The 211,594-nt window shown below is 43.5% G+C and overlaps 2 protein-coding genes and 2 pseudogenes across 6 annotated transcripts; 3 read left to right on the forward strand and 1 right to left on the reverse strand.

Annotated features, from left to right (window-relative positions):
* Positions 1–1,470: 1,470 nt before the first annotated feature.
* Positions 1,471–41,463, forward strand: LOC149453984 (melanoregulin-like). Its single transcript, XM_089687974.1, has 5 exons — positions 1,471–1,607; positions 10,206–10,365; positions 22,665–22,755; positions 32,609–32,772; positions 39,443–41,463. The coding sequence occupies exons 1-5, from the start codon at positions 1,510–1,512 to the stop codon at positions 39,659–39,661; spliced, it is 732 nt and encodes a 243-aa protein (XP_089544100.1). The 5' UTR covers positions 1,471–1,509; the 3' UTR covers positions 39,662–41,463.
* LOC149453985 (U2 spliceosomal RNA) lies at positions 37,296–37,466 on the forward strand (annotated as a pseudogene).
* Positions 41,464–61,037: 19,574 nt separating the features above from the next.
* On the forward strand, positions 61,038–199,585 carry IFI35 (interferon induced protein 35). 5 transcript variants are annotated; one of them, XM_089687975.1, is made up of 14 exons: positions 61,038–61,156; positions 80,801–80,872; positions 83,028–83,090; positions 88,841–88,903; positions 94,715–94,777; positions 98,950–99,021; positions 103,539–103,610; positions 155,792–155,950; positions 162,888–162,995; positions 170,882–171,020; positions 173,379–173,485; positions 183,484–183,670; positions 188,055–188,161; positions 196,636–199,585. In XM_089687975.1, the coding sequence occupies exons 2-14, from the start codon at positions 80,828–80,830 to the stop codon at positions 196,840–196,842; spliced, it is 1,392 nt and encodes a 463-aa protein (XP_089544101.1). In that variant the 5' UTR covers positions 61,038–61,156; positions 80,801–80,827; the 3' UTR covers positions 196,843–199,585. The 5 variants fall into 5 exon arrangements, with proteins under 5 accessions (XP_089544101.1, XP_089544105.1, XP_089544102.1 ...); XM_089687979.1 differs by lacking the exon at positions 155,792–155,950; XM_089687976.1 differs by lacking the exon at positions 94,715–94,777.
* LOC149453987 (catenin alpha-1 pseudogene) lies at positions 125,567–136,388 on the reverse strand (annotated as a pseudogene).
* Positions 199,586–211,594: the final 12,009 nt, after the last annotated feature.

Consider the following 211,594-nt stretch of genomic DNA (forward strand, 5'->3'; position numbering starts at 1 on the left):
CTAATCGATGTCTGGTAGAAATCTAATACAACTCATGATCCAAATACCACCATCCCTACAGTAAAGCATGGAGGTGGCGGGGTCTCTGCAGCAGGGACTGGAGAACTTGTCAGGTTAGAAGAAAAATGGAGGGGCAAAATACAGTTAAATTCCTGAGGAAAATCTGCAACAAAGTTGTCAATGGGAAGAAGGTTCACCTTCCAACATGACAATGACCCAAAGCACACAATGGTTGAAGGAGAAAAAGGTCAATGTCCTTGCATGGCCTAGTCAGAGCCCAGACTTAACCCCATTGGAAATCTGTGGAATGTCTTGACTGCAGTCCACAAAACGGTCACTATCAAATTTAACTGAACTTGAGCCATTCTGCAAAGAGTGGGCAAATATTGCAAAGTCCAAATGTGCCAAGTTAGCCACTTGCCCTCCAGAGGATTTACCCTCCTTCCAGGCCAATTTCAGACACGTCGAAACCTCCAGCTCGCTTGGAACCCTTGAAACCCCAGCACAACCAGACAGCTCTTGGAATGCCCTGCCTTCTGCGGTCCGGAGAGCCTCAGTAGGAGACGCCATTACTTGTGACGTGCGAGCCTTTTACTTAGTTCTTGTGTTGCTATATGTTTTATAATAAATCCGATCACATGAATTACTGCACTCAGAAAGCGCTAAAATGTTCTTTTCCACTCATATACCCATTACAGACGAGCTTCATCTCTGACAGCTGGCTGCTATATTCCTGAGTGATGGTCCTGTGGATTCAGTCTACATGAACTTTCTAAAATATTAAGGACTATGGACAATATCCTTATTATCCCCATTTTTTAGTCCCTATTGTGGACATTGTTTATTCTAGTAGCATACCCCTGCCACTCTCACTTTCCTAGTGCCACTACTTATATCTAGAATTAAAGCAAACGGTGGTTCGACAAAATACTGACACAAAAGGGTGTTCCTTTTTCCAACTCTGATTTAAAAAACATTTCTGACATGTTGGTGTTATATCTTTCACTTGGATGTTATAAGTTGCATTGAGTAAATACAGTTGGATAAAACAAAAACTTTGTCTTTATTTCAGGCTTCAAAGCAACAAAATGTGATTATTTTTAAAAGGGGGGGGGGAATTATTTTCTATAGCCATTGTGCATACTAGCAAATGTGAGCAGGCTTTCTAATGTTTACGTTACACATACAGCTGGAATCTGACCAATAGCTATGTGTAATAATTCCAGTTTGTTTTCCAGTGGTTGGGTTGTACATCATGTATAGGGCATTGCAAAATAAACCGCAATCACTTCCCTAAGCTGTTTATAATGCACAACTTTCTGTATTTCTTTCCCACCTTCCCACTTCGTATGATGATAAGATGAGTTTTTCAGCCACCCCTCTTGTCATGCTTCTTAGCTGCAGGCTCCGTGTTGCTCAGTCATACATGTGACTCCCTTGTTCTTTCATCCCAATTACACTGAATTAATTGTTTGCCACCCACGATAAGACCCCCAACCCAACACTCCCATGCCTCGCAGTACCATGGCAGAGCAGAGAAGTTTCTATCGCCTCTTCTGTTGCTGCTGTTACAATGAGGAGTTACCAGAGAAGAGTCCTTTAATCAGGTAAGAAATCAGGATTCTAGAAGGGGAATGTGCTGCTGAATGGTGAATTCACAGCATATCAAAGAATCCTCTGTGTAGTTTGTCCATTCAGGGGGGCTTTTGATGCTTTTAAAACTACTGACCAAGTCAAGGTATATGTTGATTATTAAAGGAAACCTTATGGGAATACAGGGGCTGTCATTATTGACCTTCTTCCAAGAATACTAGTTGCCTGGCTGTCTCCAGTCAGTGCCGCACAACAAGAATAAATATCCGTAATAGTGAAGTCGGAACTCCTGGTCTCAATATTTGTTTCAGGGCTCAAAAAGTATTGAAGGCACTGGAACAGAAAGGCAACTAGCATTTTTCAAAAGTTGAGGTCTGCAGTGACAGCCTTCATATCTTTCCATTTTTCCTTTAAGTAAGTTGTATTGCATAATGGTGGGGAAAGGGCTTAGTTAGTGTTGCCTTTATCAGCTAGTTTCTTCCTTGTGGTTTTGCAAGACCACTTTTTGAATTTCTACTGGGAGACTTCTACCTTTGTGTACATGGTGCTTGGGATTCACTTTGTCAGACATACAGTACTTTAGTATTTTTGATCTTTTTCACTGAAATTTGCTCACTTGATTTATCATCATAAGAACTGTTTGCCTTTTCTTAGGAAAGACATGGGGGCTGACTAATCATTCTGCATATACTATCTCTGTAATGCTGGCCCCGTTGCTTCAATATTTTGGGTCACTGACCTGAAACAAGTATACAGGTCTAGTCTTCTGACTTAAGTGTCACTAAATTAGAGGGTCCATATAATAACCAGACAAGTAGTATTTGTGGATTTTCAGCTTCCACCTAACTAGCCTTAAATTTGTCACTTCCTCCTTCCTAACACCTATACTATTCAACCTGTCTAAGGAAGATGTACAGTATATAGTTACCTATTTTCAGGCTGTTCCAGTGTGGTCACATGATCTGCCATGTGTTTGCACCAACAACAGAAGGGGCATTGAAGCCAATAAGTAATGGCACCACTCTAGGCTTTACTAGCCATTGTCAGAGAGCTCTCTCCTCTCCCCTGCAACCACTGCTGGCTGACACGGAGCTTGATCATGTGACCACACCAAATCAGCCTGAAAATAGGTAAGTATATACTTCTTCCTTACACAGGTTAGTAAGCATAAGAGGTGGGGGAGGGAACAGTTTTAAGGCTAGCTAGATGCAAGCTGGAAATCCACTTTAAGGAGGTTAGCAGTGGCACTCTCCAGATTTCTTTTTGGAAAGGAGTGACTCTGGGCTTCTGATCATCTTCAATCAAGTTCTTAAGCACTTATTGGCCGCACTGTGGTCGAATGTCTTCTACAGTACGGTTGTCCAGTTCTGGGAGGCGTCATATGAAGTCCTCCCAGAATGTTCCCCCAGCAGCATGCACCCAGCAGCATGATCACCATGTAAATACACTTGCCGGTTATCAGCAGTACTTTCCTCACGCTGTCACAGCGTAAGGAAAGTACTGCCGATAACCGACAATTGTCAAATTAGACAATATGTCAATATGACCATTTGTTTGCAGCTCACGGCGCCCATTGACATTCATTGAAACTCCACTCTAGCCACCTCAAATTTGGCCCTGATTATATCAGTGCAGCCCCAAAAGTGCCCAGCAGTACTGCCAATCTGTGCCCCTAGTCAGTGCCCTTCAGTGCTACCTATTTGTGCCCAACATTACAGCCTCACCAGTGCCTCCTCATCAATGCCCACCAGTGCCACCTATCAGTGCAGCCTCATCAACGCACATCAGTGAAGGAGAAAGTTTACTCCTAATAATTTACTCCCTAATATACCGAAACGTGCGGATTGTTCCCGATTTGTGTGCTATTACTTTGTGGAACGTTTCGCAGAATGGTTCATGAAATATCACCATTTTTGTGGTGAACTTTTCCCATAGGAATGAATGGCAGAATGTTCAAAACTAGAGTGTGAGCTGACAAAAGCTAGAGTGTGAGATGAAAAATCAGGACATGATTTCTAAACTGCCATCACTCCCTCATTTTAAAGCCCACCTACACAAATCTTATATCAAAACGTTCAGCTATCCCTGTTGCCACTAAAAATGTCCACGGCTAAGCCATAGTCCTGATAGTTTTCACAATATCACCTTTTGTTTGCAACTCACACCGCCCATTGACTTTTATTGAAACTTCACTTGCAGCCACCTGAAATTTGAAGGGACATTTCTAAACTGCGACTGTGCCTTCATTTATAATATTTCAGAGACATACTATGCATCAAAATGTAGGTCTGGGTCTTGTGATTCTCACAATATAAAGCTCTTCGCTGTAGGATTTATACTTTTAAAACTACAACCGTTTGAAGATGGCAACCGCCAGTGAAGTGAACAAGTTGGAGCAGTTTGTTTATAAAAGTTCCTTTCAGCTTGCACTAGAGTGAGTTGCCATAGCAACCCAGGTGTGTGAGCAGGCAGCAGAGTGACCAAAGCTACTCCGCCCACTCCAGTTGTAGACTACTGCTGCAGGCAAGAACACTTCACACAATTTTCCCAGAAATTGTAGATTTTCTAGTTAATGTCTGCAATAACAGCACCCAGCATTGGTGTAAGTGACTGTAATAACAACTTCCAGCATTGGTGTTAGTGTGTACAATAACAGCTCTTAGCATTGGTGTCAGTATCTGCAATAACAACCCTCAGCATTGGTGTCGGTGACTGCAATAACAACCCCCAGCATTGGTGTCGGTGACTGCAATAATAGTCCCCAGCATTGGTGTCGGTGTCTGCAATAACAGCCCCCCGCATTGGTGTCGGTGTCAGCAATAACAACTTCCAGCATTGGTGTCGGTGACTGCAATAACAACCCCCAGCATTGGTGTCTGTGTCTACAATAACAGCCCCCAGCATTGGTGTCAGTATCTGCAATAACAGCCTCCAGCATTGGTGTCGGTATCTGCAATAACAAACTCCAGCATTGGTGTCAGTATCTGCAATAACAACTTCCAGCATTGGTGTCAGTGACTGCAATAACAACCTCCAGCATTGGTGTCAGTGTCTGCAATAACAACCCTCAGCATTGGTGTCAGTATCTGCAATAACAACTTCTAGCATTGGTGTCAGTGACTGCAATAACAACCTTCAGCATTGGTGTCAGTGTCTGCAATAACAAACCCCCAGCATTGGTGTCGGTGACTGCAAGAACAATCCCCCAGCATTGGTGTCGGTGACTGCAATAACAACCTCCAGCATTGGTGTCGGTGTCTGCAATAACAGCCCCCAGCATTGGTGTTGGTATCTGCAATAACAACTTCCAGCATTGGTGTCAGTGACTGCAATAACAACCTCCAGCATTGGTGTCAGTATCTGCAATAACAAACCCCCAGCATTGGTGTCAGTGACTGCAATAACAACCTCCAGCATTGGTGTCGGTGTCTGCAATAATAGCCCCCAGCATTGGTGTCAGAGTCTGCAATAACAGCCCCCAGCATTGGTGTCGGTGTCTGCAATAACAGCCCCCAGCATTGGTGTCGGTGGCTGCAATAACAGCCTCCCGCATTGGTGACGGTGTCAGCAATAACAGCCTCCCGCATTGGTGACGGTGTCAGCAATAACAGCCTCCCGCATTGGTGACGGTGTCAGCAATAAAAACTTCCAGCATTGGTGTCGGTATCTGCAATAACAACTCTCAGCATTGGTGTCGGTGACTGCAATAACAAACCCCAGCATTGTTGTCGGTGACTGCAATAACAACCCCCAGCATTGGTGCCAGTGTCTGCAATAACAACCCCCAGCATTGGTGTCAGTGTCTGCAATAACAACCCCCAGCATTGGTGTCAGTGTCTGCAATAACAGCCCCCAGCATTGGTGTCAATGTGTGCAATAACAGCCCCCATCATTGGTGTGGCTGTCTGCAATAACAACCCCCAGCATTGGTGTCAGTGTCTAAAATAACAGCCCTCAGCATTGGTGTCGGTGTCTGCAATAACAAACCCCAGGATTGTTGTCCGTGTCTGCAATAACAACTTGGAGCATTAGTGTCAGTGCCTGAAATAATACATTCTTGGAAGTATGGCTCATCAATGGAGGGTGCTGTATCTGGGACTGGAAACATCATGAGCAAATGTATATATTCACCAGCACACCATGAATCTCCAATATGGTCCAAAAAGGTTTTTATCCCAAAAAGATTACATCACAAAAGAAAGTGCAACGTTTCGGAGCCACGCAGGACCCCTTCGTCAGCCATGTGAGTGTCTTAAATAACCCAACAAACAGGTGTCAATGACTAGAATAACAACCCCCATCATTAAATTAGAGCCACTGTCCCCTCTCTCAGATTTTGCAGTTTACCAAATCCTCTAATCCTCCCCTGCTGTTCCATACACAGTGCTGACTGTGCCAGAATAGTTTATACAGTGTAACTTGCCTTTGGGAACCCATACAAACTATTCTGACACAGCGCCGCCAAGGCCGTGTGATTAGTCAAAAAATACTCAAAACCAGCTGATAACACAGCCCAGCCAATGTGGAATATGGATCCTGAGTTTTCTAGCAGTCACCCTTGTACTTGTGGGGTGGGACAAGCCCATTCTTGTATAATCAATGCTTGGAGTTTGTCAGGATTTGTGGGGGGGGGGGGGTTTGTTCACCCCCTCTTGAGGATTGACCACAAGTTCTCAATGGGATTAGGGTTTGGGGAGTTTCCAGGCCATGGACGCAAAATTTCGATGTTTTGTTCCTCAAACCACTTAGTTATCACAAGGTGCTCCATCATGCTGGAAAAGGTATAGCTGATCACCAAACTGTTCTTGGATGGTTGGGAGACGTTGCTCTCGGAGGATGTTTTTGTTCCATACTTTATTCATGGCTGTGTTCTTAGGCAAAATTGTGAGTGAGCCCACTCCCTTGGCTGAGAAGCATCCAAACACATAAATGGTCTCAGGATGCTATACCACTGGAATGAGACAGGACTGATGGTAGCGCTCACCTTTTCTTCTCTGGGCAAGGTTGTTTTCTGGATGCCCCAAACAATCGGAAAGAGGATTCATCAGAGAAAATGACTTACCACAGTATTTTTTGCAGAATATCAGTCTGTCCCTGGAGAGAAGTGGCTTCTTTGCTGTCCTTCTTGACACCAGGCTGTCCTCCAAAAGTCTAGAAGGTTTTGGAGGTGGGTGACGGGTTTGGTTTTCTGAACATATTGCACACATATCTACAGTATATGCACTATAGGCAATGAAGTCAACCAGGGACAACAGGCAATGGAGCTTGACAGTGATTAACAAAGAGATGGAGGTGTATGGATAGAGATAACACATTACATAGATGTGGTTGCCTTGACATGTTTTTGGTGAAGATATACTAGCTATTCTGCCACAATCGGTGACAGGGCTACGTGATGGGTCAGCTGCTAGTAAACATTCACTACTTGTAGCAGATGTTCCTCTAAGAGTGTTCAGGCAACAGGGACAGTGAGACAGGAATTCACTAAAACAAAGAAGACTTTTTCTGGCAGTAAAGTCCCTTTAATACAGCCTGTGCCTAATTCATGAAAGCTTTGCGACACGTGCCAGATTGAGATACTTATTATTAACGTTCCTGGTTCCTCAAACCACTTAGTTATCACAAGGTGCTCCATCATGCTGGAAAAGTTATAGTTCATCACCAAACTGTTCTTGGATGGTTGGGAGAAGTTGCTCTCGGAGGATGTTTTTATTCCATACTTTATTCAAGGTTGTGTTCTTAGGCAAAATTGTGAGTGAGCCCACTCCCTTGGCTGAGAAGCAACCCCACACATGAATGGTCTCAGAAAACTTTACTGTAGGCATGACACAGGACTGATGGTAGCGCTCACCTTTTCTTCTCTGGGCAAGGTTTTTTTCTGGATGCCCCAAACAATCGGAAAGAGAATTCATCAGAGAAAATTACTTTCACCAGTATTTTTTGCAGAATATCAGTCTGTCCCTGGAGAGAAGTGGCTTCTTTGCTGTCCTTCTTGACACCAGGCCATCCTCCAAACGTCTAGAAGGTTTTGGAGGTGGGTGACGGGTTTGGTTTTCTGAACATATTGCACACATATCTACAGTATATGCACTATAGGCAATGAAGTCAATCAGGGACAACAGGCAATGGAGCTTGACTGTGATCAACAAAGAGATGGAGGTGTATGGGTAGAGATAACACATTGTAGAGATGTGGTTGCCTTGACATGTTTTTGGTGAAGATATACTAGCTATTCTGCCACAATCGGTGACAGGGCTATGTGATCATCCAGCTGCTAGTAAACATTTACTACCTGTAGCAGATATTTCCCTAAGAGTGTTCAGGCAACAGGAACAGTGACACAGGAATTCAATAAAACAAAGAAGACTTTTTCTGGTGGTAAAGTCCCTTTAGTACAGCCTGTGCCTAATTCATGAAAGCTTTGCGACATGTGCCAGATCCAGGTACTTATTATTACCGTCACTTTTAGAATCTGTCGCTATGGCTGCAACAGGTTCCAAAATAATTACTGCCAGTTCACACATAAGGAAACTGGAGGTAATTAAAGTGTTACTAAACCCAGGACCCTGCATTCACTATATCTGGTCTCCCACAGTACACACAACATGGAAATGCAATTATTTTAGTATATACGTATAAACTGCTTAATAACTTTTCCCATCAGCAGTTAGAGCAGTCATGTGACTTCAGTGTCCAGCTGAGTAATGGTTAAAGCTTGTAGGAGGAGTTTTCATTCTCCCATATGAGGCTGCATAACCCCTGACCCTCTGTCTGGACAGCGCTGATTGGCCCTGTGCTGATCACATGCACACTCCCAAGAAAAAAAAAACTCTCTAGCAATACACACCAGACTGAGCATGTGCAGCTTACCCCCCAAGCCTCTGTTCTATCAGCAGATTGATTGAGGACAGTAGCAGAAGGGGAGGATCAGAGAAGACAGGATCAAACAGCCTTTTTACACAATGCTCAGGGTTAACCCCTTAGGTTCCAGAGTGAGTATAACAAGCATGCTTTACTGCATATACAGACTAATTTTACTGTTGTGGGTTTAGTAACACTTTAAGTCAAACTTTGATCTGGAGTACATGGCTGCTAGAATGCGAGTGACTGCTGGCTTCCTAGCAACCGATACTTATCCCTGGTCCGGTACATCTGCCGGTCGGGAGATTCCTCAGCCAACTGCTAAATGTAAATTAAGTGGCAGGGATACTGGTAATGTCATTAGGAAGGTTTTCACCTAACTGAACAAATACTACAGGAATGTCCTTGCTACAATGTGTATATACTATGTATATGAAAAAAGACTGAAAATTTTGAAAACAAAAACCATATTCTGTTAAAAAACATATCCAATAAAAATCGAATTTCTTCATAAATTTAGGCCAAAATATAGGAAAGTTATAGCAACCACAAACTATGGGATAGATATGTAAAAACTGATCAATCCTGATGTACTGATATCTCATTTCTTGAGGACCTTAGAATGCAAGAAAAGTACAAATATCCCCCACATTACCCATTTTTTGGAAAGTAGACAGTCTGAGGTATTTAGTAAGAGGCATCACAAGTTTTTGAAAGTTGTAATTTTTTGTCACAATTTTTGGAAAATGAAGAAATTAAATAAAATGTGTTTTTTTTTCCCCACAATTTTTTTGTAACACACGGTCACCAGCACAGTACAGCATCACAATTTCACTGGTGTGGCGGTGATCTGGGAATAGGATAAAAATGAATGAACCACTCCAGATGAGTGTGTAAACCATACGCCCCTCTAAACATCAGCAGGTGCTGGTCTGATCCATGACCACGCCTGCATAGGAAAGCAGTGAGGGTTGACCACACTCCATAGATACATCAGATAAAACTTCTATTTATTACACCTTCATATAAAAGCAGCAAATATCACAACTCCAATATAAGGACAAGGAAAAGTTAACGCATTTCACATAAAAACACGTGCTTAGTAATAACTAGGAACACTGATTGATGACAACATATTCAAAAAAATTATATATTTTTATTCAATATTTTAAATATTGTTTTATATTTTTGAACATTATTTTTCTATCTTTTTTTACAATGTTTTAAAAAAATACTTTCATCAGAGTAGTTTAATGTTACCATAGTAACATTTTACTACTCTTGGGGGGGTGAGCAGGGATTTTTTTTTTGTTTTACACTTTGCTGGTACAGTGAAGATCATTGTACCAGCAATGCTTTGAACTGTCATGAATGGGTTATGTTCACTACAGTTCAGAATACTAGTGATCTGTGATTACCTACAGCTAATCACATGATACAGGGTACTGTGATTGGCCCAGGTACCATGTGATAGCTGTGGGCCAATAACACCTCACTAGTACCAAAAGCAAATTTGTTATGAATGAAATTAATTCATAACTGCTTTTCTGACATTGTGATCATGTAATAGCATCGCATGATCACTGGGTCCCGAGTACTGGGATCTGTATTCCGCTGTGTAATCTACAGCGATCGCGTAGTGGTGGGGGGTCTGCGCTGCGCCCCTAAAAAAAGCCCAACTTCAATATGCTTCTTTCTAAAGTAAAATGTATCTTTTTTGTTACCTTTGTTTTTTCCTATGAACACACTAGTGACACCCTCTTGTACTTTGATCGGGAAGTGAAGAAGAGAAGAGCAGAAGAGGCAAATCTATGGAATGAGCCACAAGACGTGTCACACACTGAGAGGGATGATGACAGAGAACTGTACAACTTGCTGCAGAAGAGATCTCGAACACGACGAGGATCAGAGGTCAGTTAATGATTAATTGATATTTGATGACATTTATTAGACATTTTTAGGTTCCATGCACACTGGCTTATGTCCACTTTGTTATAATACCACTAACAGCTGACCGTGGAATATTTAGTTCCAAGGAAATTTCACGGTTGGACTTATTACACAGGTGGCAACCTATCACGGTACCACGCTGGAATTCACCGAGCTCCTGAGAGCGACCCATTCTTTCGCAAATGTTTGTAGAAACAGTCTGCATGCCTAGGTGCTTGATTTTATACACCTGTAGCTATGGAGGTGACTGAAACACCTGAATCCAATGATTTGGAGGACTGGCCCAATACTTTTGGCAATATAGTGTATGAGAGTGAAAATCCAACTCTCTGCCCCTCTACTCAATTTCTGCTCATCATCCTGAAGCCCCCCTGAATGTATGTATATATATATATATATATATATATATATATTTCCAGATGTATTCTGGCCAGTCAGACATACCGGGTCCCCTTCTTCTTTTCTTTGGCACTAAGCAATTCTCAGTGATGCATAGCAGCAATTACAGCATCGCTCTCTGCATCCCTACACTGTGAATGAAGTGCACCCTGATGATATCCCCTGTACTCACAGAATGTCCTCAGTCTTCTAGGTACAGTGAAGAAAATAAGTATTTGATCCCCTGCTGATTTTGAATGTTGCCCACTCACAAAGAAATGATCAGTCTAAAAATCGAATGGTAGGTGTATTGTAACACAGAGAGACAGAATAGCAACATAAAATTCAAAAGAAATGCATGTCTAACAAATGATGCACTGATTTGCATGTTCATGAGGGAAATAAGTATTTGATCCCCTATCATTCAGCAGGATTTCTGGCTATCGGGTGTCTTTCATACAGGTAACAAGCTGAGATTAGAAGCAGTCTCTTAAAGGGAGTGCTGCTAATCTCATTTTGTTACATGTATAAAAGACACCTGTCCACAGGAGCAATCAAACATCAGATTCCAAACTCTCCACCATGGCAAAGACCAAAGAGCTGCCAAGGATGCCAGGGACATCACCAATAGATGCCACCAGACTTCCAGGTTGTACGATGCACAGCATCAGCATGCACAGTATCATTCTACAGTACCTATGGTACTCTGAAATAAATAATAATTAACCCGACATTACCTTTTCCCTTTTTATGTCCAAATCCATCATATCCCTTCTTAAAGCTGAAATCTGGGATGAGTTAGAGTGTAGAAAAACATATAGATTTCAAACACTAAAGAAGGGTTTATCTAAATTAAAAAAGTGCTGGATGGTTACAGGTCTTCGAACATCAACAAAATAACGTTTAGTTTAAAACCACTTCCAGTCCAATTTTGACTTTCCTCTCCTACATGTAAAAAATCTTTTTTGGGGGGGCTAGAAAACTACTTAGAAACCCCAAACATTATAAATATATTTTTAAGTAGAGGGCTTAGAGAATAAAATGGTGGGTTTTGCATATTTTTATGTAACACGCTATTTGCACAGCGGTTTTTCAAAGACAAATGTTTTTAGAAAAAATACACTTTACTGAATTTGAATGTACACAAAAACAATATAATATCCAATTGTTTTGTAAAATATAAAATATGATGTTACACCAAATAAATAAATTCCAAACATGTCACATTTTAAAATTGCGTACACCCGTGGAACTGCGCCAAACTTCGGTACCTAAACATTTCCATAGGCGATGCTTTAAAACCCTTTACAGGTTACCAGTTTGGGATTACAGAGGATGTCTGAAGTAATAATTATTGTCTGACATCCGCAGTAATACCTCACATGTATGGTGCGATCACCGTTTGCATGCAGGAGCAACACGTGTGTTCTCATTTGCAAGCACATGGGAGTGCTTTTACATTTTTTAAAATTTTATTTTAATATTTAATTCTTTTTTTCTTTATACTGTAACTTAAATTTTTTTTTCACTTTTATTGTGACAGCATGGGCTGAGACAGGTCCTTTTTTTGGAGAGATCTTGGATCTATTAGACCCCAGATGTCTTCTCTAGCCTCCAAAGTATTGGATCAAACCGAGATCAGTTTGAAGAAAAACTGAAGAAAAACCTGTTTGTTTGTTTGTTTGTTGTTTGTGTCCATGTGTAGAGTGAATCTGTATGGGAGTGGTTTTATAATTAGCAATCAGCTGCTGCACCTGCAGGGCTCTAATGAGGGAAATTGCAGGGTCTGCATCCCTTCAGGACCAGTTCACACTAAATGCGTATCAGTTGCTTTTTTTCTGCATCCAAAACACACAGAAAGTAGGTTATATGGTTGTCAGTGTCATAGTTTACATCGGTGCTTGCAGTTCCAGTGCGTTCCAGTTGCAGAAAAAAAAAGTAGAAAAGGCTGCATTTTTTCTGCACAGAACTGTACTGGAATGCGGTAAAATGCATAAAAAAATGCACCAAAACACACCAAACATGCACTGAAACACACACATACCTGTTTATATTGAAGAAAAGGAGAGGGGGAAAAAATTAACCTGAAAGAATCAAAAATGGTTTGCGTCAAAAATGCGCATGCAGAAACACATCTGGAACGCAGCTGGACTGCATTTTTATAGTGTGAACCTAGGTTCACACCTAAGCATTTTCCGCAGCATTTTGCAGAAACACACTACAGTCCATTTAACATGATTTCCTATGGGACACCTTCACATCTCCACGTTTTCACCCATTGCATTTTCTAGAAAGGGTCAGGGACTTCTTTGAATGCAAAAAGTTGCGGTTTTGGTTCTATAGACTTCAATGGAAACGCTGCAGAAAAGCATGTGGTGCATTTTGTGCTGCGTTTTTATGTATTTTTGCTGCATTTTTTAAAATCTACCTAGCAACAAGAGAAAAAAAATAAAATAAAAAAAATGCAAAACACACTGCAGAAACAGATCAAACGCAAACTGCATAGGTGTGAACCTACCATTCAAAAAAGGGGGGTTTGTGAAAAGAGATTCACAGAAAAGCGGCTACATTATGAACAGACCGTGACACTCAGAAAATTTTCCAAAAATTATGCTTTATTACACAGATATAAATATGACATATGGGCATTCGCCCTGGTTTACCATCACCTCAGTATGAGACAATAACACACAGACCTAAAACCATATAAAATGACATCAAGACCGGTCTAAATGTATGTGCAACAGAAAAAGTGACTGCAAGAGTCTAATATCTCTGTAGTACAAACACATAGGTAAACACTTCCCTAAAGAGGTGTATCCAAAAATTATACCATAGGTATACCATAATATTGAATAATGAATTTACACCAATATCATAATGGTGAATCCCGAACAGGGAATCCAAAAATTATACTATGGATATACGTATATCACATGTATGAAATGCAGTAAGCACAATAAGCGTGAAGAGGGGAACAGTAAGCCTCAGGCCTGTTTGGAAAAAGACATAAATGTCAAATATATGATGCAATACATTCCTGTGCCGGCACACGTGGTTGGGGCCCGTTCATCTGTAATGTGAACAGCTGTGTCATAAAGCTCTTGAATGGAAATAAGCCCCATTTATTCCCAGGATGGGAGAAAAGGTGCAGATTGCAGCACTCTGCTTGAAATGGTGTCTTCACCACTGTATGTGGACTACACACCACCCTTTGTAGGAAAAGCAAGACATATCCCAAGGAATCTTCTGCCTGTTGAACTATATGCGGTATGTCCTGTATCCTACACAAAGCACCATAATGTCCCCATCCTGTAGTGAAACAAATAATGTGGGAAGTCACTGACAGAGCTTGCACTCAATAAGATATGTAGGTCATATTGATCACAGAGGACCGTATATCTAATGTCCTGTAACAATCCACTCACCACCTGTGCCGTGGATAAAGGGAATGAAAGAGATGTCCTTCATGGATATTGCCAAACACGGCCACAGAGGCCCAGGAACCACCGCTGACATCCGCCGATATACCGCGGGTTCCAGCCCCCTCTCAGCGCCTGTGCTGCTCACGCTTGCCTCATGGCATGTGAAGATGGCTTCCTCCTTATGGGTCAGCGTGCGTTCCACCTAGTGCGCATGACCGGAAGTGACGTATCTGACGTATGACGTCAACGCGTTTCGCCGATGGGCGTATCTCACTCAGCTTCGTCAGGACCAATGGGACAACTGCATTTCAATATCCTATTTATAGTGGGTAAAGAACCACCCATTTATGCAAAAGAGGTGACCTGCAGTTGTTCCTAATGGAAGAAAACAAGGGGGGGGGCTAAATACTTAGCACAGCTACTGGTCTTAATTAAAATTAAAAAGGCAGGCGGCTGGAGTCCACAGAGAGGGGAGAGGCTTAATATTTTTACCAAAACATATATTAATCAAAGGTCATAAATTACATATACCAGTCTGTTGGGGCTTTTGTCACACTTTAACCAGGAGATGGCGATATAAATCAGAGAATCATCAATTCCATCCACTGAATCGGGTTTTTGGGGAGACAATATCAATTATCAAAAGATACCAACAAATACCACAAGATGGCAATATAATCTGAAAATTCACATGAGGGTCATTATAACAAAAATACCCCAGTTTTTTACATCCATCCTATGGTATGGTTATTGTTCAGAGACGAAAGGTATTAAGGGACATATAACCATACAGTGAGTCCTTTTGCATTATTTAGAGCTATATAAAAAAAACTCATATCGTAATGTCATCCATATTTACGTTAATATTCCCAATATATACAGGTTTATCGCAATTCCAGCCATTAAGAGAACCTGAGAAATGCCATCAACTAACCGCCACATGGCAGTAAATCAGAGAATCAACAGTTCCATCTACTGAATCGGGTTTTTTTGGGGGAGACAATATCAATTATCAGAAAATACCAACAAATACCACAAGATGGCAATATAATCTGAAAATTCACATGAGGGTCATAATAACAGAAATACCCCAGTTTTTTAACATCCATCCTATGGTATGGTCATTGTTCAGAGACAGAAGGTATTAAGGGACATTTAACCAGATAGTAAGTCCTTTTGCATTGTTTAGAGCTATATAAAAAACTCATATCGTAAGATCATCCATATTTTCATTAATATTCCCAACACCGGTACATAGTCCCATAAACCTATTTTTCCAAAAACACTTGGAGATCACATTCCACATTTAACCCCTTAGGGTACAGTGTATCAAGTTTATATATCCAATGTTTCTCCTTTTTAAGCAGTTCTCTATCAAAATCACCTCTCCTCTGTGGGAAGTGCAGTGCATAGAAACCTTTTACTTTAGTGCCGTCCAGTTTACCTCCATGATATTTAGCGTAATGTTGGGCAAGGTTACTATCAGGATCATTTGATCTAATATCTCTAAAGTGTTCACCAATTCTTACTTTAAGTTGTCTTTTAGTCTTACCTACATACATCTTTTTGTGAACCTAGCCTTAGACATGATTTCCCTTTATGAGTATCTCACCAAAAATGACATTTTGTTAGAGGATGCCTGAAATCTGACTTGTATCTTAGTGCAGACTTCTGGGAAAATCAGTGAGCCAATCAGACAAGCAGGAAATTACATTTCTGGGAGGCGTTCTGTATGCTATCTTTGTACAGAACACCTCCAGGAAAGCCATATTGCATTGCATTCTACAGAGAATTAAAGTGCTGCAGATTGAAAAGGAAAAGTTTTAATAACATTCAGTGAAAATATGACTTGTATTGCAATTGTATACACTATATTATTTTTGTTTTATTTGCTTTTTTTTCCCCATGGAAGTGGAGTTACCCTTTAAGCCTAAGGCTGCTTTCACACGGATCTGTTTTTCTTCTGCTTTTGCGTTATAAAAAGTGCAAGAAAAACGTGTGATCGTGTAATGCACGGGGCTCCATACAGCCAATCTGACAGGACCCCCCACCAATAAAAAAAAACACAGTTTACTAGGCTTCAGTTATGAATGAACACAGTGAGTGATTGGTACCGATCACTCGTTGTGTTCATTCAGGAAAGGAAGGGGCTAGTAAATGTGACATATTTACAGGACCCTTCTCCCACTCTCCATCCTGAAGGATCCTATTATGTACTTGCAGCTGCTGGTAGGAAGCAGAGGAGGGAGGCAGTGGCACTGCGGGGTGGTGGTACACAGGGGGGGCCTGGACAGCAGGGGGAAATGTATGGTGAACAGGGATGGTCATGGATTCAGCGGGGGGGGCAATTACTGGAACCGATCCCCGGTATGGCTCTCTACAGCAGCTGAAAGCTAGGGAGAGAAGAAGAAGCCAACTTTCAGCTGCTGCAGAGAGAGCCATACAGGGGATCGGTTCCAGTAATTGCCCCCCACAATGAGCTGATCACCCTCCCTGTCCACATCCAATTCACCCAGCTGCCTGGGCCCCCTTGCTGGCCTGGGCCCCGTACAGAAGGACTGGTGGTACCCCCTTATCCATGGCCCTGCCTATGGAACTCTTCACATTGATCTGTTGGGGGTCCACTGCATTATTTAAAGTTCTTCTTGCTGCATTTATGGTGCAGGTTTGGTGCAGTAAAAAAAAAAACCCACAAAAAACCCACCTTCCCATTGAAATAAATGGAAAACATGGCAAAAAAGCATTTTTGGTGCGGTTTCTGAGTCACATGTCCTTAAAAAAAAAAAAAAAAACACGGTTTTACTACGGATCAGTGTGAAAGTAGCCTCAGACCATAATAAAAGTAGCATGAATTCTCCCCCACCCAATCCTGATGATGTTGCCCCTGGTCCTGCACTGGTTCTGGCAGATGTGATGACACTGGTGAGAGGGATAGCAACAGGACCAGCCAGAAGAGCCATGTGGAGTGGCTTTGGCAAACCAAGTGACACATCCTGAACTATAATGGAAGTAAAATAATGGGACATTGGAGATAACAAGCAGTAGATTCTTTACCAGCAGGAGGGGAAGGGAGGCAATTTTCATTATTTTTGAAGTAGCCAAAGTTAGGCTTTAACACTTAAAGCGGAGCTCCACCCAAAAGGGGAAACTCCACTTGTTTGCACCCTCCCCCGCCTCCACTGCCACGTTTGGCACTTTTTGAGGGGGAGCGGGTACGTGGTTTTGACAGGTACCCGCTCCCAATTCCGGCTCAGTTCGCCTCAACAAACTGAGCCAGAAGTTCATCCCCGCTCATTCCTCCCATAGTCTTCACAGGTCTCTATGGAACCAACCACAAGACGCAATAGGAAACCAGCTGTGAAGCCACAAGGCTTCACTTCTGATTTCCCTTACTTGCAATGCTGGCTCTGGGAACCCAGAGGCTAGTGAAGAACTAGCCCGGGCGACAACGGCACTGGACCCCTGGACAGGTAAGTGTCCTTATAGTATTTGTAACTTCTGACTTTTAATTTTTTGGGGGGAGCCCAGAACTCCTCTTTAAGCTCTTGCGTCCAAAGTCCACTTATGCTGCTGGGTCTCCTTAACATATCACTTACTATTTGTATGGGTAAAATGTACCTGTAAAAAAAAAAAAAAAAACAAGTTAGGGTGTGCATCACTCCTTTCGTATGCCCACAGCACCTAGGCAGGGAAATCATTGCACTTCCTTCACAAGATCCTGGAGAATACAGTGCAGCCACGATCTCAAAAGAAGACACTCTTGCAGTGGATTGGAGTGTCTTCACACAAGATTCCCTGAATGTTCAAAGATCGAAGATAAAGTCACGCCCAGCAATGCAACAGACAGGTATAAGGTAAATATAATCTAAAGCAGGCCATAAATGGATCAAATTCTGAACAATTTCAAAAACATTGTTCGTTCTGTAATCCAACGATTTTGAAAATCGGTCATTTTTCACAAATTTTCCTGCATGGCTGATAAACAAAATGGGGAGGAACCACGAAAATCGGCCGGTGCCATTGCCCCACTAAAAGAGTGAAAATCGGCCGATTATTCTTAGGTCAGATTTTCGCGGCAATGATGGGCAAATCGGCCGATCTTTTTACCGATAAAAAAATCTGCGCATGAGCAGTGACCTGCAAGAGGAAGACAAAAAGAAGAAGAAAAAAGAAGAAGAGGATGAAGAAGAAGAAGAGGGTGAAGAAGAAGAAGAGGATGAAGAAGAGGATGAAGAAGAAGAAGAGGAAGAGGAAGAGGAAGAAGAGGATGAAGAAGCTGAAGAAGAGAATGAAGAAGATGAGGAAAAAGAGGAAGAGGAAGAAGAAGAGGGTGAAGAAGAAGAAGAAGAAGAAGAAGAGGATGAAGAGGAAGAAGAAGAAGAGGATGAAGAGGAAGAAGAAGAAGAGGATGAAGAGGAAGAAGAAGAAGAGGATGAAGAGGAAGAAGAAGAAGAGGATGAAGAGGATGAAGAAGAAGAAGAGGATGAAGAAGAAGAAGAGGATGAAGAAGAAGAGGATGAAGAGGAAGAAGAAGAAGAAAAAGAGGATGAAGAAGAGGAAGATGAAGAAGAGGAAGAAGATGAAGAAGAGGAAGAAGATGAAGAAGAGGATGAAGAAGAAGAAGAGGATGAAGAAGAAGAGGAATTCCAGTCCGACAAAAAATGTCCCTGCAGAGAGCTCCACTATTTCTTTGACAGTTCCTTGACATTTATAGCGGTTGCAACAATGTATCTATTTGTTTTCGAATAAAAACATCTGTATCCTAAATGGATACAAATACATTGTTGCAACCGCTATAAATGTCAAGGAACTGTCAAAGAAATAGCGGAGCTCTCTGCAGGGACACTTTTTGCCGACTGTAGACGGGATGAAAATCGGACGATTTTTTTTATCGTTGCTGGTAACGTCGGCCGCTTGAACGACCGATTTTTCGTTTTTTTAAAAGAAAAATCGGCCGATTTTCGACCCATCTATGGCCTGCATAAGTATATACCTTGAAAACAAATAAGTATATACTATAATCTGTGCAAAAAAAATAAAAAAAATTTTTTAAATAGATGCAACTGTGAGTAACACGTGAATCGTGCAAAATCACTCTGTGTACACTATAAATAAACTAATACATAGTGACAATTTTTTTAATTTTTTTATTGTTTATAGCCTACCATAAAGTATTATATATCGTTTTCGGGCTTTAATTTGGAAGCAGATATGAAAATATGTAGTTTTATTTTGCGTTTTTTAAAAGAAATTGAGAAAAAGTTGAAAAACAATTTTTTTTTCCCCAATACAGCATTTATGTAATTTGCGCACCCCTTAGATATTACTTACTCTAAAATATAATCAGGAAAGTCAGCTGTTCTTATTGATGCCTTAGACCTTGTAACAAGGTACCTTATGAGTAAAGTAAGGACTTGAGGTGTGAATTACTTCAATAGTCCATGTGGGTTGATCTCTGAATCTAATAAACACCAACTTACTGAAAGTTTTACTTGAACATTCCTAATGTTTGCGTTTGCTGATAATAGGACCTGACAAGGACTGAGGCACCATTAAACTTGGCCACATATTGAGCAGGATTAATGGCCAGTTCTGCGTTGCAGCAGCAAAGACTGTTTTGCATGTCCACACAGAAATATATGTTGATCTGGCCTAGACATGCAGTGTTTTTGTCACTTTGTGTATGCCGGACAGATAGCAGATCTGTCTTATGTAAACTACTAAACTCCCTATTCCCCATGGCAGGGCAACCCTGCATGGCAACCATGGCTGTCTCTATAGATAGTGAAGAAGGGAGATCAAATAAATTATACGCTATATTGCCAAAAGTATTGTGATATCCCTCCAAATCATTGGATTCAGGTGTTCCAATCACCTCCATGGTCACAGGTGTATAAAATCAAGCACATAGGCATGCAGACGGCTTCTACAAACATTTGTGAAAGAATGGGTCGCTCTCAGGAGCTCAGTGAATGCAAGCGTGGTATCGTGATAGGTTGTCACCTGTGCAATAAGTCCATCCGTGAAATTTCTTTGTTACCAAATATTCTACGGCCAACTGTTAGTGGTATTATAACAATGTGGAAGCAACTGGGAACAACAGCAACTCAGCCACAAAGTGGTAGGTCACGTAAAATGACAGAGTGGGGTCAGTGCACAGAAGTCGCCAGCTGTCTGCAGAGTCAATAACTAAAGACCTCCAGACTTCATGTGGCCTTCAGATTAGCACAACAACCATGCGTAGAGAGCTTCATAAAATGGGTTTCCATGGCCGAGCAGCTGCATCCAAGCCTTAAATCATCAAGTGCAATGCACAGCATCAGATGCAGTGGCGTAAAGCATGCCGCCACTGGACTCTAGAGCAGTGAAGACGTGTTCTCTGGAGTGACAAATCACACTGCTCTGTCTGGCAATCTGATGGACGTGTCTGAGTTGGCAGTTGCCAGGAGTACTTGCCTGACTGTATTGTGCCAAGTGTAAAGTTCGGTGGAGGGGGGATTATGCTGTGGGGTTGTTTGTCAGGTGTTGGGCTTGGCCCTTAGTTCCAGTGAAGGGAACTCTTAAGGCGTCAGCATGCCAAGACATTTTGGACAATTTCATGCTCCCAACTTTGTGGGAACAGTTTGGGGATGGCTCATTCCTGTTCCAACATGACTGCTCACCAGTGCACAAAGCAAGGTCCATAAAGACATGGATGAGCGAGTTTGGGGTGGAGGAACTTGACTGACCTGCACAGAGTCCTAAACCTCAACCTGATAGAACACCTTTGGGATGAATTAGAGTAGAGACTGTGAGCCAGGCCTTCTCGTCCGACATCAGTGCCTGACCTCACAAATGTGCTTCTGGAAGAATGGTCAAACCTTCCCATAGACACTCCTAAACCTTGTGGACAGCCTTCCCAGAAGAGTTGAAGCTGTTATAGCTGTAAAGGGTGGACCAACTCAATATTGAACCCTACAGACTAAGGGCTCGTTCACACTTGGCTGTTTTACCAACGCTTGCCCAACGCCCCTATAGCGTTTGGTAAGTGTTGGTCCGGCGTTTGCGGAGCGTTTTTTAACGCTCGGCAAACGCTCCGCAAACGCCGCATGCGTGGTTTAGCGGCGGTTGCTAGGCGTTTGCCGAGCGTTAATAACGCCCCACAAATGCCTATAATGCAGTTTGAGTGGTGTTACCGCTCCGCAAACGCCCCGCAACCGTGTCGCAACCGCACCGCAAACGCCGGCTGGGCGTTTGCGGAGCGGCACCATAGACGAGAATAGGAGGCTTCAAAGCCTCCTGACTCGACCAGAGGCGTCCGTTTTGCCAACGCAAACGCTCCCGTTAGAACAGCACCATGTGCTGTAATGTGCAGAATTGGCAGAGGCGTTTGGGAAGTGGTAAAAACGCTTCCCAAACGCCTCTCTGTCGCCTGCACACAACGCTAGTGTGAACGTAGCCTAAGACCGGGATGCCATTGAAGTTCATGTGTCTGTAAAGGCAGGCCGACCAATACTTTTGGCAATATAGTGTATGTAAGATCACTTGGAAAAATATATTCGTGTTTCATGCCCTACCTACCTACGCCTGCATTAGGTGTCCCACGTGGACCAAATAATGTTAGGTTTAGTCATAAAGGCTTATTCATTTTTTTTTAAATGTAGAATATTTTATTGTATATTTTTTCTATTTATGTATTTAGATGAGGAGAAAAATTTCTTAAGTTTTGTTTCTAATCACTTCAATTTGAGATATTACATAAAACATTATTTCACACTGCACACTGGGCTTAAAAAAACACCAGTTCTCTTTGGCAGAAAAAAATAATGATATAGAGCGCTTTAATGCACATTTAGGTGAGTTTAGGAGTGTTTAGCATTTTTTCTGCCAGAAAGCTCCAATCAAAAATGCAAACCAAAAGGGTTTATTTTTCTACCTCTAAACACTGAGCTGAGTTGAAAATTTTATAGCTGCAAAGGGTGGGCCAACTCAATATTGAACCCTACGGACTAAGACTGGGATGCCATTAAAGTTCATGTGTGTGTAAAGGCAGGCGTCCCAATACTTTTGACAATATAGTGTATGTTGATCTGGCCTAGATTTGCAGTGTCCTTACAGTTACTTTGTGTATGTCAGACAGATAGCAAATCTGACTTATGTAAACTATTAAGCTCCCTATTCCCCATGGCATTGCATACATGATTTTGAAATCAAGCCTGCATGGCAACCATGGCTGTCTCCATAAATAGTGAAGAAGAGAGATTAAATAAATGATATGTTGTGGACCTTGAGGAGGACTTGATCATGGCAATTACCTATGCATTTTCAAATCTATGCTCAGACACTAGGGAACGGTTGTTATTTACAACATTTTTCTTTCATTTTCTTTTACATGGGATCCAACAATATGATGCTAGGATGCAGATATATGGAGTAAGGTATTTAAAAGCTTCTGATGATTCAGTTTTGTTTCTATAGGGTTACCGGAGACTGAGTTTTGATATCAGCGCTCATAGACAAGTCCGCAAAGGCGTGAAGGATCGCTGGAGGGTTCTTTTGGAAAACTTAGGTAAGCAAACTACAGTAATGCTTCCAAAAGTATGTTTTCTTCTGTTCTGAAATTGTATGTAAAGATGAAGTGTACCTGTCACCTACACATAGTGGACATTATCTGCTAAAGTGGACATAAGCGGCTTCACTGCCCAGGAGCTAGAAAGCACTAGAAGTCAGTCCTCTCCCTCCCCAGTCACTGCACCCATAGCACTAATAGGTATACGTATAGCCGAGGAGATGTGTACTAGGGCTAAGCAGAGCCTGATAGGGAACTGAGACACTAGCTCTTCATCAGGTCCACCTGGCTGTTGATGGCAGCACTGCAGTGGCCGTATCTATAGCCACTATTCAGACCAATAGCAGTTTTCAAATCTCCCCATTTCTGTGCGTCCATGCAGAGATACAGTATGTAAAACCTTTATCCCAAAAGGAAAGAGAAAAAAGGTTTGCTCTAACTGATTATAAAGTGTTAGCTGGAGTTTGGCTTCCATTTGTTAGTGTATTTAAATCTGCTAGTCCATCTAACACTCCGCACCCCCCAGACTAACACTCCCCAGGCTGACAATGCTGCCGTCTGCTGTACCCCTTCATTCAGAGCAGGGGCACTCTAGTACAAGAGGTGTGTTACTGACCAGATCACCAGATAAAAACAGAAAAAAAACCCTAAAAATAAAGAAAACTAATGCAAAGTCACATCTATGATTGAAGCCATTTGCCAAACATGCCCATTGAAGGCAACAGGACCTTACCACATCCATGAGCCAAATGCTTAACTCATGGTAAGTCAAAGTAAAATGCCTATTTGGCTGAAAAAATAAGAAACATAAATGGCATTCAGGAAGCGACAGTATTGAACTGCCTGAACGCCTACCAACTGCCTCTGAAAAGCAGTCCACCATGGATCGCTTTTCGGAGCAGGGCTATTGGTTGCCTCTAATGAAAAGTTAGCTAGAGGAGATGTACTAAAACTGGAGCACTCAGAATCTGGTGCAGCTGTGCATGGGAGCCAATCAGCTTCTGCTTTCAGTTTTTTCTATTGTTCAGCTTGTTCTGTCGCAAGGAACATGCAGTCCACATTAATAATTATGCTGCCAAAAATAGTGTGTGCTGTAAATTGCCTCCAGCAATTTTCCTGTTTCTTCCTGCTGGAGACTGCCATTTTGCTGAAGCCCAGATCCCCTGAGCAGCATTAAATCTTTAGGCTGTCAGCAGATCGGCCCCTACATTTTTGCCGGGTGAAACAGTATATTACTTAATTTTATACAGCCTAGGCACTTATTGTTAATGTTTTACGGCTATACCTGCAAAAGGTTCCAGCCTAAAGTGATCTAGCAGGACTTCATTTTCTAACTAAAGTTCCACTTTAAAGTATTACTAAACCCACAACAATAAAATCAGTCTGTATATGCAGTAAAGCATGGTTGTTATACTCACTGTGGAACCTAAGGGGTTAATCCTTGGCATTATGTCAAAATTCAGTTTGATCCTGACTTCTCTGATCCTCTCCTTCTTCCAGTGTCCCCCTCTTATCTCCTGATAAGACAGAGCGTGTGGAGACACTCTGCACATGCTCAGTTTGGTGTGTATTGTTAGAGGGTTTTTTTTTTTTGAGTGCATGTGATCAGCACAGAGCCAATCAGCACTGTCCAGACAGAGGTCAGGGGTTCTGCATCCTCCTGGAGCAGAAAGAAAACTCCTCCAACAAGCTTTAACCAGCGCACAGCTGGACACCGATAGAAGTCACAAGACTGCTCTAACTGCTGATGAGAAAAGGTATTTAGCCATTTATATTTACTACAATAATTGCATTTCCATGTTCTGTGTACTGAGGGAGACAAGATATAGTGAATGCAGGGTCCGGGGAGACCGGATATAGTGAATGCAGGATCCAGGGAGATCGGATATAGTGAATGCAGGGTCCGGGGAGACCAGATATAGTGAATGCAGGGTGTGGGGAGACCAGATATAGTGAATGCAGGGTCCGGGGAGACCAGATATAGTGAATGCAGGGTCCGGGGAGACCAGATATAGTGAATGCAGGGTCCAGGGAGACCAGATATAGTGAATGCAGGGTCCGGGGAGACCGGATATAGTGAATGCAGGGTTCGGGGAGACCGGATATAGTGAATGCAGGGTCCTGGGAGACCAGATATAGTGAATGAGGGGTCTGGGGAAACTGGATATAGTTAATGCAGGATCCTGGGAGACCAGATATAGTGAATGCAGGGTCCGGGGAGATCAGATATACTGAATGCAGGGTCTGGGGAGATCAGATATAGTGACTGCAGGGTCGGGGAGATCAGATATAGTGACTGCAGGGTCAGGGAAGACCAGATATAGTGAATGCAGGGTCCGTGGAGAGCAGATATAGTGAATGCAGGGTCCGGGGAGACCAGATATAGTGAATGCAGGGTCCTGGGAGACCAAATATAGTGAATGCAGGGTCCGGGGAGACCAAATATAGTGAATGCGGGGTCCGGGGAGACCAGATATAGTGAATGCAGGGTCCTGGGAGACCAAATATAGTGAATGCAGGGTCCGGGGAGACCAGATATAGTGAATTAATTTTACTATCTGCTGAGTAACTGCTAAAACAAAGGCTGGTTCTTTATCTAAGTAAGAACCCAACGGTCATTACCATCATGGGATGATTTCCTTGCACAGAATCTTGACAACCATTTTGGCATCCTCCTTGTTTGTTTCAAATGCTTCCAGCCACTTGCTGAATTTATCCACAATTGCCAACAAATACTTTTTGTTACTCTGACTTTAGACATACAGCTGTGTTCAAAATAATAGCAGTGTGTTGAAAAAAGTGAATAAAGCTCAAAATCCTAATAGCTTTCATTTCCATACACACAAATGCATTGGGAACACTACACATTATATTCCAAATCAAAACATGAAGAAAAATATATCAAATTTGTGTTGTTCCTCTAAAAAAATTGAAGAAAAGTGAATATTGGACTGTTCAAAAAAATAGCAGTGTTTGTATTCTTCTTTACAAACTCAAACATTCACTATATAAACTGAAAAATGTTTGAAGATTTTGCTTTCCTTTGAATCACTTAATGAATATTTGGTTGTATAAGCACTGTTTCTGAGAACTGCTGTACATCTGTGTTGCATGGAGTCAACCAACTTCTGGCACCTGTGAACAGATATTCCAGCCCAGGATGATTGGACTACATTCCACAGTTCTTCTCTATTTCTTGGTTTTACCTCAGAAACTGCATTTTTGATGTCACCCCACAAGTTTTCTATGGGATTAAGATCCGGGGATTGGGCTGGCCACTCCGTAACGTCAATCTTGTTGGTCTGGAACCAAAATGTTGCACGTTTACTGGTGTGTTTGGGGTCGTTGTCTTGTTGGAACATCCATTTCAAGGGCATTTCCCCTTCAGCATAAGGCAGCATGGCCTCTTCAAGTATTCTGATGTATTCAAACTGATCCATGATCCCTGGTATGTGATAAATAGGCCCAACACCGTAGTATGAGAAACATCCCCATATCATGATGCTTGCACCACCATGCTTCACTGTCTTCACAGTGTACTGTGGCTTCAATTCAGTGTTTGGGGGTCGTCTGACAAACTGTCTCCGGCCACTAGACCCAAAAAGAACAATCTTACTTTCATCAGTCCACAAAATGTTGCGCCATTTCTCTTTAGGCCAGTCAATGTGCTCTTTGGCAAATTGTAACCTCTTCAGCACATGTCTATTTTTCAACAGTGGGACTTTGCGGGGGCTTCTTGCAGATAGCTTGGCTTCACATAGGCGTCTTCTAATTGTAACAGTACTCACAGGTAACTTTACACCTTTTTTGATCTTCCTGGAGCTGATTGTTGGCTGAGTCCTTGCCATTTTGACTATTCTTCTATCCATTTGAATGGTAGTTTTTCGCTTTCTTCCATGTCTTCCAGGTTTTGGTTGCCATGTTAAAGCATTTGCGATCATTTTAGCTGAGCAGCCTATCATTTTCTGCACTTCTTTATATGTTTTCCCCTCTCCAATCAACTTTTTAATCAAGGTACGCTGTTCTTCTGAACAATGTCTGGAACGACCCATTTTCCTCAGAATTTCAGAGAGAAATGCACTGTAACCAGCATGTACAACATTTGCTGCCTTCCTTCCTTAAATAAGGGCAATAATTGCCACTTGTTTTTCAAAGAATGAATGACCTCACTAATAGAACTCCACACTGCTATTATTTTGAACATGCCCCTTTCAATTAGTGTTTCAATTACACAGAATCAGCAGCATGCATGTCATGACTGTTGGGTCTGTTGGATTTCTATTACTCTACTACACCTGCTAGTAAATTATTTGAAATGTAGAAATATAATTTCTACCAAAAACAGTGATTGATCAGGTTAGTGATGTCTGACTGCTATTATTTTGAACACAACTGTATGTGTGAAGTCAGTCTGAAGTTCCTTAACCACTTGCCTACCAGGCACTTTTACCCCCTACGTGCCCAGGCCAATCTTCAGCTTTCAGCGCTGTCGTACTTTGAATGACAATTGCACGGTCATGCAATTGTACCCATATGAAATGTTTATAATTTTTTTCACACAAATAGAGCTTTCTTTCTGTGGTATTCAACCACCACCGGATGTTTTATTTTTTGCACTATAAACAAATAAAGAGCAAAAAAATTTGAAAAAAAGGGTTTTCTTTGTTTCTGTTATAAAATTTTGCAAACAGGTAATTTTTCTCCTTCACTGATGTGTGTTGATGAGGCTGCACTGATAGGCAGCACTGATGGGCACTGATAAAGTGGCACGGATAGGAAGCACTGATGGGCACTGATGAGGTTAAAAGGAGAGAGAGGGGCGCCAGACTAAGTGCACTATTAAATAATCATTTATTGCACTCAATGGTATGTAACTCACAAGAGGTAAGTAGTTAGCCGGCATGGATACATAGGGATGTCATCCAGATGGGGTTCCAGAGGCAGAGAAGAGAGAGTGGATGGACATCTGGGGGCCACGGCTCATTCGGTAAACCTACTACCCCTCCTTTTGTCATAAGACTATTTTGGTCTAGTGACAACCCTGACTCCTTCCAAAATTCCACATCCTCCTGTGAAGCTGTCATTTGTAAATCTGTCAAGAGGGTGTCCTCAGGGAGGAACAGTGGTACCATGAGGGTCATTGAATCAAGCGGGGCAGTTTCAGCCTGGGGCAATTGGGCGGCTGCTTTAGCCACCTGATCTGCCAGTGAATTGCCTCTTGCAACCTGATCATCAAAATTCATATGACCTTTGCATTTAATTACTGCTACTTGAGCAGGCAAATGGATGGCTTCTAGTAAATCAGTAATCAAATCTCCATGGAATATTTTCTGCTGTCACAAGCCCTCTTCTTTTACATATTTTCCCAACATCATGAACTACACCAATGGCATACAGTGTAAATATCAACTGTATGTCCTTTAAAAAGCTGGCAAACCTTGGTAAGAGCAATCAATTTGGCAGCTTGAGCTGATTTGTAAGGAACAGATGAGGCTTGCAGTATAATGTCTGGCAGCTCTACCTCTGCATACCCTGTTTTAAACTTACGGACAGTAGGTCTGGTGCATGAACCATCTACAAAAAATGTCTTTAAAATTCTCTTGTGGTTCAAACATGTCAGCTATGGGTGTGGTGTCCTCATGTATTACCTGAATGCAGTCATGTTCCTCAGGGGGTGTATCCTGCTGTCCCTTAAAACCTAACATACCATTCAGAATCGCGATTGGTCTTGATGTGGGGGAAGAGTATTCCAGAGAAAAATTGGAGGTAGATATGAGAATTACCTCATACCCTAAAGACCTTTGTGCCATCATGTGCTGTGTTGTGAGGTTCTTTAATACATGTAATACATGATGTGTGGTGTGCAAAACTATGTCATGACCTAGAGTTACTATTATTGCTGCCTCTATGGCCATTGCACATACGGCCAGTGCCATTAAGCAGGCTGGCATGCCCTGTACCGGGGATGGGAAGTACTCTGGAAAAAAAGGCAGTTGGTCTCATGTTTTCCCCATGCTCCTTGGCCATGGCTACCGCTATACTTTTACAACTGTCCCTAGCATACACATGAAAACATTTTGTATAATCAGGTGATCCCAGACTGGGAGCCAAAACTACATTTCTAAAGGTCTTGTATCAGTAAAAGTGAGCATGTATCAGTGCTGGGTTCCATTGTATAAGGTTGGGTGCCTCAACCTTTGTACATTGCAATATTGTCATAGTAGGAGAAGTCAGGTATCCATTGCCTGCAGTAATTGACCATTCCAAGAATGGACAGCATATCCTTCTTAGTGTAGGGACGGGGCAACGCCAGAATAGCTTGGATATGCTGATCACTTAGAGTGCATGTGCCTTGTTTCAGAATGAAACAAGGTTACTGTACAGCTTCCTGACAAAACTGCATTTTATTTCTTGAGACCTTGTGACCCTCTGTCCCTAAATAGGTTAACAAAGACACAGTGTCCTGCCTACAGGCACCCGCACTTGGGTTGCACAATATCAGGTCATCAACATTTTTTGCACCAAGTATATTGATTCCCTTCGAGCTGGAAGGCCAGTAGCAGTTGTGTCTCCTCATCAACCGGTGCTGAAAAAAAGTACATCAAAACAACCTGAATCTTTACCAGTCTCTAAATCCTTTGATTCATTCTCTGGCCATTTACCTACCAATTGTTTAAACAAAAAAGTGTGATTTCTGGTCTGAATGCTTGGACCAGAGTCTGAACATAGTCTTCATATCTCCTGTAGCTATAGACTTCTTATCTCCACGTTTTTTTAAATTCTGATAGTATCTTCTCCCACATTGCATTCACCTGTTCTCCCGTCCTCATAGGGTATAGTGCCACATTTGCAGGAGCGGGGCCAGCATGAGCCTGTGCCAGCATAAGGGAAGGTACGTGGGCGCTATGAAAGACTGACTCTTCATCATAGCCCATCAAGCCATCTAGCAACATTCTATAGTCCTCTATGGTACATTGCATTCCTTTTGTAGACCTTTTCAAAAATTTTACCATGGCTGTGGGGTTTTTTCTTGGATTTGGAGCATTTTTAACAATATTGTCAGTTGCTACAGTGACATTGAAAGGGCAGATGACAAGCTCATCCCGGACTGTCCTGAAAGGTAATTCATGTACCGCGGCACGTGCCTCCTTATGTTTTTTTTAGTGGCGTAATGACTACCACCTTCTGTCACCCTATTTATCATCCTCCTCTCTTTTTCTCAGTGATATGTAGAGGAGGACAGCTGGGCACTGAGCCCGCACAGTGATATGTAGAGGACAGCTGGGCACTGAGGCCGCACAGTGATATGTAGAAGAGGACAGCTGGGCACTGAGCCCGCACAGTGATATGTAGAGGATAGCTGGGCACTGAGCCCGCACAGTGATATATAGAGGAGGACGGCTGGGCACTGAGCCCGCACAGTGATATGTAGAGGAGGACGGCTGGGCACTGAGCCCGCACAGTGATATGTAGAGGAGGACGGCTGGGCACTGAGCCCGCACAGTGATATGTAGAGGACAGCTGGGCACTGAGCCCGCACAGTGATATGTAGAGGAGGACAGCTGGGCACTGAGCCTGCACAGTGATATGTAGAGGATAGCTGGGCACTGAGCCCGCATAGTGATATATAGAGGAGGACAGCTGGGCACTGAGCCCGCACAGTGATATATAGAGGAGGACGGCTGGGCACTGAGCCCGCACAGTGATACGTAGAGGAGGACAGCTGGGCACTGAGCCCGCACAGTGATATATAGAGGAGGACGGCTGGGCACTGAGCCCGCACAGTGATATGTAGAGGAGGACGGCTGGGCACTGAGCCCGCACATTGATATATAGAGGAGGACGGCTGGGCACTGAGCCCGCGCAGTGATATATAGAGGAGGATGGCTGTGGGCACTGAGCCCGCACAGTGATATGTAGATAAAGACGCCTGGGCACTGAGCCCGCACAGTGATACGTAGAGGAGGACAGCTGGGCACTGAGCCCGCACAGTGATATGTAGAGGACAGCTGGGCACTGAGGCCGCACAGTGATATGTAGAGGAGGACAGCTGGGCACTGAGCCCGCACAGTGATATGTAGAGGAGGACGGCTGGGCACTGAGCCCGCACAGTGATATGTAGAGGAGGACGGCTGGGCACTGAGCCCGCACAGTGATATGTAGAGGAGGACGGCTGGGCACTGAGCCCGCACAGTGATATGTAGAGGACAGCTGGGCACTGAGCCCGCACAGTGATATGTAGAGGACGGCTGGGCACTGAGCCCGCACAGTGATATGTAGAGGACGGCTGGGCACTGAGCCCGCACAGTGATATGTAGAGGACGGCTGGGCACTGAGCCTGCACAGTGATATGTAGAGGAGGACAGCTGGGCACTGAGCCCGCACAGTGATATGTAGAGGAGGACAGCTGGGCACTGAGCCCGCACAGTGATATGTAGAGGAGGACAGCTGGGCACTGAGCCCGCACAGTGATATGTAGAGGAGGACAGCTGGGCACTGAGCCCGCACAGTGATATGTAGAGGAGGACAGCTTGGCACTGAGCCCGCACAATGCTAGGTGGAGGAGGACAGCTGGGCACTAAGCCCACACAATGCTAGGTGGAGGAGGACAGCTGGGCACACCTCATACCACCACCCCCCTCCCCTTGGCCTACAGCAATTGTTGGCTCTCCAGTTACTTAACACCCAAGCTTACTATCACTTCCTTGGCTGCTGCCTGGGCAATAATAGAGCACAGGAGAGAAGAAGTGCGCTGTGCATAGCCGTCCTTGCAGCCACCCAGTACACACTTATTATAAATGCTGCTCTTCCAGTAAACTACATCTACATAGAACGGCACACTACAGTCCAGCCTACCTTCATCCCTTGGCACTCACTGCTAATGGTTATCTATACAGCATCTAGCCACGTGTGGGTACCCCGCACAACTAGGCAAGACCCTCGCTGCGTGACATCAGATTGTTGGGGCTGCTATCCTCCATTCTGCCACCAATTACAGCTGTCAGCTTCCACAGCCCGCTTGTGTTGTTTGGTGAGGTGAAGGATTGGGAAAAGTGGATCCCAAATGGTCAGCCCGTTAAAGCCATGGAAGGCGGCACAAGGGGGAAGGATGTCCCCTTCTTTTGCTTGTAAAAGCAGTCCAGTGGCTAGTTAGCCGCTCGAATTGCTTTTACAAGAGAGCCGAATGCAGGCTCTAAACCCTGCTGCTTTCCTGCAGCTGGGCTAAATATAAAAAAACTTCTTGCCCGGTGCCTGAAACTGCATATCCCGAGCGTTGGGCGATAGGATTTGAACATCCCTGAGTTGAATGACATATTCAGTGAAGGTAGGAAATCAGCAACATGTAAAGAGGTTTTGCCTGGAGTTCTGCTTAAGCCTGGGTTCATACTTGTGCGATGCGCTATATCGCATGTGATTCGCACAGGAACCGCACCGCATTCTGTGTAAATCACATGCAAATTCTGTGCGGTGCAAATTGAGCCATACATTTTGTATGGCTCAAATCGCACCGCATCTGCACCAAAAAGGTGCAGGACCCTTTTTTTGGTCCGCACTAGAATCGGATTGCATCGTTATTCACACTCATGCGATTCAATTCTGCACATCACACCGCGTTTTGTGGACCAATTTCGGGGTGTTGTCAACTTAACATACACACCCGCAGTGGTTCACATGAACGGGGTGCGATTGTGATTGCGGAATTTGCACTGTAACCACTGCAAATTCCACACTGCATCAGTGTGAACCCAAGCTTAAGGAACATTGTACAAGAAAATTGTATACTGTATGGCCAGCCTTACACTGTCCTATCTTCCCCCTGTTCTCATCTTAACATTTCTTTTCTCATTCCCAGGTTTCCGCAATGAAGCTGACTCCTTGCTCACCGTCACTTCAAATACATCCTATAACAGCCTGCGTGATCCCACAGAGGCTCGCCGCCTGCTCAATCTGCTAGCTCAAGAGACCAGTATATTTGAACAGCACACTATCCCTCCTGAGAGGTACCTCTTCGTCTTGGTATGTACCACTAACACCTCCACACCTCTATACTTACAGAGCTTCCTAAACCAGCCATCGCAGTGAGAGCAGCCCTGCATGTACCCATTGTTCATACGCCTAAGAAAGCCACAAAATTCTTATTCATTTCAAATTGCCAGCACCTGGTGACACTATTGTAGTATGATTTATCAGGTCTCTATGATCTAGTCACATGATCTGCTGAATCATGGATTCACCCACAAAATCATGGCTTTCCTGTAGTATGATTGAGATTTATAACAGAGCCAGTAAGCAAAACTATGTACACGTGAGTTAGTGTACAATACAGTATATAAAGTAGTAATATAAATTACAGATTTGCTTGTATAAATAAGCAATAAATGTAGTCAACCCAAAACTGAGCTTTTCATTTTTTGAAACATGTTAGAGCAGTGGTGGTCAACTTACTTGATATAGGGGACCCTACTTGTAGCCCCTAATATCAGAAAATGGCTCATATTGTTGAGTGTATGTAATGCTATATAGTGGTCAGAGTCAGTAGACATACTGAGGTAGATTCTATATGGGATAAATTACATAGGCCTTGGATCAAACTGCCTTCAACACATAAGTTGTGGTTTACAAAAATAAAATGCACTGTATTACCAAAAGTATTGTGCCAGCACAGATACTGGAGCGTGAACACATTGTTCCCAGAGATTCTGCCCTTATCTCATTCAGGATCAGGTAGAACTGAACTGGACATTCGTCCCTCAGCCAGAAAAAATAAGATACACTATATTGCCAAAGGTATTGGGCCAGTCCTCCAAATCATTGGATTCAGGTGCTCCAATCACCTCCATGGCCAAAGGTGTATAAAATCAAGTACCTAGACATGCAGACTGCTTCTACAAACATTTGTGAAAAAATGGGTCGCTCTCAGGAGCTTTATGAATTCAAGCGTGGTACCGTGATAGGTTGTCACCTGTGCAATAAGTCCATCCATGAAATTGCTTGCTACTAAACATTCCACGGTCAACTGTTAGTGGTATTATAACAAAGTGGAAGCAACTGGGAACAGCAGCAACTCTGCCACGAAGTGGTAGGCCACGGAAAATGACAGAGTGGGCTCAGCATGAAGCACAGTGCACAGAAGTCACCAACTGTCTGCGGAGTCAATAGCTAAAGACCTCCAAACCTTTTGTGTGGCCTTCAGATTAGCACAACAACAGTGCATAGAGAGCTTCATGAAATGGATTTCCATGGCCGAGCAGCTGCATCCAAGCCTTATATCACCAAGTGCAATGCAGAGCGTTGGATGCAGTGGTGTAAAGCACGCCACCACTGGACTCTAGAGCAGTAGAGATGTGTTCTCTGAAGTGACGAATCACGCTTCTCTGTCTGGCAATCTGATGGACGTGTCTGGGTTTGGCAGTTGCTAGGAGAACGGTACTTGCCTGACTGCATTGTGTAAAGTTTAGTGGAGGGGGGATTATGGGTTGGAGTTGTTTTTCAGGGGTTGGGCTTGGCCCCTTAGTTCTAGCAAAGGGAACTCTTAAGGCATCAGCATACCAAGACATTTTGGACAATTTCATGCTTCCAACTTTGTGGGAACAGTTTGGGGATGGCCCCTTCCTGTTCCAACATGACTGCGCACCAGTGTACAAAGCAAGGTTCATAAAGACATGGATGAGCGAGACTGGCCTACACAGAGTCCTAGCCCCAACCTGATAGAACAGCTCTGGGATGAATTAGAGCGGAGACTGCGAGCCAGGCCTTTTTGTCCAACATCAGTGCCTGACCTCACAAATGTGCTTCTGGAAGAATGGTCAAACATTCCCATAGACACACTCCTAAACCTTGTGGACTGCCTTCCCAGAAGAGTTGAAGCTGTTATAGCTGCAAAGGGTGGGCCAACTCAATACTGAACCCTACGGACTAAGACTAAGATGCCTTTAAAGTCCATGTGTGTGTAAAGGCAGGCGTCCTGATACTTTTGCCAATATAGTATACATAAGAGCGCATTGAAAGCTGTTTGGACTCTTGTACGTCAAATTGGTGCAAGGCTACTGTTTGGAGGGGGTCCCAATTCAGCATCAACATATGATTGAACATACAGTATATTAATCATCACACAGTAAAGTACCAGCTGAAGATGATTGCTAGCAAGCTGATATTGCACTTACAGATGGAAACATCATGAAGTTAGATCAGGTGAACAACCTAAAAATAGCTCTTGAACATGAAGAAAACATACACTCACTGGCCACTTTATTAGGTACACCTTGCTAGTGCCAAGAAAATCTCCCCCACACCACCACCAGCCTGAACCATTGATACAAGACAGGATAGATCCATGCTTTCATGTTGTTTACACCAAATTCTGACCCTACCAGCTGAATGTCAAAGCAATAAGTCTGCCCATTCTCCTCTGACATCAACAAGGCATTTTCGTCCATACAACTGCCACTCACTGGATGTTTTCTCTTTTTCGGACCATTCTCCGTAAACCCTCGAGATGATTGTGCGTGAAAATCCCAGTAGATCAGCAGTTTTTGATATACACAGATTAGCCCGTCTGGCACCAACAACCATGCCATGTTAAAAGTCACTTAAATCCACTTTCTTCCTCATTCTGATGTTCAGTTTGAACTTCAGCAAGTCTTCACCACGTCTAGATACCTAAATGCATTGAGTTTCTGCCATGTGATTGGCTGATTAGCAGTTTGTGTTACCAAGCAATTGAACAGGTGTACCTAATAAAGTGGCTGGTGAGTGTATGTGCAAAATCAGAATGTCTCCAGTTCTATTAGCAAGCATAAGTTTCCATAGACAGAGCTGGCATGCACTGCTATGGTATATTATAGGGCTCTCACGTAGAGCAATCCAGCATTCGCTATCCAATGTAATGCTGTTACTTAACTTGCACTGACAGTCAGATTTTGCATGAAGCAGCAAAGCAAATAACATGCTTAGTCTGTATAGCAAGCAACATTAATAATGGATTCGCGTTTGGCCTTATGAACAGGCATAATTATGCAAAAGATCAACTAGCATGCGCAGGGGCGGACTGACCATTTGGAAACTCGGGTACTGCCTGAGGGCCCAGGGTCAGTAGGGGGCCCCATGAGATGCCCCTGGTACCTTTTTCATAGGCTTTTTTGAGTTTGGGCAAGGACACAGGGGCCCCATGATCCCCTATTGCCTGGGGCCCCATGAGTTGTCAGTCCGCCCCTGAGCATGCACTACCATTTACTGAGCGTGGCAACATTGAGCATCAAAAGCTTGATGGAAAACAGATGAATAAAGTAATGATCAGAGCATGAAGCATCAAAGGAAGTCCAGAAACCTCTATGGAAAAAGCTCATCAAGAAAGTGAATATAGTTTCTGTGTCCGTGCATCCACTGCATGTGCATGATTAAAAAATTAGTTTCACTTCTGATTCCCTTGTTAAGTCAATAATTTCATTTCGTCATGTTCATTATGTTAGAATGATTTGTTTTCGGATTTGTTTTGTACTGTATATTCATTGTTCTTAAGCAGTTTGTATTTTAGAAGTTATTTCAGAAAATTCAGATTCATTGGTTACTTTTTTATGTTATTTCTGTGACTTGCTTGTGATTTTCGATGCGACTTGCTTGGCACTTTGATGCTATGCAGAGCAAAACAAACCCGCATACTGGTGCTGACAGGGGAGAGATCTGTATTGTTTACATACAGACCTCTCCCATTCAGTGTTCCTCGGTGATCGCCGGGTGCCAGCAGGGAATCTCTGTCCAGGACGTGGTGATCGACATCTGTAGCCGCCAATGGCAGCACGGGTAGGGGGCGCGTTTATATACGTGATTTTGCGCAGCCCTGCTGCCCTGTAGCAGTAGTTCTGCTATAGGGCGGTTGGTAGGTGGTTAATAATGAAATAAACTCTTCTAAAAAATGCATCACTTGACCAAGGTATTAATCGTATCTCTGTACTGTTTTACTTACGGATAAATCAATAAAAAATTATTGCTTAAAAAATGCAGCATACAAAAAATTTTGAAAATGAAAAAATTTTAATTGACTAATAAAAATAAGATAAAACTTAAAATAAAATAGGCTGAAAAATATTACCTAAAGGGAAGAAGAAGACCAGACCGATCCTACAAGGGGGCCTCACCATGCACAATTTTTATAAGTATTTCATTGCCATTTAACTTGTTGGCTTGAGTGGTTTGAGTAATCCCTCTGTCATGTTGGAGGCTGCCATTTTGAATTCCCTTGAGCCCATAAACACCTACTATTTCGGAGCCCCTTATCCACTGACCCCCCTTGTGCTAACTATCATCAAAGGTAGGTCGGTGGGCCGCAAGTGGGAGTCACAGGATCCTCTTACTCTTTCCCTTTTCGCCCCACTATAGAATAATCTTGCTCTAACCCACTTTTCGTGCTCACAAATCCCCATAATAAGACAAAATTTGTCCCAGAGCAATTCCCTTTACAAAATGCCTTTAATAAACTAACTCCTTGGTTTTCATGTCCTTCCCTTTTGTTATATTCTATGATATTTTTGCTGTTTGTTCATATTTCTTCTCAGCCTTTGGCTAAGATCAAGTGTAGCATTTGTTCTTATCAGTGTCCAGTAGGGTGCTCCACCATTATTCTTGCCTTCTGGCTACAATGGCTGGCTGTATAGTATCCCTGCTGGTATGAAGGGGGATCCTGAGGGATCTTCCTATGGAAATAGAAACCTGTTTCTGGGCAGGGGAGGCTGGGAGTAATTCTCTGATGAAACATTCTGGGGGGTCCAACGCCTCCTGATTTGAGCAATGCTTCCTGGTCAGGAAAAGCAGAGAGCACCCCTTGGAAGTGGCATCCCGGGGGTGCCCAGAGTAACACTATGGGTTTGGGACCCCACTGTGTGAAAAGCCATAAAAAAGAAACAAATGCAACCTGCCCATCTAAGCATTTTTGGGCTGCAATACAATTATTATTATTTGTTTTGGGAGGGATTAAATACGTACAGTAACTCACTACAGCCAATCAGAGTTTACATTCCAGAAGTCAGACCACTTTTAGAGCTTGTCTAGATTGCCAAATGCAGTATCTGTTCAGGTGCATTCAGCCTGCATTTGGAGGCAGTTTGAGATTCTTTTGGGATCCTTTTAAATTTTTTTTTACAGATGCCTCTGATCTTCTTCTGACTTGCTTTTGAACTCTGTTCAAGCTGCATCTAATTTCTTAAAACTTCTTTTTCATTCTCGTTGACTGGAATAAGAGGAAAATCAACTCTTTGTAAATTAAAGTTCATGTACACTGGCCCTAAAATGGGTTCCGATTGGTTACTGTGGGTTACTGGACTCCCTGCCTACCAGTTTTTTTTTTTTTCCTACATGTTCACTGAGCTGTGCATGCACAACCAATTGTACAGTATCAGTACACTTTTGTGCCCGGGCGAAGTAACTCCTGTGCATGTGCCCAGGTTACGTCAACCCAGCCATTCAAGAAAACTCTTCCATAAATTGATGGAAAAACCTTCTTTCTTCCATGTACAGCCATGCAATATGAACATTTTGGGATCCAAAAAATAATGTATGTGCCCAGCCTTCCCTACACCATTCTATTTTCCTCTTTTTGCTTTCTACTAATTTGAATTTACATGATTAGGAGCAGAGTATGCAGCAATAAATATAGAACTGTAAATCAGTTGCTCTTCATGTGGATTTACATTCATAGAGAGCACAGAAGTTCCATTCATGGTCCCTGCCCCAGTCCCCAAGCTACAGTTCTCTAAAATGTGTAATTCCCTGCAGATAATGACAGAACAGGCACTGTTTATAGGTGATAACTGGCAAAGCTGGAGTATTAATATTATTATTATACAGGATTTATATAGTGCCAATAGTTTGCTCAGCGCTTTACAATATAACGGGAGACAATACAGCAACAATACAGTTCAATACAAGAGGGTTAGGAGGGCCTGATCCTTGGAGCTTACAATCTAAGGAGTATTTCATTAAACATAACTGTCCATCAGGACTTTTTTCTCAAAGAATAGTTCCAGGTACTCCCCCTTCCAAGTCACCCCTTGTCTCCGCCCACTACCTACCTCTGAGCACTGTCCCTTGTTTCACCCCCAACTGACCTCACAGTACTGCCCTTTTAGAGAATACAGAACCACATACAGTATAATTTTTTGGTGCTAATTAATTTGTATGGAATGCAATAACAAGAAAATCAGTAAAATAGATCACCTGCAACCAGTAACAATAGATCCCCCCAGTAAAATTACCCCCCCCCCCAAAAAAAAACAAAAACGATCCAGCCAACACCAATGGATCCCTGCCAGAAACAATAGATCTCCCAGTAGTCAGCATCTGTAGAATCCTTCCTCAACAGTAGATTCACTACCCCATAGCAACAATAGATCCCCCACCAGCAAAAATAGACCTTGATCAACAATATATCCCCCCAGTGACAAAAAATCCCCTAGCAGCCAGCATCAATAGACCCTCCAGCACACCCCAGTACCCCAACCTTTACATACACACAGTGCTGGAGATGCTGGGACTGTGTTCCCACTGAAAAAAAGCCCTGCTGTCCATAACATCAGTAGAGCGTAAAAAGCCTTTCTGATCTGTTGATGTAGGAGATAAAAAAAAAAAACCTGCAATAAATTTGATAATATTATGTGATTTTGTGTTTAAAATATTTGGACTGTGTGTGTTTCAGGACCGCCTCATCGTTCTCGATATGGGAACAGAATTTGTGTCCATTGCCAGACGGTTTTATCCACCAGAGCCCTTAACAAGCAATGAGAAGGAAATTGCGGAGCCAGGTACGGCAGTCTTAGTGAGTCCTGGCTGGCAGGAGACCGAAGATGGTGGGAATAAAGATGAAGAATGTGCTGAAGTGGATGAAGATAGCTTCCTAGTCAACCTGCTTGAGTGACGGGAAAGAGAACCTATGCATATTGAATAAACCTGTCAGAATAATGCTTTTTAAATAAGTAGCATATTCCATTTTGCATGCCACATGTTCTGGTTTATCAGCATAGTTTTTTGTATCAGTGGCCCAAAACAAAGATGTTCCCCCACTTGGCCTGGTTACAGGCAACAGGAAACTCTTATATTCTCTACTGTTCTTAAAGAGACCTTGTTAGCAACTTTCAAAAATTGCAGATAAAAGCACAGAAAAATCTTTGCATGCTTACTTGAAGTGGTTTTCCTTTCTTTAAATTATTCTCTTGCAATGTGTCTTTGAATTTCCTAGAAAATTTGACTATTCAATTCCCTAGCACAGCCCCCTCCTCCTTACATGTCACTGCCTTCTCTTTTTTTTCTAGGAGTGGCTGATAAAGTTGGCTATACACCAGTATTATTTTGTTCTAATAATTAGTGGGGTCAAATCAATGTTCATTTTCAATCAGTGGCAGGAAAATTTGGAGTAGGATTGAAATTTTTTCTTAAATGAACAAATTTCTAACAGTGTATGTGGTTTTTGTTCAGGAAATTAATTTTAGTCTAAAATAGAATGTTAAAAGCAAACCACATTGTAAAGGACTTTCAAATGACATTTGTATAGCCCAGGGGTAATGAATTAACATTCAAGGAGGTCCGGTTGCTAACATTTTTCTTCCAGCCAAGGTCCGAATCTTTTCAAGTAAAAGAAAGAACCACCTTACATAAGGTGTCCCCATAAGAGTGCCTGCATACATCAGGTATCACCATACATGAGGTTCCCCCATCAGTGTGCCCTCATATCATGTGTCCCCATCAGGGTCCCCCCATACATCACATAACCCCATCAGTGTTTCACTAAAGATTAGTAGAACTGGGGGGGGCGCGGAAGCTGGGAGGAGTGTGCTGTAGGGGGAGGGGCACACACATGAAATGATTGGTTTCTATGACGCCGGCAATCCTAACAACTAATGACTGCAGTTTAGTAAGGATCCAGCAGAGCAGAATGGTGGGCTGTTGCTCCAGACTGGACTTTCAGTAGGTCCAGATCCGGACCATGGTCTGCCATTTAGTGAAGGCTGGAATAGTCATTGAATGTACAAAGAATTGTCATTCAAATGTTTGTCTGAACATCTACTAGTGCATAGCCAGCTTAACTATCCATTCTGGCCATGGTCCTCTGTCCTTTTACTCACCTCCTCAAAGAGCAAAGGGGAGTACTATTGAGTGCCACTTGTGTGATCTGCCATTTAGTGAAGGCTGATATAGTCATTGAATGTACAAAGAATTGTCGTTCAAATGTTTGTCTGAACATCTACTAGTGCATAGCCAGCTTAACTATCCATTCTGGCCATGGTCCTCTGTCCTTTTACTCACCTCCTCAAAGAGCAAAGGGGAGTACTATTGAGTGCCACTTGTGTGATCTGCCATTTAGTGAAGGCTGATATAGTCATTGAATGTACAAAGAATTGTCGTTCAAATGTTTGTCTGAACATCTACTAGTGCATAGCCAGCTTAACTATCCATTCTGGCCATGGTCCTCTGTCCTTTTACTCACCTCCTCAAAGAGCAAAGGGGAGTACTATTGAGTGCCACTTGTGTGACAGCTCTGAGTCTCCTAGGGCTGCTGATGTCACATCAAAGATGGTGGCTCTCAACAACAGCCTTTTTGATGTCAACACACTTGAAACATTCACAGGTATACAACATGCGTAGCATATGTTAAATGTGGGGTGAATTTTTACCCACTTTGTTCCACCCTTTTCTCCAATAAATATTATACTTCTGCTTTTATCCCTGTCAACATTCTTGCAAACCTGTAAAATCGCCTTCCTGTACTGGGTTGGCCATATCAACACAGTGAAAATTACCCTCCTACTCAAAATCCTATAACTTGCATGGATCCCACCCAGGGGCGGACTGACCATTTGGAAACTCGGGCACTGCCCGAGGGTGGGGGTCAGTAGGGGGCCCCATGAGATGCCCCTGGTACCTTTTTCATAGGCTTTTTTGAGTTTGGGCAAGGACACAGGGGCCCCATGATCCCCTATTGCCCGGGGGCCCCATAAGTTGTCAGTCCGCCCCTGATCCCACCCCATTACACATGCTTGCTTCATCGACAAATGTTTCCTGTTATTTAGGCACAGAAATCACCCGGAATTTTCCACTCCACATTATATACAGTTGCAAGAAAAAGTATGTGAACCCCTTGGGATTACGTGGAGTTTTGCATAAATTGGGCATAAAATGTGCTCTGAACGTCATCTAAGTCACAACAATAGGAGAACACAGTCTGCTGAACATAATACTACACAAATATTAGATGTTGCCATGGTTTAATTGCACATAACAAATAAACATTCACAGTGCAGGGAGGAAAAAGTATGTGAACCTTTGGACTTAATAACTGGTTGACCCTCCTTTGGCAGCAATAACCTCAACCAAACATTTCCTGTAGTTGCAGATCAGACCTGCACAACGATCTGGAGTAATTTTGGACCACTCCTCTTCACAAAACTGTTTCAGTGTAGCAATATTCTTGGGATGTCTGGTGTGAATCGCTCTCTTAAGGTCATGCCACAGCATTTCAATCGGGTTGAGGTCAGGACTCTGACTGGGCCACTCCAGAAGGCGTATTCTGTGCTGTTGCAGCCATTGTTTTGTTGAATTACTTGTATGCTTTGGGTCATTGTCCTGTTGCATCACCCATCCTCTGCGGAGCTTCAGTTGGCGGACAGATGGTCGTACGTTTTCCTGCAAAATGTCTTGATAAACTCTGGAATTCATTTTCCCATCAATGACAACAATCCGTCCAGGCCCTGAGGCAGCAAAGCAGCCCCAAACCATGATGCTCCCTCCGCCATGTTTTATAGTGGGGATGAGGTTTTGATGTTGGTGTGCTGTGCCTTTTTTTCTCCACACATAGTGTTGTGTGTTCTTCTCAAACAACTCAATCTTGGTTTCATCTGTCCACAGTATATTTTGCCAGTAGTGCTGTGGAACATCCAGGTGCTCTTTTGCAAACTTCAAGCATGCTGCAATATTCTTTTTGGACAGCAATGGCTTCCTCCGTGGTGTCCTCCCATGTACTCCATTCTTGTTTAATGTTTTCCTTATTGTAGATGTGTCAACAAAAATGTTAGCATGTGCCAGAGATTTCTGTAGGTCTTTAGCTGACACTCTGGGATTCTACTTTACCTCATGCAGCATTCTGCTCTGTGCTCTTGCAGTCATTTTTACAGGACGACCACGCCTAGGGAGAGTAGCAACAGTGCTAAACTTTCTCCATTTGTAGACAGTCTGTCTTACCGTGGACACATGAACATCAAGGCTCAAGGAGATACTTTTGTAACCCTTTCCAGCTTCATGCAAGTCAACAATTCTTGATTGTAGGTCTTCTGAGAGCTCTTTTCTGCGAGGCATGGTTCACATCAGACAGTGCTTCTTGAAACCAGTAAACCCAAAACAGGTGTGTGTTTTTTAAGGGCAGGACAGCTGTCAGCAACACATCCAATATCATCACACTGATTGGAGTCAAGGTTGGCTCACTCCTGGCTCCAATTAGCTCTGGGAGAAGTCATTAAGCTAGGGCTTCACATACTTTTTCCTCCCTGCACTGTGAATGTTTACATGTTATGTGCAATTAAACCATGGCAACATCTAATCTTTGTGTAGTATTATGTTCAGCAGCCTGTGTTCTTCTATTGTTGTGACTTAGATGACGTTCAGAGCACATTTTATGCCCAATTCATGCAAAACTCCACGTAATCCCAAGGGGTTCACATACTTTTTCTTGCAACTGTACATATAAATTGCAAGGAGCCCTAAGTGTCCCTAATGAAATATTGTGGAGTGCCTTAGATTTCCTAGCTTTCATTACTGCACACCATTAAGAGCACTCCTCTTTAGGTCTTTTTGGAACTCCTGGATTGTGATGAATTTCCAATCAAAGTTTAACACAGTCCCACAATCTGTGTGGCCACCCTTTCCTGGCCCCTTGATGCCCCATAGCGTGAAATAATGGGATTCCGCCTGATACTGACTCAGTGCCCTACCTTTTACCCTTACTGATGATAACAAATACCCCCTTTTCCCCTCTGGAATAGAAGGCTCTAGGTCCTTTGATTGGTAGACTTGTCATTGCTTAAACCATGTTCATCATTTTCTAACCTTGCATCACTTTCCAGCCAGACTTGTGGAAGCATCATACAGCCCCCCAGTTAGAATACTTTAGATATCTCCATATTAGACATTGGGTCATTTTCTTACTAGAACTCAGATTTTCTCTACATTAAATTGGTCTTTGAACATGCATACCTTTATACGCCAGGGTCGCATAGACTTATTTCTACCTTGTACACAGCTATGAGTTCCCGCTTTCCCCATCTTCCCCTCTCATTTGTTGGGAAATGGGAGCAAGATGTTATGCACTCAATACCCCCTGAGGACTGGAGCAAAGCCTGTTCCAGGATAGCCAAATGTTCCTTTAACACATCTATATTGGAATGAGCCTAGGTCCTTTTAACCTTTTTGGTGGTACTGGACGCCTATGCAGATTGCATCAGCCCCATCTTAGGGTTCATATCAAGTGGTCCTATTCAAAGTTAGTGTCATTTTGATCCAGAATGTTTTACCTTATTCAAATCCTGTTTCAGATTATTATCCCAAAAGATTCTGGAATAGCCCTTTTACACCATTCAATTCCAGGTCTCACAAATCCCCTACAAATACGTTTCTGTTTATGGTGGCCAAACAAGCTGTTGCCAAAGCCTGGAAGAAATCTAGAGTTGATCTGCTAGAATTTAAAACACATTAATATTCTGATTGTTAATGAGGACTCCTAGCATTCTCCATGACTCGCAACCAAATCCTGGAAACCCTGGCTTGGATATACCTTCCCTTCCTTAAATTCTTCTTACCTCAGTTACCCATGATACTTGGCTTCCTGTTGACCATTGTGTTCAGTTCCTCCACTTGGGCAACCTTCTAATTTTTCAAACTGTATCTTGATAACCGATTGTTTGCCTTTACCACTTGATGCTGTCTATTACTTAGATACACCTAGAATTGTTTAACTGTTTTGCACAGCCCTTTTATGGGTGATACTGTTGTTACTCTTCTATTTGCAAAATCAATAAAAACAAATTGAAACAGAAAATACACTGAATGCACATATAATCTGATGGAAGCTCTCTGTCGACTGTTTATTGCTTTCTTAACCCTCATTTGGGTGATTTCTCATCACTCTTCTTTCTTTGCTGAGGGAAATTCTTTCAGTTTCCTGTTTACTAGACAGGTGTCAGAATTACAAGAAAACAAGACAATGGGAACACAGGCAGGAAGAAAACCGGAAAGTTATCCATTATACGCAATTTTTAATTCCTGACAAGCTCCATGGCGGCACCCCTCCCACCCCCCTGCACTAATCAGTACCTTAGCTCATAAATGTGAGCTCCCACCCCAGCCCAGTGTTACATGGCCAGCCACCTTCATGGAGCCTGTCAGGAAGGAAAATTTTGGTAAGTTTGATGGAAAAATTTCTGGTTTCCCTGACAGCTGCATGTCAGCACACAGCTAGGAAATAACTAGCTGACCAGGACAGGATAATGCAAAACAAATGAGCCTAATCAGCTTAATTTCCCCCAGACTTGATGGTTTTTAAGGCTGCTGGTTCCACGTGGTAGCGGGACACAAAGTAGGACCTAGTACAGGGGTGGGCAAACTTTTTGACTTGAGGGCCGCAATGGGTTCATATATTGGACCCGGGGGCCGGACCAAGAGTAGATGAATGATGTGTATGTGTCATCCATAGTAAGTATAGTAATATTCCCCCATAGTAAGCATAGTAATTAATCCCCCATATAGTAATTCATCCCCCATAGTAATTCATCCCCCATAGTAATTCATCCCCCATATAGTAATTCATCCCCCATATAGTAATTCATCCCCCATATAGTAATTCATCCCCCATATAGTAATTCATCCCCCATAGTAATTCATTCACTTACCTTTGCTCCGCGCGTTCCTCTCGCCGTGTTCCCGCGCAGTTCCGGTCTTCAGGGCGGACTGTGAGAGGAGCCTAGCTCCCCTCAGGTTCGTCACGCTGCCCCGCCTACACACATCCTGACAGCATCACGCTCCACGGGCCGGATTAAAAGGTCCGCCAGGCCGTAGTTTGCCCATTGCTGACCTAGTAGCTGCTTTGCCAATAACTTCTGGAGAGACACGAGAGGCTGCTACCCAAGATATTGAAACACTTTTTGTAGAGTGTGTTTTTATCCCTTCTGGAATCGCCAACCCTTTTGATTTGTAGATTAAATTAATGACTCGTGGGTTCCAGACCTTGGAATTCTGACATTGCTTCAATATAAGATGTTGGCGTTCTACCAATGTCCAGAGGACTAATTTGTCTATCATCTGAGAAAAAAGTAGGAGGAACTATTTCCTGGCACATATGGAACTTCAAGGATACCTTAGGCATGAACCCCATCATTGGAACAAGAACCACTCTGTCGGTGAATGTGGTAAAGGGATCTTACACATCAAGGCCACTATTTCTGAAACTCTGGGGCTGAGGTCACCACCACCAGAAAGGTCTTACAGTGGAACCTCATTCTCATAATCAATATTGACTATTTGTAGTCCTTTTGCTGCTAGAATTAGTAAATAGAAAAGTATATTATATTTACTTGTTTTAAAGGAGAAGTGTAGCCAAAGCTATTTTGTGTTGCACTCCTGTGATCCATTTTCAGCTGACGTCACTCAGCTGGTCCAAGCTCTTAACATATCCTGACCATATGGTTGGGATCCACCCAGAAGCCTGAACTGGCACTTGGCTCAGCCTCTCAGTGATCCACTAAAAGCCTGAGCCAGCCCCTCCTGCCCATCCACAGCCCAGAGCTCCAGTGAGCTCTGGAGGGGCAGAGCAGAGAATGACAGTCTCGGGGTGAAGGTGAGAACTGAGCAATCATCAGTGTTTGATCACTGCAGAGCTGGTGGGGGACAGATGCAGCATCAGATCAATGCTGCATCCACCTAAGTGAGTATGAATGTTTTTTTAACCACTTGTCTACTGGGCACTCCCCCCCCCCCTTCCTGCCCAGGCCAATTTTCAGCTTTCAGCGCTGTTGCACTTTGAATGACAACTGTGCAATCATGCAACACTGTACCCAGGGGTGGTGAGGTCGGGGGGGGGGGGGGGGCGGGTTTCGAAGTCAGCTGAGATTGTTTTTTTGGTAGGTGGTGAGGTTGGGGGGACGGGTTTCAAAGTCGGCTGAGAGTTTATTTTTTGGGGTGGGGGCTGGGGTGGTGAGGTCGGGAGGGCGGGTTTCCAGGTCAGTTGAGATAGATTTTTTGTGGGCGGGTGGGTGGGTGGGGCTGGGATGGTGAGGTGGGGGGGTGGGTTTAGAGGTCGGCTGAGATCTTTTTTTTGGGTGGGGGTGGTGAGGTCAGGTGGGCGGGTTTCGAGGTCAGCTGAGATAATTTTTGGGGGGGCTGGGGTGGTGAGGTTGGTTGGGCAGGTTTCGAGATCGACTGAGATATTTTTTTTGGGGGGTGGTGAGTTTGGGGGGTCTAATTTCGAGGTCGGCTAAGATTTTTTTTTTGGGGGGGTGGGGGGGCGGTGCGGGGGTGGTGAGGTCGGGGGGGGTGGGTTTCGAGGTCGGCTGAGATAGATTTATTTTTTGGGGTGAGGGGTGGGGTGGGTTCAGTGAGGTCGGGGCAGAGGTTTTCAAGGTTGGCTGAGATAGTTTTTTTGTGGGGTAAGACGGGTTTCTAGGTCGGTTGAGATATTTTTTTGGGGGGAAGTGGTGAGGTCGGGGGGGGGGCGGTTTTCGAGGTCGGCTGACATTTTTTTTTTTTGGGGTGGTGGAGTGGGGTGGGGGTGGTGAGGTCGGGGGGCGGTTTCCAAGGTCGGACAAGATTTTTTTTGGAAGTTGGGGGGTGGGGCGGGGGTGGTGAGGTCGATGGGGCAGATTTCGAGGTCGGCTGAGATATTTTTTTGGGGGGTGGGGCGGTGGTTGTGAGGTTGGGGGGTGGTTTTCGAGGTTGGCTGAGATATTTTTTTTGGGGTGGTGAGGTCGGGGAGCCATTTTCGAGGTCGGCTAAGATATTTTTTTTTGGAAGTTGGGAGGTGGGGCAGGGGTGGTGAGGTCGGGGGGGCTGGTTTCCAGGTCAGTTGAGATTTGTTTTGGGGGGGTGGGGCGAGGGTGGTGAGATAGGGAGTGCGGGTTTCGAGGTTGGCCAAGATAGTTTCTTTTTTTTGGAGTGGTGGGGTGGGGCTGAGGTGGTGAGGTTGGGGGGCGGTTTTCGAGGTCGGCTAAGATATTTTTTTGGGGGGAATGAGGGGATGGGGCGGGGGTGGTGAGGTCGGGGGTCGGATTTCGAGGTTGGCTGAGATATTTTTTTGGGGGGGTGGGGGCGGGGTTTTTGAGATCAGGGGGCGGGTTTCGAGGTCGGCTGAGATATTTTTTTTTCTGGCTTGGGGGTGGGGCGGGAGTGGTGAAATCGGGGGGTGGGGCGGGTTTCAAGGTTGGCTAAGATACGTTTTTTTTGTGGGGGGGGTGGGACGGCGGTGGTGAGGTCGAGGGGGTGGGTTTTGAGGTCGGCTGAAATCATTCTTTTTGGGGTGGTGAGGGCGGGGGGGCAGTTTTTAAGGTCGGCTGAGATAGTTTTTTTTGGGAGGTAGGGGGGTAGGGCCGGGGTTGTGAGGTCGGGAGGGCAGTTTTCGAGGTCGGCTGAGTTTTTTTTTTGGAGGTGTGGCGGGGGTGGTGAGGTTGGGGAACGGTTTTGAAGTCAGCTGAGATATTTTTTTGGGGGAGGTGGGGGGTGAAGTCGGGGGGGCGGGTTTAGAGGTCAGCTGAGATATTTTTTTTTTGGGGTGGGTGGTAGGGTGGGGGTAGAGAGTTCGGGGGGCGTGTTTCGAGGTCGGCTGTGATAGTTTGTTTTTTTTGGGGTGGGAGGGTGGGGCGGGGGTGGTGAGGTCAAGGGTGCGATTTTCGAGCTTGGCTGAGATAGTTTTTTTTTTGGGGGGTATGGGGCAGGGGTGGTGTGGTTAGGGGGGCAGGTTTCGAGGTTGGCTGAGATCGTTTGTTATTTTGGAGTGGGGTGGTGGGGCGGTGGTGTTGAGGGCGGTTTTCGAGGTCGTCTGAGATATTTTTTTTGGGGGTGGGGGGTTGGGCGGGAGTGGTGAGGTCGGGGGGGGGTGGTTTTCCATGTCAGCTGATATAGTTTTTTTGGGGGGTGGGGCGGGGGTGGTGAGGTCGGGGGGCGGGTTTTGAGGTCGGCTGAGATATTTTTTTGGGGGGGTGGTGAGGTCAGGGGGCGGGGTTCGAGTTCGGCTGAGATGTTTTTTTTGGGGGGGGGGTTGGGCGGGGGTGATGAGGTCGGAGTGGGCGGTTTTCAAGGTCGGCTGAGATATTTTTTTGGGGGGGGGGTGGTGAGGTCGGAGGGGGCGTTTTTCAAGGTCGGCTGAGATATTTTTTTTGGGGGGAGGGGGGTTGGCCGGAGGGGGTGAGGTCGGGGGGGGGCAGTTTTTAAGGTTATCTGAGATAGTTTTTGGGTAAGTTGGTTGATGGGGCAGGGGTGGTGAGATTGAGGGTCGGTTTTCGAGGTCGGCTGAGATAGTTTTTTTTGGGGTGGGGGTGGGGGCGGGGTGGGGCAGGGAGGTGGGTTTCTAGGTCAGTTGAGATATTGTTTTTTTGGGGGTGGGGCGGGTGTGGTGAGGTTGGGGGTTCGGGTTTTGATGTTGGCTGAGATAGTTTTTTTGGGGGGGTGGGGGGTGGTGAGGTTGTGGGGCGGGTTTCGAGGTCGGCTGAGATAGTTTTTTTGGGGGGGTGGGGCAGGTTTCGAGGTTTTTAGGGGGAGGGGGGGGTCGGCGGGGTGGTGAGGTCAGAGGTGGCGGTTTTCAAGGTCGGCTGAGATTTTTTTTTGGGTGGAGAGGGGGGGTTGGCCGGGGGTGGTGAGGTTGGGAGGGCGGTTTTTGAGGTTGGCTGAGATATTTTTTGGGGTGGGGCAGGGGGGCGGGTTTCTAGGTTGGTTGAGATATTGTTTTTTTTTTGGGGTGGGGGGTGGGGCGGGTGTGGTGAGATCGGGGGTTCGGGTTTCGAGGTCGGCTGAGATAGTTTTTTTTGGGGGGGGTGGGGCGAGGGTGGTGAGGTCGGGGGGCAGGTTTCGAGGTCGGCTGAGATTTTTTTTTTGGGGTGTGGTTGGGGGGTGGGGCGGTGGTGGTGAGGTTGGGGGGCAGGTTTCGAGGTCAGCTGAGATTTTTTTTATTTTGGTGAGTGTGGTGAGGTCGGGGGGGAGGGTTTTGAGTTCGTCTGAGATGGGGTGGGGGTGGGGAGTTCAGGGGGGCAGGTTTCAAGGTCGGCTGAGATAATTTTTTTGGGGGGTTGGGTGATGGATTGGGGGTGGTGCGGTCAGGGAGGCGGTTTTCGAGGCCGGCTGAAATATTTTTTTTGGGGGGGTGGGGTGAGGGCGGTGAGGTCGGGGAGGCGGTTTTCAAGGTCAGCTGAGATTTTTTTTTGGGGGGGAGGGGGGTGGGGGTGTGTGTTGAGTTCAGGGGGAGGGTTTCGAGGTTGGCTAAGATAGTTTTTTTTTTTGGGGTGGGGGGTGAGGTAGGGGTGGTGAGGTTGGGGGCGGTTTTCAAGGTCGGCTGAGATAGTTTTTGTTGGGGGGTGGGGGTGTGGGGCGGGGGTGGTGAGGTCGGGGGGGGGCAGGTTTCGAGGTTGGCTGAGATTGTTTGTTTTTTTTTAGGTGGGGTGGTGGTGCGGGGGTGGTGAGATAGTTTTTTTGGGGGGCAGTAGGGGGGTGGGGCAGGGGTGGTGAGGTTGGGGGGCAGTTTTCGAGGCCGGCTGAGATATTTTTTTTTTGGGGGTGAGGTGGGGGTAGTGAGGTCAGGAGGTGGTTTTCGAGGTCTGCTAAGATAGTTTTTTTTTGTGGGGTGAAATTTTGGTTTGTGATACACAGATGCAGTGTAGTTTCACTTTAAATGTGAGATCCAAAGGAGAGACTTGATGACTGAATCTGGCTAAAGCTTGAAGTTCCGTGACCATCGGAAGTTCCCACTACAGTCTTGAAGAATGCAATACCTGCCCACTGAATTCCTGTAAACGCTTTAAAAAAAGTGAACTTCTGGTTCAGATCTTTTCTGGCAGAACATTCTTCAAATAGTTTTTCTTAAGAGGTTGTATAGGACTAAACACTATATATCCATGCCAAGCTGAATAAAAATATACTCCCAACAGTATTAAGTCTTTCATTGGCTGTTGTGCTAGTTGTTAAGTTGTGAAGATGAACACTTTTGTTAAAGCAAATACTTTTTTATTGGGTTATCATATATATATATATATATATATATATATATATATATACTAAAGGTGAGTTCTGAATATCGCACACCAAGAAGGAAGATTAGTTTCCCAACTAGTGAAAAATAAATGGTTCCATCTAGTGCCATCTTATTAGCATCATGAGCCCCTGGGAAAAGTAGTGCAGTGGGGCCCCTACCAGCCTGCATCACGTTCCCCTATTACAGTGCCCATATACATCAGCTTCCCCCATCACAGTGCCCATATACTGTATATCAGGTGTCCTCTATCACAGTGTCCGCGTACATCAGATGACCCCAAACATTGAATGTCCCCCATCACAGTGTCCCCATACATCAGGTGTCCCCCATATATCTGATGTTCCCCATCACCGTGTACATATACACCAGGTGTCCCCCTTTACAGTATTCGTATATATCAGGTGTCCCCCATCACAGTGTACCCATACATCAGGTGTCCCCATACATCAGATGTTCCCCATTACAGTGTCCCTATACAGTATATTACGTGTTCCGCATCACAGTGTAACCATTCATCAGGTGTCTCCATACGTTAGATGTCCCCCATCACAGTGTCCCCATACATCAGGTGTCCCCAATACATCTGATGTTCCCCATCACAGTGTCCCTATACACCAGGTGTCCCCCATCACAGTGTCCCTATAAATCAGGTGTTCACCATGACAGTGTCCCCATACACCAGGTGTCCCCCCTCACAGTGTGCATAAAAGTGGCCACCCGCCCAAGTCTATAACTGGCTTATGAAGCAAGGACACATAAACAGGCATCACATAGTGAAAAAAAGGGGGAGAGAACAATGTTCTTGGACAACTTGCCAGCCAGCTTGCTAACAACCGAATTAACCTGTCTAACAGTATGCGTTTATAACAGGGGTTTAGTTAGCACACATTTGCAAATACATACGTAAGCCACAGAGCCACGACACGGCACCCTGATCATCTGTGGTCCTAACTCTAAAATTTGTGAGTCCCCATAGTAGAGGCACATGCATTTAATGGATAGATCAAGGGCAGGTGGACCTGAGGGAGCCACCCCTCTTAAAGGCAAAGGAGTGCACTGGACCCCAGCATGTAGCACAATGGCAACCAGGGCCCTAGTGCACCCACGTACCAAAAAACTCAAACATGCATAAAAGTGGTCACCCGCCCAAGTCTATAACTGGCTTATGAAGCAAGGACACAGTCCCCCATCACAGTGTCCCTATATATCAAGTGTCCCCCATCACAGTGTACCCATACATCAGGGGTCCACATACGTTAGATGTCCCCCATCACAGTGTCCCCATACATCAGGTGTCCGCCATACATCTGATGTTCCCCATCACAGTGTCCCTATACACCAGGTGTCCCCCATCACAGTGTCCCTATATATCAGGTGTCCCCCATCACAGTGTCCCGATACATCAGATATCTCCCATCACAGTGTCCCGATACATCAGATATCTCCCATCACAGTGTCCCCATACATCAGGTGCCCCATCACAGTGTTCCCATGCATCAGGTGTCCCTATCACAGTGTCCCCATACATCAGAGCTGTGCCCCCCTCCCTTCCCTCTTGTACTCACAGCCACCTGCAAATAAGTCAGCTCCCCCTCCTTTCACTCTGCTGAGTCTGAGATGAGTCTAAGTGCAGTTCTCTTCTGCCCCCTGCAGGAGGGAGGAGAAAGCTGAATCTTCTCTCCTGGTCACCCTTGTTAAAGAGTGTCACCAGCTGCCAAATTGACAAGTGAAGCCCCAGCACAGCGGTGTCCCCTGTGTCCTGGCCCGGATCATGGCCCCCCATGGACCTTGGGTCCCTGGGCAGTGCCCAGGTGTGCCCATCCATTAAGATGGCCCTGATTCCATCCAGTTCTAAAGGGATTTTACACCTTAAGTGGGAGTCTCAAAACTATCAGCCATCAATTAGATTTCATGGTTTTGAAATAAGATTCAAGTTAATGTATAGCCAACACTGAACTCTGGTATAAACAAACATTGTCTACGTACATGAGGCAGGAGTTATCCTCATTTATTCTTGGTATGCAGTGTGTATTTCCTCCCGAAACCATACCTTTCCTGTAACAAAGACCAGTCATGTCTTCTCTCTCTCCTTGTAAAGGTTGATTGGTCTTGCATTCACTCCCCTTCTTTTTGCAAAGGTATGTGGTGCACGCTCAGTGAATTTATATCATTTGTGGCCAGGGGCGGACTGACAACTCATGGGGCCCCCGGGCAATAGGCAATCATGGGGCCCCTGTGTCCTTGCCCAAACTCAAAAAAGCCTATGATAAAGGTACCAAGGGCATCTCATGGGGCTCCCTACTGACCCCGCCTCGGGCAGTGCCCGAGTTTCCAAATGGTCAGTCCACAACAAAAGTTTTTGTGCCTAAAGTTCAGGTTTAAACCCATACCAGGTTATTTTGTACTGTCTGTATCCCCCAGGGGTGATGCTCCATCTTCTCCTGTCCTAGAGATGCAACAGGAAATAAAAGGAAATTGCCTCGGAGCAAAAAATTTCCCATCTTGGACAGTTATCATTGGAACATTTCCCCTTCGTTGGGTAATTAATCTGCACCTCCTGCTGTGGTGAGAACTCTAAAACTTTAGGTTTTCCCTCACTTTCTATCTCATTACTGATGGTCAGTTAGACAAAAAGGGGTGACGCATTCTAGCAGGAACACAGAAAATATTAAAAACTTGATAGAGAGTCTAAAAAAAAATAGCTTGCTATTGCTTTGCCATGTTTAATAAGCTCAGCAGAGTGTCATTACATTGAACAGGTAAGTGGTGAAAAGTCCAGACTGCAACCCCAGTTTAAAGAGAGTAACCAGGGGTCCCCTAAGAATTGCTACATGAAAGGTTCTTAGCTAGGTCTCCACTTTTAATTTAAAGTACACCTTTTATCCATAGCAACAAAGCAATGTAAATTTAACCCCTTATTTGGTATTAATTCCCTTATATCCAGGTAAAGATTATTTTTACATGACCCCTGGCTAGCATTGGGAGGAAACTATTTAACCTAAAGTCTCTAAAGAAGAGACATGGCCACACAATAAATGTTGGATGAAAATCTTCAACTGCATAAAGAGTTTTTTACTGTTAGAGCGGTGAGGATGTGGAACTCCCTCCACAATTGATGGTGTCAGTGGGGACTGTAGATATAGTATATTAAAAAAAAAATTTGAAAAAAAAAACCCACCTAGTTCAACAGATTTGTTGAACTAGAAGGACGGGTTCAACCTTGCCAACTATACAGCATGCAAGCATGGATAGTTTTAAGGACAATTGTTTGTAGATGCAAATGTGCATATTATTATTATATTATTATTATACAGTATTTATATAGCGCCAACAGTTTGCTCAGCGCTGTACATTATAGCATATTCACATATAATGCATACTTGCGGAAACCAGGCAGTTACTAACAATAGGGGACTATACAGGGGCGGACTGAAAACTCATGGGGCCCCCGGGCAATAGGGGATCATGGGGCCCCTGTGTCCTTGCCCATACTCAAACCACACCCAAAAAAGCATATGAAAGGTACCAGGGGGATCTCATGGGGCCCCCTTCTGACCTCGGGCAGTGCCTGAGTTCCCAAATGGTCAGTCCGCCCCTGTTACACACTAATGCTGCACCTGCTAACACTACCTATATAGCTATGGGGGGGGGGCTCTCTGCCAAAAATGCTGCAACCCCACATCACCCTTTTCCCATGCTTCTCTAGGTCAGTGGTTCTCAACCATGACCAGGGGCGGACTGACAACTCATGGGGCCCCTGGGCAATAGGGGATCATGGGGTCCCTGGGCAATAGGGGATCATGGGGCCCCTGTGTCCTCGCCCACACTCAAACCACACCCACAAAAGCCTATGAAAGGTACCCGGGGCATCTCATGGGGCCCCCTACTGACCCTGGGCCCTCGGGCAGTGCCTGAGTACCCCAATGGTCAGTCCACCCCTGGGACTATATCAGATGCTTCCAGGGACACGTCTACATTGACAGAATCAATACATTTCTACAATCAATACATTTCATACTTATTACTCTGCTATAGACTTTTTCATTTGTTGCCTGAACCAATGCTATGTCTCTCCTATGCCTGATAGTGATTACGTTTTGATGTGTTCCAGGCAGCAGTTGAGCGACTTGCTCTTGCACTAATGATAGTAGAATTTCATTGAATGTGTATTAGCAATGCTTGCTGTTGGAGGATGGAGACATCTCTAAAATGTTTCCACATTACATCCCATTAATGACTATTTAGCTGCTGCTGATTCATCAACAAAAGGAATGCTAGGAGACAATCCATATCTTTTATATAGCTTCACTGCCAGATCAGCAAAATGTAATACTGCAGCCATGGCTTTGTGGTTTACTGTAGCCCTGTTGTGAAGATTCTTGGACATTTCTGTCTTCAGACCACTAAAACACATTGAGGGGGATTTATCGACACTGGAGCAGCCAGAATCTGGAGAAGCTGCACATGGCATCTATCTATCTATCTATCTATCTATCTATCTATCTATCTATCTATCTATCTATCTATCTATCTATCTATCCATCTATCCATCTCTTTAAAACCCAATTCACACCAATGTGGTACAGGAAACACTTCAAATCCTGTGCGCTTCCCACACTGCATTGCAATTGCAGCACGTTCATGCGATCTGGCGCGGGTGTCAATGAAAAATTAATGACACCCCAAAACAGATTGCAAACCGCAATGCGATTGCCAGAAATTGTATTCCTTTTGAAAATGTGTACTGTTTCCCACACTGGAGGCAGCCTATAAGGTATTGTTTCGTTGGTACTGGGTTCCGGCTCAGTTGGCCCGGGCTAACCCTGCCTGTAGTGATCAGTGTTTTCGGGGTTGTGGCCATCGTGGTGATGTATTGCATATCTGGTGGTCATGCCCGAGACTGTTTCGTTTTTGGTCTCGTGTGTTTGGCCTCCTTTTCACCTTGTTCCATCTCTCCATACGCCAGGATGCTCAGTATGCTTTGCTTCATTGCCCCATTCCGGGCCTCTTGGCTCATCAGCAGAAGTTGGCTTCCTATCTGTTTTTATTGGCCACTAGAACAATTGCTCAGGCCTGGAGGAGTCCGTTTGTTCCTCTTCAGGGGGTGCGGGACCGAATGACCACTATGATGCTCAACGAACAGATGTCGAGTATCCTCAACGACTCCCAACGTAAATTTTTGAAAATATGGGAGCCGTAGTTGCAATATGCCTTTCCCTCACTCCCCCCGGCTAGTCTGGGGATGTAATGGCGTTCGGTATTGGCGCTCTTGGACCCCTGCTCTTTGCCCCCCCCCCTTTTTTTTTTCTTCTCCTCTTTCTTCCTTTTTCTCTCTCTCTCTGTTTTTGGCGTGACTGGACAGCTGTATTTAGTTGTTATAGTCAGTTACATTAATGTTTTGTAACTTATGTGCCATTGATAGCCCCTGCGTGGGCGTACCTTTTGCCCTGTTGGCGTTAGAGCACTGTTTTTCCTTTTTTTTAATTTTGCATTTTGTTTATCTGTGAAATTGATAGCCCCTGCGTGGGCGTGTTTTATTGCCTCTGTTTTATACTGTTTAAAAAATTAATAAAAACCATTGAAATAGAAAATGTGTACTGTTTCAAAAATTGGGCTTCGGCCCTTAATAAAAATGTACAATATAAAAAAAAAAGGGTCCTGCATCTTTTTTGGTGCGGATGCAATGTGATTTGAGCCATACAAAGTTTATGGCTCAAATCGCACCGCACAGACATTTGCATGTAATTGCAGAGGAATGCGTTGTGATTCCTGTGTGAATTACATTAGTGTCCCACACTGCATAGTATGAACACAGGCTAAAGGTTTAACTGAACAAACTATAGATAGAAGTTGTTCGGTGACCTTACACAACTGTTCTAGGTTTAATAGATTCCCCCAAATAAAAAATATATATGGAAAACGAGCGCTAGATCTATGTGGATGGAGCAGCTAGCATGAAAGGAAATAACCTCAAAACCCTGGTGGTCGGGTGTGCTGGAGGGTCTATTGATGCTGTCTTCTGGTGGGATCTATTGTAGTTGTAGGGGATCTATTTTTGCGTGGGGGTCTATTGTTGCTGCAGAGGTCTATTGTTGCTGGTGGGGAATCCTTAGTTGCTGTGGTGGAGGAATCTTACGTTGCTGGGGATCAATTGTCACTGGGAGGGATCTACTATTGAGGGAGAGTTCTATTGATGCTGGCTTCTGGGAGATCTGTTGTAGCTGCTGGGGGCATGTTGTTGCTGATGTGGTATTTTATTGAAGAGGGTCCATTGTTACTGGGGGAGTCTATTGTTCCTGGAGGTATCTATTGTTGCTGGTGGGAAATCTATTATTTCTAGGGGAGAAGGGTCTTATGTTACTGGGGGGGGAAATTGTTGCTGGGAGGGATCTACTGTTGATGGAGAGGTCTGTTAATACTGGATGCTGGGAGATTTTTTTGCTGCTGGGTGTCTACTGTTGCTGAGGTGGATCTATTGTTATGGGGTGGTATTTAATTGCTGGGGGTTCATTGTTGTGGAGAGGGTCTAGTGTTGAGGATCTATTGTTGCTGGCTGCAGAGGATCTATTTTACTTCTTTTCTTGTTATCATTACAATAAAAAAAATTCTTGGCACCACAAAATGATACTTGGTTCTGTATTCTCAAAAAGGGGCGGTACTGTTAGGTGGGTAGGGGTTGGAACTAAGGGACAGTGCTCAGAGGTGGGCAGGTGGCGGAGACAAGGGGTGACTCAAAAAAGGGGAGAAAAAAAGTCCTGGTTATAACCCTCCCTTACCCCCGGTCCACATATATGCAGCCGTGCGGGCCACGTTTTGAGTGGACACGAGAGTCCATTTATTTGAATGGACTCCCGTCCCCCGTGACATGCAGGGAAGAAGTCCCTGCACTTCTTCTGAAAACGCAGCCCGCACGGCACCTCGGTTCCCAGTACAGTTGCGTTTTCCAGTGTGGGTGGTGTGCCATTAGAACTAATGGCACCCGCCTGCGGGTCCACATTCCTCTGTGCGGATCTGCAGCGGCACCACTCGCACATATGTGAACCAAGCCTTAATCTATCCAAAATTTAAAAAAAAAAACGTTTTGCCTATAGTTCTACTTTAAGGCCTTGTTCACACTACATGCGTTTCAGTTGCGTTTTTTTCTGCATCCAAAACACAGAAAGTAGGTCCTATGGTTGTCAATGTCATAGTTCACACAATACTTGCAGTTCCAGGGCGTTCCAGTTGCAGAAAATAAAGTAGAACAGGCTGCAATTTTCCTGCACAGAACTGAACTGGAATGCGGTAAAACGCATCAAACACACACCAGAATTCACCAAAACACACCAAAAATGCACTGGAACACACACATACCTATTTAAAGAAATAGAGAGAGGAAAAATTAACCCAAAAGCATCAAAAACACACTGCAACATGTCAAAAATGCGCATGCAGCAACACATCTGGACTGCTTTTCTATAGTGTGAACCTAGGTTCACACCTAAGCATTTTCCACAGCGTTTTGCAGAAAAGCACTATAGTCCATTTAACATGATTTCCTATGGGACACCTTCACATCTCCACGTTTTCACCCGTTGCGTTTTCTAGAAAGAGTCAGGGACTTCTTTGAATGCAAAAAGTTGCGGTTTTGGTTCTATAGACTTCAATGGAAATGCTACAGAAAAGCATGTAGTGCGTTTTTTGCTGCATTTTTGCTTTTTTTATGCGTTTTTTTAAATCTACTTAGCAACAAGAGAATATAAATAAAATTTAAAAAAGACAAAACGCATCAGCAACGTGGCAAAAACGCATATGCAAAAAAATGCAAAACGCAGTGCAAAACACTGCAGAAATGGATCAAATGCAAACTGCATAGGTGTGAACCTAGCCTTAGGCATGATTTCCCTTTATGAGTATCTCACCAAAAATTTCATTTTATTGCAGAGCATGCCTGAAATCTGTCTTGTATCTTAGTGCAGATGTCTGGGAAAATCAGTGAGCCAATCACACAAGCAAGAAATGACATCCCTGCACCTACAGGGCTCTAATGAGGGAAATTGCAGGGTCTGCATCCCTTCAGGGCCAGTTCACACTACATGCGTATCAGTGTACTTTTTTTTCTGTATCTAAAACGCACAGAAAGTAGGTTATATGGTTGTCAATGTCATAGATCACATCAGTGCTTGCAGTTCCAGTTGCAGAAAAAAAAGTAGAATAGGCTGCATTATTTCTGCACAGAACTGTACTGGAACGCGGTAAAATGCATCAAAAACGCAACAGAACGCACTGAAACTCATCAAAATGCACTGGAACGCACATGTCCCTATTTAAATTGAAGAAAGAGAGAAAGGAAAAAATGAACTGGAATGCATAAAAAAACGCACTGGAACGCGTCAAAAATGCATCAAAAACATGTCAAAATCGCACATGCAAAAACTCATCTGGAATGCATCTGGATTGCATTTCTATATTGTGAACTGGCCCTTAGTGCAATGGTTTCTAAGAGGGACACAGAGCCGAAGCCATGCCAACTCTGCAGCCCCTGTCAACTGCGGTTTAGGAGGAAGAGGAGAGGCATGGCTTTGTCTCTGTGTCCCTCTCATACTGGTTCAGTGCTGGGGATGGCTACATGCAAGGTTGTAGTTCTAAATGGGAACACTCTCATAGTGGAGACTTCTGTAGGTCCTGGTAGTCACAGGGGCACTCACCTGGAGCCAGTCAACGCAGCCATGGGATACTATAAGGAGAAGCTCAGAGAAGAGAAATTATTAAAAAAAACAAAAAAAAACAGTTTTAGTATCACTTTAAGACCCTCTTCATTAAAGTGTTACTAGACCCCCAACAGTAAAATCAGTCTGTATATGCAGTAAGTCATGCTTGTTATACTCACTGTGGAACCTAAGAGGTTAATCCTCTGCATTGTGTATATAGGCTGTTTGATCCTGTCTTCTCTGATCTTCCCCTTTTCTACTGTCCCCAATCCATCTGCTAATAATAGAGTTTTTGGAGTCACTCTGCACATGCTCAGTTGAGTGTGTATTGCTAGAGAATTTTTCTTTTTCTTTGGGAGGGTGCATGTGATCAGCACAGGGCTGTCAAGACAGAGAGTGTGGGGTCATGCAGCCTCATAGGACAACCAAAGGAGAATGAAAATTCCTCCTACAAGCTTTAACCGGTGCTCAGCTGGTCACAAGACTGCTCTAACTGCTGATAAGAAATTGTATTTAGCAGTTTATATTTACTACAATAATTGCATTTCCATGTTGTGTGTACTGTGGGAGACCAGATAGAGTGAATGCAGGGTCTGGAAGTGGGAGCAGGTATCTGTCAATTTCAGGTACGCGCTCCCCAAAGGTACCAATCGTTAACGGGGAGCGGGGGACCAATCCTTAAAGTGAACTTTAAAATTTTGGGTGGAGCTGCACTTTAAGATGACCACAATAACTAGGGTTACCACCTGCCCTCTGTTTCTCCTGCCTGGACAGTAAAAATGATACGATTTCCCAGCGACTCTGAATAGAAGGGCAGTTCATTTTCCAAACGGGGGCAATAAAAGTGACACTTATGGCCATAAATCATGGATATACTTGAGTCTAGGTTCACACCTAAGCGTTTTCTGTTGCGTTTTGCAGAAATGCACAGCAGTCCATTTAACGTGATTTCCCATGTCCCAGGTTCACATCTCTGCGTTTTCACCTGGTGCATTTTTTGGAAAGGGTCAGGGACTTTTTTTAAACGCAAAATGTTGCGTTTTTGGTTCTATAGACTTCGATGGAGACGCTGCAGAGAAGCATGTAGTGTGTTTTTGATGCGTTTTGAAGAGTATTGCATTTTGTATTTTAATCTGCCCAGTAACAAGTTGGGAAAAAAAACAAACCGCAAAACGCACTTCAGAAACAGATCAAACGCAAACTGCATAGGCGTGAACCTAGCCTTACATATATTGTGAAAACAAGTATCGGGGTTTCAAGTTTTGGAATGCTTTATTCTTCAGAACTTGTTCCACGGCAGCTGGAAAAACTGCATTTTCTGAGAAGTCAAACAAAACAAGCAGACGCATGTGATTGGCGTTAACAGCCGCGTACTTCCTGAAAAAGAAATGAAAGTGAAAGCAGCAAACTGCTGAGTGCAAACGGGGGACATCTGCTTGTCTGGAAAGAGGTAAGAAATAGTTGTTTATTTGACGTTTAATCAATTATTTCCACGTAAAACTTTTATAGGAACACTGGTCTGTATACTTCAGTTACTGGTATACAATCCGCAGTGCTGGTTTTAGACAGGACAGGTCCCATTTGGGTCGGATCACAGCTCTCGGCTCTGTCCTTGAGTTCTGATATTTGAAGCTACTTCTACCACTTTCTATTCTTAGACTTCACTGGGGGAGGGGGAGATTTACTTTACTTTTACATTATACAATTTTCTTGAGATTTTTGGTTTAGATTTACCAAAAACCATATAATAGGAGGTCAAAACTAACAACACTGTCAATTGTATCCAATTAGGCAGGCTCTTGCACTACATAGTTGAAGGTAAATCTAAAGGAAATTGGGCAGAAAATTGTATAGTGTATGGCCAGCCTAAAACTGGGGCACTCAGCAGCAGCTGTGCATGAGAGCTAATCAGCTTCTAACTTCAACTTGTTCATTTATGCTTTGGCAATAAAACCTGGAATCTGATTGGTTGCACCAGATTTTGCACCCTCCAGTTTTAGTAAATAACCCCCAATGTGTCTTCTATTCACAGCTTACCACAGTTAACCTCCTTAGCGGTATTCCCGAGTGTAGCTCGGGGTAAAATTTCTATACCAAGAGCGGTAACCCCGAGCTACACTCGGGCTCACCATGCGGCGTTGCTCTGGGGGTCCCTGCAGCACTTACCTTGTCCTTCACTCCCGCGATGTGTCCCCTGCAGCGTCCCCGGCCATCTCCTCCGGCCGATGCCAGCATCCGCCTTCCGTGTTCCGGTCCCTGTGACGTCGGGACGTACGGGCGCCGGAACCGGCGGGAAATTTTAAATTTTTAAAAAATTTCATTTTTGCTGTCATTGCTGTTTCAATGCATTTCACATATATTTTGACCCTACTGCTTTGTCCTGTGCCCTGCCTGCATTTTGAATGTTCTTTCTGCCTGGAAACTTAGAAAAGTCCATGGCGTCCAAAAAGCGTCCCTTTACGTCAAAAGCGGTTTTAGAACAGCGATAGTAAATCAGAACCACTTGCAGAATTCAGTGATAATGATTCGTGGGGAAATTCGTCATCAGACACTGAAAACGATTTTGCAACTTTGCTCAGCGATGTGCGAATTTGCCTCTGTATTTCAAATTTCAGTGTTTTTGGTTTGATTATATTATTGAATTAAATTTATTATATTATTATTTTTTATGATTATTTATTAAATTATAATTTATGATTTTGTGTTTCAAATTTTATCATACCCGGAATGTTTACTAGACTCTTGTTCGTACAGATTTCAGTGAGTTATTCCTAAAAATTACAGCCTACAATAAAAAACTACATATTTCCATGCAAAAAATGGTACCGCTTTCAGCACAAAAAATCGGAAAGAATCATACCGCCAAGGAGGTTAACCATTTACAGACAGTATCAAAACAGCAAGCAACAGTATTATTTGTCAATTGTTCACATGTCAGGCAATGCAAATATTGATTACCAAGTTTATTAACCTCTTCCCAGCCATGCTATAGAGAAAAGACGGCTACGGCACAGTCATCCAGTTCTGGGAGGGCGTTTGTAGATGTCGTCCCAGAACCACGCGTACACCCACACGTTCTATGATCGCTGTGTCTGTTGTACACAGCTTTTCACAGATCACGGTAAGCCCTGGTTCACATTGATGCGGTGCGGAATTTGCAGCATTTTCAGTGCGAATTCCTCACTGCATCAGAATCGCACCCCATTCATACGAACCGCTGTGGGTGTGTATGTTAAGTTAACAACACCCTGACATCGGTCCGCAAAATGTGGTTCAATGTGCAGAATCGGATCGCATAGGTGTGAATACCCATGCGGACCAAAAAAGGGTCCTGTACCTTTTTGGTGCGGGTCCGGTGCAAATAGAGCCATACAAAATGTATGGCTCTAATCACACCCCATACAAATTGCATGTGATTTGTAAAGGAATGCGGTGCGGTTTCTGTGCGAATCACATGGGATTTACTGCATCGCTGTAGTGTGAACCTAGGCTAAAGGGCCAATAACAGCAGCCCTTTACCATGTGATCAGCTGTGTCCAATCACAGCTGATCACATGTAAACAGACTTACCAGTTATCGGCAGTCCTTTCCTTATGCGCTGTAACAGCTTGAATCCTCATGCACACTGGACGTTTACAGCCAGTAAACCCCCCAGCATGTTATTCTGTGTCCATACACACATAGACTGTAATCAACGTTTTTTGGCAGGGACGTTTTTTGGCTGGAAAAAAAACCCAGGACTAGTGGGTTTCTAAAGGAGGTTTTTTAGCTGTAAAAACGCTCTAACGCTGCAAAATGCCGTAATTCGTGGTAAATTGCGGCAAACCGGCGTTTTTTGAAATTTTTTTGACCAAAAAACATTTTTTTTATTTGGTTAAAAAAAAGACAAAAAATGCAAATGCAAAAAAAGCGGTAAAAAGTTGCTAAACGCTAATGCAAAAATGCTGAAAAACTCACATTTTTAACGTGACTACACAGTTAATGTTACCAGCGTTATTAAAACGCCCCGTGTGAATGGAGCCTCAGGAGAGGAGAGCTGGTAACCGGCAATTCACACAGGGGACGTTTAGGCTAGGTTCACATCTGTGCGGGTGGCGCTGCTGTGGATCCGCACGAAAATCCGTGCAGCCGCACCACCCACACAGAGGAATGCGGACCTGCGGGCGGGTGCCATTAGTTCTAATGGCACGCCACCCGCACTGGAAAATGCAACCGTACTGGGAACCGAGGTTTCCGTGCGGGCTGCGTTTTCAGAAGAAGTGCAGGGACTTTGAATGGGCTCTCGTGTCTGTGCAAAACACGGCCCGCACGGACTCATATATGTGAACCAGGGGTTACACTCACAGCACTGATCGTCAATGCTCTGGTGATCAGTACAGCCTAGGGTTGACACCTCATCCCTTTAAACCCGAACACACATTGATTACACAGATGAGTTTAATTAAGGTGGTAATTAAACTCATCTAGTGCCTTATCTGCATTAACCCTAGGTTCACACCTAAGCGTTTTCCGCAGCCTTTTGCGTTTTGCAGAAACTCAGTACAGTCCATTTAACATGATTTCCTATGGGACATGTTCACATATCCGGGTTTTCACCCGGTGCATTTTTTTTAAAGGGTCAGGGACTTTTGTGAACAAGAAAAGTTGCATTTTTGGTTCTATAGACTTCAATGGAAACGCCACAGAAAAGTATGTATTGCGTTTTTGATGCGTTTTGCATTTTAAATCTGCCTAGCAAAAATAAAAAAAAATTAAAAAAAATGCAAAACACATTAAAAACAGAACTGAAAACACAATGCAGAGAAATGGCTCAAGCGCAACCTGCATAGGTGTGAACCTAGCCTAAATTATCCTCAGAACCTGTGTCATTATTATGTGTTCAGTTTTAAAGGGATGAGGTGGCATCCCTAGTGCAGCCCAATCAGTGCTGCCGATCAGAGCCTATCAGTGCCCACCAGGGTAGCCTATCATTGCCCACCAGTGTAGCCTATCAGTGCCCACCAGTGTAGCCTATCAGTGCCCACCAGTGTAGTCTATCAGAGCTCTTCAGTGCCCACCAGTGTAGCCCATCAGTGCCCACCAGTGTAGCCTATCAGAGCTCTTCAGTGCCCACCAGTGTAGCCCATCAGTGCCCACCAGTGTAGCCCATCAGTGCCCACCAGTGTAGCCTATCAGTGCCTACCAGTGCAGCCTGATCAGCACACATCAGTGAAAGAGAAAAATTACTTACTCACAAAATTTTATAACCAAAACTAATTATTTTTCCAAATTTTCCGTCTTTTTTCGTTTGTTAACCAAAAAAAATTAAAACCCGTGGGGATCAAATGCCACTAAAAAAAAGCACTATCTAATAAAAAAATTGTTTGGGTACAGTGTTGCAGGACCATGCAATTGACATTCAAAATACAACAGCACTGATAGATGAAAATTGGCCTGGCAAGGGGGTGAAAGTGCCCGGTATTGAAGTGGTTGACATGTTCATTAATTAGTAGATCTACTTGAATCTAACTACACGGTTTCCAGTGGTCACCAGCAGTCATTTTTTTTGTTCAAGCTTGCAAACCAGCCAGGAGCTGAAATGATTCACTCACCTATATCTGAAGGGCGTGGGCCAGAAACTTGTACTTTGGCTGTTTAGCCTGAAGCGACAGCTTTTCTTTAACCCTCTCATGACTTAAGATTAGGGTTGCCACTTCATCCCTTTAAAACGAACACATATTAATTACACAGGTGCTGAGGTTAATTTAACCACATGCCGCCCAGCCACTGTATAAATATGGTGGCAGGGCGGCACGGGCAGGCAAAACCACGTTTTAAAATGTGTGTTTTGTAAACAAGTAGGGGGCGCACCGCCGCCCTACCTGTCCCGCCGATCACGGCCGCGGATATCAGTCGCTGGGTCACAGCCAGTCCTTACCGGCTATCTCCCGGCGATCGGCAGCAATCAGTGACAGAGAGCACAGCTGCAGTAGCTGTGCTGTCTGTCACTTCCCTGACAGCTCGAGGACAAGCTGATCGGGACAGAAGAGTTTCTCCCGATCAGCGGTGTCCCGTGCAGTACACACCCCCGCCCCCTAGTAAAACACTCCTCTCACACAGATAACCCTTCCCTGAAAAATAAAGTTAACCCCGTCCTCCCCAGTGCCATTAGTACAGTGTTAAGTGTTTTTTTTTTTTGCACTGATCACTGTATTGGTATCACTGGGGATGTCAGTGACCCCAAGTCAGTACCCCCCAATGTCAGAATGTCCGCCGCAGTCCTGCCATAAGTCGCTGATCGCCGCCATAAGTCATTGATCGCCGCCATAAGTCGCTGATCGCTGCCATTATTAGTATAAAAAAAAAACTAAAAATCCCAGTATCTTCCCGCCATTTGTAAACGCTATAACTTTCACGTAAACCAATTAATTTACACGTATTGGGTTTTTTTTTAGCAAAGACATGTCGCAGAATGCATTTTGGCAGAAATTTATGATTAAATTTGATGTTTACATTTTTTTTACTGGACATGTTTTATAGCAAAAAGTCCAAAATATTGTTTTTTTCCTCAAAATTGTCAGCTTTTTTTTATAGCACAAAAATAAAAACTGCACAGGCAATCAAATACCACCAAAAGAAAGCTCAATTTGTGGGGAAAAAAATGATGTAAATTTCATTTATGTACCGTATTGCATGACCGCGCAATTGTCCGTTAAACTAGCGCAGCGCTGTATAGCAAAAAAATGGCGTAAATTGCAATATTTAAACCATAGTTTGTAGACGCTATAACTTTCACACAAAGCAATCAATATACACTTATTGGGATTTTTTTTACCAAAAACATGTAGCAGAATACATTTTGGCCTAAATTTATAACTAACTTTAAGTTTACTATATATTTTTTATAGCTGAAAGTAAAAAATATTGTTTTTCTTCAAAATTTTTGGCCTTTTTTTGTTTATAGTGTGAAAAATAAAAAGCGCACAGGTGATCAAATACCACCGAAAGAAAGCTCTATTTGTGTGAAAAAAAGGACATAAATTTTGTTTGGGTGCAGCATTGCATGACCGCGCAATTATCATTTGAATTAGTGCAGCGCCAAACAGCAAAAAAAAGGCCTGGTCATTAAGGGGGGTAAATCCTCTGGAGGTCAAGTGGTTAAGGCAGTAATTGAGTTTAATTACCACCCTAATCAGCCACAGAACCTGTGTAATTAATATGTGTTCGAATTTAAAGCGATGAGGTGGCAACCCTACTAAAGATCCTTGATGCCTAGACCTCAAAGCCAAATTTTGCAGTGACAGCATGGGGGACATTTAATAAAACTGGAGCACACATCATCTGGTGCAGCTGTGCATGGTAGCCAATCAGCTTCCAGGTTGTATTGTCAGAGCTTAATTGAACAAGCTGAAGTTAGAAGCTGATTGGTTACTATGCACATCTGCACCAGATTCTGTGTGTTCCAGTTTTAGTAACTCTCCTCTGTGATCTGGGGGTGTTTTAGCTCTAGTGGTGGATGCGGGTTTTTCTTCCCACATCAGTGTGTTTAACCACTTAAGTGCTGGAAAGTTTTACCCCCTTCATGACGAGTACATTTTTTGCTACTTGGCTCTGCGCTACTTTAACTGGTAATTGCACGGTCATGCAACACTGCACCCAAATGACGTTTATATCACACACATACAGATTTTTTTGGGTAGTATTTGATCACCACTGAGTTTTTTTTCTTTGTATTATATAAACAAAAAATATATATTTTTTCTCATTTCTGTTATAAAACATATTTAATAAAGTCAAATGTATTCATAAATGTGGACCAAAATGTATTCTGCTATATGTCTTTGGTAAAAAAAAATTAAAATTAAGTGTTCATTGGTTTGTGTGAAAGTCGAATTAACCCCCAACTGACCCCTTTGTGGAAAGTAGACAGGTATTAAGCAAGAAACATGGCACGTTTTTTGAAGCAGTAATTTTTGTCCCAATTTTTTTGAAAATGAAGAAATTAAATAAAATTTGCTATTTTTTTTTCTATTTTTTTTTCACATACTGTCACCAGTGCAGTACAGCGTCATCAAATGACTGGTGTGGTGGTGATCTGGGAATACGGACTGGTGACAGTATATAATAAAAAAATATATTTTTATTCACTTTTTAACATTTAAAAAAATATATATATATATTTATTACATCCCATCATCAGAGTAGTTCTGAGTATAGTGAGGGAGTGATCATGGATTTTTTTTACACTGCTTTTGGTTATATAGTGAAGATTACTGTATAAGTAATAGGTTTAGCTGTCATGAATGGGTTTCCCATTCATGAACCGCTTGTTTTTTATTGTGATCTGTGATTGGCTAGGCTAATTGCAAGGCACAGGTACCATGTGATTGCTGTGGGCCAATCACAGATCACAACAGTAAGCAAGCTGTTCATAAATGGAAAGCCATTCATGACCAGTTGTTTACATTGTTATTATGTGAATTTTACAACTTTTTTTAAACATTTTTTCAACTTTTTTTTTTTTTTTACATCTTGTCTTTAGAGCAGTTTAGTGTCACCATAGTGTCACCATAGTGACACCATAGTGACAGATTGTTTACACTGTATCATGTGATCGCTATGGTCAGTCCGATCAGCTGTGTCCAGTGGTCATATATATGTGACTGTGCCTTCAGCAGTACAAGTATTGTGGCGGGGAGGCAAGTCTTGAGGCTCACTCAGCCTTGGTCACAGAACCTCTCTGCATGGGCCCACTTCTGGCCTCTAGGTATGGGTCTCCTGACACCCCAGGTTCTCTCACTCCTCTAAGACTCCCAGATTCTTCTGCTCCCCTGGACTCTCTCCCACTTGCCTCAGCTCTAGTCTCCCAGATTCTCAAAGCTGGCCCAACACTTTCAGTCCACTGACCTGGAGCCTCTCCCATTTGGAGTGGTGTCTTGAGTGACTTGCCTTGGTCTCTAGGTAGGAGCACACCTCCCTCTCGGCTGTAGTAACTGCAACTCCAACACCAACTCCACCTCTGTTCTCTGCTATGCTGTGACTCCCACACTCGGGCCAGAAATGCTCTCTAAGGTAGGAGAGTGAAGGGGGGCAGAGGGCACTATACTCTGGCTGTGTGGGTGGGGGGGGGGGTATATGATGAGAAGGGGGCAGTGCTCTGTGGAGAGGGTGGATTTCAAGAGGACAGAGCACTCAACTCTGTGTGTGATGTAATGGAGGGGCTTGTAAAATGGCAAGAGAGGTAGTGCTGTGGGGGGGTGATGTAAAGAGAGGGGGAAATGCTGGGGGTGGGTGATGTAAAGGGGGGACAGTGCTTTGTGGGGGGGTAAAATAAGAAGAGGGGCAGTGCTGTGGGGGGTGACGTAAAGGGGTAGGCAGTGCTGTGGGAGGGGTGATGTACAGGGGTGGGCAGTGCTGTGGGGGGGTGATGTAAAGGGAGGGGGCAGTGCTGGGGGGTGATGTAAAGGAGGGACAGTGCTGTGTGTGGAGGGGGGTAAAATAAGAAGAGGGGCAGTGCTCTGGGAAGGGGATGATGTAAAGGTTGGGGACAGTGCTGGGGGGAGTGATGTAAAGGGGAGGCAGTACTGTGGGCAGGGGTAAAATGAAAGCAGGGCAGTGGTGTGTGTGTGGGGGGGGGGGGGGGGCGTGTGATCTAAAGAAAAAAGGAAGGAAGTGCTGTGAGGGAGGTAATGTAAAGTGGGACAATGCTGTGGGGGGGGGGGATGCAAAGGGGGACAGTGCTGTGTGTGGTGGGGGGGATGATGTGAGGAGGGCAGAGCATACTATTGTGGGGGAGGGTTGTGGAGAGGGGGGGCAATACTCTGTGATGGGGTTGGATTTCAAGAGGACAGAGCACACAACTCTGTGAGTTATGTAAAGAGGGGGGGTGTAAAATGTGAAGAGGGGCAGTGGTGTGGGGGGGTTGATGTAAAGGGATGAGGCAATGCTGTGGAGGAGGGTAATGTAAAGGGGGGCAGTGCTGCGAGGGGGGGTAAAATATGAAGAGGGGCAGGGTAAAATATGAAGAGTATCAGTGGTGTGTGTGGGGGGGGGGTGATGTAAAGGGAGGAGAAAGTGCTGTGGGGGATTGATGTAAAGGGGGACAATGCGAAGGGGTCAGTGTTGTGGGGGGAGGGTTGATGTGAGGAGGGCAGAGCATACTACTGTGAGGGGGGGTTGTGATGTGAGGGGGGGGGCAGTGCTTTGGGGGGGATGTGGGGAGGGGCAATGCTGTGTGCTGGGTGTTTGATGTGAAGACGACAGTGCACACTACTGTTTGAGGGGATTTGTGTTGTGGGGGGGGCAATCCTGTGGCTGTGAGGGGCTGTGCAAAAGGGGGGGGGAGTGCTGTGGGGGGGGGAATGTAAAGGGGGGGCAGTGTTGTGGGGGGATGTGAAGGGGGCACAGTTCTGCTGGGGTTGATGTGAAGGGGCAGAGTACAGTACTGTGGGGGGTGATGTGAAGGGGGCAGAGGAAACTACTGTGGGGCGAGATTGATGATTTGAAGGGGGGTTGAGGACTGCTGTGAATAAAGGGGGTGTGTGATGTGAAGGGGGGTCAGTACACTATTGTAAAGAGGGTGGGGGAAATGTGCAGGGGGTCTGCAAACACTACTGTGAAGGGGAAACTGATGTGTGGAGGGACTGAGGACACTGATGTAAGGGATTCTGATGTACGTGGAGCAGGCTGAAAAAACATGCCATTCAGACCTCTGTTGGAAGGAAATTTTACTGGCTGGACCTCCGTGAATTTTAGGTTAACAAAACACAATAAATGCCTTCCCTTCCCTTGGGTCAGCCATCTATGGGTGTGTCTATCCACACCTATTTGACAGCTGTCATGAAAGACGTATTCCATTCCTGGCCTTCTGAAAATGTGGTTTACCCAGATTTGCTTGGCTTTTTACTTTTTGTTTTTTTAATAAAAACCCCAGAAATGTTATACTGTTAACAGGGGCGGACTGACAACTCATGGGGCCCCCGGCAATAGGCGATCATGGCGCCCATGTGTCCTTGCCCAAACTCAAAAAAGCCTATGAAAAAGGTACCAGGGGCATCTCATGGGGCCCCCTACTGACCCCGGGCCCTCGGGCAATGCCCGAGTTTCCAAATGTCAGTCCGCCCTTGACTGTTAAATAAGGGTCAGACCAAGTATCCAAATTACTATTACCATGCTTGTTCCAAGTCAGTGTTTCAAACTGCAATGAAGCCAACTAATATTCCTAAAAGCAGAGGTCCACACTGGCAACACATACTAGACATGTGTGTTTTGTTTCATTACGATTCATTTTTCAGACGAAAATTTCATTTTGGAGATGTGGATGTATACAAACCTCGAATAGACATAGTAACGAATGTCAAGGAATCCACAAAAAAAGTTATAACAAAATTAACAAATGCATTCATTTCATTCAGATGACGTCACATGATGCGATTATAATTTGGGCCAATGAGGGGAAATTAACAAAATTTTCAAATTTGTTCAGATAATTCAGATTTGAAAAACGAAGGGATCCAAATTTTGTTCCATTCGTTAATTTAGATGTGCATGACGCCAGTCAATATTGTCCAATCAGCTCATGCCATTTCTCTTGGTGGGTTGGACTAGTATCCTAAAATATCAAATCCTTGCAATTCAAATCTGTCTGATTCGATAATATATCGAAGATATAACAATCTTCTGGAAAAACTGAAATATTTTTCAAATCCACCAGGACCAACAAATATACGAAATGAATGCCAAAGAAGCAAAATTAAATCTGAAAATAAATCTGTTTAACATAACGAAATTCTTCAATGAACTAATGCATCTGAGACGAAGCGAAAATTTCCGGTGTGCACATGTCAAATACACACGTGTGTTAGGTGGACTCATAAAAAAGTGTCATAAAAAAGTGACCAGTGCCTGCACCAGGATAATAATAGGAAACAGTCAGATGGAAAAGCAGTCTCTTTTATCCAGGGCAAGCACTTAGTACAATCATTTTCTAAAATCCTCTCCTCAGCTATGTACATGTTCTGGTCCTTCTGTTACTGTATTATTCACTGCTTCCATGTGGCAATGATGTAACTCCAAGAGGTGAACTAAGGGGTCAATATGCAGTTTTCTATCAGATATTTGGGATATTTATACACACTCCAAAGTTTCACATTGTGCTTCCTAATCTACAACCCCTCCTCCAAGCAAGCAAATAGCCTATTTGGTCTAAAACATACACTATATTTCCAAAAGTATCAGGGCACCTGCCTTTACACACACATGAACTTTAATGGCATCCCAGTCTCTGTCCGTAGGGTTCAATATTGAGTTGGCCCCGCCCTTTGCAGCTATAACAGCTTCAACTCTTCTGGGAAGGCTGTCCACAAGGTTTAGGAGTGTGTCTATGGGAATGTTTGACCATTCTTCCAGAAGCGCATTTGTGAGGATGAAAAGGCCTGGCTCACAGTTTCCGCTCTAATTCATCCCAATGGTGTTCTATCGGGTTGAGGTCAGGACTCTGTGTAAGCCAGTCATGTTCCTCCACTCCAAACTTGTTCATCCATGTCTTTACGGACCTTGCTTTGTGCACTGGTGTGCAGTCATGTTGGAACAGGAAGGGGCCATCCCCAAACTGTTCCCAAAAAGTTGGGAGCATGAAATTGTCCAAAATGTCTTGGTATGCTGATGCCTTAAGAGTTCCCTTCATTGGAACTAAGGGGACAAGTCCAACCCCTGAAAAACAGCCCCACACCCTAATCTCCCCTCCACCAAACTTTACACTTGGCACAATGCAGTCAGGCAAGTACTGTTCTGGCAACCTCTAAACCCAGATACGTCCATTGAATTGCCAGACAGAGAAGCATGATTGGTCACTCCAGAGAACATGTCTCCACTGCTCTAGAGTCCAGTGGGGTGCTTTACACCACTGCATCCGACGCTTTGCATTGTACTTAGTGATGTAAGGCTTGGATGCAGCTGCTCGGCCATGAAAACCCATTCCATGAAGCCCTCATGCCTGAGTTGCTGTTGTTCCCAGTTGCTTCCACTTTGTTATAATACCACTAACAGTTGACCGTGGAATATTTAGTAGCAAGGAAATTTCACGGATGGACTTATTGCACAGGTGACAACCTATCATGGTACCACGCTTGAATTCACTGAGCTTGTGAGAGCGACCCATTCTTGCACAAATGTTTGTAGAAGCAGTCTGCATGCCTAGGTGCATTACCTTTAAAAGTGCATTCTCATTAGTTCACGATCCGTCATAAGCTTAGGTGGGTTTGGAGTCTGAATCTGCCTAAGCTATCCTTCTGGGAATGCCTTCACCTCTTATGATTGTCTGTCGACTTTGACAGCTTTCTGGCAGCATAGCTCAAGTGGATTCGGACTCATAGAAATGATCCTGCGCATGAGTGTGGAGTACTGGGGACCACTCTCCTATATAGGTGTTAGAGGATATACCAATGGATAAGTCAAACCTTGCTGCTCTCTCAATTGACTGGGGCGGTCCAGACAACAACTGGAAAAAGACAAACATAGGCCTAGTGCATTATCCCAAGGTGAGTTTATAAAAAAAGATACAATTATACTCACAAACAATAGATAAAAAATTGCAGATCAAGTAGCAGCCTATGGTGTAATGAGTAATGAGAACCGAATGCCAGGAAGGTGCCTTCCAGGACCCAAAGAATGGCTTACACGTTTCAAGGGCAACCCTCTTCCTCAGAGCCTTTGGGTCGTCAAGGTACTCATTACTCATTGCACCAAAGGCTGCTATTTGATACGCAATCTTTTACCTATTGTTTTGAGTAGAATTTTATCATCTTTTTAATAAACTTACCTTGGGATAATGCACTAGGCTGGAGCGCTCTCTGTTTGTCTTTGTGGATTTGGAACATACCTGAGCTCATCCCTACTCAGAGTCACTCACCAAATTTGTTTGACCTCTTTTTACAAGACAGTTGGATGGTCAAACAGGGCTGTGTAATGATCCTAGATAAGCAGGGAGATGGTTCCTGGTTCCTTTATTTTTCATTATGGATCTATTAAGTAAAATGCAGAAAAAAAGCTTTATTAAAACATTAATAAAACAGTAAGTTTAAAACAAATCATACGTATGCTACATATGTATCAGTGTTACAGAGTACCCAGCCTTGCCCAACACATTTCATCACATCGGACATCATCAGGAGCAGTTCATTATGATGACATCCAGGGTGAAGAAACTCATCAGTGAGATCTCTGCCCACCGCACAATGAGAAAAGCACCAAGACAGAGGGTTGGCAGTCATTTGAATTGAAAAAACAAAAGTACACAGAAATTTTTAAAAGACATACAAGTGTGAACAAACTAAGACAGAGCTACCATTTAGGCAGTTCAATCTATTTTAATATTATCACTTTTCAAGGTGAAAGAAGGACTGTCTCAATGAGCTCTAGGTAGTAGTCTTTATGTTTGGTGGGAACAGATGGCTGACATGTTGTTATTGCTAATATTTACTTTGGGCCCTTTAATTCTTGGCACTACAAGCATCCTCCACTAAGGGAAACTGCCAGTTTAAAGTGTATGTATAGCCAAAATTTTTCTTTTTGTTTATGGATATAGAAGAGAATAGCTTAAAACCCCTATCGGTGTATTTGTCAACTGCCTGTATTTTATTGGGGAGATTTTCCTTCACTTCGTGGCCAGTAGACACAACAGGAATTGTGAGGGACCTCTAAGTGTAGGTTTACATCTGTGCAGCTCTGCAAGTCATGGTTTGTGCAGGCACAGCAACCCATTCATTTGAATGGGCTACTGTGCCTTCTGAAATGCAGGGAAAAGGTCCTGGCTGCATTTTAGAAATTGCAGTTCGCACGGGAACTGCAAGTGCAGCGTGGTTCCAGGTGCGCAAATGATTTTCCATGCATGCGGTATGTCATTAGCATTAATGGCTCCAGCACACAGCTCCTGTTTTTTTCTGTGCGGGTCGTTGTGGCTGTGGGAACAGGTGCATTCCCGCAGTGGTAAACCTGGCCTTAGCAGTCAGCAGAACCACTTGTTTTGGATTTTCCATCACTTTTTGTCCCAGTGAGAATGGTCACCAGAACTAACAGAGAGAAACTAACTGAGAAACTACTCAGCAGGGTCATAGCAATAAAAACCGGAGACTTCTTTATTGATCTTGATAACACTGGCATAACCTGCCTTCTGAAACTGTTCCAAGCAGAAAACCACAGATTTATCTGGTATGTTCCTACCTGAGTCTGTTTAGACACATTTGTAATTCCTGAACCCTAATGAAGGGGGTGTTTGTTTGGCCCCCCCAAAGATGTTGGCTTTTTTCTGCTATTAACCAGCTTTAGCAATAAAAACATTGGACCCTGGAACATATGTTTGGTGCACTCATTAGGATGTATGCTGTAAGCTATAAAAACCTGACAGGGGTTCTAAGCCTTCTCTAATTGAGCATTAAAAAGTGTGGCTATGCATATACTTTAAGCCTTCCAAACCATTGGTTTAGATTTCTTCTGATTTTATTGAAAATCTCCAGTTAATAAAATTTGGATGGCATGTAATCAGAGCAAGATCCTACATATGGGGGAGATCAGAGTAAGAGGAGACAAGCATAACTCATTGGTTGTGTTTTGTTTACAATGTCACAGATGAAATCTGGATTATTATAGTTACACAGTTTCATAGTTAGTCTGGCTGAAAAAAGACAAACGCCCATCTAGTCCAACCATGAAAAAAAAAGTTATAATTCTATCAACTGTTAGTATAGGATTATAGCTTTTTTTTTTTATTGTTGAACTAGATCAGGGGTACTGAAGGAGGTTCGGTCACAAACATTTTCTTCTGGCAAGGTCCGAATAGGGTGTGTACATCAGTGTGCCCCCTTACATTAGGTATCGCCTTCAAAGTGAAACTTTACATCATGTATTCCCATCACATCAGGTGTGCCCATCAGAGTGCTCCTTTACATCAGTTGTCCCCATCAGAGTGTCCCTTTACATCAGGTATCCCCATCACAGTGCCACCTTACATCAGGTATTCCCGTCAGAGTGCCCCTTACCCTCAAAGTACCCCTTTCTATCATATTCCCCATCAGAGTGCCCCTTTCCATCACATGTGCCCATCAGAGTGCCCCTTTCCATAGTATGTGCCCATTTGTGCCCCCTTAACATAAAATGTGCCAGTCAGAGTGCCCCTTATCATAAAATGTGCTCATCAGAGTACCCCTTAACATAAAATGTGCCTGTCAGAGTGCCCCTTAACATAAAATGTGCTCATCAGAGTGTCCCTTAACATAAAATGTGCTCATCAGAGTGCCCCTTAGCATAAAATGTACCCATCAGAGTGCCCCTTAGCATAAAATGTACCCATCAGAGTGCCCCTTAACATAAAATGTGCCTGTCAGACTGCCCCTTGACATAAAAAGTGCTAATCAGAGTGCCCATTAACATAAAATGTGCTCATCAGAGTGACCCTTAACATAAAATGTGCTCATCAGAGTGCCCCTTAACATAAAATGTGCCTGTCAGAGTGCCCCTTGACATAAAAAGTGCTAATCAGAGTGCCCATTAACATAAAATGTGCTCATCAGAGTTTCCCTTAGCATAAAATGTACCCATCAGAGTGCCCCTTAACATAAAATGTGCTCATCAGAGTGCCCCTTAACATAAAAAGTGCTCATCAGAGTGCCCCTTAGCATAAAATGTACCCATCAGAGTGCCCCTTAATATAAAATGTGCCCATCAGACGGCCCCCTAACATTAAATGTGCCCATCAGACTGCCCCTTAACATAAAATGTGCTCATCAGAGTGCCCCTTAACATAAAATGTGCTCATCAGAGTGCCCCTTAACATAAAATGTGCTCATCAGAGTGCCCCTTAACATAAAATGTGCTCATCAGAGTGCCCCTTAACATAAAATGTGCTCATCAGAGTGCCCCTTAACATAAAAAGTGCTCATCAGAGTGCCCAGAGGGGTACTCTGATGGGCACATCTTTTTTTTTTGTTCAACCCAGAGGGCTGAACTAAAAAAAAAAACGGTAAGAGCTCGTGAAGAGCTTGCTGTGCCAACTATCCGATGTTAGCACAATGATCTCCACCAGGGCACATCAGTCAGCGGATGATCGGATGCTGGTTTTCCAGCATGCCTGTTCGGCTGGCTTCTGTCGGACAGGCAAGTGTACACATGAGCTGAATGTCAGTCGGTTTCTATTGAACCGGCTGATACGGGCTGATATTGTACAGAGCTTAAGGGTGGTCCCACATGACTTGGCTTCTGATTTGGTCTTTTAAATTAACTGAATTTACTCTGTTCCTAAACAATGCATTAAAGCAGTATTAAATTCAAAACCAAAACTGTCATATTTTGCAGCTTACAAATCATTAGATATGGTGGCTGCATCAGTTTTCTTTTCTTTGGCTTGTTTTCCCCTCTGTTTTCTTCTGGTGATCTGACCAGTAACACACCTCTTCCATTAGTGAGACACCACTCTGGATGAATGAGCACAGCTGGCACAGCAGACATAAGCATTGTCAGTCTGAGGGTGATGGGAATGTTAAATGTATTAGTAGATTTAAATACACTAACAAAATGAAGCCAAACTCCAGCTCACATTTTGAAATCAGTTACAAACTGTTTTTTTTTCCTTTTGGGATTTATTTTATTTATTACAGTTACTTATATAGCACTGTCAATTTATGCAGCGCTTTACACAAATATATTGTACATTTACATCAGTCCCTAACCTTCAAGGGGTGTACAATCTAAGGTGCCTAACTCACATTCATACATACACATACTAGGGCCAATTTACATATAAAGGAGCCAATTCATCTACCAGCATATCTTTGGAGTGTGGGAGGAAACCGGGGTACCTGGTGGAAACCCACACAGGCACCTGGAGGAAACCCACACAGGCACAGGGAGAACATGCAAAATCCAGGCAGGTGGTGCCGTGGTTGAGATTCAAACTGATGACCCTAGTACTGCCAGGTGGAAGTGCTAATCATTTAGCCACTGTGCTGCCCCATTTAGCCACTGTGCTGCCCCATTTAGCCACTGTGCAGTTTTTACATGACTAAATAAATGATGGTCAGTTTAACCATCCTTGCCAGTGTTAAATGGACAAGACAGTCCATTTATCACTGGAAAGGATAATTAAACTGACCAGCTTTTATTTAGTCATGTAAAAACTGCATGTAAACTGATATATTCTGCTGGAGAGCTTGTTCTACTTAAAAATAATAGATTTACTGACAAGGTGAAAATAAAAAAAAAAAAAAGTTTAAAAAAGGAAACTAATGCAGCCATCACATCTGCATGTAAACTGCAATATAATAAATGGGTTTGGGTTTACTACTGCTTTAAGGAAGACCATTCACTATGTGATTGTTGGTAAATTATTTTAATATGACACATCTAATAAAAGTATGTTGCCACCCTAAGGAAACAATGCATGAGGTCACATATGGGAGAATTAAAACTCCACATTTCACCAAATGATGGAGATAGTTCATAAATGAAAAAACAGAATATACAGAAAAGGCCACATGCATATCCTACAAGGTCTAAATGATTGTAACTAGGTAAAGAAAGTACCCTTTCAAGTTGTTGTATTGTGCTTTTGTATTGTTCCTATTCAAATTCTGTTCCTAGCCTAGGGGAAATTTCCAGCATCTGTTATCACCTCCATATTTGTATATATACTGGCTAGATCATGAGAACAGTGAGGCCATTGCTAATATGGTAATACCTTCTTACAGAATCTCAACCCTCATTGAGGGGATCAGTATTGAGGGGATCAGTATTGTGAGGTTATCTCCCTTTTAGAATGCCTGGCAAGAAGACTATCAGTATTGAGGGGATCAGTATTGTGAGGTTATCTCCCTTTTAGAATGCCTGCCAAGAAGACTATGGGATTATAAAGGTGAAAACGGGATTATGATTAAAGGGAATTTGCAGACAGGAACCTGTCAAGGAGTGGCATGCAGTTTCTGTATAAAGTCCACAAGCAGCTACTTTTTTTCAGAAATCAGTGAAATCTCCTTCAAAATGAACTATTTAACTGTAATATACTCTTCTAGGAAATATACCAATGAATAGAAAACCAGACAATGGTTTGTAAAGTATTGCTTAGGATACTATCTAAGCTTGATTTACTAAAGGAGTTGAACATTTTCACTTTGTTTACGATAATAAACTTGACTTACTAAAAGAGTTAAACATTTTCGCTGAAAAATAACAGGAATATTTATTTCAATTATCCAATCATGTGAAAATCAGTTTGATAATGGAACTGAATAATCACAAGATTTTTTTAATGACGATTGTCAGCTTCTTTAACCACTTGCCTACCCAGCACTTTTACCCCCTTCCTGCCCAGGCCAGTTTTCATTTAAATTTTTTTGAGACAGATAGAACTGCACCATGCTGCAGCTCAGTTTCAGGGTCTTGCCAGTCTTCTTATAGCCTAGGCCATCTTTATAATAATCAACCAAAACCTGCGTCAAATTAAAATCACCAACCAATGCTGCTGCTCCTTGTTGACCAATAATCAAACAATAAAATGTGTAAAAAAGAAAAAAAAGCGCAAAAACGTAATATAAATATAAATAAATAACCATAAATAATAATAGTGTCTAAATCAAAACACAGCACAAAAATGATCGTTGGGTATCATTAACAACTAAACAACTGATGTGAATGTACAATATATATACTGTATACACTATATTGCCAAAAGTATTGGTCGGCCTGCCTTTACACGCACATGGGCTTTAATGGCATCCCAGTCTTAGTCCATAGGGTTCAATATTGAGTTGGCCCACCCTTTGCAGCTATAACAACTTCAACTCTTCTGGGAAGGCTGTCCACAAGGTTTAGGAGTGTGTATATGGGAATGTTTGAACATTCTTCCAGAAGCGCATTTGTGAGGTCAGGCACTGATGTCGGATGAGAAGGCCTGGCTCGCAGTCTCCGCTCTAATTTATCCCAAAGGTGTTCTATCGAGTTGAGGTCAGGACTCTGTGCAGGCCAATCAAGTTCCTCCACCCCAAACTCACTCATCCATGTCTTTATGGACCCTACTTTGTGAACTGGTGCGCAGTCATGTTGGAACAGGAAGGGGCCATCCCCAAACTATTCCCACAAAGTTGGGAGCATGAATATGTACAAGATGTCTTGGTATGCTGACACCTTAAGAATTCCCTTCATTGGAACTAAGGGGCCAGGCCCAACCCCTGAACAAAAACCCCACACCATAATCCCCCCTCCACCAAACTTTACACTTGGCACAATGCAGGCAGGCAAATACCGTTCTACTGGCAACCGCTAAACCCAGACACGTCTATCGGATTGCCAGATAGAAAAGCGTGATTCGGCACTCTTGAGAACATATCTCCTCTGCTCTAAAGTCCAGTGGCAGCATGCTTTACACCACTGCATCCGACGCTTTGTATTGTACTTGGTGATGTAAGGCTTGGATGCAGCTGCTCAGTCATAGAAACCCATTCCATGAAGCTCTCTACGCATTGTTGTTGTGCTAATCTGAAGACCACATGAAGTTTGGAGGTATTTAGCTATTGACACTGCGTGCTGTGCGCTTCAGCATGCGTTGGTCCTGCTTTGTCATTTTACGTGGCCTACCACTTTGTGGCTGAGTTGCTGTTGTTCCCAGTTGCTTCCACTTTGTTATAATGCCACTAACAGTTGACCGTGGAATATTTAGTAGGAAGGAAATTTCATGGATGGCCTTATTGCACAGGTGGCAACCTATCACGGTACCACGCTTGAATTCACTGAGCTCCTGAGAGTGACCCATTCTTTCACAAATGTTTGTAGAAGCAGTCTGCATGCCTAGGTGCTTGATTTTATACACCTGTGGCCATGGAGGTGATTGGAACACCTGAACCCAATAATTTGGAGGGGTGTCCCAATACTTTTGGCAATATAGTGTATGTAAAACGCTGCGTAAATTGATGGCAGTATACAAGTACCTGTAATAAATAAAATAAAGGAACAAATTAAAAACAGAAATAAATGCAGCCACTGCATCTAGGGACTGATGAGCATTTACATTTGGAGGGAGCTTACATTTGCTTTAGGCAAAGGTGTTTAAATATTGCTGTCCTTTTTCTTGTAGGATTTTAGTCATCTTGCTGAAGAGAACATGGAAAAGAAAAGCAGAGTGCAAGCTGAATTCCAGGCTAATACGGTATGTAAAGTAAAAGGAAACTGATGAACCCATTCTGCTTCACTGGATATTAGAAATACACATTTCTGGTAATAACCACATTATTATTATTACAGGTACTTACTGTATATAGCGCCATCAATTTACACAACACTTTACATATATATTGTACATTCACATCAGTTCCTAACCCTCAAGAGGTGCACAATCTAAGGTCCCTAACTTACATTCATACATACACATACTAGGGGCAATTTAGACAGAAGCCAATTAACCTACCAGCATGTCTTTGGAGTGTGGGAGGAAACCCACGCAGGCACACTAGTAATAGCCACATTATTATTATTATTACTATTATTATTATTACTACAGGTACTTATATAGCGCTATCAATTTACACAACACTTTACATATACAGTATCTCACAGAAGTGAGTACATCCCTCACATTTTTGTAAATATTTTATTCTATCTTTTCATGTGACAACACTGAAGAAATGACACTTTGCTACAATGTGACGTAGTGAGTGTACAGCTTGTATAACAGTACATTTGCTGTCCCCTCAAAATAACTCAACACACCGCCATTAATGTCTAAACCGCTGGCAACAAAAGTGAGTACACCCCTAAGTGAAAATGTCCAAATTAGGCCAATTAGCCATTTTCCCTCCCCGGTGTCATGTGACTCATTTGTGTTACAAGGTCTGAGGTGTGAATGGGGAGCAGGTGTGTTAAATTTGGTGTTATCGCTCTCAGTCTCTCATACTGGTCACTGGAAGCTTAACCCCTCATGGCAAAGAACTCTCTGAGGATCTGAAAAAAAGAATTGTTGCTCTACATAAAAGTGGCCTAGGCTATAAGAAGATTACCAAATCCACTCAGCACAGGCCTCGCCATGGTCTAACAAAGAAGTTGAGTGCACATGTTCAGCGTCATATCCAGAGGTTGTCTTTGGGAAATAGATGTATGATTGCTGCCAGCATTGCTGCAGAGGTTGAAGGGATGGGGGTCAGCCTGTCAGTGCTCAGACCATACGCCACACACTGCATCAAATTGGTCTGCATGCGGTATGCAAATTCCAGTTTGCAATACGAATGGTCTTTATGGTCTTTATGGACCTTGCTTTGTGCACTGGTGTGCAGTCATGTTGGAACAGGAAGGAGCCATCCCCAAACTGTTCCCACAAAATTGGGAGCATGAATATGTCCTAAATGTCTTGGTATGCTGACGCCTTAAGAATTCCCTTCACTGGAACCAAGGGGCCAAGCCCAACTCCTGTAAAACAACCCTACACCATAATCCCTCCTCCAACAAACTTTACAGTTGGCACAATGCAGGCAGGCAAGTACCGTTCTTCTGACAACCGCCAAACCCAGACACGTCTATCGGATTGCCAGATAGAGAAGCGTGATTCGGCACTTCAGAGAACATGTCTCCCCTGCTCTAGAGTCCAGTGGCTGCGTGCTTTACACCACTGCATCTGATGCTTTGTATTGCACTTGGTGATGTAAGGCTTGGATGCAGCTGCTCGATCATAGAAACCCATTCCATGAAGATCTCTATGCACTGTTGTTGTGCTAATCTGAAGATCACATGAAATTTGGAGGTTTTTAGCTATTGACACTGCATACTGTGCGCTTCAGCATGCGTTGGCCCTGCTTTGTCATTTTACGTGGCCTACCACTTTGTGGCTGAGTTACAGTTGTTCCCAGTTGCTTCCATTTTGTTATAATACCACTAACAGTTGACCGTGGAATATTTAGTAGGAAGGAAATTTCATGAATGGATTTATTGTGCAGGTAGCAACCTATCACGGTACCACACTTGAATTCACTAAGGTCCTGAGAGCGACCCATTCTTTCACAAATGTTTGTAGAAGCAGTCTGCATGCCTAGGTGCTTGATTTTATATGCCTGTGGCCATGGAGGTGATTGGAACACTGGAATCTAGTGATTTGGAGGGGTGTCCCAATACTTTTGGCAATATAGTGTATGTAAAACGCTGCATAAATTGATGGCAGTATACAAGTACCTGTAATAAATAAAACAAAGGAACAAATTAAAAACAGAAATAAATGCAGCCACCGCATCTAGGGACTGATGAGCATTTACATTTAGAGGGAGCTTACATTTGCTTAAAGTAAAGGTGTTTAAATATTTCTGTCCTTTTTCTTGTAGGAATTCAGTCATTTTGGTAAAGAGAACAAAAGCAGAGTGCAAGCTGAAATTCCGGCTCTTAAGGTATGTAAAGTAATAGAAAACTGATGAACCCATTCTGCTTCACTGGATATTAGAAATAAACATTTCTGGTAATAGCCTCATTATTATTATTTTTACAGGTACTTATATAGCACTATCAATTTACACAACACTTTACATATACAGTATCTCACAGAAGTGAGTACACCCCTCACATTTTTCATGTGACAACACTGAAGAAATGACACTTTGCTACAATGTAAAGTAGTGAGTGTAAAGCTTGTATAACTGTGTAAATTTTCTCTCCCCTCCAAATAACTCAACACACAGCCATTAATGTCTAAACCCCTGGCAACAAAAGTGAGTACAGCCCTAAGTGAAAATGTCCAAATTGGGCTCAATTAGCCATTTTCCCTCCCTGGTGTCATGTGACTTGTTTGTGTTACAAGGTCTCAAGTGTGAATAGGGAGCAGGCGTGTTAAATTTGGTGTTATTGCTCTCACTCTCTCATACTGGTCACTGGAGGTTCAACATGGCAACTCATGGCAAAGAACTCTCTGAGGATCTGAAAAAAGGAATTGTTGTTCTACATAAAGATGGTCTAGGCTATAAGAAGATTGCTAAGACCCTGAAACTGAGCTGCAGTATGGTGGTCAAGACCATACAGTGGTTTAACAGGACAAGTTCCACTCAGAACAGGCCTGGACCATAACGGTCCGGTCAAAAGTACAATGATAATATGACCTGTAGCAGGATCAGACAGGGGACCTCATTAGTAAAACATAAAACAGAAACAATGATATGTTGGTTAAACTGTCTGAATTCCCACACCAGCTGAGTAGGGATGTAAAGAGAGAAGAAAGAAGAAACAGTAGACAATTCACCTTGGTCCAAAAGTCCAAAAAGCGGGGCAAAATTTGCCTTATAGAGATTCTTCAGGTCTGCAGGCAATTTTATACTGAGATAAGTGAAAGGAGAATCTTGCCATCGGAAGGGGAATGAACGTTCAAGTGTGCGTCTATCCGACTCCAAAATATTCAGAGATCGAATAACCGACTTCCCTAAATTAATCTTAAAATTAGATAGATGATGAAATTGATCTATTTCCTTTAAAAGACTCGGCAGGGTTGTCCTGGGAGAGCTAAGAAAAAAGAGGATGTCGTCCACAAACGCAGCCAGTTTATGTTCTGTGGATTCAACTTTAACCTCGACAATATCTGGGTTCGAGCAAATCCGACGTAAAAACGCATCCATAATCAAGTCAAATAGTAATGGCGATAAAGGGCATCCCTGCCGTGTACCGTTGGAAACCGGAAACGGTTGGGACAAGGTCTCATTAACCTTCACTTGGGCCGTCGGTCTAGTATATAGGGCTCCTATCCATGATTGCATATTACTCCCAAGTCACAGCGTGTAAGATACGACTTAAATACCCTATCAATACGATCGAAGGCTTTCTCAGGATCGGAGGAGAGGACAAGACAAGGGAGTTTTGATGTAGATATCCAGTGCAGAAGAGAGATAGCCCTCTGGGAGTTATCCCTACCTTCCCGGCCAGGGATAAACCCCACTTGATCAGCATGGACCAAATCACCCAGGAACTCTTTTAGTCGGTTGGCTATGATTTTCGCTAAAATGTTAATATCCAAATTCAGTAAAGAAATGGGTTGATAGTTTTGGCAATGTGCGGGGTCCTTTCCCTCTTTAAGTATCACAGTGATGTGAGCGTGTGAAGAGTCTGGCAGTATGTCCTGTCTTTGCAAGCGAATTAAAATAGGTCACCATATGGGGGACTAAGAGATCCGAGTACTGAAGGAAGTATCGGCGCGAAAACCCATCTGGGACTGGACTCCTCCTGGATGGCATGTCTTTAATTGTGGATATAATTTCCCCTGGAGAGATATCTCTCTCCAGGATAGAGATAGCCTCCGATGGGAGTCGCGGATAATCAATATCATCTAAATAGGCATCTATCGACGCTTTGGGGTTTATTTACTAAAGCTGCAGAGTCCAAAATCAGACTCCCTTCTGCATAGAAACCAATCAGCTTCCAGGTTTCATTGCCAAAGCTTCATTGAACAAGCTGAGGTTAGAAGCTGATTGGTTTCTATGCAGAAGGGAGTCTGATTTTGGACTGGATTTAGTAGATTCCCCTTCCGAAACTCTAAGATTATATAGAGAATGATAGAAATCTCAAAAGCACTTGGCAATTCGGGATGGTAGATGTAGCTTCTTACCCGAGGCATTACAAACATGAGGGACAAAGGAACCTGAACTTCGTTTCCTAAGCGCCCTAGCCAACAGTCTCCCACATGTATGTCCTTGGTCATAATATTTGTGAGACAGATATCTGAGTCTATGCTTGGATTGGGCATCCAGGCGCGACTTCAGTTGCAATCTCAATTCTGGGCTTTGGAACCATCTGTCGAACAAGTATAGTGGGAGCTTGGGAATTGAACCCGTTACAAAATGGGTTTCCTGTAATATCAAGTCTTGTGCTTTGAGGGCCTTCACCTCTCTCCATACTCTGCTCCGCTCAAAAGGAGAGCTCAAACCTCTGACATTGTATGATAGTACTTTTAAAATAGACATGATGAAAACTGGCTGAACCTATAAAGGCAGGTAATCAATTGACGAGGGAAGAAAGAACAGAAAACAGAAGGCAAAGAATATCTATAAACAGCTACTACAGTATAGTACCATATACAACCTAACCGTAGACAACAGGCCTCCAGGCGGATAGCAACAGAAGCGTATGGTCTACAACCCATAAGGGTGGGCACCCCGTGTAAAACAGAATGGGGTGAGCCTATAGTTGGGTAATTTGTAAACCATACCAGCCGGAGCCGCCCACCGCCCTCGGCAATATAAAGGTATAGAAGCTTAAAACAAATAACACAGCCAACAATCTTTCCCAAGGGGGAAAAATGAAGGGTTTCGGGTGTACAGTAAAGGGACCCAGACCTTATGCCCAGAAGGGCTCGATAAAGGATTTCAACCTCAGAAGGGGATATTGGAATCGATCTAGCACAAACCATACTAGCAAAAAACAAAAGCTAAAGTTCAAGTGTTCCCTTTGGAGTTGGGTGAGCCTGGAGGGTTACGGATCCGCTTTCTCTTCCTACGTGGCTCTTGCCATTCCTTTTGGGGCTGGTTACACAAAGAGACTCCTCTGCCCCTCCAATCCAGGAAATCGACTGCAGACAGGTGGAGAGTTTGGAGAAATTGCGGCAAGTCATCTTTGTCCCGAAGAGTGGCCGATATCCCATCTTTAGTAGCTGTAAGCCGGAATGGGAAACCCCAGCGGTATGTTGCGCCTGCGTTGCGGAGAGAGTCCAAAAGATGACATAAGGTTTTCCTCAGCTCTAGAGTGCAACGGGATAAATCAGGGGAAAAATACAGCTGCGAACCCTCAAATTCCAGGCAAGTGCACTTACGCATACCCCGCATGATAGATTCTTTATCCTGGTAGCGCAGCAGTTTACAAATCACATCTCTAGGCTTAGTAGTGTCCAGGTTTACAGGACCCAGGGCTCTGTGCTCACGTTCTATTTCAATTGGTAAAACAGGGGCTTTTCCCAAAATTTTTATAAAGACAGATAGCAAAGTTGTAATCAGGGTAGCAGTTTTAACAGATTCAAGCAACCCGCGGATCCGGAGGTTTTTCCTGTGGCTCCAATTTTCAAAGTCATCAAGCTGGGAAAGCAAACCCTCAATCTTACAATCTTGTTGATCCAATCCCTTCTGCAGGGAGAGGATTGCGTTCAGGCACTCACTTTGTTGTGTTTCAAGGACTTAAACTCTTGAACCTATCTACATAGTATCAGGTTTGAGTTTTTGGAGGCCCGCTTTGTAAGTATCTTCAATCTGTTTGAAGAAAACTGCGAGATCAGTCTTAGTGGGGAATTCACTAAGATATTATTTCAGGTCTCAATCGGGATCCGGGAGATGCAGGGATTGTTGTCCTGGGCTTTGCCAGGCAGGGGAGGATGGTTAGGGAGATAGAGACTCGTCCTGCAACGTGTTCCCCATGTCCAGATCCCCTCCAGGGATCGCCGGTGGATTTGCAGACGGGGGTGAAGGGGAAGGCTCCTCAAAAATGGCACCGGCTGGATCTCCTGCCCGCTGCCCTGTGAGGAAGGGGACAATGCTGCCCTTCCGAGCTTTCGTGGATGGGTCTGAGGAGTGGTCTGGGTCCCCCTTCTTCCACAGCATCACCACTGGTAGAATCAGGCTGCTTAGTTGGCTGTGTGTGAAGCTTACTAGCAGTGGGCAGCAGGAGATCCGGAATCAGCCGCCGTTCTGCTCCATGGCTTAGCCATGCCCCTGGAAGCCTCTTCTAAAGATGATGCACAAAAAAGCCCGCAAACAGTTTGCTGAAGACAAGCAGACTAAGGACATGGATTACTGGAACCATGTCCTGTGGTCTGATGGGATCAAGATAAACTTATTAGGTTCAGATGGTGTCCAGTGTGTGTGGCTGCAACCAGGTGAGGAGTACAAAGACAAGTGTGTCTTGCCTACAGTCAAGCATGGCGGTGGGAGTGTCATGGTCTGCGGCTGCCTGTGTGCTGCCGGCACTGGGGAGCTACAGTTCATTGAGGGAACCATGAATGCTAACATGTACTGTGACATACTGAAGCAGAGCATGTTCTATCGGGTTAAGGTCAGGACTCTGTGCAAACCAGTCAAGTTCCTCCACCCCAAACTCGCTCATCCATGTCTTTATGGACCTTGCTTTGTACACTGGTGTGCAGTCATGTTGGAACAGGAAGGGGCCATCCCCGAACTGTTCCCACAAAATTGGGAGCATGAATATGTCCAAAATGTCTTGGTATGCTGACGCCTTAAGAATTCCCTTTACTGGAACTAAGGGGCCAAGCCCAACTCCTGTAAAACAACCCTACACCATAATCCCTCCTCCAACAAACTTTACAGTTGGCACAATGCAGGCAGGCAAGTACCGTTCTTCTGACAACCGCCAAACCCAGACACGTCTATCGGATTGCCAGATAGAGAAGCGTGATTCGGCACTTCAGAGAACATGTCTCCCCTGCTCTAGAGTCCAGTGGCTGCGTGCTTTACACCACTGCATCTGATGCTTTGTATTGCACTTGGTGATGTAAGGCTTGGATGCAGCTGCTCGATCATAGAAACCCATTCCATGAAGATCTCTCTGCATTGTTGTTGTGCTAATCTGAAGACCACATGAAATTTGGAGGTTTTTAGCTATAGACACTGCGTACTGTGCGCTTCAGCATGCGTTGGCCCTGCTTTGTCATTTTACGTGGCCTACCACTTTGTGGCTGAGTTACAGTTGTTCCCAGTTGCTTCCATTTTGTTATAATACCACTAACAGTTGACCGTGGAATATTTAGTAGGAAGGAAATTTCATGAATGGACTTATTGTGCAGGTAGCAACCTATCATGGTACCACACTTGAATTCACTAAGGTCCTGAGAGCGACCCATTCTTTCACAAATGTTTGTAGAAGCAGTCTGCATGCCTAGGTGCTTGATTTTATATGCCTGTGGCCATGGAGGTGATTGGAACACTGGAATCTAGTGATTTGGAGGGGTGTCCCAATACTTTTGGCAATATAGTGTATGTAAAACGCTGCATAAATTGATGGCAGTATACAAGTACCTGTAATAAATAAAACAAAGGAACAAATTAAAAACAGAAATAAATGCAGCCACCGCATCTAGGGACTGATGAGCTTTTACATTTGGAGGGAGATTACATTTGCTTTAAGTAAAGATGTTTAAATATTTCTGTCCTTTTTCTTGTAGGATTTCAGTCATTTTGGTGAAGAGAACAAAAGCAGAGTGCAAGCTGAAATTCCGGCTTATAAGGTATGTAAAGTAATAGAAAACTGATGAACCCATTCTGCTTCACTGGATATTAGAAATAAACATTTCTGGTAATAGCCTCATTATTATTATTATTTTTACAGGTACTTATATAGCACTATCAATTTACACAACACTTTACGTATACAGTATCTCACGGAAGTGAGTACACCCCTCACATTTTTGTAAATATTTTAATCTATCTTTTCATGTGACAACACTGAAGAAATGACACTTTGCTACAATGTAAAGTAGTGAGTGTAAAGCTTGTATAACTGTGTAAATTTTCTCTCCCCTCCAAATAACTCAACACACAGCCATTAATGTCTAAACCCCTGGCAACAAAAGTGAGTACAGCCCTAAGTGAAAATGTCCAAATTGGGCTCAATTAGCCATTTTCCCTCCCTGGTGTCATGTGACTTGTTTGTGTTACAAGGTCTCAAGTGTGAATAGGGAGCAGGCGTGTTAAATTTGGTGTTATTGCTCTCACTCTCTCATACTGGTCACTGGAAGTTCAACATGGCAACTCATGGCAAAGAACTCTCTGAGGATCTGAAAAAAGGAATTGTTGTTCTACATAAAGATGGCCTAGGCTATAAGAAGATTGCTAAGACCCTGAAACTGAGCTGCAGTATGGTGGTCAAGACCATACAGTGGTTTAACAGGACAAGTTCCACTCAGAACAGGCCTGGACCATAACGGTCTGGTCAAAAGTACAATGATAATATGACCTGTAGCAGGATCAGACAGGGGACTTCATTAGTAAAACATAAAACAGAAACAATGATATGTTGGTTAAACTGTCTGAATTCCCACACCAGCTGAGTAGGAATGTAAAGAGAGAAGAAAGAAGAAACAGTAGACAATTCACCTTGGTCCAAAAGTCCAAAAAGCGGGGCAAAATTTGCCTTATAGAGATTCTTCAGGTCTGCAGGCAATTTTATACTGAGATAAGTGAAAGGAGAATCTTGCCGTCGGAAGGGGAATGAACGTTCAAGTGTGCGTCTATCCGACTCCAAAATATTCAGAGATCGAATAACCGACTTCCCTAAATTAATCTTAAAATTAGATAGATGATGAAATTGATCTATTTCCTTTAGAAGACTCGGCAGGGTTGTCCTGGGAGAGCTAAGAAAAAAGAGGATGTCGTCCACAAACGCAGCCAGTTTATGTTCTGTGGATTCAACTTTAACCTCGACAATATCTGGGTTCGAGCAAATCCGACGTAAAAACGCATCCATAATCAAGTCAAATAGTAATGGCGATAAAGGGCATCCCTGCCGTGTACCGTTGGAAACCGGAAACGGTTGGGACAAGGTCTCATTAACCTTCACTTGGGCCGTCGGTCTAGTATATAGGGCTCCTATCCATGATTGCATATTACTCCCAAGTCACAGCGTGTAAGATACGCAACTTAAATACCCTATCAATACGAACGAAGGCTTTCTCGGGATCGGAGGAGAGGACAAGACAAGGGAGTTTTGATGTAGATATCCAGTGCAGAAGAGAGATAGCCCTCTGGGAGTTATCCCTACCTTCCCGGCCCAGGATAAACCCCACTTGATCAGCATGGACCAAATCACCCAGGAACTCTTTTAGTCGGTTGGCTATGATTTTCGCTAAAATGTTAATATCCAAATTCAGTAAAGAAATGGGTTGATAGTTTTGGCAATGTGCGGGGTCCTTTCCCTCTTTAAGTATCACAGTGATGTGAGCGTGTGAAGAGTCTGGCAGTATGTCCTGTCTTTGCAAGCGAATTAAAATAGGTCACCATATGGGGGACTAAGAGATCCGAGTACTGAAGGAAGTATCGGCGCGAAAACCCATCTGGGCCTGGACTCCTCCTGGATGGCATGTCTTTAATTGTGGATATAATTTCCCCTGGAGAGATATCTCTCTCCAGGATAGAGATAGCCTCCGGTGGGAGTCGCGGATAATCAATATCATCTAAATAGGCATCTATCGACGCTTTGGGGTTTATTTACTAAAGCTGCAGAGTCCAAAATCAGACTCCCTTCTGCATAGAAACCAATCAGCTTCCAGGTTTCATTGCCAAAGCTTCATTGAACAAGCTGAGGTTAGAAGCTGATTGGTTTCTATGCAGAAGGGAGTCTGATTTTGGACTCTCCAGCTTTAGTAAATAAACCCCTTTGTGTCTGGATTTAGTAGATTCCCCTTCCGAAACTCTAAGATTATATAGAGAATGATAGAAATTTCAAAAGCACTTGGCAATTCGGGATGGTAGATGTAGCTTCTTACCCGAGGCATTACAAACATGAGGGACAAAGGAACCTGAACTTCGTTTCCTAAGCGCCCTAGCCAACAGTCTCCCACATTTATGTCCTTGGTCATAATATTTGTGAGACAGATATCTGAGTCTATGCTTGGATTGGGCATCCAGGCGCGACTTCAGTTGCGATCTCAATTCTGGGCTTTGGAACCATCTGTCGAACAAGTATAGTGGGAGCTTGGGAATTGAACCCGTTACAAAATGGGTTTCCTGTAATATCAAGTCTTGTGCTTTGAGGGCCTTCACCTCTCTCCATACTCTGCTCCGCTCAAAAGGAGAGCTCAAACCTCTGACATTGTATGATAGTACTTTTAAAATAGACATGATGAAAACTGGCTGAACCTATAAAGGCAGGTAATCAATTGACGAGGGAAGAAAGAACAGAAAACAGAAGGCAAAGAATATCTATAAACAGCTACTACAGTATAGTACCATATACAACCTAACCGTAGACAACAGGCCTCCAGGCGGATAGCAACAGAAGCGTATGGTCTACAACCCATAAGGGTGGGCACCCCGTGTAAAACAGAATGGGGTGAGCCTATAGTTGGGTAATTTGTAAACCATACCAGCCGGAGCCGCCCACCGCCCTCGGCAATACAAAGGTATAGAAGCTTAAAACAAATAACACAGCCAACAATCTTTCCCAAGGGGGAAAAATGAAGGGTTTCGGGTGTACAGTAAGGGGTCCCAGACCTTATGCCCAGAAGGGCTCGATAAAGGATTTCAACCTCAGAAGGGGATATTGGAATCGATCTAGCACAAACCATACTAGCAAAAAACAAAAGCTAAAGTTCAAGTGTTCCCTTTGGAGTTGGGTGAGCCTGGAGGGTTACGGATCCGCTTTCTCTTCCTACGTGGCTCCTGCCATTCCTTTTGGGGCTGGTTACACAAAGAGACTCCTCTGCCCCTCCAATCCAGGAAATCGACTGCAGACAGGTGGAGAGTTTGGAGAAATTGCGGCAAGTCATCTTTGTCCCGAAGAGTGGCCGATATCCCATCTTTAGTAGCTGTAAGCCGGAATGGGAAACCCCAGCGGTATGTTGCGCCTGCGTTGCGGAGAGAGTCCAAAAGATGACATAAGGTTTTCCTCAGCTCTAGAGTGCAACGGGATAAATCAGGGGAAAAATACAGCTGCGAACCCTCAAATTCCAGGCAAGTGCACTTACGCATACCCCGCATGATAGATTCTTTATCCTGGTAGCACAGCAGTTTACAAATCACATCTCTAGGCTTAGTAGTGTCCAGGTTTACAGGACCCAGGGCTCTGTGCCCACGTTCTATTTCAATTGGTAAATCAGGGGCTTTTCCCAAAATTTTTATAAAGACAGATAGCAAAGTTGTAATCAGGGTAGCAGTTTTAACAGATTAAAGCAACCCGCGGATCCGGAGGTTTTTCCTGTGGCTCCAATTTTCAAAGTCATCAAGCTGGGAAAGCAAACCCTCAATCTTACAATCTTGTTGATCCAATCCCTTCTGCAGGGAGAGGATTGCGTTCAGGCACTCACTTTGTTGTGTTTCAAGGACTTAAACTCTTGAACCTATCTACATAGTATCAGGTTTGAGTTTTTGGAGGCCCGCTTTGTAAGTATCTTCAATCTGTTTGAAGAAAACTGCGAGATCAGTCTTAGTGGGGAATTCACTAAGATATTATTTCAGGTCTCAATCGGGATCCGGGAGATGCAGGGATTGTTGTCCTGGGCTTTGCCAGGCAGGGGAGGATGGTTAGGGAGATAGAGACTCGTCCTGCAGCGTGTTCCCCATGTCCAGATCCTCTCCAGGGATCGCCGGTGGATTTGCAGACGGGGGTGAAGGGGAAGGCTCCTCAAAAATGGCACCGGCTGGATCTCCTACCCGCTGCCCTGTGAGGAAGGGGACAATGCTGCCCTTCCGAGCTTTCGTGGATGGGTCTGAGGAGTGGTCTGGGTCCCCCTTCTTCCACAGCATCACCACTGGTAGAATCAGGCTGCTTAGTTGGCTGTGTGTGAAGCTTACTAGCAGTGGGCAGCAGGAGATCCGGAATCAGCCGCCGTCCTGCTCCATGGCTTAGCCATGCCCCTGGAAGCCTCTTCTAAAGATGATGCACAAAAAAGCCCGCAAACAGTTTGCTGAAGACAAGCAGACTAAGGACATGGATTACTGGAACCATGTCCTGTGGTCTGATGGGATCAAGATAAACTTATTAGGTTCAGATGGTGTCCAGTGTGTGTGGCTGCAACCAGGTGAGGAGTACAAAGACAAGTGTGTCTTGCCTACAGTCAAGCATGGCGGTGGGAGTGTCATGGTCTGCGGCTGCCTGTGTGCTGCCGGCACTGGGGAGCTACAGTTCATTGAGGGAACCATGAATGCCAACATGTACTGTGACATACTGAAGCAGAGCATGTTCTATCGGGTTAAGGTCAGGACTCTGTGCAAACCAGTCAAGTTCCTCCACCCCAAACTCACTCATCCATGTCTTTATGGACCTTGCTTTGTACACTGGTGTGCAGTCATGTTGGAACAGGAAGGGGCCATCCCCAAACTGTTCCCACAAAATTGGGAGCATGAATATGTCCAAAATGTCTTGGTATGCTGACGCCTTAAGAATTCCTTTTACTGGAACTAAGGGGCCAAGCCCAACTCCTGTAAAACAACCCTACACCATAATCCCTCCTCCAACAAACTTTACAGTTGGCACAATGCAGGCAGGCAAGTACCGTTCTTCTGACAACCGCCAAACCCAGACACGTCTATCGGATTGCCAGATAGAGAAGCGTGATTCGGCACTTCAGAGAACATGTCTCCCCTGCTCTAGAGTCCAGTGGCTGCGTGCTTTACACCACTGCATCTGATGCTTTGTATTGCACTTGGTGATGTAAGGCTTGGATGCAGCTGCTCGATCATAGAAACCCATTCCATGAAGATCTCTATGCATTGTTGTTGTGCTAATCTGAAGACCACATGAAATTTGGAGGTTTTTAGCTATAGACACTGCGTACTGTGCGCTTCAGCATGCGTTGGCCCTGCTTTGTCATTTTACGTGGCCTACCACTTTGTGGCTGAGTTACAGTTGTTCCCAGTTGCTTCCATTTTGTTATAATACCACTAACAGTTGACCGTGGAATATTTAGTAGGAAGGAAATTTCATGAATGGACTTATTGTGCAGGTAGCAACCTATCATGGTACCACACTTGAATTCACTAAGGTCCTGAGAGCGACCCATTCTTTCACAAATGTTTGTAGAAGCAGTCTGCATGCCTAGGTGCTTGATTTTATATGCCTGTGGCCATGGAGGTGATTGGAACACTGGAATCTAGTGATTTGGAGGGGTGTCCCAATACTTTTGGCAATATAGTGTATGTAAAACGCTGCATAAATTGATGGCAGTATACAAGTACCTGTAATAAATAAAACAAAGGAACAAATTAAAAACAGAAATAAATGCAGCCACCGCATCTAGGGACTGATGAGCTTTTACATTTGGAGGGAGCTTACATTTGCTTTAAGTAAAGATGTTTAAATATTTCTGTCCTTTTTCTTGTAGGATTTCAGTCATTTTGGTGAAGAGAACAAAAGCAGAGTGCAAGCTGAAATTCCGGCTTATAAGGTATGTAAAGTAATAGAAAACTGATGAACCCATTCTGCTTCACTGGATATTAGAAATAAACATTTCTGGTAATAGCCTCATTATTATTATTATTTTTACAGGTACTTATATAGCACTATCAATTTACACAACACTTTACGTATACAGTATCTCACGGAAGTGAGTACACCCCTCACATTTTTGTAAATATTTTAATCTATCTTTTCATGTGACAACACTGAAGAAATGACACTTTGCTACAATGTAAAGTAGTGAGTGTAAAGCTTGTATAACTGTGTAAATTTTCTCTCCCCTCCAAATAACTCAACACACAGCCATTAATGTCTAAACCCCTGGCAACAAAAGTGAGTACAGCCCTAAGTGAAAATGTCCAAATTGGGCTCAATTAGCCATTTTCCCTCCCTGGTGTCATGTGACTTGTTTGTGTTACAAGGTCTCAAGTGTGAATAGGGAGCAGGCGTGTTAAATTTGGTGTTATTGCTCTCACTCTCTCATACTGGTCACTGGAGGTTCAACATGGCAACTCATGGCAAAGAACTCTCTGAGGATCTGAAAAAAGGAATTGTTGTTCTACATAAAGATGGCCTAGGCTATAAGAAGATTGCTAAGACCCTGAAACTGAGCTGCAGTATGGTGGTCAAGACCATACAGTGGTTTAACAGGACAAGTTCCACTCAGAACAGGCCTGGACCATAACGGTCCGGTCAAAAGTACAACGATAATATGACCTGTAGCAGGATCAGACAGGGGACTTCATTAGTAAAACATAAAACAGAAACAATGATATGTTGGTTAAACTGTCTGAATTCCCACACCAGCTGAGTAGGAATGTAAAGAGAGAAGAAAGAAGAAACAGTAGACAATTCACCTTGGTCCAAAAGTCCAAAAAGCGGGGCAAAATTTGCCTTATAGAGATTCTTCAGGTCTGCAGGCAATTTTATACTGAGATTAGTGAAAGGAGAATCTTGCCATCGGAAGGGGAATGAACGTTCAAGTGTGCGTCTATCCGACTCCAAAATATTCAGAGATCGAATAACCAACTTCCCTAAATTTATCTTAAAATGAGATAGATGATGAAATTGATCTATTTCCTTTAGAAGACTCGGCAGGGTTGTCCTGGGAGAGCTAAGAAAAAAGAGGATGTCGTCCACAAACGCAGCCAGTTTATGTTCTGTGGATCCAACTTTAACCTCGACAATATCTAGGTTCGAGCAAATCCGACGTAAAAACGCTTCCATAATCAAGGCAAATAGTAATGGCGATAGAGGGCATCCCTGCCGTGTACCGTTGGAAACCGGAAATGGGTGGGACAAGGTCTGATTAACCTTCACTTGGGCCGTCGGTCCAGTATATAGGGCTCCTATCCATGATTGCATATTACTCCCAAGTCACAGCGTGTAAGATACGCGACTTAAATACCCTATCAATACGATCGAAGGCTTTCTCAGGATCGGAGGAGAGGACAAGACAAGAGAGTTTTGATGTAGATATCCAGTGCAGAAGAGAGATAGCCCTCTGGGAGTTATCCCTAAATTCCCGACCAGGGATAAACCCCACTTGATCAGCATGGACCAAATCACCCAGGAACTCTTTTAGTCGGTTGGGCATGATTTTCACTAAAATTTTAATATCCAAATTCAGTAAAGAAATGGGTTGATAGTTTTGGCAATGTGCGGGGTCCTTTCCCTCCTTAGGTATCACAGTGATGTGGGTACGTGAAGAGTCTGTCAGTATGTCCTGTCTTTGCAAGCGAATTAAAATAGGACACCATATGGGGGACTAAGAGACTACTGAAGGAAGTATCAGTGCAAAAACCCATCTGAGCCTGGACTCCTCCTGGATGGCATGTCTTTAACTGTGGATATAATTTCCCCTGGAGAGATATCTCTCTTTAGGATAGAGATAGCCTCCGGAGGGAGTCGCGGATAGTCAATATCATCTAAATAAGCATCTATCGTGTCTGGATTTAGCAGCTTCCCCTTCCGAAACTCTAAGATTATATAGAGAATGATAGAAATCTCAAAAGCACTTGGCAATCTGGGATGAAAGATGTAGCTTCTTACCCGAGGCATCCCAAACATGAGGGACAAAGGAACCTGAACTTCTTTTCCTAAGCGTCCTAGCCAGCAGTCTCCCACGTTTATGTCCTTGGTCATAATATTTGTGAGACAGATATCTGAGTCTACGCTTGGATTGTGTGTCCAGGAGCGACTTCAGATGCGATCTCAATTTTGCAAGTTGAACCCCTAATTGGGGGTCCAACCTCTTTTTGTGTCTATAGGAGGGGTCCGAGATCTGGGATAGTAAGCTGGTCAGGTCTGAATTCAACTACTTCTTTAAATGTGTAGCCTGAGCAATGAAGGCACCCTTGATGATGGCCTTGTGAGCCTCCCAAATCACGCTCTCGGAGATCCCCTCAACCGAGTTATCTACAAAATATTGCTGTAGCACCTTACGTATTTTGCCAGCTACTGCAATATCATCCAAAAGATTCTCATTAAGGCGCCAAGTCAACGGCTGACTGGACCAAGGTCAAGGCTGGAGGACTAATTCAATCGGGGCATGATCCGAGACCGTAATAGGATGGATCTTGGCAGAGAGGACCAAATCTAAATGAGGTTGATCGATCAGTAGAAGATCAATCTGAGAATACGACTGATGTACCTGAGAAAAATAAGAAAAATCTTTGTCGTTGGCATGAAGAGCTATCCAACAGTCCACCAGTCGCATGTCTCGCAAGGATCTGGAAATATGTTTCTTAGCTGAAAAGAATAGTGTGGATTTACCTGAAGAGGAATCAAGCCGGGGGTCCTGACATACATTGAAATTCCCGCTCAAGATCACCGGACCTGAGGAAAAGTTCTGTAGAATCTCCAGCACCCTGTCAATGAAAGGGACCTGGCCAGAGTTAGGGGCGTATATGTTAGCCAGCGTCAAGGGGTTACCATAGAGGGAGCCCCTCACCATCACATATCTACCCTCCGGATCCTCTAGGTGTGATTCAGAAACAAAGGGGCAGGACTTGTGAAACGCTATCACCACACTTTTGGCTCTTTTGATAGGGGATGGGCTTTGGAACCATCTGTCAAACAAGTATAGTGGGAGCTTGGGAATTGAACCCGTTACAAAATGGGTTTCCTGTAACATCAACACTTCACCTTTCTCCATACTCTGCTCCACTTAAAATGAGAGCTCAAACCTCTGACATTGTATGATGCCTATAAAGGCAGGTAATCAATTGACCAGGGAAGAAAGAACAGAAAACAGAAGGCAAAGAATATCTATAAACAGCTACTACAGTATAGTACCATATACAACCTAACCATAGACAACAGACCTCCAGATAGCAACGGAAGCGTGTGGTCTACAATCCAAAAGGGTGGGCACCCTGTGTAAAATGGAACAGGGTGAGCCTATAGTGGGGTAACGTGTAAACTATACCCGAGGAGGAAACTCCAGCCAGTGCCGCACACCGCCCTCGGCAATGTAAAGGCATAGAAGCTTAAAACAAATAATACAGCCAATAATCTATAACAAAAAAAAAAACATTCTTTCTAGAACAAGGGGGAAACAAGAAGGGTTTCGGGTGTAAAGTAAAGGTACCCAGACCTTATGCCCAGAAGGGCTCGATAAAGGATTTCAACTTCAGAAGGGGATAGTGGAATCGATCTAGCACAAACCATACTAGCAAAAACCAAAAGCTAAAGTTCAAGTGTTCCCTTTGGAGTTGGGTGAGCTGGACGGTTAAGTATCCACTTTCTCTTCCTACGTGGTTCCTGCCATTCCTTTTGGGGCTGATTACACAAAGAGACTCCTCTGCCCCTCCAATCCGGGAAATCGACTGCAGACAGGTGGAGAGTCTGGAGAAATTGCGGCAAGTCATCTTTGTCACGAAGAGTGGCCGAGATCCCATCTTTATTAACTGTAAGCCGGAACTGGAAACAACAGCGGTATATTGGAGGGGTGTCCCAATAATTTTGCCAATATAGTGTATGTAAAACGCTTCGTAAATTGATGGCCGTATACAAGTAATAAATAAAATGAAGGAACAAATTAAAAACAGAAATAAATACAGCCACCGCATTTAGGGACTGATAAGCATTTACATTTGGAGGGAGCTTACATTTGCTTTAGGTAAAGATGTTTAAATATTTTTATCCTTTTTCTTGTAGGATTTCAGTAATTTTTCTGAAGAGAACATGGACAACAATAGCAGAGTGCATACTGAAATTTCGCCTTATAAGGTATGTAAAGTAATAGAAAACTGATGAACCCATTCTGCTTCACTGGATATTAGAAATACACATTTCTGGTAATAGCCTCATTATTATTATAACAGGTACTTATATAGCACTATCAATTTACACAACACTTTACATATATTGTACATTCACATCAGTTCCTAACACTCAAGGGGCGTACAATCTAAGGTCCCTTAATTGCATTCATACATACACATATTACGGCCAGTTTAGACAGGAGCCAATTAACCTACCAGCATGTCTTTGGAGTGTGGGAGGAAACCCACGCAGGCACAGGGAGAACATGAAAACTCCAGGCAGGTGGTGCCATGGTTGGAATTCGAACCAACGACCCTAGTACTGTCAGGCGGAAGTGCTAACAATTTTGGTGCTCATGCACAGCACTTTTTAGTTTTAAGCAAAACATGCAGACAACTAAAGGCTGACTTAGTTAATATTTTTATATCCTCATTTGATAACTACGTTAATGCTATAAAATACCTGATAAAGTATTTACAGATTAATAAGCAGATGCATATTCTCCTTAGGAGACGTAATGTGTTGCATCTGCCTCCTGCACCTTATACATGTCTGATGTCTAATTTATATTTATGATTATTTTTTCACACATCTGTGTAATCAATTTTTATGAATGGGGAATTATCATAGCAGGATTTATACAATATAAATATTTTGGTTCTGGTCCCTTTCTGGCTCTCCATCCTGAATAGGTCCCCCTCCCTGTGCCGGCTTTTGAGGGGAGGAGTGAACCTGGCAGCTGCAGAGGTAAGCAGGAACACAGGGGGGCCCAGGTAACAGGAGAAATCCAATCCTGTTCAAAGAGGGTGATCGGTGAGGTGGGTGGTGGTGAACAATTACAGGAACTGATCCCCTGTGTATCTCTCCCTGCAGCAGCTGAAAGCCACCTGTAATTTCTCCCTTGCTGCACCAAACACTCCCTCAACTGCCCACATCCGATTCCCCCATTGGCTTAGGCCCAGTACAGGAGGACCAGTGCTACCTCCTTATCGGTGGGTAGCATCAACAACTAAACAACTGATGTGAATGTACAATATATATATACAGTGAGGAACAGAAGTATTTGAACACCCTGCGATTTTGCAAGTTCTCCCACTTAGAAATCATGGAGGGGTCTGAAATTCACATTGTAGGTGCATTCCCACTCTGAGAGACAGAATTTTAAAAAAAATTCAGGAAATCACATTGTATGATTTTTAAAGAATTTATTTGTCTTGCACTGCTGAACATAAGTATTTGAACACCTGAGAAAATCAGTGTTAACATTTGGTACAGAAGCCTTTGTTTGCAATAAAGAGGTCAAACGTTTCCTGTAGTTCTTGACCAGGTTTGCACACACTGCAACAGGGATTTTGGCCCACTCCTCCACACAGATCTCCTCTAGATCTGTCAGGTTTCGGGGCTGTCGCTGAGCAACACAGAGTTTCAGCTCCCTCCAAAGATGTTCTATTGGATTTAGGTCTGGAGACTGGCTAGGCCACTCCAGAACCTTGATATGCTTCTTACGGAGCCACTCCTTGGTTATCCTGGCTGTGTGCTATGGGTCGTTGTCATGTTGGAAGACCCAGCCACGACCCATCTTCAATGCTCTGACTGAGGGAAGGAGGTTGTTGCTCAAAATCTCACAAAAAATGGCCCCATTCATCCTCTCCTTAATACAGTGCAGTCGTCCTGTCCCCTTCACAGAAAAGCACCCCCAAAGCATGATGTTACCACCCCCATGCTTCACAGTAGGGATGGTGTTCTTGGGATGCAACTCATCCTTCTTTTTCCTCCAAACACGACGAGTGAAGTTTAGACCAAAAAGTTCTACTTTGGTCTCATCTGACCACATGACTTTCTCCCATGCCTCCTCTGGATCATCTAGATGGTCATTGGCAAACTTCAGACAGGCCTGGACATGTGATGACTTGAGCAGGGGAACCTTATGTGCAATGAATGATTTGAAACCATGACGGCGTAGTTTTCTACCGACAGTGACCCTTGAAACTGTGGTCCCAGCTCTCTTCATGTCATTGACCAGCTCCTCCCTTGTAGTTCTGGGCTGACTCCTCACCTTTCTTATCATCAGTGATACCCCACGAGGTGAGATCTTGCATGGAGCCCCAGTCCAAGGGAGACTGACAGTCGTCTTTAGCCTCTTCCATTTTCTAACAATTGCTCTAACAGTTGATCTATTTTCACCGTGCTGCAACGCAATTGCCCCATAGCCCTTTCCAGCCTTGTGGAGGTCCACAATTTTGTGTCTGGTGTCTTTTGACAGCTCTTTGGTCTTGCCCATGGTAGTAGTTGGCGTCTGACTGACTGTGGGGTGGACAGGTGTCTTTAAAGAGCTCAGACAGGTGCTACTAAGTTAGATTAATGAGTGGAGTAGAGGTGGACTTTTTAAAGGCACAGTAACAGGTCTTTGAGAGCCAGAATTCTTGCTGTTTCTTAGGTGTTCAAATACTTATGTTCAGCAGTGCAAGACAAATAAATTCTTTAAAAATCATACAATGTGATTTCCTGAATTTTTTTTTAAATTCTGTCTCTCAAAGTGGGAATGCACCTACAATGTGAATTTCAGACCCCTCCATGATTTCTAAGTGGGAGAACTTGCAAAATCGCAGGGTGTTCAAATACTTCTGTTCCTCGCTGTACAGTTGGGTCCATATATATTTGGACACAGACACCATTTTAGTTTTTTTCAAGTATTGACTAAAACTTATTTAAGCTATAGTTAAACAATGAATATGGGCTGAAAGTGCACACTCTCAGGTTTAATTTGAGGGTATGTACTTCCAAATTGGAGGAAGGGTTTAGGACTTACAGCTCTTAAGAGTAGCCATCCCCCTTTTTCAAGGGATCAAAATAATTGGACAATTGAATATAATCATAAACAAAATGTTCATTTTTAATATTTTGTTGAGAATCCTTTACTGGCAATGACTGGCTGAAGTCTGGAACCCATGGACTTTACCAAAGACTGGGTTTCCTCCTTTGTGATGTTTTGCCAGGATCTAACTGCAGTTGTCTTCAGTTGTTCTTTGTTTGTGGGTCTTTCTGCCTTTAGTCTTGCCTTCAGCAAGTGAAATGCATGCTCAATTGGGTTGAAATCAGGTGATTGGCTTGGTCATTGCAGAACATTCCACTTTTTTTCCTTCAAAAGCTCCTGGGTTGCTTTTGCAGTGTGTTTTGGATCATTGTCCATCTGTACTGTGAAGCGCCCTCCAATCAACTTTGCTGCATTTGGCTGAATCTGGGCTGACAGTATATCTGTAAACACTGCAGAATTCATCCGGCTGCTTCTGTCTTCTGTCATATCATCAATAAACACCAATGACGGAGTGCCACTGGAAGCCATGCATGCCCATGCCATCACACTGCCTCCACCATGTTTTACAGATGACGTTGTGTGCTTTGGATCATGAGCTGTTCCAAGCCTTCTCCACACTTTTTTCTTCCCGTCATTCTGGTACAGATTAATCTTAGTTTCATCCGTCCAAAGAATGCTTTTCCAGAACTCGTCTGGCTTTTTTAGATGTTTTTTGGCAAAGTCTAATCTGGCTTTTCTATTCTTCAGGCTTCTGAATGGTTTGCACCGTGTGGTGAACCCTCTGTATTTGCTCTCCTGAAGTCTTCTCTTGATTGTAGACTTTGACAATGATATGCCCACCTCCTGGAGAGTGTCCTTCACTTGTCTGGATGTTGTGAATGGGTTTTTCTATACCATAGAGAGGATCCTGCAATCATCCACCACTGTTGTCTTCCGTGGACATCCATGCCTTTTATGTTGCTGAGCTCACCAGTGCATTCTTCTTTCCTCAGAATGTACCAAACTGTTGATTTGGCCACTCCTAATGTTGCTGCTATCTCTCTGATGGATTTGATTTATTTTTGAAGCTTTACAATGGCCTTTTTCACTTGCATGGACAACTCCTTTGAATGCATGATGTAGGTCCACAGCAATAGATTCCAAATGCAAATACCACACTTAGAATCAACACCAGACCTTTTACTTGCTTAATTGATGAAGAAATAACGAAGGAGTAGCCCACACCTGGCCGTGAAATTTTGATTCAATTTTCAAAGTACTTTTTATTCCTTGAAAAAGGGGGGTATCTACTCTTAAGAGCTGTCATTCCTAAACCCTTCCTCCAATGTAGAAGTACATACCCTCAAATTAAACCTGAGAGTGTGCACTTTCAGCCCATATCCATTATATAACTATAGCTTCATTATGTTTTGGTAAATACTTGAAAAAAAAAAACTAAAATTGTGCCTGTGTCCAAATATATATGGACCTAACTGTATATATGTAAAATGCTGTGTAAATTGGCGTTGCTATAAAAGTACCTGTAATAAATAAAATAAAGGAAAAACCTGAAAAACAGAAATAAATGCAGCCACCACATCTAGGGACTGATGAGCATTTACAATTGGAGGAGCTTACGTTTGCTTTAGGCAAAGATGCATACAAATTTCTGTCCTTTTTCTTGTAGGATTTCATGCATTTTACTGAAGAGAACATGGACGAGAAAAGCAGAGTGCAAGCTCAAATCCAGAGTTATAAGGTATGTAAAGTAATAAAAAACCGATGAACCCATTCTGCTTTACTGGATATTAGAAATACACATTTCTGGTAATGGCCACATGTACAGCACTTTTTAGTTTTAAGCAAAAAATGCAGACAACTAAAGGCTGACTTAGCTAATATTTTTTTATCCTTATTTGGTAACTAAGTTAATGCTATAAAATACCTAATAAAGCATTTTGCAGATAAACAAGCAGATGCATATTCTTCTTTGGATGTGGCATCTGCCTTCTGCACCTTATACTACAGGCATGTTTGATGTCTAATTTATAATTATGATTTTTTTTTCACACATCTTTGTAATCACTTTTTATGAAATTGATTTTTTTTGTAGCAGGATTTATGCCATATAAATATTTTGCTTCTGGTACTTAAAAAAAAAAAAGAAAAAAAACACATTGGGCTGGGAGGACTGGAATACATATTTGCTTTAACCACTTGCCCTTCAGGGTATTTACCCCCCTTCCTGACCAGGCTATTTTTCGCGATACGGTGCTGCATTATTTTAACTGACAATTGCACGGTCATGCAATGCTGCACCCAAATTAAATTTAAGTCCTTTTTTTCCCACAAACAGAGCTTTCTTTCATTGGTATTTGATCGCCTCTGCATTTTTATTTTTTGCGCTATAAACAAAATAACCAACAATTTTGAGAAAAAAACAATATTTTAAATTTTTCGCTAATAAACATGTTCAGTAAAAAAAAAATGTAAAATCAAATTTCGTCATCAGTTTAGGCCAAAATGTATTCCATGTCTTTGCTAAAAAAAAAATACCAATACGTGTAAATCAATTGGTTTACAAACGGCGGTATAGATACTGGATTTTTTTCTTCTTATACTAGTAATGGTGGCAATCAGACTTACAGTATAGTGGGTCTGCAGTGGGCATTCTGACACTGGGGGGGACTGATGGAACCATGGTATATATATCTGACAATCGATCAATCAATGTACGGATGGCCAATCTCATTTCGTGAGGCCCGAAAATGCCAGCATAGTAGAAATACCCTCCAAATTACTCATTTTTGGAAAATAGACAGTCCAAGGTATTTAGTAAGAGGCATAATGAGTTTTTTGGAGGTTGTAATTTTTTGTTACAATTTTTTTGGAAATGTAGAAATTAAAAAAAAAATCAAATTTTTTTTTTTTAACATATTGTCACCAGTCCAGTACAGTGTGATTATATAACTGGCAGGGTGGTGATCAGGGACACTGACTGGTAACAGTATGTAAAAAAAAATAATAATAGTAATAATTTAATTTTTATTCACATTTTTAAATTTTTTTTATTACATTATTTTTTCCTTTTTTTACTATTATTTTTTTTCAACACACTGTGACCAAAGCAATACAATGTTACCATGGTAACATTGAACTACTCTGGACAAGTGATCAGGTTTTTTTTTTTTTTTACGCATTATGATTGCTAATACCAATGTATTTAACCTCTTCCATACCGGGCACTTTTACCCCCTTCCTGCCCAGGCCATTTTTCAGGTTTCAGCGCTGTCACACTTTGAATGACAATTGCGCGGTCATACAACATTGTACCCAAACTAAAATTTTATCATTTTCTTCACACAACTAGGGCTTTCTTTTGGTGGTATTTAATCACCACTGGGGTTTTTATTTTTTGCTGAATTAACAAAAAAAGATCGAACATATTGAAAAAAACCCACGTTTTTCTTTGTTTCTGTTATGAAAGTTTGCAAATAATTGTTCTTCATAAATTTAGGCCAAGATGTATTCTGCTACATGTCTTTGGTGAAAATAACCCAAATTAGGATGTATTATTTAGTCTGTAGGAAAGTTATAGAGTTCACAAACTATGGTATAGATCTGAATATTGATCAATCCTGAAGTACTGACCGCCAATCTAATTTCTTGAGGTCCAAGAATGTCAGAACAGTACAGATATCTCCCAAATGACCCCTTTTTGCAGAGTAGACAGTCCGACGTACTTCTTAAGAGGCATGGCGAGTTTTTTGAAGTTGTATTTTTTTGTCATAATTTTTCAGAAAATAAAAAAAATTATTTTCACTATTTTTATTTTTACATACTGTCACCAGTGCACTACAGCGTCATCATATAACTGGCATTGCGGTGATCAGGGACACTGACTCATGACAGTATGAAAAAAAAATTATAATTTTTTTTATTATTTTTATTTTTTATTTAATTTTTTTTCTTTTTTTTAAGATTTTTTTTCGCATTTCACTATGACCAAAGTAGTACAATGTTACCATAGTAATATTGTACTACTTTGGGGAAGTGGTCAGTATTTTTTTTTCACATTATTTGCTTATAGCAAAGAATTACTTTGCTATAAGCAAGCATTTACCTGAATGACATCGATTCATTCAGGGTTTTTTGTTTTTTTTTTGTGCTTAGCTGTGATTTTGCCACGACTAATCACATGACACAGCTTGGCTATGATTGGCCCAGCTTGCGCATGTGATCACTGTGACCATTCACAGCTAGACACACTAGTATACAATGGATGGCATGAATGAAGCCATCCATTGTATACAACTGTCATGTGACCTGCTGTGATTGGTCACAGCAGGTCACATGGTACCGACAACAGGGCCAGTACTCAGATCTGTCATCAGCCATGTCCGAGGTACACGGCCGGTGACAGATCGCACCGCAGCGCGGCTCTGCAGGCGTGCAAACTGCGCATGCCCGAAAGGATGCCATATGGCATCCACCCGCAAAGGTAAGGGTTTTTGCCGGCCGCCATTTGGCCATAGGCCGGGCGGAAAGAGGTTAATTGATATTTGCAATCATTGTCACTGAATGAAACTGATTAATTCAGTCTTTTGTTGTGATTAGCTGTGATTGGGCAAAGTTCATCACATGATACAGATTATTATTAATATTATACAGGATTTATATAGCGCCAACAGTTTGCTCAGCGCTTTATAATATAATGGGAGACAATACAGTTCAATACAAGAGGGGTAGGAGGGCCCTGCTCTTTGGAGCTTACAATCTAGGAGGGAATACAGATGGGCTGTGATTGGCCCTGTCTGTACCATGTGACTGCTTTGATCAATCACAGCTAACAACACAATTGTATACAATGAATGGCATGAGAGGAAGCCATCCATTGTACAGTATACAATCACATGACACTGGCAACGTGGACAGAGTTGGTGACAGATTGCGCCGCTGCACGGCCCCACGGCTGTGTGAATGGCTGCTTTTGGCAGGATGTCATATGATGCCCAGTCACAACAGTGTTAAATAAGGACACGTGCGTTCTGGTGCATTTTTGATGCGTTTTACTGCGTTCTAGTACAGTTCAGTGCAGAAAAAATGCAGCATGTTCTATTTTTTTTTTTGTAACAGACCGCACTGGTGATGCAGAAAAAAACAGACAGCACTGCATGTGTTGTGAACTGGTCCTTAGGGCTGGTTCACACCATAGAAACACAGTCCAGAAGCGTTCCGGATCCGTTTCTGCATGCGCGTTTTTGACGTTTCCTGGTGCGTTTTTGATGCTTTCCGGTTCATTTTTTTCCCCTCTTTTTTTCTTCAATTCAAATATGGACATGTGCATTCCAGTGCGTTCTGGTGTGTTTTTGATGCGCTTTACCGCATTCCAGTACAGTCCTGTGCAGAAAAAATGCAGCCTGTTCTACTTTTTTTCTGCAACTGGAACGTACTGAAACTGAAATCACTGATGTGAACTATGAAACTGACAACCATAGAACCTACTTTCTGTGTGTTTAGGATGCAGAAAAAAGCACACTGAAACGCATGTAGTGTGAACTGACCCTTAGGGCGGGTTCACACTATAGAAACGCAGTCTTGATGCATTTCTGCATGCAAGTTTTTTTATGCGTTCCGGTGCGTTTTTGATGCATTTTTATGTATTCCAGTGCATCTTTGATGCGTTCAGTGCATTCCGGTGCATTTTTTCTGTGTTTCAGTACTGCCCAGTGCATTTATGATACATTTTAGCATGTTCATGTACAGTTCTGTGCAGGAAAAATGCAGCCTGTTCTACCTTTTTTTCTGCAACCGAAACACACTGGAACTGCAAGCACTGATGTGAGCCAAGCCAATGACAACCATGTAACCTGGTGGCTGCACAGTGACTAAATGGTTAGCACTTCCACCTGGCAGTGATTGGGTTGTTTGTTCGAATCCCAGCCACGGCACCTCCTGCCTGGAGTTTGCATGTTCTCCCTGTGCCTGCGTGGGTTTCCTCCCACACTCCAAAGACATGCTGGTAGGTTAATTGGATCCTGTCTAAATTGGCCCTAATATGTGTATGTATGAATGTGAGTTAGGGACTTTAGATTGTACACCCCTTGATGGGTTAGGGACTGATGTGAATGTACAATATATATGTAAAGCGCTGCGTAAATTGACGGTGCTATATAAGTATCTGTAATTAATAAATAACCTACTTTCCTTGCATTTTGGAGGCGGAAAAAAATGCACTGGACAGCAGGTAGTGTGAACCAGGCTTCTACTTTTTTTTCTTTGGAACTGGAACTCACTGGAACTGCAAGCACTGGTGTGAAACATGCCATTGACAACCTACTTTCTGTGCATTTTGGAGGCAGAAAAAACTGCACTGGACTGCATGTAGTATGAACCAACCCCTAAAGATCCCTCTTCAAGTTTGAGTTGCTTCCATGGGATTTATGATGCTCTGCTTGTGTTAGATGAATCATAGACTGAGCTGATTTCTGCAGGAGGGTTATATGAGATGTGTTTCACTGACTCTGGCTGTGTAGCCCAGACATAAGATTTAAATCTGATAGTTTTGTTGAAGACTTGTGAATTTTGGAGAAATGAGGATGGCACCATATGTAACACGACTTCCTATTCTTCCCACTAACTTTGGGGTGGGTGAGACCTTATTGTCACATATAATGGTCTTGTACACATTTATGCAGAGCTACCCCCTTGAAAGCCGCTGGTTTTGGGTCCCCCTATTTCCTGCTTTGCCATGCAACACGAAATTTCCAACTTCCATTCAGAGTCAGTAACCAGTCCATGGGCTTGTTTTTGTTTTATTTAGGGTAAATAACTTGCCCACAAGGAAGAAAAATATATTTGAAATATACTTTAAAAATATTCTTCCCAAATATATTGCCATATATTTGAAATACTACAATTTTGGCCATATTCAATGTATTTCAAAATATATTTCAATAAATAAATATAAATGTTGAAATGTGTTTTATTACAAAATATATGAAAAATATTTTTTAAAATATATATTTTTTAAATATATTCTTCAGATTTTTTTTAACAATTAAAAAAGTCATTTTAACATATATTTTTACTTATATTTGTAAATGCATTCCAAAAATGTAGATTTGTATATTTAAAGACATACAGTATATTTGAAATGTATTTTAAAAAATATTTTTCATATATTTTGTAATAAAAACACATTTCAAAATTGTAGTATTTCAAATATACAGTGAGGAACAGAAGTATTTGAACACCCTGTTATTTTGCAAGTTCTCCCACTTAGAAATCATGGAGGGGTCTGAAATTCACATTGTAGGTGCATTCCCACTCTGAGAGACAGAATTAAAAAACAAATTCAGGAAATCACATTGTATGATTTTTAAAGAATTTATTTGTCTTGCACTACTGAACATAAGTATTTGAACACCTAAGAAACAGCAAGAATTCTGGATTTCAAAGACCTGTTACTGTGCCTTTAAAAAGTCCACCTCTACTCCACTCATTAATCTAACTTAGTAGCACCTGTCTGAGCTCTTTAAAGACACCTGTCCACCCCACAGTCAGTCAGACGCCAACTACTACCATGGGCAAGACCAAAGAGCTCTCAAAAGACACCAGAGACAAAATTGTGGACCTCCACAAGGCTGGAAAGGGCTACGGGGCAATTGCCAAGCAGCTTGGTGAAAATAGATCAACTGTTGGAGCAATTGTTAGAAAATGGAAGAGGCTAAAGACGACTGTCAGTCTACCTCGGACTGGGGCTCCATGCAAGATCTCACCTCGTGGGGTATCACTGGTGATAAGAAAGGTGAGGAATCAGCCCAGAACTACAAGGAAGGAGCTGATCAATGACATGAAGAGAGCTGGGACCACAGTTTCAAAGGTCACTGTTGGTAGAACACTACGCCGTCATGGTTTCAAATCATTCCCCTGCTCAAGTCGTCACATGTCCAGGCCCATCTAAAGTTTGCCAATGACTATCTGGATGATCCAGTGGAGGCATGGGAGAAAGTCATGTGGTCAGATGAGACCAAAGTAGAACTTTTTGGTCTAAACTTCACTCGCCATGTTTGGAGAAAAAAGAAGGATGAGTTGCATCCCAAGAACACCATCCCTACTGTGAAGCATGGGGGTGGTAACATCATGCTTTGGGGACCCCTCCATGATTTCTAAGTGGGAGAACTTGCAAAATCGCAGGGTGTTCAAATACTTCTGTTCCTCACTGTATGGCAATATATTTGGCAAGAATATTTTTAAAATATATTTCAAATATATTTTTCTTCCATATGGGGTCTAGGGGTATATGGGATGCCCAACTTGACTGGAAATAATAACTTCGAGGACACATTTCCTAAATTCTGTACAAAAATGATGGATCCTGGACTTAACAGATCAGTAACACAGTCTCTGTGAGGAGCACTTGGTCCCCTATAAGTGAATCTCTTCAGACCCCAGCCAGAAACTACCCATCCACCTGCCTGTATTTCCAGAGCAAGAGATTCTAGAAAAGACTTGAAGAACTCTCCCATGGAGAACTGGTTGGGTACAGTACCTAGCAGCCCTCTCTCCTGTAGTCCCCGGGGATGAAGAGGTACCTGTAGCTTTTGGTAAACTGCTTTCAGGCCTTTCACTGAACTAGGTTCTTTCCTGGCTTGCAGGCTGTTCTTCCTCAGTGGACTGTAAGGCAGTGAAGCTTCCTCTGTCAAATTCCTTCTCCCATCTTTCCACCTCCAGCCTGCAGACAGAACCCCCCCTTCTCCGTGGTCCCCCCCCCCCAGGCTACACAGCAGCACACCTCAGCACTCCATCTTTCACCTGGCTGCTCTACTGGCCAGGCTCTCTTATATTTAAGGGCTGACCTAGCCACCTTCCCAGGGCTTCTGCCTGGAGATAGGTCAGATGTCCATAAATATACAGATCAGCACATTCTGGCCTCCACCCACTAGCGTCTAGTAACTTCTCCAAGCTTCTAGACCCAGGGGAGGTAACAGAGGCTCTACCTGTAGAGCCCTCCCATCTGACCTAAAGTAAACTAACTCATACCCAGGCTTCTGTTTTGTGCTGTATCCCTTTTTGGGGAAATTTTTCCACAGGAAATACTACTTTAAGGAAAATACAAAACCCCTATTTTTTTTAAAACATTTATGTTTCAGTGCTTAGTTATAATTGTATCTGCATTTAGTTTTTTCTCAGTCACCTTCCAAAGTGCCGCAAACACCAGTGGCAACAATGCTGCACTGCTCCTGAATTCCGAGCAGAGTTGCCACTCTCATGTAAGCTGTACCTGCTTGCACTACAGTGTGTACCAGTATCAGTCAGCACCTGAGCACACCTAGTCCTATCCCCTGCTTTCTGGATAAACAGTATTACCTCTGGTGCTAAAACACTCCTACTGTGAGCTGCAGTGTTTGAGAATTTGTGTCACACAAATGAAGAGGATTTGGCTCAGTAAACAAAAGTGAAAGAAGTATATTGTTTACATTATGAGGCTTGTGCATCACATAGTAATGGGATTTGGGAATTGTATGGACAGGAACCTTGTTTATTTTAAAGGGCTAATTAGACCCGTCCTCCATGCAGAGTCGCAGGCAGATGCATGTGCATATACAGTTAGGTCCATATATATTTGGACACGGGCACAATTTTAGTTTTTTTCAGGTATTTACCAAAATATATAAATGCTATAATTATATAATGTATATGGGCTGAAAGTGCACACTTTAATTTGAGGGTATGTACATCCAAATTGGAGGAAGGGTTTAGGAATTACAGCTCTTAAGAGTAGCCATCTTCCCTTTTTCAAGGAACCAAAAGTAAGTGGACAATTGAATCAAAAGCTGTTTCATGGCCAGGTGTGGGCTACTCCGTTATTTCTTCATCAATTAACCAGATAAAAGGTCTGGAGTTGATTCTAAGTGTGGTATTTGCATTTGAAATCTATTGCTGTGAACCTACATCATACGTTCAAAGGAGCTGTCCATGCAAGTGAAACAGGCCATTGTAAGGCTTCAAAAACAAAACAAATCCATCAGAGAGATAGTAGCAACATTAGGAGTGGCCAAATCAACAGTCCTCTCTATGGTAAAGAAAAACCCATTCACAATATCCAGACAAGTGAAGGACACTCTCCAGGAGGTGGCGTTTCATTTTCAAAGTCTACAATCAAGAGAAGACTTCACGAGAGCAAATACAGAGGGTTCACCACAAGGTGCAAACCATTCATAAGCCTATAGAATAGAAAAGCCAGATTAGACTTTGCCAAAAAACATCTAATAAAGCCAGACCAGTTCTGGAAAAGCATTCTTTGGAGGGATGAAACTAAGATTAATCTGTACCAGAATGACGGGAAGAAAAGTGTGGAGAAGGCTTGGAACAGCTCATTGTACAAAGCACACAATGTCATCTGTAAAACATGGTTGAGGCAGTGTGATGGCATGGGCATGCATGGCTTCCAGTGGCACTGTGTCATTGGTGTTTATTGATGATGTGACAGAAGCAGCCGGATGAATTATGCAGTGTTTACAGATATACTGTCAGCCCAGATTCAGCCACATGCAGCAAAGTTGATTGGACATCGCTTCTCAGTACAGATGGACCATTATCCAAAACACACTGCAAAAGCAACCCAGGAACTTTTGAAGGAAAAGAAGTGGAATATTCTGCAATGGCCAAGTCAATCACCTGATCTCAACCCAATTGAGAATGCATTTCTCTTGCTGAAGGCAAAACTAAAGGCAGAAAGACCCACAAACAAAGAACAACTGAAGACAGCTGCAGTTAGAGCCTGGCAAAGCATCAGAAAGGAGGAAACCCAGTCTTTGGTAATGTCCATGGGTCCCAGACTATAGGCAGTCATTGCCAGTAAAGGATTCTCAACAAAATATTAAAAATTAACATTTTATTTATGATTATATTCATATTCATTCATAGAGAGCAAAAAGTATGAAAATCATTATTGGTGTAAGTGGGAGGAATAGTGCCCCATTATTGGTGTAAGTGGGAGGAATAGTGCTCCATTATTGGCGTAAGTGGGAGCAAGAGTGCCCCATTATTGGTGAAAGTGGGAGGAATAGTGCCCCACTGCTGGTGTCAGTGGCAGGAATTATGTCCATTTATAATGTTAGAGGGAGGAATATTGCCCCAAGGGCCAGATAATGGCAAGCAGAGGGCTGCATCTGGCCCCCGGGTTGTAGTTTGGAGGCCACTGGGTTAGGCCATAAAGGCTTTATTGCTGTTTGTGAGCCTGTTTGGGATATCCCTTCCCCCATATTCTATCTTGGTAACACCCAGAGCATCGATGTTAGCTGACCTAATAGTCATACTCTCTGAAACGTATTCACCATATGTTACTATTAAGATTCCACTTAAGCTGACCATACATTATTCATTTTTCTTTTGTTCCACCAGCGGGTTGAACAAAAATACAGTGCCTTGAAAAAGTATTCCTACCCCTTGAAATTGTTCACATTTTGTCATGTTACAGCCAAATGCACTTTATTGGGAGTTTGTGATAGACTGACACAAAGTGGCACACAATTGTGAAGTGGAAGGAAAATGATAAATGCTTTTCAACATTTTTTATCTGAAAAGTGTGTCAGGCATTTGTATTCAGCCCCCCGGAGTCCATACTTTGTAGAACCACCTTTCGCTGCAATTACAGCTGCAAGTCTTTTTGGGGATGTCTCTACCAGCTTTGCACATCTAGAGCCCATTCTTCTTTGCAAAATAGCTCAAGCTCTGTCAGATTGGATGGAGAGCGTCTGTGAACAGCAATTTTCAAGTCTTGCCACAAATTCTCAATTGGATTTAGGTCTGGACTTTGACTGGGCCATTCTAACACATGAATATGCTTTGATCTAAACCATTCCATTGTAGCTCTGGCTGTATGTTTAGTGTTGTTATCCTGCTAGAAGGTGAACCTCCGCCCCAGTCTCAAGTCTTTTGCAGACTCTTAACAGGTTTTCTTCCCATCAACTCTGACCAGCTTCCCTGTCCCTGCTGAAGAAAAGCATCCCCACAACATGATGCTGCCACCACGTTTCACGGTGGGGATGGTGTGTTCAGGGTGATGTGCAGTGTTAGTTTTCCACCATACATAGCGTTTTGCTTTGAGGCCAAAAAGTTCAATTTTGGTCTCATCTGACCAGAGCACCTTCTTCCACATGTTTGCTGTGTCCCCCACATGGCTTCGCAAACTGCAAACGGGACTTCTTCTTGCCACTCTTCCATAAAGGCCAGATTTGTGGCGTGCACAACTAATAGTTGTCCTGTGGACAGATTCTGCTACCTGAGTTATGGAACTCTGCAGCTCTTCCAGAGTTCCCATGGGCCTCTTGGCTGCTTCTCTGATTATTGCTCTCCTTGCCTTGCCTGTCAGTTTAGGTGGACGGCCATGTCTTGGTAGGTTTGCAGTTGCAGTCTTTCCATTTTCGGATGATGGATTGAACAATGCTCCGTGAGATGTGGCTTGGTGGACTCTGTTTACTAATTAGGTGATTTTTGAAGGCAATTGGTTCCTCTAGATTTTAGTTAGGGGTATCAGAGTAAAGGGGGCTGATTACAAATGCACCCCACACCTTTCAGATATTTATTTGTAAAAAACTCTGAAAAACATTTATCATTTTCCTTCCACTTCACAATTATGTGCCACTTTGTGTTGGTCTATTACATAAAATCCCAATACAATACATTTACATTTTTGGTTGTAACATGACAAAATGTGGAAAATTTCAAGGGTAATGAATACCTATTCAAGGCAAAGTATGACTGCCTTATGCCTGGTACACACTGAGTATTTTTTCGCTCAGCCAAGCGGGAAGAACGAAAAAAACTGAGGAGATTGAAAGGTCTCTGTACCAACTATGCAATCTTAGTACAGCAATCTATCCACTGAGCTATTGTGTTCAGATAGTAAACTGCCCCCCCCCCCCCCCCCAGAAAACACCAGGTGCTGATTGGCAGATGTTTTCCTAGCATGCCTGTTCTACAGAGGCTGGAAGTTCAGCCGGCTTCTGTCACCCAGGCCAACTGTCTTCTGGTTTCTGTTCTGTTTCACATGTACAGAACAGCCCATTAACCGCTTCCCTACTGCCCTATAGCAGAACTACCGCTACAAGATGGCAGGGCTGTATACATATATGTGATTTTACATTTCCAGGTAGGGGGCGCTCTGCCCTAACTGCGCTGCCATTGGAGCTGCTACAGCTGTTGATCTCCAGGTCCCATACGGAGATTCCCCGCTGGCACCCATCACTGAGGAACACTGACAGGGGAGAGGTCTGTATGTAAACAATACAGATCTCTCCCCTGTCAGCACCAGCATGCTTACACAGTAAAACACACACAGCACAGTTAGTAAAGCAGCACACACTTAACCCTTTGATCGCCCCAGATGTTACCCCGTTCCTGCCCAGTGCCATTAGTACTGTGTCAGTGATTTTTATTAGCACTGATTACTTTATTAGTGTCACTGGGGATGTCAGTGGCAGTTAGTCAGTTCCCCCCCAGTGTCAGGATCTCTGCCGCAATCCCGCAATAAGTCGCTGATCACCGCCATTACTAGTATAAAAAAAAAAATCCAGTCTCTATACTGCCATTTGTAGATGCTAGAACTTTCACATAAACCAATTAATTTACAGGTATTAGGATTATTTTTAGCAAAGACTTGTAGCAGAATACATTTTAGCCTAAATTTATGACAAAATTTTATTTTTTAAAAATTTTTTTACTGGGTATGTCTTATAGCAAAAAGTCAAAAATATATATATTCTTTCAAAATGTTTGGGTTTTTTGTTTATAGCGCAAGCACAGGTGATCAAATACCACCAAAAGAAACCTATTTGTGGAGAAAAGGGACATAAATTTAATTTCTGTACAACGTTGCATGACCGCACAATTGTCAGTTAAAGTACCGCAGCTCTGTATCACAAAAAAATGGCCTGGTCAGGAAGGGGGGTAAATCCTCTGGAGGGCAAGTGGTTAAAAAACACAGTGTGCAGGAAAAAAAAAGGCACACACGTGGATGCGCCTGAGATTGGTCTGCCTTTTGTGCATAATTCGAATGGATTCCTTGACTGAAAAAAAGTTGAAAAACACTGAGCTAATTTGTCTGTAGATACAGTAGATTCCAGGCTGAATGGAGTTTATCACATGCATGTCATTACTACAGAGCATTTATACAGCAACTGGCTATTGAGGAAATCTAGAGTCTGCCTATACACCACTGTAATTGCTAGCATCCTGACTCATTGTTTTCACTGCTTTATGAGTCATGGACCAGCAATACAAAAGAATGGAATTGGAAAAGTCAGCAGTGCTCATCAGCACAGTTCTGGGTCAGTGACTCAAAATTCTAAAGCAAAAGGTCAGCCTTTCTCAACCTTTTCTACACAGAGGAACCCTTGAAATAACTTTCCAGTCTCGGGGAACCCCTGCTAAAAAAAAATATATCTACAACTCATGATACATTAGTGTGATTGTCATTTAGCAAAAAATAAAAAACTCAGTGGTGATTAACCATTTGCCGCCCGCCCTATGACCGAACGGCGGGCGGCAAATGTCATCAGCGTTCCTGGTGGACGCCATATGGCGTCCTCCCGCACATGCGCAGATTGCGCTCCTGTAGAGCGGCGCAGCGGTGCGATCTGTCACCGGCCGTGTACCTCGGACACGTCCGATGACAGATCTGAGTATCGGCCCCCGTTACCGGTACCATGTGACCTGCTGTGACCAATCACAGCAGGTCACATGACAGTTGTATACAATGGATGGCTTCATTCATACCATCCATTGTATACTAGTGTCTAGCTTGTGAATGGTCACAGCTAATCACATGCACATGTCATGTGATTAGCTGTGGCCAAATCACAGCTAAGCACAAAAAAAAACCCTGTGTGAATCAATGTCATTCAGGTAAATGCTTGCTTATAGCAAAGTAATTCTTTGCTATAAGCAAATTGTGTAAAAAAAAAATAAAAATACTGATCACTTCCCCAAAGTAGTACAATGTTACTATGGTAACATTGTACTACTTTGGTCATAGTGAAATATGAAAAAAAAAAATCTTAAAAAAAAAAAAAAAATTTAATAAAAAATAATTAAAAATAAAATTAAAAAAAAATATATATATATTCTTTTTTCATACTGTCACCAGTCAGTGTCCCTGATCACCGCCATGCCAGGTATATGATGACGCTGTACTGCACTGGGGACAATATGTAAAAAAAAATAGTGAAACTAATTTTTTTAATTTTTAATTTTCCGAAAAATTATGACAAAAAAAATACAACTTCAAAAAACTCGCCATGCCTCTTATGAAGTACGTCGGACTGTCTATTTTGCAAAAATGGGTAATTTGGGGATATCTGTACTGTTCTGACATTCTTGGACCTCAAGAAATTAGATTGGCTGTCAGTACTTCAGGATTGATCAATATTCAGATCTATACCATAGTTTGCGAACTCTATAACTTTCCTACAAACTAACAAATACATCCTAATTTGGGTTATTTTCACCAAAGACATGTAGCAGAATACATCTCGGCCTAAATTTATGAAGAACAATTATTTATTTGCAAACTTTTATAACAGATACAAAGAAAAACTTTTTTTTTTTCAAACTTTTTGGTCTTTTTTTGTTAATTAAGCAAAAAATAAAAACCCCAGCGGTGATTAAATACCACCAAAAGAAAGCTCTATTTGTGTGAAGAAAATTATAAAATTTTAGTTTGGGTACAATGTTGTATGACCGCGCAATTGTCATTCAAAGTGTGAGAGCGCTGAAACCTGAAAACTGGCCTGGGCAGGAAGGGGGTAAAAGTGCCCGGTATTGAATTGGTTAAATACCACCAAAAGAAAGCTCTATTTGTGTGAAAAAAATGATAAAAATTTAATATGTGTACAGTGTAGCATGACCGCGCAATTGTTATTCAAAGTGTGACACCGCTAAAAGCTAAAAATTGGCCTGGGCAGGAAGGGGGTATAAGTGTCAGGTATTGAAATGGTTAAATTGGTATCAGTGTCAGTGTGTTTTAGGTAAAAAAAACAAAACAAAATGTGCACTATTGTTTCTGGGCTGTAGTACAGGTACAAACAACAAATAACATACACATATATGGTATCGCTGCGATCATCAGGAGCTGGAAAATGTATTTTGGGTTGTTCTTTGGTGGTAGATTATGGTAGTAACAAGAAACACACAGCTATATTTAAAAAAATATATATTTTTTTTACTATTTTGGGTTAGTTTTCCTTTGATAATAAAAAAAAAATCAGGAGATATCCATTACCATTTACCACCAAATGAAAGCCCAATTTGTCCTGAAAACAAGGTATAATTCACCTGGGTGTACAAAGTAGTGATGATATGTACGGTTTTACTAACACATGTCAACGTTGTAAAATTTTACTCAGGCTTTAAGATTTCTTTTACACTTAGGTGTGAAGGGGTTAATAATTATTAGAAAACATAAATACTGTGAAAAACATATACAAGTGATAAACTAAAGTCCAGAAACAATCCCCTCAGTGACATGTATCACTTCCGTGAATATCTTCTTCTTTAGTAATATTCCGTGATCTTCCACCACACCAGGTGAAAAACCTGCTTACCTCAAGAAAAGAAAATATGCGCTCATCTGGGTGTATTCAGCTCCTCAGTCGTGGTGACATATCTTCTTGTCTCCTCACGCCTTCCACTCACTTATCAGGCCAAAATTGATCTCATACAACAGAAAGACCGAAACATAGTGCTCTCTGTGGAATACTTTATTGTATCCCCCACTAAAATAACACTTACAGATATAAAAGCATAAAATGTGTATCCACATCCAGCTCTCCGCTAGCAAAATAGTGGCAACGTGGTAACACAGTACCGCTTCCTCCTTCCTAGACATGTTGCGCCGCCTCTCAGGGCTTCCTCAGTAGGTGGAGAGCCGTTCTACCACAACCTTTTTAGTCACACATTCCCCCAACTTGAGTCCAATTGGTCTTGGAGACACCGGAAGTGAATCATCATCTTTGGGCAGAAGTGCCAATACTGTCCTCTTCTCCGCCCATGGACTGCACACACACCACCGGACGTACACCAGTGGCCATCTTAAGTGAGAGTAATAGGAGATTCCCACCAAACACAGGCACCGGCAAAGCGTGCATCATCATCCCTTGGCGGAAGTGCCAATACTGTCCTCTTCTCCACCCGTGGACTGCACATGCACCACTAACCCTAACCTGCTCACCAAGAAAAGAAAATATGCGCTCATCTGGGTGTACTCAGCTCCTCAGTCGTGTTGACATATCTTCTCTTCTCTCACCTTCCACTCACTCTGACATCAGGCCAAAATTGATCTCATACAACAGAAAGACCGAATCATCATCATCCCTTGGCGGAAGTGCCAATACTGTCCTCTTCTCCACCCGTGGACTGCACATGCACCACCGGACGTACACCAGTGGCCATCTTAAGTGAGGGTAATACTAGATTCCCACCAAACACAGACAGCAGCAATGTGTCATCATCCCTGGGCGGAAGTGCCAATACTGGCCTCTTCTCCACCCACGGACTGCACACACACTACCAGAAGTACACTGCCGGCCATCTTAAGTGAGGGTAATAGGAGATTCCTACCACAGGCACCGGCAGTGCGTCATCATCCCTGGTCGGAAGTGTCAACACTGTCCTCTTCTCCGCCCGTGGACTGCACACGCACCACCGGACGTACACCAGTGGTCATCTTAAGTGAGGGTAATAGGAGAATCCCACCAAACACAGACACCAGCAGTGTGTCATCATCCCTGGGTGGAAGTGCCAATACTGGCCTCTTCTCCACCTACGGACTGCACACACACTACCAGAAGTACACTGGCAGCCATCTTAAGTGAGGGTAATAGGAGATTCCCACCAAACACAGGCACCGGCAGTGCGTCATCATCCCTGGGCGGAAGTGCCAACACTGTCCTCTTCTCCGCCCATGAAATGCACACGTACCACCGGACGTACACCAGTGGCCATCTTAAGTGAGGGTAATAGGAGATTCCCACCAAACACAGACATCGGCAGTGTGTCATCATCCCTGGGCGGAAGTGCCAATACTGGCCTCTTCTCCACCCATGGACTGCACACACACCACCAGAAGTACACTGGTGGCCATCTTGGGTGAGGGTAAGATTCCCACCAAACACAGGCGCCAGCAGTTTGTCATCATCCCTGGGCAGAAGTGCCAATACTGGCTTCTTCTCCACCCACAAACTGCACACACACCACCTGAAGTACACTTGCGCCCATCTTAAGTGAGGTTGACAGATTTCTACCAAACTCCGCCAGAAAACACTCTCTCCCAGTCTCCACACAAAAGACCGGACGCCTACACGTGTGGCTATAAAAAGATTGTGTTAAAACAGCTCTCCACCTACTGAGGAAGCCCTGAGAGGGGAGCGCAACGTGTCTAGGAAGGAGGAGCCGGTACGGTTACCACGCCGCCACTATCGTGCTAGTGGAGCAGTGAGCTGGACATGGACACACATTTTATGCTTTTATATGTGTTGTTATTTTAGTGGGGGATGCAATAAAGTATTCCACAGAGAGCACTATGATTCGGTCTTTCTGTTGTATGAGATCAATTTTGGCCTGATGTCAGAGTGAGTGGAAGGTGAGAGAAGAGATGTCAACACGACTGAGGAGCTGAGTACACCCAGATGAGCGCATATTTTCTTTTCTTGGTGAGCAGGTTAGGGTTAGTGGTGCATGTGCAGTCCACGGGTGGAGAAGAGGACAGTATTGGCACTTCCGCCAAGGGATGATGATGCACTGCCGGTGCCTGTGTTTGGTGGGAATCTCCTATTACTCTCACTTAAGATGGCCACTGGTGTACGTCCGGTGGTGTGTGTGCAGTCCATGGGCGGAGAAGAGGACAGTATTGGCACTTCTGCCCAAAGATGATGATTCACTTCCGGTGTCTCCAAGACCAATTGGACTCAAGTTGGGGGAATGTGCGACTAAAAAGTTTGTGGTTGACCACCTACTGAGGAAGCCCCGAGAGGGGGCACAGCGTGTCTAGGAAGGAGGAGGCGGTACTGTTACCATGCCGCCAGTATTTTGCTAGCGGAGAGCTGGATGCAGATACACATTTTATGCTTTTATATCTGTGTTATTTTAGTGGGGGATACAATAAAGTATTCCACAGAGAGAACTATGTTTCGGTCTTTCTGTTGTATGAGATCAATTTTGGCCTGATAAGTGAGTGGAAGGCGAGAGGAGACAAGAAGACATGTCACCACGACTGAGGAGCGGAGTACACCCAGATGAGCGCATATTTTCTTTTCTTGGTGAGCAGGTTTTTCACCTGGTGTGGTGCAAGATCACGGAATATTGCTAAAGAAGAAGATATTCACGGACGTGCTACACGTCACTGAAGGGATTGTTTATGGGCTCTTTAGTTTATCACTTGTATATGTTTTTCATAGTATTTATGTTTTCTAATAATTAATTTAGAGTTGCGCTGCACTAGCAATTTGTGAATAAACCTCCTATCAAGCTATTGTTTTGCTGTCTGTTCTGGGAGGGAACTCTCTCTTCTTTTGTCTTGTAGACGCAGCAGGAAATTAGATGAAATCTACCCAAAGTTAAGGAAATTCTCTACTTATACAGTTGTCACACATTTGTTCCCTTTGAAATATTTCCCCTCACCTCTTGCTCTCATGATAACTGGATTTCCATTAGGCCTCGTTCACACCATAGGTGCATGAAAACTGATGTGTAGATTTCACTTGCAGAGATATCAGTTGTCATGTGCACTCCAATGAGTTTTATACATAGTGCAGATCCCAGCGTAGAAAAAAATCTGCACGATACTAGTGTTGTGGTGTGAACAGGGCACATAGGGAACAATAGATTTCAATCTGCCCTTGCAGAACGTATGTGGAAAAACTGATGTCTCTACACCATGGTGTGAATGAACCCTTAAAGCAGAGCTCCACCCAAAAGGGGACGTTTCACTTTAAGGACTGGTCCCCTGCTCCTCATTAATTGACTGGCACCTTTTGGGATTCGGGTACCTGAAATTGACAGGTGCCTGCTCCCACTTCTGTGGCGATCGGAAGCGGAAGCTGTCCTCCCCCCTCCCTCCCTGTAGTCTTCTGGGACACATGACAGGTCCCAAAAGACTACGGGGCCATTCACAAAGTGCAGCACTACTCGCATCTGCGCAGTGAGCATCCGGCTGTGAAGCTGCAAGCTGTCACAACCGGATGCCCACACTGAAGATGCCAGGGTCAAGAACACAGGGCAGCCCATGAAAAGGTAAGTGTCCATTTTTTTCAAAAGTCAGCAGCTATAGTTTTTGTAGCTGCTGACTTTTATGTTTTTCTTTATGTTTTCTGGAACTCAGCTTTAAGTGTTGATGGTAACCAGGGCAGTTATGCTTGTCCCAGCATGGACACACCAACAAAACATTGACAGAGGGTCTAACTCTTCCCCAATCTATCCAAAATTAAAAGAAAAAAAACCCCAAATATTTTACCTGAATTTGACTTGGCATTAGCCTTTTGCAGTTTATGCATAACTGAGCTCAGACATTTACTAAAGGCAAATATTTTGTGCACTGCCAGTACAGTTGCTCTAGCTAAGGATAAGTTCTGCTGATTTCTATCATCCAATCTTGTGAAAGCAAAAATGCTGTTTTTTAAATTTTCTTTGCACGTTTTGCAAAGTGAAGCTTTATCACAATTACTAAGCTCTGGAGCAACTGCACTTGCAGTACATAGTATATTTGCCTTTAGTAAATCAACCCCAATTATTTGTGCTGCAGTGAAAGGCATGCTGATAGGAAAGAGAACAAGAGATAAGCTCATGGGTCTGTGCTTCTGCTGTCACTAACCTGTCATAGGCCGGAAGAGGGACAAGACCTGTGTTACTAAATTGAAACAGAAAAATATAGGGTCATATGCCCTACCAGACAGGGTTGTGCTGTGTGGCAAAAATACAAACCCACTGGCAGCTAAAACAGCTCCTATATAGACTATATTGCCAAAAGTATTGGGTCCCCCCTCCAAATCATTGGATTCATGTGTACCAATCCCCTCCATGGCCACAGGTGTATAAAATCAAGCACCTAGGCATGCAGACTGCTTCTACAAACATTTGTGAAAGAATGGGTCACTCAGGAGCTCAGTGAATTCAAGTGTGGTACCGTGATAGGATGCCACCTGTGCAATAAGTCCATCCGTAACATTTCCTGGCTACTAAATATTCCATGGTCATCTGTTAGTGGTATTATAACAAAGTGGAAGCAACTGGGAACAACAGCAACTGTTGACAGAGCGGGGTCAGCGCATGCTGCAGCGCACAGTGCGCAGAAGTCGCCAACTGTCTGCAGAGTCAATAGCTAAAGACCTCCAAACTTCGTGTGGCCTTCAGATTAGCACAACAGTCCATAGAGAGCTTCATGGAATGGGTTTCCATGGTCGAGCAGCTGCATCCAAGCCTTACATCACCCAGTGCAATGCAAAGCGTCAGATGCAGTGGTGTAAAGTACACCGCCACTGGACACTAGAGCCGTGGAGACATTTTCTCTAGAAAGTGTAAAGTTTGGTGGAGGGGGAATTATGGTGTGGGGTTGGACTTGGCCCCTTAGTTCCAGCAAAGGGAACTCTTAAGAACTCAGCATACTAAGACATTCTGGACAATATCATGCTCTCGACTTTGTGGGAACAGTTTGGGGGTGGCCCCTTTCTGTTCCAACATGACTGCGCCCCAGTTCACAAAGCAAGGTCCATAAAGACATGGATGAGTGCATTTGGGGTTGAGGAACTTGACTGGTCTGAACAGAGTCCTGACCTCAAACCAGTAGAACACCTTTGGGAAGAATTAGAGTGGAGAATGTGAGCCAGGCCTTCTCATCCGATATCAGTGCCTGTTCTCACAAATGCACTTCTGGAAGAATTGTCAAACATTCCCATAGACACATTCCTAAAAATTGTGGCCCGCCCTCCCAGAAGAGTTGAAGCTGTTACGAGATGCAAAGGGTTGGCCAACTCAGTAATGAACCCTACAGACTAAAACCGGGATGCCATTAACCTCCCTGGAGGTATTCTCGAGTGTAGCTCGGGGTAAAGTTTCAGTACCACAAGCGGTAACCCCAAGCTACACTTGGGCTTACCATGCGGCGTTGCTCCACGATCCCTCGATCACTTACCTTGTCCATCGCACCCGCGATGTCCCTCCTGCAGTGTCCCCGGCAATGTAATCTGGCAGATGCCAGCATCTGTCTTCTGGGTTCCGTCCCCTGCGAGCGTCGGGACGTAACGGCAGGAAATTTGAAAATGACAAAAAGTGACACTCACTAAAATCACATAGTAAAACATTCCTGTATCAAACCATTTCACATTCATTTTGTCCCGAGTGCTTTGTCCTGTGCCCTGCCTTCATTTTTACCATTCTTTCTGCCTGGAAACTGAGAAACGTCCATGGCGTCCAAAAAGCATCCCTTTAGGTCAAAAGTGGTTTTAGACCAGCTAGAGAACAGCAATAGTAAAGTAGAACCACTTGCAGAATTGAGTGATGATTCGTGGGGAAATTCGTCATCAGACACCGAAAACGATTTTGCAACTTTGCTCAGTGATGTGCGAACTTGGCGCTATATTTCAAATTCCAGTGTTTTTGGTTTGATTATATTATTGAATTACATTTATTATATTATTTTTTAGGATTATTTATTAAATTATAATTTATGATTTCGTGTTTCAAGTTTTATCATACCCGGGATGTTTACTAGACTCTTGTTCGGACAGATTTCAGTGAGTTATTCCTAAAAAATTACAGGCCGACAATATAAGACGCCAAATTTCCATGCAAAATAATGGTACCGCTTTCAGCACCAAAAATCTGAAATAATCATACCGCCAGGGAGGTTAAAGTTCATTTGCTTGTAAAGGCAGGCGTCCCAATACTTTTGGCAATATAGTGTATGTACTATAGTTCATCTGTGTATTTAGCAGTTGGCCAAAACCCCCTCCTAAAAGGCTAAACAACTTCATTGGGTAATGGGGGGGGGGTGATTTACAAAAACTGGAGAGTGCAAAATCTGGAGCAGCTGTACATGGAAGCCAATCCACTTCTAACCTCAGCTTCATCAATTAAGCTTTGACAAAACTTGTAAGCAGATTGGTTTCTATGCAGGGCTGCACCAGATTTTTCACCCTCCAGTTTTAATAAATCAATCCCATTGTCTTAAAGCAGGCCTGCGAGTGCACCTCCAGATATTTAAAGCAATCACACAGGTTTTGTTTAACCAAGGCTAGTAGACGTAATTGCATATATACCCAAAGCGTATTGCCCCTGGGTGTTCCAACTGGCATTATGTACTTTAGAGCTACCTAAACCAGCAGTACTGTGATGACAGCTGTGAGTGTCATTGCAACAAGGCAGGATAGGCTGATGCCACCTCTGGGTGTTCTTCAGCCAGGCCTTGGAAGGTACATGAATAGTCTGCACCTATAAAACAAGGGAGTTATCCAACTTTAGCCAAAGCTGCACAATTTTTTTTCATCTACAAGCGCTCCTTTCCTGAAAAGGCAGTTGTTTTGGGAAAGGTGGATTAACCCTCTAATCTGGTAGGTGGAGCCTTCACATACAGTCCTGCCATATGAAATATAGCATTACGCAGAGATCTTTTTTTCCTCGAATAGGTAACATGCATCAGTAAGAGAATACGCACAACTGTCAAAATCCAACATAATCAAACTTTATTCTCAAAAAACACAATTATAAATAAAATATGGTACAGTTGAAGTTTTAAAAAGTTAATTCAGAATATCTTAAAAAAACACTTGAAAATCTACAATTCGAGTGAATGCCAAGCAACTGTATAAAAAAAAAATAAGTTCAAAGTTAAGTAAACTGTATAATAATACCAGCACTGGGCAACAATAGTTCCTCCGGGTTGCCGTGGCATTACACATTCCATCAGGTCTACAGAAATCAAGTTCTTGCAGATGAAGGTTCAAAGATTATACCATTACTGATGCAGATTTAACACCATTGTAAACTGCATAAGACTTGACCATTTAAAGCCCAAAATGACAAACTGAATTCCAGGAAATACTGGGCACACAAGATTCAGTTCCCAAACACTGCTGTTTGAACAGCAGAGACATAAAGCCCATTTACGTAAGGGCTGAAAACAGTGTGATCTGTAAGCAGCATGTGATACCAGCAACCTTGTTCAAAAGTAACAGGATCACTCAAATACCACTTAGAGCCCTTTCACACAGACGTTCCAATCCTGAAAAATGTGCAAGCGGACCCGACCGGATCCTTTATGGAGCAGCAAGTGTAAACAGATGTGTCTGTTTACACCCGCAGACATCCGATCTGCCAAAAAGAGCAAGCGGATCCGTTGACAGGTCCACCCCATGTGAAAGGAGCCTGACATTCTTCTAGAATAGTGGTCTCCAAACTATTCCACCAACTGACATCAACGATGGGTCACTGTTCTTCCCATCGATAAAAACAATGGGGCACCATTCCTTCCATTCAAACTAATGATATGGTATGGTTTATGCCCAATGACACCAGGGCATTTTCTACTGCCACTGGACACGGTCCGGCCTCCCCTAAGGTCCAAAGGACAGTAAACTGGCCCATGCTTAGAACATTTGGAGACCCCTGTTCTAGGACATCTCTCCCTCACTGGCTGAACCAGCAAGCTTTCATCTGATTACTAATCCCTTCGCTAGCTAGTGATGTTCTGCCACATTGCAGCCAGTAAGTGTTACATGCTAGGGAGGTGTTGTTGGCAAGTTGTCGCCAGTGGTCAACATGACATGGTCGTAAGAGTGGTTAGAATGAAACAGAATTGTGGGGGGCAGCCAACTTCAAAAGAAAACTGAATTTTGTGAGGCAGAGAGAAGTGAGACAAGACCGATATGCCTTACTTCTCACTTCAGATCCTGCATCAGAAATGTCCTAGGACTAAAGATGGCCATGAGTCTACTCCACAACCACTTTGTAACCTTCTTTAGCTTTACCAAACCTATAAATGTGAGGCTCTACCTTAACAATCCATTCAATTAGTATCAGGCAATCCGTGTCTGCATACTTGTTGGTAAAACTAAAGAAGATTGTACAGTGTATCATGTAAGGTCAGTTTAATACCTACAGTGCCTCTCTCAACTACATTGCTTGCACTAGGTATCAAAAAAACTGAAAAATCCTTTGGTGCAGGTAAAGAATCATTAATATTAATGTCCTCTGATCAAGATAGCCCTTTGCAATATCCATTACCTCAACCATTTTGAATTTTGTCATATGTAACAGTCACTATTATTATTGCAAGGCTGATACGAAGACAGAAGAACATTACATAATGCCCCTGATAATGATTGGTATTGTCACAGTACAGGGTCTTTACATACAGCTGTATAAGTGCACAGTGACTAAAATAAAATGCAGTTCAAAATGCATAGTTCTGGTTTGCTACAGAGAGCTTTGTGCTACATTAAAAACATATTGAAATGACCCAGCTTACATATGTTGTAAACCAATTCACTTAAAGAGCAACCTTGGTGATACTATTACTAACTCCTAGTAGATTCTTCAGAAATATACATGGAGGCTGTACACTTCTGAGAGGCAAAAATGGAAGCGCAGCTTCTAGCATTGCTTTTGATGTCAAAAAGTGAGGGAAAAATCTCATTCGGAATGGACCCTCAAACAGTATCTATCTAAAGAAAAACAAACTTTATTCCAAACAAAGAGCTGCACCTTAAAGTATAGGTTCACACTACAGCAGTGTGGTAAATCACGTGATTCGCACAGGAACCGCAGTCCTGTACAAATCACATGCGATTTGTATGCGGTGCGATCACAGCCATACATTTTGTATGGCTCTATTCACACCGCACCCAACATGCAGGACCCATTATTGGATCCACACTAGAATTGGATCGCATGGGTATTCACCTATGCGATCCGATTCTGCACATCGCGACACGTTTTGCGGACAGATGGGGTGTTAACTTAACACACACCCGCATAGTTTCATATGAATGGGGTGTGATTGTGATGCAGTGTGGAATCTGCACTGAAAACGCTGCGAATTCCGCACCTCATCAGTGTGAACCAGGACTAAATGATTTCACCATGGAAAATCTAGTGATTGGTAAGAGACAATTGTCATCCATAAAGCACAACTGAATGGTTTAACCAGGCTAAATGCATTCCAGGGGCATGAAAATATAACATGTGCAGTCTTCTTTTCTTTAACCCTTGAGCCCCAGCGCCTCCCAACCCTTTAAGGAGTTTGCCGCTTGGAGGCAGGGCTGGATTTAGGGTCATGTGACCACCTTGATTGGCGGTCACATGATTGGAAAGGTCCAAATCGCAAGGCGAGATCGGGACCTTTCCAAGGGACGCCGATGCATTTGCTGGGAGCACGCTTTTAGCACTTTTGTTTACAAATGGTACACAAACATACAGCCGCTCACCGTCAAGGCCCAGCCACTGGGTTTTGCCAATTACAGAGCTATAGATTTGACTTCTACAGAGAGGCTACTGCTTCCTCACAGCAAACAAGGGGAAGCGCTGTACATGATGCCAGAGGACAGACTTTTCAACTCAGGCTGTGGGTGCTTTAGAAAAAAATCAAGTGCAAGACAATGAACATCTTGTTTTAATGCACCTGGAATGTATTTAGCAGATTTAAATTAATGGATCACTTTGGCTGTAATCATGTCTCTATTCCTCATCACACTACAGAAGAAAACAAAAGTATCTGCTGTATGTAATGAGATGTTTTGTTTATTTGCATTGAGTTTGTATCTAGCGTTAACAGTTGATATGGCAGAAAGTAGAATTTTAAAGTCTCCTGATTTTTAGGTTGATTGCATACGTCAGTACCAAAATCTCCCTGACCACCTGGAAGTATTCCAGCTACCAATGGTGTATTCAATATCAAATAAATGACCCAACAGAATAGGAACTCCCATAAACAGCCACTGCAGGCATGTAGAAACAAACTCAAGCAGAGAAATCACAGCAGGGTCCCTGAGAGAAACACATTTTCAGGTGATTTAACTCTCCATCTTCTACATACCGGGTTAAGTTTCCTGAAAACAATATGTAGTGTCAATAACTGCATTTTGTCTACACAAAAACTAAATCAAGTAAAAAAACTTAAATGGTAATGGTTTCAATGCACTTTTCTGGCTGAGGTGATCTATGATATTTGTGAAGTAAAGTATTCATGGACTTATTTGTTCCATTATGCTTTTATGTGCCCTTTAAACTGAATTTCCTTCGTTCCCGATCTCTATGTGAATTTGCTGAAATGTTCATGCCACAAAGGCGCCGTGAAAGCAGTGCAAGAATGTTGCCATGTGGGCACTGTGAATGCAGTACAGGTGTGTCGCTGCGTGCACACGGTGAATGCAGTGTTTATGTGTTACCATGTGGGAACTGTGAAAGTAGTGTAATGTCAGATCTATTCAAACATTTTATAGCGAAATTATTACAGGAAGAGACTGACCCGACATCTAAAAACTGAGCATTTTCAATAGGGCATAATGGATATTTCTGAATCAGGGGTCAACACATTGACCGCAGTCAACCTATCGATCACATGCATATATGATAGGTAGATTGCAGCTCCACTGCGGCACCAGCCCCTGACACCAGAAGTCCCCCTCGGCTCTGATGAGTTACAAGACACAATTCAGTGGACACCTGGGAAGACTTCCTCACTTTGCCAGGTAACTCTACATTGGTGGTTTGGTGAGTGAATTTTACAGAGGCGGGGGGGTTATGTGGTTTACTTACTCCTGTCCCAGGCACTCCATCACTCGCACCTTACCTCGATTTACCTTCTATTGGCCCCTGTTCTGTGCATTAAATACTATTGACCTCTGAGTTATCTTTGACCCCTGCACTCTGCGTTACATACCTACTCCTAGCTCCTGCACTCTGGGTTACTTACTACTGACCCCTGAACTCTTCAAATATTCTATACTTTTTTTAATACGGCCTTGTTAGGTTATTTCCCAAAAAAAAAAAAAAAAAAATTATATGCTGAACCCTGATCTCTTCTATATAGCTCAGGTAGATTACAACCTCTCCAGGGTTGCCTGTTACAGTTCTAGATTCTATACTAAACATAAAACTACAGCCAAATGCCTTATTAGTTTAGAATGGGGAAGGTTTAGATCTTTATTAGGCTGCTATTGCTGGATTTGTCCCAATTTGTAAAGAAAATTCTATAATTTTACAGTAGTCAATGGAACAGACACTAAAGCATAAGTTCACCTTTTGCAATATGTTGCAATCTGACCAGCACCCTCTCCAACAGCTAGCAGGGGCTGTGTGGGGCTCCGTCCACGACACTCATTCATTACAGTCTATGAATGAGAGAGTACAAGTCCCGACGGCCTTAGCGGCTGTCAGCTTATAGTCTTCAATGTGGAACGCCTTGGTAGTTCATGGATTCTTCCTGTCAGTATATCTGCTTGCTTGTACATCCCGTATAAACAAGCAAATATTCAGACAGATCTGCAGGGGACCTGCTGATCACTGGTGCAATGCTTTACAGGCTCCCGCAGACAAAAATAAAAACGCACATTTTTTTACCCGCAAACAAATGTGCATTTATTAATTTTTTACTAAAAGGTGAACTTATCCTTTAAGTAGAAATCTCACAATAGGGACACCTGTTTCAATGGCAGTGAAGAAGGTAAGGTTTCCCTTCCTTTTCGACTCCATGTATGTGAGCCTACCCTGACCGCCGGTCGCGAGAAACCACGGTTTCCCGTGGTTAGCGGTCAAAACTTTCCTATCCTGAATGCAGTTATTCCACGTTCAGGAGAGGGAGGTTTAACCTCACCTGAAAACACAGCAGCTCCTAAACTCTGCTAAAAGCCTATGTGTACATGGACACAGGCTTTTATGGAGTTGTATTTAGGAGCTTTTGCAAAAATAAATGCAAAAAGCTCCTAAACTCCAGTTTAGGAGCTACTAGTGTACATGAAGCCTAAATCTCTTGCACAAATAAAGAACCATCACTCTAAAGAATATGAACAGCAACAAAAACCTGAAAGAGGTTCTAACCCTTACTATAGTGACAAATACGAAAAATGTTTTACTAGTTGTTCCACTTGAATGAATTTAGTGAACACGATTTGTTAAAGTAGAATTCTATCCTAAACCTAACTAGTCTTCAAAATGTCCCCTTCCCCATCCCAAGACCTAGTTGGACTAACCTGTTAAAGATGTATATACAACTATTTTCAGCTTGCTTCAGGCACACGATCAGGCTTCCCTATGTTAGACAACAGCGGCTGGAGAGGAGGGAGCACAGACAATAGCTAGGATATGGGAGCCCATGGGTGACGTCACCACGCCTACGCATTCCAGCCATTGTTAAGTAATCTCTCCTCCTCCCTGCAGCTGGCTAACAGAGGGGATCACGTGACCGGACATGAGCAGGCTGAGAATAGGTAGTACATACATCCCCCCCCCCCCCCCCACACACACACAGGTTAGTCGACACAGGCACTAGGAGGGGACATTTTTAAGACTTGTTAGATTGAACCTGGAATTCAACTTTAGATTTCTCACTGTCTTGCTTTACAGCATCAACATGATCACAAATGCAGTTAATTAAAATAATAAACACAACAGCTGTGATATAAATCATAAAAATCTTGTTACCAATAGTGTGCAGATTACTTTTATCTATCAATTCACAATAAATTGATGACATCACTATAGCACATCTTGATAAAGTGATGATCGCCAAATGCCTGCGAGTTGAAATCTGGCAGGGAATAATTGCTGCTATAGATGTAAGAAGAGGTACATGTTTTATGAAAGATCATGCTGTGCAGAACCAAAAGGGAACAATAAAACTAACATTACCAAGCCTAAGTAAGATAAGTGGCTCTGCGAAGCATATAACATGTTATTTTAAGATCTATGCTTGTTATGTGCAGTACATAGCTGCATTCAGCTTTAAGCATTGAAGATTTGATTACTCTTGGTTTAAAGAGTTCAATTTGAATACAATTGTTTTCCTCGGTATATAAGTAAAACAATGCATGCAGTTTTAAAAAGGGAACATCCAAGACTGGGTAGTCATAATGGAAGTTTGAGGCAAGATGAAGATTTTTTTTCTCTTAAGCTTCAACCAACCTCAAAAAGCATAACTGTTCGCATAAAGGTTGCGATGTAACATCAGCCCGATCGGCATCCCTAAAACACAAAGCCCTCTGGTAGGAACATTACAGCCAGCTTCCAAGTTTAAGAAATGGCCTTACACCTGCAACCCAGGGGGCCTCTACCAGTGATGGGGAAACCCCAGGGTTGGTGTCACCCCTCCGATGATCCCTGCAGGATGGCTCAGATCTGCGGATTGAGCATAATGGATCGAAGTCCACTCCATTATGCTCCCCAATCCACAGATCCGATCCATCCTGCGGGGATCGTCGGCTTGCAACCTATATGGGGGTTAACTGATCTCTCCACAAAAAGGTAAGTTTTAAAGCAAGCCGATGATCCCCGCAAGATGAATCGGATCTGCAGATTGGGGAGCATAATGGATTGGACTCTGATCCATTATGCTCAATCTGCAGATCCAATCCATCCTGCAGGGATAGTCGGCTTGCTTTAAAACCTACCTTATCGTGGAGCTCGTGGAGAGATCAGTTAACCGTGTATAGGTTGCAAGCCAACAATCCCCTCAGGATATATTGGATCTGCGGATTAGGGAGCATAATAGATCAGACTCCAATCCATTATGCTCAATCTGCAGATCCGATCCATCCTACAGGGATCGTCGGCTTACTTTAAAACTTACGTTTTCGTGGAGAGGGTCCCGGTCTCACCCCCGTGCGATAGGTGTCACCCAGTGCGGCACGCACCCCCGCACCTGTCTAGGGACATTACTGGGAAAACCCCCAGGTTTCAGGGCTGTCAAAAAGCCAAGGTACCTGGAATGCCTATGTTAGAGCACTGTCACTTCTCCAACTTGTAACCACAGTTATGCTTTAAAGTTGAATGCAACGCTATCTTAGCTCTCTAAAGTACTCAGCTCTGTCTAGCTATATCAAATATATATATACGAAGGATATTAATAAGGAGCATATGTGGCATAATTAGGATGCAAGCCAAAGTAGATGGAACCTGTAAGGTTAGAAATGTGGAAGATGGGATTGCCAACTATCACTCTGTGGTTTTACCAACTAGTGAGTTACCGACCTGGACAAAGATGCAGAACAGGGAGTTTAGACTTCTTTAGCTACATGCATGCCCAAGTTAGTAACATACTATTCCACGGGTGTCAAACTGGCGGCTCTCCAGCTGTTGACAAACTACAAGTCCCATGAGGCATTGCAAAATTGACAGTCACAAGTATGACTCCTAAAGGCGGGGGCATGATGGGACTTGTAGTTTGGCAACAGCTGGAGGGCCACCAGTTTGACACCTCTGTACTAGACCATAAAACCAAAATTCAGGGTGATCAAACCAGAAGAGGTTTTAAAAACAAGCCAGGAACAGCATATGATCCAGATTTCTATCCTCACAGGTTCACGTAACACACTGGCAGAGGAACATATTAGTGTTAATAATTAGAATATAGGTGAGAATAGTATGAACCAGCAAAAAAGCTCATCAGTAGCATTATTACTTTGAATATGTGCAAGTGTGGTAGAATGCACTGTGCCCATTGTCTTTTAAATACTCTCCATGGCTTTAAATTCACTAAGAGCCTGCACAGGATTCACATGTTTCTTCTGAGATGCTCTTTTAATTTTAGTTTGGGTCTCATCTTGCTTTTCTCTCTTGACAAGTGGCTTTTTCTCCGGGGCCTTCATTTTCCAGGACACTGCAGGCAAGTTTAATGATGCCATGCCTTGTGATTTTTGATATTTTGTAGAAGCCACATAAGACGCTTTAACAGTTTGCACCACAGCATTCATCAAGTTCTTAGCAGCTTGTATCAGTGACATGGCACTGTCAGCTCCAGAGACAACTAACTCACCACCAAGATTCTGAACTTCGGCTTTAACTTTGCTGCAGATGTTTAACTGGTGGCAGTATAAGGAAATGCGCTGAAGGTATGCCAAAAGGTCTTGTTTGCAGGTAGAATCAGGGCAGTGGTCAGCAATAGTACGGCCCAATTTGTCCATTCGTGATCCAGCTTCTGCAATTTTCTTTGCAGCACCTATGACATCTGAAGCATTTTTAAGAGGCCCCTTCCCTCTAGTAAAATCGGTCATCTCCATCATGATCATGCACATCTGCTTGGCCAAAACAATGATGTCATTGCCGCTATCATCCCATTTGGATACTTCAGCGTCAAGCTTAATTTTTTCTTCTTGGAAACTTGCAACTTGTTCTGCAATCTTTGCCTTTTGCTCCTGAGGCAGCTGAGCCATAATTGCTCTAGCACTCTGCCCTGCAATGAGCTGGTCATCCTCAGTCTGAATGCTGGTATGGCTTCTCACATCAATGTCATCTGCCTCAAAATCAGAATCATCCAGCTCTTCCGGAGTTCTGATCATTAAAACAGCTTTTCTGATGTCACGAATACCATCATACACAAGTCTGGAGGCATCAATAAATTCATTTTCTTCTACGGGGTGATTCGGATCTCGAATGAGAGCATTAACGACAGTTTCCACTTGTTCTGCAAAGCGTGGCATAACCGTGTCTGATAACAGTTTAGAAGCTTCCAAAACTTTCTCTGTGTAAATACCTGCCTCGTAGTTTTCCATTTCCGAAATGACAACATGCATGACTCTGGCAGCACGACCACGTATGACTCCTGCAGTGCGATCCAGCCCGTCAATGTCTCTTTCCTGCAGGGCTATGACACATTTGTTGACATCTTCTAAGATGTGATTTTCCGAGACAGACAAAAAGTCATCAATGGAAGTGATGTCATCAACTGCATCAGTAAGGATGCCAACTTGCTTTTCCCATTGTTCCTTGAAAATATCCATATTGTCCAAAGCCACTTTACTATGAGGCTTGGCTGCTAAGGCCAACGCGGCATTAATGACCTGAGGGCAGAGCGCTTCCAGCTGGTTTGCAGAGACGCGGACAATTTTAACCCCATCCTCATTGTTGGAGATGGAGCACGCCAGGTTTGCCACTTCGATCAATTTAGTTGCGTGTTCACGAAAAACTTGGGCATACTCTTTAACTTCCTTTTCATTCCCGTTCTTGGCAGCCTCGATCAGAACCAGAAGTGGCACGTTGGTCTCCAAGAACGAGTCCGAGACGTGGTCCATGACGGCTTTACACAGCTGCCTGCGCAGGTCTCTGGTCTTTCTGACCATTTTATCGATGGCGGCATTAAGGACGTCGGTTCTTTCCTTGCGCCCAGAATTCGTCATGTATTCTGAGAGGAGATCCTGCAAGGCTTGCCTGACCAGATTACATTCGGCCACGATGCGCTCGCGGCGGTCATCCCGGGTGCAGGTGGAATCCGCCATCAAGGCCGCCCCGCTGATGATACTCTCAAGTCTTTCCTCTAAAGAGGGACGGAATTTCTCTTCTGTGAAGCCTATAGGATCCATGATGATCTGTTTATCGAAGTTGTTGAGGGCCACGGCCAGCTCTCCTCCCTGTGGGGCTGGGCTCTCCTCGGATGGGGTGGCCTGGGCTGCATTGCTGATGGCGGTGATGGCTTGCTGCAGCTGCTTGTAGATCAGATCCCGGTTGGCTCTGTAGGCGGCCACATCGGGGTGCAGCAGACAGGCCTGGGAGGCGGTGTGGAGGAGGGGGACGTTCTTCAGCAGGACTCCCCTGGCGGCGGCCATCTGATCCCGGTGCCCGCTGTCCTTCAGCTCCTGCTGCCGCTTAGCGCTCATTGCATGCAGCTTCCCCAGCTCACCGTTCAGGGCTTTGTACTGGATGGCCAGATCGTGCTCGGTACCGGCATTCCGCAGCCTCAGCAGCCCGTCCTCCACCACCTTCAGCTGCATCAGCACCTTGTAGACGTCGGCCATGTCCGCCAGGATCAACAGCCGGGTGACGGCGGACAGGAGGCTGCGGGCAGCCCGGACCACATTCCCCCTCTTCACCGACGAGCACGGGTCATCCGCGAAGTCCCCGGACGCCGCCCTCATCAGCTCGCCCTGGGAGCGGACCTCTTCCACGGCGGCGGCCAGCTCGTCCCGCAGGAACTGGCTCTCCTTGGCGATCTTGTCCCCCTTCTCCAGGAAGTTCTGGGTGGCCTGCTCCACCGAGGCGGCCAGCACCCGCGCCTTCTTCGAGCGGCCCTTCTTCTTCGCGGACGGCCCTTTGTTACTGCTGTTCACCAGGGTGGTCACCTGACTCACCAGCGGCTCCAGCAGCCGCTCCACCGCCACCGTCCGGATCTCCAGGCTCTTCGGGTTCCATTTCAACGTAATGTTCGCCGTGGGAAGGCTCATGGTGGCCCCGCGCTCGGTCAGCTACGGCGGAGGTTGGGAAACGAATGACTTGCTCCAGGACACGGCAGCCGGAAGATGAAGGAGGGGCGCCTCCCTACTGCCTCCGTTATCCCGAGTATCGGTCTGACGTCATTTCCGGATCACCTACGGCGCCCGGCCTCCCCCACTCCAATGCTGTCTCACCTCCCCCACTCCACTGCTGCCTCACCCATTCCGCCTCACCATCCTCCCTTTCTCCAATGCCTCACCTCATCCATAATCAATCTTCCTATGACTCACCTTCCTCATCCTTCCTTCGCTGCCTCACCCCATCCATCCTCAATTCACACGTGGTTCGCCCACCTCATCCTTCCTTTGCTGCCTCATCACATCCATCCTCAATTCACCTATGGTTCACCTACCTCATCCTTCCTCCGCTACCTCACTCCATCCATCTCTAATTCACCTATGGTTCACCTACCTCATCCTTCCTCCGCTACCTCACCCCATCCATCCTCAATTCACCTATGGTTCACCTACCTCATCCTTCCTCCGCTACCTCACCCCATCCATCCTCAATTCACCTATGGTTCGCCTACCTCATCCTTCCTCCGCTACCTCACCCCATCCATCCTCAATTCACCTATGGTTCGCCTACCTCATCCTTCCTCCGCTACCTCACCCCATCCATCCTCAATTCACCTATGGTTCACCTACCTCATCCTTCCTCCGCTACCTCACCCCATCCATCCTCAATTCACCTATGGTTCACCTACCTCATCCTTCCTCCGCTACCTCACCCCATCCATCCTCAATTCACCTATGGTTCGCCTACGTCATCCTTCCTTTGCTGCCTCACCCCATCCATCCTCAATTCACCTATGGTTCACCTACCTCATCCTTCCTTTGCTGCCTCACCCCATCCATCCCTAATTCACCTATGGTTCACCTACCTCACCCGTCCTCTGCTGATCCACTCTATCCATCCTCAATTCACTTATGGTTCACCTACCTCATCCTTCCTTCACTGCCTCATCCCATCCATCCTCAATTCACCTATGGTTCACATACCTCATCCTTCCTCGGCTATCTCACTCCATCTATCTCTAATTCACCTATGGTTCGCCTACCTCATCCTTCCTCCGCTACCTCACCCCATCCATCCTCAATTCACCTATGGTTCACCTACCTCATCCTTCCTCCGCTACCTCACTCCATCCATCCTCAATTCACCTATGGTTCACCTACCTCATCCTTCCTCCGCTACCTCACCCCATCCATCCTCAATTCACCTATGGTTCATCTACCTCATCCTTCCTCCACTGCCTCACTCCATCCACCCTAATTCACCTATGGTTCACCTACCTCATCCTTCCTTTGCTGCCTCACCCCATCCATCCTCAATTCACCTATGGTTCGCCTACGTCATCCTTCCTTTGCTGCCTCACCCCATCCATCCTCAATTCACCTATGGTTCACCCACCTCACCCGTCCTCCACTGCCTCACCTCATCCATCCTCAATTCTCTTATGGTTCATCTACCTTATTCATCACCCCCGCCTCCACCCTCAATCCTCCTATGATTCACCTACCTCACCCGTCCTACCTTCCTCTACTGCCTCACCTCATCCATCCTCAATTCCCCTACCTCACCTGTCCTCCACTGCCTCACCTCATCCATCCTCATTTCACCTGTGATTCACCTACCTCACCTCATCCATCAATTCACCTATGATTCACCTACCTCACCTCAACCATCCTCAATTCACCTGTGTTTCACCTACTTCCACCAGTCCTCCTTTCCTCCAGTGCCTTACCTACAACATCCATCTTTCCTTCCCCCATCTCCTCACCTACTCCTGCATCATCGGTCCTCTGTTCTCTCACCAACTCTACTTCATCACCATCTCACCAACTACATTCATCCTTCTTTCACCCACTTCCTACCTCATCCATCCTCCCTTTTCCACCTTGTCTATCCCAACCATCCTTCCTTCCTTCTCCAACTCACCTACCTTATCCATACTGCCTTCCTGACCTCACCTGTACTTCCCCCATTTCCTCACCTCCTCCTACCTCAGTCCTCCAACCCTCACTAACCAAATCCATTTTTTCACCACCAATACCTATCCCACCCGTCCTCCCTCCCCCACCTCACCTGTACTCGCCCCATTGGCTCACCTCCTCCTACCTCAGTCCTTCATGTCCTCACTAACCACATCCATCCTTTCACCACCAATACCTACCCCACCCGGCCTTCCTCCCCCACCTCACCTGTACTTCCCCCACTTCCTCTCCTACCTCATTCTTACTCTTTTCCCTGCCTCACCTATATCATCTATCTTCTCTACCCACTTTATCAGTTCTTCCCTTCCTTTGCTGATTCACCTACCTCATCCATCCTCCACTCTGCCACTGCCTCACTTACCTTATCCATCCTCAATCCCCCTGTGATTCACCTACCTTATCAGTCCTCCTTTCCTCCACTGCCTTACCTACCTCATGCATCTTCCCTTCCCCCTCCTCCTCAACTACTCCTGCATCATGCATCCTCTCTTTCCCTCCCCTGCCACCTCATCAGTCCAATTTCCTCAACGCCTAACCAACTCTAATTCGTCACCTTCCACATCCATCCTTCTTTCATCACCTTACCTACCTCAAATGCCCTCCCTTCCCCACCTCACCTGTCTTCCCTTCTCTCACCACCTCAACTGTCCTTCCCTCCCCCACCGCCTCACTTACCTCGTCTGTCCTTCCTTCCCCCACCATCTCATTTATTTCATAAGTACTCCCCTTCTTCCCCATATAACCTACCTCATCAGTTTCCCCCACATCCTCACCAATTCTACTTCTGCCTCACCTACCGCCTCAGTTTTTTTCCATGCCTCAGCTGCCACATCTGTCCTCCCTTCCCTGCCTCACCTACTTCATTTATCTTCCCTTCTCCTCTTCATCTACCTCACCTGCCCTTCCCTGCCTCTTCACCTACTCCATCCACCCTCTCTTCCCCCATTGCCTCATATCCATCCTCCCTTTCCCTTTTCCGCTGCCTTGCCCACTCTACCTCATCCATTCTCCCGTAGCCTCACATACCTCATCTGTCCTTCCCTCCCTTGCTGCCTCACCTACATGCTCATTTTTCCTATAGCCTCACTTACCACATCCATCCTCCCTTCCTCTATCGCCTCACCTACTGCACCTCATTCATCCTTCCTTTCCCTACCATCTCACTTCATCCCTCCTCCTCACCTACTCTACTTTATCTGTCTTCTCTTTCCCCACCGCCTCTTCTACCACGCCTATCTTCCCTGCCCTTGCCTCACCTACCTCCCTTCTTCACCTCATGTACCTTATCCATTCTCCTGTCCCCTCCTCACTTACCTCATCCATCCTACCATATCCACTCTCCCCTCCCCACCACATCCATTCACTATTCCCTCATCATGGAAGGAGGAAGAATCAGCCATGGAAAGGATCTGAGGGTGCTTGTAGATCACATTCTTGGCAATAGCATGCAATGCCAAGCCACAGCTAACGAAGCTAGACAAATACATACCTCCATTAAAAGAGGTATACATTCTAGAGAGAAATCAATATTTCTACCTCATTACAAAACACTGGTTTGGTCTCACACATAGTCCCAATTTGAGGTTAGAAGAAAAGAGATTTAACCGTAGATTGTGAAAATAATTCTTTACTGTTAGAGCAGTAAAAATGTGAAACTCCCCCCCTGCAAGAGGCATTAGCTGACAATGTTGACAACTTCAAAACCTTTTAGATGTCTTCCTCAGGATGTAGAAAATACAGGGCTATGGGAATTGTGAGAAAATAAATGCACACAGGTTGAACTGCCTGGACCTGTGTTCTTATGCAACCTTATTAACTATGTAGCGTTTTAAAATAAGTTACAAAGTAAACAACCGAAGAGTCTACATCCACTGTCCACCGAAATATATAAAATAGAATATAGAGGTTGGTCTAGTCCAGTGGTGGGCAACCTTTTTTTTCAACTGAGCCAAATATCGCCAAAACCACGATTGAAATGTATTTTGAGAGCCACATTTTTAAAACTGAAAATACATAGGATGGTACACTGTTTTTAGTTTCAATAAGTTTTTTATAGTAATTCATCCCCCATAGTAATTCATCCCCCATATAGTAATTCATCCCCCATATAGTATTTCATCCCCCATAGTAATTCATCCCCCATATAGTAATTCATCCCCCATAGTAATTCATCCCCCATATAGTAATTCATTCCCCATATAGTAATTCATCCCCCATAGTAATTCATCCCCCATATAGTAATTCATCCCCCATATAGTAATTCATCCCCCATAGTAATTCATCCCCCATATAGTAATTCATCCCCCATAGTAATTAATCCCCCATATAGTAATTCATCCCCCATATAGTAATTCATCCCCCATAGTAATTCATCCCCCCTATAGTAATTCATCCCCCATAGTAATTCATCCCCCATATAGTAATTCATCCCCCATAGTAATTCATCCCCCATATAGTAATTCATCCCCCATATAGTAATTCATCCCCCCATCCCCCATATAGTAATTCATCCCCCATAGTAATTCATCCCCCATATAGTAATTCATCCCCCCTATAGTAATTCATCCCCCATAGTAATTCATCCCCCCTATAGTAATTCATCCCCCATATTAATTCATCCCTCATATAGTAGTAGTAAGTAAGTAGCAAGTAGTAAGCCAAGTCCCCCCTGTGTCAATTCACTTACCTTTGCTCCGCGCGTTCCTCTCGCCGTGTTCCCGCGCCGTTCCGGTCTTCAGGGCGGACTGTGAGAGGAGCCTAGCTCCTCTCACGTTCGTCACGCTGCCCCGCCTACACACATCCTGACAGCCAATCACTGGCTATCAGGATGTGAGTGGCAGCGAGACTGGCCAATCATTGCATTTGAGCGCGCTGCCCTGGCTGTTTTTTTTTTGGATCATGCTGCAGAGTCCCTGCCGCCCGAGAGGAGGGAGGGGAGCGGGCGCCCGGCACAAAAGAGCCGCATTAAAGCGTGTAAAGAGCCGCATGTGGCTCGCGAGCCGCGGCTTGCCGACCACTGGTCTAGTCCAAGGGTACTGAATGAAAACTCACCAAGGTCCAGGCAGCAAACTTTTGCATGCATCAGAGGTCGGAATCTAATGTAGGCCCCTGTGGTGCATTTTTGTGTGCGCTAAACCACATGTTGCTGTGGTGCAATTTTGAAAATAAAGGGTCAGAGACTTCTTCAGGTTTCTAGCAGGTAGTTCTGACCTACCCAAAATGTGTGCACCAAAATGCACATGCAGAGATCTGAACCCGTTCTCACATCAGTGCCCTCAATCCCCACTGCACATTCACAGCAAGATCCCCTCTTGATGAGTGTCCTCAGCTCCCCCTTTACATCACCCCTCTACACCCCTTTCACAGTAGGGTTCTCACACTTGACATCAACCCCCCCCCCCCCAACAGTTCTGTGCTCTACCTCCTCATTGAAGAGTACTCTGCCCCTTTTTACATAATCTCCCCATATTATTGTCCCCAGACCCCCCCCCATGTTACTGAGTAGAGAGAAAACAGGTGGCGCACACACCTAGTGCATTAGCCAAGGTTTATTGTAGGAGTGAAAGAATAATAAAAACATACTCACAGACGAAGCATGTATCTAAAAAGCATAGAAATGACAATGGCCACAACGGCAGGCAAGGTGTTCTCACTGTCAGTGCGGTCAAATGGCAGACGCGTTTCGGGGACGAATCCCTTTCCTCAGAGCTGATGACCAACCTGTATGGAGGTCAAGTAGTAAATAACCAGGGCTAGATGCCTTTACTACTTGACCTCCATACAGGTTGGTCATCAGCTCTGAGGACAGGGATTTGTCCCCAAAACGCGTCTGCCATTTGACCGCACTGGCAGTGAGAACACCTTGCCTGCCGTTGTGGCCATTGTTATTTTTCTATGCTTTTTAGATACATGCTTCGTCTGTGAGTATGTTTTTATTATTCTTTCACTCCTACAATAAACCTTGGATAATGCACTAGATGTGTGCGCCACCTGTTTTCTCTCTATTCAGTGGCTGATTTCCCCGTCTGAGGAGGGCTGCACCCCTGAAGCATTTGGTTGTCGCTGTCCTGGTACCCTTGGCTTCCATTTTGGCTGTGCATATGCTGAGGCGCTGGAGAGTACATACGATACCCCCCATGTTACTGTCCTCAGCCCCCCCATTATACTGTCTTCAGCCCCCACATTACTGTCCTCAGCCCCTCCCATGTTACTGTCCTTAGCCCCTCTCATGTTACTGTCCTCAGCCCTCCTCCATGTTACTGTCCTCAGCCCTCCTCCATGTTACTTTCCTCAGCCCCCCCCCCCATGTTACTGTCCTCAGCCCCTACATTACTGTCCTCAGCCCCTCCTATGTTACTGTCCTCAGCCCCCCTCTATGTTACTGTCCTCAGCCCCCCTCTATTTTACTGTCCTCAGCCCCCACATTACTGTCCCCAGACCCCCCCATGTTACTGTCCTCAGCCCCCACATTACAGTTCTCAGCCCTTCACCATGTTACTGTACTCAGCCCTTCTCCATGTTACTGTCCTCAGCCCTCCTCCATGTTACTGTCCTCAGCCCTCCTCCATGTTACTGTCCTCAGCCCCCCTCCATGTTACTGTCCTCAGCCCCCCTCCATGTTACTGTCCTCAGCCCCCCTCCATGTTACTGTCCTCAGCCCCCCACCATGTTACTGTCCTCAGCCCTCCCATGTTACTGTCCTCAGCCCCCACATTACAGTTTTCAGCCTCTCCCACTTTAATTTCCTTAGCCCACACACAGCACAGTCCTTAGCCACCCACATTACTGTCCTCAGCCCCCCCTTCACACTAATGTCTTCACACAGCCCCTTTAACTTCACCCCCCACTGTCCTACCCTACACAGACAGTGGTTGACAGACAGGGATTGATTGCTAGGACTGCCCTTCATCCTAGCAACCAATCACCTGTTTGTTAACCTCGGGCAGCTCCCACCGTCCATCTAGAGGTGTCCTGCCTTCTGCTGTCAGCTCTGTGAGGATGATCATGAGACAGCTGGGGGAAGAAAAGGCTCTTGATTGATTGCTAAGACTGCCCTTCATCCTAGCAACCAATCACCTGTTTGTTAACCTCGGGCAGCTCCCACCCTCCATCTAGAGGTGTCCTGCCTCCTGCTGTCAGCTCTGTGAGGATGATCATGAGACAGCTGGGGGAAGAAAAGGCTCTTGATTGATTGCTAAGACTGCCCTTCATCCTAGCAACCAATCACCTGTTTGTTAACCTTGGGCAGCTCCCACCCTCCATCTAGAGGTGTCCTGCCTCCTGCTGTCAGCTCTGTGAGGATGACTGCGAGACAGCTGGGGGAAGAAAAGGCTCTTGAATGATTGCTAAGACTGCCCTTCATCCTAGCAACCAATCACCTGTTTGTTAACCTCGGGCAGCTCCCACCCTCCATCTAGAGGTGTCCTGCCTCCTGCTGTCAGCTCTGTGAGGATGATCATGAGACAGCTGGGGGAAGTAAAGGCTCTTAAATGGCAGGACTGCATGGGTCCGGATGGGACAGTGACTAGGTCCACATATGGACCCTGGTCCACCATTTAGTGATGCCTGGTCTAGTCTGATGATGCTGGTTAGAAATAATTTCCTTTTCTCACTCAGTCTAGGTTCACACTTATGAAGTTTCTGGTGTGGGAATTGCACCTGTTCCTGCAACCACCTGCAGCCAAAATGCGATTTTCTTTCCAGATGCGTGGGGCTGCCATTCATTCTTAGCTTCTTAACAACTCAGTGTGGGAGTAGAAACCACCTGGAAATCGTATAGTGCAAAAGGACCATGTGATTTGCCTGCCTCTGCATTTTAAAAATGCTGCAGGAACCTTTTTCCTGCATGAAATTCTAATAAATGGGTTGCTGTTCCCACGCGAACGCGGCTCACGGAGTTGCAATAGTATGAACCTAGCCTGGAATGGAGTCGATTTACTTTCTCGATGACAGTCGCACACTATGAGAATGCATAGCACAATGTCATTGTGAGGTAGTGTACAAATGCAAGCCTAGGCTACTTTCCTTAGGGATATTTACATGGTGCCCTTGAGCTGCCAAAATTTGTTTTTTACCAGAGTAAAAAAACCTTGATGATTGCAGGCTAGACTTAATAAACCATGATTTTATATTTGTATTGAGGGGGGCCCTTGGCAATTGTGAATAGGCTGCTGTGCCCTCGCCACATTCCTGATGGTACCTCACATGTGTGGTGTGATTGCTGTTTACATATGCATGCAGGACCTATGTGCATGTTCGCATTTGCACGAGGGGGGCTGGTGGGCTTTAATTTTTTTTCATTATTTTACTTTGTTAAAATGACACTGTACCTTTAATGTTTTACTTATTACTATAACAAGGGATGAACAAAATCCCTTGCAATTACATAACAGGGCCTCTTAATGGAGAGATCTGGGGTCTATTTCTCCTCTGCCCTCCAAAACATCTGATCAAACTGAGATCGGTTTGATCAGATGTTTTACAAGCCAGTAACAGCTTGTAAACAAACAAACTGAAACCAGAGGTGATAAAATCTTTGTCATGTCTGGTTTCTGATGTCACATAGTGGGAGGAACCATGGAAGTTCCTCTCTGTTTTGGGCATTGGATCTGACCGGTTGCATTGTTATCGACTCCGCGATGCAGGCGGGACACCCGTCACCTATAAAAGTGACTGAAATCAAAAATAGTGTTGCACTCCATTACCAATTGCAATATAAATAATAACAAAGTTGTGAATGAATAAATAATAGTTCAGCATAAAAAAAAAAATATATATATATATATAAATACCAATGCAATCACGTTGCTGCTGCATACATGTCCTTAATTAGTCCATAACTTTGACACTCCTTCTAGTGTTGTAATACGAAATAATAAGCGTGCAGTCCACCAATCATAACAATTGTGTACACCTTCACTGGTTGTACTCTCACCTGATGTATGTGACCAAACTGTTAAGTGAAGTCATAAAAGGCTTGTGTCCCTTTAAATGGAATTGGTGGTAAATGGATGGGATTATCCTTCTTTCCTTGGGATGGATGGACGGAGTTATCCCTCTTCCCAGTAGGGGGTCTGCTTGCTTCCTTATGGTTTTTCCTGGTGTTGGATGGATGGAATTATCCCTCTTCCCACTAGGGGGTCTCCTTGCTTCCTTAGTAATTTTTCTCCATAGGTATAATTGCCATGAAATGTAATAAAGAAATATAGTGCCTTATCTTCTTTAAAATATATTTATTTATTAAAGTAGTGCATTCACATCTTTTTCAAGATAAAATCGCATTAAAATGTTGAAATTTGGATCCACAGTGTATTTTTCAATACTACTGTATATTTGCTGTGTGTTACCTTTAAGTGTCCTGATGTCAGAGCCCCTCCCCCACGCGTTACGCCACCGGGTCACGTGGCATCAGGAGGGTCAATTACCCCTGATGAAGCCACGTGACCCGGTGGCGCTCCCATCATTTTCCAGTTTTGTAGCAATCAATAGTAGGAGTGGATAGTAGGAGTGCTCTAGGGAAACAAACATCTTTATTTCTTATCAAGATTCTTTTTCTTCTAGTTTTTTTCTGATTCTACAGAGCCACAAGGGGCTCTTTTTTGCAAGCTCTCTAGATCGGCTGGTCCTAAGCATTGGCAAAGAAGCTGACTAAGAGGAAAAAACAGAGCCAGCCTGTAATGTTCCCTTGGGCACTGGGTTCTGCTGAAGGCACTTGTCTAGATACCTGTGTGTAAAGCATGAGTGAGAGTTCTTTACAGGTCCAATGCTGCAGTGCAAGATGAAACAGGAAGGTGCTTCTAAGTGCAAGTGGTAGTATAAACAGGCTCTAATGTAATCCGTCAATAGTAGGGCTCTGTCCTCTAAGCGATGGAGCCGCTGTTCCAGCCAGCAGCTGCAGGGGGAGCTTCTGGATCGGTTTCGAAGAAGGAGCTCTGCGCATGCTCTGAAACAGGTCACCGCTACATGCGCAAGTCACTTCCGGACCATAGACAGCGTGCATTCCGGACTCCAGTGGTTCGGATAGAGCTGCGGCCATCTTTAACACCTCTCCTCAAGCTCCCCCTGCAGCTACTGGCTGGCACGGCGGCTCCATCGTTTAGAGGACAGAGCCCTGATATTTACAGATTACATTGGGGGAGTCAATAGTGGAGAAGGATCTGGGAGTTCTGGTAGATCACAAGCTTAAAAATGGCATGCAATGCCAAGCTGCGGATTCTAAAGTGAGCAAAATCCTCTCTTGTATTAAAGAGGTATAGACCCCAGAGAGAGAGATATCATATTACCCCGGTACAAATCATTAGTAAGACTTCATCTGGAATATGCAGTTCAGTTTTGGGCACCAATTCACAAAAAGAACATTGGGGAACTGGAGGAAGTGCAGAGAAGGGCAACCAAACTGATAGGAGGCATGGAGGAGATCAGCTATGAGGAAAGATTAGAGGAACTGAATTTATTCTCTCTTGAGAAGAGGAGATTAAGGGGGGATATGATCAACATGTATAAATACATCAGTGGTTCATATAGTGAACTCGGTGAAGAGTAATTCACCCTGAGGGCATCACAGAGGACAAGGGGGCACTCTTTATGTCTGGAGGAAAAGAAATGTAATCTCCAAACACAGAAAGGTTTCTTCACAGTAAGAGCTGTGAAAATGTGGAATAGACTCCCTCAAGATTTGGTTCTGGCCAGCTCAGTGAATTGCTTCAAAAAAGGCCTGGATTCTTTCTTAGATACACAGGAAATAACTGGGTACTAACATTTATAGGTAAAGTTGATCCAGGGAATATCCGATTGCCTCTTGGGGGATCAGAAAGGAATTTTTTTCCCAGCAGGAGCAAATTGGATCATGCTTTGCTGGGGGTTTTTTTGCCTTCCTCTGGATCAACTGTGGGTGAAGGATTATAACTTTTTCTTTTTAATGGTTGAACTGGATGGACCTTTGTCTTTTTTCAGCCAGACTAACTATGTAACTATGTATGCAACATTAGAACCTGTTTATACTACCACACTGTAAGTGTTTTTAACCACTTTTATTAGTTGACCTTGGAATACTGCACTTAGAAGCGGCTTCCTGCTTCACCTCCTTCTGCACATAGTTTGCTTCCACTCTTTAGAAGTGCTGCTCAGTACTGATTTTCCTATACATCATCCATCATTGGCTGCCATAGTTCCACAGCATTGTCCACCGACACGCCCTGCTAACCACTTTACCATTGCTGCAGTGAACCCATCTGGTGGGACCCTGTCTCTAAAGATTCCTTAGGGAGTGTGCCCACCAGAGCAGTAAAGACTAGTGGAAGTACCATGTTCTAAGAATCCTATCTGCTCCAGTTCTTCCCTTGAGGAGTTAACTTGTGGAGCTCTAGCTATGACTGGTCACACGACCAACAGCATAAAGGGGAACTGGAGCAAATTTTACGTTTTCACTCTAGCAGCCCTTGATTTTGGTTGCACAGGCTTTTTGGCCTTACTATTCCTGTGCATGTCTCTTCACTGTGCACGCATACACTGTTTTCTGGTGCACACGCAGAACCTTTTCCCTTTTAATCATCTCCACTGCCTATGTGGCACCTCCAGGATCCTCTGGACCTTTGCCTTGGTTTCCTGCTGCATTAACTCTTTCTGCTCAAGCATCAGTTTGTGAGTACCCCTCACTTGGGTACACCTAAGATGGTAGGTCACAAGCGCAAGGGTAGTGTTCCTGGGGGCCTTGCCAGCTTACAGTTCTTTAACAGTGACTTGCAGTGTACTCCCTAACTGACCTGATGCTGATAACCCTGACCACTGTCCCCTAGCTAAGTCACAGTACTCAGAGTCTTCCCTAACCTATTCAGGGGTAAGTCCATCCTCTGTCTTATCTAGGGAAAAATTATCTGCAACTGTGTCTGAGTCCATGGGGAAAATGAAAGCCACATTAGCTAACTAAGATTGTAGGGGTCATAAGCACCCTCTCCTGAAGTCCACCTCTGTGGCTGCAGCTGCTTCAAAAGTATGCATGTACATCTTTAGCTTGAAAAAAGACACTAGTCCATCTTTTTCAACCAATTGAAAAAAAACATACAAACTAATAAAAAACATCCATATACCCTCAGTTGATCCAGAGGAAGGCAAAAATAACCCCAGTAAAGCAAGGTCCAGTTTGTTCCATTGATCCAATTCTCTACAGATGGCACAGTGCAAGTGAAAAAAAAAAACATTAGAAAGGAAATACACTGAAAGTAAGCATTTCAAGTATTTGATTTTTCTGCATTTTTCTTTAAATTGGGGATAGAGACTCTTTAATTCTTAATGTGAGCTTGATTGAGATTGGCCAACAGCAGGATAGTTTTACATTAGCAAGAACATGGACAGCCACAGTGAACAACTGGCCAGTTTTTAACTGCCAGTCAACGTAGGCCTATAACCGCTGGGTCTGAAAACATGTATCCCTGATAAAACTACGTGAACAATTTTTTTTATTGAAACTAAGAGTAATCATATTGTAAAATTAAAAAATCTGTTCTACTCAGTGGTGTATGTATTCCTTGTGCAGCCCTAGGAAACACTAAAATTGGGCACCCCCCAACACGAATACAAAGTGCTTTGGCAAACTAAATGTCATCTAGTTAGGGTTTACATCTTAGGAGACCATCAACTGAGCTGATTTCCATTATACTAAAATTTTAAAATAAAGCAGTACCATATTATTGTACTGTGTTAGCCAAATATTAGTGCAGAAGGTTTGAAGTGATGCTTTTTAACCAGAGAGAGGTATTAACAGTGCCCTAGGCTAGGTAACATCAAAGGTATCTATGGCTTGAGTAAACGCTAGTCCTAATTTACAGTAGACATACTGTAGGTTCAAAAAAGAATAAAACAGGGCGCACTCTCCTCGTGCATTACCATGATAAAAAAGAAATGTATTGTAAAATTACAAATGTATACTCACAAACCAAAACAGGTCATAAACACAGAGACATAAACATTGCTCTGAGGAAGGGAGTTCAACTCCCAAAACGTGTTAGTACTTTTCACTCAAGGACCTTCGCTGTCTGCGATTGTCATCTTTGGCTCCTTGTCTCTGTGTTTATGACCTGTTTTGGTTTGTGAGTATGCATTTATAATTTTACAATAAATTTATTTTATATCACGGTAATGCATGAAGAGAGTGCGCCCTGTTTTATTCTTTTTTTCCAGTGTCTAGATTCCCCAATCTACCAGGGGTGGCACCCCAGCGAGTGCTAGATTCCGTGTATTCTGTGCAGCATGAAGATTTGAGCACTGGTTTTTGGTACTTGTTGGAGTTTTTATACTGTAGGTTCACACTGAGGTTAAACATGTTAAAAATGCTCAACCAAGGGTGGCAGGAATATTATTGGCTACATGTCAATTTCCAGGTTGGAGCTTTTTGGCTCGCCCCACTGACAACAGATGGACTGGACCAGGCAGAGTATTAAATTGCAAGGAAAACGCATAGTCTAATTCAAGCTAAAGTTTAGGTAAAAAGGAAACAGGCATTAGCCGGAACTAGGTAGACGTCAAGGCAGGTGCCAGTCAAGCCTAAAAACTAAACTAAAGCTGCTGTATGCATAAATATCTAAAAGAAAATTTATAGTGAAACCTTATGTAGACACCAGAATGTATGTCCTTAAATGCTGCTACAATTTTAAAATAAAAGAAATGGGCAGCCAGACCTGGAAAGCCAGAAAAACTTAAATTATTTTTATTATACAGGATTTATATAGCACCAACAGTTTGTGCAACAATTTCAAAATAATGGGAGACACTACAGTTAAAATGCAATATAATACAAAAGGGTTCAGAAGGCCATGCTCCTGAGAGCTTGCAATCTAAATGAGGGGGGGGGGGGGTGTCAAGTGAAACAAAAGGTTTGAACTTTTCCCACTTAACTGTGGCCTGAGCTGATAGATAAGGTCAAAGTACAGTTTATATAGTGGAGGTGGAAGCAGGATAGGCTTCCCTGAAGAGATGAGTATTCAGAGATGCCTAAAGGTGGATAGAGTAGGAGATAGCTGGGCAGATTTGACTGGAGAGTTCCAAAGATTGCAGGGGCTCCGGAGAAGTGCTGGAGGCAAGTATGGGAGGAGGGGATGAGGGAGTTAGAAACAGGAGGTCTTGGGTAGAGAGAAGAGATTAGTTTGTGTGATATTTTACGAGGATGTTGGTGATGTACAGTAGCTTGGGGCAGAGTTGATGGATGGTATGTTGTTGCTAGTATTTTGAATTGTATCTATTGGAATAGCTGGAAGCCTCTGGGAATGGATTCTGTCTCCTTCTAGCTGTCTGGCTCTGGGGTTGGATGCTTTCTTCATCTCCATTTGGATAGTGTCTCTTCATGTATAGTAAAGAGCAGCTTGTGTTAAATGTAAACCATTGTGAAGCATGGTGTTTGTTTCTACTCAAAATAGATAAAAGCCACCAAAGACCACACTAACTCAACTCCCCAAAAAATGGTAAACTTACAAAATGTACCATCAACCTCTATAATGCTGGCTCACCATACTATAAATACTGCAGCAGGGATGTCCAATTCCTATCGCCTGATGCCCGGGACATGTAGTAACGGGCGCCGGGCAGGTCGTCTTTTTTTGCCCTTAGCCCTACTGCAGGCAAGCAGCAGCGCTCACCTGTCAGGTGGAAGCAATCGGGCAGCAGCTGCTTCCACACAGCCCACAGTGTCAGCCTCTACCCTGCTATATGTCCCGGGCTCCACTTGCCCACCTGCAGGCCTGTGACTGGTTCCGTGGGCACCGTGGGATGTGGTATAAGGGAGGGAGGAGGAGAGCAGACACGTCCGCTCCCCTTCTTCTCCTGATCCGGACGTGATGTGACGTCACTTCCGGGTCCCCGTTCGACAGATTCCCGGTCATTGAGGCCGGTAAAGAATCTAATGCGGTGCGATGTGCACAGCATTACATCCAACGGAGCATGTAGGGTCTTTTAGACCCTGCATGTCTCAAAAAAGAGAACCTGTCATCAAAAGTCATCACATAGGGCACTTTTTGTCCCGTATGTGATTTAAAAAAAAAAAAAAGTAATTCTGCTCATCAACGAAGAGAAAATTGTTCGATCAGTGGTTCCGCAAAATTTTTCCTACAATTTTCTTATCATGTGTACGGGGCATTATTGTGTGTACGGGGTACAGCTGGAAAAACAATCTGTGCAGCTAGTGACTTGAATAAAATCTGCTGGTAGTAACAGCGGAATCTGCTTTTAAGCTTAAGGAGGACCCACCTATCTACCCATTCACTCTGTATCCAATCAGGCAGGACCTTGCACTACATAGTTGATGGTAGATCTAAAGGAGATTGAACAATCAGATTGTATAGTGTATGGTGAGCTTTACAGAACACACTTCTCCTGTTTTCAATACTACAGCTCTATCCACACAGGCTGTTATCAGATCACTCAACACAATCTGCCAAATGAACGATCTATGCAAAATGAAATTAAGACAGAAAAAAATGCCTGTGTATTTAGTGAGAACAGTGATCACTTACCCCTGGTCCACATATATGGATTCCCGTGTCTCATGACACACAGGGAAGGAGTCCCTGCACTTCTTCTAAAAACGCAGCCCTCACGGGAACCTTGGTTCCCAGTATGGTTGCGTTTTCCAGTGCGGGCGGCGTGCCATTAGAACTAATGGCACCCACCCGCAGGTCCTCATTCCTCTGCACGGGTGGTGCGGCTCCACGGATTTTCATGCGGATCCGCAGCCACACCACCCGTATATATGTGAACCTAGCCTGACTGATTGCATTTCATTTAATAGTCATGTACCTGGAAGTGGGTAGGAGGTAGGAGGGTAGATGATGCGGGGTGTGTGCTAATGAGGTCAGCTGGGCAATTCCTTCCTGTGTCATGACCTAAGGTCTGTATAGGAAAAACGGCAGAAGTAACGGAGAAGCTTTTTTATACAGCCGTCTAGACAGTGAGAATAAATGGAAAGCTTTTGAATTTCTGCAAAAGAAGTAAAATAATGCTATATTGGTACATAGGGGAGCTGGAATTTAGAAATAAAAATGTGAACAAAGGTGAACTCATCCTTTAACTACTCCTTTCATGCCAGCCACAAGAGGACAGAGTGCTCCTTTGGCTGCAACAGATGATATCTTACTCCAAAGACATGTTGGTAGGTTAATTGGATCCTGTCTAAATTGGCCCTAGTATGCAGGGCTGCTGTTAGACATCATGGGGCCCTGTACAGCCAAACTGACAGGGGCCCCCTTTGACTCCACCCTCAACTAAACCCCTGGTCCCGATTCAAAACAAAATGCAGCTTTGTCTTTATGTGTTATATAATAATATGGAATAAGCATACAAATATCAAAGGCCAGCGCCAGCATAATGCAATTTAGGCGCTGGGCGGGGGGGGGGGGGGGGGGCAGTAAAATATGAATCCACAGCCACTTGCTGGGGATTCAGATGTTCTATAATACCAGTCTTATGTGTCCCCCCCCCCAGCAGGCAAACTTAATCTTCCATGCTGCTTCCAGTGGGAAGGAGGGCGCAGCATGGAAGTTTTAGTTTGCCTACACAAGGCTGTTGTCAGAGAGAGGAGAGAGCAATAACTGGCAGGCAGGGTGGTCTGCATGTCCTGCTGTCAGAGTGGATCTGCCAGGGTGCAGAGGAGGGCAGAGTGGTGGGCCAATCCCAGGTGTGTACAGGGAGTGCACGGGGGGGGGGGGGGGACACTGTCAGGCAGGCTCCTGTGTTGTCAGAAATGGTTGTGTGCGCCCAGCTGTGTGGGGTGGGTGGAGCCAGGGGGTGCCAGTGGCCCCATGGAGGAGAAGGAATAAGAGGACGAGCTCAGGATGGAGGAGCCTTACCCCCGCTCTTTGCTGCAGATGGAAATCTTCTCCTGCCTGAGAAAAAGCTACCCCTTCTGGCACCAGATCCTCTACACTAACACCATCTGGAGGAGCTGCTGCAGGATAGGTGAGATATAGGAAGATTGGTCATTCCTAAGGTGTGTGTGATTAGAGTGACACTGCCCCCCTCCTGTCATGCTGCCCCCCACGTCACACTGCTACTGGACAGGTGAGGGGCAGTGGAACATGTGGGGCATAGCGGGACAGGAGGGGGGACAGCGGGACAGGAGGGAGGACAGCGGGACAAGAGAGGGGAAAGTGGGAAAGGAGGGGGGGCAGTGGGGCAGGAGAGGGGACAGCGGAAAAGGAGGGGGGGCAGTGGGAAAGGAAAGGGGACAGCAGGAAAGGAGGGGGGCAGTGGGACAGGAGAGGGGACAGCGGGAAGGGGGGGGGGCAGTGGGACAGGAGAGGGGACAGCGGGAAAAGAGGTGGGACAGGAGAGGGGACAGTGGGAAAGGAGAGGGGACAGCGGGAAAGGAGGGGGGACAATGGGACAGGAGAGGGTACAGCGGGAAAGGAGGGGGGACAGTGGGACAGGAGAGGGGACAGCGGGAAAGGAGGGGGGACAGTGGGAAAGAAGGGGGGACAGTGGGACAGGAGAGGGGACAGTGGGAAAGGAGAGGGGGCAGTGGGAAAGGAGGAGGGACAATGGGACAGGAGAGGGTACAGCGGGAAAGGAGGGGGGACAGTGGGACAGGAGAGGGGACAGCGGGAAAGGAGGGGGGACAGTGGGAAAGAAGGGGGGACAGTGGGACAGGAGAGGGGACAGAGGGGCAGGAGAGGGGACAGCGGGAAAGGAGGGGGGACAGTGGGACAGGAGAGGGGACATCGGGAAAGGAGGGGGGACAGAAAGGAGGCAGTGGGAGAGGTGGGGCACAGTGGGACAGGAGGGGGCAGTGGGACAGGTGGGGCACAGCAAGACAGGTGGGGCACAGCAGGACAGGAGGGGGGACAGGAAGGGGCAGTGGGATAGTTGGGGCACAGCAGGACAGGAGGCGGGACAGGAAGGTGGCAGCAGGACAGAAAAGAGGCAGTGGGACAGATGGGGCACAGGGGGTAAGGAGGGGGGACAGGTGGGGGGCAGTGGGACAGTCCTTGCACATCCTTGCACTGGTCCTGAGTGTAAATCAGCATGTCACTGTGTGTTCTCATCAGCAGGTGCTCTATGGCTCTGTCACAGTGTCACCTAGATGTTCGGTTCTCACTTTGGTAACGTCTGGCTGTCCTGTATTACTTACAGTCCAATCCAGAAGTGTCAAACTGGTGGCCCTCCAGCTGTTGCCGTACTACAAGTCCCATCATGCCTTTACCTTTGAGAGTCATTCTTGTAACGGTCAATCTCGCAATGCCTCATGGGACTTGTAGTTTGGCAACAGCTGGAGGGCTGCCAGTTTGACACCCGTGCTCTAATCTGTTACACACAGTACAGCCAGAAGTTACCAAAGTCATCCCCCAGCATCTATGTGACACTGTAACAGAGCCATACAGCATCAGGTGATGAGAACACAGAGGGAGGACTCTTCCCAGACTGTGTGCAGTCACCCTCCTACATAAGACCTCCTCCGACTCCTGATAGCTCTCAGTCTGCCCTGAGCCTGCCACATTTCTGCTGTGCTGATGATTTCCTCTTCTCTTGCCTTCTTCTCAGCATGCAGGGAAGAAGATGATGCCATCAGCAGGGAGTGTGAACTGGTATTTTATGAGCAAATGCAGCACTGGCTGTTGTGTGAATCCGCCTGTGCTGAAAATCTTAGTCTCCCGGGCCCCTCTGGATGAACTGATGGGCTGCCCCCCAGCCCAGGGAATATGATTTATTACTTGGGAGCCACTGGGGAACATCAGATGTTTACATTATTTATGCACATGTGTACTACATCATGAGGTTGGAAACTGCTGCTGGCCGGCCCCCCTGTTAAAGTGATGAGGTCGGGCCCCCTACAGGAGGCCTGGTGGTACCCCTTTATCAGCGGCCCTGCTAGTATGTGTATGTATGAATGTAAGTTAGAGACCTTAGATTGTACACCCCTTGAGGGTTATGGACCAGGAGCGGACTGACCATTTGGGCGCTCGGGCACTGCCCGAGGGCCCTGGGTCAGTAGGGGGCCCCATGAGATGCCCCTAGTACCTTTCATAGGCTTTTTTGGGTGTGGTTTGAGTGTGGGCGAGGACACAGTGGTCCCATGATCACCTATTGCCTGGGGGCCCCATGAGTTGTCAGTCCGGCCCTGTTATGGACTAATGTAAATGTACAATATATATGTAAAGCGCTGTGTAAATTGATGGCACTATATAAGTACCTGTAATAATATCTTGGGACAAGGTGACTATGCTTGACCCAAGAGGGCATTTGTAAGTGAAACATAGATTTTTTTATATTTGATATCTTAAATCATATTGTGCACTATCAAGTGCATTTTGGATTTTGTTTTTTAGTATCCTTTCTTGCAGTAGAATTTGTAGCTACACATTGATTGTAAAGTACTTATGAAGCTCATAGGATGCAAAGGTAAAGCTTTTTTGGGGGGTTATATTTGTAAAAATATGTCTAATCTTCTAATGATAATTTTATATGCTTAATTCCACATTGCTTTTTATAGGATAAGTATCATTCACTGTTGTGTGAGATGGATAACCTGGAAGAATATAAGGTGTCTTCTGAGAAGTTGATTGGCAAGCTTCAATACAGCGTGGAAGAACAGAGAAAAAAAGTTTTGGAAAATGAGGAGGAATTGGAGAAAAACCAACAACAACATAAGGTTGTTAGATGTCAGAATAGTATCACTGACGTATTATCTTTGATTTGTTTGGTTTGACCATATCACAACTAGGGATAAGGGAACCTAACAAAGTTCAATTCGCTGGACGTTTACAGAACAGGTACATGATTTCCAAACTCCAGTGAAGTCCAAAGGAGTGAAATCTTGTAATTTGTTTTCTGACTTTTTCAAGGTCAATTTGCAAGCTTTTGATAAAAACAGACATGAGTGGCTTGATGCTGCCATAGGGAACATGTTCTAAATATGCCATTCTGCAGTGAGCAGGTCCTTTAAAGCAGATCTTCAGCCTTGATTACATGTTGCCTCCCATTTACCCCTCCACTGCATAAATCAGACTTTTTGCTCCCCTTTGTTTACTTTTTTTTTTGCATTAAAGCTATAGGCCCCCCTCCCCATGACAATCATTTGCCTATGTGAATGATTTGCTCTTTGCCTGCTCTTCCTCCTGGTATATGTTAGTCACATTGAGAAAGGAGGACGGGGTCTGGCCTAGTGCCATGTCATCAGGTGAACCTGGAAGAGTCGCAGCATCCTGATGGCTTCACCAAAGAAGATGAGGGGAAAGGGGAAGCAGATCTCAGCAGGACAACGCTGGATCCACTGGGCAGGTGAGTACCTTAAAGTGAGGAAAGAACAAACAGAGGGCGCACAGGCCTAGTGCATTACCATAGAAAACGTTTAATAAGAAATAAAGGTAGGTGTTTTACTCACAAACGACAATAGAGTCAAGGCACGTAATAAAAGAACAGCTTGGTCAACACCGCGCTGAGTAACAGTCCGCAATAGGGAGTGTAGACATACAATAGGCTGACGCGTTTCGAGGACTTGCCTCTTCCTCAGAGCCCTAGCATTCTAGGCATGAAGATAACAAACCTTCTGTGCACAGCGGTGCCCCCAGCCCATCCCTAATACTAGCCTAAGCCCCCTCTCGATCCAGCGATGTGCACTGGCGTCTCGGCTATCTCAGGACTCCCTCTCCTCATTGGCTGAGACAGCCAGTGAGCCAGTGAGAACTGAGGGGCGGGGCTGAGCTGCAGCTCCATGTGTGAGTGGACACATAGAGCAGCGGCTGGGGAGTGTGCATGCTCAGGTGCCCTCATAGCAAGCTACAGTGGAGATCGAAAGTTTGGGCACCCCAGCTAAAAATTTGTATTAATGTGCATAAAGAAGCCAAGGAAAGATGGAAAAATCTCCAAAAGGCATCAAATTACAGATTAGACATTCTTATAATATGTCAACAAAAGTTAGATTTTATTTCCATCATTTACCCTTTCAAAATAACAGAAAACAAAAAAATGGTGTCTGCAAAAGTTTGGGCACCCTGCAGAATTTATAGCATGCACTGCCCCCTTTGCAAAGCTGAGACCTGCCAGTGTCATGGATTGTTCTCAATCATCGTTTGGGAAGACCAGGTGATCTCAATCTCAAAGGTTTTAAATGTCCAGACTCATCTGACCTTGCCCCAACAATCAGCACCATGGGTTCTTCTAAGCAGTTGTCTAGAAAACTGAAACTGAAAATAGTTGACGCTCACAAAGCTGGAGAAGGCTATAAGAAGATAGCAAAGCGTTTTCAGATGTCAATATCCTCTGTTCGGAATGTAATTAAGAAATGGCAATCATCAGGAACAGTGGAAGTTAAAGCAAGATCTGGAAGACCAAGAAAAATATCAGACAGAACAGCTCGCAGGATTGTGAGAAAAACAATTCAAAACCCACGTTTGACAGCACGATCCCTCCAGAAAGATTTGGCAGACACTGGAGTTGTGATACACTATTCCACTATAAAGAGATACTTGTACAAATATGGTCTTCATGGAAGAGTCATCAGAAGAAAACCTCTTCTACGTCCTCACCACAAAAATCATCGTTTGAACTTTGCAAATGAACCTATAGACAAGCCTGATGCCTTTTGGAAACAAGTTCTGTTGACCGATGAGGTTAAAATTAAACTTTTTGGCAGGAATGAGCAAAGGTACGTTTGGAGAAGAAAAGGCACAGAATTTAATGAAAAGAACCTCTGTCCAACTGTTAAGCATGGGGTTGGATCAATCATGCTTTGGGGTTGTGTTGCAGCCAGTGGCACAGGGAACATCTCACGAGTAGAAGGAAAAATGGATTCAATAAAATTTCAGCAAATTTTGGATGGTAACTTGATGCCATCTGTGAAAAAGCTGAAGTTAAAGAGAGGATGGCTTCTACAAATGGATAATGATCCTAAACACACCTCAAAATCCACGGGGGATTACATCAAGAGGTGTAAACTGAAGGTTTTGCCATGGCCTTCACAATCTCCTGACCTCAACATAATTGAAAATCTATGGATAGACCTAAAAAGAGCAGTGCGTGACAGACAGCCCAGAAATCTCAAAGAACTGGAAGACTTTTGTAAGGAAGAATGGGCAAAGATACCTCAAACAAGAATTGAAAGACTCTTGGCTAGCTACAAAAAGCGTTTACAAGCTGTGATACTTGCCAAAGGGAGCAGTACAAGATATTAACTCTGCAGGGTGCCCAAACTTTTGCAGACGCCATTTTTTTGTTTTCGGTTATTTTGAAAGTGTAAATGATGGAAATAAAATCTAACTTTTGTTGACATATTATAAGAATGTCTAATCTGTAATTTGATGCCTTTTGGAGATTTTTCCATCTTTCCTTGGCTTCTTTATGGACATTAATACAAATTTTTAGCTGGGGTGCCCAAACTTTCGATCCCCACTGTACTTGCTGTGGGGGCACCTAACAGGAGGGAGGAGTGCCAGTGGAAGACCCGAAAAGAGGAGGATCTGGGCTGTTCTGTGCAAGTCCACTACACAGAGCAGATAAGTATGACATGTTTGTTATTTAAAATCATTTTAATTATTCAGGACTGGCAACAAGGTAAACGGGGGAGGGGGGGGGAATGGAGTGGAGGACAGAGTGAAATCCACTTTAATGTTGCTTAAAGGGCCACATAAAAAATATGCAGTTCCTTTAAAGGACATGTTTAGATGATGTCTTAACCACTTCCCGACCGGCCGTTGCATATAAACGGCCGGACGGTGGCAGTGCAGGGTCGGGTGGCCATTTATAAACGGCCTCCCCGCACCCTGCTTGTGCACGCTCCCTCGGAGCGCGCAGCACCGCAATCCGGTGCCCGCTGTGTCCTCCGGACACAGTGACACACCGATCGTCGGACGGGACCTCTGTACGAGGTCCTGATCATGTGATCACAGATTGGCCAATCAGTGATCACATGCAAAGTAGTAAGCAAGATGTCACTTCTGACATCATTGCTTACTATGTGTGAATTCTGTGAATGATCACAGAGGTCACATGGTACAAGGCTATTCACAACAGCCTAGTACCATGTGACAAGCTGTGACCAATCACAGCTCACTCAGTACTTCTCAATGAGTGCAAGAATGCACACAGAGAGAAAGAGAAATGATTGCTTTTACATCCTATACGGGTGTAAAAGCAATCAGTGTAAAAAAATAAATAAAAATCTTCATCACCCCCCACAAGTAGTACAGTGTCACCATGGTGACACTGTACTGCTAGGGTCACAGTATGTAAAAAAATAAAAATAAAAATAAAAAATAATAATATAAAAAAATAAAATAAAAATGTAAAAAAAATGTTTAAAAATTATATTTAATTAAATTTGGCAAAGATTTATGATGAAATATTATTTATTTGCAAAATGTTATAAAAAAACTTTTTTTCAAAATTTTTGGACATTTCACTTACATAGCAAAAAAAAAAAAAAAATCCCAGCGGTGAATAAATACCACCAAAATAAAGCTTTATCTGTGTCAAAAAAATTGTAAAAAATTAATTTGGGTACAGTGTTGCTTGACCGCACAATTGTCATTCAAAGTGTGATAGCGCTGAAAGCTGAAAATTGCCCTGGTCAGGAAGGGGGTAAAAGTGTCCAGACAGGAAGTGGTTAAAGCTGCATGTGAAGTTTGGCACCTGTACGTACTACAGCAAAACTGACAGTTTTGTTTACAATGTGAAACAAGTTGGAGAGGGTGAAGTTTTTTTTTTAGCGGCAGTAACAATACCACCACCAAATGAATAACTTTCAGCTGTAGCGGCCAGAGATTTGGGCTGGCGGGTGAACTGGCCATTACGTTTGCACGTTTGGCGACCTCTGAATAGCTTTGGTTTGAGGTAAATGTATGGATGAAAAACCATCTGTACAAGACGTGAAATCATTAACATGGCTCAGGTGCAGAACCATATATTTAAGTCCAAAAGAACAGTGCTGTGCAGTCTGTGGTTAAAAGTCAATATTCACCTCCCTTGGAGGTATGTCTTTAGTCCTCATGCACACTGGACGTTTTTACAGCGGCTGTTTCTGGCTTTTGATGTTTTTTTCTACAGCCAGTAACCCCCCAGCATGTTATCCTATGTGTCCATGCACACATAGACTGTAATCAACGGTTTTTGGCAGGGACGTTTTTGGAAAAAAAAAACAGGACTAGTGGGTTTCTAGAGGAGTTTTTTAGCTGTAAAAACGCTCTAATGCTGAAAAACGCAGCAAAATGCTATAAAATGGCGCAAACCAGTGTTTTTGGACTTTTTTAGACAAAAAAAAGCTAAAAAACTTAAATGTGGAAAACACCACTAAAAGTTGCAAAACGCAGCTGAACGCTAATGCAAGAACGCTAAAAAAAGCTGAAACACGTTTTTAAGGTGACTACACAGCTAACGTTACCAGCGTTATCAAAACGTTCAGTGTGCATGGGGACTTATTAGTCAAAATGGTTAAAAATAGTATATTCCAGCATACAGAGCCCTTATATTGATCAGCATAAAATGTACCTTCTCATAAAATTGTCCTTGCTTCCATAAACAATAAAATGGCTCATGGGTTCATTATTGGTAGTAGTGTTTTTGTATTTTGTAGGTTTTGCTATTCCATAGGAAGAGCAGTTGGAAAAAAAAGGCATTTTTTTTAATATTTATAGAACATTTAAAGTGCATCTGCTTAGTAGTTATAACAAAGTATTAACAGTCTGTTAAAGTGGTTGTAAACCTCAGACATGAAATATGAACAAAGCATATCCCTCTATAGTTTAATTTCTGTCTGCTGACTTGTTCCTCTGCTATCAGTATGAATCATCTTTAATGAATGTTCCTCACACCAGGAGAAAATGGGGAGAGAGCTCCAGCAGATGGACAACCTCAGTTGTGGAGGGGGGGGGGGTTTCTTTCCTCCAATCAGCTTTCAGATCACCCATCACTAAGTGTAGCTTAAGCTCACCGCCCCCTGCTGTTCAGACCTGAGAAATACTGTGTAAATTCTGTACTTTGAATGGATGTTGGCAACAACTGCTTAGATAAACAAGTACAACTTATGTAGGAGGATTTGTTTAATCTCTGTGTTTCACCTGAGGCCAATCACTTCTCATGGAAGGGTTTACTACTACTTTAAGACACTCCATAACTATGTAGTTTTTTACTGCCACAGTGGCTCCTACTTCCAGTTTACCAGTGTTCTTGTACAACTGCAGTTATTTTATCATTTATTTGTAATCTGGAATAATTCCACTTCTGTGACTTTCAATTAACTTCTTGCCGACCGCGCATAGCCGAATGACGGCTTCACCGCGGCCGGCCAGTTCTGAGTGGACGTCATATGACGTCCTCCCAGAACGCGCTCTCCTGCGCGCCCCAGGGGGCGCGCACCCGGCGATCTCCGTGATCGCTGTGTCCTACGGACACAGCTGATCACGTGATGTGGTGAAAGGCCGATCCCACCGGCCTTTTACCACGTGATCAGCGGTGTCCAATGACACGCTGATCACAGGGAAATGCAAGTGCCGGTTCTCGGCTGCACTTTCCTCACGCTGTCAGATCGTGAGGAAAGTACTGCCGAGAACCGGCAGTTGTCAGAGCGGGGATCGGCACCGATCATCAGGGCACTGATGATCAGTGCCCTGATGATCGGTGCCCAGCAGTGACACCCGCAAGTTCCACCCAGCAGTGCGCCCACTAGCCCCGCCCACCCGTTCCCAGCAGTGCCCCCACCTGTGCCCAGCAGTGCCCCCACCTGTGCCCAGCAGTGCACCCACCTGTGCCACTCTGCAGTGCCACCTACCTGTGCCCAGAAGTGCCACCTACATGTGCCCAGCAGTGCCACCCACCTGTGCCCACCCACCTGTGCCCACCAGTGCCACCCACCTGTGCCCACCCACCAGTGCTGCCCACCAGTGCCACCCACCAGTGCAGCCCAGCAGTGCTGCCAGTCAGTGCCACCAGTCAGTGCCCAGGGGTTGTGCCAGTCAGTGCCGCCAGTCAGTGCCCAGAAGTGATGCCAGTCAGTGCCGTCTATCAGTACCCATCATCAGTGTCACCTATCAGTGCCGCCTATCAGTGCTGCATATCAGTGCCGCCTATCCGTGACCCCTAATTAGTGCTGTCTATCAGTGCCGCCTATCCGTGCCACCTCATTAGTACTGCCTATCAGTGCCCTTTAGTGCTGCCTATCAGTGCCGCCTATCAGTGCCCATCAGTGCCGCCTCATCAACGCAAATCAGTGAAGGAGAAAAAATACCTGTTTGAAAAATTTTATAAAAGAAACAAATAATTTTTTTTTTTTTTTCAAATTTTTTGCACATTTTTTAATTTATAGCGCAAAAAGTAAAGCGCCCAGTGGCGATTAAATACCACCAAAAGAAAGCTCTATTTGTGAGAAAAAAATGATCAAAATTTCATATGGGTACAATGTTGCATGACCGCGCAATTGTCAATCAAAGTGCGGCAGCGCTGAAAGCTGAAAATTGGCCTGGTAAGGAAGGGGGTATAAGTGCCTGGTAGGCAAGTGGTTAAAAAGAAATAACTCCAAGTGCATAAAATTACACCAAGTCAATTTTTCTCAGTTGCACACCTCCTTAAACACTGGAAATGCTTATTTTTTTTGACAGAATAATGTTGAAATTATGGCAAAGAAGAACCTGAGGCTGGAGGCAGAGATTGAAATAATGAAGGAAAGACTTTGTGATCGTGAAAGAAAAAGAGAGAACATGAAGAAGGTAAGAAATCTGAATGATTATATCTAATGTATTCACTAGATCAATATCGTAGAAATATCCATATCTAAAGAGGACAGTAACATCATTTTTAGTAATTGCAAAGTCATATAATAAATACTGATACTTTTTTTACATTGTTTTTACAAATTTATATCGTACTCAATGGGATGTGAGGGTTTAGCATCAAATGGATGGATAGATAAAGCTATGTTCACCTATTCGGTGTTGATGCTTTTCTGCCCACTTGTATTTGTCCTAAAGGGGCATCACCAAGGACCCAATAGGTTTTAGGACAGACACATACTTAAGAGACTGTGACAACGACACATTTTATTACATCTGTGAACTAGCAACTCAAAAATACATTTTTTTTCCGTTGCTGAAACGTTCACATCCTATCGTTGACCTTCAAATTTCACCCTCCCCCCCACTTCTATTAGGACACCTGTCCACTGCTGCAAAGAGGACCTCTCTATCTCCAGTGCTTGCAGTGTACTTCTCCTATTTCCTCAATCATCTTTCAGGACAACTTCACAAGAGAGAGGCCACACCCACTTAGATAGGAAACACATGATCCACAACATTATAAAAATCACATGAACGCCTAAGTCCCTCAGTTTAGGATGTGATAAGATCACATCTTTTGTTTGTCATTTTTCTGTTGCTATCAGGCCGTCATGCTAGGTGGCAGGAACCTTTCCAAACGCAGCATCCCCTCATGAACAAACAAAACCAGCGCTCAAATCTTCATGCATTCTAGGATTACTTTAACTGTCATTTGTTGAAGTGCAGCCCTTAGAAGATCGGGAAATCTTGATTCTGGTAAACAAAAGCAAAACAGGACAAACTCTCTTCGTGCATTACCGTGGTGAAACATGATGTTAGGGATCTGGGTATGACCAGCAATGTGTGCACTGACACAGGGAAGTAGCAGGCTTCAGGAACACAGGCGTAGTCAGGGCTGGAGAGGTGGAATGGTCAGGCAGGCCGTTAGGTACTGTCAGGCACCGCCTGGTGGGATCTCTAGTACCCCACAGAACAGGATTCCCCAGGGCGCGGAGTCTAAGCCCCAGTCTTCCTTTTCACCAGAGCCCCTGATGGTGGGGATGGACTTGGCGCAGGACTGAGACCAGGTCGCGGCCCCTGAGTGCACCCAACTGTGGTAGAGGGATCCGCCGAGGGTATGTACCGGGGGAAAGCGTCAGGCGTAGTCAGGCAGGCCAGGTCAGCAACGTGCGGGCAGTGAGGTAGCGGAGGAGCAGGCAGAGAATAGTCAGGGTCACAAGCCGGGTTCAGTAACTCACGGGCAGCGCGGTACAGAGGATCAGGCAGAAGGATGGTCAGGCAAGCCAGGGATCAAGCAGGAGAAGTCAGCAGAGGTCAGGATCAGGCAGGGTTGGCAACAAATCAGATAGTCAGCAGAACAGGAACACAGGATACCAGGTACAGGGGCTCATGGGAAACAATACACCAAGGCATGGTTAACAGGCCTGGTCATTCCTTAAATACACCTCCTGCAATCAGCCCCAGGTGTTGGCTGACTGCAGGAGTGAGCTTCTGGCTGCTGAGAGCACCCGCTGGTCAGCCCTGGTACTGCAGCCCACACAGCAGGTGAGTCCCACCACAAGTGCTGAGTCCATTCCTGACACATGAATTTATTGAAAAGCATAAAAATGCATACTCACAAACCAAAGGGGGGTAAAAACAGAGAAGAAGAGTCTGTAATGAAGGTCCAAAGTGACGGTAGACCCTTGGTGAGGTAGGCTAACTTGTTTCGGGAGACGTACTCCCTTCTTCAGGGCTAAAACAGTTTTAGCTCTGAAGAAGGGAGTACGTCTCTGGAAACGCGTTAGCCTACCTCACCAAGGATCTACCATCACTTTGCACCTTCATTATGGACTCTTCTTCTCTGTTTTTATCCCCCTTTGGTTTGTGAGTATGCATTTTTATGCTTTTCAATAAATTTGTGTTTCACCATGGTAATGCACAAAGAGAGTGCGCCCTGTTTTGCATTTGTTCGGCAGCATCCCCTTAACAGGAGCAGGGATCCTGGGGGATGACCAGCGGCTGGGACTTAGGCAATAGGGATCCCCTTTCCCATAACGTATCTGAGTAACCCCTCCAAGGGGAGGGGGGAAGTTACTGCCTGAAGTGGTTATAAAGGTCAGGAGGCCTCTCCTCTTAATAATAGCTGGCTGTAAGAGGTACCTGAGCTGTGTTGTGCTGGAGGTTTTGCTTGCTTTTCAAGTGAAAAGCCCTCGTCCCTTCTCATATGTTTTAATGATCTCTTATAGAGCCTGACAGCAGCAAATTTGCTTTCTACCATGGGCAGAAGCACATGGGTTCCAGAGTTGAAAATTCCAACTTTAGCAGATTCCTTGAAGTTACAGCTTTGGGTTCCTCTGTTTGCGGAATGTGTTCTATGACTATGAGCATGGCTGAAATAATTCTTTCTTGCATAACACAAATACATTTTACACTTTTGTAAAAAAATAACCTGCTGTCCCCATGTTTCTTTACCAATTTCAAAATCATCCTTAAAGCGTATCTGTATCTGAGCACCACAAACCAAAAGCGCTATTAAATTTTAATATTTGTGCTGTCCTACTAACAGTTACCCAGTAATTAGCTAACAAAACTGACAGAAGCAGCATTGTGTTTCATTCCAAAACTGAATTTACTGCTGTGAATAGTTCTGTAAAACTGCAATACAATTACATAAACTGAAGTTACAATATGTTTGTATACATGTCTCTCACAAATGCATACATTTCTTATAAACAGCTACCTATAAATTACATTAAATACATTTAAATGCAATCTAGCTATGTATGTGACTTTAACCAATACATTGAGAGAGCCTATAGCCATATGTGTATAAAGGTAGGAGGGAAGCCTTCAATAGTGTGTTATTCTGTAAGCTAACGTGGAACAGAACTGATGTGTGAGTGAAACGTCCGGGTTTCAAAAAATAAACTGCAATTGCAGCGAATACCCAATAGATGGCTCCCTACTCAACACAATGATGATATTGAGAACACTCCCCGCCTGGTATAAATATATACCACTACTATATATCTTTGAATTACTGTGACATTTAACTAGGTAGCTCTTTATTCTGGAGAAGGACTACTATATCTGAGACAGGTCGGAAGTACAGTGGGGCAAAAAAGTATTTAGTCAGCCACCAATTGTGCAAGTTCTCCCACTTAAAAAGATGAGAGAGGCCTGTAATTGGCATCATAGGTAGACCTCAACTATGAGAGACAAAATGAGAAAACAAATCCAGACAATCACATTGGCTGATTTGGAAAGAATTTATTTGCAAATTATGGTGGAAAATAAGTATTTGGTCAATATCAAAAGTTCATCTCAATACTTTGTTATATATCCTTTGTTGGCAATGACAGAGGTCAAACGTTTCCTGGAAGTCTTCACAAGGTTGGCACACACTGTTGCTGGTATGTTGGCCCATTCCTCCATGCAGATCTCCTCTAGAGCAGTGATGTTTTGGGGCTGTCGCTGGGCAACACGGACTTTCAACTCCCTCCAAAGGTTTTCTATGGGGTTGAGATCTGGAGACTGGCTAGGCCACTCCAGGACCTTGAAATGCTTCTTACGAAGCCACTCCTTCGCTTCCGGGGCGGTATGTTTGGGATCATTGTCATGTTGGAAGACCCAGCCACGTTTCATCTTCAATGCCCTTGCTGATGGAAGGAGGTTTGCACTCAAAATCTCACGATACATGGCCCCATTCATTCTGTCTTGTACTTGGATCAGTCGTCCTGGTCCCTTTGCGGAGAAACAGCCCCAAAGCATTAAGTTGCCACCCCCATGCTTCACAGTAGGTATGGTGTTCTTTGGATGCAACTCAGCATTCTCTCTCCTCCAAACACGACAAGTTGTGTTTCTACCAAACAGTTCTATTTTGGTTTCATCTGACCATATGACATTCTCCCAATCCTCTTCTGGATCATCCAAATGCTCTCTAGCAAACTTCAGATGGGCCCGGACATGTACTGGCTTAAGCAGGGGGACACGTCTGGCACTGCAGGATCTGAGTCCCTGGCGGCGTAGTGTGTTACAGATGGTAGCCTTTGTTACGTTGGTCCCAGCTCTCTGCAGGTCATTCACTAGGTCTCCTCGTGTGGTTCTGGGATTTTTGCTCACCGTTCTTGTGATCATTTTGACCCCACGGGGTGAGATCTTGCGTGGAGCCCCAGATCGAGGGAGATTATCAGTGGTCTTGTATGTCTTCCATTTTCTAATTATTGCTCCCAAAGTTGATTTGTTCACACCGAGCTGCTTGCCTGTTGCAGATTCAGTCTTCCCAGTCTGGTGCAGGTCTACAATTTTGTTTCTGGTGTCCCTCGACAGCTCTTTGGTCTTCACCATAGTGGAGTTTGGAGTGTGACTATTTGAGGTTGTGGACAGGTGTCTTTTATACTGATAACAAGTTAAAACAGGTGCCATTGATACAGGTAATGAGTGCAGGACAGAGGAGCCTCTTAAAGAAGAAGGTACAGGTCTGTGAGAGCCAGAAATCTTGCCTGTTTGTAGGTGACCAAATACTTATTTTCCACCATAATGTGCACATAAATTCTTTCCAAATCAGCCAATGTGATTGTCTGGATTTTTTTTCTCATTTTGTCTCTCATAGTTGAGGTTTACCTATGATGCCAATTACAGGCCTCTCTCATCTTTTTAAGTGGGAGAACTTGCACAATTGGTGGCTGACTAAATACTTTTCTGCCCCACTGTATACTTTAGCAATGCTGCTGGAAAAGGATTTATTGATGTGAATAAGTGTTACTATACTTCTCACCAAAGACTCCCAACTTGAGAATCTGAGAAATCTATGTGAGCCTAAACAGTGTTCATGCACTTTGGTTGCCAAGGCTGTCACTTCAGGTCTGAAATGCCTTTTTACTGTGAAGCTTCTCTATCTTGCCTATATATAAAGCTTCTCTATCGTCGCCTATATACAGATGCCTTTTTACTGTGAAGCTTCTCTATCTTCGCCTGTATACAGATGCCTTTTTACTGTGAAGCTTCTCTATCGTCGCCTATATACAGATGCCTTTTTACTGTGAAGCTTCTCTATCTTCGCCTGTATACAGATGCCTTTTTACTGTGAAGCTTCTCTATCTTCGCCTGTATACAGATGCCTTTTTACTGTGCAGCTTCTCTATCTTCGCCTATATATAAATGCCTTTTTACTGGGAAGCTTCTCTATCTTCGCCTGTATACAGATGCCTTTTTACTGTGAAGCTTCTCTATCTTCGCCTATATATAAATGCCTTTTTACTGTGAAGCTTCTCTATCTTCGCCTATATATAAAACGTCTCTATCTTCGCCTATATATAAATGCCTTTTTACTGTGAAGCTTCTCTATCTTCGCCTGTATACAGATGCCTTTTTACTATAAAACGCCTACCTTTGCCTGCATACAGATGCCTTTTTACTATGCCGTCCTACTAACGGTTGCCGACAGCTAGCCAACAAGACTGACAAAAGAAGAGTTGTGTTTCATTCCAAAACTAAATTTACTACTGTGAATAGTTCTGTAAAACTGCAATACAGTCAATCACATAAATCGAAGTTACAATGTTTATACAGGTCTCTCACAAATGCATACAATGAATGCATTTCTTGTAAGCAGCTAACCACAAATTGTAGCGGCACATTTCCACAAAACCGGATAAAACTCCAGACTCGGACTTCTGAAGGAAGCAACTAATTTATTAAAAACAGCACTGTAGTGACCCAGCAGACGGCAAGCCTCTCTCATCTGCTAAGTGAGTTGTAGAAAACTTCTTACAAGCGTAAATACCAACGATTACGTCACAAGACATACATTCCTTTCCTACTTTCTATACACTCAAAAGGCTTCCTAAACTCTACAGAATAACCTTGGCCAGCAACTAGAGATAAGAAAATACCAGCTGCAGACCCCTACACAGGAAATAAGGGAGGGGGAAGATGATCCAAAATCCTTTCTTCTACAAACACAGGCTGCTAGAAGTGTTAGAGTTTAAAGGTGAACGCTACAACATCTGGGTCCTACCATAAAATCACATTGAATACATTTCAATGCGATCTAGCTATGTATGTGACTTTAACAAACACAATGAGAGAACTTACAGGCATATGTGTATCAAGGGAGGAGAGAAGCCTTCACTGGTTTGTTTTCTGGAAGCTAAACTGGAACTGGGCTGATGTGTGAGTGAAACTTCCTGTTTCCTGTTTCAGAAAATAAATCTTGGTAAATTGTGCAATCTTCGGGAAACAATTTCTGCATCATGGGGTACACATGATCGGTCAATATTTGTACATGGTAGCTGGAAGTGACTCTGCCCCTCAAGGTTATGAGGCCTGCAGAATACCAAGATATGGCTGCCCAAACCATGATTGTGCCATCACCATGCTTTACTGTTGGCACAAGACAGCCCTGGTTGTAAGCTTGGGATAGTGTTCGCCACACATAAACATGTCTGGTGGTTGGGAACGGTGTGAAACTTGATTCATTGGACGATATTGCAGTCTTCCATTGATTGATAGTCCACGATTTATGGGTGTTGCACCACTCTCTCCTCTTTTGAGCGTTAATATCGGTCACTAGTGGTTTGGCAATTGCAGCTCATCCATGAATGTTTTGCATATGTTTTTGTAGACATGGGCTTTGGAAGACTGATTGAGTTCTGAAATCACTTTTGCAGCACTTGTTGTGTTATTCTGTGTCACAATCCTGCGCAATGTCCTTTTGTCTCTTTTGGTCAGTTGACTTTGTTGACAGTGCCTATACTTATCAGATGATGTTTTCCCAGAAACTGTATATGCCGTCATAACCTCTGATGCTGTACCTCACAACACGGCAAATATATTGACAATTTTAGTCACAGACGCACCAGCTAAGTGGGCACCAACAATTTGCCTTCTTTGAAGCTCAGTAAGCTCTGACGTGACTCCGTATTACTAACAGCGCACGCAGTGAATGACAAAAGTGAGGCCTCTCACCTGTTAGCTAGGTGTCTCATCACACAGCGGAAGCAAACGAATGTTACACCACTTCTGCTTTCAATGCGAAACATGTTGTCACTTTCACACCTGCAACTCACTTAGTCTTTCCATATTTTTGTCCAACCTCGGTATACAGTATATACATTTTGACATTTTTTTCTTTTAGCTACTATCACAGGGGCAGTGATAATAATGACGGGCTCTTATGAAGACATGAGGGGTCTATTAGACCCACTGGGGTTTATTTACTAAAGCTGGAGAGTCCAAAATCAGACTCCCTTGTGCATAGAAACCAATCAGCTTCCAGGTTTCATTGCCAAAGCTTCATTGAACAAGCTGAGGTTAGAAGCTGATTGGTTTCTATGCAGAAGGGAGTCTGATTTTGGACTCTCCAGCTTTAGTAAATAAACCCCACTATGTCTCCTCTGTTCCTAGCATTTTATTATCCCCCTGTGGAACAAAATGCACATAGTTTGTCACTGTTGCATGGGTGTGCGCAACATTTTTCTTATCTATTTACTTTGTGTAACATCATATTTTACCAAACAATTGGGTATTATAATGTGTTTTTGTAATTTGTTTTCCCAAAAAATTGCATTTGAAAAACTGCTGTGCAAATACTATGTGACATTAAAAATTGTAACACCTACCATTTTCTCCTGGGTCTCTGTTTAAAAAAATTATATAATGTTTGGAGGTTTTAAGTAATTTTCTAGCAAAAAATACAGATTTTATCAAAAAAGGCAAAAAAGTAGGCCTTTAAGTGGTTAATTCCAGGTCACGAATAAAGTGTTTGCATTATTATCTTTTAAAGCATGTGGCTTATATAAAACGGATTATTATATAATTCTTATAATTTTCTGCAGATTTGCTCAACTGGAATGGAAAAGAAAATGGCCTTCAAGGGGAATTTAGGTAACAACATGAGCAGTTTGAATGTCAAGCATCAAATAAAATATCCTGTTAATGGAGGTTCAGCACTGATCACCTTTCAAAAACCATCTGGTAGGTTTGAGCAGAGTACCTTTTAAGTAGTATGAATAGAACATGGTAGATGCAGAGGAAGCTGTTCTAGTCAAAGTGGTGGAAAAATACATACAGTACATACATAATAGAGCATGTGACTGTCATGTAAAAAATGACAAAAAAAAAATGTAATAAAAAAAATAAATTTTGTATAAAGTAGAAAATTATTCTTGTAAACAGTTTTTAACTCTTTAATCGACCAGAGTTAGTGATCCTTAGATTTCCAGTCCAAATTTAGAAACATCAGTATTCGTGAGGTAACTTACAATAATTCTCTGGTTAATTTGCATACATCAATACTTTTTATACTTTTCTAAGGCCATATAGGATTTTTATTTAGCACACTGTGTTTTAATACTGTAATTGTATATGGTAATTACAGTATTGTACAGATGCAGGTTGAAATTAGTTAGGTGCTGCTCTGAATGGGAGGGTTAGGGGTTAATGGCTTCCATGTTCTTTAGTTTTTGGCTGGTTCTCGTTAATTCCAACCCACTGAGCCTGTGATATAAGAAGGATAGTGGTTCAGAAGAGAGATTCCCCGAGGGGAACTGAGAGCTCAGAGCTCGTAAGAAAGAACCCCGTAAAGGAAAAAACCAGAGAGTTGCATCTGGGAAGCGTACAAGAATGTCGCTCTCTACTACCTGAATGTAAAGTAGTCAGAACTTGGGGTTTGCCCTGAAGACACCAGTGGCTGGAGAATGCCTCAGATGGACAATGTAATTACATGAACTCCACCTTTGCAGGTATGCTGGGAGAGCACATGAGCCTGAGTAGGATTAGGGATTTAGGAAAAGGCTGTGTCATGTTGGACTCTGTACTGTCTACACTTTATTCAGTAAAGCATTGAAACGTTTCCTTTTACCTGATTTGAAGTTACTCAAAGGGATGTGATACAAGTAACAGCTTTGCACTTAGTCTACAGCTTGGGTCACTAGCACATGGGGTATGAAGAGTCAGCATGTTATGAGTCATTCTAATGCAAGTTATACATGAGGTTACCATGCTGCTACTGGGACCGGTAGTAGGAAATGCTGGGCAGCCGGCTGTGATCGGTGTTCAACACGACCCGCCTAATTGCAAGCTACAATGGAAAGATGTACATTTACATGGGGACCCGAGAGTAACTGAAAAACAGCTGTTGTGCAAGTGTACATGGTGTATCAGTCATCTCAACTCAACAAGTTTGAGTATTCTCTGAAGGCAACCTCAGCTTTGTCCCAGGACATTGGTGAAGACAGCACCAAGTAAAGGTACACCATGTGTGTGAAGCAGAGTGATCCTGTCTCAGGTGCCTAGCATAGCTCAGAAGAGCCCAACCCAGGAGTTGGACTCCTATGTTTCCCAGACTTGGCGCCTAACGAGTTAATTGGGAAACATGGAGGACATGAACATCATCCCATCTCCCTACCCTTGCAACCTGCACCCTGCCACTTTCCAGCTGCAGTGACATTTGAAAGCTTAAAGCAGTAGTAAACCGCAAAAAAGAAAAACAAAAAAAATCTCCCTGCAAGTTAAGGGCATCGCATACTAGCACATTATGAAAGATTTCCCTAAAAATGAAGCCCTCCAGCGGAGCACTGTCATGGCTCCCTGGGGCTTGCATATTCACCTGGTCTTCTGGGTTTCTGGGCTGCGGCCGTTTGACTGAGTGAACCGTGATGACGAGTGTCGGCCACAGCATGGCTCTCTCAATGGACGTTTAGGAGATATTTACTGTACCTACAGGTAAGCTTTATTATAAAGAAAGGGACTTTACTACCACTTTAAGACCACTTTAAGGTTTGTTTTGTCACTCTAGCCACCAGCCTGCATGTGATCAGGATTTCATAGCTGAAATAGTGATCATATGACTGGGAACCACTTTGATTGGATTGCAGTCATTAGTGACAGCTGGGTTTGAGAACAAACAGCTGTGAAAAGTGTCTCCTACCAGCTCTCAAAGGTAGGGCATTTTTTACTTTATACTGAGTACAAGGCACCATGCTAAGAAACTTAATATAGGGTTTACCAACAGTAATGGTAAATCAATGCGCCTTGTAACATTCTGACTTGTCTTCAAGTAGTTAGATCAGTATCATTTATTTCAGTGTACAGTGAACAATCTAAAGAATGATGGCCAAGTTGTGCAGATTCTTTTCTGAAACACTTTCAGAAGTGGGGATATATCGTTTCGAGATCAATACACATCCTCCACCTTGCCAGATCAAGCTTCTTTGAATTTTCTATCCAATGTTTGTTACCATAATTTTTATTTGATACATTGTCCAATAATTGCATGAAAACACCAAAACATTCATCTTATTAATGTAAGTGTAACACTTTATTTTTTTACAGTTGCTGCACAAATTATTTCAGCCAATCATCACAAAGTAAATGTTGAGGAATGTTGGGTGAATGTGAAGGCGGAAGCTGTAGACCTTTCTGTACTAGAACATCTTTGTGTAAGTAAAAAATACCAATGGTTTTAAAAAGAAGGAAATCTTGCAATAACTTGCAAGGCAAGTTTTACTTAACCCCTTTACGCCGACCGCACACAAATGTGAGGCCTTCCGGCGTCTGGGCCTAGACGCCGAGCGGCCGCACATTTGCGTTCAGGTAAGAAAAAGCATATGTGCTGAGAGCATGCGCCCTGCGCGCTCCCAGCACACATGTCCGGCACTCACAGAAAGGTCCCGGTCTGCTCTTTTGATCGGGACCTTTCCCGATCATGTGACCGCTGTGATGACGCGTCACGGCGGTCACATGATCCTTAAACCACGCCCCGCCTGCCCCGCCTCCCGGCTTCTGAAACTCTTAAAGGGCCAGGAGGCGCCGGCGGGAAGGGGTTAATTACTTAATTTTCTTGCACTTACGAGTAGCTAACGTGTAGTACAATACCTCATATCTTCATATAAAAGGTACAGTGCCTTGAAAAAGTATTCATACCACTTGAAATTGTTCACATTTTGTCATGTTACAGCCAAAAACGTAAATTTATTTTATTGGGATTTTATGTGATAGACCAACACAAAGTGGCACATAATTGTGAAGTGGAAGGAGAATGATAAATGGTTTTCAACATTTTTTACAAATAAATATGTGAAAAGTGTGGTGTGCATTTGTATTCAGCCCCGCAGAGTCAATACTTTGTAGAACCACCTTTCTCTGCAATTACAGCTGCAAGTCTTTTTGGGATGTCTCTATCAGCTTTGCACATCTAGAGAGTGAAAATTCTGCCCATTCTTCTTTGCAAAATAGCTCAAGCTCTGTCAGATTGGATGGAGAACGTCTGTGAACAGCAATTTTCAAGTCTTGCCACAGATTGGCAATTGGATTTAGGTCTGGGCTTCTGGGCAATTCTAACACATGAATATGTGGTGATCTAAACCATTTCATTGTAGCTCTGGTTGTATGTTTAGGGTCATTGTCCTCCAGGAAGGTGAACCTCAGTCTTTCGCAGACTCTAACAAGTTTTCTTCTAAGATTGCCCTGTATTTGGCTTCATCCATCTTTCCATCAACTCTGACCAGCTTCCCTGTCTGTGCTGAAGAAAAGCATCCCCACCACATGATGCTGCCACCACCATGGTTCACAGTGGGGATGATGTGTTCAGGGTGATGTGCAATGTTAATTTTCCACCACACATAGCATTTTTCTTTTAGACCAAAAAGTAAAATTTTGGTCTCATCTGACCAGAGCACCTTCTTCCACATGTTTGCTGTGTCCCCCACATGGCTTCTCGCAAACTGAAAACGGGACGTCTTTTGGTTTTCTTTCAACAATGGCTTCTTCTTGTCACTCTTCCATAGAGGTCAGATTCGTGGAGTGCACGACTAATAGTTGTCCTGTGGACAGATTGTCCTACCTGAGCTCCTCCAGAGTTACCATGTGCCTCTTAGCTGCTTCTCTGATTAATGCTCTCCATGCACGGCCTGTCAGTTTAGGTGGATGGCCATGTCTTGGTAGGTTTGAAGTTCTACCATACTCTTTCCATTTTCGGAAGATGGATTGAGGTGTTCAAAGCTTGGAATTTTTTTTTTTAAAACCTAACCCTGCTTTAAACTTCTCCACAACTTTATCCCAGACGTGTCTGGTGTGTTCCTTGGCCTTCATGATGCTGTTTGCTCACTAATGTTCTCTAACAAACCTCTGAGGGCTGCTAGGGATGAGCCAAACACCCCCCTGTTTGGTTCGCGGTCGCACAATTTACTAAGCAGTATTTTACCACATCTGAGTATGTGGTAAGATACCGTACAGCTACTAAAATACCGCATGAGTTATAATATTAAGTAATGCGGTATTTTAGTAGTGAAAACATTATTTCATGTTTCAGCTGTCAGCGGGGTTCCCCACTAACAGCTGAATGTAAAAAGAACTGCTAGCAATGCCCGGCAATTGAAAAAAGTTTAAAATAATGCACGGGGTCCCATTCAGGTCTGGTATGAATTTTGAGGGGAACCCCAACATCAGAATTTTTTTTAAAAATGGTGTGGAGGCCCCCCAAAAAAAAATCTATACCAGACCCTTACCTTGCAGCCTGGCAGGTAAGGAAAGGAGGGGATGAGCGGGCACCCCCTCCTCCTGCACCATACCAGGACACATGCCCTCAACATAGGTGGTGTGATTTGGGGCAGGGGGGCTCCCCCCAAAGCAGCTTGTCCCCATGTTAATGGGGACAAGGGCCTCTTCCCCACAACCATGTCCTGTGGATGTGGGGGCAAAGGGCTTATCGGAATCTGGAAGCCCCCCTATATCAAGATCCTGGCAACCTCATTTACAAAAAAAAAAGTGTAGTGTAAAAAATTACAGAAGACTGTCTTTGAAGAGATCCAACGTCAATCACGATGCCCACCACCACCACCGATGGCTCCCGGCCATCTGACAGCTGACAGTTCTTAAATACTGTGATGACGTCACTAGTGGTCAGGTGCATTGCTTTGGCCAATCACCATGCACTGTCATGGCGCAGTGCGTTGTGGGGCGCAGCAGGCAAATCCTTACCATGTGTTCGCCAAACACACAAACGGCCAATGTTCGAGTAGAACTTATGTTCAACTCGAACATCATGCCCAACACTAAGGGCTTCACAGAACAGCTGTATTTATACTGAGATTACATTACACACAGGTGGACTCTATTTACTAACTGATTCCCGACCGCCCTATAGCAGAAGTACTACTACAGGACGGCACGGGTGCATAAAATCAAGTATATATACGTGATTTTGCATTTCTGGGTAGGGGGGCGCGTGCCGACATTTGCAGCCATGGCTGTCAATCACTGTAAACAAAACAGTTCTCCTCCCTGTCAGCTCATGCACACTGCTTTGGATGGCTGTACACAACACAGACATCCAAAGCAGTGTGCTTACAGTGAAGCACAGGGACACAGCCCCATAGTAAAACACACCCAGCACACAGTTAACCCTTTGATCGCCCTCATATTAACCCCTTCCTGTCCAGTGCCATTAGTACAGTGTCAGTGCTTTTTTTTTAGCACTGATGACTGTATTGGTGTCACTGGGGATGTCTGTTCCCCCCAGTGTCAGAATGCCTGCTGCAGTCCTGCTATAAGTTGCTGATCGCCGCCATTACTAGTAAAAAGAAAACAAAAGAAAAAATCCCAGTATCTATAATGCCATTTGTAAACACTATAACTTTCACGTAAACCAATTAATTTACACGTATTGGGATTTTTTTTTTAGTAAAGACATGTAGCAAAATACATTTTGGCCTAAATTTAGGACGAATTTTAATTTTTAAAATTTTTTTACTGGACATGTTTAATAGCAATAAGTCCAAAATATTGTTTTTTGTTTCTCAAAATTGTCATCCTTTTTTTTTTTAATAGCGCAAAAAATACAAAATGCACAGGCGATCAAATACCACCGAAAGAAAGCTCAATTCGTGGGGAAAAAAGGGACATAAATTTCATTTGGGTGTATGGCCATGCATTTGCCAGTTAAAGTAACGCAGCGCTGTAACACAAAAAATAGCCTGGTCAGGAAGTGGGGTAAATTCTCTGGAGGGCAAGTGGCTAATTAGGTGACTTCTGAAGGCAATTGGTTTCACTAGATTTTTGTTAGGGGTATTAGAGTAAAGGGGGCTGAATACAAATGCATGCCTTACTTTTCAGATATTTATTTGTAAAAAATGTTGAAAACAATATATCATTTTCCTTCCACTTCACAATTTTGTGCCACTTTGTGTTGGTCTATCACATAAAATCCCAATAAAATAAAATTACGTTTTTGGTTGTAACATGACAAAATGTGGAAAATTTTAAGGGGTATGAATACTTTTGCAAGGCACTGTATGTTCTGGAACCACAAGGTAACAGACAACTTCTGTTTAGACAGGTCAATATATTGTCATTAACTGCATGCACACTCTAAACAAATAAAACTTGTCATAGTCACACAATTTTTAAGACAATTTAAAGTGATTGTAAACCCTCAGCTTGTAAAACAGCCCATTCATTATAAAATAGAAATGAAAGGCAAAACATTTGTGTATAGACATAAAAAAAATACATACTTTTTTTTTGTGAATATATACCCTCTGTTTTCAACTGCATAAGAGCTGGGGTAGAAGAAAGAGCAGAACACTAAACATCCCAGTGAAAGGCTTTGCAGGGGGCGTGTCCGCAGAAGTCTGATCATTGGGGAAGAACAGGCTGAGTTCCCAACATAGTTAGAGAACTGACCACGGTGCGTGTTCTCCTGCTTAGTGTGGTCAGTTCTTAGTAAGAAAACAGAGGGTTCTTTGCTTAATGGGTTCATGTTTACAAATGTAATAAAAGCTTTTATGTAAATGTGATACTAATTACCACATGTTTAACTTTGATATGTTTATATCGGTATTTCCATACAGTGGTTGGATGTATGATAGATATGTCATAAATCTTGGAAGAATGTAACATTCCTACTGTTTGATGGATTGCTAATGTCTTTTGACATGTATGCATATTTGGATATGTATTTGTTTGCATATGGCAATAAAAACGTTTAAATAAAAAAGAAAGCAGAGGGACTGGCAGGAACACCAGGGATTTCACACAAAGGAAGCAATAAAAAAAAAACGGATACTTTTTCATTCAAGTACATGGTACAGCAGGCACATATCAGGTGAAATGTTGAATTTGCATATTCATAAATTATCACCAAAAATTGGGTATAAATTCTCTATAAAGAAAACTCACTTAACATCCTTGTTACCCATTTACATTTGTGATCACTATTGTAACACAAAATAACAATAAAAAAGGCGCTGCAAACATAAAATGTGCATTATATCAAATGAGCACCACTGCAAAACCAGAGACCAAGTGTCAAGTAAAGATTATTAACGAGGGACACTAGTTAATTGTATGATACTCCTTTCTCGTGCTTTCCCATTTTTCTATATAGTTACATACAGCACTTGACTGTATTTCCCTGAATTCTTTACATCTATAGGGGGAGTAAGAGAGAATACAGGACTTTGGAGGACCATAAACACTTACACATGTAAAAATGTTAAAGAAAAGTGAACATTAAGGGCCAGTTCACACTGCAAAAACGCACTCTGGATACATTCCGGATACTTTTTTGCTTACAGTTGACACCACACGTAGTTCCGGTGCAGTTTTGATGCAGTTTTGATGCAGTTCCAGTATGGTTCTGTGCAGAAAAAAAAACAGCATGTTCTACTTTTTTTTCTGCACCCGAAACTGGAACTGACTGCATCGGCGTGAACTAGGGAAATTGGAATACATGGAAAAAACCGTGCATGCATTTTTAATGCAGAAAAAAAACTCACTGGATTGCATCTCGTATGAACTAGCCCTTAGGCAGTAACTATTAATATAATTGTATCAGCAATGATAACAAGTCCTCAAACAACAAGTCCAGTCCATAATGCCATTTTTATTTTCTAGGACTGAGACCTAGGACTCTTTCCACACTAGCTACTGTGCTTCATGCTAACAGACACTAGAGCAAAGCAGGGAAAGCAACAACTGCACCAAGATCAACATTTATCTGCAATGTTATAAGTCAGGGGTTTCCAAACTTTCTGAACAAAGGGCCAGTTTACTGTCCTTCAGACTTTGAGGGGGCTGGACGGTGGCCAGTGTGAATAGAAAATGCCCCATCAATGGGAATAAACAATGCCTCATCATTGGTATTGATGGAAGGAATAGTGATACACTGTTGGTAGTAGGGGAAAAAATAAATAGTGCCCCATCATTGGGATCAGGAAAAGGATTAGTGCTTCATTGTTGGTATCAGGGAAAGGAATAGTGCCCCATCATTGGTTTCAGTAGGAAGAATAGTTCCATACCATAGGTGTCAGTGGGAGGAATAGTGCCCCATCATTGGTGTCAGTGGGAAGAATAGTTCCATAACATTGGTGTCATTGGTAGGAATAGTGCCCTATTGTTGGTATCAGTACCAGTAATCATACCCTGTTGTTGGTGTCATTAGAAGGTATTTGTGCCTTGTGTCAGTGGTGGAAGAGTGCCCCAAGGGCCTGATAAAGGCAAGCAAAGGGCCACAGTTTGGAGACCACTGGTTCAAGTTATGGACAAATTATAAGAGTTTGATTTTCTTTTGCTTAAATAAAATGCAATGAATTCATGCCTGTATTTCAATAACACTTCATATACATTTTCTTTTCATAATTGCAGAAAGTGGATATGCAGTTTTGCTTTATGTCAGGGCTAAGTGGGTATTGGTTTAAAAATACAATGTAAAAAGTGGTTGTGGGAGTGGACACACGAATGGTCACTAATTAAGTGGCCACTAAATCCAAAACACCAGTTTGATTGCATTAAAGTTTTTAACAAGCATTGATCGAAATATATGAATAGGTTACCATAGTATAATATTTACATAGGCTGAAAAAAGACATATGTCCATCTATTTCAACCTAAAGAAAAACATACACTTAAAAACCATCTAGCACTCTCTCCGGATACTTCTGGGTATGTGCAATGACGCCCCTGGCTCTGCCCTTGTGCATTTCATCACTGCACTATGTGAATTCCTCAAAGGTAAACAGTGCAGAGATGAAACATATCAGAGGGGAGAAAGTGACTTTATCGCACATACTCGAAAGTTACCGGATGGAGTGACTTTCAGAGTCGATACTGAAGGCCAGGGGGCAATGTATTGCATGATGATGGTCTTTTAATCTTTTTGAGCTGAGATGCTACAGGATGAGTATTGTGTTATAATGCCTGGACTGATGTAAACCTGGAGATATCTCAAGGAGACAGCTGAGACCACCTAAAGGGGAAAGCACATAGTGACCTATTGTATGGTACAGCAGGGATTAAGTCTAGTACACAGCAGTGATACGGGCACAGGAGGGTATGGCACAGCAGAGGTTAAGTCCATCATACAGTAGTGATCCAGGCTCAGAGGGGTATGGCACACGGAGGGTAAAGTCCAGCACATAACTGTGCCGTCAAGTTCTGTGCAACCTTCCTACCCATACATCGATCAAAATTCGCCTGATTCCTGCTGAACTGGCCAAATTTTGATCCATGTGTGGCTGGCTTTAGTTTATAGCACAGTGCCTGAACTGAGGAGCAGAAAGTGGTGAGAAGCATGTCCCCTGTGTGTTTTGCAGCTCCAACATAATGCTGATGATGGGGATACATCATATACAGTGTATTTATCAGTATACAATCATGTAGGGTGCTTATAACCCGCTTCCTAAATTTTCTTGGATATTGATGCTTTGCGTGCTAAGTGAAGGATGCATTGGATTCAGTTTTGTGTGATGGAGTGATCAAATTCTTTTTTCCAAGAATATGTAAAGGTGGCTGCTAGCGCAAGCATCCTATAGGGTTGAGTTGGCTAGGGAAGGTGTATGTCTATGAGTAGAAGACGGTTATGTCTCCGTAACAATCTTTCATCCAAAAGGTGTGGAGTGGGTGATACTGTATTTTAACCTCTGTCATATTCTTGTCTGGTGTGACAATGTGTATTACATCTTTTTCTTAGAAGTCACACATGATACAGCAGACACTATGAATGGTGTGTTTCTGATAAAACACATGGTGGCAGCCGTTGGATGTGGGTGAACGGTCGGCTTCAGAGTTAACTGACCTCAGTGATCCTCCATTGTATGCCACCTTCAACCACACGTTAAAACCCCAGAAAAATGTTCAAGTTGACCTTAAAGGCTACTGTAGATAAAAAAAAAAAACTGATAAGTACACTTCAATACAAGCAAAATTTAGAAACTTTGTTAGATCATCAAATCAAAATGTGCATGGTTTCATCAGGCCTGCTTCCACCTACCCACTCAGTAAAGCCAAACTCCAGTCCAAACTTTTTTTTTTTTTAATTTAGATAGGTTTAAAAAAAGTGAATGCTTATGTCAGATTTCTAAAGCGTTTGCCTCACTTTCTGTCTCTTTGACAGCCTGTGATACTGGGACAAGAAATGTAGGGAGTTGTCATCAGTGGGTAAGAAAGTCACAGACAATAATAGTAACCCAACAGAGGTTCCAAAACTTCACCATTTTACAGAAAAAAATGCTTTTTGTTGCAGCCTGTGTTCCCATTCAAGTGTTTTCATCACTTCCTTCTCTCCCAAATTTGAACACAGACCACAATTAAACCTTGACAGAGGTATTATCTCTCTCTCTATCCATTCGTTCGTGTCCGACTCTTGGTGATTTCATGGGCTGTCACTCTCCACACTTTCCGGTCTTGCACCTTTCTTATTAGCTGATACATGCTTAGGCCACTGTTCAATTTTATAACATCCAACCAGCGTGTTTTCAGCCTTCCTCTTTTTCTCCCCCCACTGACCATACCAAGTAATGTTGCCTTCTCTAAGGAATCAGATCGTATCACATGCCCAAAATAAGTCAGCTGTAATTTGACTATTTTCCCTTCTAAAGTTATTCCTGGTTTAACTCGCTCTAAAACCTCTCTGTTGGTAATCTTTGCTGTCCAGGGTATCCTCAATAGCCTTCTCCAGCACCATAATTCGAATGCATCGATCTTCTTTCTATCAGCTCTTTTCATAACCCAGCTTTCACACCCGTACGTTGTTATAGGGAAAACTATCGTGTTTACCAGTTTACATTTGGTGATGAGGCTGATATCCTTACTTTTCAACAATTTTTGCATACTTAGCACTAATGCGATCCGTTTTTTAATTTCAGAAGCGCAATCTCCTGTTTGGTTTATCATACATCCCAGAAAACAGAAATCCTGAACACATTCTATTTCCTCTTCATCATTGTATATTTTGGTTGTTCAAGTTTTAGATGTTGTCATGATCTTTGTTTTTTTGATGTTAAGACGGAGTCTCATTTTTGCACTCTCCTCCTGTGTTTTTGCTATCAGGTGTTTCAGGTCCTCTTCTGTTTCTGCCAGTAAAGTTGTATCATCAGCATATCGAAGGTTATTAATATTCCTACCACCTATCTTCACTCCAATTTCAGATTCTTCTAGATCTAGTTTCCTGATGATGACCTCTGCATACAGATTGAAAAGAAAAGGGGAGAGAATACAACCTTGTCGTACACCTTTTCCAATTTTAAACCACTCAGTGTCTCCATATTGTGTCCGAACAGTAGCTTCTTGGTTGATATAAAGTGACCTTATTAACTGTACAAGATGCATTGGCACTCCCATTTCTTGCAATGCTTTCCATAGCTTGTCATGTACAACACAGTCGAATGCCTTGGTGTAATCAATGAAACACATGTAGATGCTTTTTTGATATTCATTACATTTTTCCATAATCCAACGTAGATTAGCAATCTGATCACGTGTACCTCGACCCCTTTTGGAAACCAGCTTGTGAGTCAGGTAATTCTCTTTCAATGACTGGTCTTAGGTGCCGTTGAATAATTTTTCAATCAATGCAATTGTGCCGTAATTATTGCAGTCTCTTGAATCACCTTTCTTTGGTAGAGGAATAAAAACTGATCTTTTCCACTCTTTTGGCCACTTCATAGTCTCCCAGATTTTCTGGCAGATTTCTTTTATCACTATTGATGGAATGGGTCTTAGCAATTCAGCTGGAATATAGTCAATTCCAGGAGCTTTGTTGTTTGGTAGCTTCTTCAGTGCCCATACTACTTCTTCATTAAGTATAGCTGGCTCTATCTCTACTAGGTCCCCAAGTACTGGTTCCACGTTGTCATTGGCTGCCAACAACTCTTCTGCATATTCCCAAGGTATTATACCTTCCCCTTTTTCCCCAAAACTAAAATACAAAAAAGATTTTGACTGGAGTTGGTCTTTAAAATAGCATAAAATGTATTGCATACTCAGAGAAAAGTCAGAGCTGTCGGAGTAGTAAATCATACGTAGGGACCTCACGGCTGGCATTGCTATCAAGCAACGATAATAGAAAGCTTTGGGTGCTTCAGTGCTTTATAAGTCTGGCAAATAAACAGTTTCTGGAGAGATAATTTGACAAAACGACTTGATTTTATGTAATATACAGATGGAGATGAATTTAAGTCCACAAAAGATCCTTGTTTATAATCTACCCTCTGACATCTCACAAGAAATCATCATGGATAAACTAGAGATATTTTTTGGGAAGACTAAGAATGGCGGCGGAGAGGTGGAAAAAAGAGAGTTCTTAGATGACTGCAGAAGTGCCATCCTCACTTTCATAGATAAAGAAGGTATGATCTTTTTTTCAAGCCAACCTGCCATGAAGAACTGTCCTTTGAATTTGGTATTATAATTTCTGTTTTCACTGCCATGTTTACAGCTCAGTGAGAGGAGATAAATTCCCTTTCATCAGTGAGAAAATGCTGACCATACTTTCTATGAGTGAAGGTAAAAATGCACCAGGTCATATCACTTTCATAAACAGAACCGACCTGACAGCTCCAATTCATCTAAAAGGATGTTATTTTTAGGCATGCTCTATAAAAAGAATCTAAAGGTGGTTCTAAAGTTTTTTGTTTTTTTTTACCCTAATGCATTCTCTGCATTAAGGTAAAAAAACCTTTTAAATGTTGCTCCCATCAGCCTCTCCTTAAACACCTGATCCCAAGCTTGACCCAACCCTGTACCTGTCTGCAGCAGCTATTCTCCCCACTCTCCCTTTTTACAGGAGACTTGGCGGTAGCCCAATCTACTACAGTGATGGCTGTCAGCCTCAAGGTGCCATGCTGGCGCTTTTCTCCCCATCCCTTTTCTCTTTTATGCTCATATATGCGTATTTGCGTGCATTTGCATGCTGGTAGTGTAAATTACTGACCAAAAATGCAGATGTTTTTTAAAAACATTTTTATGAAGAATATGCGGCAGTTATTTACACGCTTGTATGTAAAGGCACATTGTAAATAAAGGGCTACATTTTCAAGCTGCAGTGTGCAAGAGGCCTAAGGGCTCATGTACAGTTGCAAGAAAAAGTATGTGAACCCCTTGGGATTACGTGGAGTTTTGCATGAATTGGGCATAAAATCTGCTCTGAACGTCATCTAAGTCACAACAATAGAAGAACACAGTCTGCTGAACATAATACTTCACAAAACTGTTTCAGTGTAGCAATATTCTTGGGATGTCTGGTGTGAATCGCTCTCTTAAGGTCATGCCACAGCATTTCAATGGAGTTGAGGTCAGGACTCTGACTGGGCCACTCCAGAAGGCGTATTCTGTGCTGTTGCAGCCATTGTTTTATTGAATTACTTGTATGCTTTGGGTCATTGTCCTGTTGCATCACCCATCCTCTGTGGAGCTTCAGTTGGCGGACAGATGGTCATACGTTTTCCTGCAAAATGTCTTGATAAACTCTGGAATTCATTTTCCCATCAATGACAGCAATCCGTCCAGGCCCTGAGGCAGCAAAGCAGCCCCAAACCATGATGCTCCCTCCGCCATGTTTTACAGTGGGGATGAGGTTTTGATGTTGGTGTGATGTGCCTTTTTTTCTCCACACATAGTGTTGTGTGTTCTTCCCAAACAACTCAATCTTGGTTTCATCTGTCCACAGTATATTTTGCCAGTAGTGCTGTGGAACATCCAGGTGCTCTTTTGCAAACTTCAAACGTGCTGCAATATTCTTTTTGGACAGCAATAGCTTCCTCCGTGGTGTCCTCCCATGTACTCCATTCTTGTTTAATGTTTTCCTTATTGTAGATGTGTCAACAAAAATGTTAGCATGTGCCAGAGATTTCTGTAGGTCTTTAGCTGACTGTCAGGAATCAAGGAATGACCAGAAAGGTGTGGACTGACACAGGGAAACGCAGGTCTCAGGTACAATACAATACAGGTTATTATTAGCCACCCAGATATATATATAAACGCACAGTGAACAAACTAACCTTCCACTAATCTTAGGAGGTGCAGGAACACAGGCGTAGTCAGGGCTGGAGAGGTGGAATGGTCAGGCCGGCCGTAGGGTTCTGTAACGACTGCCTGGTGGTACCTCTAGCGGTCCTCAGGGCAGGATTCCCCAGGGCGCGGAGTCTAAGCCCCAGTCTGCCTTTTCACCAGAGCCCCTGGTGGTGGGGATGGACTTGGCGCAGGACTGAGACCAGGTCGCGGCCCCTGAGTACACCTGCTAGTGGTAGGGGGATCCGCCAGAGGTATGTGCAGGTACGGCTGGATCTGTGCAGGATGGATGGATGGCAGAGTAGTTAGCGTGGTCAGACAAGCCGGGTCGGTAACGGTGGAGGCAGATCAGTACAGAGCAGCAGGCAAAGAGTAAACAGGTCACAAGCAAGGTACAGCAACAGGAGGTCAAACAGCATAGGAGTAGGCAGAAGAATAGTCAGGGATGAGCCAGTAGTCAGAACAGGAGACGGTCAACAGAGATCAGGATCAAGCCGGGTCAGCAACGAAGCAGGAACACAGGGTACAGAGGCTCATGGGAAAACAGACACCAAGGCCCAGAGCACAGGCCTGGTCATGCCTTATATACACCTTTCTACAATCAGCCCCAGGTTTGGCTGATTGTGAGCTTCTGGCTGCTAAGAGCACCCGCTGGTCAGCTCTGGTACTGCAGCCCACACGGCAGGTGAGTTCCACCACCAGTGCTGAGAGCACCCGCTGGTCAGCTCTGGTACTGCAGCCCACACGGCAGGCGAGTCCCACCACCAGTGCTGAGTCCATTCCTGACACTGACACTCTGGGATTCTTCTTTACCTTATGCAGCATTCTGCGCTGTGCTCTTGCAGTCATTTTTACAGGATGACCACGCCTAGGGAGAGTAGAAACAGTGCTAAACTTTCTCCATTTGTAGACAGTCTGTCTTACCGTTGACACATGAACATCAAGGCTTTTGGAGATACTTTTGTAACCCTTTCCAGCTACATGCAAGTCAACAATTCTTGATCGTAGGTCTTCTGAGAGCTCTTTTCTGCGAGGCATGGTTCACATCAGACAGTGCTTCTTGAAACCAGTAAACTCAAAACAGGTGTGTGTTTTTTAAGGGCAGGACAGCTGTCAGCAACACATCCAATATCATCACACTGATTGGAGTCAAGGTTGGCTCACTCCTGGCTCCAATTAGCTCTGGGAGAAGTCATTAAGCTAGGGCCTCACATACTTTTTCCTCCCTGCACTGTGAATGTTTACATGTTATGTGCAATTAAACCATGGCAACATCTAATGTTTGTGTAGTATTATGTTCAGCAGACTGTGTTCTTCTATTGTTGTGACTTAGATGACGTTCAGAGCAGATTTTATGCCCAATTCATGCAAAACTCCACGTAATCCCAAGGGGTTCACATACTTTTTCTTGAAACTGTACACTGCAGCTGACAAACTCATGTTTAGGAGCTGTTCAGCGTATTTTTCAGTAGCCCCTGAACTCACCCTAATGTTTTTCTATGTGTCCATGTACACATCGTCATTTACAGTCGCTTACAGGCAGTTGAGTTTACAGTCTTATTTATGCGTTCAGGAGTAGATTTTATCAGCGTTTCAAATGCTAAATCCTTGTAAACATGGCTAAACGCGGCTAACCGCATTTATAAGCGTTTGCAATTTTTTTATTACTCTTCCATTTCCAGATGCTGTCCAGAGCCTTTTTTCATCGTGAAAAATGCATGCAAATCTTTTTCCCGGTACTCAAATGGACCTGGTACACCATACTTTGAGGTTTTGCATGAAAGAAAATATGTTAGACACTGCTGCAATAATTTCTGCACAGAAATGAGCTGGAACACATCCAAACACCACAAAAAAATATCTAATCTCAACACATACTGCTCTCTCTGCTTCTGCTCTCTCTATTTCTCTCAAAATGTCTGAGATAGTTAATTTTTTACTGTTTTTCAGTGCATTCTGGGCATTTTGGAAGGTCTCCTGAGGTTATCTTTAAAAAACGCTTCTAAACGCAAATGCTCATAAATGCACATAAACGCGGTATGCAAACGTGGCTAAACAGATGTTTTTTAACCTATGTTTTACAGCAGTCAGTTTCCATCGTTCAGAAGTGTCCCGTGTACATGGGGCCTAAAACAAAAATAGAAAATTTTTCATTTGAGTGCAGCAAGTGTCATAATTTACTAATGTTTACTCAGGAACTTGTGACACTGTATGCAAGGGGACACAATATTTCCAATGAAGAAGAATTTTACTTTGCTATACCTTACACGCTTACACACCTTTACTCGCTTATACTCGACATTACTCAGGTCTTTACATACAGTTTTTTGCCCTTTGCATCACAAGTTCCTGAGTAAACATCAGTAAATTATGATGCTCGTATGCAAGGGACCTTAAAATCCATTAAAACTCAATGTCCATTTAAGAATTCACTGTCCACGGGGTGACAATGTTGCTGTGTGTTTTCACTGTAGAATGAACAGTGTTGTCACCCTGTTAAAGAAAGTGGAAGAATAAGTGATCCACTGGCAGGGTCAACATGTAATAACTAAATTGCTGTGTTAATGCTAGAGACAGACTGCATCATATATGTCATTTTTTACTTTGCCTATAATTCCACTTCAGTCACATACTCTACTCTGGTTTTGTTTTATCTGTGCAATAGGGAGTGAGGAAATACAGTATACTGTATGTTTCTGATATAACTGTGTTACTGCATTACAGTTGCTTCAAAGCTGGTGGAAAAAAAATTCTTTCATGTACCTTTTGGAGAGTCTCATCATGAAGTGTGTGTAGCACCTTCTTTAGAAGGCATCCTGCATGACCACAAGGTATTTATTTATTACAGTTATTTATATAGCGCCGTCAATTTGTGCAGCACTTTTACATGTATTGTATGTTCACATCAGTCCCTATCCCTCAAAGAGCGTACAATCCAGGGTGCCTAACTCACATTCATACATTCACATACTATTCCCAAATTAGACAGGAGCCAATTGACCTACCAGCATGTCTTTGGAGTGTGGGAGGAAACCGGAGTACCTGGAGGAAACCCACGCAGGAACAGGGAGAACATGCAAACACCAGGCAGGTAGTGCCATGGTTTGAATTTGAACCAACTACCCTAGAGCTTTTAGCAAAAAGTGCTAACCATGTAACTAGTATGCTGCCCCAGTTGTGGTAAGCTAGTGGATGCTATACCAAGTAATTCCATGTGGGCTTGACAACTGTCTATGAACTTTTCTAAAAGAATGCTGTTTCCATAAGCATGTGCTCCCGAAACTGAAACTGTTAATCTAACTTAAAACTTGTAATCAGTTTTATGTGAATTTGCTGTGCATTTTTCTCACAGAGAAAGAAATACCAATGTAGCACCCTCCTAGTTAGCTAGGAGGAGCTAGAATCCAATTGTTAGCAAGGAGGGCTGAATAGCAGCCTGGGTGTGATATCTAGCAGGGGTTAAATTATGGTCAGAGTTGAGAGACTCTGCAGACCAGCCCTCTGGAATTTCCACCTGCTCTAGAACTTTGAAGAAAGGTCTAGAAGCAGTGGCTAGGTCTGAGGAGTGGCTTGTCTGTACTCCTGGAGTATCCTGGCCAATCCCCAAAAGCAGGCTTGGCAAGAGGCTAGGACAACCTTTAAGAGTAGCAGAAACTGCTCAGGATGAGGAGCGTTCGGGTGGAAGATGAAGTGAGAAAGCTGGAAAGAGGAGCTTGGTAGGGGAAAGTTTGGAAGGAGGAAAGGAGGAAAGCTCAGACCTTCAATCGGCCCCCTCAGTGAGAACCACCTGTGTAGCAGGGAAGAAGCAGCATAGCTTAAAGGCCTGGTAGCAGCCACCGACCCACCAGCGCACAGGAGAAGGACTGAGTGAGTAGACCTGCACCCCTTGGGCCGGATAGGGGAGGAGGCACTCTAGTGGGAAGCTGGATTAGCCTGCTACCCAGGACTGTTGCACTAACTGTACTGGATCCCCCTGCTCAGGGATTTACCCAGAACAACTGGATAATGAAAATCTTGGGTCTGGAGTGGTACTACAGGAGATGCTGACTAGCTCTCCAGAAGAAGCTGATTTGCTGCAACCATTGTACATAATTCAGGAAGTTGTCCTCGGTTTCTCGGTTCCATTGAGCATCCTGTGCACCCCTTACCCTATCCAAGTTACAATCCCCTAAGTAAAATCACAAAAACGCTCAAGGACTGGTTTCAGACTCCTGAATGAAAGTCAGTACGAAAGTTGCCTGGCTGCGCAGGACTATAGGAAATTGTTTCTCAAATGCATTAAATTCTAAGAGTGTATGTGGTTTTCCTTTGGTAAAGTGCATTCATTCCAAAATCAAATGTTAAAAGCAAACAAGGTTATAAGAGAAAGATCAGCTCTGTCAATCTACACGTTTCACAGAACTTGTGCTTCATCAGGACAATGAATACAGTTTTTTTATGCCACCAACATAGACGAAATCTGGAAGAAATAAAATAGATTAACAAATTATGTATAAAAAGCTGTCCATCTCATATCCAGTAAAGCAACCAGTCAAAAAAAGGAAAACACCTGTAACTAAACACATCTATACAATCACAAAAAAAACCTCCCACTGTTGGGTTTATGGAAAGACAGACATACAAAGACAGGTATAAAGATACTTTTTTTGTGACTGCTTACTTTACGGGATATGAGATGGATAGCTTCCAGATGGATCACCGCACTCCTATGTTAGCGGCATAAGAAAGCTTTATCCATTGTCCTGATGAAGTGGCAGTTCTGTGGAAGGTGTAGACTAATAGAGCTGATCTTTGTATACTAAGCTTTCTCTTATAATATAGTTTGTGATTTCCAAGACCCTATCTAAGTGGGGATCTTGTAATTGGTTTTAAATTGTTGTATGTAAAAAAATAAAATTCTCTGTTTTAACTCAAATATAACTGTCTCACCATTGGGTGTGTGTATGCCACTGGTTGGACATATTTAAAGTTCCTTTAAGTGGAGTTTGGTATGAAAAAAAATAAAATAAAAGTCAGCAGTTACAAATACTGTAGCTGCTAACTTTTAATAGAAGGACACTTACATGTCCTGGTGTTCGGCGATGTCCGCACCCGAGACGATTTCCTTAATCTGCTTTGGGTGCTGGCATCTTAACTAAGAGAAAGCAGCAGTGAAGCCTTTCGGATTCACAGCCGGCTTCCTACTGCACATGTGCAAGTGGTGCTACACTTTGTGGTTGGTCCCGCAGTCTTCTGGGACCTGTGATGTGTCCCAGAAGGCTGCGGTGGGAAGGATGAGGGGTCAGAGTTCGCCGTGGCAAACCCAGCCGAAAGTGGGAGCAGGTACTTGTCAAAACCAGGTACCCTCTCCCCCCAAAAAGTGCCAAATGTGGCAATGGAGAGGGAAGGATTCCAACAATCAGAACTTCCCTTTTTGGGTGGAGTTCCACTTAAATTATTGTGGTTGTTGTGCAGTATTTATGGGATGATGCCCTCCAGTGTTATATTAATTTTATACTATTAACTGCGTTGCTATCCTTTTTCCGCTATGATTTTGGTTAAAGGCAAACAATATCTTTCAAACAACATTCAAATGTTTTGGCAATGTTTATACTAATTTTCCTAAGAGTTTTCATATGAATTTCTGCTCAAAATTCTACTAGTGTACACCCAACTGAATGAATGAATGTTTGTTCCAAGCAGTGACTCAAACTTTTGAAGACTTGAATCAAAATAACACCCAGGCAATAGGCATTTCCAAAAGGAAAGCTTAGCAATGGCAGCCTGTGCATTATCTCAGTATATGTTTCATTGTAAGCACCCAAGAAAAATGATAAACACATGTAAAAAGCATTTCTTATATACATGTTTACATTTAATTTCAAGACAGATTGTAAGAGCATGATGCACTTAACCTAGAATAGGGATGCCATCTTTGTTCTTCTGCATATAGGGAGCATGTGACATATTGGTCCCAGTTGACAAAGCTTGTGCTTGGTGTTTGGCCAAGCATTGTCAAATGGGGCAGAGAGAGTCCTTAGCCTTGTGTAAGTACTATGTCTGAATTGAAGCTTACACAGCGATTCCTCTCATCCTTCCTAGGGGGCAAAATAAAGGTAAGTATGAGCATTCAGAAATGGCAGTAGATCATTGAAATTGTAGCTTTGCCCTAGATAGGAAATAAAGAGGTTCACTTTTGGGCAGCATAATTATGCATTTTTTCTCTTACATTCATTAACGGACACAGCCTCTTGTCTTTGTCCATAATCAAACAAGGTTTTGTAGCCCCACCTACAGGAGTAGGACACTAGACAGAAAAAAACTCAGCACCTCCTATGGGCTGTCCTTTGTGGGAAAAAAAACCCCTCTTTGCTATAGGCCTCCAGTCATTCTGCCTAGTGTCTCAAGAGTACGGACATGCTTTTATGCTGATACTTGTGGTCCCATAGTTTTCTTTTTTCCTTGGACTTTTTTTCTTTTCCTGCAGATATCTTCTATCAACAGTTGGGCTGGGCAGCAGGTTAGCTGGTATAGATCCAGTGGTCACCCAGTCTGACCAGTGAGTGCATGCAGACCTCTAGCTCAGCACATAGTCGGCTGCTACATGCCCCATCCACCAGGACAGCCAGTGAGTTAAATGTCACGTGGGGACACATATGACTGGTTGAATATAGTTTGTTTCACAGTGTTTCCCTGGCCGACAGCCCCTCCCACTTCAGCAGAGAGAAGAATCTGACACTTACCTGCATGCTCTGTTGGATTGGTAGGTACAGTGGGGATCGAAAGTTTGGGCACGCCAGTTAAAAATTTGTATTAATGTGCATAAAGAAGCCAAGGAAAAATGGAAAAATCTCCAAAAGGCATCAAATTACAGATTAAACATTCTTATAATATGTCAACAAAAGTTAGATTTTATTTCCATCATTTACACTTTCAAAATAACAGAAAACAAAAAAATGGCGTCTGCAAATGTTTGGGCACCCTGCATTTATAGCATGCACTGCCCCCTTTGTAAAGCTGAGACCTGCCAGTGTCTTGGATTGTTCTCAATCATCGTCTGGGAAGACCAGGTTATGTCAATCTCAAAGGTTTTAAATGCCCAGACTCATCTGACCTTGCCCCAACAATCAGCACCATGGGTTCTTCTAAGCAGTTGTCTAGAAAACTGAAACTGAAAATAGTTGACGCTCACAAAGCTGGAGAAGGCTATAAGAAGATAGCAAAGCGTTTTCAGATGTCAATATCTTCTGTTCGGAATGTAATTAAGAAATGGCAGTCATCAGGAACTGTGGAAGTTAAAGCAAGATCTGGAAGATCAAGAAAAATATCAGACAGAACAGCACGATGCACGATCCCTCCAGAAAGATCTGGCAGATACTGGAGTTGTGGTACACTATTCCACTATAAAGAGATACTTGTACAAATATGGTCTTCATGGAAGAGTCATCAGAAGAAAACCTCTTCTACGTCCTCACCACAAAAATCATCGTTTGAACTTTGCAAATGAACATATAGACAAGCCTGATGCATTTTGGAAACAAGTTCTGTGGACCGATGAGGTTAAAATTGAACTTTTTGGCCGGAATGAGCAAAGGTACGTTTGGAGAAGAAGGGGCACAGAATTTAATGAAAAGAACCTCTGTCCAACTGTTAAGCATGGGGTTGGATCAATCATGCTTTGGGGTTGTGTTGCAGCCAGTGGCACAGGGAACATCTCACGAGTAGAAGGAAAAATGGATTCAATAAAATTTCAGCAAATTTTGGATGGTAACTTGATGCCATCTGTGAAAAAGCTGAAGTTAAAGAGAGGATGGCTTCTACAAATGGATAATGATCCTAAACACACCTCGAAATCCACGGGGGATTACATCAAGAGGCGTAAACTGAAGGTTTTGCCATGGCCTTCACAATCTCCTGACCTCAACATAATTGAAAATCTATGGATAGACCTTAAAAGAGCAGTACGTGACAGACAGCCCAGAAATCTCAAAGAACTGGAAGACTTTTGTAAGGAAGAATGGGCAAAGATACCTCAAACAAGAATTGAAAGACTCTTGGCTGGCTACAAAAAGCATTTACAAGCTGTGATACTTGCCAAAGGGGGCAATACAAGATATTAACTCTGCAGGGTGCCCAAACTTTTGCAGACGCCATTTTTTTGTTTTCTGTTATTTTGAAAATGTAAATGATGGAAATAAAATCTAACTTTTGCTGACATATTATAAGAATGTCTATTCTGTAATTTGATGCCTTTTGGAGATTTTTCCATCTTTCCTTGGCTTCTTTATGCACATTAATACAAATTTTTAGCTGGGGTGCCCAAACTTTCGATCCCCACTGTAGATGCCACCTCCCTTCTATCCCTGGATGCGATGTGGGGTGCAGGTACTCCCTGAGGTGGTCAATCCCTACGGGGTTCTCCTCCTCCCTTACAGGACTAGGTTCCTGTATCCCCTCCCCACCTGTAACGCACCCCAGAATGGTTCTGCGGTTGTTATTCCTATCAGTTCAAGGTCCTGCAAAAGGACGGGGTTCCCTTATCTGGGGTCTGGAGGCCCAGAATTACCCTGTGCTGGTTTAGAAGTTCACACTGACAGCCACCTGTTTGGTGGGGGACTCTTTCTTTCTTGGGGCTATTTCTAGTTTCCATGAACATCAAGGTTGCTTACCTTCTCATTCGCTCCTGTGACGGGCATAGGAGGTCCCTATGTTTTGTGGTTGGGGCTGGTCTAGAATCCCTGGGTGTTCTTTAAAGTGCTGGCTCCTGTCCTTGCATTGCTGAAACAAGGGGGGATGGCCAGGCCTGATTATTTGGATGACCTGCTCCTGCGGGTGGATCCCAGGTCATGCTGACAGACGCTGTGAAGATCACAAGATGCTCCCTACAGGACTTCAAATGGGTCTTGGTCCTTAAGATGTCTGCCCTGACTAGAACCCTGGAGTATCTGGGCCAGATTCTCGACTTAGAGCAAGACTGAGTGTTTCCGCTGGTGGACGCACCCGTAAACTTCAAGCGGCGATCTCTTTGGACTTTGCCCCGCATGTGGTCCTCCCTGCAGTCTTGCATGTAGGTCCCATTTTTGCAGTTCCATGCAAATGTTCTCCAGAAGGAGATCCTGTCCACGTTAGCTGACTCTATGGACTCCATGAACTGTCTGATTCATCTGAAATGGTCGATGAAGGCTTCTCTTCTCTGGTGGCTGCAATCTCAGTTTCTTACGCTTGGAAAGTCCTTCCTTTCCATTTGCTAGGGGTTGCAATGGATGCCAGCCTGTCAGGCTGGGGTGGAGTCCTGAGATTGAACTTGGCCTGGGGTCACTGGACTCCAGAAGAATCTCGGTTGCCTATCTTTGTCCTTGAGCTTGGAGCGTTCTGGTTGTTATTGACGCCTTGGACAGTTCGCTTAGGGGTACGCTGTTCAGGATCCAGTTGGACATTGCCTCCATGGTGGCTTAGGTCATTCACCAGGAGGTACGAGCCTTGCAACAGTGATGCTGCAGGCGTCTTGAATCCTACAGTAGGCAGACAGTTTTGTCTCAGCTTTGTCCCTGTACACATTCCAGATGTTGGCAAGTGGATTATCCCACCCATCAGACACTGGTTCAGGGGGAGTGGTTCCTATCCTTGGAAGTGTTCCATTAGCTTTGTCCTCACTGGGGGATGATAGACGTGGATTTTATGGTGTCCTGCCTTCACCAGAAGGCTCTGAGGTTCATGGAAGGATTGTTGGCAGGTACGGCGGAGGTGCTGGGGGCACTGTGAGATCAGTACAATCTCATCTAAGTCTTTCTGCCCCTCCAGCAGATTCTTCACTTGCTGTGCAAGATTACTGCTGAAGGAATGTGGTCAGTCTGACTCTGGACTGGCCTCACCATCTGTGGTACACCGACATGGTACGGTTGGTGTTTGTTTTACTGCCACTGGTTTTAATGGCTTGGCTCTTAAAAGCCAGGTTCTGAAAGAGAGGGGGTTGCCGTACTTTGGGTTATAACTATGTTAAAGGCTCAAAGGTCTGTCCCAGACTAAATATTATTGCACCTGAACAGCTGATATTGTTTGGTGCAAAGCTTGGGGTTCCTTACTTGCGCCATCTCGGTGGCTCAGGTGTTGGCCTTTTTCCTATGTTTCATTGATCAGAAACTTGCTTTGAGTACAATCAGATGCAAGCCTTTGCTCTAGCTGTCTTAAGCAGTCCTTGACCATGCATTCTTTGGTTCGTACATTTCTCTTTATTTTTATTGTTGGTTTGCCCACCTCTTGTTGTGGCACTTCTTTTGGGACATTCCTGTTTGGTCATGGATAAAGAAGAGAGGCTTAAATCCTCACAAAGCATGGTCCACTTGGCTCCAACAAGGAAAAAAATTATTTCCTGATCCCCAAAGCCAATTGAATATTCTCTATCAACAATTTATAGTGTTATACAGACATGGATAGGAGGAAGGGAGGTCTACCTCTGGAAGTTCTCCCTCTCAGGACCTGTGAAACCAAGTGGGTGGGCGATGAGGTTTCAGGAAAGCAGGGTCTCAAGTGGGGTAGATTTGAAAGAAGGTGGCATATGTTGCCTAAATTATACCTAAAGACACTAATTTTGTTTTAATTTTGGATAGAGTGGAGAGGAATTAGAACACCTATTAGGCTTTTATTGCTGTCTGTCCCCCCCATTAGGGAGATTCACTCACTCTGTTTGTCCTGTTTACCATATCATCCATAGTGAAAGTAAAGAAAATCCAAGATTTTGGGTTGTCCCCAGAAAAGTAATAGAGGGGAAATTTTCCAATTGGGACACCAGTTCTGGTGACTTGGGAGTCTCCAAGGAATTCCCTTAATTTTTGGGGATCATCTCTCACTTCCTGTTTTGGTTATGGGACAGGAAATGTAGGCATATATCCCCAATGGGAAACAGATGGCATAAATTAATCTGACAGGGGTTATAATCTTCCCTTTCTCTATCCAAATTGAAACACAAAGTTCTACTTTAAGTTTGTAGCCGAAGCCACAGTATGCAGTTGTGCAGTGATAAACCAACCTAAGGGTCGTGTGCTTGCTGCCATAGTAGGAGCCCTTGTCTGGGTCATGGATAGAGTGGGTATGACTAGCAAAGCTGATACCATGAAGCCTTTAAAACTCTAATGCCGCAGAAGTCTCAAGTCCTGGGCCAAATAAGGGAGTGAGGGGGACAGGTCGATGGGACAACTAATTGGATAGGATTTTTTTCATTTTAAAGTGACCCTCTCAGCTTCATATATAGTAAATCCACCATGTTACATAGAAGCAACCTGCAAACAATGAATGATTTATAATCTGTTTTTGTTCCTTGTAATTGCAGATGCGAAAGGTGAGATGTAATCGTACAGTCTTAATCACAGGAATCCCAGATATTACAGATAAAGATGCTCTGCGGGATCTTCTTGAGATATACTTTCAAAAACCCAGCAATGGTGGTGGAGACGTACAAGAGCTGAGGTATTGTCCAGTAGGACAATACACTGTAGCTCTTTTTGAAGATGATGAGGATGTTCCAATGACAGAATGATTCTTGGGAAAAATAATGAGAATATCTAATGTTTTCTTCACGTATGTGTCTTTGTCTTGTTAGCATAATCTTTACACTTACATTAACCCCCATCTCTAAATAAAACCATGTTCACATTAAAGTGTATCCATATCTATTTTTTTCATTCTGTATAGAGTGGGGAAAGATTGGATTTAGTTCTATTTGGGCCTCCATTTCCCCTTGCTTCCTTTACCAAGAAAAACCTTTATCCTAGACATTGTTTGCCCCTTTTTAATTTATTTTCTATTACATATCCTTATATAGAGTCGTCAACTTATGCAGTGATTTACATATATTGTACATTCACACCAGTCCCTGCCTTAAAGGAGCGTACAATCTAAGGTCCCTAACTCACATTCATACACATACTAGGGACAATATAGACAGGAGCCAGTTAACCTACCAGCATGATTTTGGAGTGTAGGAGGAAACTGGAGTACCTGGAGAAAACCCACACAGGCACAGGGAGAACATGCAAACTCCAGGCAGGTAGTGCCTTGGTTGAGATTTGAACCAACAACTCTACTACTGCCAGGTGAAAGTCCTAACCACGTAGCCACTGTGCTGCCCATCCCTCTCAGGTAAATGATTATCTCCAAAGTAAAAGAAATCTCTAACAGAATCCCTGCTAGCAGTAAAACCTGACAGGGGTTCTAACCCTTTCTCCATTCTATCCAGAATGAAAAATGTTTGGCTCTAGTTAAACTTTAATTCTCCATAAAATATAAATCAGAGTTTGGTGTACCAGGGGCAGTAAAAAACAGTTTTTTAGTAGGCAAAAGTGCCACATTCTGCTTCTTTTATCTGTGAACATGCCCCAGTATACATATTTTAGGACTGTTTTAAGGGTAATAAATGATAATGTATTATTCTGTCAAATACTTTTTTTCTCTATCTGTATGGGGACACCATACACGATCTACTAATCAGGGCAGGTAGCATCAGAGAAAAATGAATGTACTGCAATGAGCTGTGCCTTCAACTGCAATTTAGGCCAAAATAAGTGAAATTGTGTATTTTAATGCAATATGTGTATTTTTATGCTTATGGATGAATTAATATGTATTCTAAAATATGCACCAAAGATATGGGAGGTCTCTTCCCAGTTATTATATCCGTGATTCTGAAAAACTGTGCGTGTGTACAATACACATTTATATTTCACTTATTATTATTATAATTATAGCTGCCAACAGTTTGCACAGCGCTTTACTTGCCAACTATTAAAGCTAGCATCAGTAGCCTAGTGCAAATTATTTATAAAAATAAACTACTTCATAATTACTTCGGAAATACTAAAGAGTAACACATTTACTGGTCTGGAAATCTAACCTCAATACAAAGTAGTTTTGCCACTGTGGACCCTTTGTGTGGATGGAGGAGTCTGTTAGAGTTCTTTTGTTGAACCTGCAGGCTGAACGAAAAAAAAATGTAATTGTGTATGCCCACTTTAAGAGAACATTCACTTTGCTAAGTGAATATTCTCTATTCTCTTACGAAATCAAAGTGATTGTAAAACTATTTTTAATTAAAACAACAAACACGTTATACTTACCTGCTCCATGATATAGTATTGCCACGAGCAGGGGCGGACTGACCATTTGGAAACTCGGGCACTGCCCGAGGGCCCGGGGTCAGTAGGGGGCCCTATGAGATGCCCCAGGTACCTTTTTCATAGGCTTTTTTGAGTTTGGGCAAGGACACAGGGGCCCCATGATCCCCTATTTCCCGGGGGCCCCATGAGTTGTCAGTCCGCCCCTGGCCACGAGCCTCCTCTTCTGGGGTCCCCCCACTGGTGCTCTAGGCTCCTCTTCTTCTCTAAGCCAAGCAGCTTGCTATGGGGGCACTCATGCAGGCTCGCTCCCGAGCTAGGCTGCAGCATGCAATCATAGATCAACACAGTGTGGCTTGGCTCCATACCCCACTCCCTCCTCACTGGATTTAACTGAAAGCATCAGGAGCCATTGGGTCCCACTGATTTCAGTAAAGCCCATGACTGCAGGATGAGAGCAGAATGGGGCTGGCGACGGGGACAGCACTGGATTTAGAGTGATGTCAGGTAAGTGTTTATAGGGAGAAGGCGAGGAGGCAAAGACAGTGGAAGGTTTTTTTACCTTAATGTATAGAATGAATTAAGTTAAAAAAAAAAACAACAACAACTTGCCTTTAGAACAAACTCCATAGTTCATAGTGCATGCACTAGGTGGTGTGTCTCTTCCCTCCAAACAGCTCTCCTCACTAAGCTCTACATTGTTTGATTTCAGCTTCCCGCCCCGTTTTCTAACAGCTCAGACAAGCTTTATAGACTCTGCACTTTGAATAGATGTAGAGAAGAGAATACTGCAGATAAACAGGTACAACTTATGTAGGAGGATTAGTTTCACCTCCATGTATCACCTGAGGCAGTCACTTGGGTATATCTAAGGGTTTACAACCATTTTAAGTAACTGCATTCAAATCCTAGCATTCTACAGTCTGCATTCAGCAACCAATCCAAATTCATCTTTCATCTTACTGATGAGACTGGAATGTGGATATCTGCTACAGAGTACTGTACTTAGCACCTCTTATATACAGTATATTGTCTTGTCTCATTCTTCTAAGAAAAATTAATAGAGCAAATTGATTTTTATGATATTCACATATGCTCTTCTCAAAAATGGAATTGATTTATTTTGAATTTGTTTTTCTCTCCTAATAAAAAGAACGTATCTGCATAACATTTTCTGAACTCCAGATTTGTTTTTGTGATAACCTCTGTCCGTTTACTATTATGTTACTGAAATATTATGAAACTGTTCTGGTTGTTAAATTATTGTAAAAAATATATATATTTGCAGAAGCAATATAGCAGATTCAATACATGCTTTGTATTAACATTCTTAAAGTGTTACTAAACCCACAACAGTAAAATCGATCTGTATATGTAGTAAAGCATGCTTGTTACCCCTAGTCCCAGCCATGAGTAAAACATGCTTGTTATACTCACTGTGGAACCTAAGGGGTTAATCCTCTGCATTGTGTAAAAAGCTGTTTGGTCTTGTCTTCTCTGATCCTCTCCTTCTTCTACTGTCCCCAATCCAGCTGCTGATAGTACAAAGCTTTAGGAGTCACTCTACACATGCTCAGTTTAGTGTGGATTGCTAGAGAGTTTTTTTTCCTTTGGGAGGGTGCATGCGATCAGCGCAGGGCCAATCAGCACTGTCCAGACAGAGGGTCAGGGGTTATGCATGCCTCACAGGACAGTCGGAGGAGAATGAAAAGTCCTCCTACAAGATTAACCACAGTTTATATTTACTACAGTATTTACATTTCCGTGTTCTGTGTACTGTGGGAAACCAGATATAGTGAATGCAGGGGCCGGGGTTTAGTAACACTTTAAGTCTTTCTACACTTTCTGGCTTATGCAGGCCATAGATGGGTCGAAAATCGGCCGATTTTTCGGCCGAAAATCAAATCGGCCGATTTTCGGACCGTTAGTGGGCTATTTGTTCGGCCGTTTTTCGGTATTTTGGCCGTTTTTTTTAATCGGGAAAGTTGGAAAAAAATCGGCCGATTTTCGCGGCAATAATGGGCTAATCGGACGATTTTTTACCGATAAAAAATCTGCGCATGAGCATTGACCTGCAAGAGGAAGACAAAAAGAAGAAAAAGAAGAAGAGGAAGAAGAAGAGGATGAAGAAGAAGAAGAGGATGATGATGATGAAGTAGAAGAAGAAGAAGAAGAAGAGGAGGAGGATGATGAAGTAGAAGAAGAAGAAGAAGAGGATGATGATGAAGAAGAAGAAGAGGATGATGATGAAGAAGAAGAGGATGACGTTGTTTCCGAATAAAAACATCTGTATCCCAAATGGATACAAATAGATACATTGTTGCAACCTCTGTAAATGTCAAGGAACTGTCAAAGAAATAGCAGAGCTCTCTGCAGGGATACTTTTTGCCGGCTGTAGACGGGATGAAAATCGGCCGATTTTTTTTACCATTGGTGGTAACGTCGGCCACTTGAACGACCTATTGTTCGTTTTTTTAAAAGAAAAATCGTCCGATTTTCGACCCATCTATGGCCTGCATTAGTTTGTGATAATTTGTTTGTATGTGGAATTAGCGGCTGACATCTTAGCTCTGCAAGGAAATCATACTTTGGCCTCATGCACATTGTAAGATTGTAACGCTGTTGTTGGGGCGTTTGGTGTTTTTTTTCTGCCTCTAAATGCCTTTGCATGTTAGCCTTTGTCTCCATGCACACATTGACTTTTAGAGGAGTTTAGAGGCACAAAAAAACCGCCACTGCCATTGCGTCCAGGAGCAGCAGCATTTTGGCAGAAAAACCTGCTGTAAACACATCTAAATGCATGTTAACACTAGGGGCAGTAATTCATTTAAATGGCCAGAATGAATTAATATTCTGCCCAGTTAAAGGAATTAACACCCAAGTGCTTGATGCGTCTACCGTTAATGCGCATTTATACTCTAGGAGAGTTCACAAATCATCCTGAATGTATGAGGCCTTAGAAGAAGATAGAATGGTTCCATTCTATCCTGGCTCATCATGCCTTGTACATGTAGTTAAAACACAGGATAACTCACTCTGAATGTAACTTAGTACCAGTAAAGGAAACCATCTTTAAGAAGATCAGCATTTCTCTTATAACAAAAGTATAGACAAAAAAATCTATGGCCATTTGCAAATTAAAAATAAGTTGGCTCTCAATCTGTAAAAAAAAAAGAAAGTTGCTTCTGATCTCTGGCTGCAGTAGCATTTGTTACATTTTATTTATACTCAGGCAGTAATGCAGGCCATAGACGAGTCGAAAACCGTCCGTTTAAAAAAAATAAAAAAACGAAAAATCGGTCGTTCAATAGGCCGACATTACCACCAATGGTATAAAAAAAAAAATCAGCCAATTTTTGTCCTGTCTACGGCCGGCATTTAATTACTTCTGTCCCTGCAGAGAGCTCCGCTATTATATTTGACATGAAAAAGTATTGCAGTTGCAACAATGTATCCATTTGTATCCATTTCGGAGACAGATGTGTTTATTCGGATACAAATAGATACATTGTTGCAGCCGCAATACTTTTTCATGTCAAATATAATAGCGGACTGGAATTCTTCTTTTTCTTCTTCTTCTTCTTGTCTTCTTTTGCAGGTCACTGCTTATGCGCAGATTTTTATCAGTAAAACGAGTGGCTGATTTGCCCATCATTGGCAGGAAAATCGGCCGATTTTTTTCCAACTTTACCGATAAAAAAAATGTGCCAGAACTCTGAAAAATGGTCGACCAATTAACCCACTAACGGTGTGAAAATCATCCGATTTTTTTTTTACGGCCGATTTTCGACCCGTCTATGTCCTGCATAAGTCTCCTGTCGGCAGTGAACTTCTGGCTCTTCAGACTTGTAGTTCTGCCTGCGGTACAGATATATTGCCAAAAGTATTGGGCCAGCCCTCCAAATCATTGGACTCAGGTGTTCCAATCCCCTCCATGGCCACAGGTGTATAAAATCAAGCACCTAGGCATGCAGACTGCTTCTACAAACATTTGTGAAAGAATGGGTCGCTCTCAGGAGCTCAGTGCATTCAAGCGTGGTACCGTGATAGGTTGCCATCTGTGCAATAAGACCATTGGTTAAATTTTCTTCCAAATAAATATTCCGTGGTCACCTGTTAGGGCTTGTTCACACTTGACTCATTTCTAATTCTTCTAAAACACCCCTATAGCATTAGACAGGCGTTAATGAGCTTTAAAGAATGGGGTTCTGCAAGCGTTAAAAATGTTCCCCAAATGCCCTATGCGAGGTTTTGAGTCATTTTACAAGTGTTAAAACCACACTACAAATGCCTATAATAAACTTAATGGTATTAACGCCCACACAAATGCCTGCAATGCGTTTGAGGAGCGTCACCATAGACTTGAATGGGAAGCGTTGAAAGGCTTCAACTCCTCCTGACTCGACATGAGGCTTCAATTGTGATGCGAAGCGACGCTAATGCTTCATGTTTTGCTAATGTGAACAACACTGTGATGCCCATAGTATCCTTTTCATAGGCGTTTGAGGAGCGATAAAAACGTCCCTCAAACTCCTGCAAACGCTTGTTTACAAAGCTAGTGTGAACTGAGCCTTAGTGGTATTATAACAAAGTGGAAGCAAATAGGAACAACAGCAACTCGGCCACGTAAAATGACAGAGCGGGGTCAGTGCATGATAAAGCGCAGTGAGCAGAAGTTGCCAACTGTCTGCAGAGTCAATATTTAGAGACCTCCAAACTTCATGTGGCCTTCAGATTAGCACAACAACAGTGAGCTTCATGGAATGGGTTTCCATGGCCAAGCAGCTGCATCCAAGCCTTATATCTCCAAGTGCAAAGCAAAGCTTCGGATGCAGTGGTGTAAAGCACGCTGCCACTGGACTCTAGTGCAGTGGAGATGTGTTCTCTGGACTTACGAATCACACTTCTCTGGCAATCCAATGGATGTCAACTAAACATACACTATCTCCTGCGCTCAAGGACTCAGACCAAAGGAAGATTATTTAACCACTTGCCGACCGCGCATAGCCGAATGACGGCTGCACCGCGGCCAGCCAGTTCTGAGTGGACGTCATATGACGTCCTCCCAGAACGCGCTCTCCTGCGCGCCCCAGGGGGCGCGCACCCGGCGATCTCCGTGATCGCTGTGTCCTACGGACACAGCTGATCACGAGATGTGGTGAAAGGCCGATCCCACCGGCCTTTTACCACGTGATCAGCGGTGTCCAATGACACGCTGATCACAGGAAAATGCAAGTGCCGGTTCTCGGCTGCACTTTCCTCACGCTGTCAGATCGTGAGGAAAGTACTGCCGAGAACCGGCAGTTGTCAGAGCGGGGATCGGCACCGATCATCAGGGCACTGATGATCAGTGCCCTGATGATCGGTGCCCAGCAGTGACCCCCGCAAGTTCCTCCCAGCAGTGCGCCCACTAGCCCCGCCCACCCGTGCCCAGCAGTGCCCTCACCTGTGCCCAGCAGTGCCCCCACCTGTGCCCAGCAGTGCCCCCACCTGTGCCACTCTGCAGTGCCACCTACCTGTGCCCAGAAGTGCCACCTACATGTGCCAGCAGTGCCACCCACCTGTGCCCACCCACCTGTGCCCACCAGTGCCACCCACCTGTGCCCACCAGTGCCACCCACCTGTGCCCACCCACCAGTGGTGCCCACCAGTGCCGCCCACCAGTGCAGCCCAGCAGTGCTGCCAGTCAGTGCCACCAGTCAGTGCCCAGGGGTTGTGCCAGTCAGTGCCGCCAGTCAGTGCCCAGAAGTGATGCCAGTCAGTGCCGTCTATCAGTACCCATAATCAGTGTCACCTATCAGTGCCGCCTATCAGTGCTGCATATCAGTGCCGCCTATCCGTGACCCCTAATTAGTGCTGTCTATCAGTGCCGCCTATCCGTGCCACCTCATTAGTACTGCCTATCAGTGCCCTTTAGTGCTGCCTATCAGTGCCGCCTATCAGTGCCCATCAGTGCCGCCTCATCAACGCAAATCAGTGAAGAAGAAAAAATACCTGTTTGAAAAATTTTATAAAAGAAACAAATAAACTTTTTTTTTTTTTCAAATTTTTTGCACTTTTTTTAATTTATAGCGCAAAAAGTAAAGCGCCCAGTGGCGATTAAATACCACCAAAAGAAAGCTCTATTTGTGAGAAAAAAATGATCAAAATTTCATATGGGTACAATGTTGCATGACGGCGCAATTGTCAATCAAAGTGCGGCAGCGCTGAAAGCTGAAAATTGGCCTGGTAAGGAAGGGGGTATAAGTGCCCGGTAGGCAAGTGGTTAACGAACAGTGTGTTCATCCAATGCTGATCAAAGGTTGTGCAGCTCTATCATGAAGCTGGGGAAGCTTGATAAAACTGTAGAAAGGGATAAAGAAAGAGCGCACCAACCTTGCGCATTACCTCAGTAAACAGTGAATAATTTTTAATAAAGAAATATACTCACAAGATTCACGATAAAACAGGCATAATATAACCATAGTTCACACAGGGTTACAGGTCACATGCAAATTCCATCCGAAGGGGAGATAAATCTAACGCGTTTCGAAGGGTGATCCCTTCTTCATAAGAGCTTTTCTTATTCTGAAGAAAGAGCTGTTTGTCTGTGTCACATAGCTAGAGATGGGAAGGCCTGGAAAATAAACAGAAAAAGTGGGGAAAATTTTTTTTTATTTTCCGACTTTTTCCAAAGCCATTTTTTCTGGAATAATTGAAAAAAGAAAAGGAGTGTGGAATATGTTCTTTTAACAAAGATAAATAATATATCTATGACATGGTTTTCGAACTGTATAGCAAGAAGACCTTAACGCGGTAGTAAATTGCAAAAAAACAAAAACAAAAAAAAGGTCCCCTGCACGATAATGGCCTACAGTATAAATAAAGGCAACATTTTTTTTTTATTTTGGACAGAGTGGAGAGGAATTAGAACCCCTGTCATTTTTTATTGCTGTCTGTGCCCCATTAAGGAGATTCGCCCTCTCTATTTGTCCAGTTTACCATTATCATTGAAAATTAAAGTAAAAGAAAATCCCAAATTTTGGGTTGTCTCCAGAAAAATAATAGGGGGTAATTCTTCCAATGGGAACACTAGTTCTGGTGACCTGGGGGTCCCCTAAGAATTCCCCTAATTTGCAGGGATTTCTTCTCACTTCCTATTTGGCTATGGGACAGAAAGTGAAGGGAAATCTCTGCAATGGGACACAGACGGTGAAAAAAACTTGCTTTATCCAAAATGAATGAAAAAAATCCTCACCTATAGTTTTACTTTAATGTACTAAAATGCAATGCATACCACCACACTATGACACTTACCTAAAAACGAACCCCTCCAGCAGCGTGTTGTCACCATTGACAAGGCTTCCATCTTCACACTGTCTTTTTTACGGGTTTGGGGGCTCTGGCTGTTTGAATGGCCAAGCTGTGCTGATGTCATTACCACAGTATAGTTCTCTCAATGGAAGTCATGCCATTCATAAAGAGCACAGTACACATGTGCCAGTGACGTCACCAGCTGCTACTAATATCTCCTAAATGGTGCACATTTAGGAAATATTTACTGTACCTACAGGTAAGCCTTATTATAGGCTACAGGCTAGGTATAGGTAAACAAGGGGGACTTTACTTCCACTTTACTTTCACTTTATTGAAGGATATCTAAGTCTTTATGTAAAGTCTTAAATTATTGCAAGTTCTCTCAGCTTAAGACAAGCAAATCCTGGAATACAATTCAAGTAACACTGTACTTCTTAATGCAGTTCTCAAACAAAAGAAATATGCATTTGTGCATCTACTGCAGGGGAAAGAATCCAGTTTAGTTTGCATGTGGGCTCCATTGTGTACCTCCTACAGCTGGGTGATTGTTGGGATACAGTAGATGATAGTTTATGTCCTTTTAGGCCTTGATTGACAGGTAAGATGGCACATTTGACTGACAAATTAGTTTATCTTTATAACCTTTAAATGATTCCTATTAATGTTCTCCACCATCACAGTATAATGTTTACCTGTAGTCTGCTCAATAAATTGTTTTTTTCTGTTCCTCCTCTCAGTAACATGGTAAGACCAACATATAGGGTTTGGAAACATTTCCACAGTGCATTTTCTGCTGAGAGCAATTCTGCAATATGTAAATATTGTGAGAAGAAATATTCTTTTCCAAATGCTACAAGGATGACAAAACACATCCTTACATACCCTAAAGACATCAAAAATACTTTATGGAATGAAATGATAAGATCCAAGTAGCTTTTCCCTCCGGAGTTCTCATTCCAGAAACACTCTCTGCTGCTTCTGGATCATCACAAATTTTAAAAAGCAAGTTTAGTTAATTTACTGAGCAAGTTGTACTCTTATTTCAAGCATAATATTTTTATATACACTGTATTTCACATTCCTAGTGTAACAAAATGACTTTCAGTTTGTTAAACTACTCCACACTGATTTTGTTTGTTAATTTTTTCAAAAATTTCTATATTTTCCAGAACAAAACAGGGGAAAAAATTTTTTTCTCATGCGTTCAAAGTTTCCAAAAATGTTAAAATTCTACAAAGAACTAATGTATTTGGTACTGTATCCCCCCCAAAAAACTACTTCTAAGACTTGAATTGCTAATTGAAATTGAGGTTTGAGTTACTGAGCTCTGTAAACATGCTTTTTACCAGGGGCAGAATGGACCAGGGAGGCAATTGCCTCCCGGACCGCTCTGATGCCCCTTAATGCTGCACCTGTCTAAAGCAGGGACAGCGCCAACATACTAGGAGGTGCAAACAGAAGCCGGTAGGGCCGGCTGCAGTGACACGAAGCGCTGCCTGCAGGGGGACACATACCTCCCAGGTGGGCCACTGGAGACAGAGCCACACTGAAAGGACAACAGCAGGCTCTCTCCACCATGACCCCGACTGGCACACCATGACAGCTGCACAGGAGTTGAAAGGGCCATCATTCCGGGAATGCTGATCACACACTGGGAGAAAGGTGAGCACATTGAACCCCACAGTCATCGAATGTCACAGCCAAAAAGTCCCACTCTGTAGCAGCGGTGCATGGTGCGGGGAGGTGAGGGGACTGCGGTATGTCGGGGCACATATTATACAACAGATCAGAGGGGCACCTCTGTTTAGCCCTGTTGTAGGAGATAGCCTGGGATGACCCGCTCCTCTCTCTCAGAAAGTCTTATGTTAATGATGGATGCTAAGTAGACACCACATGCGGGGGAGGGGGGATACACCCACACTCTTATCCTCCCCCAGCTCTGCCCACTCAGCCTGCTGCAGGGCTAAAAACATTAATAAGTGTCAGCTAGGCCTGACATAGGCATGCACTGCTTGGACTCCAGCACAGGGCAGCCTCCTGATAGCCTAGGGCTTGCAGCCAGGATCAGGACAAGGCGAGGGCCGAAGGGCCACCTGCCCTGGCCACAATTTTATTATGCAGGGAGGAGGGTGTGCTTGGGCTCACATCTTAGCACCTTTCATGTCTCCTCTCCAGATCCTCCAGCCTCCCCCTTATGCAGAGTCCGAGATCAGCTGCCCTGCTTACAGTGAAGGAGGACAAAGTGGTTGCAGCCAGTTCGAAGAACAGACCAGTGACAGCCACAGTCCTCCATCGCAATCATGCCTGGACTCCTTCTTTCCTTCTTCTTTGCTCCACTGATGGGAGTCACCACCTCCCTGCACTGCAACCAAGACACTGGCCTGGGATCCTATGTGTTTACAGCTCCAGATGTGTCACCGCAAACACCATTCAACTTCTCCACGGAGGGGATTATGCGGGGTGGTCACTGCTTGTAATCTTCTTCACTGGTGGTCTTCTTTTGCTGAAGAGAGGTGGTAGGGGTTCTGTGTTGGGGTCCCCCTTGATTACCACCTTGCAGTTCTCCTAACCAAGGGTCTCCTTTAACTGGAGGGGGGAAAGAGAGGAGTTCCTGAATGGGGATCCCCTTTAATTACCACCATGCAGTCCTCCTGGCAGGGGTCTCCTTTATCTGGAAGGAGGGTTGTTGTATTCCTGGATAAGATAGGGGTCTGCCTGTATTTGTCAGTATTCCTGGATGGATGAGAGGGGGTCCCTTCTCATCATCCCAATGCACTCCTCCTGTTTGGGGGTCTCCTCCTCCTGGAGGGGAGGGTGTCAGTATTCCTGGATGGATGGGAGGGGCCCCTCTAATTGTCCCAGTGCACATGCTCTAACCATACACATACATATACTATTTTGCCAAAAGTATTGGGACGCCCCTCCAAATCATTGGGACGCCCCTCCATGGCTACAGGTATATAAAATCAAGCACCTAGGCATGCAGACTGCTTCTACAAACATTTGTGAAAGAATGGGTCGCTCTCAGGAGCTCAGTGAAGTCAAGCGTGGTATCGTGATAGGTTGCCACCTGTGCAATAAGTCCATCTGTGACATTTCCTTGTTACTAAATATTCCACGGTCAAATGTTAGTGGTAGTATAACAAAGTGGAAAACATAGTAACTCAGCCACAAAGCAGAAGGCCAGGGAAAATGACAGAGAGGGGTCAGTGCATGCTGAAGCGCACAGTGCACAGAAGTCACCAACTGTCTGCAGAGTCAATAGCTAAAGACCTCCAAACTTTGTGTGGCCTTCAGATTAGCACAACAACAGTGTGTAGAGAGCTTCATGGAATCGGATTCCATGGCCGAGCAGCTGCATCCAAGCCTTAGAGAAACAAGCGCAAAGCGTTGGATGCAGTGGTGTAAAGCACCCCACCACTGGACCCTAGAGCAGTGGAGATGTGTTCTCTGGAGTGATGAATCATGCTTCTCTGTCTGGCAATCTGATGGATGTGTCTGAGTTTGGCGGTTGCCAGGAGAACGGTACTTGTCTGACTGCATTGTGCCAAGTGTAAAGTTTGGTGGAGGGGGGATTATGGTGTGGGGTTGTTTTTCAGGGGTTGGGATTGGCCCGCTAGTTCCAGTGAGGGGAACTCTTAATGTATCAGCATACCAAGACATTTTGGACAATTTCATGCTCCCAACTTTGTGGGAACAGTTTGGGGATGGCCCCTTCCTGTTCCAACATAACTGCACACCAGTACACAAAGCAAGGTCCATAAAGACATGGATGAGCCAGTTTGGGGTGGAGGAACTTGACTGGCCTGCACAGAGTCCTGACCTCAACCCAATAGAATGTCTTTGGGATGAATTAGAGCGGAGACTGAGAGCCAGGCCTCCTCTCCCGACATCAGTGCCTGACCTCACAAATGTGCTTCTGGAAGAATGGTCATTCCCATAGACACACTCCTAAACCTTGTGGACAGCCTTCCCAGAAGAGTTGAAGCTGTTATAGCTGCAAAGGGTGGGCCAACTCAATATTGAACCCTACAGACTAAGACTGGGATACCATTAAAGTTCATGTGTGTGTAAAGGCAGGCCGACCAATTCTTTTGGCAATATAGTGAACTATATTGTTCTTTTTTTTTTGTTAGGGTTAGGGTGATAATAATAATACAAAATGTAAAATAAATACATAAATAAGTCAAATAATCATTTATAAATACCATGTAATAATAAATAATAATTAACCCCTAACCTTAACCCCCTAACCCTTAAAAAATTTAATAAAACAATAGTATATTTTAATTAATAAACAAAAATAATAATAATTTTTTCGGGTTTGGGTCTTTATTTATTTTTTTTTATCCGCTTCATTACTGGGCACTTTTACCCCCTCCTGCCCAGGCCAGCTCTTACGCATTGAATGACAATTGCGCAGTCATGCAACACTGTACCCAAACTAAAATTTTATCATTTTATTCACCCAACTAGAGCTTTCTTTTTGTGGTATTTAATCACCGCTGGGGTTTTTATTTTTTGCTAAATGAACAAAAAAAATTAAAATTTTGAAAAAAAAAAACCACTTTTTTTGTTTCTGTTATAAAAGTTTGCAAATAAATAATTGTTCTTCATAAATTTAGGCCAAGATGTATTCTGCTCCATGTCTTTGGTGAAAATAACCCAAATCAGTATTTATTATTCAGTCTGTAGGAAAGTTATAGAGTTCACAAACTATGGGATATATCTGAAAGACCTATAAATGTTAGTATCCAGTTATATTCTGTGTATCTAAGAAACATTCCAGGCCTTTTTTAAAGCAATCCACGGAGCTGGCCAGAACCAACTCTTGAGGGTGTCTATTCCACATTTTCACAGCTCTTACTGTGAAGAAACCTTTCCATATTTGGAGATTAAATTTTTTTTCCTCCAGACGTAAAGAGTGCCCCCTTGTCCTCTGTGATGACCTCAGGGTGGATAACTCTACACCAAGTTCACTATACGAACCATTGATGTATTTATACATGTTGGTCATATCCCCCCTTAATCTCCTCTTCTCAAGAGAGAATACATTCAGTTCCTCTAATCTTTCCTCATAGCTGATCTCCTCCATGCCTCGTATCAGTTTGTGTGCTTTAACCACCTTCCGCCCGCCATATAGTACAATGACGGGCGCAAGGTGGTTCTCTTGTTCTGATAGGACGTCATATGACGTTCTTCCATTCTCAGTGCGCTGTGTCCCTCGGACACAGCGGATCACGAAAAGAGCCGAAGATGTCACAGCTAATCACATGTAAACACGGAAATGCCGGTTATCGGCATTTCTCTCCTCTCGAGCGGTCACGCTGACAGCTCAAGAGGAGAGGAGAGCCGGTAATCGGCTTTCCACGGAGGGGACATGTACACTGATCATGAGGGCACTGATGATCAGTATGCCCTGATGATCAGTGTGGCCCCAGAAGTGCCACCTGTCAGTGTCCATCAGTGCCTTGTGTCAGTGCTCATCAGTGCCACATCAATGCCACATATCAGTGCCTACCAGTGCACATCAATGCCACATATCAGTGCCCATCTGAGCTGCCTTTCGATGTCACCCATCAATGCCAACTATCAGTGCTGCCAATCAGTGCCACCTATCAGTGCCAGTCAGTGCCGCCTATCAGTGCCGCCTATCAGTGCCATATAGCAGTGTCATGTATCAGTGCTGCATTTCAGTACCCATCAGTGATGCTTGTCAATGCCCATCAGTGCAACCTACCAGTGCCTCCTCATCAGTGCCACCTATCAGTGTCCATCAGTGCAGCCTATCAGTGCCCATCACTACAGCCTCATTAGCGCACATCAGTGAAGGAGAAAAATCACTTATTTACAGAACTGTATAACAAAAACTAAGAAAAAACG

Source organism: Staurois parvus, unplaced genomic scaffold, assembly GCF_062004578.1.
Source record: "Staurois parvus isolate SC_StPar_1 unplaced genomic scaffold, SC_StPar_1.0 ptg000442l, whole genome shotgun sequence".
NCBI lineage: Eukaryota > Metazoa > Chordata > Amphibia > Anura > Ranidae > Staurois > Staurois parvus.

Bases quoted from the DNA above. Each gene is read 5' to 3' on its own strand.
- LOC149453984 (XM_089687974.1), top strand. From the start codon at position 1,510: ATGCCTCGCAGTACCATGGCAGAGCAGAGAAGTTTCTATCGCCTCTTC. The intron at 22,756-32,608 runs GTAAGCAAACTA...TCTCATTCCCAG, and splicing joins GGTTCTTTTGGAAAACTTAG to GTTTCCGCAATGAAGCTGAC. The intron at 32,773-39,442 runs GTATGTACCACT...TGTGTGTTTCAG, and splicing joins AGAGGTACCTCTTCGTCTTG to GACCGCCTCATCGTTCTCGA.
- IFI35 (XM_089687975.1), top strand. From the start codon at position 80,828: ATGGAAAAGAAAAGCAGAGTGCAAGCTGAATTCCAGGCTAATACG. The intron at 94,778-98,949 runs GTATGTAAAGTA...TTTTTCTTGTAG, and splicing joins CTGAAATTCCGGCTTATAAG to GATTTCAGTAATTTTTCTGA. The intron at 173,486-183,483 runs GTAAGTAAAAAA...TGTAATATACAG, and splicing joins CTGTACTAGAACATCTTTGT to ATGGAGATGAATTTAAGTCC.